The sequence below is a fragment of the Aythya ferina genome (genome assembly GCF_964211825.1).
Source record: "Aythya ferina genome assembly, chromosome: Z".
In the NCBI taxonomy this organism is placed as follows: Eukaryota; Metazoa; Chordata; class Aves; order Anseriformes; family Anatidae; genus Aythya; species Aythya ferina.
This window is the reverse complement of record NC_140299.1, coordinates 14,102,669-14,349,413: the sequence shown is the minus strand read 5'-3', so window position 1 is coordinate 14,349,413 and position 246,745 is coordinate 14,102,669. Positions and strand designations below refer to the sequence as shown.

The following is a 246,745-nucleotide window of genomic DNA, read 5'->3' as shown; positions in this document are numbered from 1 at the left end:
TGCAGTGTCCTTACATACAATAACTTCCCTTTCCCATGTAGGTTTTTGCTTATGAATAACTGCAATGTATCAACCCCCAGAGCATCCTCCTTGCTCTGGCACGAGCTTCTCAGCTGCCTGCAGAGTCTGGGCAGCACAGAGGAACTCTGCTAGTGCTGCTCCTCTAGACACTGAACCATTGTTGGGAACAGTGCTGCCAGAAAAGTACATTCACTGCACTCCCTGATAAACAGGAACCTAATGCTCTGGACACAGAAAATCCAATTTTCAGAATCACAAGACAGAAAGAATTTACAACTTTACATATATGTATTTAGGAGGCTTTCAGGCCATAAGGCTGATCTGCTGTTTCACAGCATGTTAGCCAAGACAGCAACTGATTAATCTCATAACAAATCTGTTTCAGATACAACACAAAACAAATCATAGTGACTTGCTATGTAAACCTGGGATTTTTCCATGCTTGTTGTTGGCCTGCTGTTACCCAGCTACTGTCTTGTGAGAGAAACAATCACAGGTGAGTGTGATTTCATCCAGTACCTTAATGCACTATGCATATAATAAATATCACTCTTCATTTAGATTCTGGCAAGCTATCATTGTAGTTGGAAGTTCACAATGTTTTCTTGTCATCTACACCTGGATACATATGATCCAATCCAAATATATATGCTTTAGTTAGTTATAAGTCTTAAAAAGAAATCCTTTCTTAGCATCCATCTGCTTGTGCTATCTTTCCACTTACATCTACCAAGTCCGAAAGATTCTGCAGCATTGCTCTGGAAAGTGAGCTGTAAATTGTGCCTTGATTTGCTTCTGTCTTGTCACACTGGGTGTGGATAAGGAGCTATGTTGCACATACACATAAGGAAACCCTGATATTTAACTAATCAATAATTTTGTTTGGCTGTTACCTAGGATTTTTTTTTCTTTGTTGATTTTGCATGTTTCCTTGTACTTAAAGTATTTCTGATCTTGCCAATGTTAGATAATGATTAGGCTGCAGGTAAAACAAAACAAAACAAAACAAACAACAACAACAAAACTACAGAAAGATAAACATCTTTGAAGGCATGAAAAAAAAATCAGATAATTTGCATATTTCCAAAATGAAAACCAAAATAAAACCATAGGAGTTCTCTGGTATGAGATGAAACAAAAAGTAGGATAAGGACTTATCGTCTATTTTTGTGCTAATGAGAAATTGGTCTCCTATACTTTGGCCAAGTTTAGCCAAGCATCTAAATGCTTTCTGTTTTTAGATGTAAATTTTCATTACTTACCCCCCACCCCCCCTTTTTTTTTTTCCTGCTGCTTTCACAATCTCTTTTAAAATTTAAGACTCTGGACCCTCTCAGTTCAGGGAAGTCAGAAAAATTTACTGTTGCTCTTCATCTGTCACTGACACAAAAAACATCCTAAAGCATACTACACATCAGAGCTGTGCAAAATGATCTCAAATACATGGCATTAGCATGCTTACATTTTTCGTTAAAAAGCAGTCTGTTAAGAGACAGATCACTTCTATTTATTTCCTGAACTAAATTTAGGAAAAAAAAATAGTATTATGTATTGAAAATGAATGGAATTTGTAACTTTGCAAAATCTCCATTCTGAAAGGCACTGTGTAAAATTTATGGGATTTCCAGAGAGAGAAACTCAGGAATATTTTCTGTGACCTACACAAAATATTTTCATTTTGTGAGACAGAAGGTGAGAGGCAGTGCACAGTTAGGCACTTGAGGAGTGCTATAATGGCTCGGTAATGCAAGCTCTGGAGTGCTTTAATACAGTTATAAAATGGATCAGTGTACCTATAAAAAGAATAAGTAAAAAGAAAAAAACCTCTGAATAATTTCCAAGTCCGCATCACAATGAGCTTATGTTATTCCCTATAATTACAAAGCCATAATCAAAGCTTAATGATTCATCATTAGGCCATCAGACTTGAGGTCACAAGGCAGTTAACAAGAGAAAAAAGGATAAAGGCATTTAGAAACTACCACACTTACACAAACATATTCTCCTTCTTACCTAGTATTTTGGGTTCTGGAGTGTGTAGCACATGATACTTCAAAAATTTCACAAGGGACAGCTAATATATATTTAAAAAACAAAACAAAACAAAACAAAAAAACAGGTAATTTTATTCTGACTCAGGAAGTTTATAGCTGAGTAAAACACCAGTCACTCATTTTTCGGAATGAATGTTACTTGCTTCAGCAGAAAATGTCTTTCCCTGCAGAAAACATTGCAGGTTTGAGAGCAGCTGGCTGGTTTTGTGTTGCCCAAAAGTTTATGACCTGTTCTGTACTCTTTTTTTTTTTTTTTTTTTCTGGATCACTGTTGCATCACCCCCTAATCTTCTCTTCACTTCTCTTCCCTTTTAGAATGAACACTGTCTCTGATAAACCTCCCTTGTGTACATTCTGATTTTTTTTTTCTCTCAGGCCTTTCTCAAGGCTTCCTGAACTGCTTTTTCTCTTTTCTTTTCTTTTCTTTTCTTTTCTTTTCTTTTCTTTTCTTTTCTTTTCTTTTCTTTTCTTTTCTTTTCTTTTCTTTTCTTTTCTTTTCTTTTCTTTTCTTTTCTTTTCTTTTCTTTTCTTTTCTTTTCTTTTCTTTTCTTTTCTTTTCTTTTCTTTTCTTTTCTTTTCTTTTCTTTTCTTTTCTTTTCTTTTCTTTTTTCTTTTCCTTGCCTTCCCCTTCCCCTTCCCCTTCCCCTTCCCCTTCCCCTTCCCCTTCCCCTTCCCCTTCCCCTTCCCCTTCCCCTTCCCCTTCCCCTTCCCCTTCCCCTTCCCCTTCCCCTTCCCCTTCCCCTTCCCCTTCCCCTTCCCCTTCCCCTTCCCCTTCCCCTTCCCCTTCCCCTTCCCCTTCCCCTTCCCCTTCCCCTTCCCCTTCTCTTCCTTTCCTTATGACAATTTCTTCCCACTTATTTCCAGTGAATGGCCATTTCCACTCTGCTTATGCAATCTGTTGGGTGTGTTTGAGGCACAAACATGTTCTTGATATGGCATTCCTCCCACTACCTGTTTAATTTAATTGCAAATAACTCCTGTAATACATGGAATACAAGTGTCCCTACTTTTACAGGAAGCCCACAGAGATTCAAGCACAGGTTAATGTATTTGGCACAAAAATCCTTCTCTAGGCACATCAATCACAACTGATTCAAGAATTGAAGCTATGTGAAACTGGTACCAATGTGAAGATACCACAGAGAGGGAAATGTCTGAGCACCTTTGCATGCAATTTGGCTACAAAATGGTAGTGATTAGCAAATGCTAGCAGTTCATTGGAGTAATTTATGTAGGCATGACTTATGGTTCCCCACATGCCTCAGCTGCACAATCTGTGGAGACCATCGGGGGAACATTATGCCCCTGGGAGAAGTGCTCTGGTTTTTCTGTGAGTTATGTGTAATGCAGCATTTCATGCTAATGCTTGATTCCTTCTTGTGTATCCAGCAAAATCCAGAACTGGGACAATTTAATGAAAACACTGACAAGTTTGTTTTACACAGCTTGGCCAGTGCTGGCCTTTGAAATATTTCCATGTGTCAATGACAAGAGAGTGTGGAGAGGGAACATTTGTCAGGCTTGCACAAGAGCACTGATGCTAACAAGAGAGAGGGCATAAACCAAGAGGCATTTGCAATGGCAACCTTAAAAAAAAAAGGATTTGTTATATTATAGATTGTCAATTCCCACACTGGTTTACATGGCATTTATACCATTGCCACTCTTAATTACCTCTTAATAGGAAGGAGGAATACTCATTATTAAGAGTCCTAATTCTTCAGCCTGTAGATATCAGTTTTCAACATTACTCTGGATTAAAATCCCTTTTCCTTATGCATTAAGTCTCTATAATCTTATCATCAATGTCAGACATCTTGTGTTGGAAAGATTTCCTGCTTCCATTTATAGCACACAATTTGCTCAATGGAAGTATATTTGGGCATAAAGAGAAGTATCTGTGCTACACTTTTTCTTGGAAAGAAGCATTTCCTATAACAAATCTTGTTATAGGAAGATTAATCTCTGATACCCTGAAAAAGTGCTTTGTCCTCATGAGCAGGTTTTGTCACCATTTAACTGCTGAGTTTGTTAAAGACAAGAGTTATCTTCTTTGACTGATATTATTTACAATGCATTATTAACAGTTCTAAGTGGATTTAGCCAGCACACGGAGAAGATAAAAATGAGCAAAATAGTTGGCTAATTGAAAATAATATGATCCATTGGCTTTCCCAGTGGGCATTTCCTTCCAGTAAATGCTCCCAGCTAAATGAGATTTAGAGAATTTTGTTTGTGATGCCAAGCATTAGTAAATGTTTTAAAAATCCATATTTGTTTGAAAAAAAAAAGAAGGGGGGGGCGGGGGGGAGCAGTTAACAGGATGTAGTTGTCTTTCTCAGAGGGAATGCATTTAGGCCATGATTCTGCTGTCAAGGAAGTCAGTGAGAACAGGGTCAAACGATGAAGAACTCTTAATTAAGGAAGTGTGTTCCTCACAGGAGGTTTCTGAAGTCTTTTCAAATCAGAAAAATCACTGCAATAATGGCTGCAAATAATTAGTATAAAAGCATAAAAGCATGAGTTTTGCCAAATATTACATTTATTCCTGTATGTTAATATCATTGCTCTACTTCACAACAATATAACATTTATTAGTTACTTTTTTTGGATTTTTTTTTTTTTTTCCAAAGAATTATAGATCTTAAATCATCAATTATTTACAGAGAATGACAAGGAAGAATTTAAAGACCCTTCTCCTTCTTGAGTTAATGCTTGTGATCCACATGACTGGTTTCACAGCCCCCAGACTGAAAGACCATTAGCTGTTCCTTTAATGTTTCTAACGGTGTTATTCTAGTCAAGTAAGCCAGCTAAAACCTATGAAATAACTGGACACAGTTCTTGTATTTTCCATTCTCGTGATCTTTTAAAAAAAATGACAGCTGGACATTGTAATTTCATTTTTCCTCTGAGAATCCATGATGCCAGGAACCAGGCATCCTGTTCACAGCTATAGCTCTCAAGTATTATCATTACAAGTCTAAATAATGATGCAAGCTGAAAGCAATGGTAATGCTCTTGGGAAGAAAAGGTGGTGATCCTTGTAGTAAGAAGGTGAATCAACCTGATGTGACTGGCCCCCAAATGGGGAAGGGATGTAAGAGGAAGCACTGCTTTCTCCGCTGACTGGTCCTGTCACTGGAAGATAGTTAGTGTCATGCAGCAGCTGGGACTGTGGCTCCATATGCCACAGGAGGAAGAAGAGAGGTGCAAATACCAAAGAGAGGTGCAAATACCAAAGTACCTTCTGGAGTATCTGTAGCTGCACACAGGTAGCCACCCATGTATAAGCAGATTTCTGGTATTTTTAAAGACAAATTTGTAGTAAAAGGAGTAGGATTAATTCACATATTTATGCATATGTCTGCAGAAATAAGAAAATATTGTGCATACCTATGATATGCTGATCATTCCTAAAACTTTGCCAGTTGCCTTGAAAAAGGGAATGCTGCTACCTCAGTACTTCTATTCTTCTAACTAGATCTATTCTAACCAATGTGACAGCCATAAAAAAAAAAAAAGATGAAAGGAAAATACATTAAGAAATCAAGAGTTGACTGCAGGAGGTAGAATAATGAGTCAACTGTATGGGAAATTAAGGTCATGAAATGCTTGTCTGCATCTTTCTCAGGGAGTTGCCTGGAAGGATAGCAGTGAAACCTGAAACTATATGAAAATGGCTCTGTTTTATACAACGTTGAAAATCACAGCAGATTACTCAAAACAGGCCACAAAAGTCCTGCAGGAAAAGCTGTGTGGTGCCATGACTCTTTCAGCCAGCAGAGACCAGAGCTTTATGTCCAACAACTCAATGCTTGCTGAGGGCTGGCTACTGTACAGCTGCATTTGCTGAGTCTGAGCTGGGAGGCCCTGCTGATAGACCATAGTGCTGTGTGCACATATAAGTCATGAAACATGAGCCCACAGCTAGACAAAAATACAGAGTAATGAAATACTTACATAAGTTTGGACATGAGGCAATAAGACAACCTCAATAGCTGTTTTGTTCCTAGGGTCCTACACCAGCATCTTCCAGTAACCTGCATCTGCTGGCTTCTAGTTTCTGGCATGTTTTTTTGGCAGATTCAGTTTCCCTTTCAGTCATGAGAGACATTTGCTTTCTATTGAGATGAGAAGACTTTACCATTGATGGGATTCTGAAAATTGAAATAAAATAAAACTGTTCTCTTCCATGGTTGAAGCAATCCTTAAAACTTACCCTTTTCATCTTCCTAGCATGAGTCTTTGAGATCCAAGTCAGTTGCCTTCTTCAAAGGAATGCAGCAAATGCTGGAAGGATACAGAAGGTACGGTTCATTTTTTCTATGCTTGGCATATCCAGCAAGGATGGAAAATAGACCTCTAAAGCTATTGTTTAGACTCTGTGCTCAGAGGGAAACCAGGCACTTCCTGGGAACAATTAATTTCTTACTAAAATAGGCTATTTGAAATAGGTCAAGTGAATCATGGGCTGGAAGTGTCTCTTTCTCTCAGTTGACTACAGAGGATATCCCGGCAACTCCCTCTCCACCCCAAGAGATGTTGGCAAATTAAACCCACCTGCTCTCAGTCTCTTTGGATGCATCTATATTACAAACATAGAAAAACTTAAACTGTCTCCATGCAAACTACCTTTGATTTGAAACAGGACAGTTATGACCCTGGGACTCTGTACATGTTCTTTGCTTTTGATGAGATTTCACTTGGTGAACAACAGGTAGAGAACCTGCTGACAATGACTTCCTGAAGGCCCAGCTGAATGAGCCATACTCTCCTACTATAAGAAGACATCCCGCAGATTCAGGCTTTTTGTTTGGTACAGTAAGTCAGCTTACCCATTTCCTTTTTCATCTATGCCAGTAGTGTGGGAACATAAAATCTCAGAGCTCAGTACTTAGTTGCACTAAATGTCCTATTAGTTAGTCTTTTGCTTGTTCTGCTCACAAGGATAGTCACATAGGGAAGAGGTTTCAATTGCCCACTTGTCCCATTACCTTCATCCACTTGCTCACTGCACAGTTAAACTTCACAGCTTCATGATGTTCTTAGCTCAAACAACTGAGTGCTTCTTTCCACACACATCCTAGGGACTAGCTTTAATCTCAGGGAGCTGATCTGCCCCTGCAACTCTTGTTGCTGTCTTGTGTAGAGAGATCCTGTGGAGAGGGGGGAGGGAAGGGAAGGGACACGAAATAGCAGATGGGACACACGACATCCTTTCATATACTTCACTGTGATCCATAAGTTATGGAATATAATATCTTATCCTGGAGTAGAGGAGTAGGATGTGTGGTGGTTTTACTCAGATGGGCAACTGAGCTCCATCACAACTGCTCTCTCATTCCCACTCCTCAGAAAGAAAGGGGAGAAAATACAATGGAAAGGGCTCAAGGCTTGAGATAAGGACAGAGAGATCACCCAACAATTATCATCAGGGACAAAACAGACTCAGTGTAGGGAGATTAACATCATTTGTTGCCTATCACTATCAGGCTAGAGCAGTAAGAACTAAAATTAAAATCGTCTCTCCCCACCCACCCTCTTCCACCTCCTCCCCCTGAGCAGTGCCGGGGACTGGGGGCTGTGGTCAATCCCTGATGCTTCGTCTTCACTGCTCCTTCAGGTCTCTCTCTGCCTCAGCTCCCTGTGGGGTCCCTCCCACAAGATGCTGTCCTTCCCGAACTGAGTCTGTGGGGCCTGCCCACTGGCAGCAGCTCTTCAATAACTGCTCTCACACGGCTCCATCCCACGGGGTCCATCCATCCCCCAGGAGCAAACTGCTCCAGCACGGGTCCCCCACGGGTGGGCAGCAGCTCCCCCCAGACCCCCTACTCCTGCGTGGGTTCCTCTCCATGGGCTGCAGCTCTGGCCCAGGGCCTGCTCCTGTGGGGGCTCTCCATGGGCCGCAGCCTCCTCCAGGCCACATCCACCTGCTCCACCGGGGGCTCCTCCACCCATGGGGGGGCTGCAGCGTGGAGATCTGCTCCATGTGGGACCCATGGGCTGCAGGAGGACAGCCTGCCCCACCAGGGACCTCTGCACAGGCCGCAGGTGAACTTCTGCTGCATGCCTGGAGCACCTCCTTCAGCACTGACCTTGGTGTTTACAGGGCTGGTTCTTCCTCCTCACTTTCCCAGCTGCCGTTGTGCAGCAGTTTTTTAAAATTTATTTTACGTTTCCCCCTTTCTTAAATTTGTGCTCATAAAGGCACAAGTAACCATGCTTAGTTGTTTATGACTTAATTGCAAAAAAATGGACATCTCCCTTTGGAGCTCGCTGAAACTGGCCCTTATCTAACATGGGGCAGCTTCTGGATTCTTCTCACAGAAGCCACCCCTACTGCCACCTGCTACCAAAACCTTGACATGTAAACCTACTACAGGGTTACTTACTTTATATCTTACCACACTTTGTATCTTTTTATACTCTCCCTCTGCCTTACTTACAGACAAAAACTGTTTTCCTTGTAAACACAGATGAACATGTAAAAATCTTAGAATAGTGTGTTTATGTGTAGATCTTTCACTTTCTTAACAGTAGCACCTGAGACTGAGTTATTGGAACTGGCACTTGCAGTACTGCCTGCAGAAATTTAGTGTACAGATATAGTCACTGAATGAAGGTCCAACATTTAATGCCAATGTTAAAGCACCATCAAATCCCTCAAAACACCCTCTATTGCTCCCTAATTTGAGAAAGAGACCTTAATGCAGCTTAAAAATCTTTATCTTTTATAAGTCTATAATATCTTTAATATGACTCCAAGAAGATCTTAGAATCTGATTCGCAGGCTGTTTAGCATTTTTTTTCCTTTGCAAACCACATAAACGAAATAAAAGTGAGTTCTGTTTATTGGCACCAGTCGTCTCTTTCAAACATTCATCTACTAACACATTAAAGAAAAAAAAAAGTTACATTATGCACACAACTGTGCTTCCCCTCTATCATTATAATAAAAGCCACCCACAATAGCTTCTTAATGACACCCGAGCAGTGTCTATGCACAATGACCTTTCTTGTATGTTTCAATTTCTATCCTTCTTTCTTTAAGAAGGAAGACCAGCTGTGATTGTGCTTATCAGTGGTCAACAACTGATTAGAAATGCAAAAAAACTTTTCAGCAACAATTAATTTTGACAATTTGGGGTCAGATATTATTGGTTTTGGTGTTTCTTCAACTTCAGAATGACCTTGTTTCTATGATTTCCCCCCTCCATTTTAGAAAGAAGAGAATCTTAAGTGCATTTTGAACAATTTTTAGTTGTAAGTTTAGTCATTCAAACTTATCACACACAAAAAGTCAGCAGAGTTTCACCCTTTGTTCATATCCACTGCTGTGAAGAATGTTTTGATGCCAGCATCAGGAAGCATGAGGTCATATGATGTTTATAGACCAGAATGGCATCAAGTGTAGGAAATTGCCTAGTTATTTCCTTTACAAAGTACAAAACGTTATATTTATTACTCATTTAATTATGATTTCAGAAATGAATTTGTAATGATGGAGGGAGGACAATATTAGTTAATAATTAGGGAAATGAGAAACTTGTGTTTATTCAAATAAGTATAACCCTTCTGTTTCATGGATGACAAATATCATTTGACAAGATATGATATCTTATTTTTGAAGTATAAGAAGGAATTGTCCAACTGGACATGAGGAAAAAACCAAGCCAAACCGAACCAAACCAAACCAAACCAAACCAAACCAAACCAAACCAAACCAAACCAAACCAAACCAAACCAAACCAAACCAAACCAAACCACACATTTCAGTGGGGCTACATTATTCTTTTTACAGGAATTCTGCATCCTGGAAAGCACAGCTATTTTGAGCATGATTCACTACAGCACTTGCTTGCGTTTTTACCATATATTATTTTAAGTAACACCCTACAGTGAATGAAAGAATAGGATATAAAATGCAAGTGCATATGTCATTGGATTTGACTGTTTGAACAGTTAGGGACTTTTACACATTTTCTAATAAAACTTAACAATATTAGAATAATACAATTGCAGTTTGTCAGAGTAAGTATAGTTAATACCTTGTAAGGAATGTAATCTGCTACATTTTAAAATGCTTTCTTAAACCCTACATTTTCAATATTTGTATTGTTTCTCTGTATGATACTGTCATGAACTACTCTAATGCAATTACTCTTTGAACTGGTTCTTATGTGTCATGCTCATAAAGCACATTTTAATGTTGCTTAATCTCTTTTAGAGTTGTTGTTTTTCATCCTTGATTCTACAAAAGTCATTCTTATATCAATACCTCGTGGAACGTGTTCCTACCCATGGCAGAAGGGTTGGAATTAGATTACCTTTAAGGTCCCTTCCAACCCAAACTATTCTATGAGTCTATGATCAAATAAAGTCAGCAAAAAATAAATGTATAATTTTCTTGTTGATATTTAATCATTGTTCAAACAAGATGACAAAAGATGTTGCAGGTAACTGTGTCACATCTTCAAGAAATTCTTCCTATAATACAGGTATGGAAGTGAGCTATAATTGTATGCAAATATAGATCAGAAAAATCTACGTAACTAACTTGGCAGTCACAAAAAAGAGTTCAATGTAAGAAGTCTCAAGAGCTTCATTATTTCTACACTGAACACAGAAACAGGAAATGAATGGGGTGGTTATATAAATGAATGTAATACTTTGGGCAGAATGAAATTTGTATGATTAGGCCAAACATTATACAAGTAGAACTACTGACTTCATAAATGGCATACAGACGTAATTAGGATTTCCCAACCCTTGTTTATTAAACTGTCCCCAAACTACAAAGCTGTAAACCAAAACCCCAAATGGTGAGATGCAGTCTGGCAATTTGTATGTGCAGCTTATATGTGTGCTACAAGAAGTCTTATTCAAATTTAGATTCTAAAATTGACATTTTTAGAAGTTCTAGGGGAATTAAAGAAGTTTTTAAAAACTTCTAGTTCATTACTTTATATATGTATACTCCTATATGTACTACATAGATGATTTAGTTAAGTTTTGTAAACATTTTGCCACTATGCTAAAACCTTTACACACAAATACAAACAAGAGTAAATGAAGCTAATTGTAATCAAGTATTATTAATGCTGAAATATTTTTCTTTTTCATTTTTCTTCTGGATTTTTTTTTTTTTTTTTAAACTGCAGATCTGTAATTTGATGATCCAATCCACAGAGGTATTTAACTCACCTATGAAACCCATGAAAAATGACCTATATATAATATATATGTTCAAAGGGCAGACAGATTTTCTGTCATCTCAGACTTGGGAACACACAGTACAAAGCGCTCATTAGTTGGAACACAAGGATTCAATAAAAAAGTGGAGTTGGCCAGCGGGCAGCAGTTCCAGTACATAACAAAATGTTGCAGTTTCAAAATTTGTTTTCATTCTGGGTTAGAATTTAAAAAGAGGCCATCCAAGCATCTTGGAAAGGAACCTTATTGAAACGCCCCTTTTTAAATCGAAAAGGTCTGTTTTCTCAATTCCTTTTTCATTTTCAATGAAAATAAGCCTTGTATAATGTTAAAAACTGTAGTAAACCAGTGACACCTCTGCAAAATGTGGGCCTTGGCAAAACATTGTAATTCAATAAAAATAAAATAAAAAGTATATGTCATCAAGTTTTCTAGTGACTTCTAAGACAAAGTAACCAGTAAAATCTCAGTGATTGTGCTTATAAAATGTCAGTTTTAAGTGTTACAGCATCTTAGGCTAGAAGTTTTAATTAATGACCTAAAAATTACAAACTTGGAATCCTTTTTCTGCTTTAAGGAAAGGATGGACACAAAAGAGTAGCATAAACATAATTCATAATTTCTATTTATATTTTTGGCAAAAATCTGAATGCTTTTACCATCATTTTTTTCCCACATAGGGATAATACAGCTCAAATATAATGACAGTGTGATGAGAATAAGCTTATTTTATGACTTTCTTTAGCATTGCTAAAGTGCTTATTCTTTCTAATAGATCAGAAGCCATTAACCACACTAACTTAGTCACCAAAATGTGCTCACCATTAGGTACTCCAGCTCAGCACCTTCCTGTAAAGAAGAAAACTTTCTACTAATATATGCGCCAGTTTGAATGCTCTCCACAGAGTCAAACAATTTTAGTTGGGCAGCATGTGTCATCTTTTATATTTCTTATTTCTTTCAAGCAATTACTTGAGGAGCACAGTGGTTGTATGCCTGCATTCAGCTCTAAAACCCATGGCCTGGTGCAGCCCTTGGTGGCTGTAGAGCTCTGTGGCATTTGCTGTGTATGATGGTGCTCAGGGATCTCATGCCAGAGTCCAGGTGTCATCATGTAAATAAAAGCTATGAGGTATGATACAAAAACTTTGAGCAACTATGTGAACATCACCTGGTGAGGACATTGATGTCCACAGATACACCCTGCTACCCCATAAACAGAGGAGACCTCACTCCACTGGGGTGGCAGCAACATGGGGAGTCTAAATTAGATGCCTAAACCTAACCATTGTGCCAACCTCCCTGTGTAAGTCCTAGCACTTAAAAAAGAAAAAAAAAAAGAAAAAAAAAAAAAAAAAAGAAGCTGCATAGGCTACATACTTCCTTTCTTGTACCTTTCCTTTGGCAGCCATTGTCGACCCTTGGCTGACCCCATAAAACCATTCCTTCATGCTTGTTACTGGTAGACATGTCTCACTTCTTTTCAAACCAGGGACTCTATATAACCATATTCAATCTTCTGAATTTGTCATCTTGTCTCTGAGTGTATCTGTTATCAAGTGCTTGTAAGATTCCCTGCCACTTCATAAATTTATTTCTAAACTTTCTAATTAGGGGTGGTATTTTACTCTCAAGTGTGAGGGGGTAACAGCTTTTTATTTATCTATTTATTTATTTTGAATAACTCTCCTTAGCTGAAATACAGAGTCCACATTTTCTACATAAATCATGGTCTTTCTTTGAATACTGTTCTCCTTTTGACCTTGGTGACTGTACCAAAGTAAGAAATATAAAAAGGTATACAAGTTTCAGTGTGACCATAGCTACCGCTTGCCATCTCAGCAACAGCTCTATGCAGCACTTTACAAGAATTAGAGCTTCAGAATCATTTCCTTTTCATCCTTTAGTTCAAAGAAATTAAGGGAATCAAACCTCAGCTGTTCTTTCTAACCACATACTTTTGTGGGTTACTTTAAGCATTAATATTTCTCTTTGAAATCAGTAGCCTTCTTGGTAAGCATTTCTGCAATTAGTAATTAGTAGCAATGATTAGACTTCACATTTTTTAAACCAACAATACTTTGAAATAGTCCTTCATCATATATAGGCATATTTTAACATATTTAGGGTATTGAAACGTACTTCCCACGGCCTAGCCTGAGAATAGGTAGTGTAATGTGGCTTTTTTAAAAAGGGTTCTCTTTCAACATATATATTGTGGAAGTTGTGCCCATATAAACCATGCAAAGTATTTGATTTTGTCCATCCTACAAAACAGGAAGATATCATTTCCATCTGTGTAGAGCTGAGGTAAGCCACAGTCCACTGATAGATAAGTGCTACGAGGTGAAAAGCTGTATTTGGATGGAATCTGCCCAGTGGGTATGCATTTCAGAGAGATGGAGTTGTCACCCAAATGAACTACAAATATTTTTTCAGTACAAGAAAACCACTGAGCAGCACAGAATGAAGCTAGTATACTCTTTTCTGATTAAGTTATACTTATGGAAAGATGATGACATCTTACAGAGTGTTGCAGGAATTCCACCACCAGATTGGATTTAGACTAATTTCTATGCTTAGCTGTGAATGAGAGGACCAGTTAGAATTTTTTTCCATGGCTGAATTTGCTAGTACTCATATGTCATCTTTGTCTTGGTATACATGAAGTCACTATAAGACAGTTCTCACCTGAATTTTATAGTGAATTTTAACCAAAATGTACACCCTTAGCTCAGAGATGGGAAATCACTTCTCGTATGAAGACAGGCTAAGGGAGTTGGGGTTGTTCAGCCTGGAGAAGAGAAGGCTCTGGAGAGACCTTATAGTGGCCTTACAGTACCTAAAGGGGGCCTACGGAAAAGCTGGGGAGGGACTCTTTGGATGGAGTTATAGGACACAGAGTAATGGTTTAAAATAAAAGAGGGTAGATTTATTTTAGACATTAGGAAAAAATGTTCTTTACTCAGAGGCTGGTGAGGCACTGGAACAAGTTGCCCAGCGAAGCTGTGAATGACCCATCCCTGGAATTGCTCAAGGCCAGGCTAGATGTGGCCTTGGACAACCTGATCAAATGGAAAGAGTCCCTGCCCATGGCAGGGGATGGAATTAGATGATCTTTAAGGTCCCTTCTAACCCAAACCACTCTATGATTCTCTGATCACTAAGAACCAGTTCCAATATAATGAAAATGCTCAGGCCTAATAACGGGAGTTAGGATATTATTAATCAGTGGAGTTTATGAGGCAGTAGCCACCACCACCAAGTCCAAAATCTTTGTTCTCAGGAGTGATTGAAGAAAGTATGTTAACTTAGATAGCTATTACAGCATGGAACAGACAAGAAACTTCAACTGTGTCATAAACCCAGATGAATTAGGAGTGCAATGGCCATACTTAACCAGGCCAGGCTTGAAAGCAGGGTGGTGAAGGGCAGTACACTTCCTGGTGTTGAAGGAGAATGAAGGAATAACTACAGAAGCCATGTGGTTCTATTTTCCATCCTGGAAAGAAATGTAATTGGTCCCTCTCTCTGCCTCATGCTGGAGCATACAGTCAGAAGGACAGCTGGATTTACTGGAAAAGGAAGAAAAGTATCCTCAGGAATACATAAAATATAACATATGCATACCCAGAAAGTTCAGTTTAAAATTATACATTCTGAACTTAAGCAGGCTATTTCAATTTCTAGTGAAAGGCTTTAAATCATTGTCTTCACAATACTATTTGATTAAGTAATTAATAATATGCTTTTTTTTAACAAACAAAAACACACAAAAAATATGCAGTATTAAAAGCTCAGTTAGAGTTCATTTTATCCTTTTAATTCAGGTGATGCTTAATTTAACTTAATTTCTTGGTGGATCTAAATAATGACAGGAAAGAGAAGCTTTGAAATCAATGTAGAATTGCATATCTTTCTCTGTGTATTTGTCCTGTGACTGTTTAGGATATATGGGGAGGGAAAATTCCACTAAAGGATAAGTAAGGGTTTAGGATGATGGAGTTTGGACGTAGGAGGTGGCACCGATCAGCAGTTCTCTGGGTGGTGGCTATCCTATTGTGCCGATTGTGCACCTTGGCTCAGAGGGATTATGGCTTCTGAGTCACAAGGGGCTGCTGAGCAGCTTGACCTTGGTGTTCATGTCAGGGTTACACCACAAGATCCATGGTAGGTCTGGCATAAATGCTGCTGAGGAATCAGAAGTGTTGGTAGTGGCAGAAGACGATCCCAATGGGTCATCTGAGGCAAACACTGCTGGGTTGCTTTGGGTGTGAGCAACCTCAGCCCCTCTACAACTCATGTCAGTGTGGGGCTTGCTGGCAGCTGCTTTCAGCAACATTAACAGCAGCCCTCCTCTTGTGTACATGAACAGCTAAATTTATCTTGGTACATGGCCATTAAGACGTGGCTGGCAGGGATGGAGAGGATGGCTTCCTTGGCCTTGTTATGACTCAACTAGTAATGTCAGAAAAAAGGAGTCAGCTGTATTCAGAAGCCACCTATATATTACAGACTATTAGAAACAAGAATATTCTTTTTCTAAGACCCATTCAGAATCTGAGGTTTTAAAGTCCTGCTTACTGCATTATGTGACTAAATGACATCATGGGGTACTATCAACATAAATTTATCAAACCACTTTATCAAATTTACCATAAAAGAGGTATAGAAAATACACATATACCATATGAGAAATGTATATACATGTAAAGAACAAAAAAGGAAATTATATAAGGTTTTGTTGTATCCACTTTGAATTCAGGAATGTCACAGAGCCTTAGGCCTGGAGAGGATAGTAGCTATATAAATATATATATTTATATTTATATATTTATATATATAAATTTCATAGCTTAGTTTGGGATGATTTTGTAATCAGTGAACAAAGAGCTAATTATAATTATGTTAATAGGCACATAAATGTCTGTTTAAGCCCATAGTTGTTGAGATCTTTTAGGTAATTAGATTAATCCATGATCATCATGAATGGAACTTGAAATATGGTTAGACCTTAATAAGATTATGTACTCTGCTTCTCATCTGGAATTGATACCAGCATCTTGCTCTCTCAAGGCATTTGATTGAGTAAGGCCTCCAATTTTCTGACTATGAGTATTGATAAGATTCCACCCAACCTCCTTTGTACATTCTTATTTAAATCCCCAAAGATATTATTTAAAAGGCTTCCTACATGAATGTGAAATCTTTTCCAAGAAATTCAAATGGCTCTCATTAAGCATTTTTCCCATTCAGTTTCCATGGCCAAATTAACTTAGACATTAAAGACAAGTTAGACATATAGCGCCAAGAAAGACATAGATTCCTAAAACAGGACTAAAGCAGAATTAGATGCCTACATATAGAATTACAGTCTAGAAAACCTTCATTTAATTGCCATCTACAATAAAATATTTTAGACTCTCTAGTTACCTTAGTTTTGACCTTAACATTCTCCAGATGTTTAGAATTTCAGCTCAGTTCATTTCTAAGCCTGCCCTTGTGTCCATAGCACTAATTACTTGGAACTTAATCTATGTCCAAGCTTAACTTGCACCTCAAATAGAAGCATTTCTCTTTGAGGCTCTGAATGGATTTCTGCAGGAGTCATTTGGACAGTAACAGAGCTGGGCACCTGAAAAACATCTGATTGTTACCTGAAAACTTTACTGTGTTTGAAATTCAGCTTTTCTTCTGTTCTTGACTGACTGTTCTGTAAAGCAAGACAATCTCTCATCCTCTCTCACACAGACACATTCTATTTTACAGCCATCAGTGCAATATCATTTTTTTTTTTTTCAGATTCACACAGCCTCACCAACAAAAGCCCTTCACTCTTGCCCCAGAAAAATTGATAGGCTTTGCTTAAGAAACTTTCCTAGCAAATAGAATATATAGGGCTGAAGAAGCTCAGGCGATGCCTAGTTATTTCAGATGTACATTTGATCTATTACTAGGATGTTTAGTAAAGGAGACAAAGTTCAATGTGTCCAGTTCCACAGACTTCTTTGATATGAGCATTTTGCTATCTATTCAGTCAATGTGGCAATACTTGCAAAAAGCAACATACTGTATTACAAACAAAAGCAGATTCTATTATATAATATAATCTATAATATAGTATGATAAATATTATCACAACAGTGTGACCAGCAGGGCTAGGGAGGTGATCGTCCCCCTGTACTCAGCTCTGGTGAGGCCGCACCTCGAGTACTGTGTTCAGTTTTGGGCCCCTCGCTACAAGAAGGACATCGAGGTGCTTGAGCAGGTGCAGAGAAGGGCGACAAAGCTGGTGAGGGGCCTGGAGAACAAGTCCTACGAGGAGCGGCTGAGGGAGCTGGGCTTGTTCAGCCTGGAGAAGAGGAGGCTCAGGGGTGACCTTATCGCTCTTTTTAGGTACCTCAAGGGAGGCTGTACCGAGGTGGGGGTTGGCCTGTTCTCCCACGTGCCTGGTGACAGGACGAGGGGGAATGGGCTTAAGTTGAGCCAGGGGAGTTTTAGGTTAGATGTTAGGAAGAACTTCTTCACTGAAAGGGTTGTGAGGCACTGGAACAGGCTGCCCAGGGAAGTGGTGGAGTCACCATCCCTGGAAGTCTTCAAAAGACGTTTAGATGTAGAGCTTAGGGAAATGGTTTAGTGGGGACTGTTAGCGTTAGGTCAGAGGTTGGACTCGATGACCTTGAGGTCTCTTCCAACCTAGAAATTCTGTGATTCTGTGATTCTGTGATATATAATATATTTATTATATACTTATATGTTATATATTAAATAATAATATATAATATCTAATATATTTTATATATTATTATATTTGTTATAATATATATAATATAATATAAATATAATATTATATATATATATATTCTTTTTCAGAAGGTTGCACTTGAATATAGCAACAAAGATTAAGTACTGCCTTACTTGTGGAAGAAAGACCATTGGTGCCAACACCAAGAGGGCATCTAGCATATGAATGTGCATGGACTGGGACACTTTCCAAAAGCTCCAATGAAGAGCAACCTGAGCAAAACAATTTTCTTTATATGCTCAATCAGGGTGACTGTTATTTGTGAATAAAATTCAGCATGTTGACTCTACTAATGGGAAGTCTTAAACAACTTTCCTCAGATGTAGATTCTGCATTTCACTGAGAACTTCTAAACTTTTTTTTGTTTGTTTGTTTGTTTTTTGTTTTAAGCTTTTTGCAAGAGTTATCCAACTTTCAGGGAGACAAAGGAAAAGCTTCTTTTGACTTACAGTCACAGAATCATAAAATAATTTAGGTTGGAAGGGACCTCTGGAAGGTGTCTGTTGTAATAATTGCAAAGTTATCTTCAAAGTTAGATCAGGCTGCCCAAGGCAATCTCCAGCAAAGTTTTGCTTATCTCTAAGGGTTAAGAGTCTACAGCCTCCCTAGGAAACCTGTTTACCTGCTTACCCACACTCACCACAAACGTTTTTTTGCTCCTTATATTTTGTTGACACTTTTCCTGATGCAACTCTTGTCCCATAGCTGTACACTTTTGAGGTAAGTCTGGCTTCTCCTTTTTTAGCACTTCCCTTTATGTAGTTGAAGGCAGCAATGTCATCCCTTAGTCTTTTCTTTAGAGAATGGAGCCAAACAAAGAAAACTCATCTCCTTCAGCCTCTGCCTAGAACTGCTCCAGCCCCTAATCATTTTAGTAATCCTTTACTGAACCTTCTGTGTTTTTTCCATATCTGCCAATATCTACTGAGAAAATCAAAGCTGGAAAGGGTATTTACAGCATTAGATGAAGAGGAATAATCACTTCTCTTATCTGCTGGCTAGATCCTTGTTGATACAACTCAGTATGCAGCTGACCTTGATTATCCGAAGGGCAACCTGCTGTCATCTTCAGCTTGTTGTCTGTCAGATCCTTTTTGGCAAAGCTGCTTTCCAGCCAGATGGCCCACAAGCTGCACTCTCACATGGGGCTGATCATCCCAAGTGTAGGACTTGGCATTTGCTCTTAAAGAATATCACAAACTTCTGATCTGCTTATTTCTGCAGCATTTGGGATTCCTCTGAAAGGCAGCCATGCCCTACTGTACATTGACCATATCATGCATTTTGGTGTCTTCTTCCCTTGCATGTGGGTCATTCTGTCCCTAGTCCCAGGGGGGTTATGAAAGTATTAAATGGTATTACACTTAACATTAGCTTCTAAACACCACCACCACTCACATGTGGTGAGTCACCACTCAGACTTCAAACCACTGATCACTACAATTGTCTCATGGTTTAATTATCTACATGCTTGATAGTCCACCCATCAAGATCACACCTTCCCAGTCTGGCTACAAGGATAACACTGAAAAAAACTGCTGAAAGCCTTGTTAAACTCAAGGTATCTGGCATCCACTGTTCTCTTTTTGTCATCCGTGGAACCAAAGACATCTTATAGCTGAAGGCAATCCGGTTAGTCAGACATGATTTGTCCTTGAGAATTCTTTGGTGGCTATTCATAATCACCTTCTTTTTCCTTGTGCTCTCACCACAGTGAGAACTGGCTGTATATTCCTTACATTGATATCTAGAATTTGGGCTGCCCCTTGAAAGTTCTTAGCTTAAGATTAATCTGTGATTACTTTACTTCTTTGTCTCAGGCATGAGACATATAAGTACAAATCAGACCTGTGTGAAAAAACTTCCACAAGACAATAGTACAGGCTTTACCACAGGAGGCTTACATGTACATGGTTCATGCTGCTGCTAGATGTTTTCTTACCTTAGAACGCTTTTAGTTTGTTGTGATGTAGATCAGTACAGAAGGGGAAAGACAATGAAAATCTGACCCCTGTGGCCATTCACTAACTGATGTAATGCTGGAAAAGTAAAAGTAAGAGAGGACCTGGCAAGGTCAGTTTAATTATCTTGATTCACATACAGGCTGATTTGAAAGCTACAAAACAAAGGTGGAATGCCTCTGAGCAAACCTCATGACAATAGGACCTGAGCAGACTGAGGATGTTGAGCTTTACTCTGACAATTGTGCTGGAAGAACCAGACCAGGCTGTGAAATCACTAAAAATATCAGTAATGTAGATTGGCTGCAAGTCAAGCCATTTCATCACCCATTACCTTTAATAAATCACTGAGATATGTGCTAAGTAAATCTGTCGATAGCAGTAAAAGATTTATGGAGTAGAGGGAAGAAGTCTAATAAGACTAAATCCCCTTTTAGAATAAGTATGCACTATAATCTATCATCATAGAGTGGAGGAGAAGCTGTGCAACTCCTTCCCTAATCAGTACTGAAATCGTGTCCAGACCTGTCTGGCACATATCTTTAGGCATCTCTCTTGTCTTTTCTTATGATGAAAACAGATTATTTCAGAAGGCTTTTATTATTTCATGTATGCAATTTGTAGCCATAGATTATTTTGCACACCCCCTCACCAATTAAGCCTTTCATTAAGAGCAATAGACATATTGCTCTTAATATATTATATATTTCCATTATCTTAGAATCACAGAATGACTTGGGTTGGAAGGGAACTCAAAGATCACCTAGTTCCAACCTCCCTGCCAAGGGCAGGGATGCCACCACTAAATCAGGTTGCTCAGGGCCTCATCCAACCTAGTCCTGAACACCTCCAGTGATGGGGCTTCCACAGCTGTTCTGGGCAAGCTGTTCCTGTGCCTCACCACCCTCTGAGTGAAGAATTTCCTCCTAATCTCTAATCTAAATCTCCTCTCTCACTTTAAAACCATTCCTCCTCATCCTGACATTATCTGATTGAGCAGAGTTGCTCTCCATCTTTCTTATAAGTCCCCTTTATGTACTGAAAGGTTGCAATGAGGTCACCCTGGAGCCTTCTCTTCTGTAGGCTGAAAAGCCTTATTTCTATTTGAACATCTCTCTTGCTATACCATGCTATACAGCAGAGTTCACGACAAAAAAGAAATCCTTTACAATTGCAAATATTTCAAGATTTGTGGAAGCCAACAGCAGAATTAAATAACAAAGATCTAACTGTTTAACTCTTGCAGCTTCACATCCTTTTGTCAGTTTGCCAGTTTGCTGAGCTATCTACAAATGAAAAGAGTCAGAAAATGTTGGAAAAGGAGTGACTAATCTGTTTTGACATTTTACTATGCTATTGTATTTTGCAGGTAGAGGACAGAGCACGAGGCTTGTCGGAAAAATATGCTGAAGTCTGACAAAAGCTGCACACAGAGAACTGGTAAATATTGTTAGTTTACTGTTAAGGAACATAAAAATACTTTTATTTTTATTGTTTGTTTTTTTTTTTTTTACTACTAGGGAATAATTTAGTATGATATGACATGTGACAGCATTGTATTTTATCTGAATGGGATGTTTTAATTCAATCTGTTTGCCATTAACTGTCACCGTAAAACTCCATTTGATAGTATGGTCTAACAAAGTCAGCCTAGGAGAGCTTGCATTTATTCAAACCATTAAAACAGTGCCAAACACTTTGGAAATATATGTTATCATTTGATGGACTCAATGTATTATTAATTCTTATTTATTTTTTTATTTTATTTTTATTTTTATTGCCAGAAAGTCTGTGAATTTAGGAATAGATCCAATTAACAATTTATAAATCCAAGGCAGGATTTTGGTGGACACCTAACCAAAATACTAAGGCCAGTCCCTCTCTGCTCAGAGCGTACCCAACAGCGGTGGGACCTGAGTTCACACACCACTTCCCTGTATGACTTGACCTTACTCATAATGTCCTGGTACTACTCTGGTGCCTGTACGGGGCTTTTCCATGCTGGCCTAGGCATCAACTCAAAAAAAAGAGACTATTTCTCACTGTCCACAAATAAAACAATACATTGTGTTTTGTTCTTTGAAGGAAAAGTGTCGTTACTGGCCTTCAACAGGGTAACTGGGTCTGCTTGTGCAAAGAATCCCAGGCTCAGAGCAGAACGGGGTGCTGGATATACACCTGTGCTCAGCAGCTTCTGCTGACAGTCCTGGCAGAACCTGGCTTGGTGCTCAGGGCTTTGCATCACTGCCAAAGCTTCCAGCTCTGTCCATGCCCCATGGCAAGTGAGCAACTCACAGAAATGTTGGATTTCACCTTATGGACAAAGCACTTAAAAGCTACTTTATTCTTATTATTTTTTTTTCCTTAACTGGACATAGACATTATGACCTCTGAGAATCTAAGTTGCTCCATCCAGTAAATTACTGTTCACATGAGAGCATGAGAATGTTAATGACTTCTAATTATAAATTGAAATTACCACAGGTTAAGTGAGAAGGATGAGGAAACTTTGATGATTCTTGTGTCTGCTTCACAAATGGCGATAATCCTGATTCAGCAGCTGGTGGTGTCAAAGACTTGTTTATATGAATTTCAATACATTAAACGTCCATTCTTGCAATTTTTCCAAAGATGATCTGAGAAACTCAAGGTCTGGCTTTTTATTTATTTATTTATTTATTTTTATCTTTTCCTTGCATTTAAAAATGGTGTTTGTTCTTTGCCTATTATTAAGAGGCATGTCCATTTGTTTTAGGCATGTCCACACAGAGATACTAGTGGCCTTGATTTAAGTGCTAGTCAGTAAAAACAAGGTAGAAACTTAAGTAAAGACTTCCCTTATAAAGGGACAGACTTTGAAGTTATTACATATTACATGTTACATAATTACATATTACAGCATTACGACACTCTATGATAGTTCTATAAATATTGTGACAGTGGGTAAAAGTGATGAGTAACAATTACTGTAATTAGTTGGCACTCATTGTAGCTTGTATTTTAAATATGAGAATATTAAATACTTGATGCCTTTGTTAAATTTTCCCTTGTAATGATTTGGAACACAAAAAGCAGAAGACTGGTTTCCAAATATGTTAATTTTTCCAAGCAGGCAGTAGTCTGTGTTATAAAGAATGATTTAGACATTGAGACTTTTAAAGTGATGTTAGCAAAACCTTAAGGCACTCAAAAAAAACCCTACAAGAATATCAAAAATAGAAAGAGTATTATTCAAGGAACTGCTTGGCATCACTCTTACCTTCCTTCCTGCATTTGGTGGTAAAATACAGTTGTCTGTGTAAGGACCACTGAATATGCTCCCACCTCTAACCAATGCAACTGCAGTTAGCATTGCCATCCTGTCAGCGATAGCATAGGTACGGCAACATTTTCCAAGTAAAGACATTATTTACATACATGTATGAAATCTTTTTTTTTTTTTTTTTTTTTTTTTTTTTTTTTGAAAAATTCTCTTTTTCTTCCATTGCTCTGGTTTCTTACCCATGGTATCACAAGATTGTCTTTAGCTACAGACAGACATTGTTCTAGTTGTGGGTAAAATCTGTGGAAGTCGGCATAAGTAGGTTTCTGTATAGAGAAAAGGGTCTGGTTGACTAAGAATTACTCTAATTTATTAATGAAGAAAACCCAGGCTTCAAACCCAGTGAATCTTTTCCCTGACCACACAAAATACTGTTCCTTGTGATTACAACAAAACTGTTTGGTTCGATCAGTGGTAGTCATCATCTGTGGACAGAAGTCAGGAATAGTTTTGCTGTCCTTGATCTCCTAGGCATGGCATTTGAAGGGAGCAAGTAGAAGCGGGGAATAGTTGATGAGGGAGATGTGCTCCAAACACACATTTCTTACAGAAACTGGAAGAAAAGGCTTAGCCATTCATATAAATCTTGGATGAAACAGAATGATGGGAAAGGACAAAAAAGAGTGAGACTACCAGGTTGACTGAAAGATACACATGTATTAATCTGAACCCAGGATAAACTTTAGCATTGCTCATTTTAAACTGGGAGCAAACCAAGGGTGAGTGAAAGGAAGAAAGCATGATGCATTGTGTGTGAAGCCGTATACCTACAGAGGTGTGGATGACTCAGCCAACTATATGACTCAGGTGCTGGGAACTCTGACACTGACTCCTCACCATGATCCTGGGCAAGTCCCAGCTTTTCTTTGGGTCATGTCTGACCTCTGAGTAAGCAGACTGAATTCCCACTGCAGTCAGTGCAGTTGTATTTACATATGTTGTCCTCATATTTCATGGAATGCTTAATTTTATACATCTGTAAATGTTTGTTTTAGTTGAAGAGGTGCCAGAAGACCAGCTTCTGTAAGGAACTTCAAGCTGGAAATACCAAGTACAGAAGGGAGTGACAGAGACTTACCCAAAAAAATGTTATTACCTGAAGTAGTGATAACACTTCTAGTCCTAGTTAAAATCACTGATTCAGTTTTCAAATATACTGAGCATCAGTTCACTCCTCTGAAGTGAATAGGTCCTTGAGGCACTTGACACCTCTGTAAATCAGAGCACCCATCCCCTTCTGGTATGTAGTCTCAGATCAGCCAGCTACTCTTCTTTAATTAGTTTATTTGAACACTAAAGATAATTTCCCTTCCCTTCCCTTCCCTTCCCTTCCCTTCCCTTCCCTTCCCTTCCCTTCCCTTCCCTTCCCTTCCCTTCCCTTCCCTTCCCTTCCCTTCCCTTCCCTTCCCTTCCCTTCCCTTCCCTTCCCTTCCCTTCCCTTCCCTTCCCTTCCCTTCCCTTCCCTTCCCTTCCCTTCCCTTCCCTTCCCTTCCCTTCCCTTCCCTTCCCTTCCCTTCCCTTCCCTTCCCTTCCCTTCCCTTCCCTTCCCTTCCCTTCCCTTCCCTTCCTTCCCTTCCCTTCCCTTCCCTTCCCTTCCCTTCCCTTCCCTTCCCCTTCCCCTTCCCTTCCCCTTCCCCTCCCCTTCTCCCTTCCCCTTCCCCCTTCCCCTTCCCCTTCCCCTTCCCTTCCCCTTCCCCTTCCCCTTCCCTTCCCTTCCCCTTCCCCTTCCCCTTCCCCTTCCCTTCCCCTTCCCCTTCCCCTTCCCCTTCCCCTTCCCTTCCCTTCCTTCCCTTCCCTTCCCTTCCCTTCCCTTCCCTTCCCTTCCCTTCCCTTCCCTTCCCTTCCCTTCCCTTCCCTTCCCTTCCTTCCCTTCCCTTCCCTTCCCTTCCCCTTCCCCTTCCCCTTCCCCTTCCCCTTCCCTTCCCCTTCCCCTTCCCCTTCCCCTTCCCCTTCCCCTTCCCCTTCCCCTTCCCCTTCCCCTTCCCCTTCCCCTTCCCCTTCCCCTTCCCCTTCCCCTTCCCCTTCCCTTCCCTTCCCCTTCCCCCTTCCCCTTCCCCTTCCCTTCCCCTTCCCCTTCCCCTTCCCCTTCCCCTTCCCCTTCCCCTTCCCCTTCCCCTTCCCCTTCCCCTTCCCCTTCCCCTTCCCTTCCCCTTCCCCTTCCCCTTCCCTTCCCCTTCCCCCTTCCCCTTCCCTTCCCCTTCCCCTTCCCTTCCCCTTCCCCTTCCCCTTCCCCTTCCCCTTCCCCTTCCCCTTCCCCTTCCCCTTCCCCTTCCCCTTCCCCTTCCCCTTCCCCTTCCTCCTTCCCCTTCCCTTCCCCTTCCCCTTCCCCTTCCCCTTCCCCTTCCCCTTCCCCTTCCCCTTCCCCTTCCCCTTCCCCTTCTTCCTTCTTCTCTTTTCTTCTCTTTTCCTTTTCATGTGTTGATGTTACTCAGATTGCAAAGAAATGAACTAGATGACATAGGCTATTTGATCAACTGAAAATCTGTAATTAGCTCAAATCTTAACTTAAAAATAAAAGTGCATAGTGCATCCTAAATAATGCAAATAAGTCAATTCTTAGTTTTCCAAGCATAACTGAACGTAGACAATACCCTGCCCAGAGCAAGTTGCCATTGGCATCTGAACTTATCTGCTTCAAACATATAGGAACAAGCATGTTATATTGAGAAAAGGAAGGCTAAATCAAACAAACTAAATAATAATAATGTCAAAAAAAAAAATGTAACAAGTTAGCGTGTTTTTCAGTTATCTGAACAGCAGAGCAAAATGACTGTACTCCTGGAAACTAAGTTCACATAGTTATTTGAAATCCATCACAAACATGACTAAGTCCTATCTCAGTGTGTGAACACTACAAAACAGTGATTCCCAAATTGACCATCAGGGAAAAGCGATATCAGAAAAGAGTCAACTTGGCAAAATTGGAAAGCATATAAAGCAGTAAAGAGATATGCTTGAGGCAATGAAACACTAAGCACAGCTGACTACCGTACCCAAGGGATGAGCATGAGTTTGTTCTGTTCTGGTGACTCATTTGCATATGTAAATGGTCTACTTAGGTGGTGATCCAAGAATGTTAATGTTTCTTGTCTTTTGGTAATTTTAGGATTTGCTGTTTTTCATTGCCTGCTGCATTTCTTTAGCATTCCAAATCTGTGCCAAATTCTAAAGAAAATACTAATCCAGCTTTTACCTCTGTAAAATTTTGTTCATTCAATAATCTTGTTCATTCAATAATCTTCCTAGTTTAAATGAACACCAGTCAACATGACGTTAACTTGAAGTAAGGTGCTGGACTTTCAAAGAATTTGATATATCACAAAGCAAAAGAGTTACTGAAATTTTCATAACAATGACTTAAAAAAAAAGAGGCTTACTTTTCAAGTTTGATAAAAACTTGAATATCAATCCACATAGTCTCAGATTTACTGTTCTTATTTGTTTACACTGAACATGTACTAATTCTTGCCAAGTTTCATATAGAACTGTGTTTCTAAGATTTATAATCTAGTTCATGGGATTTTTTGTCAATCAGCACTTTTTCTTTCTTCCTTTCCTTTCCTTTCCTTTCCTTTCCTTTCCTTTCCTTTCCTTTCCTTTCCTTTCCTTTCCTTTCTTTCCTTTCCTTTCCTTTTTCCTTTCCTTTCCTTTCCTTTCCTTTCCTTTCCTTTCCTTTCCTTTCCTTTCCTTTCCTTTCCTTTTCCTTTCCTTTCCTTTCCTTTCCTTTCCTTTCCTTTCCTTTCCTTCCTTTCCTTTCCTTTCCTTTCCTTTCCTTTCCTTTCCTTTCCTTTCCTTTCCTTTCCTTTCCTTTCCTTTCCTTTCCTTTCCTTTCCTTTCCTTTCCTTTCCTTTCCTTTCCTTTCCTTTCCTTTCCTTTCCTTTCCTTTCCTTTCCTTTCCTTTCCTTTCCTTTCCTTTCCTTTCCTTTCCTTTCCTTTCCTTTCCTTTCCTTTCTTTCCTTTCCTTTCCTTTCCTTTCCTTTCCTTTCCTTTCCTTTCCTTTCCTTTCCTTGACATATTAATGTGAAATTAAAGAAAGATTTGAAATTTTTGGTTGAGTTTAAACTGAAAATTGAATTTGTTCAATCAGATTCACATTCCTCATCAATCAGAAAAACAACTATAATACTATGGAAAAAGCAATATGAGCGCTTGAGAATTTATTTGTGTTGGATAATGCAGTGCTGCATGAAATAACAATGGTGAATTATTATTTTTTTTCCTTCTAAAGCCACCAATGAGTAGAGCAGACTTTTTGCTCAGGTTGCATGAAAGCTGATATCAGCTGATATTTTCAGATGACACTTATCACTGCTTACTGTATGTTGAAAATCATTTTGTGTTGCAAAAACATACATATATTTCTGAGTTAGATACCAAAATTTTCCAGTTCCTCACAGAGAGAACCAGACAAGATTTTCTAAAGTACAGAAGGTGCTGCCCTAACTGCTCCACTGCATTCTATGAAAGCCTACTGACTTCCAGAGACTGAGAAGTAGGCCAAAGCTCAATATGTTCAAAATCTTAGCTTTGCACATTTGTGATTTTGACACATTGGCAACATCTTGTATTACACAGTGATGGAAGGAGTGAAGAGTTAGGAGATTATGTGTGTAGATATTTTAAGAGGGTAAGAAGTCCTGCTGGCACACAGGGAAATTACTTGCTATATTTCACCTCGTAATATTATTCACTAAAAGTGAACTGAAAGCTGTTTTTCTTCTGGCAGGACACGGTACTTTTTTATTTATTTTATTTTATTTTATTTTATTTTATTTTATTTTATTTTATTTTATTTTATTTTATTTTATTTTATTTTATTTTATTTTATTTATTTTATTTTATTTTATTTTATTTTATTTTATTTTATTATTTATTTTATTTTATTTTATTTTATTTTATTTTATTTTATTTTATTTTATTTTATTTTATTTTATTTTATTTTATTCTATTTTATTCTATTTTATTTTATTTTATTCTATTTTATTCTATTTTATTTTATTTATTTATTATTATTTTTTTTTTAATCTGCTGGCACTCACTGAAAACAGTGCTTTGCATCTATAGCTATTCTGGGAGCAGTGACTTTTATGAGACTTTCTGCTGTCCAGATAATTAATGTAGTAGCTCAAATGTGAATTGGAAACAACAGCAACAAAACAGCCAACCACATTAAAACTTGAGTGCTTGCCTAATGGGATTCTGAAGGATTTCAGGTAGTTTGGTGGAGTGGATTGAACACCACAGTTTGAAGGAAACTCAAGTAGTAAAATTATTGGAAGGAATGTGTTACTCTGAAATAGTTTATTTGCGTTCATTTCACTGGGTTCATTTAAAAAGAACTTCAAGAATTAAAAGGTGACAAATACAGATGTGGCCTGGAGGCAGAATCACCTTGCATGCACATTGCCTTGGTCTCTGTCAAAGCACTCTGAGCATTACAGAGCAGATCTAGACTGCCAAAATTCATGGATGAGTAAGAGAAGCAGAGACTGGCACTTGTCTTCAATATAAAAGGAAACATTGCACAGCCCTGAAATAGGAGGAAAGCACTGATGAGACAAACTGCAGAAAGGTTTGCATCAGGTCTCACCTATAAAACCCTGTCTCCTTCCCAGACTCCTCTTCTCCTCTCCTGAGATCCCCAGCTCAGCTTGGACTCAGACTCAACAGGGATGATTTTCTGGCATTTAGCCTCTGAAGGAAGGTATCATATGCAAAGTGCTTTTGGATAGTGGTCTCCATCCTGTCCATCTCCTTGGATTGTATCCAGGATTTTCTGGGAAATGAAATGGGATGAAGCCACTTCAAAAGTCATGGTAGTGATTTAACAGCATGGGAGATGACAGGCTTTAAGCCATTTTCCAGATTTTTTTAACTTATTAGTGTAGGTATCTTAATGCATGACATAGATGGTACAGAGCTACCACAGAAGGTCTCTGTTAGAATAGTGAAGGTATACACAAAGCACAAAGCAGTCATCTTATATAGATACAGCTACAAACTATAAGTGCTCCCTAAACTCAATTCACTTCCATATGAGTGTTGAAGTTCAATAATTTGTTTTCTTAAATAAAATTAATTTAAGATGTTAACATTTATTGGACGCTATGCTTCACAATATTCTGGGTACCCACCACATCCTGGGTAATACTGAAAAATCAGGAATTTAGGAAGAGGTGCTGCTCTGCTTTTCTTTATAAAAATGATTAGATTATTGCCAAGAGAACTGTGCTGAAAGTCAGGGAATTCTTGAACATCTTGGGAAGCAAAACAGCAAATGGACAAAACACTTCTGCTTATGCTTCCAGGCAGTGCGTCTGAGCAGAAATATGAAAAAAATGTGAAAACCTACACAGAAAAAAAAAAAAAAAGTAGAAAAGAGAACCCATCTGCACCCCTGTGCAATTGTTGAACTTGCCAAATAGTAACTGATCAGGGAAGAAGAGTTGAAAAGATTTAATGTTCTTTACTTGAGACATTATTATTACTAAATGTAGAAGCAAAGTGAAGTAGTTAATGAATCAAAAACTGCAACTAAATTGCAGGGAATAAAAGCCTTCATGTTGAATGTGGACTAAAATTCTACCCAAAAAATCCTTTTGTTGTTGTTGTTGCTGTTATTATAATCATTATTACTATTACTATTAGAGAAGACTGAGGGGAGATCTCATCAATATGTATGAATTTCCGAGGGGAGGGTGTTGAGAGGATGGAGCCATTCTCTTTTCAGTTGTGCCCAGTGACAGGACAAGGGGCAATGGGCACAAATTGAAGCACAGGATGTTCCGGCTGAATATGAGAGGACAACTATTTACTGTGATGGTGACAGAGAACTGGAACAGGTTGCCCAGAGAGGTTGTGGAGTCTCCTTCTCTGGAGATATTCAAATCCTACCTGGATGCCATCCTGCACAATGTGCTCTAGGGGATTCTGCCCAGCAGGGACATTGGACTAGATGATCTACAGAGGTCCTTTCCAACCCTGCCCATTCTGTGATTCTGTAATTATTTTATACAATTAATGTTTCAGGGATTCCAGAGATGAGAAATATATATGTATATATATATATATATATATATATATATTTTTTTTTTTTTTTCAGTGACAGTGAATTGTGATTTTAAGATAATTTACTTGGTTATGTTATATCAAACACTGCTCCCTCAACATAGTAAAAGCTGTTCCTCTGTGTAAAATGGAGAAGGTTATAGAAGTTGTTTCCCTATTTTAATTTTCTTCTTGTCTTGAAAGTAGAAAGTGAGAACTAAATTTTAACACTCTATGAATGCTGAAAGTCTACTCTTATCTTGCTGTTGGTTCAGCTCCTTATTTCCTCTTAATACTGTATTGTGAAATTTCAGTCCAATTTAAGTGAGAAAGCCCCCATCATCTCCTGTGGTCAGGCTACCTCATGGCTCATGCCCTGTGGATTTTGTTATTTACCTATTGTGTGGTTAAGAATGAGAGCTGAATTTGTTCCAAACATACACACAAAAATTGTAACAAATGTGTCAAAGACATTTGACAAAGACATTAATCCTAGAGATTTTGAACGGAAAGAAATGTGACAAGTGATGTGGAGGAATGGGGAGGCTGCATTTCTGGGGAAGCTTTTTAGTGAAAATTTAAGCTTAATATTTCATTTTATTTTCACATTCAGTTGTAAACTTTCCTTTCTTTCTCCTTTGCTTTTTCTATTCTTTCCCTTCTTTTTTCCTCCACCCTCTTCTGATAAATAGAATGAACAAAGAAAGATAAAGCTGATAAGAATGAGCAGAAGGAAGAAAAATATCTACCTGGGACAATCTGGATCTGCTGACCAAATATTTTCAGTGGATCACTGCAGAGTGTATTTCAACTCTGGTAATTTAAACAATCAAAATTTCAGCTTCCTAAAAGACCTAGCAGGTCTTATAAAATATGTTCTAGCAGGTGCTTATAAAATATGCTATTTGGTTGTGGTTGACCATCTACAGTTGGAAGGCCAGATTAGTTGTAGCATAACAGAGATTTCTCTCTTTGCAATGCCTTTTACCCCTTCCCTCTCCCCCCTTCCACCTCCCCTCTTTTCTCTCTATCCTTTTTAATATGAATTTTTATCTTTATTTTTATTTTTAATCTCTGTTTCTGTGACGGAAATACATTTTCAGAAAATATATAAAATACAGGTAGTATTCAGACTCAAGTGACCTTTATCTTTTGTTTTGCAACATCTCTTAAAGACTAGGCACCTTCGCAATAGATATCAGACAGGGAACTTCCTTGTTCTTGTTCTTGATCCTGAGCTTTTCTTGGCTTAACTTTATATTGGGACTATTGATGGCCAATATTCTACCATTTATGATGCCAGCAAGAGACGTCATTTATTTGTATTATGCTTTGTATTATTTGGCTTGATTATGTAAGTGCCATAAAATTTAATTGGGTACCATTTCCTTTATACTTTGTCATGAATGTTTATGAAAGGAAGTTCTACCTTTTCAAAAGTGTAGAAACTTCACTTGACCAGGTAACATGACGCAAAGCTGCTGGTAAGTAGACTGTAGACACCAAAGTAATAATTCCCTATCATTTTCAGCCTTATGTGTTTCTACGAATTACTTTGGTTCTTCTCTTTGGCTTACTAGAAAATGAAAATGACCATATTATATGTTAGCCAATACAAAAACATATGGTATTACATTACAGCTATGACTGTGAATTGGCATCTTGCTTCAAAAAATATCTAGGGTCATATTATACACAGACACAAGCAGGGAGGTTGACACTAGGTGATTTTTAAGGTCCCTTCCAACCCAAGCCATTCTATGATTCTGTGATAAACCGAGAGCCTCTCTACTGAAATCAGTGGTAGTTCAATTACATGACAAATTGAGGGCACTGGAGCCTCCATTGGTTTGCATGGTGAAAACTGCCAAAAATTTGTGTAAAATGATTTGATAAAGAATTTGTCTGTTCCTTGCACCTACCTGAGGTTAATGGCTGCATGTGCTACCACATGTCAAGCAGCAGGCTGTCATCTTTGAAAAAAACAGCAATAATCAAGAAAGCCTTGGATTCTAAATGTAGGAAAATCTGCCTATGTTACCACCTGAACATGGCTGGTTTTCCAAATATCTCACTGGGATACCAGTGATCAAGAACATCTCAGGTGAGTAGAGATTTTATCTCACATATGGACATAAAATCTGTGCAGGGGAGGCTGTTTGAGTTGGTTAGACACAGCTAGATAAAGGTAAGTGTGTCAGTGTGGCCATACTCCATCGTAAATTAAACTCAAGAAAAAACAGGAATTAAACAGGAAAAAATCTTCTTCACATACTTCACATGTCTGACAGACTTGTGAGTTTGTGCTTCATTGAGCCAGCCAGGCAGCTTTACAGCTTCCTTGACTCCTGCCGTGACAGCTACCCAGATGTCCATTGTGCTGCTGCCAAACAAAACAAAACTAATTTATATTCCTTGTGGTTAATGGAAATACTTTCTTTCATTAGGGTTTTGGGAAATCAGCTGTCCAGTGAGAGCAAGCAGTGATCTTGACCCTGCCACCTCTGGTATGACCCTGACTGCTCCTCCACTGCTGTTGTTATTCCTAATTTCTCCAAGGAGCAACAGGCAAATTATAAAATGGTGTGCTGGCTTCAAGCATCTTGGCACGAGAAAGGGCAAAGGAGCATGTTCCCCAGGACTGCAAAGGACTGCTAAGGAATTTCAGGTATGTCACCAGCAACATAATATCATATTCATGTGCAATAAATCTGCAGATTAGATAATGTATCAACCCTTTTCCTGCTAACCATCCTCACCATTTCTCACTTTGGGCAATCACCTAGAAGATGGTCACTTTACATGTAGTAACATGTTCACTAACTTATTTCCATGAAAACGTTCAAGGAATTCCACAAAATAATTAACTATTTCACAGTAAATATGGGAATCCACTGGGAGTCCTTTCATCTGGAAGTACACACATAGCTTAAAACTGACAAAAGCAGCATTTGAAGAAAAAAAAAAAGTGAATAGTTAGAATTATTAGTTGTCACATTCCATTAGGTAGAGAAAATTTAAATTTACAATAATTCTCACTGCTTACATTGCTTTACCTGACATGCTATGTACAATAAGAAGAAATGGTATGCTCAGGTTTCAGGAGGTTGCTGAAAGCACCTCTACAAACCTCTAAGTCTGTTCAGCTAGAAAAAAGATAAGATTGAGCCTACTGTAGAGCAATGTTTGACAGCTCTTCTGTGTATGGCAGAAAAATAAGGATCAATTATTTTCACTGCATTTTTCAAAGAAATATCTATGATTAGGAGAAACAAAAAACAACCATCCAAAATGATAGATAATGAATATTTATAACATTTCAAAAATTATCTTCTAATGCTAGTGATTACTTAATTTAACAGAGCTGCAAGTGATCTGATCTTGTGTTGGAAACAGTCCTGCTTAGATCAGGAGGTTGAACTAAATGGTCTCCAGAAGTCTCTACTGACAGAATGTCTATGGCTATGAGTTTTTGTTCTCCCAAAGCAGCTAAGAACTGTACCCCACTGTTATATACCAGTTATGCCAGCTTTCCTGGCTGTGAAGAGGAAATCAAACATTTACTTACCTAACCCACATGGGTATAGGGAGGAGGATTATATTTACACAGTGGTAAGAAAATGTAAACTAGATGTCACAGGACTATTGTTGAATAACAGTTTGGAGGGGCTGTGTGTGAGGAAAATCATTTGTCCCTCTGTGACTCTGTACAGGGCCCTGAGATAAATATGGTTGAATTACTGAATTCCTGTGAACTATGGAACTTTGGGCAGCTGGCTACCTGAGAAGTGGCTTGGGCACTTCTTTCCAACTCTCCTAAGGCCAACCAGAAGATTACATGGAAAAATGTGATATGCACAGATTACTCAAGATGACTTACACCAAACAGAATTCAAGTGTTTCAGTTCCCGCGGGACCTCTGTCAGGACGGGTTGCTCTGGATGATTTCAAGGGGACCGTGAAAGTCAGGGACACGCAGGTATGCTGCCTTACCTTGAAGCACGCATCTCAGCCATCTGACCCATGTAGACTTTAGAGAATGGTAATAAGTAAAGCTACACTGAAAGCCCAAAAACAGGAGAATTGTGCTGAAAAGTGCATTTCCGTTCAGGAGACTTGGATCTTGTTTACAGAGCTGTGAGGACCTTTCCCCACTAGAGAGAACTATTTCCCCAACAGTTTCTCAAGTTACTAAATAATTCTATGAACTGACATAGACTTATGTCCCATTTGCATTATCATTTACAGATGAATGTTTGCCAGTGTCGACAAATACAGATGAAGGACACAAGGTTTGGCTCTGCATAACAATCCTAGAGAAGACATTGGGATGAGACAGATGGGCGTTTGAGCACAGTTCTTGGTTCCAAAAAGAACATGGAATGAACATTCAAGAGAGGAAGGCTTAGTACTAAGTATCGGGAAATGCTTCTGATAAATTCCAACTTTTAAGCCCTCTTTGACTCTACCGCTGTTCATGATGGTTGTTTATTGCTTTTTTGACAAAAAGGCAAGATGATCCAATAAATATGTTCCTGGAGTGTTCTCAGCTATGAAAAAGCTCCTTAGCCTAATGTTATTCTATTTCTCTCCTAAAGCAAGATCACTCGCAAGGACAATTACTGCTCTGCACTAGGACTTTCTGAGGAAACATCTACATTTCTACTGGGACTGGCTTTTGTTAGGAGAGAATATCAGCTTCACATACAGAATTATTAGAGCAATCTCTTCTTTCATTTCTTATTCTCATTTATTGATATTGCAGCAGCACCCACAGGCCTTAACTGGGGAGAAGTCTCCATGGCACTAGACAGCGTACAAACACAGAGGAAGATGCTGAAGGGCTTGCAATTAAATAAAGTAATATTATGGTGCCTTTTCTTTAGCTACAGGAGAAGATGCTAAGGAATCAATTAGATTAAGATCATGCTTATCCCAAATCTACAAGGTTACATTTGCAGTCTCTTCCTGACACTCTATCTCTTAGAGAGCACTTGTGTTAAATAAACCGTATTATGGATTATGAGACAATACCAACAATGTTAATTCAAGTGAAAAAAACATCAATATGAGAACTAAACAAAGTATTGCATTTGACTCTGGCTTTTGATAAATCCAGTTATTTACTTAATCTTTTCTGTGTGTGAAGGTTTTTTGCTCATCACAATTTTTTTCTCATGTAGGTATTATTTCAGAAAAATTAAAGTGAAGGGGGATCAGCTGAAATCAAGGAGACATATTCTTGGCTCTGATAATGCAGAAATTATAGAGAATATTTTCAAATAATATTTTCAAAATATTTTTCTTGCCTTTGGACAAAGCATGAGAAAATCAGGGAGGCAGGGTTTTGGCACACTTTGCCTATTAAGCATGACACTGTATAAATATTGATAATTATGTGTAAAGGAAAAATAATTAAGTATTTTATCCCAGAAGTCCCAATAAGAGAGAAAAACCTGTTTTGTGTAAACTGATTACTAGACATGCTATACAGGCATTTTTATTATACACATCAGGAAAATTAAAATACACAGAAACCTAAGTATTAATTAAAAACAAATGTCCTGAAGATAGAGATAATACGTAGTTAAATATATAATAAATAGTTACCTGTAAGGATATTATAATCTGTGTTCACAAGCATTCATATTAATAGCATTTTTATTATTTTTTTTTTTTAATTTGTCTTTTGGGAAATAATAAGAGAGCTCTAAGGATGCATTTTGAACTTCATATATGGCAATTACTATTGCAGGAATATTAGAAGACCCATTCCAAAATTCAGCTGTTCCATAATCCTTCCCAAATGAAACTTGAGGCTTTCCATTGTCTGTGAAACTGCCAGAACTGGGAAAAATGGAACAGTAATATAAAAGGTCTATTTTTTAAGTAGGAAAAAGTTCTGTTAATCTTTAGCTTTTTATTAATTACTTGCAAATTTACAGACATGATCCTCATGCACAATGGATTATCTCCTTTGGAGGTGAAACAGAAGCTGCAGAGACACATCTGGCTCATTCCTTACTCTTTCTGATCATCTTTCTGTCTGGGAGCCCAGTGCATGTTAACATAGACATGTTAACGTAAATCTGCTGACTAATGCTTCTGGCAGATGTCAATGGGTCATCTCTGAATGACCCATTGGTCACTGGAGAGGCTGGGAAGTATCAGCTACTCTTATTTTCATATTCAGACCCAGTTACCAGTCTTTTCTCATATTGATTTCTTCCCCTGTGTATAGGACCTAGGGGAAGCAGAAAGGAATTTCAGGGGACATGTCCCCATCTTGATCTCCTAACTTCCTTCTCCTAAGCTTAATGGTGGCCTGGAAGGAGGTAGCTTGCAGAGGTGCTCCTGTGAGCACCTCGGCCAGTAAGGCAGGTTGAAGGGACAAGCAACCCATTCTCTGAAAAGAATAATGCAGAGCAGGACTGCCATTTTGTCAGGATCCTGACAGCCACTCTGGGGAACAGAGGTACCGTAGGTCTTTACAATACCCTAGGTAAAGCAGCAATATCTGGTGACCCTAAGAATACCTTCCCTTGTACTACCTTGATCACCTAGGGTTTTCCCTGGAGCTCCCTTAGTTTCCTCTAGCTTTTTGAAATGTTGGCAACTGCTGTCACTATTCCCCATTTTGAAGAAACAACAAGGGAAAAAGACTGGCCAATCAGCAGGTGAAGAGATGATGGTATGATACAGGTGGGAATAGGCCACAGGTTGCACTATTGAAACAGGAGAACATGGGGCCCAAATGTTTTGTTTGACTCAGCCAAGGAAAGCTCTTGGCTGTGAGGACTTGTGTCTGTATGCTGGTAGGCTGAAGGGGGAACTAGTTCCAAAACACCTTGCTGTACTTATGCATATCCTACTCCTATGGTTCCTTTAATATCCCGTTCCCAAATGTTCCACCTCCATTCCAAAAGAAGCATGTTGTTCAATAATTTATGGAATTGTCTGCCTTTGGATGCTAAAGCTATCTGTCTTTTCTGATGTCTCTCACTGGAATTTCTGGAGTGACATGACTCAGCAAATACTGTTTTTTTTTTTTTTTTTTTTTTTTTTTTTTTTTTGCATTCACAAGTAAATAAAGCAATATCAAGTTTCACCAGGGAGTGAACTTTCTGCTAAATTGGTGACACCTGAATCTACTGCACTTCTGTTACTGGCTTCATTTTCTAATTAGTTCTGTAAAAAGAAATACAAGAAAAGAGAGGATCATGTGAGCTAGATTCCATTGGTGTCCAAACAATCCTACTTATTAAGCCATATTTTTTCCCTGTAACTTTATCCCTGAGTTCATGGTTTGTTTGTTTGTTTTAATAGAAATTATTTGCACAATCAGGAGGATTGTGTGTATAATGTCAAAGTGCCTTTAATGATTAATGGTTGTGGAAGAGTCAGCTCAAAGCTAATCTGTAGGTAAAAATGAATTTTATTCATTTGCAGATAAATGTCATGGTTAGCTTTAATTAAAAAGGAAGTCAAAGAATGGCTGATAATTCTCTCACTTTTTTTTTTTTTTCTTTTTTTTTTTTCAGTGCTTGTGTGCAAAACTGATATTTAACTAATGTAGACATTCTAGGTTTAACAAACATTTTGTGATTCGTGATGTGAATTACAAAAGTATAGGAAACTTTATGGGTAGGATGTGTATTCCTGATGTATGTCTGTCATTATCGTGTATATGCAATGTGACTGTACAACAGTCACATGCATAAGCTAGGCATTAAGATAATCTATCTGTCTATCTATTGTGTGTTAGGCATCCTGACCTAAGATCAATATGGAAAATAAAGACAAATTCAATCCAGAACACAAGTACCTCAGTTTTACCTACCGAGTTCTTATTGTATAATCTGACTCAACACCTGCCATTCATAGCAAAACCAAGAAACCTCAGGATGACAATAAGAAAATACATGTATCGAGTAAGCAGCTACCTACACCTGGCCAGCAGGAAAGGCTGATGAAACTCCGTCAGATCATCCTGACTTGTTGGTGTTTAAACAACAGCCTCTGGTATCTCAACTGACTGTGGAGTCTTCCTACCTATGCGACGCAGATCATAGCATTATCTTCTGAGGAAATGCCTACAGCTATCTGAAAGCACTAAAACAAAGAAGCAGCCCATGCACCCATCTTTTATAGAAAATGAGACTGCCTGTATCCATCCACCTAGTAAACCCAAAAGTCTCAAGCCTGAGAAGGATGTCCCAATGGCAGTTTGTGAGTTTGTCTTGGCCAGGGTATTTTCTATATAGCTACTGGCTCTTGTGCATCTAGGAAAATAGTGTATGCTGTCCAGACAAGAACATTTGGAAGGAAACCAAGGATCTTCTTCAGGGATTTGCTACAGGTGCTTAAACTAACTCAGAAAAAATATTTTGATTTTAAACAGAAGGCCACAAGTTGATTCTGATGTTGATTTTCAGATAGCATGTGTGCATTGCAGACTTCTGTATGTAAATTCTTCATCCAGGGCTCCCCCTTCTAAGATGAGTGCCTCTAGGGCCTGAATCACCCTTCTTTTGTGTTTTTTCTGTGACCTATTCTTTGTGGCTCTTACTATAGAATATATTGTCCTTTGGGGACCCCATTCTCAGTCACTGTCCCTGCAAAGTCATCTTGGCTCCATGCAAAATATCTTGCACTGACCTGGAGTCCAACTGAGGAATAAGCAGTAATCATTTAACACAGTGAAAATAAGATTAGAGCATCCATTTATTTTTGGCTGATGCTGCCAAATTTGAGACACATTATAATCATTCTGCTCTGCCTGAGTCAGCACATTTTTATACGTAAAATGTTCTTTTGATCATGGTCCAGTTTGTTGTTGTTGTTGATTTTTCCTGGCAACACCATGGAAATTAATATTTGGCTCTGAAGTATAATGCCTACAGCCTAAAGTAAAGCCAAACCCACTGCTACTTCTCTAGAGATTTTTGGAAGGGAGGGTAAGACCATGCCAATCAGCTGATATCTGATACAAATGGAGATTAAATGCTGTAAATCAGGGGGCAATGTTGCAACATGTTTCTCTTATGTGCTGATTTATTATGTTTTATGGAGAAAAAAAATAAATGTTGACTAGACATATGCAAGTATCCTCAGTGTCTCGTCATAGGACATGCCCTCCAGCCCTTTTACCAGCTTTGTTGACCTCCAGTCATAATAGTTTATGCTAAACTGAACCACTCTAAACCCTGTATAATATATCATCCTAATACCACGAAGTAGATTCTAGTACAGGGATGCAAAAGATGATAGCTTTAAAAAAGAAAAAAAGACACAAGCCTTTGTCTTTTGTAAGATCTGAAATACAAAAATCTTTTGAAGAGTCTCATGAGAACAAAGATTCATGAGAATTTACTTAAGGGCATCCTGTGTGGAATAGACTGTCTACATTCAGTATGTTACATTCTTTCTAAGTGCCAAAAAATCTTTGAGGAAAGATTAAATTGTTTGCTACAACTACCAGTAGAGCAAAGAGCATTTGGCAGGATGGGGTTGTCTACCAGAGCAGAGGCCATTTGCGTGCTAAGAAGGACAGCAGCAAGTACTGGTAATCCTGACAAAGGGCTAATACAAAAATTCAGGAAGATTTTAACTAGGATCCTTGACTCTGGTGATCAGATGACATGCAAACAGTTTTTGCTACATTTTAAGCAAGATGCTGATAATTTTGATATAAAAACAAACTTTTCTTTGTGCTTATTTTCCCAAATTGCCCCACTGTAGCAATTCTTCTATAAATCATCTTAGTAGATCTTTCATTTAAAAAATACATTTTTAAAAAAATCTTAATAATCTTCAATGTCATCAGAAGGAATTTTCTGTATTTCATATGCAATGGACAAATCAAGCTCCATTTGCACTAAAAAGCAATGTGTTTGGATACCTCGATTTCTTTTTTTTTTTCTTTTTTTTTCTTTTTTTTTTTTCCCTGAAATTGTAGTGATAACATATGCAATTATAAAAAAGATTAATTGTTTGGGGTTCCATATTACAGTGTTACCTGTCCTATCATACTGTGCACAGCAGCATGGGAGCAGTCCCATGGAAAGAGATCTGGGGGTTTTGGATGACAGCAAGTTGAACACGAGCTAGCAGTGTGCCCTGGCAGCCAGGAGGTCCAACCATACCCTGGGGAGCATCAGGCACAGCGCTGCTAGCTGGCCGAGGGAAGGGATTATTCTGCTGTGCTCTGCGCTGATGCGGCCTCACCTCCCGTACTGTGTGTAGTTTGGGTGTCACAGTATAAGAAAGATATAAAACTGTTAGAGAGTGTCCAAAGAGATGGTGAAGGGTCTGGAGGGCAAGATGTATGAGGCGTGGCTGAGGTCCCTTGGCTTGTTCAGCCCAGAGCAGAGCAGGGAGGCCTCATGAAGCTGGGACAGGGGAGGGTCAGGCTGGGTGTTAGGGAAAGGTTCTGCACCCAGAAGGTGGTCAGCCCTGGGACAGGCTGCCCAGGGCAGTGGTCACAGCACCAAGCTGCCAGATTTCAATAAGCATTTGGACAATGCGCTCAGACACATGGTTTGGTTTTCGGGATCCAGGTGTTGGACTGGATGATCCTTGTGGATCATTCCGACTCAAGATATTCTATGATGCTATGATTCTATGATTTCTGTGATCATTTCCCATGCTATCAAATAGTATCTGGCCAGTTTACAAAGGAGAACTTCTGCAATTTATGCCTTCAAATGGACTGCAAGGTTGAGGACACAGCCATCAAATCCTTTTACAACCCTTCAAAGGTGACAAAAACCACTTGGGTCTAGGCAAATGTTTGGGAAAACTGGAGAAGATGCAAAAGCATCCAGCTATTCAGAAAGCTCTGTAAAGCAATGACAAAATAAAATAAAATAAAATAAAATAAAATAAAATAAAATAAAATAAAATAAAATAAAATAAAATAAAATAAAATAAAATAGACAGTATCTGCCAACTATGAGATTTTTTACTGCTGTAAAATCACAGAATGATAAAGTAGTTTGGATTGGAAGGTTCTTTAAAGATTGTATAGTTCAAACCCTCCTTCCAGGAACAGGAGCACCTCCCACTAGACTAGGTTGCTTAGAACTCCACCCAACCTGGCCTTGAGCACATCCAGAGATGGGACATCTGCAACTCTTCTAACCATCCTGTTCCAAAAGTATCTTTAGATATATTCAGTACACTCAAACAGAGTAATTAACTTTGTAAATTTGGGTATTTTTCATGGATTGTTCCTAAGAAGAGATTTTTAATCACATTTTAGACACAGAAATTGGGAAAAAACAATTCTATCTATGTGACAACACAGCAGTCAAAAATAGGGTCAAAAAAAAAAAAAAAAGGGAGTAAGATAAAGGAATGTAAACATTCTTCTCTGGAGATATTCGAAACCCATCTGGATACCCTTCCTGTGCAATGTGTTCTAGATTATCCTGCTTGGCAAGGTGGTTGGACTAGATGATTTTCAAAGGTCCCTTCCAACCTTGGCCAGTCTGTGTTTCTATGATTCTGTGATACAGGCTGGAGCATAACTACATTTTATTCATTTACAATAAATCTATAATGTCACACTCTCTTTACAAGACCAGTGAGGAACTTGTAGATGTTTTTAAAAGAATAGGATGTAAGTGATAGGATATAAGGTAGGATATAAGATGATATATAAGGATATAATGAAAAGATATAACAAGATGTTAGAGGCCTTTCTGAACCTGAATAATTCTATGATAAATTAAGAAAACATAGTTATTCTACATACAGGCTTTCCAGAGACTGAATAGGTTGGTGATAATTGAGGAAGCAATTGGACTATGTATTTTTTACAAGTTAATTAATTTGAAAGTTACATGTTTTTAGTGACAGAAGGACCTTCACCTCTGTCTCAGTGACATAGATTTGCCCATCTAGCAGGTGCAAGAAAGCAGCTGTTGAGACCCTACACATGCAGAGGCTGGCCATAGCCACCAGAGGAACAGTATCAGCTGGCACATCTCTTCTTCAGGGAGCAGAGATTCACCAAGGTCCAGGACCAGCCTGGAAAAGATTTACATAGAAACTACTCCTCTTTCCACCCTTCTAGAAATAGACAGTTGAAATACTATGACCATCAACCCATTATATTTTTTTCTGAGAAGTTCCCCTTTCATTTCCATTTATACCCTCACCCATATCTCATTCTAGATAATACTTCTCTGGGTTTGTGGCATTAATTCTCAGATTCATGTAATTGAAAATCCAAATGTATTAAGTCTCTTCTTCAGGAACTGAACAATCTCTTCCATTATATTTATAAACCCCTCCAAATCCTGTAACTAAATTGTTAACTTTGAGGTATGGTGGCTGAATTTTACTACACACCACAAGTTTTAGGATAATAATCTCCAAGTCTTCTGAGAGGGATGTTTGCCTGGTGAAGTCACTTGAGAGCACCGCCAGAAAAAGGAGCAATAGCAGCTTTTGCAAATGTGTCTTCACTTGTGAAATATTCCCTCTGCCCCATCAGGCCCTAGCTCTGCTACCACACAAGGAGCTTTGGTTCTTGGCTGTGAGCACACTGGGAATCCCATCGGCTACAAATACTTGCTTTAATATAAAAGGACAATCTGCACCTATCAGAAACAGACATCTTTGCCTAGTATAAAGCTTTCAAGTGGCTTCATAGCTAATTACCTTCACTTAAAATCTGGCACAAGGTCTTTTGTACTTTCAAGAAAAAACAACAGAGGAAATGGCACAATGAAATTCAAAAACTTTTAGACATAGTAATAATAATAAATGGAAAGGGAGAAATTATAAGAAAGAAAAACTTCTAGATATTTTGCTACTGGTGACTTCCCTTCCTCTCCCTGCCCTCTGGTCCCCACACACAAACACCCTCCTCTCTGCCTTTCCCAGGAGGGAACAGATTTTGCAATGCTTCCTTACTGTGGTGAGCACTTACTGACACGACCAGTCCAACTGACATCTCACAGATGCAGAGAAATTTTACACAGCCAAAAGAGCAGGAGAGACAAATCAGCTGAGTTAAGAAATGTTTGGTACCACTGTGTTCTTTGATTTGAGAGTATGTGCACTCTACTTGCCACCTGGCCCATATTCACTTTATATTTGTACAATTTTCTGTAGGGGAGCTTGATGGTTCCCTGGTCACTATATATCCACAGGTGACTTCAAGTCCCTGTAGGTGAAATGCCTCCTGACATGACTGGAGACAACCTCCTGACATCACCAGACAACCTGCAGAATATCTTTCTAAGGCTTTGGGATTATTGAGCTGGAAATCTGCAAAGATTCAAAAACAGACAGGAAGAAATAGGTCAAGGGAGGTGATTGTCCCGCTCTACTCTGCACTGGTGCGGCCTCACCTCGAGTACTGTGTGCAGTTCTGGGCACCACAGTATAAAAAGGACATGAAACTGTTGGAAAGTGTCCGGAGGAGGGTTACGAAGATGGTGAAAGGCCTTGAGGGGAAGACGTACGAGGAACGGCTGAGGTCACTGGGCCTGTTCAGCCTGGAGAAGAGGAGGCTGAGGGGAGACCTCATCACAGTTTACAACTTCCTCATAAGGGGGTGTCGAGAGGCAGGAGACCTTTTCTCCATCAACACTAGTGACAGGACCCGCGGGAACGGGGTTAAGCTGAGGCAGGGGAAATTTAGGCTGGACGTCAGGAGGGGGTTCTTCACAGAGAGGGTGGTTGCACACTGGAACAGGCTCCCCAGGGAAGTGGTCACTGCACCGAGCCTGTCTGAATTTAAGAAGAGATTGGACTGTGAACTTAGGCACATGGTCTGAACTTTTGGGTAGACCTGTGCGGTGTCAAGAGTTGGACTTGATGATCCTTAAGGGTCCCTTCCAACTCAGGATATTCTATGATTCTATGATTCTATTCTATGAAATGCCCCTTATTTCTTCTGATTCATGCAGCCATGTGATGTAATAGAACCAGAGATGTGCTGTGACTGCAGAACCAGATGAGCTTTGTCACTCATGTTCTGTACTTCAGTAGGATAAAAAAAAAAAAAAAAAAAAAAAAAGAAAAGAAATCATGAGATACTTCTTTTCTAGTATGTATTAACTACTGTTGAATAAAAAGGAAACTAGAAAGTAGATTGAACAGTGCACAAGCCTGTAAAACCCCAGAAATTTGAAGAATTACAAATACACTGTGGGCTGCTGATAAAAACGCTAATCCTTTCTTTTCTTTTCTTTTCTTTTCTTTTCTTTTCTTTTCTTTTCTTTTCTTTTCTTTTCTTTTCTTTTCTTTTCTTTTCTTTTCTTTTCTTTTCTTTTCTTTTCTTTTCTTTTCTTTTCTTTTCTTTTCTTTTCTTTTCTTTTCTTTTCTTTTCTTTTCTTTTTTTCTTTTCTTTTCTTTTCTTTTCTTTTCTTTTCTTTTCTTTTCTTTTCTTTTCTTTTCTTTTCTTTTCTTTTCTTTTCTTTTCTTTTCTTTTCTTTTCTTTTCTTTTCTTTTCTTTTCTTTTCTTTTCTTTTCTTTTCTTTTCTTTTCTTTCTTTATTTTTCTTTTATTGACTGTATTCAGCTAAGTACTAACTTTACTAATTAAAGGCATATGTATTTGCTCCAGTTTCTTGGCATTGCGTTTTCCCAAGGGTACCCCATTTAAGGTGGGGTTGTGTAATGAATGGTTATGACTTCCCCAAATTATTTGTCAAAAATATTAGTAGTAAGGTTTAATAAAATTTTGAGTTGTGGTTTAAGAAAGTTTTTTTTTTTTTTTTTTTTTTTTTTTTTTTTTTTAATGAAGGAAGCTGGAAACTTTCACATGCGTATAATAACGTATAATAACTCTCTCCTGCTAGAGAACCCTGGCAATTCAGCTCATGAGAACCTATGGTGGGATTTCCAGATTTAAAGATTAAAGGTTTAAAGGTTTAAAGATTTTTTTTCCCTCAATAAACTCAATAAAGTCTTTCCCACATTCTCTGAATTTTACTGATAAGTAAAAGTTACATGCTAATCTCATCATCCCCAATCCCCCAAAGATTTTTGATATTTCCTGTATTTTACCAGTCTGAAAATATTGTCATGACAGCTTCCATTGGTTTTCAACCATATCTATGCCCATTTTTTGCTGAAACTAGGAAATGTAGGGTAGCAAATTGACATTTTCCACATTTTGAAAAAGATTCACTATGACACATTCCTGAAAGCTCAGAATAGATTTGATTCAGACTCATGTAAAAGACTGAACTGAAGTTTTGGAAAGCTCTTAGATAAAGCTGTCCCTTTGCAGATGAGTGAAGGTAACTCAGGTCAGGTGAAGACTAGTGTATGCTGATCAGGGACAGATGTGATCTACTGCCAGGGCCATTGTCTGCAAACAGATGATGGGGATGTCCCCTCCTCTGGTCAGGAAGCTTCACAGTGTGGGAACTTTTCCCTGTGGGAGATCACAGAGAGGACAACCTCTTCCTAAATTACAATGGCTTTGACGGGTGAAGACATTTCTTTCAAAATCAGGACCTCACCTCTCTTTGCATTATGGATTTATCACTGTCAGACCATTAATGATCTGCATTTAGTTCATCAGCTGGAGCAGTATTTGATGATACCCACAAAAATATGGATGGAATTTTCTCCTGGGATTAAAAGGAACAACATGACAACATGAAAATTCTTTATACAAACATAAACTCTCTTGACCTTATTTTTAATCCTCTTCAGGTCAGAGTTCTGCTCCCCCCCACACAACTTTTTTTGTAAACCTGTAAACCTGGCTTTGTTATATCTGCAGATAATTATGTTTTTAAAACTGCAGAATCCTATCCTTGGCTTCTCTTTTTGAGACACAGAAGTTCAGTTTCTAATTTCTCTGTTGCATCTAGTACCCCAGAGACATAAATCTATCTTGCACCACTTACCATGCTTTTGGAAGGAGATATGGTACAGACCTTATTCATCTTTGTAGCATGATCATGATGCTAATTTAACTTGCAAGGAAAAACATGACAGGATCTTACACTGACAACAATCAGTCATTCTAAATCAAAGGGTTGATACTCCTTTCAGATCCAAATAATTTCTTGTGTTCTAGCTCATCCACTCTAAAGAGACAAAAACGGATCTTTAGACTGTGATTTTAGAACAAAGGTACTTCACTGGGAGCACATTCACAGAGCCATTGGCTTAATGTGGAGTACACAGGTGCTCTCAGTGGCCACAGGTCTGCTATATACTGATTTGTTGTTTCCTGTGGTTTAGTATTAGAAAAAAAGATGCCTAAATGTTCAGGTCTATAACATATATTTGAAGCTAAGCTTTTTAGTTACTGTAGTTAAAGGTATTCACAGTGACAAGAGTTTCCATGTAGACTTCACATTTAAATCAGTGCTGTATTTTGAGCTTATATTGACACAAAGTCCCTTCCTACTTCCTATAACTTTTTATTGTGAAAAAACAGCTTTTGAAAGTACACTTGGACATGTAACACTAGAATATGTGAGTCTGACAGCATTTCAGATGATTGCTCCAAGTATCAATGTTAATAATCTCCAATTGTCCTAAGTTTGGCACAGTAAAATTCTGAAGAAAAGTGTAAAAGTGTGCTGGCCTTCTCTCTCTTCTCTCTCTCTCTCTTTTATTATTAATTATTATTATTATTATTATTATTATTATTATTATTATTATTATTATTATTATTATTATTATTATTATTTTAATTCTGTGTTGGGGATCATTTCATGTCTTTTGTTTTAAACAATGCTTAAGCCAAGAAACTTCTGCAAAAGGAAGATGAAAATTTAAGGGACAAATTTTGTATTCATTATGATGTCTTACTGTAAATAATTAACATATTTTGATGGTTAAAAAAGAATGCAGAAGCATCAGTTTTCAGAATGCAAAAACATCTATAATAAAAAGGAGGAGGGGGAGTGAACTGACAGGAGGATATGAGATAGTATGAAATAAAGTTAATAAATAATGCTTACAGAGTTAGTCATCAGTTTACCCTTGCATGTCCCATATGATGAACACTGCAATGTCTTATAACTATTTTGAAATGGGCTTGTTTTGTGTGGAAAATACTCATATCATATTTAAGCAGAACTTCAGAAGAATTCACTTCAGATTGGAAATAAGCAGAGGGAAATAAATCTAAACATTTTTTTTTTCTCTCACAGTTTCTTTTCTATTTTTATTTAGTGTGATATGATTCATAAATATTTGATGGACTATGGCTCAGTAAATGTCATTTTCTTGGCTCTGAGGGGAACTTCAACTTAGAGTGTTGATCAAAATGATATATAGTCTCTCTGGAATAAGTAGGACAAGTACTACAAATATGAAGGCCAGATGCTATATCTGTCAAAATAAATGTCAAAACCTCAATTATACTACAACATTAAAACAGTCCGGCTGTTGGAGAAATGCAGGTCCAAATTTTAGCAATGCTGCAGCGCTAGAAGATTTTTTTTTTTCCCAGGTCTTCCCTTGCTGATAAAGCTGTAAGTTCAAGCAATAACTTCTGTAAACTACAAAGATACATCTTTACAGAAAATACTTAAAATGACTATGTCATTTTTCAATGATGTTTTAAAATTTCCTCCTGCCTAAGTCCCCAAACTCCTCTCTGACTCCTATGGTGTGCTGACAATAAACTGGGGCAAGCCTCCTTCTGTGGCTTCATTGACAAGGATGCATCAAAAAAAGTGTGACCAGCAGGTCAAGAGAGGTGATTGTGCCCCTCTGCTCTGCCCTTGTGAGGCCCCACCTGGATGGAGTGCTGAGTCCTGACCTGGGGTCCCCAACACAAGAAGGATGTGGGGCTGTTAGAGCTAGTCCAGAGGAGGGCCACAAAGATGATCAGAGGGCTGGAATACCTCTCCTGTGAAGAAAGGCTGAGAAAGCTGGGGAAGTTCAGCCTGGAGAAGAGAAGGCTCCAGGGAGACCTTATTGCAGCCTTTCAATACTTAAAGGATGTTTATCAAAAAGATGGACAAGGACTCTTTACTTGGGTGGATAATGATAGGACGGGGGGAATGGTCTTAAACTAAAAGGGGATAGATTTAAACAGAATATTAGGAGGAGATTCTTCTCTGTAAGGGTAGTGAGGCACTGGAACAGGTTGCCCAGAGAAGTGGTGGATGCTTGAACGCCCCAGGAGGTGTTCAAGGCCAGGCTGGATGGGGCCTTGGCCAACCTGATCTAGTGGATGACATGCCTGCCTACAACATGGGGGTTGGAGTTAGATAATCTTTAAGGAGCCTTCCAACTTGAGCCATTCTGTGATTCTATTACTTTCCTGGACCATACTCAAAAGATGAGAAGCAGATCTGACCTGGAGGAGATTGCCATAAATTACATGCATTTTATCAAAACACTTTGTGATTTTTGATGGGCCATATAACAGCAGCAACTGGAATTGAGAAGGTGGAGGCTCATGCAGTCCATTTGCAGAATTTCATGGTGAAACACTCCATGTTTTTGTGGAGTTCAGTCTGATAAGAGAGGAAGATGAGAGATGTATTCCACATTTTTGTTGGCCTCCTTTGCTGACTTGTACACTTCATACCATCCTCTCCCAAAAGACACATAAGCACTGTGGCAGTGGGACACAGATTATTTGGGCAACAGACAGCTTGGCAGTCTTCCCATATAGAAATTTTTGTTTTTTTGGTGGAAAAGTTTTTGACTCAAAGTTTAGAGTTTCTAAAATACCAGAGCACTGATGAAGCATTTTCCCATGCAACTATGGCTGCCTCAGTAAAGAAAAGAAGACCGCCATTAATTTAGTAAAAGCAGAGGAAAAAGAATAATATTAGTTATTAGCTACCATCCTACACACAGAATTATGTTTTTTCTTTTATGACATTTGTTGCAGTTCATTCTATAAGCAATGACAGCAGTTAGCAATGGAAAAGGCCTATTTTAAGGCATTTCATGTGGTTCCTTGAGACATAAAATTGTCCCTACAAATGGGTGATTACTATAAAAATGTTTTGGATAATGTTTCTGGGGAATTGTAGTTGATACTTTTGGAAGTTCTGCTCTTTAAAATTGCTTTCTACTAAAAAACTTCTCAAGAAAACGGCCCTGTTGTACTGAGAGATGTGGATTTTAATACCTTCACTGTGAGGAGATGTTGAATATAGTGTCTTTCATCCCTTCTTACATGAATCTTTTAATTATTCCACTACTATCTTAATGAGTAATAATTAGAAGAGGACACCATTAACATCTCTTCTTATGCAGGTATCTTCCCCTCCTTCCCCCCAAAAAAAACAAACAAACAAACAAAACAAAACAAAACAAACAAAAAAACAAAACAGACAAACAAACAAACAAACAAAAAAAAACCCTGCCATCAATACATTTTGTAGGGAGCCTTATCCCACCAGTGCACATCAGTGAAAGCTGTCTATGTTTGGACCTGCAGGGAGCTCTGTGGGATGGAGGCCAAGTTTGAGATGTGGCTGGGATTAGATATTATTGTAGTGCCAGACACCTCTGCACTGTCAAGATGCAAGGCAATTCTGGACATGCTCAGAGGTTTCACAGATGTTGAGTGGGTTGGCCGTAAAACCACAGGTTAGGGTTACAGTGCTGAAATTTTGCTGAAATCCCAGTTTAGTTCCCCAAAGGTTTCTGGGAGAGGTGAGTAAGAAGAAGAAGAGAAATATTTAACCCTGTATTTCTACAGGTTTTGTTAACCAAAGACTAGACTATCAAAATGTATTTGTTGTTTTGCTCAGCTTTATAAAAAAATACCAGTTGGATTGGTACATGCTTGCCAAATTCCTTATGAATAAGTGGTGACATGAGTTGATCTGGAAAGCTTTGTATGAAATTAAGGTGATTTTTCAAAATTAATTTCCTTGTGATCTACTTATAGTACTCCACAAAATTTTCAGTCCAAAACTACTCATGTTCACTTTAATCCTGATGTTTTTAAGCATCTATTGACTGGTGCAGTACATATCCTCAGAATTTGTCTATTTTAGCAAGAGTTTTTAACTGTAATGATTTGCGCTCAGCCTATGGGAGTATAGAAAGGCCATTTCCATCCTCTCTCTTGCCTTTGGCAGTAAACAAATATGTCAATATTTCAGAAGAATGTGATAGCTCCAGAAGTTGCTTTTGTTCAGTCATTAATACCTCAGGAGAAACTTTTTATCCCTGCAAGCACAGAGACAGATGATTGTAACCGTGTTAAAGGGGATGTCATTAGCATTGATTAAATACACAATAGTTCTTGAATTGTCTGTTAAGCTTTTGTGCAATGGAGCCTTATGTAAGAATGTACTTTGTGTTATTGGAAAACCAGTAAACAGGACTGTCCTTTTGTGTTTCAACATCCATTTTGAGCCTCATTATCTACTACAGTTTCAGGCAAACAAAATGATCCCTTCTACTCACTTCACCTGGAAGTTCCCTGTGGCTGGTTTTGTTTTATTTGGTGAGCCAAGCTTTGAGTTTTGGGTGACATTAGCAGGTGACACAGAGCAATTGCAGTACCCTTACACAACTCTGTCATGACACCAGCTCATCATTGCCTTTGGAGTCAGCATCAGTAATGCAGTGTGGAAAATGACAGCCTTTTCACCAGCCTAGCCTTCTCACACCAGGTAAAAGAATGAGAACAATGAAAGAAGCCCTAAAATCCCACCTCTTACGAGAAGGATATGTTAGTGCAAGCCATATGGAAAGCTGCCATGAGCAACCATTCAGTGAAGACCTCTCAAGCTGGGCAAAGGGTGTGTGCAGTATACCCTGGAGCCAAGGTATGTCAGAGGCAGGACCAATTCACACAACACTGCAGAAATCCTGGACTGTCTTGAAGCCTATAAGGCAATATAAGGAGACAGCACCCTTCCAGTTACTAACTGGAGGGACAAGACAGTTATAGCATATTAACCATGCAAAATACATATAAAGATTTTCTAAGGAAGCATATCAGGGACAGAACTGAGGGAAAAAAAACTAGGAGGAAAAGAACACAAGACCTGAAGAAATGGTGATAGCCTCTCACTTACGAGAGGTTTGGAACAGATCATCAGAAAGTATAACTTGGGAGGGATCGCAGAAGGCAGTAGCACAACATGGATTAACATCAGCACAGTCTGATTTTACATGCATGAAATATGGCTTTAAAAGTCATGAAAGAGGGAAAGGTTACATTGCAGTTTCTAAGGGGTAATAGAATAAGTATAAGCCATAACAGTTGAGTAGAAGGTATGGGGTATGCATTGTTATCCCAGCATATTTTATACATTGGCTTTATTGCACTTGAATGTATTGTATGTACTTGAATATATTGTATGTATTGTAATAAGGTGCATCCCCCTATTTGTCTCACAGATGCATGCAAGATTATTTTTTTCCAAGGAAAAACCCACAATCATGGGAATGCAACACTACTTAAAAGAAACCAGCTGAGAAGAATGGAAGAGGAAGCAGGCAGAAGCTAACACATTTCTGGCATAGATGTGCCAAGCTTGTTATGTGGGGGTTGCACATCTCCTCCAGATCAGAGCAGAACAAGAGAAGGGAAATTTATGCCAAACTTGCAAGTAAATGGTTATGTTAAGCCAAGACACAGATGCATGGGCATTTTGCTCTTTTGTGCTCTTCTCCTTGATGACAATCTTAAAGGAGAAAAACAAAACAAAACAAAATAAAACAAAAAGTTCTGTTTAAAAAAGTTGTTGTGCAATTATTTTAAGCAGTTACAGGTCATGGGAACATAGAGGAGAACGGCTTACAGGAGACTTAACTGGTCAGAGACACTGCCTTGTTTACTAATTAGGGGTGGGTGAAAATTAGAGGTCTTAGGGACCTACACAGAAAAGAGAAAACAGCAGCAAATCCTTCAGTACCACATCTCTGAGGCAGGCAAGCCAGATGAGCAAGTAGCTTGCTCAGTGGCATATGCGGACACTGTAAGTTTACTGCTTTTGAAAAGAAGAGATACAGGAACAAACTTTCTAGTTCAGACCTGCTCCCAGATTGTGTATTCAAGCCTTAAGGTATTATTTAGTTTAATTATATAAATTGTTTTGTAAAACATAATATGAAAAGTGGTATACAAATGACTGACAGCACAGAGTATGAATGACCATGTTATTCTGGTGGATTAAGAGAAAAGCAAAGTTTATTTTGGATAACACTTTGAAAAAAAAAAAAAAAAAAAGCTATCCTTCAATTTCAGGTAAATAAGGAAGGATGTGATTGCATCTTATTTGGGTATTCTTTTAGAAACCAGACGAAGGTTTACAGACTTATCTGGATCCCAGGAAAGTTAGTGTTATGATTCCTATCTTTATCCATGTGCATAGGAGAAGTTCCTAGGTCAGTACTAATAAGTGTGGTGGAGAAATATACATTTATTATTATTATTATTTTTTTTCCCAAAGATTGCTTTAAGACCATGCACATTAATTTTGCCCAGTCAATTGTCCTGAATTCAGAAGTACTTTATCTCAGAAGCGCTGTTAAATGCCCATTCTTTTAGATGTTTTATTTAATGAAAGATTTTTAAAGGGAGATCTGAAATATCAAGATTTTATTTCCCCAGGTACTCCTCTTCATTCATGTTATGTCATGTACATATCAAGCTTGAAAGGTGCACTGCTTACAGTTTCAGTTTTGCGATTAGCATTTTGAAAGCCTTTATCTCCAGCACTATAAAAACAGAATTTTAGAGTGGAGGAGTTGACAAAAATAACTGTGTGGGCTGTTCCAAACCTCCCTGAAGAGGAGATGGTTATAGGAAAGATCTAGTTCCATATTTGGATGAATCATAAATTATAAACTGTATCTACTTGTTAGAGTGGGAGAAATGAAGAAAAATGTAACCTCTCAACCCTTCCTTCCCCCAACAGCTAAAGTTCTCAAGAAAACACAAACTGTTACAAATATTAATAATTCCCCTTAGAGCCTAATTTGTTGCTGAAAATCCCATTACAGAACTTGCCTTTTTATTTTATTTTATTTTATTTTATTTTATTTTATTTTATTTTATTTTATTTTATTTTATTTTATTTTATTTTATTTATTTATTTTTCATGAAAGATAGAGTATGGTAATTTGAAATCAGGACTTGAGGAAACATATTCATTAGTGTGCAAGTCTTCTTGGAATAGAAAATCATGTCCAGAGGTAAGACAGATGGCTTAATTTTGAATCTGGACATTGAACCAAGAAATATAGTAGCAAGTAATTATCATGGTATAGTGCAAATGAAGAATATATTCTCTTACACTGTCTGGATTTCATTCTGAATTCATAAAACTGATGTGGTGGGAAGGGAGTGGAAGAAGGGAGTCTTCGTTTTATTGTAGTGTTTTAACTCAAATGGGACCATGCAGTACGGATTACATTTACAGCCAAGGTGAAGCCTCAAGTTAGAATTAATATTATTTTTAATGACTGCTCTCAGACACATGAATCAAAGAGAAAATTTGCAGTGGGCAGATGAGGTCACATTTTCTGGGTTGACATCCCTGATGACTTGACCACAAGGCCAGCAGATGACAACTTGACACAGGCATGCCCAGAAAAATGGGGAAAGATTTCCACTGTGCGGGTGGCAGTAGCACAAGGACAACAATCTGAACTGTTGACATTTTGGAGGACATTTCTCAGAGCACTTTAACTGGCAGTGTGTAGGCTGACTTTTTATGAACTATGGATCCTATTAATAGGGAGGGACTTGGCTTAATGCAGGACTGGTAGGGTTTCTTCAAACAAAGCTAGCCATGTAACACATGCCAGATGCCAGACTATATATACATACGTATTTCATCCAGACCATTTTATAGCTTAAAAATACAAGTTCCCATCTAACATTTCACATTTTTCAATCAGGCACACTGCATACACTTCCCCCCCACTGTATTTTCCATCAATATTTTTGCCTTACTTGTATCTATATAATATTGTATTCACTGTCAGCTTTAAAGTGTCACACTAATGAAAGAGGCTGTGTCTTTGTTCTTAGCATCTTATGGAAGCATTTCCTTCTACCGAATATAGAAATCAAATTAACTGCTTTTCAGATCAGCTCCGTACAGCTTCTTATATTAATCAATTGAAAGTTACAGCTATAGTACAGAAACCTCTTACCTGATGTTTATATGCACTAACGTGCTTGTTTTCTCAGTGAATCAATACCTTCAATATAACTGCGAGACATTTTATTAACTAAAATGCCATATTTCTTGGTACTATAGTCCTATATTTTATGGAAAAGTAGATTCTCTTTGTGTGCAGTCAATTCTTTATTTCTATATAGCTAAAGTTATTCTAAGCACTCTTGGGAAGAAGCAGTTGGGAAAAAATAGTTAATACGTGGTCAATCAACACAAATAAAGTGGAAAGCTACAGGTATGCATTTGTTATTGTTTGGAATAACTTAACTTGCCAAAGGAATTGGCAAAGAACTTGAGCAATATTTATCTTTAGGGAGTAATGCATAATAAACCCATTCCACATTTTTCATTGCTTGGCAATTCTTTCTAAATTGGAAATGTTCAGATGTAAACTTTTCATAAGATATACTCCTAGCTACATTGCTGAGGCTGAGATGCATCTTGATATTCCAGAAAGGATAACTGTATATGATACTGATCCACTTGAAAACACTTGAAATAAATGGGATGATTTCATTTGTAAAACTAAGTTCAATACATTCATTAGAATGGCAGATTAGGAAGGTCACAAAGAAAGATCATGACATTAAAAGGCAGGCTCATTAGTTTGTTCAAAATTATCAATTAGGAGATAAACAATAAAACTATGAATAAATGTTACAACATGCTAATACACTTAACAGTTTCATTACCAATTAAAACCCTGCAGCAAGGTGACACACCAAACTTGTCTGTACACTCAACTCTGTTCCTTACTCTAGAAATTAAAATAAAGGGGAAGATATACCGTGTAGCATCAACATAGAGGTATAATAATTTCAAAATACAATGTGGAGCTTTATCATACATGAACAGTATGCGTACTGCATTAGCCCAGCTGCTACACATGCACCTGCATGTGGTGACATGGGCCACTGCACTTGAGGTTGGCCATAGCAAAGCATCAGCGAAGCAAATTATTAAACTAAATAAAAGGCACTCTACAGAATTATGGAAAGAGTCAAAGTATTTTAGCTGTTGGAGTGATCAAAATCCTAAAATTACCAGAGCATTAGAAAACATCTGGTTTAAAAAGGCTGGTAAACAGTTGTTTTCCACAGATTGCAACGCAAAAGCAGTTTTCTCATTCTGGTTCAATGTACAAATGAGTACAGATCAGTATAAAACATATCGGTAATGCTTTTATTTTGCTACACAAGCTTATCTGCAGCAGCTCTCAGAGGCTATTCATGAAAAACACACTGACACACCTGGCACCTTCTCTGACAAGGAGACAGAAGGTTGTCCACTCCCATTCCCCAGCCTTTCAGAGGAATGTCCTCACCCACCCCCAGTTCACCACTGAGCCAGGCTGGAACCAGATCCCTGGTGTGAGATAATGATTTATGGCTGTTTGAATCTAATTCTCCTAATCAACATTTCTGCTTTCTTCTGAAGGGCCCTCAATCTGTTCTGGAGAAGTAAAGAATAAAATAACATAGCATGACAAGCCCGTAACCTACTCCAGACAGCTGACAAAGGGTAATGTTTTTCCTAGTTCTTCCAAAAGGCAATAAGTTCAAGTCCCAGGGACAGGATTAATTACTGTCTGTAAGAATACAGAAGCAATTGGTTTATCTAAATATATATTGGCCAGCTGGCCCATCCATTGCCTTCTTTCTGCTTGCCATTCTCAAGGGAGAGAACACTTACTTTTTCCTCCCCCGTCCAAACAAAACCCCCTGACGCTGCAGGGTTGCACGCTGCTGCTCTGAATGTGGATGGAGTGACTTACAGTGGGAACATATGGGGAGGGGAGTACAAATGTGCCACAGCACTCTATGAGCATGCATACACAGTTCCTGTCTGAGCAGCATCTATGTAGAAATGAGATAGATATAAAGGGAAAAACACACTGGCAGTCTAGACTCATACGTATTTGTCTGGCTCCAAAATTTCTGTGAGTGTATTAGCACAGGGCTGAAAAAACATTTTCCACCATGAAATTGCCTACAAAGAAGAATATATTTTTTTGTAAATATCAAATCATTTCTCCCTAACTGACTTGTGCAGGAGCTAAATTTGTGTCTTTTTTCTTTATTGAGGAAATGGAGGTTAGGGGATACACCAGTTTGTCACTGGCAATGAGGCACTGACAGGATGCATCCCAGGCATCCTGGGCCCAGCCCGGCCTCTGTCCAAAAGAGCATTCCTGTCCAGCCTAGCAGATGCAAAATCTCAGTGGTGGTTGACTGAAGGCCTGAGCATACAAAGCACTGCTCCTCTTTGGCCCATGTCTTTGTCCATGTGATGGGGGCTCACCGCTGTGCTCTGGCCTGCATAGTGGAGGGTGCCACCAGAGCCACAAACTCTGGATCCTTTAACTGCAGATAACCATTCAAGAAGTGGTAAGCTAAGAAGGGTTGGTAAAAATACACCTCACTCAACTCCTGCTGATTACAAATGACAAACTACCCAACATAGCATTATGGGGAATATATGGGATAATTCTACCCCTTCCAAGACCTCCAAAAATGTGTAAATCCACAAAAAGGAGGAGAGAAAATGCTGCCAAAATCCTGAACTCCAGCAACAGCAGAGAACAACGAGATAAAATGTGCCCTGATAAACTTGTAGTATGGATCATATTCTCTGTATGATAGACAAAGAGAAACAAACCTCAAATTCAGTAATACATCCCACATGGGCTTCAAAAAACTTAGAAACCTAGGCCAAGTTGGATAATCACAATAAGCAAAGAAAACCCACCTAGACTTGCAAGGCATCTCAGTAGCATCATTATAAACACAAATATATCCCACATGATACTTCCAAGAATAGCCCCAGTTTTTCTACACATCTGCATGGAGGAATCCCCCTTCCTCCCTCTCTCTCTGGGTAAACACCACAGCACAATTTCTTCCAAAACCCAGATGGATGCGTTCTGCCTATCCACGTCCCGTTGTGCTCTCAATATATACTTGCCAATGAGAGGAGAAAATTTACCCCTATACAAACTATACCAGAACAGTTTTAGGTGCTATTATCTGGAAAAAGTAAAATCCTTTTTGTGCTGAGTCAATGATTTAACATCTTCCATTTACAAATACTTTTGTATTTTGAGGTAGTTTCCAAGCACTTTCCAAGGTTTTCAAACAAATATCATGGTCATACTATATATCTACACATGATGAGATCAGAACTTAGGAGAGAAACTCATATACTTTTTCATTTTCTTTCATCCAACCAATATCTAATACAGATGCAAAAAACTTACCCAAGGCTAACCTAATTTTAATTAGTTCCTTGTTTCTGTTCTGTATGATGTTATACTCAGTTATTATTGTTTATAAAGGGTCACTAAAATACATCCATGAACACTTACATTTAACTTGCTATGCTATCTACAGATATAGTGTTGAAATTTCTTTCTCCCTTATTGTGCATTGAAGTAGCTCTTGGGGGTTTAGAATAGAAAAGCAAGCAGCATCCAATCAGTCTATCAAAATCAATGTTCCAGATTAAAGTAAACTTTTCATGCCTCAGCTATCATTCACAATTCACTCCAAGAATGTACTGAAATTCCTGTCTGTTTGGACGTTTTTTTCAATTCACTCTGAAAATAACAATAAACAAATGAAACTTCACCTGGGAAACACATGAAGCTGCCGGTGATTTCATATGTGTATGTGACTGGTTCTGCAGTACTGATTGCATTAAAGCAGATGCTAATGCAGATTTAGAAACACAATGAATTAATTTAATGTTCAATTTAGGAAATTTACATGAAGTTTAATCTGGTCCAGATTAGAAGAGAGCTTTCTTAGCTTAACTTGAACATCTGGCTGCCTTTTGCAAAGTGAATAATTCATACTCTCTTTAACGAAGACCTGGCTGAGAGGGCTAATGAGCAGTCACCTGCAAACAGTGGAAAAAACAAGGGAAAACGGACCAGTAAAAGGACTTGACAGAGGTTTATCTCCCTACAAGAGAGTAGGACTGTTTTCATCCAACATGTAAAACATTCTAGATATTCCTTTCTTCCAAGGGCACAAACAACATGGGCACAAGCAGGACCATGAAGGGTGGCCAAATACGAGAAGCACTAATCTGTTGATTCAAACTTCATCACTGTCTGCTTGTCCACTTGCTTACTGGGATGAAGAAATAAATCACAGAATCACAGAATTTTCTAGGTTGGAAGAGACCTCAAGGTCATCGAGTCCAACCTCTGACCTAACGCTAATAGCCCTCCACTAAACCATATCCCTAAGCTCTACATCTAAACGTCTTTTGAAGACTTCCAAGGATGGTGACTCCACCACTTCCCTGGGCAGCCTGTTCCAGTGCCTCACAACCCTTTCAGTGAAGAAGTTCTTCCTAACATCTAGCCTAAAACTCCCCTGGCTCAACTTAAACCCATTCCCCCTCGTCCTGTCACCAGGCACGTGGGAGAACAGGCCAACCCCCACCTCGTTACAGCCTCCCTTGAGGTACCTAAAAAGAGCGATAAGGTCGCCCCTGAGCCTCCTCTTCTCCAGGCTGAACAAGCCCAGCTCCCTCAGCCGCTCCTCGTAGGACTTGTTCTCCAGGCCCCTCACCAGCTTCGTCGCCCTTCTCTGCACCCGCTCAAGCACCTCGATGTCCTTCTTGTAGCGAGGGGCCCAAAACTGAACACAGTACTCGAGGTGCGGCCTCACCAGAGCTGAGTACAGGGGGACGATCACCTCCCTAGCCCTGCTGGTCACGCTGTTCCTAATACAAGCCAGGATGCCGTTGGCCTTCTTGGCCACCTGAGCACACTGCTGGCTCATATTCAGCCGACTGTCCACCATCACTCCCAGGTCCTTCTCTGCCTGGCAGCTCTCCAACCATTCCTCTCCCAGCCTGTAGCTCTGCTTGGGGTTATTGCGCCCCAGGTGCAGGACCCGGCACTTGGCCTTGTTAAACTTCATGCAGTTAAATGTGGAAAACCTGTATAATATTGTGTGAAAGACACATTTCTCGACTTATGTATATATAGCTTCCTGGACTAATCCTGCTTATGGAGAAAAGAAAACAAACAAAACAAACAACAAAGCTTTTCATTTCAAAATAGATTCCAGGCCAGCCTCTGCAAAAGTATTCATATGCGAGCAATAGCATGGAAGAAACATAAAAGGCCCACTTTGAATTTTATTTTAGTATTTACTTATTTCCTTTATAACCTGAGTCATACTTTTCATTATGTGAGTCTGGTCCAATATGTTCCTGTCTCTTGATTATTTTGCAGGTAAATAGCAAAGGTGGACAGAAAACATAGTTTTCCCTTGGGAAAGAAACCAAAACACAAATAGGGAAATGTCTCTAAATAGAAATAAAAAAATAGAAACTTCAACCAAAAATGGTAGAGTAGTTCTAAGAGAATCGTAAATAAATAAATAAATAAAGGAATTTATTGTCCTGCTGTCATGCTTTCTGGCTTCTTAAACAGCAAATAATCCAGCCTGCTTAAATGGCCAACAGAAATCAGACAGGGAAACTAGCCACCCAGCTAGCTGGCATGAATAGACATATAGACATTGTTCTCCAGAATTTTTCTTCAGAAAACAAGCCCATTAGAAAACATGTGGTCCATTTCATTACAAAATTAACACCTTTCTTTAAAGCCTTGAAAACAGACTCAGATGAAAATCAATTTATTAACTGCTAATAAATAGAATACACGAATACACCTATTCACTTTTTTTTTTTTTTTTTTTTTTTTATCTGCTTCTCAGTTCCCCACTGTTCCCCCACTGTTCAGGGAAGGCATAAGTAGAACATGGCATGTTCTACTCTTGACCATATTCAGCATTGAACATGGTCTTGACCATGTTCAGCATTTCTGCCCTTTAAGAATGTTCTCTGTGTATGTGTATGTGTGAGATGTTTGAGAATAAAGCTTTAGCTACATTTCATGTGATTTATAGAAGAAATCCCCATACATTCTGTACGGTACCAATCGTTTCGTGACAGTAACATCCGCTGAAAACTATCCATTGCCCAAGTTAACCAACAACAAATGCTAATAAGTGGAAATTTTTGACCGTGTAGAGCAAAACAGGCTGCAGAATATCCTAAAAAAAAAACACTTCTACACAATCTATACAGATTCTCAAATACCAGCCCATGTGAAGCAAAGTATGGATATCTAGCACACTTGGATGAACCCTGAAGACATACATGTAGTTGTCTTTATTGTCCATTCCTCAGGTTTTTTGTGGATCCTCATGCTGCATCACATTGTTTTCATTTCTTTCTCGTTTTCTGTAAGATTCAATGTTCTGACTTCCAGCACAGAATTAAGTGACTAGGGAAACATTCACATATGATGGAAAAGGAAGTGAGTGCCAGTCCAGTCCCAGGCAATAGTCAGAGACCTCATGCAGGGTGCAGAGAGGTAGGTCCACATTCTCCCACTGCACAAGTGGAACCACACTGCTACCTACTTGAGGATCTTATTTTTCCCCTTACAGAACTGTGGCAGAATTGGGCCCCTTCAGTCTGTTCTGTTTAACTTACTCCCTTCTATCTAGAAATTTGATCAAAATTAAGTCAATACTAGAAAGAGTGACTATTACAATGGTGAGGACAGTCTTTTAAAGAAAAAGCAGTTGGAGTCAGACACATAACAAGAAGAGAAAGTAGCTCACAGTCACGTATCCAATACTCTGGAAGTGTGGTTAGCTTCTCTGTGAGTAGATGGTCCCTCAGCAACACAACTCTTCATCTAGTTCTCTAGAAAAAAAGAATTTGTGGAAGAGGAATAAAATATCATCTAAGCAGACATCACTGAACAGCCCTGCTGTAAAGAATGAAGCTGAGTTTACAAATGTCAACTAACTACAGTGTGTGCAAGAGTTTATCAGCACTGCGTGACAGCCCTGGAGGGTTCATATACATGGGTTCAGGTGAGAGAATTGCAGATTGCCCTCTGTTACCTCTAAGCTTTTTTTTTTTTTTTTTTTTTTTTTTCAGAGCCATATCTTTCCAGAATCCTGTTCTTGTGATAAACAAAACATTGACAGCTGTGGAGCTCTACATTGACTCCTGGGTGTAACAGAAGTTCCTGGGCTGTTGTGTACCATGTTTGACCTAGTCAAGTTGTCTATAATATACACTATATTGCATGCCCATGATAGGATCTAAGCAAGGCTGAGGGAAAAACTTGGAACCTTCCTTTCCAAAAGTCATACTCTTTCTGCACATTCAAGGTCTCATGGTTGCTGAATACTGTTTTCAGAATCTATAGTTTGGCTCTGCACACCCTGGCAGCAGGTGAATGCTGAAGCCTTTTCCATAGCATACAAATCCTTTATCAAATGCTGACTTGTTCAGTCTTCTTATGTGTACTTGCATAAGCTGAAATGTTCCAGGATAAGCTCCAGTACCAGAACCTGGATAAATAAAACAATCCTCTGTCTCTAACAAACCAACAAATACAGCACTGGAGATTACAGCACTTCCCTGTTGGTGTCAAATGCAGAAACAGAAGTTCATGCCCAATCTTGTACTGCATTTAATGCACTGATGAATGATTGGGCACCAGGGAAGGAAGAAACATTATGCTGTCCTTCAGCTGACAAACACTAATGTAATCTTTCACAAATAAGTAGCACATCTACTAGGAACAATATCCCAACCAGACACACTGGATCAGTATTTCTCATTGGCCCTGAGAGTTCAGTTTTTATTTTCTATGGACTCTCCTGAGTGACTAAAACACTTTAAGTGCATACCAACATCCTGTGTAGGTGTTAGATTTGGGATCCGTGAGCCATTCATCTGGAGAAGTCCTCCTTGTAATTTACGGTTAATTTTTGCTTATTTTTAAGCCATTCACTCAGAACAGATTTGGTTCAGATTAAACCTAAAAGATAATTTACTGCTTTACAGCAGCTGGCAAGTAGGCAGACATCTGTTTTACACTGCCAAAGTGGAACGCTCCTTATCTTGATGACTCTTTTCTTCAAACATGAATGTCTATTCTTACAGCCTGCAAATAGCAAAGACCATGCCATCAGGCTTCAGATGCATGGGTAGTAGCTTACAGTTAGACTCGCCTAACTGCTCACATTGTGGCAAAGTCAATACTAGTAAATTAAACAGTTAAACAGAGGAGGTTCCCAGGCAGTAGAACTCAATTACGAAGACAATCACATTGTCCTGGAATAGTTCTGGATTTGGCTGAATGATTATTTTCCCAGATGATCCTGAGATCAGTAGTTAATACAGAGTCAATCCCAATACACACAGAGTCTAGATGCAGATATCATGTTCTGGAATTTAATGATACAGACAGAGACCATGCAGTTCATGTTGATTCCAGATGAGTCCTACATGTGTTTAATTTATTCATATAGATGAGAAAAACAACACCCAGTGAAAGTAATACTGTGCTTTGCCTTACAAATTATTCAGTTCTTATCAAGATCTGATGAGGCCCAGAACTAATTGGTCATGTATACTGCTGGGAGGGACTGCCAGTGCATTCGAGGACAGTATTAGAATGCAAAAAGTTCTTGGAAAAATAGAGAAAATTGTCCTGAGAAAAGAAAAACAGAGACTACCAACTTAGTCTGAATATAAGACCTCTTTTGTCAAGGACAATCAACTCTACCAGTTCAAGGTAGAGTACAGTTGTCTAGGAAGCAGTTTAGAAGAAAAGGGTTTGGACCTTACAAAAGATCATAAATAGGTGTGACTTAGCAGCGTCAACAGCATGAAAAAGGCAAACAGTGTCTCTATGAGCAGGAAGACAAAGTAATTTTACTTGGTAAACCTTCACCTCAAATATCTTGTCTGTCTTGGGGAAATCTAGAGAATTTCTTTCTTCCTTCTCCTTCTGTTTTTCAAAGAACTGTGGAGCAAATGAAGAGAGTCTAGAGAATAAACAAATCTGTCTAGAAACATGTCTTTTGTGCAGAAATTGGAAGAACCAATAGTACTCAGACTAGAAATGAGAAAATTGAAGGACTAAATGGTATCAGTCTTCAGACATGGAAAAGCCAACAGGAAGGGAATAATCTATTTTCCACATAGTAGGTATTCAAGGAATTAGCTAACTGAAAGTGCTCACTAAATAGCTGTTAAGACATCATTGAGTGGAGAGATGCTTCAAATGGGACCAGTGCTCACAAAATAGCTGTTAAGAAATTGAGTGGAGGGATGCTTCAAGTGGGACTAAAGGGAGTCATGTGTTAATTCTAGCATTATTCCACAAAATACAGACACAAAACTGACAGTAAGTATGTATGGAAATGACAGAAAATAAAGCTGGAAAAGGTCTCAACAGAACAAAGACTCATGAGTCTCCTACAGTGCCAAAGTGGGTCGTCTAAGGAAGCTGAGGAAGTGCCAAGGGAAGAAGGGCATCCATACTGGGCATATTGAGAAGTGGCTGGAAGGTGTTCCATGGGCACCTTGAATTTGACTTGGAAGTGATGATCTCTCAAGATTGTCTGCTAGCTCTTTGACTACCTACTATATGTTTTTCCTAATACTTCTTGGTGCATTGCTCAAACCACACATACACCAAAATCTCTAGCTTTTAGTATCCACACAATTACATTTCAGCTTGTCATTCTGCTTCCTCAGATAATGCCATCAGGCCTACAAAACAAAACAAAACAAAACAAAACAAAACAAAAACAAACAAACAAAAAACTTATTTTTTAATGAAGCCACATTCATGGCTGTAACTTGGTTCTTATTCTTTAATCCTTCAGTAACCAAAACTCAATTTACTTCATGTGAATTTGTTCTCTGTATGGTGGTTAGAAAATTGCTTGTAAAGAGCATAACCCTAATTCAACAAGGTTTCGTCAACTGTCATTTGGTGAAAGGTTTCAAAGTAGTAAGAACTTCATGAATACTGCAGCATGAAAAAAGCAATAGAATCTCAGGTATTGCTGTAGCATAAGATGCCAATGTAGATGAAGTCATTTGTATATGGAGAACAATCTTTAACTCAGAATTTCTATGACATTTTCTATATATCAAGTATCAGTCCTACCTGTCTCCTATGTGAAACTAAAATTGAAACCTTATCTATGAAAAGCTTGAACTACATAGAAGATTTATTTCTTCTCTGTTGATTTAGTAGAAATAGGGAGAGAGAGAAAGAGAGAGAGAAAGAGAGAGATTCATTAGAAATGAAGAGTCATGATCAGTTGATTACAGACCAAAGTGCACAAACTCCTGGCTATTACCCAAGAGGAAGGTGACATCCTTTTTTCTCCGTGATTTTGCCAAGCACAGGACCTGTAAATCATCTGCTTGGGTCTTTTTGTTCGTTCTTTATGAAACAATAATATGAAGGAAACCACTGAGAAACAGCTGGACACCAAATAACTTTTACTGACTATACCATATTTGTCTATATTTGTTGCTGGCTGCTGACAGCTTCTAAATATAAACTTTTTAAAACAAACTAACTAACTAACTAAATAAAAAATCTGCCATCTGCTCCTATGCAAACTAACTGTATGACTGTGATATGACATGGATCATCCTCTGGTGCAGAAAACTCATTGTATATCAGATATAGTGACTTCATTTTGCACTTCTGTAGGTTTCAGCACTCAACCAGTGGCTTTAAAGACAAATTACAGTCTTTCTGAAGGAGCACTTTGTGCTATTACATCCTCTTCCATGTAAACTTTTTGTGGAAGGGTAGAACGATTGATTTATGGCAAGACACTCAGGACTAGCAGCGTGAATTCTACTGCTTGATCTCTTTTAGAAAAGCTTCATGATCTTTGGCTAGATCACATAATTCTTGATATCTGTAAAACATTAATAATATTAAGTCTTATCATCAAGGTGGATTTGTGGGGATAAACTTATTAGCATGATCAGGTGCTACAGAGTAAACAGCGTTGCAGATATCTAGACAGAAACTTGGCAATAGAAGCTGTGAAACTCTGTATGTAAATCTATTCTTGTATGAACTAAAGGGGAGAACCATTTTTATTTTTTTGTTCCTCCATAGGAGCAATGGTCCTTTACATGAAGCAGAAGCAAAGTTCAAAGTTTTCTTTATCTTCTGATTCTTCCTTTATTCTCTTTCTTTCTTAAGTCATCTAAGTCATCTAACAAGTTTCCACACCTTTCTTTGGACTTGCTTTAAGAAGCTCTTGAATTTTTTTAGTGAACAGGATAGATGCTTTTCTGGAAAAGCAATAATGTTCTTTTGTTAACAGTACCAGCTAATTAGGCTAAGATAACAGCCTCAGTGTTCAACAGCAAAGAGACACTTAAAAAACAAACAAACAAACAAACAAACAAACAAAAAAATAAATCTTTGAAAGCTGCATTTCTTTCTAGTTAGTATGCCTGATTCTGATGCTATCTAGACGGAAGAAGACAGACACGGTAAAACACAGAAAGGTTTTTAATCCGTCTATTTTCTTTGCTTTATGAGTAAACTCAGAATAAGAAAGATATTTTCTGTCTGGCCTCATGATTATGTTACCACCATTTTTTCTGATTAAGCAATGAACAAAAGTGACTCCTGGGAATGGTTTAGGCTTCTTGAAACTTCCCAACAGAAGTCTCATTTGTCACCGCATCGTAGAATCATGGAATAGTTTGGGTTGGAAGAAACCTTAAAGATCATCCAGTTTCAACTTCCCTACCATACAGAGACACCTACAATGTTGCCCAAAGCCCCACCCAGCCTCGCCTTGAACACTTCCAGGGATGGGGCATCCACAGATTCTCTGGACAACCTTTTCCAGTGCCACAAACCCTCTGAGTAAAGAATTTTTTCTAGGAAGGTTATCTACATATCTAATATATAAAATATATCTAGAATATTATAATATACATAAATAATTACATATTTATATATATGCATCTATAGATGTGTATATAGATACCTATCTATCTCTCTATATAGATATTGGAAATATCTAATTTAAATCTACCCTTTTTCAGTGCAACCCCAAGCTCTTTCCACCAAATGCCAAGTGAGACAAAGGGAGTTTTTGACACAGGCTTAAAAGGAATGGGGTGGAGACCACCAAGGTTATTTCATGCAAGACATTGCACAATCCTTACATGGTAGCTACTTCAACTATATCCTTAATGTAATAGGAGAACTCCTTAATGTAACAGGAGAAGATCAGACTTCTAAGACAGATAAACAGGCCTCACCACATCCTGATTTGTATCCAAATTCTAGAGTTAAGCTCTATTCATTGTGTTTTTGCTGTGGTTCCTTCCTACCATTCTTGGAGGAAAAAAATGTTGTTCAACTGACCTCGTATTTTGAAAGTCAAGTCCCCAAATTACAAGAAGTTAAGCAACATTTTGGCAAGTTTTTGCTGTTTTATTTCCTTCTTTCCTGCATTTGTTTTTGGCTAAAGCAGATCTCCGTCTTTCTTTTTTTTTTTTTTTTCTTTTTTTTCCTGTCTGCACAAATTATTTATTACTGAAGGAGATTTCACCTTCTTTCAATCCTTCCTGAAATTTGCAGACTGCTTTTTGTTTTTTAGTCTCTTTTAGAAAATGTCTTTCCTCTCATTGTCCAAAATTTTATATATACGTCTCTGTAAATATATATATGTATATATATATATAATCTTAGTATCTGTTACAGATCCTCAATCTCTCCAAAGGTTTTAGCATTTAGTTTTCACATTCTTTTTTCTGTTTACAGTATCTCCTAAGAGATACTTTTACAAGTAAATCACTGTGCTAATGAGAAGAAAAGCAAGTGTGGAGGATATGCTCCTCACTAAAAACAGAAACTCATTTCTAGTTTTTCGTGTAAAGAATCTGCATTTCAGTGTAACTCACAGAATCACAGAAACACAGAATTGTCTAGGTTGGAAGAGACCTCAAGATCATCGAGTCTAACCTCTGACCTAACACTAACAAGTCCTCCACTAAACCATTTCGCTAAGTTCAACATCTAAACGTCTTTTACAGACCTCCAGGGATGGTGACTCCACCATTTCCCTGGGCAGCCCATTCCAATGCCTCACAACCCTCTCAGTAAAGAAGTTCTTCCTAATATCCAACCTAAAACGCCCTGGTGCAACTTTAACCCATTCCCTCTCATCCTGTCACCAGGCACATGGGAGAATAGACCAAACACCAACTCTCTATAGCCTTTTTTAATATACTTATAAAGAGCGATAAGGTCACCCCTGATGTCACTTTGTCACTCTTACTAGATAGAAGGTTAAAATACTATGTGCAAATATTAACTACAAATTAATGAGTACATAAAAGAGAAAAAACATGCAGTCATTGTCTTTCAGCAAAGCCTGGGTTGCTGCAGAGGGATATTTTTTGTATTCTTCTAAAAAAGCCTTTGCGCAGGAGGTTGGGAACTATAATTCTGCTTCACATAAATCCCCACCTAGAGGGGGGAGTGCACTAAGAAGATAGTGCACACATAGGACATTGACAAGACGTTAACATAACATCTTTCCTGACTCCATATCTCTATGTAAGACTCATATCTCTATGTAAAATTCCTTCTGCTCATACACTCATAAAATCTCATGCGATTTAAGTTCTTCTCTCACATGTTAATAATAATTTCAAGTCTTTTTCTGCAACTTTCTTCATAGGTAAAATCTTAATGGTAGAATACCAATCAGTAACTATATGGCCAGTCTCCTGCTGGATGATTGATACTCTAGATAGAAATCAGGACATTTCATGTATCCTTGGGTTGTTCTGTAGCTGCTTAATCCTGTTTTCTAATAACTCAGACTCAGACTCTAAAACTCTGTGCATAAAAGAATATATATATACATTAGTAGAAATAGATACAACCACTATCAGAAGGTAGTACTCACAGAGACCACTACTTATGGCTTATGAGCAGATGAATGCGATTTTAGGCTGAAGCATTAGGAAGACCTTGAGAATTAGGAAACAGTGTTCTATGAGAGACTGTTCTGAAACCATACCCCTTATTATAGGAAAAAAAATGAGTAAATAAGGGCTGCTAAAATCAGGGTCATAAGGCTGCCCCAGTTCCCTTTTAACCTAACCCTCTTAGCAGTATAGTAGTTGGGAGAACTATTATAATCTTTCATTGCTTCTGCTACTTGTCCTTTTGAGTCTTTGGAGTGTGTGGAGTGTGTCTTGTAGATCTTATCTATAAGGTATTATTGTGCAGTGAACACTGTTAAGAATTTTTATTTAATGTAGATCTCTAGTGACATTTTTGAAGGCCTTGTATATGATGCATGGAGTTTCAAGGAGATGCATGCAAAGGTAAAAATAGCCATGAAACTTCCTTTATATCATATCATCCAAGCTGCTTAGCACTGCAAGCTTACGAAAAGTGGGATTTCTGAATATCTACATGGCGTTAACAAGATACTGGCTGATAACAGCTAAATCCTGGAATAAGAAAATTCTTCCTTATTCCAACTAGAAGTATTCCAAAGCAATGCTTCCATGGAACACTTTTTGAAAAGCTACTGCAACTTATTGTTTCAGTAACACTGTTTTACTGAGCTTACTGTTTCAAAAACTTACTGTTTCAGTAAGATCAAAGCATATTATTTTGATTTTACTGAAGTTTCCATTTATTCTAAGAGTCCATTCTAGTTGCTTCCATGGGAATTTCAATAAAGAATGACAACACAATTTTGCCTTTTCTAATGAAAGAGTGTTTAAAATACATATAGACAAACTCAGATGAATTTTAAAATGAAATAACAGAATAGCACTTGGAATTGTTTACTCATGCCATGGTCTAGCTATTAAGACTTAGCATAAATGTTTCGAAAAAAAAAAAAAAAGATTGAATTATAGTTGAGTCATCTGTGATCTGTCTCAGGTAAATAGCTGTCTAGAAGAGTAATTAACCAAAGGTTTTACATTATACCAAAAAAAACTATCTTTGCGATGCAGAAATAATGCCAGTTTGAAATACTCCTAGTTTTAAAGAAGATATTTTAGCATACATAGAATCATAAGGGTTGGAAAAGATATCCAAGATCACCTGGTCCAACCATCACACTACCACCAATGTCACCCACTAAACCATGTCCCTAAGCACCATGTCCAACCTTTATTTAAACACCCCCAGGGACGGTGACACCACCACCTCCCTGAGCAACCTGTTCCAATACCTCACTGTTCTTTCTGAGAAGAAATGTCTCCTAATTTCCAACCTGAGCCTCCCCTGGTGCAGCTTGAGGTCATTCCCTTTAGTCTTATCACTAGTTATCAGCAAGAAGAGGCCAACCCCCAGCTCCCCACAGCTTCCTTTCCGGTGGTTATAGAGAACAATAAGGTCTCTCCTGATCCTCCTCTTCTCCAGACTAAACAACCCCAGTTTCCTCAGCTGTTCCTCACAGGACTTGTGTTCCAGACGTTTCACCAGCTTGGTAGGCCTTCTCTGGACACGTTCCAGCACCTCGAAGTCCTTCCTGTTTTGAAGGGCTCAAAACCGAACACAGTACTGAATTCCCTCCACCAAATCATCAATAAAGATATTAAAGAGGATGGGCCCCAACGTCAACCCCTAGGGAACACCACTGGTGATCAGTCACCAGCTGGATTTCACGCTATTCACCACTACTCTAAGGTATATATGAAACTTGTATGATTTATGAGGTTCACAAACTAAATGTTAGCAGTTACAGTGTCTGCTCAACATGGAATATATATACATACATATATATAATATATATATATATATATCCTGGTTATTTTTTGCTAATCATATTTTTTACAAAGACTTACTATCAAAATCCCAGCAGAGTTTTAAGGGCTGTTCCCTGACTTCAGTTATCTTACTGCAGTTCAAAAGTGTGTGTAGATGTGCATATCTGCATGCACAATTAATTATTGAGGAAATGTGGCATTATGTTTGACTTATACATTTTTTGACAAAACAAAGTTGTCTGCTTCATTTCTATAAGCCTCATTTTCAAGCCTTTAAATTTGCTCTCTATTTCAAACAACATGTCAGACATTGCTCCTTTCCTTCTGGAAATGGAAGACTAGCTAGCCACTTTGGGAAAGTTCTTTACCCATAAGATGCATTTTCAACAATGGACATTATTCACATTGTCCAAACTTGATGAAAAAGAGATTTCAGTGTGTAGATCTGTTCTTTATACTCAGGTGTCACTGAACAACTTCCATTTTCTGTGGCACAAATTAATACTAAAACATTTCAGCTTGTGCTAGCCAGGATCATAAAAACTGATGCTCTTACTTCTGTCTCTCTCTGTGTTGCTTTGTCAAGTTTCAGAGGAATTCAAATTGTTGTGAACTGACGTAATTCTCAAAAGGACAGCCAGGATGGAAATCACCACTTTCACTCTCAGAAAAATGGAGGACTATGGAAAATCTTCAGCCTTTACTGGATGTGAGGGGGAACTTGGTTACAAAAGATGAGGAAAAGGTGGAGGTGCTTAATGCCTTCTTTGCCTCAGTCTTTAGTGGCAAAACCACTTGTTCTCTGGATACCCAGTACCCTGAGCTGGTGGAAGGGGATGGGGAGCAGAATGTGGCCCTCACTATCCATGAGGAAATGGTTGGCGACCTGCTATGGGACTTGGATGTACGCAAGTCGATGGGGCCGGATGGGATCCACCTGAGGATACTGAGAGAACTGGCAGAGGAGCTGGCGAAGCCATTTCCCATCATTTATCAGCAGTCCTGGTTATCATCCCAGTTGACTAGCAGATGGCAAATATAATGCCCATCTATAAGAAGGGCTGGAGGGCAGACCCGGGAAACTATAGGCCTGTCAGTTTGACCTCAGTGCCAGGGAAATTCATGGAGCAGATTATCTTGAGTGTCATCATGAGGCACTTATGGGACAACCAGGTGATCAGGCCCAGTCAGCATGGGTTTATGAAAGACAGGTCCTGCTTGACGGACCTGATCTCCTTCTGTGACAAAGTGACGCACTTAGTGGACGAAGGAAAGATGGCGGATGTGGTCTACCTTGACTTCAGCAAGGCTTTTGACACTGTTTCCCACAGCATTCTCCTCAAGAAACTGTTCGCTCGTGGCTTGGACTGGTGTACACTTTGTTGGGTTAAAAACTGGCCCAAGAGTCGTGGTTAGTGGAGTCAAATCCAGCTGGAGGCCAGTCACTAGTGGTGTTCCCCAGGGCTCAATACTAGGGACAGTTCTCTTTAATATCTTTATCAATGATCTGGATGAGGGCATTGAGTGCACCCTCAGTAAGTTTGCAGATGACACCAAGTTGGGTGCATGTGTCGATCTGCTCGAGTGTAGGAAGGCTCTGCAGGAGGACCTGGATAGTCTGGACTGATGGGCTGAGGTCAGCTGTATGAAGTTCAACAAAGCCAAGTGCCGGATCCTGCACCTGGGGCGCAATAACCCCAAGCAGCACTACAGGCTGGGAGATGAGTGGTTGGAGAGCTGCCAGGCAGAGAAGGACCTGGGAATATTGGTTGATAGTCCACTGAATATGAGCCAGCAGTGTTCTCAGTTGGCCAAGAAGACCAACAGCATCCTGGCTTGTATAAGAAGCAGTGTGGCCAGCAGGGCTAGGGAAGTGATTGTCCCCCTGTACTCGTCTCTGGTGAGGCTGCACCTCAAGTGCTGTGTTCAGTTTTGGGCCCCTCGCTACAGGAAGGACATGGAGGTGCTCAAGCAAGTCCAGAGAAGGGTGACAAAGCTGGTGAGGAGTCTGGAGAACAAGTCCTACGAGGAGCGGCTGAGGGAGCAGGGTTTGTTCAGCCTGGAGAAAAGGAGGCTCAGGGGTGACCTTATCGCTTTTTATAAGTATATTAAAAAAGGCTATAGAGAGTTGGTGTTTGGTCTATTCTCCCATGTGCCTGGTGACAGGATGAGAGGGAATGGGTTAAAGTTGCACCAGGGCGTTTTAGGTTGGATATTAGGAAGAACTTCTTTACTGAGAGGGTTGTGAGGCATTGGAATGGGCTGCCCAGGGAAATGGTGGAGTCACCATCCCTGGAGGTCTGTAAAAGATGTTTAGATGTTGAACTTAGCAAAATAGTTTAGTGGAGGACTTGTTAGTGTTAGGTCAGAGGTTAGACTCGATGATCTTGAGGTCTCTTCCAACCTATGATTCTCTGATTCTGTAAATTGACTAAAAATCACAAACTGCTTTACTGCAGAGCTTCTTATCTTTGGACAAAAAAGATAGTGTGCTTGAGAAGAGTCACTGAGGTTCACCCTTATCATGATATCTATCACCTGCCAGGTGATATCTATCATCACTTAATACACCATCAGTCAACAGAAAACATGAGTATCCTTTTGAAGTTAGCTCATTACTAAAGTCTATAACAAAAGCTGCCTTTATGATTAGTACCTACTGTACAAATGTGCAAAGATAAACAGGAACATTCGGAAGGTGCCTCATAATGAAAGATAAATTCTTAGAAAGAAGAGGTGAAGTACAGTACTGCTTTCCAGCACGCTGTGTGTTTTAGTTCTGCTCTATGAATCTCACTACTGTTGCCTCTGCTCCTTGACAAACATGGAAATAAGATATCCGGAGATAAGATTGTCATAATATTATCCAAATTGCAATATGTATTTACTGATTACAGATCCCTATATTTTTTCATTCTTTGCTGCTACATCTGCTTGGAGCATGAGGGAAAACTTCAGCTGGAAAATTGTGTATCTTTGCTTTTAGTGCGAAAGGTTACTTTTATGATCCTGCCCCTGCAACTTCAGAGCACTATTTGCACTAGCCAGAATATCACCATGTCACGCATCTTCATTTTTCACTTTTTTTTTTTTTTTTTTTTTTTTTTTTTTTACAAAGTAGTGTGTTGTTTGAATCTACCTGAAATATAATGTGGAAAGAAATGATCATTAACAAATCCACACAAACCAGGCTTGGATTTCTGCATATCCTTACAGCTTTCATAGTCCTCAGCACACAATAAGACTGAATGCAGATTCATCTTCTGACATTTGTACAGAGAAAGGGCAAGAGGCAATGGTCACAAGGGAAATTTCAACCAGATATAAGGAAAAAATGTTTCACAATGAGAGCGGTACAGCACTGGAACAAGTTGCCCACAGAATCTGCAGAATCTCCATCTCTGGAGACTTTCAAAACTCAGAAGGACAAAGCCCTGAACAGATTGATCTGACTCTGAAGCTGGTCCTGTTCTGGAAGGCTTGTTGGGTTAGAGGTCAGTCCTCTGGAGATGCTTTTCCCCCTGAATTATTCTTTGGTCCTATTATCTTAGAATCAGCCTGGTCAGGTGAATAGGAAGAATTACAGAGATAAAGCAAGAGCTGACTGAAAGCATGTGTGCAAAAATAGTGCAAGTATGTTCAAGACATGCCACCCACTATTGTAGGATGAGAGATAATATTTCAAAAGAGACTGGGGACTGGAAAGAGCTTGGGAGATACATAGGGAAAAAAGAAAAAAAAAAAAAGAGTCCTCCTAAATTTAGTCTCCTCCTAAATTTCAGGGGGTGAGGAAGAGAGAGGGATGTCAGACCCCAGGGATTCTCCTCATGGGAGAAGCAAGGCAAATGTTATTAGTAATCAACCCCATGCACGGTAATGACATACATAAAACTGGTTCTACCTGAAGACCTCTAGGGATAAATGAGAGACTGGTGTTTTCTTGATGGAATTAAGAATAAAGTGTGAACTCTCCCAATCACAGAGAAAAAGCAAAAGACTGTCTAAAGCTCAGGATAAAGAATACATAAGCAAAAGGTATGGCAAATAACAGAGAATATATTTTAAGAAATAGTTCAAGGATTTGGGGACAAATTAAAAACAGGAAGTGTAAAGAACAAATAAGTAATTTCTGTTCACATTTTTTGTAAGACGAAAGTCAGTCTGTTCAGCTGGAAAGGAAAGATAACAATATTTGATCTTGAGGTTTTTTTCCAACCTAAATGGTTCCACAATTCCAATAGTGAACACAGAGAAGGACAATGTATGGGATGCCTTTTGTAGGAAGACTAACAGAGCAAGGAAGCTGATAATAATTAGGATGAGTGACAAAGGGTGATGAAGTCAGCCTGGATCAGGAAAAGAGGAGGCTGTTTACATGGACAATGGTTTTGAATTGGGTTGTGAGGGAGTGAAATCATCCCAGAGCACTCAGGGAAAGATTTATTGCTGGATGAGTTTCCAGAAGACTGAAAACAGCAAATGAATAATTAGTTTTGAAAAAGGGGCTGGGAGCAGCCAGAAGACTGGTGACTGGTCAGCCTAACTTAAAGTCTTTACAAAATACTAAAATAAAAAATAAATCCATTACAAGAATCCTGAAGATAACACTGAAATAAAAAATAACTAGTGCTGATTTGTCAAGAACCATCAAACCTAGTTTGTATCTATGAAAAAGTAAGAGCCTTTGAGAAAGAGAGGTGTGTACTACACTAACTTGGAGAGGGCTTCTCTTCACACCACTTACATTAGTAAAAAGCTTAGATTCAATACTTGTCAAATGAGTGCAAATGTTAATTGGAAAGTCCAGAGTGCAATTTCAATGCATTTACTGTCACGCTACATATATATGAGGTAGGATTTCAAAAGAGTTTGTCTGAGATTTGGTACAAGATAGTATTTCAGTTATTTTGAGAAATGTAATTCAAATTCAACAAGCTCTTAACAAAAAGATTTTTGTGAAAAAATTTAAAAATACTGTTCCAGCAGAGATAACTGGGACATGAACAGTTAGGTTGCAGGTTTTCAGAGGATGAATCTGATATTAAAACTGATAATAAACTGTGCACAAAGCAAAGCCACATTACTGAGAAAAAAACCACCAAATTTAATGACAAGTCTGAGAAGAAGTTTCATATCTGAGACAGAAGAAATAATCCTTTTGCTTCATGGGCTGCAAGCAAGTTCTCAGCCATTTCCCGAGGGAAATGCAGATCAAGTGGAGAGAGTGCAGAGGAGAGCTACAAACAGATCAGAGGTCTAGAGAACATGACCTGTGAGGAAAGAACAGTATTTGTTTATTCTTAACAAGAAGAAAGACTGTGGGGAGACATGATAACAGCCTTCAAATATGCAAAAGGCTGTTGCAAAAGGAGAAGTAATAATCTCTGCTAAGTAGAGAGCAAAAAATAATGGGCTTAAATTGCATGCCAGTACATCTAAAACACAAAGACTTTCTCTAACAATGAAAACAGGTACTTCAATAGGTTATCGGAAGAGTCTTCTAAACTTCCCTCAATCAGTGACCGTAAGAACAAAATCAGTGCTGTTGTATGAGTATATCAATAGTAATTTTGAAATAGATTATTCTGCCTTCAGGACAGAAGAATGACTTTTTGAAATCTTTCCTCTTTTCACACCATTCTTTACCTCTTATTCTATAAGACCCAAACAGTTGCAGACAAACTTGTTCAACAGATACTGCAATTTATGAAACAAACAGTATTCAGAGGGAACAAGGGTAACACAATAATTTATTTGAAACCTGAGTCTTAAAGAAACAAACAAACAAAAAATGCAAAAATGTTTTAATTCCCAAAAATGTTGGGATATCTTTTAGAAGTGTCAAGAAGATTCCCAGAGGAGAATTTCTCTAGTAATTGGGATACATCGCAGAAGTCTGGGTATAAGTAGATTTAAAAGCAGATGTCAGATTTTGTACAAACAAGGATACAACCATTTATATAGGACACAGTTAATCCTTTTTATTGTAGTAAATCAAATTTCAGAAAAGAGATACTCATCTGGTCAATTTGACCTTATATAAATTGCTTTTTTTTTCTGAATGTCATTTTACCTCACTTATCAACAGGGTTTAATATGCTCAATGTTTCTGAGCTTTGTTTCATCAGCTGAAGGTGAAAGCATTGCTGTCACCTCTGATGAGAAGAAATAAGACATCTATCAGAAGCAGTGGGGCCTTTACTCTGATAATGCAATAAAAACCCTCCCTGCCACCATGGAAAGTTACCTTATAAACCCTGTTGTTATGTTTCAAAAGGATAATTTTGAAACTAAACACCTACAGATTTACAGCTAAACACAGGGGCTAACAAACTATGCCATTAATAAGTCCACTTAATAGAAGCTTGTCTGCAGCAGAATATCCTCTATGTCCATGTTGGGCTATTGAATCTGTAATTTAAAATCAAATACCCAACTGCTTGCAGCATTACCTTTAAGCACAGTATCATGGCTTTTATTGAGCCCTTTTATATGCATACAGGTAAGTGTACCTTGCAAACCCTCACAGAATCACTGCCAATGTAAGAAAGCAAGATTGTTAGATAATGCATAGAGATTATCATCATTTAGATGGCTGTAATTGGTAATAAGTACTTGCTATCACAAAAACCACTGTGAGGTCTGCAAGCATTTTCTGGGTCAGTAATTCATTGCTGCTAACTGTGGTCTGTGGTTTTTTGCTGAAGTTTTTTTAACCATGCAAACGCCTCATTTTGCAGGCAAGAGAAATGAGGGATTTCCTGTTTCTCTCTGTGAGTTTTGAAGGTGGAAGGCAACTTGGCTGAGTTTGTAAGTCTATGTTACAGAGATAAAGCCTATCATTTTAACAGTGAGATTCTGTGGTTTTACTCTGTTGTCATGGCATCATTCTGACAATGGTAAATCGACGGCTTTGTATCTCTCCCCAACTAAGGTTGTAGTTAGAAATTTTGAATTGCAGCTCATTAGAGACCCATGAAAAGAAGAGCTGGAGCTCTGTCTTGGCCTTCCTCTGCAAAGGAAGGCACTATAAAATCAGAATTTTTTCAACTGTATGAGATTAACATAAAACCCTTTTAAACACGAGCATAGCTATTCTGAAGAATGGTACTCTCCTTACTTCTGGGGTCGTGTTTTCAAATAGATTTCCTTTGAAGGTGTGTGTTTACAGATGTGAATTTTGTCAAAACCAAATCAGAAGAAGGTAAAGGATGTTTTGCAAGTCATCCATTCAGAAATGTTTTGCTTTTCTAAAATGTGTTCTCTCTGTGTGTCTCAGAACATTTTATAAAGAAGCATTAATATTACTTCAACCCAGCTGCTGTGTTTGTTTTTGTAATGTATTCTCTCTGCATTAGCTTGGGTAAGCGCAATACTAAAAGAAATATTGTAATATATTCCTTAAGGGTTTAGTGCAGGAAACATTGACTGGTATGTACTGGGGAAAAAGGAATTAATGAGGAAACTATGGATGAAAAATTTCTGATTTTATAATGTTTGCTTGTTAAAAGTGTCAGGTACCATCTTTAACAATGGTTAAGGGATGAAAGGGATAAAAAATGAATCTACCTCCCTTTGAAAAAGAAAAATAATTCTTTAACACTGACTGACTATATGCATTAGAGATGGAAAATGCTGTTAAGCCATCTATTTTGCTATCTGAAAGGATGCATTCCTTAGATATACAAAAATTTGTAATTTAAATCTAGCATTTTTTCTAGACATATTAGTAACACATCCTTTATGTTCACTGATATGTGAACATAACAAAACAAAACAAAACAAAAGCATGATTTTTTATTTCATAGATTTCTACTAAAATACTTTGCAGTAGGAGTCAGCTCCTGCTCAAATACAGGTTTTCAGGCATCAGGAATGAGTCTCCCCAAGCTTTGTCCATGATTTCTCCATGAAGCAAATGGTGTTGTGGCCACCTGACTAGGCTATTTCTGTATTATCATATCAATCAGAATGTCATGGGTAAATAAATGAAAGAACAAACACTGAAAAGAAAAAGTTCTTTCAGTACAAAAAAGGGTGTGTGTAACTTTCTATTTAAGTAATGTTTTATTAATTGACAATGTTATCGATGGAAGCCTTGAACTTCAGCCTATTCCTGATATTTTCAAGCATCTGTGTAATTGTGAAAAGCCAGTACACAGCTACCTCTGCATGGTATTTTGCTCAGTAGCCAGACATCTGTCACCAATTGATCTGAATACCTGAGTTGTATCACACTGTACTAATTATTCGGTGATCCTCAGCACAGCAAAATAATTTTACTTGGAAATTATCAAAAGCTTGTAGGCAAAATATTTTAAACCAGCATCTTGGCAGATGTTAAAGAGCAATTCTAAAATACGAAGGTACTTGACTTCTCTGAGTCAAAATAAGATGGTATTATATGTGGAAGACACACAGCTTGATGTACACACTGAAGAATTTAAACCATGTAAAACCCAGAAATTTGGAACTCTTGGAAGATGTCAATGAAAGGGGATTTGTGTACATATGTGCATGCATGTGGGTTCCAAGAAAGATGGAAGTCTCATAATTTTCAGCCTAGCAAGATTTTTCTTATCAGTGTACACTAAGGCCCTAAATAATAAATTACAGTATTTGAATTCTTAAGAATGGTTGATCAGTGTTAAGGACAAGAAGCACCAAACAGGTAATAGGAAAACATACAGGAAACTGAGAAAATTTGCTGGGTAAGCAAACCACAAACCATGAAATACATGGTGAATCATTCCTATACAATGACTGAAAATGTGGAAGTTTTACTGCTAATATTTTGTAACATGTGGATCAGACAAGAGAGTACCTTTGTACAGTATCAATATATAATTCACAGATTGATGGAATGTCTAGAAGATCGCATTAATGAAGAGGTTCCTACCTTTTAGATAAGACCCTACAGTTAGATGGTCTTTTGCTTGGTGGGTAATCTTTCCGTAAGGGTTTGATTGCAAGGGCCCATAAAAACACTTTCTATATGAGAATATTTGTCACAGATTTTGATTTATATTTTTCTTGAGCTAGTTAAATATGAAAACGTTGAAATGTCAATACACAGTGACGCAGATAGATCTAAATGTTAAAATATATACAGGGAGAAAAGTATATGCCAGAACTGACATGTATATCAGAACTGACATAGAGGCTATGTTTTAGAGGTGTCTTCACTGGGCTCAGCCAAGTGATATGGTCATATGTAGTCACTCCCAGACCAGCTCTACTGTCTGATGTAGGGACTGTAGCAAATAAGCTCTCAATGCATGTTGGTCATAGAAATAAATATGAAGAATTCAGGATAGAGAGAATTTTGCAGTTACTGTCTTCATTATGCATCTCATATCATAACCAGGTTGCTAAAAGCTCATTCAGGCATATCCCTATAAATTGCCTTCATCCCTCCATTTCTACTGCAGATATTGCCAGACTCTCCATTTTATGGAACTGCTTATGGAAAAAACATATACAAAAACATATACTCTTTTTTTTTTTTGTTTTCCCCGGATGTGTGCTTTCATGCACACATACATGTGATCCATACAAAACATTGTGTAAGTGTCCTAAAATGACATTCCAGTGGAAGTGGTAATTGGATATGGTAATAACAGTTCCTATTTTCCGGTTCCATTCAGTTAATTAATGAGAAGACTTCTCTATTTCATTTTATTTGATGTGTCCCCAAATTTAAAACCTGCCTTTCTTGAGAGAACTACTGGTGGAAAAACTTTCATGATGGTCTTTTCAATGGCCTCAGAACTAAACTAATTAAGCCCAGCACTGATTTTTACTCTGGCCTCCCTCAACCCCGACGTCCAACTTCCAAAACAGCTGCCAGGGCCCTGTGCTCACTAACAGCCTCTGCAACCTTTTTTCCTCCTGGTCAGGGCTTAGGGCCTTTCTCTTCATCATCAGCTCTTGTCTTATAGTCAGGGCTGACCCTGGCCACTGCCACCAGCCCTGCTCTGTCTTTCTTATTTGGGTGTTGTGGGATGGGGTCCCGCCTAACTGCCTGTCCCCTTAGCTCCCAAATTTCTGTTCTTTTGTGGAGCAGACTGTTCCCCTGTGCCTTGACACAAGTTATGACACAGATTACCTAGCTCAGATCCCACTCAGTGTGGGTTATGAACTGAAGAGGCATGTTCAATGTTAAACCAATGAGATAATTATCCCACTATGTTCTTAATCCTAGGCTGATGTACTTTCATCTTACCTAAAAAAAAAGAAAAAGATTCACAAACTCTTACTAATTGAATGTAGTTTTAAGTCATATACTATGTCTTTAGTTAGTTCAATAGGAACTAGATATTACATAGACAGATTTTTTAGTTCTCTGAGTAAATTGTGACAAAATGAAATATATTTCATAAAATGATATTACTGTAATTTGAACTGCAACATCATCTGATTCTTCTACTGTTACACATACAATATTCCCTTGTATTTTCACATCTCCCCTGGTTCTGTGAAAGAGTTGTTTCCAAATAGGGTTTCTAAGAGCCAGAAAAGGCAATCGTCCAGCCTAGGACACATAAACATTCTGCCTGTCAGCTACAATGAGAAATCAGGAATAAAAAATTGAAAGAAATACTTTCTAATACTGCTTTTATCTTTCTTTCTAAACAGCAAACATAATGATCAGACTGCATGAAGATGAAAAAAAAATCTGCTGGAAAAACATCATAACAGGTTTGTTCTATGAAATTTTGATTTTATATCATTCCCAGCTATCATTTTAAATTCTTTTTTAAATTCTATCTATTTTGGAAATCTCAATCTAAACTAGACAGGAATAAATTCTTTGCAATAACTGTTATTATGAAAACAACACATTAGTGTAACAGCAACTTCAGTTCTGCTGATTTTACAAATGACAAAGTACAACACAAAATAAAAAACAAAGAGATTTTCCATTTGTAATACATCCCCCAGCTGCAGAAATAAAATCATTAAGAACTGCAATAAGAGCTTCCTGTTGCAGGCATATTAAACATAATTTTTTGTTTCATTTGAGAACATCTCATGATAAAGTAGCAGAAGATGTTGTGTTGGTGAAAATAACCCTCTTTTTCCAGTCACTTAGTGAAAGACAGAAATATTCTATTTCCTGATTTCATTCATGGGGGCACAGAAGCTACCCAGCTAAGAACGATTCTTCCCACGTAAAAACAAACAAACAAACAAACAAACAAACAAACAAAAACTTCATCCTAAAAAAAATTATAGTTGTATGTTAAACGGGATTGTTTTGATGATTAGAACATAGTTTTAGACTTATTGCCTTCTGCTTGGTTTTCTCACTTGTCACTTCAGAAGACTTTTTATGTGTGTGTGTGTTTGTCATAACTAAATATACAACAAGTATATTTGTATGGTCACTGTCAGGACAATTCCTGATTATGTTGCATTTCTCATGTTGAGGATAACATCTTCCACCTTACCTGCTCTTTTTCTTCTGTGAATCATTCTTTGTTTCAAAAACTTCTGATCCCCTTTATTTGTTCTAGAATAAGAATTTGACCAATAATGTGGTGTTTGTTCATGTCTTTCATAAACAAGCACCAGCATTAATATTAAATTTGATATGAGGAAGTGCATATGCTTTAAGCAGCTTTCACACAAGAACTTTAGAAACTGGAGGAACAAGAAAAATCTATACATTTGTGTCCTCTCTTCATGGTTTACCTTATTATTTTTTTTTTTCTCCAGACTTCTCCTCTAATCCTCCTATCATCAAATCATTGTGCTTTCTGAATTTCTTTCTTTTTATTTACTTATTTGAAGAAGTCAGTTTATGATATACATTAAAATATCCAACCTTGGAATGTTTACTCCATGCTCTAACTGAGGTAAATAAAACGAGGTTACAGAATCACAGAATGGTTGAGGTTGGAAGGAACCTCTGAAGATCATCTAGTCCAACGCCACTGCCAAGCAGGATCTCCTAGAGCACATTGTGCAGGATAATACCCAGGTGGGTTTTGAATATCTCCAGAGAAGGAGACTCCACAACCTCCCTGGGCAACCTGCTCCAGTGCTCTGTCACCTTCATAGTAAAGAAGTGCCCTCTCATAATCAGCCGGAACATCCTGTGCTTCAGGTTGTGCCCATTGCCTCTTGTCCTGTTGCTGGGCACAACTGAAAAAAGAGTGGCTCCATCCTCTCAACTCCCTCCCCTCAGATATTTATACATGTTGATGAGGTCTCCCCTCAGTCTTCTCTTTTCCACGCTAAACAAGCCCAGCTCTCTCAGCCTGTTCTCATATGACAGATGTCTACGGAATTTTTTCAGGTGATTAGTTAGTTCACATTAAAAAAGTCAAAAATGTAAAAAAGGATATGAATGAGCTAATTTCTCAAACAATAAAATGTTTGTATCACAGCCTGGATCAACAAGGTTTACTTTCAAAATTTCCACTAGGCAATTTCTTTTCTGAAATAAAATAAGACCCACTTTCTATCTGAATATCTACAGATTGGCTGCTTTTAAAAAAAAAAACACTCCAGTGGAAAACACTTGTTGTTGTAGGATGCCAAGATGGGGTATGCTGTGCTAATTACTTACGTGTATGCAAAGCAGGCAGTTCTTTTCCAGCAGTTCACTGTGGGAATATACATAGAGATTCTGAAGGGGAAGTAAAGGGAATGGCTGCCAACAACATGTTTGTGTGATCATCTATACAAAAGTGTTAGGTAATTAAAGTGGGAAGGTCCTGAAATGACCACATTTTTCTCACAGGCTGTTTTCAGACTTTCTTCCACTTGCAAGTAACTTGGCTGTTTCTAGGCAGACTTTCTTTCTTTATTGGTTTATGGGATTTTCAGGCTGAGCAAGTTATTTGGTCTTTGCATCCACTGAATAAGAGTGGTGGGATCTCCTGGACATTTTTGGACACATTTTTGGAATCCTGGACTCATTTTTGGATTACCCTACGGCAATCAGGAATGTTCCCCAGCATTACCAATGAACTCAGAGTAAACAGAATTTGCAACCACAAAATCTCAGCTAATTTAAACTATAACCTTATTTGCCTGCTTGTACTGGAACAAAAGTTTCATATTATTTTATAATTTTATTTTCTTAAAATAACCTCTGTCTCCTTTTTTCTCTATTGGATCGCTGTTTGATTCACCTCGTACTCTCTAGTTCCCAGACTATGTACAATATTATTTAGACTTCATCCAGTACCCTAAATAATCTATGCTCTTTTGAATTCACTTGCCTTACATTTCTTCATCTATTTCACAAGGTTAATAATATCTGCAAACAGGATTCTTACCACCAGCAGTCAGATCTTTTATCTGTGTCACATGGGATCAATCTAGTGAATTATTCTGCAATGGCTAAAGTCTATTATGATGAACATAACATCCTATAATAGACTTATTCTAGAAGGACTGTAAACAAATACATCTTTTGATTGGCAAATATTATCTTGAGGTGACTCCATGGAAAGATTTCATCTCTTAGTTCTTGGGAAGTGTTATAATTTTAAATAAATGATAGTTTATTTTTTATTGCCCAGTCTAACAGAGACATTTGCTAAAAGCTTTACACAGTCAGCCTGGTACAACAGAGGAGAATTTTTTGTCTGTATTTTCAAGTAGATGCAAATTCTTTCAAGATGTAATAGTATGGTCTTGAAATACAGGTGTTGTTTTTCACATTACAAATACATATTTCTGAAAGTCAGGCCTTGCAATGCCTTTGGGTTAATGAATTTTACCCTTCACCTCTCTCAAGGAGAATCCACTCTTTGGTACTACAGTGGGCTTTATGCAAAGCCTGAACATTACCTCAAAATAGGCTTCCTTATGACCACTGTTGGGGCCAGGGAGCTTCTTAAAATCTGCTCAGATAGAGTATATTCTGCACATAAGATAGACACTGGGTCTATCTAGGGCTTTGACACCTCATTCCAGGCTGGGTGTCCCTTTGTCCTGGATCATTTCCTGAAATGTCTTGCTAAAAATCTATATTGAAATCACCCTCTTAATTCAATTTCTAAGTGACAGAAATGGTGTCAGTAAAGGTAGCCAATTTAATGGGGCTCTAAGAAAATTGGTTTTAATTCTGTACTTTCCATTAATGTTCCTGAAGCTGCAGTTACAATCTGGGCAGAATACCTTGGTTCTGCTGCTGGAAACCCCTTGCTCAGAGGGTATGCTCCCGCACCAAGCAATGAGGGCAGAGTGTTCGTCTTGGACATCTGTCCAGCTGTGAGGGATTGCTCATCATACTACTGCCACATTGAAAAAGAGTAAGCCTCTGAGAGGTGGAAGATGTCCTTTATGTGGTTTCCTGCTGTCTCTCTGTAACCAGATCCCTTGATAGTATTTGAATTTCTTACATTACCTTGTTAGCTGTCCAATATTTTTTAAAAATTAATTATTACTATTTTGTGTGTGTGTGTGTGTGTGTCGCACTTTACAGAGCCAAAGGTCTTGAATTTTAAAATTTGTATTCTCTATTTTATTCAGGTTTGGAAAATATAAGTATCGTGGCACTTACAATTGCATAAGGGTATACTACCACCAGGTCATAATAAGATGTGAAGTAGTCCTAAGTACTAAGGGCTATAAAGATGATGAGAGGACAAGAGCACCCATTGTACGAGGACAGGCTGAGAGAGCTGGGCTTGTTTAGCGTGGAAAAGAGAAGACTGAGGGGAGACCTCATCAACATGTATAAATATCTGAGGGGAGGGAGTTGAGAGGATGGAGCCACTCTTTTTTCAGTTGTGCCCAGCAACAGGACAAGAGGCAATGGGCACAACCTGAAGCACAGGATGTTCCGGCTGATTATGAGAGGGCACTTCTTTACTATGAAGGTGACAGAGCACTGGAGCAGGTTGCCCAGGGAGGTTGTGGAGTCTCCTTCTCTGGAGATATTCAAAACCCACCTGGGTATTATCCTGCACAATGTGCTCTAGGAGATCCTGCTTGGCAGTGGCGTTGGACTAGATGATCTTCAGAGGTTCCTTCCAACCTCAACAGTTCTGTGATTCTGTGATCAGACTGTGGCATGTATCAAGACTGAACCAGCTCTGGCTACACTCACAGCCATACTATGTTGTTATTGCACTATGTCCAGGCACAATAATTTTCTTTAGAAACAAGGCACACTAACCTGGGAACAGCAGTGCCTTGGCTTTTGGCAGCAAGGAAACAGTTTTTCTGACTTGGTGGTGTGTTGTACAAATCAGCCTTGAACCTTAACCAAATTAGTGCAGCAGTTAGAGGCAAAAGCATGTTCAAAGGACAGCTTTAATGTTGCTCCACAGGCCCTGTATATATACAGCAATATTTCTTTACCATTGGTAAGACTTCTTACCACAGTTTTCTACAGGTGAGGGTGCTTGCTTGTTCACACTGCAACTTGTCCACAGAGAACATTAAAGAAAAACTGTGCCAACTGTGTTCAATAAAAACATCTGCCTTGTAAGCAGTCTTGCTGGTATTTAAAAACAAAGTAGCTTAGAAATACTAATATTCGTTTTAAAGAAGACAGATGGGAAAAAAAATCATCTGGACTTCTTGTTGTGCTGATAGTATGCAGAAAAGGGAGTGATCTGGGGACCCAATGATGTGCTGATGAATGCTGTGTTTCTGCTGATGTTGAGCAGACCTTGTCCTGCATTAGGGCTGCAAGGCAAGTGGAGGCCCGTAGGGCTGGCTTTCCACACTCTTCGAAGAACCGAAGAACCGTGAAACAAGCTCTTGTGGTACTCACATAGTAATGCTGCAGGAGGTAATGGCCAGCTTGCAGTCACCACTCCTCATTGCCTCAGTAACAAATAGGACATGGGACAGGAGTGGAGAAGAAAGGCTCAGTCTCTTCATCGCTCTAGTTCCTTCTTTTGGGAGGTGAAACCAAATATTTCTGCAGGAACATTTGAATTCATTGGCAATTCTAGTTCAAGTTATATAAAGAAGATCTTTGTACTGGCTCTGTCTGGGATGTTAACTTTCCCTGCAGCAACCCTACAGTGCTGTGCTCTGCACTTGTAGCTAGAACAGCAGTGGTATCACACCAGTGTTGTGTTTGCTGCTAAGCAGTGCTGGCACAGCATCAGGACTCTCTCTAACCCTCCTAGGTGGTGGGCAAAAAAGTGTGAAAAGAAACATCACCAGAGCAGCTGACCTAAACCAACCAAAGAGATATTCCATACCATATGATGTCACACTCAGCAATAAAAGGTAGAAACAGGAAGAAGAGGGGAGGGGTGGGTTCTCGTGAAAACATCAGTCCTCCTCCTGAACACTGGCTACGTGCATTGAGGCCCTGCTTCAATGACATGGTCAAGCATCACTAATTTGTGGGAAGTAGAGAGTAATTTCTTTCCTCTGTGCTTCCACATAGCCTTTTTTTGTTTTGTTTGTTTGTTTGTTTGTTTGTTTTTCTTTTTTTCCCTTTCCCCTTCCCTTTTCCCCGTTCTTTTTTTTTTTTTTTTTTTCCTTTAGTTAAATTGTTTAGTTAATAATAATATTTTCTAACTAATATTAATAACTATTATTATTATTATTATTCCTTTAATTAAATTATCCTTATCTCAACCCCTTATCTCTTCACTTTAGTTCTTCCACTCGTCATCTAAGGAGGGGGAGTGAGAGAACAGTTGTGGTGTTTAGCTGCCTAGCATGGTAAAACCACCACAATCTTCTAAAGAACAGAGCCTGTCCAGAGAAGCAATATGTGTGCACTGCTATGAAATATTTATCCAATATACTCAACTCCAAGTGTTCAGAAAATCCTTTGATTTTAAAAACAATACTACATTTAAGGACTGACAGTTTGTGAACTTTTATTTTGAAATTTTAAAGTACACATTGTTCAGGCTCTCATTATTGTAACAGCAAGAGCTGAAAGCACTTAAACAAACAAACCTAGATTCTCTCATGGTCACCTGACTACTGATGTGTATTAAGAAATATCCCCACTAAAATATGTATTCAGTTCCGAGCCCTCCATTAATCAAAACTGACTATCCTGTCACAATGTCTATGTATATATATACCAGCTCTCTGCCAAACTTGCACTCTAAACACTTCTTGCAAAATCCTGTGCAGTATAAGCACTGTCCTAGTAGTGCTATTTCTTCTCTTCTGTTGTTGTTAGAAGAGAACATTTTTGTTTAAGTCTGAAAATAAATTCCCCGATTCTCCTGTTCCCTATTGACTGCCCTGTACACTAGTATGTACTGGAGGGCAAAAGAGAGAGGTTTTGTAGCTTTGTAGGAGCTAAAAAATAACTGAATATGATATAAAACAAAACAAAACAAAACAACCAAACAAACAAAACAAAAACAAACAACAAACAAACAAACAAACAAAGAAAAAACCACAAAGCACATAGAAATCCACATCTGAAGACCTGAAGAGCTAAGTATAACCTTCTGCTTGAGTTGTCAGGCTTCAGAACATAGCAAACCCTTTTAATCTGTAAAGGTAGGAAACAGGGAAAGTTTCAAACTTAATTTTCCACAAGTTGATATGTGAACTTCATTGCAAGAATAGTCCCAATAAGTCACTTATGACATCTGACATCTATAGCTTTTCTCTGGTTTGTTTGCAGAGTTAACAGAAAAAAAGAGAACAACTATCTACTGTCATTAAATGCACAAGAAGAAATGCATGTAGCATAACAAATGATATTCACGATATCATTTCACTGACTGTGCTGGGCCTGAAAAACAAAAAAACAACAACAAACAAACAAACAAAAAAACACAAATCAAAACAAAACAAGAATTATGTACTGAACTGCTTGTCAAGTTATCAAACCAACTGAAAAAATGCATGAAACCTTGGAATATTAATAGAATTTTCCTATGAAGTTTTATACCCAAAGACTTTGGACACAGCGCTGTCAGGATGGCATTCAGAAGTATCACAGACTGTGCAGCAAGAACAGATAACAGATAGCAAATTTTTAATTAATTTTCAGCTTCCAGCCAAGAGGGAACCTTGAAGTGAACTTTGTATAGGACAAAACCACTGAGAAGACACTGTACAACCTGACACTGATCCTGACGACCTTGACCCATTGAAGGCAATTAACAACAGGGAATTTTCCATCTGTGTGACAAATCTTTGTGATTGCTTCCTGAAATAATTATACAGAAATATAATATGGACGTATACTTGCCAGCTTAACATTTTTAGACTTGAACATGAAAGGCCCCATCCTGTCCTCTGAATTTGCTTCTCCTCCTGCTGAAAGCATCTAGTTGTTCACAGAATAAGTTCATGAGACCACAACCATTCCAGAGAGCACAAATAACTAATCTAGAGTCTATGTACCAGTAGACAATGAGCAGCTCAGTTTTCAATCCACTTTGATTCCTTCTGCAAATGCAACTCAACATGTTCATTCTGTCTAGGCCATTGAGGGGAATACTACAGGAGGCAGCACTAATGAAGTGACTCCAGGTCAGACGCTATCTACTTCATACTTCCAGAGTCTTGTAAATCAATGTCTCTATTATCACATTAGTGGATAGAAGACTTACTTACAAACACAAGCCCACCTCTCTAAAACATTCTAAAATTGTTTTGGGGGTTATTCTACACAATCTCATGTAAATCCAACCCAACTAAAGAAAACAGTTTCTATTGCCCACTGCAGACTATAAATAAACTTGAGTATAGCTCATTTCCACATCTGAGCTGTCCAGACATGAGCACAGTTTGATTATCAGTAATTTAAAGTGTCAGAAATTATTCAATAATGAATCAGAACCAGGGCTCACATCATTTCCATGCCCCAGCCCCCATCTGAATCAGCTTCAATGTCTCAAAACCAACTTGGCTAAGTACCAAACAGGAGAAAGCATTACCAATCATTAAGTGTCCAGATCATCATAAGAAAATTTCTACATTTCCTCACAGGCCTGGTTTTCTTTTCTTCTACAAGGAGCTGAGGGATTCAATGTTTGATGCTTGTGTTTGAGTAGAGATGTAAAAACAAGTGTTCTTCCAGGCTCAGTTTAATTAGAAATGCAAAAATATATATTGTGTCTAACTGAACATGATAAAGATCTCTGGTGTTCATACGCAAAACAATTATATTTGATGGCAAATGAGTTGTTTACCTTGATCTGTAGCACTTCAGGTTCTCTGTAGCTTAGGTATTTGAGAAATCACTTTGCCTTTTTTAGGCACCACAGGAATTTAGTCAGGGTTTCTCAGCACTGAGCCTGTGCAGTGAGCTTCCCAGTGTATCTGGGAAACAAAGGACTGACAGCAATGTTCCCTTCCTCTATAATTTACTTGATCCAAAACTTGACAGAGACAAAACTTACTGATCCTTCAGTTACAGTGCAAGGCCTGCTTAATGACCTAGGTTTGTGTCCAAATCTGAGTAGGACTCAGTTCTCTATATACTATTTTTTTAAATGTCTCTCTATGTTTTTAGAATGTGTTCCAAGGGTTGTAATTTGGACCAAAGCAAAATAGCTACACTGCAACAGAAACATTCTGCTTTCCCAGAGTCTTTTCTTTCCCAATAGATTGTAGGGTTGCCCAGCCAGAGACTGTATTTATCTTACAACTGATGTAAAAGTACTTTATTATTTTGCTGAACAATCTGAAATGATAAATAAATCAAGTACATATATATGAGATTCTTCCTTAATGTATTACTAGAAAGAACACTGAAAAATAAGTCAGAAAATCAATAAGGTTATAAGGTTAAAATGTCTTGGTATCATCAGTCCACAGCAAAATAAAAACCCTCATATGCTGAATAAAAATCTTCCTCTGACATAGAAATTGAAGGACATATGTTGAGTCTTAGTGTAGACATGTCAGTACTTCATGAGATTTTATGAGTTAAAAGGATTAGCTGCTTTTTGGAGTCTATGAAACTAAGAAACTGGCATCTGTGAAAATACTTTTGGGATTTAAATCTGCTCAGAGGGTTTTTGTTTTGTTTTGTTTTGTTTTATTTTTATTCTCTTAGTTTTGTCCAGGACATTATTAAGTTTTTAGTTTTATGCTTTTCAGAGGTGGAGGGCGTGCACAGAAATAGAATACATTTTGGTATGCAGGGGATATCAGCATGCCAGGACATTTCTTCAGAAAATGACTTCCCTAAAGAGAGCCTGGCAAGTCCTGTAATGACAATTCAGCCTTCACCTACTAGTTTGGTGTCATATCCCTCCTCCTCCTTCTCTTCTCTGCTTTGTGTTAGCCATTAGATCTTCTCATTAGATCTTCAATCTAAACTAGCAGCAAGATTTTGACAAAATAAATAAATAAATAAATAAATAAATAAATAAAAAGAGCATATGTAGTGACAGTCTCCAAGAGTTCTGGTCTTGATTCTTGGACCTGTCATGGCCATAAATGGTCAGGCAAGTCTCTTAGGAAGAGATTTTCTGAAGAAGATAAAATAAAATAAAAAAAATAAATATCCAAGTTCTATCAACTATCTGTGGTATTTTGAGACACAGCTATTCTTCACGCCTCTAAAAATCTGATTCTACTTCTGTCTGCTTCACCATTTTGAAGGTAAAAAGAAAAGTCATTTCTAACTTTCTTATCTTGTGAATGCACTTTTAAGATTTGAAAAAAAATGTCTCTTCTTAATTTTCATCACTTAAAAGTACAATGCCTCTCCTTGTTTAACCCCATTTTCCCTACTATCAACAAAAGCATCTCAATGGTACTGCAAAGTTTTAAATTTCTATCGGTGTCTAAGAGTTTCTGATTTCTCTGAAGGTGATACTAAGATCCCTCATTTGGAAGTAGGAGCAGACTGCAACATGAAAGAAGGTTTTTAAGACAGAAAAAAAAAAAAATCACTTTCAATTAAAGCTGCTAAGGAGAAAAAAATCTATGGTGATAGCAGCATTTCAGGTCACCTTTGCTGTCAGCTGGAAGTACAAAGGTAGACTGATCAAAAGGTGGTGGTCAAACAGCCTGTACCTGACATTTGAGTCATGAGCCCATGCCTAATAAATCTCCCAATTTCTTCACAAATTACCTTTCATTACTTCATAAGTAATTTTGGGTAGAAAAAAATATTAATGGAATATTCAGGTTCTCATTTTTGTTGTAAACTTAGGAAATCATACTTGATTTGTTGAGGCTGAACTAGAAGTGTAGACTTATTGCTCATGGTGGTCTAGTGGAAGGTCTCCCTGCCCATGGCAAAGGGATTGGTACTAGATGACCTTTAAGGTCTGTTCCAATCCAAACTATTCTATGATTCTATGATATACAACTTTAATAGGCAACAGGGTAAGACAGTGTTTTCCCTGTTTATTTAAAGGGATCACAGAGCTAATGACAGGGATCATTGTGCTTCTCAGCGATTCTGCTCGTTGACTGGAGCTTTATTCCCATTCAGTCCCACTGACATCTGCTTGTGGAATAAAATGCATATTAGAGTGAAAAAAGTACATAATCGGACCCTTTCTAGTTAAGGTATATAATAAAAAGACATAAAAAATCCTTCCCCCAACACACAAATTGTCACTTTCTCAGGATCTGGGCAATCGGGCACAAAACTATTATCAACTTAGCAATGATGTGGCTGGCTACCCGTGAATAGTCATCAGATCTCCCTGGCAGATCATCATTCTCAGTATTCATTTTTTTCACTCAGACATTATAGAGAAAACCTTCTAAGACATGAAGATATGAAAGATATACTGTTTAGCCCTCAGTTAGCACTTGTCTGCACATTTTTAACCTTCCCTGCTGCCTTTCTCTGTTATTTTTTGTGTCAGTGTTACATGATCTGTTGTGGGAGCTTTGAGGCTTCTGCATCAGTTAGAAATCCTGCCTCTTTATTGAATTAAGCACTTCCTAGCAGAGATTTCCTCATTACTTCATTTATAAAAGCCTTGTTATGTTGTCTACTTTTGCCACTCCAGTGTCCATAAAAATTATACAACTATTTAAGCATGATTCCCTGTTTATGTCAGATGTAAACATCATTTTAATACTTTTTAGATACACACTGTTAATTCAAACCAAGTTTTTGTTATGTCCATGTTATCAAAGTATCACTTACAACAATAAAAAACTACAACATTACTTTTGGTCATGGACACTTAGCAGCACAATCTGACATTATCATAATTACCTACAAATTTTGTGGCACTTCCAGGGATGGGGCAGAGACACTTTTCACTAGATCAGGTTGCTGTCCATCCAACCTGGCCTTGAACTTCTCCAGGGATGGGGCATCCACAGCTTCTCTTGGCACCCTGTTCCAGTGCCTCACCACCTTCTGAGTGAAGAATTTCTTCCCACATCTAATCTAAATCTCCCCTCTTTTAGTTTAAAAACCTTCTCCCTTATCTTGTCATTGTCTGCCTGAGCAAAAAGTTGCTCTCTATCTTGTTTATAAGCACCCTTTAAGTATTTAAAAGCTGCAGTGAGGTCTCCCCAGAGCCTTCTCCAGACTAAACACCTCCAGCTCTCTCAGCCTTTCTTCATAGGAGAGGTGCTCCAGCCTTCATGGACCTCCTATGGACCCACTCTAACAGATTCGCATCCTTCTTATGCTGGGGACCCCAGACCTGGACACAGCACTCCATGTGGGACTTCACAAGGGTATAGTGAGGTGCACAATCCTCTCCCTCAACATCTTGACCATGCTTTTTTTGATGTAGCCCAGGATGCAGTTGGCCTTCTGGGCTGCAAGCACACCCTGCTGGCTCATATTGAGATTTTGTCCACCAGAACCCACAAGTCCTTCTCTGCAGGGCTGCTCTCAATGGTTTCTTCTTCCAGTCTGTGCTCACACTGGGATTGCCCTGACCCAGGTGCAGTACCTTGCACTTGGACTTGTTGAACATCATTAAGTCCACATGGGCCCACTTTTCTCGCTTGTTCAGGTCCCTTTGGATGGCATCCCTTCCGTCTGTTGTATCAACTGCACGACAGCTTGGTGTCATCTGCAGACTTGCAGAGGATGCATATGATGCCATTGTATATGTCACTGATAAAGATATTAAACAGCACTATAAAACAGACATAGAGCCATTGAACACTACTCTCTGTGAGTTGCCTTCAAGCCAATTCCTCAGCCACTGAATCATCCACCCTTTAAATCCATCTCTCTCCAACCTGGAGATCAGGATGTCATGTGGGACCATGTCAAAGGCCTTACAGAACTCCAGATAGATGACATCAGTCAGTCTTCCCTTGTCAACTGATGCAGTCACTCCACCACAGAAGGCCACAAGATTGGTCAGGCATGATTTGCCCTTGGTGAAGCCATGCTGGCTGTCCCAGATCACCTTCTTCTCCTGCATGTGTGTTAACATTGCTTCAAAGAAGATGTGTTCCATGATTTTTCCAAAGATGTGAGGCTCACGAGTCTGCAGTCCCCTGGGTTCTCCTTTCTACCCTTTTTAAGAATGGAAGTGATTTTTCCCTTTTTTTCCAGTCAAAAAGGACTGGTGACTGGCAGTCACCCAACTACCAGGACTTTTCAAATATGATGGAGAGTGGCTTGGCAAAAGTAATTTCAGTCTTCCTTCATGGGAGGGGAGAAAATTTCTCAATTTCTCAAAAATTTTCAACCCCCATCTTGGCCTGCTCCCCAGGCCTTGCCGTTGAAAGAATTGCCAGCTCCTGTCTGTCACAACGACAGGCACTTTTCACAGGTTTGGGCAACAGGGAAATTTTCACTTCTGCAATTTAATAGTATGATATAGCAAATACGTCAAGGGAAGCATTCAAGTAGTTAGAAGTTTACTTTGACTCATCTGTTAGCTAGTCAGCTAAAAGCTAACACTAAACAAGATATTCTTTTGTTCCACTCCCTGTGTGCAATCTTGATAACCTCAAGGGCTGGTTCTGTCTATTTTCCATACAGAGACAACCTCAGAGTTTTCAAAGGAATCAGTTTTATCTCCAACAAATGAAATCAGATTGAAGTGTACCTACAGTAACATTGGATGCTACTTTGATCCTTTAAAATCTCACAGTGATTCAGAAAGCTTTGAAAATACTAATTTGCTGATGAAGAAACAGACAATGAAAGTCCTGTTGCCTACACTAGTGAAAATCCCAAGGAGAGTGAAGGTAGCTTATAATTCATTCTAAAATGAGAAATTGATCATTCTTAAGACAATTTTCCACACACTTGTCATAACCATGTCTTTAAAATGGATAAACTAATCTTCCTGGGTAAAAATAAATGCAAGAAGTGCTAATCTAATTCTTCAGACAAAAATTAAATTCAGTAGTTTTAAGGTATGAAAATAACTATAGAATCTGAAACTGTCAAGGTCAACTCTTACATTCCTTTAACTGCAATCAGTAGTACTAAAATATGTCAAATAAAGGTGTTTTCTTGTTTTCTTGTGATTTTTACTTTTTTTTTTTTTTTTTTTTTTTTTTAATACTTGTATAATATTAGAGCTCTCTTTAATGAGATAGAACAAATTAACAGCCTACAACCACCAAAAAGCTGAACCTCTTCTTCTTCCTTTCACCTCTTCTAGTCAGGAGAACCTCCAGTTGAGGCAAAGGTCTGGCTCTGGGGAACATTGTGTTTTCCAGGTCTCTCATCAGTGAAATCCAAATTTGAATTTGAAGACTGTGTTTGTGGATTGCAGAATTACTCAGGTCATGTCCTCATTTTGACTGCAGGAGCAGAAGATATGTTCTCAAGAAGGAATTTTTTCTCCCTCAACCAGAAAGATACTAGTACGTCAGCGGTGAGGGTAGGGAACCTGCCTAGTTTTAAATTGTGAGGTATATTGGCTGGTGTGGTCCTATATTACACGTTTATTGCTCCACATAGCTTCTCAGCTCCTCTTTGTACATACCTGGTATTGAAAGGAAAAAAAAAAAAAGAAATATATATATATATATATAAAAAAAAAAAAAGGAAAAGGATCGCTGGTGTTGAAAGGAAGATAACACCAATACAATGTCAATAAAATGAGGAAAATTGTTCTCTGTGTAAACTGATTCTTGATTTCAGTACCTGAGATACTTGGGGTGAAGCTTGGAAAAACAGAAGCATACATCACTGAAGAGCGACAACATCCCTGTCTTGCACTCTGAGCTGTTCAGCAGAAATTAAGCTGTTTTGACTTTTGTCTGAATACTTCAGAAATTAAAAATATTTTTTAATGTATCTTTGAGAAAGGGAAATGGTGGTTTTAAATAATTTCACCAGTGCTGTAGCTGCAGGAAGAACTCTGAATGCTCTAGTTTGCATTGGTTATGATTTTGTTTGTGTTCAGGAATAAAAGGATTAAAAACAACATCCAAACACAAAATGTAAGTTCAGAGGGGAAATAACTGAGTATGGCCAACACCTGTGAAAGAATGAGGAGGAAAAAAAAAAAAAAAAAAGGTGTTTGCAGTCTCCTTTTTCCACTCGCTTGTAAATAAGTTATATTTAATTGAAAAAAGCCCAAATTCTTAGGTCCATGAATTATTAATAAACCTATGTGTTTAACAAGAGGTATCAGAGAAAAATCAGGTTATGAAATTCTTACAGAAACAAATAGGCAGGCTGGCAATTGGCTTGCCTTTCTCAGTAATGCACTCACTGTAGGTAACCACTGGGCTATTCTAGTACTCAATTAATGTTTTGGAAGTTGCCAAAGCAGTCTTCTGAAAGCAATGAGACTGTCTGTGTATGTACCAAATCTGGAACATACATGCACATGAGCTTAGCATCCCAGCTTCAGTAATGAGAGGAAAACTCTGGGAAAGAAACCAGCTTACCAGCTTTATTCTCATCTGTTCCACTGTTTTAATACATCCCCTTGTGATTTTGAGAATACACTCAAATGAAATTACCACCTGCAGTAAATAAACAGTTCCATTTAAACATCTGGAAATGCATTAGTTTGTGTTTAGAAAATAATAGTTATTAATTTATTGACACATTCTCTGTAGCAGTCCTCAAATGGGCACAGACATAATGTAAAATTGCTCTCCTTTCAGAGTAAACCTTACCAAGTTTAGGCTCTATCTGCAAAGATAATAAATCCAATCATACTTTGCATAATAGCAATTTACATAATGTTTTTATCACAAAATGAGACTGTTATAATAAAAATAATTTCAAAAAGAAATGTTTTAATAAGACCACCTATTAGGATCAATTCTTAATACTATTTATATAGCTGAAAAAAATGAAGAAAATACTTGCATACCACGGAGAGAATAGATTTTTTCTATTTTTTATTTTTTGATTTATTTTATTCTATTTTCTAGAACAGTTTTTTTTTTCCTCTCTCCATCTGTTAAGGCTGCTAAAGAGTATGGATATAGGATTTACTTCCAGAATTTAATTTTTAATTTAAATTACTCTGAAGTACAGCTAAAAACTTATCCTTTTATGTGGTTATTGTCCTTTCTATACTTCATCAAGGTTTTTAGAATGTTAACACAATGTTTTAACTAAATTCCAAACCAGGTATTTTTTTTGTCCTGGCTATCATTTTTGTTAAAAAAGCATCATGAAGTAAAAGGAAATGGATAAACCTGCATTCCTACACTGTTACCACCTTTCTTCTGATACCAGTTTGTATATTTTAAAATTATTATTTCCTCTCTTTTGGGAACTCATTCCACCCACCAGACTAGTTAGTTTATGCATCAGAGTTTCTGTGTTATCTAAAAGATGCAAACATCTGTGCTCTTGTATTTATTTATTTATTTATTTTTTCTATTCTATGATGGAAAGAAGTTATATTCTGAATTAAATTTTATGCTGCCAAATTCTTATACAAGACCTGGGTGATTGATCTGATTTCAGAGATTGGTCTGATTTCACTCTTTTCCTGAATGCAATGTTTGTAATTATTCCTAAATAACTGCCATTAACCTTTGGAAAGAGTGAAGTTAATGTATAAACTCTCTTTCCCACTCAGCACTCTGACTATGTGTATCTATAGTGTTCTGCAGTTTGCAGTCATTACCTACGAGAGCAACACTCTGGGAACCTGTGGACCAGAGTATTGCTATATGTTGCACACCAAAAAACACAATGCACTGCTATGAGAGCACGATAAACTATGTGCCATATGCTGGCCAGGAGTGAATGGTTGAATTATTAACACTTGAGGAGCATCAACACAGGTTCAGCTCTGGTGGCAGGAAAACAAAGGAAAGGGGAAACATCAAAAATAGTCTTTCTTTAATATAACTTATATTGCTGATGTTTGATGTTAGCCTATATCTATTAAACAGTTTTCACCCATGCTTCCTTTTTAGCTCCTTAGTGTATTAGAAAATTAAAAAGTCATCTCTTAGCCAAGAGAGACAGTGCAAGTCACCAGTTGGAAGAAACATCTGACTTAGGTCCAAATAAGTAAAGACCTCATGTCAGGCACTCAGATACTAAATGTACAAATCAATCTACAGCTTTATAATTCTCACCTCCTCTCTATAGTTTGCATAAATAATGAAGAGAGAAAGAAGTTTTAAACATCTAACTGGTCAAATAAACTCTCTAATCAGCTCCAGGTCTGAGGCTGGTTCACAGGAGCTGTGCTATAAACAGTTGTGAATATAATTCCCCTCCTTTCTACAAGCCAGGCAGAAGGATCTATACAGGCTCTATATGAGGTCATTTATTCTTAATGAGAATGGATAGGTCAGCTTGCTCCTGGTGTTAGTGAGGCCTTTTGTCTTTCCATGCTGTTTTCGTCTGTGTTAAGTAGTATTATTTACCATTTATGTATCTGGATGCATCTGCACACTTTCTCTAGGTTAGTTCTGAGTTTTCATGTGGTTATGACATTTTTCAACATATGAGTCACCACAAGAAGTACAGCATGTGCACTGGAGTAAAATCAGAAAAGGACAGCTGCAACTGATATGAGAGGAAGATACCAATTCTCATGACACTAAATGAACTAATATGGGGACTGTTCAGTTAATTGCATCAAGATAAACAGAAAACAGCCAACATGCAAAGATTAAGGAATCAGGCATGCTCATCAGTCACCACTCCATCTCCCTGAGAACAGGGTTGCTACAACGCTTTCTGGGATTTCCAGCACTCGCTGGAAATTGGGGCATGCCAGGGGGACAATGCATATGCCAACGTGTTCAATGCTCAAGCTGCAGTGCCAGTGTTTCCTGGATGCATCCAACTCCCTCTACTTTTTTTCAAGATGAGCTGCCAAACTGACCTGAATCTATATGATAATACCAGGTATCTGTCAGCCAGGAAAATGTTACTACTCTGACACAGCCACTGTGTGTTTCGGTAAATAACTGAAAACTTCAAAGACTTCCTGGGAAAAAGGGCAGGTCTTGGGAAACTCAGTTGCATGACAACACTACTTGGGAAAAAGAACAATCCCGTGTGAAGCAGGGCTACATGAAAGAGTGCACAGACCTCTTTTCCCTTTTTCAATTCATGTGATTATCCTGTTGCAATGCATGTCACTTTGGACACAGCAATGCTATATTAAATCAAAGACAGAGCCTTGCTTGTCCACCCAGGTGGCCCTTTTTCTTCTCCCCCATGCAAAGCTTGTAAAGGCTTCTGAAAATAGCTCACCCTAAGACTGCTGTCCAGGCTGCATGGAGAGCTTGGCTCTTTCCACCAACACAACCCTCACTTTGAATCCTCAAAGTTCCCATGTTTCCGTATGTCCAGAGATAAGTGGCCATTTTTTTGTGCCATAACTCTGGTGATCTACAACATAGTTCTCATGCTCTGCCAGATAGTTTGAACTAGAAAAGCACACATTAAATAATGCAGCATTATCACACAGGACTCAGAAGAGATCCAGGATTTATTCTGTAGGGACACAGCTATTGGCTGCAGAAATTGTGTGGATATACAAGTAAGGCAGTTGTACCACTTGGCTTTAGGGCCAGGGACTACTCCTTGGCATCTTTTATTTAGCAATATGTTTTGTACAGAGATGTACACTTTCCTACACATAGAGTTCACCTTTCACAGAATCACAGGGTGACTGGTATTGGAAGGTGTCTCTGGACTCCATCTGGTCCAACCCCCCTGCCCAAACAGGGTCACTTAGAGAAGGTTGCCCAGGAAAATATATCTAACAATAAACTAATTCAGAACAAAACTTTTCTCTAACCTAAGGGGAAAACAGCGCTGCACGAGTTTTGTCTGTACTGTTATGTACTTTCTGACCTAAACACTTAGGATTTCCCATTCTGGGAATGTCCTGGGCCTAAGCAATCCCCCAAGCAGTATGTCAACATCATCAGGAAAAGCTGGCAGCAACTAGTGCTGTTCCAGGCATGTTAATAGCAAGGACAACAGCACCATGGTGCTTGTGCCCTGACCTTGCCAAGCTTGCCATGTAGCCTGTGAGGGTATTGAACAAGCCAGGGCAGGTGCTCTGCTAGGGAGAAGTCAGGAAATCCTGTGTACTCAGTCTTCAAAGCCAACTGGTAGTTTCTACTCTGTCTGCAGGCAGATGTGGGTGTGCAAATTGATTAAGTTCAAAAATTTCATTGAACCTTTATCTCTGCCAGTGACGGGGTGCGTAGGATGCACTTAAATGTTCTTGCCAGAGCAAATTATAGCTCTCAGTCAGTCATTGTCAACACATAAAATATTTGGAGACTTTACAATTGGAAAATCATCTGGAATGTGTTGATTTGTACTTGCTTGTTTTTAAATTTTACTTTGAATGGCTAATAACTAATCTAAACTGGGCAGTGGAATGCTGCATAGAATTCACCCCTGTGATTACACCAAGCTATTTTTGAGCCTGGGACAGTCTCTCAAAGAATGATGAAAAATAAAAACAATCATACTTTATCATTTAAAACAGTATGCATGTTCTGAACACTGAAAAATCAATTTAAATCATATTAAACAAATGAAACAGAGAAAAGGCAAGAATGTAGCAAACTCTATATCCTGTTTTAATTTTTGCAACCATCTCAACATATTTTAAAGATATTTGAACTCTCATACCAATGAACAATTAAGTAATTTTAAAATTTGGGTCAGAAGCATGTAAAGACATAGGGCAGGAAAGAGGCCATGGGAAAACATACAGAAAGTATTTTGTGAGAAAATCATAATAATTTCATAAATCATAAATTTCATAAATAATGAACCTTCACCTGAATTATCTTTGCTTTGGATAAAGAAATAACAATGTACCATGTATCCCTAGTGATCATAACAACCACATGAACTTTCAATCTCTAACAGTTATAAATATAGCTGTTATGAGTCAGGTCATTTGTTTTTGAGCCATCCAACTGACAGCTATTTCTATATGATCCATTACATAATCCTTTTCATTATTTCTTCTATAATTGCTATTTTAAATATTCTTCCCTATATTTTTCACAGAACAATTGCTACAAGTTTATGCCATTGCATCCCAAAATAGAATTTGCCATAATCCTACTGTGCTTCTACAAATAGATATTTCTCAGATACATAGTATCACAGTGTATCCTTCCACTTACATGTTTTGTTATTTTGTAGTGGATTAAGTGTTGGTGGTGTTTCTCTACATAATATTAAATAGGTCAAGTTACGGATGATGCAATAGGTTTAGAAAATGTCCTGTATACAATTATTATTCATACATAATATTTTGTAGTTTAATGCTCATAGATATTCCTTTAAGAAAAGAGTGTGATGCCTTTTATTTATTTATTTATTTTTTAATGAAGTGGAATTCAGTTCTCCATTGGCTAGTTTGTTAGGATACCATTTCACAATAGAAGGCCTTCAGAAGAAGACCTGTTATACAGCCTTGTCTTTCTTTCCATTCTCTTTCTTTTTTTTCAGTCTTACTAATTGACCAGTTTTCTTGGCCAAAATCTGAATCAGAAATGGTATAGGTCAAAACCATTTTTTTTTCTTTCCTTTTTTTTTTTTTTTTTTTAATTCTTACTGTATTTTATTTTTGATTTAAAAGACTCTGTGAGATGAATACACTGCAGTAGATTTAATTCATTCCTGATTTCAAGAGGAAGCACTCTATCTCCTGTTTACTTTAAGGGACACAGAAAAAAAGAAAACAGGCTCCTCCTCTCCCTTTACACATATTCTTCTCAGCTGAATAATCAGAGACCTGTCTTTAAAAGTTCACATAATATGTAAATTATAGAAATAATCACTGACAACCTTATTGTTCCATACCTTGTGCTGCAATGGGACCTTTGCTATGGACAGGACTCAGCAGGAGGAGTGACTTGGTCACAGTTTAACAGAAGAGAAATACACTCAGAAACTCAGATCCACTCCCTCTATGCATAGTGACAGCATAGTTAGTTACATGACTAGATAAATAAAACAGCGAACCTTTATCTTTTCTAGTAAACCTATTTGCTAAATAAGCACCACTTAGGGAGGACTAAAGAATGTTTCTGCTTTCTGTTGAAGATGTTTCCTCTTTTCTAGTGGAATATATACTGATGTACTTATTGGCATTTTCCTAATTCTGTATGCAAATCAATAACTATAGACTTCATAAAATTATCCTCTTTGGGTTCTTCAGTATTAGTCTATCTCTGGTCCTTTAAGGTATTTTTACTGTAATACTAACATTGTAACATATAGTTCTTAGACATTTACTCAGACCTCACTCTGATTCCATTCTTGGAGTTTCCTTGAAGGGTTGTTCAGCTACCTCTGTTGTGAGAGAGGCATCTCTTCTTTGGGGTAGTCAGGCATGGGTGGTTCTGACAGATAAAGGAGGTAAGAGAGGCTACTCTGGTCTAAATCTTTGTCCACAAAGGCTTAACCCAGCTTAAGATGTACAGAGTTCAGATAATTTTGAAAAAGGGGAAACCATGCTCCTGTGCCAGCACTGCAGGAGAGCACACCAGCAGAAGCTGAACAAAAAGACCTGAATCTAGGAATGAGGAACCCAGAATCATTAGCAAGGACATATCCTGCTTATCTGAGTTGGGTGACTGTAAACAGAGAAATCTATACTTCCACTGTTCAAAATAAAGTTTTCACATACACATTACTTTTTATGACTTAGAAAATCTCCTTCAAAGTTCGTGTTACTTAACTTGCCTGTTGCTACTTGAATTGGTTCTCATCCTAAGAATTAACAAAATCATTAATTGTTAAAAGAATATTCTCTTAAGCAATCTCATCAGTTATCAAAACAAACAAACAAACAAACAACAAATCACTGTTTCCCTATCATCTTCTCTAAGCTGTCTATTTTTAAAAAAGAAACACTGTTTATTATTATTATTATTATTATTATTATTATTATTATTATTAATGTTGCATTTTAATTTGTACTGCTACTGAGCTATTCTCTTCTAATTAGGAAATATTTCTTAAGCACATTTGAACTAAAGACACTAAGTTCCAGACATTGTTTTTGGCATTTTAAAGTAATAGCCAGCTAATAAAAAAAAAATTTCAACGTTGTTAAGAAACTAAATAATATTTTAAAAGACATGTATTTGCATAAGAATATAATGCTATTTATCAGTCTTTATATTTCATATAGAAGGATTCAATGTACTTCTCTAAACCAGTTCAAGTCATAAACACACTATATAGCTGATATTTTATTAACCCATATCTACATAGTATGTATCTATCTTTATATTTTTGCAAGAAAACATTAAAATTCTTATTCATCTTGACCATTGTTTCTGAATAATACAGTTGGATGTAGAAGACGGTAGATACAGTCCTGGTGCCAGATGAGTCATTTGTGGAGGAGGTAAAAAATAAGCTTTACCCACTTGGCATTTTCCCAGGCTGAGGAGAGAGCTCCAGCCAGCTTGTGTCTACTTGCAAGAGTGCCACAGGGGATAACATCCTGATGGTGCCACACAGGCATACTTCTATGGCTTACTGTAGGCTACCAGTAACATTTATAGAAGACAGCGCCTACCCGTGGACCATCTACTGTTGTCCAGATTTATGTCACCAATGAGAACTAAACGTAAGAAAAAAGATATCCATGAAAAACATTCTCTACCCCCAAGGAAAAAAAATAAATAAATAAACAGAAGAGAAGGGAATTATAGCAAATCCTAGTGTATAGAACTGGATTATCTCCTTTACACACCAAGAGAAAATGATCAAAATCGCCTTCCATTGTTCTGAAATAAAATATTTCCTCAAGAAATAACATGCTTTCTCAGGACCAGATGCCCTCTCAAATATCCTCTTGATTCTGGATCCATAAAAATGAGGACAACAACAACTTGTTCTCTGTTCACTACTCTCCTTGTAAGAAATTTCACCCTTTTATTGCCTCATTCTTTATCAAACTATTGAGAAAGCACTGGAGGTGTTCTGGTATGAATTACAGGCCTGGAATTCTTCCTTTATTCCTATTCTAACGTAGCTTTTCATATAGCCTGGGCATCTCATGTGTAAGTGAGATCTCCTAGGTCTCCTGAGCTGTTCTCATATCATTCTACTCTATGGCTATGCAAAGGTAAAAACATTTTCAATCAGTGCATTTGAATACACAGTGCTAATAGGATCAGACTCTCAATAGGGAAGATGACAACTAGTGTTCTGATACCACTAAATTAAAGTAATTTGTTAAAGAGAAAAATTTAAAATTATGCCACAAAACATGTGGCATAGCCAGTTTGGGGTAAGTATTCTTCCTTCTGAATGAGATAAAACTGCCAAAGTGCTAAAGTATTGATAGGAAGGATGGAAATGTTGAAGATGCCCATCTTTACAGACAGGCTTGATGTCATGTCTGCTTCAATCACAGCAATCTTAGCAGGGTTTTCAGAAGTGAATACTAGCTCTCCTCGAAGCCTTCCCTCGTGATTTTCATTTTGGATATTACATGGTTTCAGCCTACTTTTTACTCTGCCTAGAAAATCTGAGGTGAAAACTCACTGTAAATCCAAATAAGATTGAGTTAATATTCTGCAAAATGAGTCTGTCAAGGAGAAAAATGAACAGAAGTTAACTAACAAAAACATAAGGGATAAAGGAAGAGATAAGTGAAGAAAAATGTAAGAAATAGAAAGGAAAGGATGAAGGCAGAGATCACAGCGATGAAGTCTCATCCGTGTCTAGTCTGCACTCACTGCAACTAGCAGCGACCCTCATTGACAGTTCCAGCATAGCCATGTGCACAAATTAGGTTCAGAGTGTCTATTTAACTTATTTTCCTGTATAGCCAACACTGTCCAGGTTCCCAGTAGAGCTTATTGCTTTGGACACTGTGCCACACTAGCATTGTTATTTCTATATGTTATATGTTATTTCTAGATGTAAATTGGCTCATTTTCAATTATATCATAGAATGTGCATCTGAAACTTCAGGCAGTCTGAATGATTGACAAACCTATAACTAACATCCTGTTTTTATCCTCTAAGTAGTTTAATCTAAAATAGTCATATTAATTTAAGCCAAGATTTTTAGGACAATACATGGTTTTCTTTGCTTATCTAGACCAAGTATATGTGAACAAGTTTTTTCAGTAGCTATTGACTGAAGAAATTTGTCAGGATTACTTCTAAGCAAGTGTGTTCCCTATATTAGTTCTCCAGTCTTTATGTGACAATTTTAACTTCTCAAAGTGATATTTCCAATCATAATCTTCCTTCCACGAATCTGAGGAACATTTTGAGCCATCTCTCTGAGACCAAGGACATTTATTCCAATAGAAAACCTTTTACATCCCTACTAAAATAATTTGATTCAATTTTATCTGCTTAATTTATTCATGGCACTACCTGCCAATAATATTCCACCACTATGGCCATTATTTCCTTATCTCCTGAAAAGCATATCCCCTTCAATATCAGTGTATAAGAAATTTTTGATATTTTGCTATCCTATCTCACCAGACAATCATGGCTCTGCCTGAGCTCAACAGCATATTTCAGCAATAAAATAATGATAATCAAACATTTCTTCAATCTAGGCATTTATTATACAGTGCATTTCAAACTAGAGATTGATAGTCAGTTTTGCAATAACAAGGCCTCCAGATCACAGTGTTTTGAAATGTGTCTTGAAAATGACTTCAACACTTCTCTGAATTTAGTGTTATCCTGGTTTAGGATGAATATGACTGTCTGTTTCTTTTGCACCAAAGTGAGTGGCTATTTCTGAGTAGTAGAAATTGAAGTGCCTAAATGTTAAGCACAGTGATTTTGAGCCTGACTTGATTTTTTCCAATCTGACTACCTGCTACACAATTGGGTGTGGTTAACATGCAAATGTTGACTAATAATCCCACAAACATAATAATACAAGCAATTTCTGAAAATAGATTGGTTGTTCCCCATCCCCAGCTCCCAATACTTTCTAATTAATTTTTAGACAGACAGCAGGAGAAGACAGCCCATGAAAACTCTATTCAAAACCAGTTCTGGAGTTGACTGCCCAGGTTGAATGGAGCACTGTGGTGGAACATTTTAGTCAACAGAGAAATGGAAAAACAGGAGAATGCAGTCCAGCACACTACAGAGACAGCATTCAGTATCTCACACTGAAGGACACAATTTTAGAAACCTAGTCCTTCTCTGTTTTTACTTGAAACTCAGAAGACCTTTCTTTATGGTTAGGTGTCACTGTTCTGTTAACAAATTGACCTGCATTGAAAGGCCACAGTTGCTCCATGAGATGATTCATAAATTCAGCTGAAAAATCACAAACATTAAAGTGAAGGAGACAAAACTGCACTACTGTTGTTTGTTAAGTCTTAAGCTATTTTACAAACCTTAGTCCATGTGAAGGTTTATGTCACTTTACTTTGTTTCTCCACTGATTATTAAGTTAATTTTTCATAGACACAGAATTTCAAAGGCATGGAAAACCAATAAATCTTTGAGGATGTATTTTTTGTTGCTGCGCCATTTATATTACAGGGATCAATAACCAAAAGGTGAGAAAATGTAACTTCACCCACACGTCTCCTACCCAAATTGGGTAGTGCTCTGTGAGAAACAAGCAGCAAGTCAAAGGAACTTAGGTGTTGCTAAGTGAATTCTTCAATGTAGCCTGAAATCAGTCTCTGTGTTTGGTAGTCTGCATTTTGCACTCTATGTTTGGGAAGACCTAAGGAGATTGTGCTGGACTAAGGAGGTGATACATGGTACTCTGTTCCAGAATCTCCATTTAGCTCCATCTAGGGTTCTGAGTAACTCCATGCTCTGCTTTTTTAGAATTGCATATAATAAATACTTAGATTATTTACCACAGAACATTCATAGAATCATTAATCATAGAATCATTAAGGTTGGAAAAGACCTCTAAGCTGATCTAGTCCAACCCTACACCTACCACCAATATTGCCCTCTAAACAATGTCTTTAAGTTCCACACCCAACCTTTTCTTAAACACCTCTAGGGACAGTGACTCCACCACTTCCATAGGCAACCTCCTCCAATGACTAACCACTCTTTCCAAGAATAATTTTTTCCTAATATCCAGCCTGAATTGTTGGTAGATGAAAACGTACTAGGGCAAACTCAATCCCTTACATCATCCTTTAGCAGTTAACCAACAGACAACTATGGCCAAGGCTATTGACACTTCAGGATTGGAAAGCTTGAGATTTTCTCATGTCAAAGTTCTTCTTGGATTCAATTTATGGAGGACAAGACTGATGATTTCCTAGTTTGATATATTTACATTGGCAACCAAAGTGTTAAGTCAATCAAGATAAAGCAAGAGGTAAAATTCAGTAAAGCTCCATTTGATTTTCCTCAGGCTGTGATTTTACTTCAGATTCTAGTTTTTGCTGCACCAAATACAAATAATTTATAGCTGAAGAGATATTTTTTGGGCAGAGTAGTAAATATAAAGTTTTATCTCTCCACCTCAAAAGTATCTGAATCTCCATAGTAGCACTATAAAACGGTAATAAGGAACGAGGTTCCACAATGCAAGAGAGAAATTCAATCAGGGATTTAAGAAACATGTCTGTTGACTGTGGTTTTAAATTGTTAGATATTACTGTCTATTACTGTCTACTTTTCCACAAAGTAGAATATCTTACAAACCCTACCTCGACACTTCTAATTTCAATGTAATAATCCTATCTTTAAACTGCAGTTATAAATTGATGACATTCAACACAAATGGGGGCAATTTAGAGAAGGAAGTACACAGACTGCATAAAGGAAAAATACCTCTGATGAGCTGGGTAGTTCATGCTTTAAAAGAACAAACTGCCATATTTTAAGATGAATGTTACTCTTTTAATTTAAGCATAAAATCAATAGCTATAAAAAAAAAATTGTATTTGAAAAAGAAAGAATTGTTGCCTGGTGCAGGCAACAATGTTTTACACAAGGAATTTTATTTTTTTTTTTTCAGATAAAGATGAATTCTCAAGAACACTATACATGTTCTTTATCTTATCAGGCTTATTTCAAGGGAATGGACAGAAAGAGAAGACTGTCATGAATGAATGTCTCAAGTATTCTGACTTTACATAAGAAAAGCAAGAAGGTGAGTAGAAAGCTCAGAAACAGGGAAGTGGACATTGGCAAACTTTGGGTTGTGTATGGTCATCTGATGCCAAAACTTGATTAATGTTTCATGCACTACTCCAACCTCTACTATGTAATATGGGAAGATGCAAAATATCCAGTCTGTCAAACAATAAATATTGGGGTTTTGAAAAACATATCAAAATTGGTCAGGCTAATTTCTATTTGAGTCACAATAATTTTAATATGCTAATTAAATTTGATACATTTCTTCTATTACTGATATCTAGTCTATGCGCTTAGTCCTTCCATTGCATAGTCAGCAAGGAATTCAAGGTAAACATTCATTATTCACAGCAAAGTGCCAGGACAAACTGAGAAAATAATTGGTATCAGGCAAAACCTGGACAGTCTTTAGACCCTGAACATTCCCAGAACAGCCTCGAGCTTTGTTCGAATTATTTCAGGATTAAAGCAGATACTTGTTCCAACAGTAATAAAGAACAGAACGGGGAGTGATGTTGTGAGTCTCTGCAGAGAATCAACACCTGCTCCTGACTGCTAGAAAACAAGAAATGGGAAAATGATGTTTATTCCTGTGATGTGACTGAAATGTGGCTACACTTCTAAATGATATTTAGAAAAGATTCATCCTTATTCATCAGGTTGGCTTGTAAATCAGGAATAATGCATTCATTCTTCCTGATTTTTAATGGAGGAAATTTAGAAACAATGAAATGACCAGAATACAAAGAAACTGACTTGGTTGTGCTACACCAAGCAGCAAAATGGATGAGACGTGCTCTGAAATAGCAGTCTGTGCTTGGTTGTGGAGATTACTATATGACCACATAAACACCTAACCCATCAATTCTCCTGCTTTGAGAGTGTAAATTCCTGCCTGTAGGTAATATTCTTTAGAGTTTATGAATTCTAATCAAGATTTAGCTGGTTATGTTGAGAGAGAAAAGTGACTGTTGAACAGCCTAGTATGTGTGCCCAAGTATCTCTTTGACAGTCTTAAACATTTTTACCTACCTTCTATATGTCATCAGATCATTACTTCTGGCATCATTTAGTGCAAAATTAATTATTTTGGTAATTTCCAAAATATTGGCATAAAGATCATGTGCTTTAAACGTACGCCATTCTGTCTCTTAATCATGATGGAGACTCATACTTCTGCTGTAGTTTCTGACAAACTTTCTGGAATAAATATGAATGACTCCAGTAATTTTCTTCAACAGAAATCCTATTCCTTTTATTAAACTGTGGATATTATGACATATTTTTTCCAGTTAATAATCATATTTGGGCTTCACCTAGCATGCAACTTCCTTGGATTCAAGAGAGGGGTTTGTTTACACCATCTGAGCATCTTTACATACCAATATTGGTCTGAATAGTTTTTAGAGTCTGTCTATGTAATTACCAAGTACCAAGTGGAAATTTTCATCTTGTTTTATCATTACAAGGACAAATGAAGACATTTCTTATCTTGCACAACTGCACATAATATTTCATTCTTACTAAAAAGGATATATTTTGAGTAAAAAAAATATAAATAAAAGAAAAGAAAGAATCCTGTAGTAAACTTTTCTGCACATTGTAAACTTTTTTTTTTTTTTTTTTTTTTTTAATATTCTTCCCACTGCATAATTGGAATCTCCTTTGATATAATTTGGGTTTGTCACATCTAGGATCCCTCCACCAGACTTCTACATATGTCAGTACACTTGTATTTTCTCTCTGTCTTTTCTTCCTTATTTTTAAAAGTACCACTTCTTTCCATTTTTCCTCATATAACAGGTTTTCCATAATTTGCATGAAGCAAGGCTGACCTACCTTGGGGTCTCCAAGTTTGTTCACATATATTTTTGAAAAGTAAAGCCCAAAAAGTAGTGCATCACGCTAGCTGAGATTCTGAAATTGCCCTCCATTCTCACTGACTTTGAGAGGAAAAATGAAAAACTGTTTCTGGAGCATTAAATGGCATGTTTGTCTGGGATTTCAGGAGTTTGGTTATGCTAACATAGACATTCCATGCTTTTTTTTTTTTTTTTTTTTTTTTTTTTTTGCCATTATTTCTTTCCATTTGAGGTGTTCAGAAAATGTGCTATGGTTCACGTTCTGCTACATTTGTGAATAGTCATTTATGCATATCTAGTTTTAAAATAAGGTAATCTTTTTAATTTTGAAATATCATTTTTTTGGTGTTTTCTTGACTTTCCTGTAGAAATCCACACCATTCACTGTATGATATAATCAGAAAAGTTTGAATCTAACACAAGTGGTAAAAGCTAACAAAAAAAGAGCTGTTAAGAGACAACTGAGTGCCCTGCTTTGTAGAATTTCTCCTTCTGACAGTGTCTATTTCCTGGATACATACTAGTGAATGCTTCAACTGCTTTTTACTCTGACTATTTTTACAAATATTCAGAAATCCAGTGAAACTGTTTCTTCCCATAAGAAAGTCCCTGAAAAATAACTGATAATTTCAAATTAATATCACAAGGATATTTTTCTTTCTGTAAAGGAGAATATCTCAATCTTGCAATATAAGTGTGTCAGTTTGACTTGATTAATACTTCTATTGCCTTAATATTAAAACAACAACAATAACAACAACAAAAAAAACCACAAACACAACGGATAATGTAATTCATCTGAATAATAAAAATGAACAGCTTTTATCCTGCTGAAGCTTCATTGTTGAATGTTGTCTTCCTCACTTGATGCTTGATGTTCTCAAAATCTAATGCTCCAGGGGGATCATAAATTTTAATGTTTGAAAGTTTTTTTTGTTTTGTTTTGTTTTTTTTTTTTTTTACTGGAAAATCTTTACTCTCTTTTCCAGCTTAAATGATATATATATATATACATATTTTAAAAAAAAAAAAAAAAAAAAAAAAGGTTTTGTAGCATCTGAACTACCCACAGAAAGGTAATTCTAGTTTCCAACAACCTTGAGTACTACACTTTCATAAGAAACCATCTCAGAATAAAATCTATATACTGGTTTTTGAATGTTTAGTGCCGGTTATAAGGCATGATATGCATTCTTCCTGAAAAGCCATGCATTACTAATTCAATGCACACCTAAATACATTTTTACATGACTGAAATACAACTTTTTTTCTCTGCAGAGGATTGTGATGCTATGAGTATCTGTTATTTTGTCCACAAGTTTGTCACTGAAACTGTTGCCATCAAAGATCAGTTTAAACCAAGCTAAGCCTTGGATGCCATATGGCCGCACCCTCCCTGTATGCCAGCAACAGCCTTCATGCAGTTGCAACATAAACCAAATTAGGGTGTTGATTTGATTCCTTTTTTATTGTTGTTGGGCTACTTTTCAGCCACTTGAACTACCTGAACAAGCTGACTCTGTGGTTGCGTGAGAATATACCTGGTGTTAATATTTCTGTGAGTGTTTACCATTCCTAACATACACATCCAGTCTTGCATATAAGCTCTTCCCCCATGAAACAACCAAGCCAACGCCCCACAAATCAGATGTGTCCTAAATACCAGGGAGGCTAGTCAAGTTTTGTTGTTACTAACATTTTTATTCTATGGAAATGCAGCTATAAATATGCTTTCCTTTTCAACACAGTATTCCTTAATGAAGTACAGATAAAACGTGGGTTGTCTACCAGTGGAGAACAGTGTGCAGTTTTTTGTTCTGTTACAGGAGGGGCTGTCAGTCAGCATCTTTTCCCATCTGCCAAATCTTTTGTATTTTAGCATAGATATAGGCATTGTGTGCTCAGATTTCAGCCACTCCATATTTACATTCACAATTCCCATCACATGGTTGCACCAATATAGTTTTTGCCAGTTCTTTCCTTAACATGTGTCCCTTCTCAGATCAGACCAATGTTCAGTCCTTCTCTAGATCAGCCTAAACTCCTCTTATTTCCTGTCAAACAACCTTCATTATTTTTTTTATCCTGATTGCTCCTGCCTTTTTCATAACTCTTTTATTGAAGATCTAATTTGTCCAAATTGCCTGAACACTGTGGATGCTCCATTGTGCTAGTCGAGATAGCTGTGCTGAATTCAATGAACTATTCCTCAGTTTGATTGTAGGCATGTGGCTGAAACAAGTCTGGGGGGCTCAGCAGATCAGAACTCAGGCAACCACTTCAGCCCAACCATTAATACCTAATATTCCTGTTGCATGATCTGTAAATGTGGAGGAGAATAAATGAGGGTGCTCTTCCTTGTAGCCCTCACATACCAATCCAATGCACTAAAGCCACTGTGGGGAATCCAAGCATGCAAGGCAGCACAATATTGAAAGCCATTGTACGAGTACTGTGAACTCTTCCAACACCCATTTGTGATTATCTAACTTTTTTTACATAACGCAGCACAGAAACACAGATATTGGTTCTTTCCCCTATACCCAAAGGGGAAATGATGGAACATTTATTATAGTAATTTATGTCAGTTTTGAATGCACTTATAACAATAAAACATCCTGCCAAATACTCATCCAAAGCCAAAGTAGTATTCTTGAAGAGAGATAAAAGATTGTACTAAACACATACATAATAGATATACTTCAGACAAAACTTCTATTGAAGGATCCAGATATACCTTTGATGTTATATAATGCCTGAGAGTTAATTATAACGATATCTGTTTCTGTCAGTGTTTATTATTAAGCCCCTTATTGAAGGTTTCTAACCTGAACAAATTTACATTGGATTCAAGCCTGACATAACACATTAGCTCAAATGTAAAGAACTTGTTTTAGTTTGGTGGAGGGTGGGTGGCAGAATCATTTCTTAAAAATAGTTTTTGAGAATTTGGTTGTGATCAGTATAAATTCACACTTAGATTGTTTAGAATATTTTCATCCTCAAATGGAATCAAAACAAAAATTAAAGTGCCTATCTCAATTTTCTTACATGCTACTGTTAACTCAGAGACAGTATTTAGCACCTGCTCTTTCTCAAAACATAGTGATATCAGGAAGTCTCACCTCTCAAAAGAATGTAAAATAAAATGTTGAAAGAAGTTGACAGATTGACTATTTCTCCTTTAAGAAATATATCCTACTTTGCCTTAAAAGGGTAAAATCTCCTAATCATTGAAGAGGTGGTTTAGAATATTTTGGGGAAAATTTTATGTTTTTTATATTTTTCATTGTTCAATTTTCCTGTTACTTAATGGCACATTAAGTAAATTGTTACCAGAACTAGCATTTTCTGATGCCTTTTCTTTGTTTTGGTAGTTCTCATTGTGCGGGACAAATTAATAATAAAAATACTCTGTTACAGTGATTCAATATTTAAGGGATAAATCCATTCTAACATGTACAATCCAAGTGAAAAAAAAAAAAAAAAAGAACACATATGGGGTTCCCTATAGCCAGGAAAGAAACTTATATCTTTATTGCTTGAACATAAGTGACCAATAGATAAAATCCTGTGGAAAGAATCTCACAACTGTTTTGAGGCTTTCCTATTCTCTAAGAGTGGATGATGATTTTGTTGCCACCATGGACAACACCCTAAGAACTGGACTAAGAATCTCCAGAATTAACAGTACTGCCTGCTTGGATAGAGCCTGTGTTTCAGGAGAATCTCATCTACTACTTGTTTGACATGAAGAAGGTCTTTATAAAGCACACATAGGCAGATATTTTATTGTAATTAGTTTACACACCTTCATTCACCTGTCACATCTATCGGTGCTGTTTGCTTGTATTTATCTTCTGCTTTATCAGAAAAAGTCTTACATAGACAAACTCAGTGATGTCTTGTGCATGAAAAGCAACAATGATCAGGAATTTTACAAATTACTGCCATCATGAGTTACTACCTACATAAACTTATGGTTGCAACTAGGTAGATATTTTGGTGTATTACATGTATATCATGTGCCCAAGGACTCTGCTTCCTCACCACCTGTACAGACACCTCTGTAGTTCCTCCCAAAGGAGTGCTGGTTTTGTTCAGCCTGAACTAATCTAGTTGATGTCTTCAGCTACCTAGTCTTCAGCTACCTAATCAGTCATTATAGACTGATTAGACTGGTGAATCAGACTCTTCTCCAATGAGCATGGTGAGAAGATGGGAAAGGGACAAAAGTTGCAGCATTGGAATTTCTCATTTGATATATTAAAAACCAACCAACCAACCAACCAACCAACAACAACAACAACAACAAAAAACCGTCTTCATCGAGGGTGATTAAATGCTGTAAATTATGTTTTTTTTTTTTTCTTTTTTTTCTTCTTTTTTTCTTTTTCCCAGTAATAATTTGTTGTATGTTCATCAATAAAACTTTTATTTTGTTGGGGTAAAAGTTGCCAATGGACTTTATTAAATATGTCTTTGCTTGAGAAGGACAGAGTATGTCTACTTTTCTATTAACACAGCTATGAGCAACAGAATTTATGGCTCATAACTGTGTTTTGAGAAGACAGCTCCAAACACTCTTGATTGGATGGAGCTTCCTACAGAAAGCTGGAAGCTCTTACTGCAGTATATCACAATTGCTGCAATGTAGCCAAGATGTGAAGGAAGTAAGAATACATTAATAGGGGTCACTGAGATCCAGAATGGGTCATTGTCTAACGAAAGATATCATACCGCTCTACTCATTAATATAGCTACACAAGTATTTTGAATCTTGTAATAACCCCAGAGAATTTATGAACTGAACAAACAGGGGCAGGTACTTCCACCAAAAGAGATGCCCTTGTGGCTGCACATTTTTCTCGCTGTTTTCCATGTGAAATCCATTGATGTAATGTAATTTGTTCAGGCTTAGTTTACCCAGCTTCTTCCTATTTTTGAACTGAATTTATCAAAGCAGAAAAGACAACAGTGTGGTAAGATGTGAGCTGTGCAGTGACTGTAATATCTAAATAATAGATTACATAGTTGCCTTTTTTTTTTTTTTTATAATAAACATGTACTTAACAGAGGAAAAAAAATATATATATATATTTTTTTTAGCAAACGACATTTGCATGTTTTGCCCAGTGACTATATTGCTTACTTAAAGCAAACAGAATTTGAACTTTTGCTTTGAGTCAGTATTCTTTTAGATTCAGTTGCAAAAATGAACTTCAAGATTCACTTATAAAAAATGATTTCAAGTAAAGACAAGGAATTGTCTTCAGGATTAAACTTTATACAAGATCTGGCAATTATTAACTTGTCCTCCAGTTTTTATTTGACCATATTAACTGCCAAGTGGAGAACTCAGAGTACACTTTTTTTTTTTTTTTTTTTTTTTTTTTCCGGATAAGTCATAAATTCCTTAGGGGACAACTTCTATAAAAAAAAATAATAAATAAATAAAATAAAAAATAAATCCTAACTTAAAACAACAGTCTAAAAACTAAAATAAGTTAATGTTGTGTTGATAGATGATATACCATAACAATCTACTCTGCAAGATGAAACACATACTACACAAAGGAATGTGAGGACTAAGCAGGCTATATATAACTTTCTGTATCCAAGAATTATACATTTCCTGTTCCCTTTTGGTTCAGAACTAGCTATGCACTCTGAAGATATGCCAGAAGTGATAGAGAACAACAAAAAGAAAAATTAGGGTATAAAAACCCCAAGCCCCATATCTATCCTAATTGATGGTCATCACAAATCTTGTGAACTACAAAAAATAGCTGTTATTTTTGCTCTTTTCTATAAGACAAAGTATAAAAGGACACACATCCCAGTTCATTTTTGGAGATTCCTCTATGGCATTTGAGACCATTGGTCATCCATTCCTGTCCACCTATTCACATTAGCTTTGCTTTTCCTGGGCAGGGGTGTGGCTGGTGATTGGAAATAAGAAAATAGGATATTAGAGTCTTTTATATTCTCTCACATCAGTAGATACTGTTTTCCATACTCTGCATCATAAAGCCAAGGTTGGCCTCACATATAAGCAGATATGATTTCATGAGATGCCAGGACTAAACATGAAGAACTAGATCTCAAATCAGGATGTTTTGGAATACTATAAGTATGTGTGTTTTCTGATCATAATTGCAGAGATACCCTCAAAAACTGATATGAAGAAGTCATGTTTACTGTTTATCTACTACTATCTTGGGTCCTACTCTGGGAAAAATATGGGTACATCTACAGAATGCTTTTGCTTCTCCTAAAGGTTTTTGTGACATGTGACAACATTTTAAATTAGTTTTATTGATATCGGTCTCACTTTACTGATGTACACCTTAATGCAGATGTCTTTCAGGACACCAGAAATAAGGTATAGTGCACAACCATGCTTGCTGCACTGTAGAACCATTTGCAGAGAAGCAAGCTATATGAATTATGTAGTATTATTATACTGCATGAAAAAAAAAGTTTTACTATGCCCTGAAAAACAAGTTGCATGGTTGAATCTTACACAGAAGGTTGCATGAGAACATGGGAATTATATTATGAAAATGAAGAGGAATTAAATATATTGAGGGGACCACACATTGCTCTGGAAAGAAAGCAGAAGGTGATCCTCTTGTAGTATAATTTGTTCCTATCCTGCATATTTGCAGAATGGATTCACAGTTTTGGACTGCGTTCATGCTGTATACTGCAGAGTATCTGTTGGTAATGTCTCTTGTGCTCTGGACTCTAGCATGTCCCCCCACCCACCCAGGCAACATGAATATGCTAAAAAGCAGCTAGGAAAAAAATGCAAATTCCTTCCATGCTGCTACTTAGCCACCCCTTAAAAGTATTGTCTGTCATATACTAACTGCAGAAAAGTGGTGTTGTCTATCATAAATATTAAGGATTCACTTGTTTTCCCACGGCTTCTGTTCTTTACCTATAACCCGCCTTCTTCTGTTCTTAGAGTCTCTGTCCTGATTCAGATATGCCTCAGGAACAACAGTACCCACTCAATCTCCAAACATCTATTTAGTAGTACAAGCTGTTACTGTTGCCTCAAATGAAACAGAGATTTTCCATTTTTCTCTTGTGCTTGAAATGGCCACATTGTTATCTTCTGATCAGAAGTATAAACTGGGCACATCAGAAGACTGGATTTGCAAACTACTCTTGCATCTTAATTTATGTAGTGGTCTGCAAGGTCAGTGTTTCGAAGCCAAAATACAATTCCCTGATAGAGAATAATTTATTAGGCTGTTAAGATATAATGAAATAACTGTTTTCAAAAAGTCGAAGGTTACTTTTAATGCCTATTTTCTCAGCATGGGCATAGCTAGTATGTAGTCTTGCACATTATTTAAGAATATAACATTTCTATGGCAGTGGTGAGATGATAGAGGAAAAAAAACTTTAAAAAAGATTTTTCAGTGAAAATATTATTTGCTTTAGTTTATCATTATTGTGGTTATTTGCTGCAACTGTGTTAAGCCTGCTGGAGTCTACAGATTCATCTGTGCAGAACAGTGCCAGGAAGACATGTATCTAATTATTTAGTTTGGAGGTTGTAATTTAAATTGACAGAATTTTCTTTGCCACACCAAAATACCTCCAATGCATTTTAATCAAAGTTCTCTAAAAGGATATTGGAGGACATTTAAAATCACCCATATTTAGCAGCTCACCAAAATTGTGGTGTGTTGGGGAAAAGATGTGAATACAAAATTTCTCCGTCTTGAGTTTGTGGAAGTGATTAAACAGGCTAGAGGGCAATCTGGGACAACTGGGTGTTCAGGCCTGCTTCTATCACCTGCTGGAATCCATTTGGATCTGTCATATACACAGGAGACAGAGGAATCTTCTTGGTCCTCTACATCAGATACCATACATTTCCCTTACTGGCTATGTATGCATTGCTCTCCCTTCCATATGAACATCACTCTCACATGCTGCCTCTTTGGCATCTCTTCTCTCCAAGAATGTGAAGAATGTTTATTCAGAGGATTGAGGCAAAATGTATCTGTGATTTAGCTGGTGGTAGACCACAAAACAGGAAATTGATGGCAGAAAGAATCACTTTCCATGCCTGGGAGCTTGTATGAATATGGGAATCAGGTGATTTGCATATTCATTTCCCAGTGCTTTCTATAATGTGGAACCAAAATATATGACTTGCTGAACTTTGCAAAATGCATTCTCATTTTAAAGCTATGGCATTACAAGATAGGAGAAGGGTTTAATTTCTCCTTTCACCACCTGAGTGTTTACTCTGTGGAACCTAATAGCAAATATGAAATCCCAGGGCATTTCTGCAGTTATTTAACTTACTCATTTGGTAGAAATGTATTTGAACAACATTCTCCATGACAAATACAGGTACATTATGCCTCCTTCGTCTTAGAGCATTTGGATATATTTTAAGTAGGTCAGCATATTATGAGGGGGACAGATCTGTAATAAATCACTTCATAATTTTCACAGTAGGTAGCAGTCAGTTATTTTTAGGGGTTAGAAAAATTTTCTGGAGATTTTTTTCTACACTAGACACTTTATGAGAGTGAAAAGGAATATAATTCATTCATTCTCCTAGAACACAATGTAAATTCCATTTTGTTCCAGGCCCTAGTACTGTGACAAAAATTACATTTGAAACTTTACCTACTGGACTTATATAAATGAGATATAGACAACAGATTACCTGAGTATAACCAAATGTTTATCTCAGCAAAGTATCTTTCTTTTCACATACTACCAAAATATGATCTACATTAATTTTCTCTCTTCAGGTAGCTAAGACAGAACAGATGAATTTTGGCATCCAAGAGTTCATATTCTGAAATGTAGCTTCCATTTATCTTTTTGCCATCTGGAGGTTCTCAGCACTCTAAATGCTGAGAACACTCACCAGAATGCCAAAACAGAGATGAGAATGTATGCGTCTAACTTTAGAATCCTGCATATGCAGTTTTGCCTTTTGCTTAGCAGACGGCTTGCAGCAGTTTTAGATGGTATCACCATTTACATTTCAGTTCCTCCCCTTAAAATAAAAGACCAACGCCTTTTTGATGTTCATGCTGTGATAAAAACCACTAATAAGAGAATTTAAAATAACACCGCCAACGCAGAAAGATTTCCTCCATCATGGCAATTTGTATTTCCATATATATAGCCAAGTCCTGCTATTTTTAATCTACAGCTAGGAAGCTATACTAGGCATTGAGCAAGCAGGCATCATGGTTCCATGAGCCAGATTTTTCACATTAGTGTGGATCTGTCAAAACAACACTGAATCTTTTTCTCCAGCAGAAACGCCCTTCCAAAACATGGCCCAAGAAAGGCTGCAATTGAGTGTTTGATTGCATTTTGGCAAACTCACCCTGCCTATTGTGAATGTCATAATGTGTTACTTAATTGAGAGAGGAAACAAAATTTATTGAATGTTGAGCAACAGCCAATTTGCCAAAAATTATTTTGAAGATAGTGCAGAGCAATTCAGGATATACCATTACAAAGACACTTAATAAATGTGTCTAAAATTCTACTTTTTCTGTTTTGAGTTTGTTGTTGCTGTTTTTCCCTATATCACTTTCCCGTCATAAGTAATGGATTTCTGAGGATTTGTTAGAGTAGAATGAAGGGAAGGGAAGGGAAGGGAAGGGAAGGGAAGGGAAGGGAAGGGAAGGGAAGGGAAGGGAAGGGAAGGGAAGGGAAGGGAAGGGAAGGGAAGGGAAGGGAAGGGAAGGGAAGGGAAGGGAAGGGAAGGGAAGGGAAGGGAAGGGAAGGGAAGGGAAGGGAAGGGAAGGGAAGGGAAGGGAAGGGAAGGGAAGGGAAGGGAAGGGAAGGGAAGGGAAGGGAAGGGAAGGGAAGGGAAGGGAAGGGAAGGGAAGGGAAGGGAAGGGAAGGGAAGGGAAGGGAAGGGAAGGGAAGGGAAGGGGAGAAAATACAGGACGAGCTTTATATGCTACCTACCTTTGTGAATTCTAGTGGCTTTTGTGGTTGAAAATCTGTGATTAGACATTGAAAATGGAAATGTTAAGATTCTGATACTGAAACAATCAAATCATTTTACATGCAGTACCACCATCCTTATTTGGCATAGATGCTATGCTTAATATACTTGAATAATTTAAGCAATGTAATTAAATTAAGGCTCGTCATGGAAAAGTGCTCAACAGAGCAACAACTCAGAGGAAGTGGGCAATTGTTTTGAAAAATTCAGTCACCAGCAAGAAAACCTAATTCAACATCCTCACTTAGCCTTGGTTTATAGCACAGAAAATGAAATACTTTCAGACTTGTGCTAGGAAAAAATAAATAAATAAATAAAACCTGGGGGGGGGGGAGGAGCAAAGTAAACTTGGAGGTCATGAGTTGCAATGACCGCAGTTCTTCCATTGCATATGATTACAATGATGGCAAAAAATATTAAGACCAATTGCTTAGCACTATGAGCACAAGTTTCATTATTTTAATTTGGCAGCTGAATTTTCTATGGACTTTACTGTGGTTGTGCTCAGCTTCACAAAGTTGAAAGAGATTTTCAATTTTTTAAAGAAAAAATAACAACAACAACAACAACAAAAATCAAATGCAAGTTCCTTGCCAGGCAGATTTTTCCCCACAGAGTTCCCACAGCTCTAATTTTAAATACTGTGATAGTTCTCTGAAAGAAATATTATGGATTATTCTTTTAAGGCAATTCGAAAATGATAATTGTTGCCATCTTCAGACATTCTCACCACACTATAGAGAATTTTACACTGCCATCAAACATCTCCCTCCTGCAGTGACTCTTAGGCTGAAGCATGCTGTGTTAGAGACCAAATGCCCTGGCTTCTCTCCTTCATTCTGTGCTTGGAAAGTCATGCAGACTTACTAGCTTCTCCTATCCACACAGAAAATACAAACCCATGATTTTGCCATGTAGACTGCCCCAATTTTATGCAAGTCTTTCTCAAATGTACAGTCCTAAGCATCTTTGGAAACTGCGCTTTTGGAAACTGAAACTAATGGCCTAAACCAATTGGCTTGAGCCTAATGAACATGCTAGTCTGGTTCTAGACTCCCAAACTAAAGAGTTTATTTCTCCAAGCACTGTGGAGGTGTGGTTTTACAGTTCTGGGCAGCTGAACTCCACCACAGCTGCTCTATCATTCCCCCTCCTCAAAGGGAATGGGGGAAATACAATGGAAAGAGCTCAGGTGTTCAGGTAAGGACAGGCAGGTCACTTGACCATCACTGTCACAGAGAAATCAAACTCAGCATATGGAGATTAATTTATTGCCTATCACAAGCAGACTAGAGCAGTGAGAAACTAAAGCAACGTAAAACTCCTTCACCCCATCATCCTCTTTCACCTCCTGACACAGAAGAACAGGGAATGGGGGCTAGGGTCAGTTCCTGATGCTTCATCTCTGCCACTCCTTCACGGTCACTCTCTGCCCCTGCTCCACGTGGGGTCCCTCCCACGGGATGCCATCCTTCCCAAACTGAGCCTGCAGAGGCTGCCTACAGGCAGCAGTTCTTCAAGAGCTGCTCCCACACAGCTCTGTACCATGGGGTCCATCCCCCAGGAGCAAACTGCTCCAACACGGGTCCCCCATGGGTGGGTGGCAGCTCCCCCCAGACCCCCTGCTCCTGCGTGGGCTCCTCTCCATGGGCTGCAGCTCCGGCCTGGGACCTGCTCCTGCGGGGGCTCTCCATGGGTTGCAGTGTGGAGATCTGCTCCATGTGGGACCCATGGGCTGCAGGGGGACTGCCTGCCCCACCAGGGGCCTCTCCACAGGCCACAGGGGAACTGCTGCTGCATGCCTGCAGCACCTCCTGCCCCCCTGCTGCACAGCTGGTTATTACTCTTCTCTCTCCCAGGTGCTGTAGCACAGCAGGTGTATATATATATTATTTATATATATATATATATATATATATATATATAATTTATATGTTATATTATATATATATTATATATATATATTATTTATATATATTATATATATATATTATTTATATATTATATATTATATATATATATATATATATATATATATATATATATATATATATATAATACAACATATATATATATATATATATATTTTTTTTTTTCCTTCCTTCAGTCAGTTTCCTACCTTCCCTGAGGCCCAACCAGCATCACTTACTGGCTTGTCTCTGGCCAGCAGTAGGTACTTTTTGGAGCCAGCAGGAGCTGGCCTGGGGCAGCTGCTGGGATTTGCTCAGAGAGGCCACCCCTGCAGCCCCTCTGCTATCAAAACTTTACCACGTAAACCCAGTACAGAAGGTCAAAGGGAAAACAAACTATTCCTTGGAGAACTACCTCCAAGACTTCTATTACTCGATCTTTAATCTTCTCCTCCAAAAACACCAACAAAGATCCTGTTTTAAGATAGTCATATAAGATGTTCACTATTGGTGCAGACAGAGGATGAATTCTCAAAAAATGAAACAGATGAGTGAAACAAAACAACATCAATTGCATTCGATATAAGACCATGCCATGGGAAAGTTTAACTGCCTGGAAAGTAGACAAACTAAACTCTTTGAAACCAATCACATTCTTGTTTAAAAATAATAATAATCTATAGTGTGAAAACAACTCTTACAAATATGAGAAGTACAGTAAAAGCAGTCAGCCCATCTACCATCTCCTGGGACTCTCCTGCAATGCTCTGTGGTTCCCCTGGAGTACCTCTGTGTCACTAGATATTGGTAACATACTTTCACATAGCTTTCACATAAATCTGTATGCATATGTTTTATGCTACCTGGGTTTTGCAATGTTAAAGTACAGTCATGAGCATTAGATTCAAATACCCTATCTGCCAACAAGATTTTGCCTGCTTCTGCTTTGCTTAATCTGCCCACAATCCCTATACAGATCCAAATGTCAGTATCCAACCCTATGCTGGATAGCAAGCCAGGAGTAAACATGGTCCTTTTAAACAGCACATCCTGGAGAAGACTTCTTCCCACCAATCTCTCCTCACCCAGGAAAGAGTAAGAGTACTAGGGCTGATCTGAGAAAAAGCTGTCAGCATCATTTCTGTCACTGTTCTCCAAATAACAGAATATTGTTTTTATTTTATTGCCCATTTAGGACTGGAGAATCCCATTTCCTTGTTAGAGAATCAAATGTTTCTTTTATTAGTGAAAAACAATATATATTTCTCTCTCTCTCTCTCTCTTTTTTTTTTTTTTCTTTTTTTTTTTCCTTTCTTTAAATGGTTTTAAATCACATGACCTTTTAAGAAGATTACAGAGTACAAGAGGATTCTGGGTGTACTGATAATATCAGTCTCAGGAGAGGGATAAGTGTCGGTATCTATAATGGCAGTTACTGGTTGTCTCAGAAATGAATATAATATTTACTATATAGACAATTTTCCCACATATCCTTGGACTTTAATTTTTTTCCACTAATTTATTCATCATACATTGCCAGGCCTTTGAAGATTATGATAATATGCTTTCATTCCAAATTTGGAAATATTAACTTCCTGGAGGACCTTCTGATATGTAGTATAATTGTATGAATGTGTATATATTTAGGATGAGGCTTCGGACAAAATCCCACCCTCCTGTCATCAACCTGAAATGGAGACAAATTGACGATTTGAAAATTAATTGGGAAAAAATAAAATTATATTAAATCTGTTAGCAGAGAAAATCATCATGGAGTTTGTGTGCACAAACACAACCTAAAATCTTAAGAAAAAAAAAAAAAAAGCTAGGATCACAGTTTGAAAAGCTGTACACAGACCAGAGGTCTGAGATAAATAGTGCATACACATTCAGCCTACATTTTTTTTTTTTTTTTCTATCAAGGGAAAGTGTCTAAACATTCTGTTTATAAAAGCTTACACAAGACCTTTATATGGGTACAGGACAGTTTGGGTACTTCATGTCTATAACAGGAGGTAGAAAGCACCTCATACTCAGAAATCTTATGTTGCCTCTAACATTTTTTAAGCCTTTCAGTGGCTCCAAGACAGCTATGGGGAAGGATCAGAAAAAAAAAAAAAAAAAAAAAAAAAAAAAAAAAGAGAGACACATGTTTCTTTGTGACCTCATTGTGACCTTTCAGTACCTAAAGAGGTCTTATAAAAAGATGGAGATGGTCTCTTTACTCAGGTAGATAATGATAGGACAAGGGGAAATGGTCTTAAACTAAATGAGGGTAGATTTAGACTAGACATATAGGAAAAAAATCTTCACTGTAAGGGTAGTGAGGCACTGGAACAGGTTGCCCAGAGAAGTTGTGGATGCCCAATCCCTGGAGATGTTCAAGACCAGGCTGGATGGGGCCTTGGACATCCTGATCTAGTGGTGGCATCCCTGCCTATGGCAGGAGGGGTGGAATTCCATGATCTTTGGGTTGGAAGTCCCTTCCAACCCGAGCCATTCTATGATTCTATGATAAGTAACTAGCAAAGATTCTTGTCTTAGATGATGCAGGCATAGAAGCTAGGAAGTAGTATATAAACCTAAATATCAGCCTGATTTCTTGGTCATGGCAGTAGGGTACCATGTTCTGCAGAAATATTTTTTCATCTTTATTAGCAACTGAGCAGACAGTTTGACATGCTGACATATGTTGCTGGTCTCACAAGTAGAGAATCTGTCTCCCATGTCATAGAATCATAGAATCATTAATGTTGTAAAAGACCTTCAAGATCATCCAGTCCAACCATCACCCTACTACCAATGTCACCAATGTCAATACTACCAATGTCACCCACTAAGCCATGCCCTAAACTATACCCAGTGCCACGTCCAACCTTTTCTTGAACACCCCCAGGGACGGTGGGTGCAACCCACCCCTGGGCAACCTGTTCCAATGCCTGACTACTCTTTCTGAGAAGAAATATCTCCTAATTTCAAACCTAAACCTCCCCTGGGGCAACTTGACGCCATTCCCTCTAGTCCTATCACTAGTTATCTGTGAGAAGAGGCTGATCCCCAGCTCCCCACAAGACAGAGAAGGAAAGAAATCTGTTTTTTAGCAGGTTTGGCCAGCAAGGCAATTGCCCTCAACACACAAATCTTCATGCAGATATTTTGCCTCCCTTTCTATCTCTCTGGTTACAATGCTTTTGCAATGTCCTCATCCCTCAGCTCTCACCTTTCTCACAGGCCTATCCTTCACTGGTTTACCACCTGGAGGAGCCTGTCTTCTTCTGCACACATATTTGTATTTTCAGACATGGACATCACACTGGTTTAGGTTGTTAACCGTAGCAGCTTTGTAGATGTTTGCCAGCTAAAACAAACATCCATCATGTGAGCAAGGAGTAAATCACAGAATCACAGAATCACAGAATTTTCTAGGTTGGAAGAGACCTCAAGGTCATCGAGTCCAACCTCCAACCTAACGCTAACAGCCCTCCACTAAACCATATCCCTAAGCTCTACATCTAAACGTCTTTTGAAGACTTCCAAGGATGGTGACTCCACCACTTCCCTGGGCAGCCTGTTCCAGTGCCTCACAACCCTTTCAGTGAAGAAGTTCTTCCTAACATCTAGCCTAAAACTCCCCTGGCTCAACTTAAACCCATTCCCCCTCGTCCTGTCACCAGGCACGTGGGAGAACAGGCCAACCCCCACCTCGTTACAGCCTCCCTTGAGGTACCTAAAAAGAGCGATAAGGTTGCCCCTGAGCCTCCTCTTCTCCAGGCTGAACAAGCCCAGCTCCCTCAGCCGCTCCTCGTAGGACTTGTTCTCCAGGCCCCTCACCAGCTTCGTCGCCCTTCTCTGCACCCGCTCAAGCACCTCGATGTCCTTGTAGCGAGGGGCCCAAAACTGAACACAGTACTCGAGGTGCGGCCTCACCAGAGCTGAGTACAGGGGGACGATCACCTCCCTAGCCCTGCTGGTCACACTGTTCCTGATACAAGCCAGGATGCCGTTGGCCTTCTTGGCCACCTGAGCACACTGCTGGCTCATATTCAGCCGACTATCCACCATCACTCCCAGGTCCTTCTCTGCCTGGCAGCTCTCCAACCATTCCTCTCCCAGCCTGTAGCTCTGCTTGGGGTTATTGCGCCCCAGGTGCAGGACCCGGCACTTGGCCTTGTTAAACTTCATGCAGTTGACCTCAGCCCATCGGTGCAGCCTATCCAGATCCTCCTGCAGAGCTTTCCTACCCTCAAGCAGATCGACACACGCACCTAACTTGGTGTCATCTGCGAACTTACTGAGGGTGCACTCGATGCCCTCGTCCAGATCATCGATGAAGATATTAAAGAGGACCGGCCCCAGCACCGAGCCCTGGGGGACGCCACTAGTGACTGGCCTCCAACTGGACTTGGCTCCATTCACCACGACTCTTTGGGCCCGGCTATCCAGCCAGTTTCTAACCCAACACCTTGCACTTGGACTTGTTGAACCTCATTCAGTTCATATTGGCCCACTTGGCCCACTCAAGCTTATCCAGGTCCCTTTGGGTGACATCTCTTCCTTCTATTGTATTGACTGCACCACTCAGCTTAGTGTCATCTGCAAGCTTGCCAAGGGTGCACTCAATCCCACAGTTTGTGTCATTGATAAAGATATTAAACAGTATCAGTCCCAGGATACACTCCTGAAGGACACCCTGCACATGAGGACAATATCCCGGTACTCTTCCCAGGCCACATCTCCCTGCTTCCACCACCTGTGCATTTCCTTCTTCTGCCTCAGTTGAACCAGCAGGTCCATGCTCAGCTATCCCAGTTTCCTGCACTCAGGCAAAAAACCTACATTGCATATTCTGTAATGCTCAGTGAGACCCATATCCATCATGCCATCTGCAAAACAGATCTCACTCATGTATCAGCTGTTGTGTGATCGTGAAGTACCTTCATTGGAGGACACCTATAAACAACAGACTAGAAAATCAGAGAAAAAAAGATAGGGAAATCCTACAAATTTTCGATTAAATTTCATTTTTCAGCTAATCTTTCAAATGTAATAAAAAAGTAATTGTACAGGCACAGTGTATATAAACTTTCCAGCTAATTCTCAACAGGTTTTGACAGGATCAGTATTTGTCTTATACCTGCAGGAAATGTTCCTGTTCTAAGTGTGCTTTTATCTAATTCACCTGTGGGGTAGAGCTAAAAATAGTTATAAAAGACAGTTTGTTAAGACAAAATGGATTGCTTCAGATTTACCCTTGCATCTTTAGAAGCAGAAAAAAATAAAATAATAGAAGTTTTCTTTTTTCTTTCCTCTTTTATTTACTAGAAATCACTTTGTTACCTCTCCCACATTTGTTCACTAGGACCCTATTTTGTGCTGTTTCTGAGAAAATTCCATACTAATAATAATAACAACAGCAATAACCATAACAATAACAACAGTATCTTTATGAATAGACCTAACATACAAGATCTTTTAAGTGGAACTGTAACTGAGGGTTCTTCATAGCTATTGACAGCAGCATTGTCTGGAGTCACCAAAGTCAGCATTAAAAATGATGGCACAGGTAACAAAACCAGATTAATTTCAATAAGAGATTCACCTGGAACAAAGTTATAAATGAGTAAATACTTAACACTGTATTTTCACCCTGAACTTGCTTTGGTCACAAGTGTCTGTCATAGAACATCTTAAGTACAATACAGTGCAATTAACTGAGATTACTCTGCTATAAACTATTATTATTTGTGATCATTATTTCCTCCCATCTCACTCCTTTCTTCCTCTGCCTTAATTTTCAGGACTGACTCAAAATCAAAGCAATAAATGTTCTTACTGGTGTAAATGGCCCTTATAACAGCCTTCCCATAGTTAAAGGGGGCCTACAAGAAAGCTAGGAAGGGACTCTGTCAGGGAGTGGAGTGATAGAACAAGGAGTTATGGATTTAAAATAAAAAGGGTAGATTTAAATTAGATATTAGGAATAAACTTACTCAGAGGGTGGTGAGGCACTGGAACAGGTTGTCCAGAGAAGCTGCGGATGCCCCACCCCTGGAAATGTTTAGGGTTAAGTTGTATGGGTCTTCGGGCAACCTGGAGTAGTGGGAGGCATCCCTACCCATGGCAGAGGGGTTGGAATTGGACTACCTTAAAGGCACATTCCAATGCAAACCATTCTATGATTCTATGATTCTGTGAGTCTATGATTCTGTGATCTATGAAATGGATAGTCAGTGGCACTTCACTCTAATTTTCTACTTTCAAGTCTCACATTTCATGAAGACTATTTTCTAGCGGATGATTTCTAAACAATCCCTACTCAATAAAACATGCTTCAACAAAGAATGAGGCACATCTCAAGACTGCTTCCCATCAGTTTTACTTGTAATTATTTAAGAAATTACCACGTGGTAAACATTAGGCGTGCACTTCTGCTCTTAAAATCAAACCAAAAAATCTTGAAGATTTTTTCTTGGCTCAAGAAAGTTTAGGCCACCAAGTGTGTTCTGGGTTAGAAGTATACACTATAAAATGGTTTTTAATTTGGTAAGGATGATAAAGGCCAACACTATTAAACAGTACATCCTATCAACTGTTTTTCTAATATTAATTCTCTGGCAAAAGAATGATGGTGTTACTCAGAACTGAACTAATCCTCCATTTATTAAGCTTGGTTTCAGACCCAAGCATTCATTAATAGTGAAGAACATCATTGTATAGAGACATTTATGGATATATTATCCAGGATAAAAAATACTAAGGAATCATATTCTCGGGAAAAAGTGTCTGAAAAAAGTGTGAAGAAATCCAACTGTCTCAGAACTGTTTGCAAAATTACAACGTATTCTTTATGGGAAAAGAGAATTTAAAGCATAGTTAAAAAGAAAAGTGATGATTGTTCAAAGACTGGAATAGAGTATCTCACAATGAAGAGACATAGAAGGACAGCTAAGGAAATGGAAATTAATTATGTTGATGCAGAGTATTTTTGCCATAACAGTTGCACTCTGTAAATAAGTTTTGACCCGGCAAGGTCAACAGTTTATTCCCATTTACTGTAATAAGAGATTCTTATGAGTGATTCTTGTTCCAGCAGAATGGAATAGTTTCAGCAAAAACAGTAACCTTTCTCCCCTTCCTGTTCTTCTCCTCCACATCGATCTCCTGCCAGGTAGAAGTTCATAAGTATCCTCATATCCTCAGTTTGTATTATCAGCTTATATGTCTTGAGTGAGGATACAGCAGAGAAGGAAGCTCCATCTTCAACTAGACAAAATTAAATGAGCACTTGACTTCCTTCACTTTCTTATTGAAAGCCGGACCTCTTCAATTTAAATCAAATCGTTTTTCCTAATAAATGTTTAAAGAACTTGTGTGGTTTGCCAGTTGTACAGTTTTTGAAACTTTCTATCTAATGACCAGAATATTTGAAAGATTGTTGTGAATAGTGAAAAAGGACTTAAAAAATTGGAGGGCTACTGTAGTAGGGAAATATGAATCCAAGCAAACAAAATGGCAGAGCAATATAAGTAAATATGATATGCTTGACAATCATGTTTAATAAATAATAATAGCAGAAGGTATCTTTAGATGGTACTTTTATTTATCTGAAATCTGAGTTTCACACGTAGACACAAAGGTATTGCAAATTTTCCCCAACCTACATGTGGCCAACATTCCCTCCATGATTTTATATGGGGGAAAAGAAAAGAAAAGAAAAGAAAAGAAAAGAAAAGAAAAGAAAAGAAAAGAAAAGAAAAGAAAAGAAAAGAAAAGAAAAGAAAAGAAAAGAAAAGAAAAGAAAAGAAAAGAAAAGAAAAGAAAAGAAAAGAAAAGAAAAGAAAAGAAAAGAAAAGAAAAGAATATTTATATATCAATATTTTGAATCCTCTGATCTTTTTCAGTTCAGGAGGTATTCTCTTAGAGAAAACTGTTTAGATGTAGAGCTTAGGGATATGGTTTAGTGGGGACTGCTAGCGTTAGGTCAGAGGTTGGACTCAATGATCTTGAGGTCTCTTCCAACCTAGAAATTCTGTGATTCTGTGATTCTGTGTTTGAAAATTATCTTATTAAGATAGGGAAACCACAATATCAAAAAAAAAAAAAAAAAAAAAAAAAAGCATTCAGAGTGTATCACTACTTTCAGAGTGATATTCTGACTTTTGTTTTTGTTTTTGTTATCCCAAACAGCCATCTGCACTCTTAGTTTAATTTCCATCATAAGAAACATTATTGTGTTTTTTTACCTCTAATATTCTCTCTGACAGTGGCAATAAGAGATGCTATTTAGGAAGAATGAGACTAATTGCTGTTCTCTTCCATGCCTTCATACATTCCCAGTAGTAATGATTAGGGATGTTAGAAGGAAGATTCCTTTAGCGCTTATTTTAGACATGTTCTCCAGGATTTACTTTTATCTTCTTATGGACTTAAAAAAAAAAAAAAAAGAAAAAAAATCTTTTCTAAACCAGCATATGCCATTTACAGAGCTGCTTTTAGACTACCTAACCTATAAATGCATATACACATATTTTTATATCAGTTCATATATGTATATATGCAATGTATTTGGAAGAGATCCACACGGTACCCATGTACATGTATGTATGAAAGATACATTAAAAAAAGTCTTTTTTTTTTTTGGTAATTTTCCATTGTAAGCACCATACTATTTAAAGCAGAGACAGAGAGACAGCAATCGTTCTTTAAAAGGTGCATAACATTTCACAGGTCCTATTGCCTCCAGCAAGATATCAATCACTTTTAGGATAATAAAAGGGCATGTGTCACAACTGGCAGTTCTTCATTTGAATGTCTTTGAAATAAGATCTGAAACTGTGCTGTTTCTTTAGTGGTTGCAACTCCCAACTTGACAAGGCAGCTGAAAATAAACCCTTAAAGAGCAGTGATTAGTACTTGCTATCCTTTTATCAACATATTTTCAAGGACACTTGAATGTTTTCAAGTGTTCATTACTTCTTTCTTGAAGTGAAAAGTCCATCTCGAAAACCATCCTCCACACACACAGACCTCTGAGATGAAATATAAAGAGGAAAGAATATGTTAACTGGTGAACTAAATGAGATATAGATTTTATATGTCTGACAGAGTTTTTGCCTGGGAGCATGTCAAATATATTACTAATTTTCTCTTACTTTGCATGAATAGTCTTGTTTCAAAATGAAAAAATGTCTTGGCACTGCAAGATGTTTCCTTAGACTTACATATTTAGTAGCTATAATATGTATATATATATATATATATATTTTTTTTTTTTTTTCTGAACATTTGAGAACTTTTTCTGTACGAACTGGAACAATTAAGACCCTAAAGCAATATTTTCTTGCCATTGTTTTACTATCTATACAACAACAAGTCTGCATATAGAAAGGGCAGCAAAACCAAACCAAAAACAACAACAAAAAAACACCAAAATTCTTACACCATAGAGAAACCTGTCAGGAGCTCTATAAGCAGGTTCACTGGAGGACATATAATAACAGGCAGAAAAAGCACCAGAAGGTTCACTGGAAAAGGATAAAATTCACAAAGAGCCAGAAGACCCCTTGAGCTCCAAATTGCCAAAGTCTTTATTACCAGAAAGATTTAAAGGTCTATTAATCTTACTCCTTAATTCAACCCAGATGACTTGTGCTTCTCAAGGTGAAGTTAGTTATTATGGCTGAATCTAATGTCTTTCTACAACCGAAACAGTAAGCTCCTTTTCTTAACACTTTATTCCCTGTTTCATACCTAATGTTCATATCCCATCTCTGGCACCCACTGGTCAGTCATTCCAGCTTGCTTAATGAGTCAGAAAGTTAATCCAATGCAAAAATTTAAATCTTTATTCCTGTGTTGAAAAGCTAAACAAGCTCACAGTGTGGGCAAGCACATGTCAAAATCTGTGCAAAGACAGGGAGAGGAGTGAGGGGAATGGGAAGTGGGCAAAGTACTTTTGCCTTTTGGCAGTGGTGAGGCACAAGGATGGCCAAGCTGTAGCACCTAATCACCTCACCAGGGGCTTCAGCTGGGTAAAACCACCACAATTGTATATTTTAGTAAGGCTAAGCAATCGAATCATGTAAAAGTCATATCGTCATATCACTTCCTCTACCATGACCTAAAATCGTAGTTGATGCTAAAAAATAAAGTGATTTTAAAATCATGCATTCTTTAATTGGCCTTCTGAGAATGTACTTTTCATTCTGCTAGTTGTTGTTTTTCTACCAACATCAGTAACGAAGTAAAACAAAAAACAAAACAAAGATTTTCACAAGCCTTGAGAAACTAGTGTTTTTGTTTGTTTGTTTGTTTTGCTTTTTTTTAAGATCAAGCTAAATATCATGAGACCCATGATAAAATACATAGTTCGCAAGAATACTCTTTATGCTCTATATTTTCTTCCAAAGGATGAATCAAGCCAGATGGGGTTTTTTGATTGTTTGTTTGTTTTTGGTGTTTGTCTTCCTCTGTTATACTGGCCTGGAGAAAGTTTTACCTCCTATTTTCATTTGTTGAGACCAGATCACTCTGTAGAAAGCAGTAAAGAAGAGTTGGAATAAGGGCTTGGGTTTTTCTCTTTTCTGTTCATTTTTATTCTCCTCCAGCCAGCCTCACACAAGTTGTATTATTATACAAGTACATATTAGCATACAATTATGAAGAGTATATAGCAGAACTAGTCCTGATTCCATTCAAACAAATGAACATGAAGGCTACACATTTCAAGGGAAATCAAATATCAGGATGAGTTTCTTTTTAGATTATTATTTTTATAGCTTGGCCTCCAGATGGTGAACAATTGTTTGCTAAACTAAACTGATGTTAGAGAACAGCACTACTTTTTAATTACATCTTTGAACACAGAGTGTATTGAAGTGGAGGAAATGAGTTAAAGCTAAAAATTATTTATTGGATGAGGCATTTAGTATGAGACTGCAGACAATTACAAGAATGTCTGCTTCTAGACTGAAACACAGAATTGCTCCATTAGCTTAGTGGCAAAGAAATGATCTGAGAAACACCAGCAGTTTGTCTTTCACAGCATGCTTTTCGATTTAATGAATGAGATATCAAGCACAATTCAAGTGTGTCTTTTCAGTGACATTATCCTAAATTAACCTTTGGTACTAGCAGCTGAGAAACTTTACCACTTTACCACAATGCATTTTGCATTGTAATCTACTAAATGGAAAATGTGTTCCAGGGCCAAAGGTTAATAACCTTGGAGTTTCTAGATCACATTTTGTGTTGACACCCAGTCAGAGAGTGAAACTGGTTTCATGGTATTTTAATCATTTTCTGCATAAAAATCTACTTTTTGCACTGATTTTTTAAAGTTCATAGGTTTGAATTCTTTATATTAGTAATGACCTGAGTGCCTCTAGTACTCAAATTTGAGGCTGCTATTACAGTTAAATTAAGAAATGCAAGATAGGAAGGGATCTGTGATGTTAAATCCATCCATAAATATGGCAGAAATAACATGCTATTCTGTTCTTGAAGTAGCTAATGATCTACTTCAAAACTGGTATATAATTCATCACCACTTCTATTCTAGATGTTATTCTTAAAATCTATTTTATTTTCTGGCCACATTTATTAACAGCCAGTTCAATAATCACACTAATTAAGATTAGACTTAATTTCCTAATTCAATTCTGTAAGAAGTGGAGGTGCACAATCAGGCACACAATGCAAATTCAATAGTATCAAAGGAAAAATGTAAAGAACAGGAATAGTCCTTAAAGAACAAAATACACCCTCAAGAATCAATGCACAGAGCAGATATAAAGCATAAAGATGATACGGAAAAGAGTAGAGTGGATCTGAGGAAGAGATTTGGCTGCAAAAATCCTGTGAAACATGAATCGCATTTTTATTCCAACTATTCCTAGTAATTCTAGGACTGACTGAGTGAAACTACTCTTAGTTATTAGGTGAAATCCTTTAAATGAATTCAAAGGTAAGAAAATTAACTTTCTCATAGAAAAATAAAACTTTGATTTTTTTTCCTGATATATTTTAGATATACAGCTGGTAGATATTTATGTGTAGAAGGAGGTCAGAAAAAGAACAGACGTCATCTGAACCCTTTTGAATGTCAGAGGAGCAGGAGTGGACCAGGGTTGTGGGTGCCCACCCTTTAAGTAGCTCACACGGCATATACTTTCCCTGTGCAATGCACACAGATACTTTATCAAACCCAGGGAAAAGACATTTGTGTTGATGGGATTAAGGCCAAGTTTCTCCCAGTCTTCTGTTTCAGAATAGATAGGGAAAGGGAAAATTAAGAATTTGTTTATCATAACAGTCTGGAAGTAGTATATCACTCCCCCTCCAAGAGTGATTAATTGGCACTGCTGACCTTGCCATATGCACACACAAGCACAACTGATCTCATCAGCCCATGGAAACTGCTCCCTGGGCATTGCACAGGCAAACATCATAGGGCTATCACTCCCCACATTCCCCCAGGGACAGAGTGGCCAATCCCCCTTTTTTTTCACCATCATTCCCTGTGCCCAGCTGCTTGAGAAAGGAGAAATGTCCTCTTTGAGCAGTTCCTGATATCATACCCAGTATGTCAGTCCTGATGATCGTTTTCATTACTTCCTTTTTCTTGTTCAGAAAGACACTGAAAGCAGCGCAAGTTCCCAGCTCCTGTTCTGCAGGGAGGATCAAGGTGTACAGATATCTAGCTCTCTCTGCTTTCTGTCACTGCATGTTTTACAAGGATAAGGCTCACTGATAAGCAGGGATGCAGACTTGCATAGTAGCATACAAGTAAAAAGCAAGAAAAAAATCAATTGTTAAAATATTTTATTTTTCTTATTTACTGACACCACTGATTTGCCCAGCTCTACTGAAGACCTTGCCATTTAGAGACTATTTGTAGATTTAGGGAAATGAAGAGGTGGTAGAGATGGAATTTCCTTTTTAAAAAAAGATCATAAATCATCTAACGATAGCAATTGATATTTAGGCAAAGGAACTCCACCTTCCAAAGTGATTTTATAACACATATTTATTCCAAATGTCAAATACAAGCGGATTAAAAAAAAAAAAAAAAAAAAAAAAAAGTCACTACATTTTAACTTACAAGTTATGTCTCAATAGGTGTGTCTGCGTTCTCATTTCTTGTACCTGAACAATATAAGAACCCAAATAAGAATTATGGTGGGAAAAAAACATGCAGCAGCACATGGTATTCTCAACAGAAAAGTGTGTTACAATAATTTAAAATAAAGAAAGCACTTAACCAACATTGTCCTGCACTAGGGACAGTTTTTTTCACATGCTGCTGCTTGTAGTCCTATGCTTCTGTTAAATTCAGGGCAGGAAATTTGTCTGAAATCCCTATGCTAGTCTCTGGAAATTGGGGAGAGCTCTTATGCAGTAGCTAATGCTTCTACATGTCAATGTAAAAAATGATTGTAGCTGTCACTAGAAAACTTGATAATTTTATTTCCATGTAATATATCCCTAACAGATTTGAGGATTGCTTTCGGATAGCAGTCACTGTACAAATATGCTTGTAACAGACACTGGTAAAATTATATTTCATATCTCAAAGAATCATAAGGTCATAAATATCAAAATAACCCACTTCAGAAACTTTTTATTCACCACCTGTTTGTGTCATGTAAATGTGATTTTAAATTTTGTTTTATAATCACAAGACTAAAAACTTGTATCATTAAAAGTATGTTGAATTCCCTACATAAAAGCAAATAAACAAAAACAACAACAACAACAAAGCAGAAAACACACAAACACATGACCTTGGAAACAAATGGATCTTTAAGAAAATCTACACTGATTAGTGAATATTAAGTGTGAGACACACTAAGGTGACACTAACCACACACTAATCAGATTAGTCCTCCTGGCTTCCTCCTGGCAAGCTACGTCTCCCTCTCCTCTGCCTCAGTTTCTCTGACTGCATTATTGAAAATGTAGTCTGAGACTGAGGAAAACTAACATAAAAAATTCAACATGTCAACAGTTCTGAAGAAATCAAAGAACATGAAATCTCCTGCAGTGAACATGATGTTTAACTGAGATGCAAATCAAAACAGTCTATCAACATACAGAAAACACAGTAAACTTGACTACACCAGATACAATGCAGGAACCATAGAGTGGCATGTTTTTTTCTAATGATACATGAAAAAATTAGTTAAGGAAGCTGCATGGTACATGAGCCAGGATTATTACAAATAATTTAAAATACAGCAAAAATGCTTCCTCCTCTTCCAGGCCTCACTGAATGCCTCATTCTCCAACTTCAGCCAGGAAGCTGTGTAATAAGTTGGAGCATCTGCAACCAGCCCTGTCGACATGCCCATAGATATCATGACTGTAATGAGGTGAAATGGGGACAGAACTCGGTTTTTCCATTCTACTGGGTTTTTACATAAAATTAAAAGGTAAAGTATTTCTGTTCATACAGACTAAATGAGAATAACTCCGAGATCATTTGATTCCCCAGTGTCATATAAAAAAATAAAAATCCTCTTGCATGCACTCATAAGAAGACTTTGACCTTACTTAAGTGTGTTTCTTATTGTTATCCGGGTAAACTTTCCTGTGACAGATATAAATGTGGTTAATGAGATTTTAAAACACATTTTTGAGTAGTTCATTTAATTACCTTACACTGGTTTTGAATGTGGCCTTTAAAGGCCACTCCCTACAGCTGCCTTCTTTTATAATCATTTGAGAGCTATCTACTATTTAAAAAAGAGAAAACTTTGCACTAAATAATAATGAGGAAGCACTGGTCCTTGTTGCTTTGTTGAATGAAATTCACAGTGGGATTTAAGACTATAGCACCCCTAAAGACAATTTTCTACAGGCCCCTATTAAGAAAGAACAGGAAAATTCATTTCATAGGTATCTGTAGCCAGTCTTAGTGGTCTTTTCACACATAAACCTTTAGAAACACTTTTACTGTCAGATAAATTTTTCAAAATTACTGATCAGGTAGGTCCAACCTACCTTAACTGCTTACTTAACTTTATTAATTTTTTTTTTTCTATTTAATTTTGGTTCCAGAGCAGGAGCAAAGTTAAAGGCTTTCTTCCACTACAGCACTTGACAAATCCCAGGCATTATGGGAGACAGCTCTGCTACACTTTACCATCCTTTACAAGAACCCTGGTATCCAAACTTACAGAGATTACAGTGGTTCCCCTGACACCTTGAGATGTCACAGGAAATAGAAGAGAACATGTGAGAAAAGATGACAACAACAGTAAGATAATTCTCTTGTCTTTCTTTTTGTGTGGTTAGGAAGGTTCATGGCAGTCTATAACAAGAGAGGACCAAGGAGCAAGCTATTGTACTGTATTTGTGATGATCCATTGTGCTGGTTATAGTAGCTGTTGTATTTTGTCCTGTGCTAACTAGCATTCACCAGGAAAGGTTTGGAGGACAGCATCATTTCTAATAGATGGCATGGACAAGACTGAAACAGGTCTTTCTCCTGCTAAACAGTCCTCCAACTGTATCTGAGTCCTAAGGAGTATTGCAGTGAATCTAAGAATGGCAAGCTTCCTTGTTGATCTGTCTTGTCCTGGAATTCAATAAAGATAAATAGCAATCCAGTTTTTATATTTGGATACCTTTGGCTCTGAGGTAGACAAAATGTTATTTGAACTGTGCTTAACCTTTAAAAATAATTTACTTCAAGTGATGAAGTCATTCATGAGGAGTTATTTTTCTCTTTGGAGCATCTGTTATCCTAAATAAAATTAGTGGCCATGCTTTATCATGTCCCTCCTACCAGTCTTAACCATATTTTTAATCAGCTGAACTTGAAACTCACAGACTAATGGACAGTCCATGTGTAAGAAGATAGTGAATCTGTCAGAGAAACTGAGACACTGATTTGGTTACTTGCTTTTCTTCTTTCTAAAAGCAGAAGGGCATATTCTACCATTTTATGACTGCAGTTCCCATCAGCGTCAGTGATACTTGGATCCATTTGCAAAAGGAGTGAAATTAATATACAAACATAAATCATCTGTGTTTGATTATCTGTTGATATTCTGATGTTTCCAGCTGAATATCCCTGCTGGTTTTATTCTTTCAATGTGTATTTTCTGGATGTCCTGCCCTTAGTTACTGCATAAACATGCATTACTGAAAAATTTATGTGGATCACCTTTATACAAATTTAGTGCAAGTGAAATACTGTAAGAGGCTAAGAATCAAGTCTTTCATAGATACTTCATTTAGTCTCGTAGACCTGAATTCATTAATAAGAACAGGGATGAGCAGAACAGAAACAGAAATTTATGTCCTTTAAGAAATACATGATAATGTAAATAAACGGAGTCTATCACACTGAACAAACTGAACAGGAGAGGATGCCTTAACAAAATTGTACTAAAAAAATGAATGTTCAAATGTGACAATATTTTCCTTGACAGAGAAAAGCTGTTGCCCCTCAGCCAAACCAATAAAATAGATTGTGTGAGTACTCACATGTCACTGGGAAAAGTAAGGTTTGGGTAGTTTCTCTTAATCTAGACTTCTACTCTTTTAGTCTTACTGTATATTGTTCCACATGGTACCTGCACAGTTGCTGCTTGCCCCCCCCCCCGTCTTTGGTAAATGGGAACTTTTTGGAGGAAAAATTTAGAAGTCTTCTTTTAAATATTTACTCTTAGTAGTAATTAATTTCTATACTGCTTTTTTTCGATTGCCTTTTTTCTTGATTTTTATCTATTCTTTTCCTTGTTTCTTCTCAACTATCATAAAATTAACAGAACTAGCAAGGCATTAAAAGCATTTATCCACAATATTTTTTTGTGGTATGCTTGTATCAATATAAAATTTCTACTGTATTTTCAAGAATATAAAAATATATATTTCTACTTCACCACTTGCTAGAGTCATCAAAGGAACAAACTATTTTCTAGTCTCATGGTCACACATATAACCTTATTTTCTTAAGTCTGGTGATTGAAATGATTCCATCTATTGTAGAAAACTGTCATACCATAATTTTGAATTGTATTTGATTTAATTATACTTAACTGGGTAGCTTTGGATCAAATAAAGAGGATATTTAAACATTAGACATGTAATCTAGTCTTATCTCTTTATAACGCTTCCTTTCTTGTGCAGCTATCATGCAATGGATTTACTATTCACACACCTAGTTACTTAATGACAAGGTAACTTTCTTCATATTATGCTTGTTCATAGTCTATGCTCTTGTCTGACATAAAAAGCCAAAATCAAGGGTCATGCAATTTCTGTTATTTCAACAAAAGGTTAAAGCTCTTTCATAGAATCATAGAATGGTATGGGTTGGAAGGGATCTTAAAGATCATCTAATTTCAAGCCCACTGCCACAGACAGGGACATCTTCTACTAGACCAGGTTGTTCAAAGCCCCATCCAGCCTGGCCTTAAACACTTCCAGGCATGGGGCAGTCACAATTTATCTGAAGGAGTGGTGGAGATGAAGCATCAGGGACTGACCACAGCCTCCATTCCCCATTCTCCTGTGCTGCCTGGGGGGAGGATGTGGAAAAGAGTAGATGGAGGGGAAGTGTTTTTGATTTTTTTCCTTTGTTTCTTACTTCTCTAGCTTGTTAGCAATAGGCAATAAATTTTACTGTTTCCCTTCTCTGAGTCTCTTTTCCCTGTGACAATAATTGTTGCATGATCTCCCTGTCTTTATCTCTACCCTTGAGCCCTTTGCATCGTACTTTCTCCCCCTTTCCCTTTGAGGAGGGGGAGTGAGAGAGAAGTTGTCATGGAACTCGTCTGCCCACCTGAGTAAAACTACTGCAGGAAAGAGTCTTGATGATGTGCCAGCACTGTTCAGCAATAGACACAACACTGGTGTGATACCAATGTTGTTCTAATTACAAATGCAGAGCACCGCACAATATGGACTGCTGCAGGGAAAGTTAACTCCATCCCAGACAGACCCAGCACAGACTGGATTACCCCAGCCCAGGTGCAGGACCATGCATTTGGCCTTGTTGAACATGAGATTTTCAAAGGTCCACCTCTCAAGCCTGTCCAGGTTCCTATGCATGGCATCCCTTCTCCAGTGTGTCAACTGCACCACACAGTTTGTTGTCATTGGCAAACTTGCTGAGAGTGCACTCGATCCCACCCTCTTGTGTCACCAACAAAAAAATTAAACACTGCTGGTCTCAATATTGACCCCTGAGGAACACCACTTGTTACTGATCTCCATTTGGACATTGACCACAATGGCTCTTTGAGTGCGACCATCCAGCCAATTCCTTACCCAGTGAGTGGTCCTTCTGTTAAATCTTTTTTGACAGCAACAAATACTTTGCACAAGTCCAGGTAGATGACATCAGTTTCTCTTCCCCTACCCACCAATGGTATAGCCCCGTCATAGAAAGCCACCAGATTTGTCAGGCACGATCTGTCCTCAGTGAAGCCATGTTGGCTGCCACCATTCACCTCCTTATTTTGCATGTGCCTTAGCAGAGTTTCCAGAAGGATCTGCTCCATGATTTTGTGAGCAGAGAGGTGAGACTGACTGCCCTGTAGAAATGACTAAATCAGTTAGAGATTATGACCTACACTTACTGGGAATTCCTCTTCTGTGGACAATAATTGCAATCCCCAATCCCCATCATGAATGGGTTTCAATGGGTGCCTCCTGGCTTCGGGCAGACACCATTGAGCCAGTCACTGTAGCACACATATAGCCCTGGATGTCTAAAGGTACAACAGACCTGTTATTGCTCAACCTTGGGTGGCTGAATGCCACTCATCCCTCTAAAAAGTTGGATTCTGACTGCTTGGGGGTCACATGCCAGAGTCTGACTTTCATTACTGTAGAGTAAGCGCCTACTTTACTTGGAAGTGGATGTAGATGAATTCTCCACTACCAACAAACATTATGAATTTCCATAACACCTCCCCTTTACCGTCTTTTTTTCCTGCAGAATGAAATGGAGTTCTCTGGAAGATTTACATATATGTGACAGAGATTGAATGAATATAGCCAGGCAACAGTTATCTTGAACAGAAATAAAGCCATGAGTGCCCTCAGCTGGTATACAGAGAACTATGCCAAGGCATTGCTTTACCTTGTCCCTTAGCACTCACAGCGTGATTAATCCTGTAAGTCATGGTCTGTCTACCTAAGGGTAATAGGTACAGCAGTTTTGACCTTAACACTGAGAGATTTCACAGAAGGTTTAACAGGAAACCTATCATTTAAAATGGCTTGTTATCTTCCAAAAATAATACATTTTATCAGAAAATTGTCAGCTATCTCAAGAGGTTTCGATACCTTTCCTGCTTACAGCATGTGGTCCATTAGGAGGGCTAAGAAGGCAGCAACCCTCCAGGATTGGCTACACTGCAGCAGTGGAGCAAGCACAAAAGTCATCCTCTGAAAAAAAATCATCTCCTCACCCAGGCTGTGCAAAGTGCATGTCTGGCAGAGGAGTGCCCAGCCATGCCTTGCAGGCTGTGCCCAGTTCTTGGGCTGTCCACAGTCAATAGGAAAAATTCCCTCTGCTCCTGGATGCTTTTTCAGATTGTCCTTGGAGAGAAAGACAGGAATAGACAGTCTTCCTACTGATGGTTAAATTAAAAACTTCTCCATATCAAGAAAACAATGTCAACACGCTGAGTTCTTCAAGATGAAAACAATTCCATATGATGATATGTACGGTCTCCTCAGTGCTATGAGTCTAAACTCCAGCATGCCTCCACACCAGAAAGGAAAGTTATGTTATGTTTAATTAAGCAGAGTGTATGAAATGTATCGGGTTTAGAACACCTTTTCCAAACAACCTCATCACTGCAGAACTTTGCTTGCATGACAAAAATACTGGTATGTATCTTTGTCGGTAGATTAGACATCTTTGTGCAGATGTTCAAGTTGGAACTTATTTTCTTAACAGTTCTCTTTCATCAGGAAATACACTTAGTACTTTTTCCCCCTCTCTCTCTTAAAAAGTAAAAATAATAAATCTCTGCATTATAAGCACTATGCTTCTATTCAGTGTATCAGTACATGTATTTCCCTGAGAGTTTGAGAGCTTTTTTTCTCTTACTACTGTCAGGCCAGCTGCACATTGGTTTCCTGAGAAATACTTTAACACTGCCATAACCCACAATAAGAAGAGAATGGAAAATACAGCAAAAGCAGACTTATCTCTACATAAGCCTTGGAAATAGCTATGCTCCTAATAACACCCAGTATCCTACTTTGGTCAACCACAAGTCAATATGGCAGAAGTCTTAACAAACCAACATCTTTATCCACAAGTAAAATGGAAACTACACCTGTTACAGTCTAAACTCTGGCCAAATAAATAATTAGTGCTGGGAGTATATTTCCAAACACATCACATTTCTTTGGAAACATGGAAGTTAGGGTTTGTTGACTTGGAATATCATTAGAATTCAGCTGACAGCTAACCCTCAGCTCTTCCAGACCTCTGTCTCACAGAAAACCAGAGCTTCTCAGTCCCTGAGTGCTGGGGCTCTGTAACTGTCCCTTCCAAAAGAAACAAACTGAAATTATATTGGCATCTATAGCACAAACTGAATTTTGCTTTCTTACCAAGAACTTAATTGAAGACCATTCTCACAGCAAGAATCAAGCCTTTCTCTTAAGCTAGATGCTCTGATGTTATGGTATTGGCAAACAAGAATTTATTCTGGGTTAAGGACTTATATAATGGGCATGACTGGTAGGGCCAGACTGCCAGGCAAAGCTGAGAATAGATTTAAAATAAGATGCAATAAATATTACAGAGTAGCTGCACACAGTCTCTGTACCCTGTCCTTTGCCAATATGCATGCTTGTGCTTACTACTTCCACCTGTTCAAAGGAACTAATTTGGAGAAGAAACAGGACTTGGATGGGTTCTCAACATAAATTCTCCAAGAGGGAAAAGGACTAATAACAAAAAAATCATATTTTGCAATATTTGGTAATTGTGTACCTGCTGCCTTGGAATAAATGTTCCTATACTACTGCCTATAATACGACTTAATTTGTAGGAAGAAAAGGAAGAGGAAGAGGAAGAGGAAGAGGAAGAGGAAGAGGAAGAGGAAGAGGAAGAGGAAGAGGAAGAGGAAGAGGAAGAGGAAAAAACAGTATTCATTGAGCACATGCTATTCTGTTCTAGAACTGTGCGTGAAGTACAAGAAAGAACAGCAAAGCAGTTTCTGGTGACCCACTTTCTTCTGGACTTTCATATATTTACATAACATAAAGATCTATCAATGCTTTGAGAAATATTGCATTTTTATATAAGAATATCAGTTTTAGATTATTTTCCTATCTATGCTTGATTTGGAGGTATCAGAAACACTTTCCAAGAGTCTATTCTCTCTGACTGTACAAGACTTTGATTTTGACCCTGTTTTGTTGTTGTGAGAAAATGTTATTTTAAATGCAAAACCTTGTTTCATTGGAGTCAACAACAGAGACCTAAACACAAGAGCATAGTCTTCAAAATCTTCAACCTTTTTTCTGTAATTCTGTAAGCCAGTATTGACAGCCACAGAGGAAAATGTGCATGACTAAATGTACTTGTTATGTCGAGGACCATTTCAGTTTGACTTCTAGTAGTAGGATTTTCAAACACCAGTTGAGTCTCAGATACTCAAGGTACTGTGTCCAGGGCTCTGCCTGAATGGGATGCACCCCATCACTGCTGTATTAATACAGTATTGTTGCTCATATGACTCTTAGGGATCTTGAAGGACTTTTCTACACAAAACCTATACATTTTTAACCACTGGAAATAGTTATCATGGAAACAAATTTATCAAATCTTTCACGGGGAAGGGGAAGGGGAAGGGGAAGGGGAAGGGGAAGGGGAAGGGGAAGGGGAAGGGGAAGGGGAAGGGGAAGGGGAAGGGGAAGGGGAAGGGGAAGGGGAAGGGGAAGGGGAAGGGGAAGGGGAAGGGGAAGGGGAAGGGGAAGGGGAAGGGGAAGGGGAAGGGGAAGGGGAAGGGGAAGGGGAAGGGGAAGGGGAAGGGGAAGGGGAAGGGGAAGGGGAAGGGGAAGGGGAAGGGGAAGGGGAAGGGGAAGGGGAAGGGGAAGGGGAAGGGGAAGGGGAAGGGGAAGGGGAAGGGGAAGGGGAAGGGGAAGGGGAAGGGGAAGGGGAAGGGGAAGGGGAAGGGGAAGGGGAAGGGGAAGGGGAAGGGAAGGGAAGGGAAGGGAAGGGAAGGGAAGGGAAGGGAAGGGAAGGGAAGGGAAGGGAAGGGAAGGGAAGGGAAGGGAAGGGAAGGGAAGGGAAGGGAAGGGAAGGGAAGGGAAGGGAAGGGAAGGGAAGGGAAGGGAAGGGAAGGGAAGGGAAGGGAAGGGAAGGGAAGGGAAGGGAAGGGAAGGGAAGGGAAGGGAAGGGAAGGGAAGGGAAGGGAAGGGAAGGGAAGGGAAGGGAAGGGACACAGTGCAATCATTTCTGTATATACTGTTACACAACCACACTTATTCTAAAACTGAGACAGAAACTAGATTACTTTCTACATCTTTGTTTAGCTGCTAGTTTATCAACACAAGGGTAAAGAAGCAAAAGATAGAGAAGCAATTTGTAATATTTTGAAAAATGCACTCCATGCCAGTGAGATGGATAGTTTCTTATCAATAGGTTTGCCACAATACAGGCTGCAGTTACATAAGAAGTCCAAACAAACTCCAAACAGAATAGCACGATTAGTTAGTAAAATGCATTATTAACAGGAACAAAACTGGAATAGCAAACAAAACTTCATGTAAAAGGGAGAATATTGCTTGGGAAGTAACAGCAGTTTCTACCAGAGTACAATTCTGTTTTTTATAGCATTACACCAAGCACCAATACAGCAGTCAAACACAGTTTTGTAAGTAATTAGAATGAGCTATAATTAGAATATTAGTTGTTTGCATTTGAGGGTATGTGTAAGCAGACAAATGTAGGTGGAAGCAAGTTTATTTTCCTGTGCGCTTACTCATAGAGTTGTGGTCCAGGTCTGGTCTCTCCAACCAGATCTGGTCCAAGCTCTGTACAACTATGTTGGCATCAACCTCTCCCCAAATTAATATAGGCTGCTCCTTTGCATACTGCTTATAATAAACTTGCTTAAAATGCCAAAGGTACTTCTTGAGGTAGACTTTCATTTGCCTACATTGGGAGCATTTACTTGCAAGTATTTCTGCTGTTTGGGATACATATCTTGGATACCTTTAGTGTCTTTGACTTAGATAAATTACAGACACCTTTTACATTTTCATCCTAGAAGTTCTCAGTTTAATCAACAACAAGTTAGACCCTTTTGAAATCAAGTACGTTTGCTACAGGTCTATTTTTGTTTACTTTCCCATGAATAAACACGTGAGCCAGGAGGTTTGACACCAGCTTGCTGTTCTAGCTTTTCACTATTCTTCTGAAGCAATTTAAATGCATCTCTTAATGATGATTTAAGATTTAATGATGATATCAGAGCCTCATGAATTTAAATATATTTGGTTTTGAACAGATGTTATATCTTCTAGTGGCAGGCTTTTTCTCTCCAAGATGGGGTAACCCCATCACAAAAATCTTTCTTTCTCTATTTGCTGGTCACTACTACTCAGGGTTGATTTTCCAGCTATAATTCTGGTGGTTCCATTAGGCTATTATGTCTTTGGTGTCTTTTAAGATGTAATTAATTACATTTCAGTTAATTCAAATCCCTTCCTTTTTTCCCTTCATCTCCCTGCAATACGAAACATTTTGGTTTGTACTGACTGCCCCTGATCTTCTATTCTGAATTGGTATGCATATTTTTTTTGTTTAACTGCATCAAACTTCCATTAACACTTGATATTAGCACTTCCTTTTCCTTACTGTTCATTCTGCTGTCCTTCAATATTCTGTCTCATGCCAAATTCTCCTTCACTCATTTTTCCACATCCAGTTCTTAATGCCATTGGTGAAGGTTGTAAAAGCATTCTACTTCCTTCTGCTGCTTCTTTTAAAACTCTTCTTTTTTTTCAGACTTAGTCCAGAATTACTTGTGTCTGGATGATATTTTTCACTGATACCTTAATATTTTACCGTGTGCCAGGAGTTCTGCCTGGCAGCAGGAATTCCTGGAGGAATTCTGGTAAACTGGAATATAATGATAATATTAAAACAAACAAACAAACAAACAAACAAACAACAACAACAACAAAACTACAGAGATACTTATACTGCACTTATACTACAATATTCCTCAGAAGTAAAATAACAGCGTTTAACAATGTTTCAACCACACAGTTAGACTTTAACATCAGCATCATTACATTAACATAATGGGAACTATTTGCTTTTTTTCTTTCTGCTATCTCAGACTATGTACATAGCTGAGCACTTATTAATTTTTTTCCTCATGTTCTGATTATCCTCACAATACAGATGAAAAGTGATTTCCCGGCCATTCTGCATTCCTAGTAAAATCCTCTGTATGACGGATGTCGTGGACCCTCTCCGTGGACCAACTAAATCATCCTCTGTAAGAACATGATTCACTTTTTCTTCTGTTTCCTCAGCACTTAAATATTCTGGTCCCCATACCAAGTGCAAAAGTCAGGCAGAGCTCACTCGGATTCTTGCGTAAAAGGAACGCTTGGGAATGGACAACTGGTGCATGACTGTTGAGAGAGGAATCGTGACTGGGAACATGGGGCTGTGGAGAAGGGGACTCACAGTGGCATGGCCAGGGCAATGACAAACCTCTCTACCAGGACTGTTATTCCTTACTATTACAACAAGGATTCAGGGCTTTGTCACCAAAGAGAAGTTTGAGCAATATTTAAGCAAATCTATTTTGAGCTGGAAATTGGACACATTTCCAGCCCTCCTTTGTAACCCAGAGGTTACAAAGATACGTCAAAGGTACACTTACCCACCCCAGGTATTCCAGATACAGATTAGGTAAAGCATAGAATATTTTAACCTTGCGGTTTTACAGCTGGCTTTCAAATGCATCTCTATTTAAATATTTGCCATATAGCACAATCTAATTCCTGTACCCAGGGACAATGAATATGCACCCTAGATTATTAGCAGTAAAATCCAGCTTGCAGCTGAAGGGCTATTAGTTGTTTCAGGGTAATACCACCCTGTACTTTTTGCCAAAATAAAGATATCACAGTGGGGAAATCCGTATGTTGTTTACAGAACACACCTCTTTGGCTGAGCAGGACACTGGAAAGATTTGATTGTTACAATACACTTTTTGAAAATGAACAGTGGCATAATACTTTTTCCCCATGTGTTTGCACCTATGAAATCAAATATCCGGCATTTGTGTAACACTAAGACAACAAGACACTATTTTTTAAAAAAAGTAATAATAATAAAATCACTTTTATAGTTATGAGTTCATGTCCTGACAGAAATTCAAATAAGACCTTCATAGAAAATCTTTCCTCTTTGTAAGCACACTTTGTTTAATTGAATTCCCTGATATTAATTAAGTCCTCTTTCTTAGAGGAATGGTATTGATACATGCATAATACCATCATCATGAAAAGTAAATGTAGTCACACCTGTAGTTTTTTTGTTGTTCTTGTTTTTCACTTGACATGTCACCCCAAAGCCAGCCAAAAAAAAATGTTTAAGACTTTTTGCTTTTCCTCCACAATGAATTGACTACGTACACCAAAGTATCAAATACAGAGAGGCCATGATAAATTTTAGGCTGGGCAAAGCCTCATGAAGTTAAGAGGTGTGCAGGTCTACCCCTAGAGAATAATTGTGCACCTTTGCAGGCTGGGAAGTAACATACTGAGTAGCAGCCTTCCTCACAATTACCTGGGGACTGGGCACAGCCCTAAGAAACCTGTAACATTTATTTATTTATTTATTTATTTTTATGGAAAAGGAAATGCTCTCTGTGCCACCTCCATGAAGTCCACATACTTTTGGGCAAATTCTAGAAAGTACAGTAAGTCTTTACACAAAGTTTTTTCCACAGTTGCCCTAACAGTGGTTACACAGAGTTTCTATATTTTTAGGTTCCTTCTGCTTAGGGTTATTGTAGTTTTAATATCATTCTCAATGAGAGAAAGACTGAAAACAACATTTTTTCCTTCTTGTATTGTGACAAATGAGTGTTACTCTGGCAGAGTGTCAGGTTTGCCAGGGCTGCCAAACTTTATTCAGTGGAATGTATCAGTGATTCTACTTATTTCTCTGACTTATCCTTATCCTTATCCTTATACACAATACAATGTTCTAACCTTATATAATTAAACCCTATATGTTATGTCGTAACCTCATATAATTAAAAGATGACAAAGTTTAATATGTTTCATTTTAGACAAGTACCTCTGATTCAATGAAAAATCTTTCTCTTAGCCAGCTTAACAGAAATGATAACATCTCCAAACTTGACATGTATTTGCTATTGCTTTGAAATATTTCTATCAGGAAAAAAAAAAAAAAAAAAAAAAAAAAAAAAAAAAAAAAAGTAAAACATTTTTTGCTGTAAAACAAATCCACAGGTCCTTTATTGTTTTTTCTCAGTGAGTGTAACTAACTGTGAATTGTATAAAAATCTCAGCAATTTAAAAGCTATGTTTAAATAATGTGTAAGTTGTCATACAAATTGTTAATGTTTTGCACTGTATTTTATCTCTGCATTTATTTTACCTGTTCATGACATGTATGCAAGAATGTGGCAAAAGCTCAGATTCATGAGGTAAGCTATTCACTTACTTATTATTTTCTTATTACTGTTGAATAATAAATACTACTGTTATAAAATAAATAATAAAGATGGTACAAAGAATCCAAATTTTACTATTTTGCAAATCTGAAAATTATAAAATATAAATAATATAGTGTAACTTAATTGTCATTGCTTCTAATTGCTTCTGTCCTAAATTATGCGTGCATGTTTCCTTTTTCTATTGTCCCAGTTCAGTGTCTAGTGAATTACTTGGTTCAAAGGAAAGACTATGTGTTTGTGTGTGTGTGTGTGTATACTGAAAATGCTGTTTTTTGAATCTTTCTTTAAACAAAAGGTAGTGTGGAGACTGAAATATAACTAACCCTTCCTAAGCCTTTGAGACAGTGTTCAAGAGAGAGTTTTATGATGTTAAGAGTGAGTTTAATATCTTATATTTCTATTTCTTCTTTTTATTTGAGATGAATACAGGCAAGTGTTGCTGTATATCCAAGCTAAACAACAAGAAATGTTATTAGACCTACAAGCCTAAGAACGATACAGAAAAAGCCTAACAGTCCTTTAAATACATACACAAGGTTCATTTAATCTCCACAGCACTTCAGAGACATCACTTGTCCTACATCAAAATGTTTTTTCATTACATCTGTCACAAGCTGCTGTCCAAGAATTGCATTAGGATACTTTGAATGACGAAGCAGGTATGCTGAGTCTAGAAACCATCTTGAATTTATTTCCCAATAAAACACCTTAAAAATTTTTCCAATTCATACATCTGAATTTTGGCCATTGCTCTTATACTTATTGACTTAATACATGTGGGATTGGGTATGTTGACTGAGATGCAAGTTCCTTACACAGCTTTTTTTCTAGGTTTAGAGGAAATTTGTTGACATGTCACACTTCCCCACTTTGGGTATATCTTGAAGTAATATCCACATATACCATTTTAGTAGACTTCAGGTCCACATCGTTTCCTAGGGGAGGTCCTCTCTACTGCCGTACCTGTAGCTACTGATGCATATACTGAAATCAAAGATGCTCAGTAATATAGTCCTTGGCTTGCCAAAGAGCTTCTGTTCAGTGGTAGCACATTTAACACATCCATGCATGCTACATTTACCTACTTTCCAGCATCACAGCACACAGGGTTATAGCACCCCCGGTGGCCTGATGGGTATTTGAGTGTATAGACAACAAGCTTAAACAGAACCATTGGATGGGGAAAAAAGGACTACGGTAGTTTGCACAGTTGGATTTTCAACTGTGTACCACACCAGCAATATGCTAGCTTCAGCTTAAATTTCCTTCTCACACTGTAGAAAAAATTTTGCTGCTCACAGGACTCCAGAGGGGTACAGCAAAACTCAGTCAAAGGCTGAGTGGTGGAAAGGCAGCAGCTGGAGATGGAGCTGTTTGAACACACTGCTTCACTGCAATTACCAGACAGCACTTACATTTAATATTCCCACTTTTGTGTCAATCCTGAGCCCCAAAGGAAAGCCCATAAGCCCAAAGGAAAAAGCAGCTGAAAATGACAGGCTAAGCTAAATATGGCAGCTTGTGGTTGAGTTCTGCTCTCTGACAATGTCAGTGAAGTCCTATTCTCCTCTGCAAATGGTCCTCTTTGCTGAGTTAGTCTGGATTTTTTAACAGCTATGCAAGTGTAAAGTTTAAGCCTCTACGTCTTTTCCTGAAATACAGTTTATAGTTGGGAGCAGTTGCATAAACTTTGTTTACTTTTCACTCCTACAGCAGTTGCATTTGTTCTGCAACTGCTCCTTTTCTGTCCAACCGAGAGTGAAAAGAATATCCAGAAGTCTGTGCCACAGGGACATTTACTCAGTAGAAAACTCAAGAAAAGTGAGGGAAAACCTTTCTGGTTCTTTTGAGCACCAGAAGGCAAGGCTGGAAGCAACAGAGTACCAAGAGAGGCATCTGGGAAAAGCAACAGCTCCAAACTCCCAAATTCAGTAGGAATTTCAGACTACTGTTTTGCAAAAGGATAAGTATCATAGATACTATCATCACCTCAATTCTTTGCCACGCTGCCTCTCCCAACCCCAGCTAACTTCTAATCACATATTTCACTTCAGCCAGGAAAGAAAACCTAATATAGCAGCCCCCAAGAAGACTGCCTGCATTGGTAGCCCACACATTGACATCTTTCTGCCGTACACTGACATCTTCCAGAACCAAAAACCTCATAACACTTACAGAAAAGTAAACTAAACTTTTTGGTGTTGTTTAAACTTGCTTCTTTAGGTAAAGCGGTTAAGGTTACAGGGGTTTTTCTGCTTGTTTGTTTGTCTATATTAGTTCATTAAAATATGATTTGTGGCAGGGACTTTCAGAAATGTTTTTTCTGAAAGCCAGATATCTGTATATGGTTTTCAGGTGCATGCAATGACTCAGTTTTGTAGCCTTCTGAAAACAAGACAAAAAAAAAAAAAAAAAATCCCCCGAAACCCCACTGTTTTGTTTTTTGAATAAATCAGCCACAGCCTAGGAAAACCACAGACTCATCATGCTCATATTTAAAACCAAAAATCATTAGCCCTAAGCAAGTTTAATTAAAAATACAGAAGAGTTTACAATGCAGGAGAAATAGGTCAGGAAGGGATAATATAAACCAAAATTACTTCTTGAAAATAATCCAGGAAAAGCAAGGCAAGTCTGAGCCCAATCATTAATGATATCATGGAGGAGATGGGATTGTGAAGGGTAACAGAGTCATGGGAAAAACAAGGACATCTATTATCCAGACATAGCTGTGGAGCATTCCTCTTGGTTATTTTGTGAGGAACATTACTTTTCAATATGCGGTTTGTGGTACAAAGAAGAGGTTAGACTCTAGTTTTGCTTTTTTTTTTTTTTTTTTTTCTTTTTCTTTTCTTTTTCTTTTTTTCTGCACTACTATTTAGCCAGTAACTCTCTGAATAATACAAATTCTCCATGTACTCTTTAAAAAGCCTAGATTTTGGGCACTTGGAGCAGAAGTTCCAATGTAGCACTTGCTTTACACTGTTGAATGCTCTCTCTGTATAACAGAGAGGTATGAGTCATGCTGACTCATTGGAATTGAAATTATAGTATCTAGAATACTATACATGTTATTATTTTGGATAGTACCTAGAGAGTTACTCTATAACCAAGATTCAAGAAATATGTGAGTTCATCTTCTCCAGTTCCTCTCTGTCTTTTGAAAGTATCTCGGGAAGTTCAGTTACACTAGAACAAACTTTCAGTAAGGATCACTCTTCCTTGCCTCAGACTTCAGACATTGGCTTTGTCATATCTTCCCATGTCCTATGCCAAAACATCATTCCAACAATCAACAACTTTATCAAGATGATGATTCTTGAGCACAATAATGTTAAAAAAAAAAAAAAAAAAGAAAAAAAGGGGGGGGGGAGAGGGGGAGCTTAGGTCTAAAAAAAAGAATATCATCCTCATGCTCTGTAGAGGGAAATTTTTAGAAAAAAAAATAAAAATCAAATAACTTCAGAAAAATAAACTGCTTGACCTTTGAGAAGAATCTTTCAATCACACCAGACATATTGCTAAGTGCTATTACCGATATTTTCAACTCATCTGCCAATTATTTCATTTGTCTTGGGTTCTGAGGTATATATAGTTTTCCACTCAAGTAATATTGTAAATAAATCTTTTCCTTCTTCAGCTAAACTTCCTCATCTTAAGGGTGCTAAAAACTAATCTGTTCCTCAGTGTGTGCATGAGTTCTGCTTTTGGCTTCCTGGTGTTTCCATGACTTCTGGGTCCTGTGAGACATTTTCTGCTACTTCTAGTTCTTTCCCTGTCAGTTTGGCTATGCACTTATGCTGCTGTTAATTAATTAATGACATAGCTGTCAAATTTTGAATAGATCTTTTGACTTCTACCTACTCTTTGGACATTTCCCATACTGTCCCATTTACCTTCCTGAGCTGCTTAAGCATGATATGATCATCATTTACAAAACAGACTCACTCATTTGTGTGTACAGATTCAGAGCTCTGCTGCATGCCTGGTTCTGTCAGCTTGAATCTAGAGCCAGAACAGACCCTGAAAATAAGCCTTTCTGTCTATCACAGACCTGCCAAAACAGGCACAGTTTTTCTGCGGCACTTGAGCAGCATAAGCAGAAAACTGCAGGACTATAGTCATTTTAAGTAAAATCCTCTAAGCAACATCTCCTCCTTTAAATAAAAAATTGGTGAAGTTGCAATCCAAAGCTGGTGCAGCATTCAAGAAGGACAAATTGCAGGCAGATGTCTGTGGTACAGATAGAGCAAGACTAGTTAATAAAGACCAAATGCTCCAGCTTACTTCCAGAATAATGAAGACCAAAAAAGAACATACAGAGAGCAGATTGAGGAAGACACGAGGTGACTGGACTGAAGCACAGCTGTTAGCTCCTTGGACAGAGAAGAGTTTTCTCACATAGTCCAAAAAACTGGACCTAAAGGTTCCTGACTCTTCCCACTGCTTTAGGTAAAAGGGAAATAACACAGTGATATTTTTCTTTCCTGTGTATTTCATAATTATAGTTGTGAAATTATATATATTATAATATATAATATTATAAATTATAGTATATTTGAGAAAATATACTCTTATAGCAGCAGGATGGACAGTTTTATGAAATCCAAGCAACAATTTAGGCTCATAACAAGTCATACAGTGCTAACCCAATACTCCCAATAAAGCAAGTCTGTCTGTCTGTCTCAGGGGACATTCATGAGGGAAATGGGTACCACCCTGTACTCCAGCATCCGTTCTGATGGCTGGAGTCTATGCATGGAAATGCTGGTTATTTTTGTTCCTCTATACTATGCTCACACGGTAGGATGTTCCTATCATGGTCTGACATGCTGCAGACCCCACAGACGCATCAGGAAAAAGTCTTACCCTACTGTGTATTTGATTCTCCTCTCCAGGATACATGAAACAGCAGAAAACCTTCCCCATTCTACAAACTAACTTCTGTGAAGATTTTGGAATATCCAGACATGCTAAAACAAAACAAAACAAAACAAACAAACAAAAAAACAAACAAATCAAGAACAGCAACAACAACAACAACAAAAATAGAATCATAGAATATTCCAAGTTGGAAGGGACCCATAAGGATCAACGAGTCCAACTCCTAACCAAACCAAACCAAACCAAAACCAACCAACCAACCAACCACCACCACAAAAACAAACAAACAAACAAAAAACAACAACATCAACAAACAAACAGGGACCATGACTCCTTTCATTCTTCACCATTGCTGTTATTTCCTGATGTTCAGATGGAACATCTCGTGTTCCAGTTTGTGCCCATTGACTTTTGTCCTGGCACCAGGCATCACTGGAAAGAGCATGGCTTTGTCGTCTTTGCACCCTCTCTTCAAGCATTTATAGACACGGATAAGATCTCACCCTGAGTGCCAGAGCTGCGTGTAGGTGGTTGCCTCTTCTACCAAAATCTCATCAGGTAATGAGAACAGACTTCCCTAATGACAGACATGTCTTTCTGTCATTTATTTGTCTCATATCCTCACACACAGGAATTTTGAGGGATCACATACATCATCTTTGTTTGCTTAACCCTTCAGCCTACTTTAATAACTTAATTATGAATATGACCATTCTACCAGCCCTCCTTTCTTCAGTGAACAAACTGGCTGCAACATCTTCATGTCCTCACTAAGCATAGAAGATAAATTTCTGATTTTTTTTTCTTTCTCCTTATGCTGCCACCTGAATCAACTCTGGCCTACAGAAACCTCCCCATAGTTACAAGGGGCCACCCAGCTGAGGTATGACTCTACAAGTCCTCATTCTCCAAAGTTGCTTTCTCCTTCTTTCAGCCCCTGGAAAGAGCAGCGGCAAGGGAAACCATGCAATAAATCTCTTGAATAGCAAAAAAAAAATTAGTTGATACATTCTCTAAAGTTAACAAGTGACAAGCCTCGTTAGGGGCCAGAGAGAGGACTCTGGAGGTGTCGACCAAAACATCTAAAGTACCAGAAGTGTATGGATTGCCACATACACTGAAGACATTTAGAAAAAGGACATGCCAAGTATTAAGCACTTAAGCTTCAGGTACTGCATATGTGGCACAAGCATTAAAGTACCAATATAGACAGCTTTCAAAGGGTCAAATACAGCAGCCTCCCTTCTGAGTGTGAGAAGTATTAACATTCCTAAGAGGGCAGTATAATTAAGACAAATCTCTACAAAATATTAGGATATCTGAAGTGCAGCTACAGATTTTTAACATTGTCTAAATGTGTCACACATACAGGACCAGTTTCCGTTCTTTCAAGACTTGCCACCATCTGCCTGTCAATGGTGATGGTTACAGGATTTGCTGACACCAAAGCAATGCAAATCTTGAAATTTACAGAGGAGAGGATTTTAATTATAAGGGGCCTGGGATACAACAAACTTCTTCCATTCCTCCTTTGAATTATCATGTTGATTACAATCACTTTTTCCTATTAAGTATGCTTAGTTTAAGTATAAACCAGCTTTCTAATTCCTCTGCAAATGGTGATTGCTCACTTTTCTAAGCAGGTTTGAGTGCTTTGATCTATTTCTTTGTTTTTCTTATGCTGCTCGCAGAACACACGCTGCTTCCAGGAGTGCTGCCAGGCTGATGAAAGAAGTGATAAAGTGTTACTGCCAGTTACAGTAAGCCTTTAACTGGCTAAAACATAAGGCTTCTGGCAAAATGAATTTTTTCAGTGTTTTGAAGTTCCTTCTTGCTTCAAAATGGGTATTTGTATTTGATAATGAGTAGAACAGAAATAAAATAACAAATAGCATAATTGTTCAGTATCATTTGCTTTTATCACTTTCATGTATGTTTTTTATAGTTAATAATAAATACCAGAAATCAAAACATTTTCTAGAGTTTGTGTAGGAAAAATATGTTCCTAAAGTATTCTGTCTTTCAGTTAGTTACATAAAACTTTTGCTAACTAAGGAAATTATGTATACTGGAAACATGCCCCAAGGAACGGAAAAGTAGATTTCTTAAATATTCTTAAATTATCCTCAAAATATTTCAGATTATGAGGGATTATTTATATGAATTTAGGAAATTAGCTTTTTCACATATTCTCTTATACCCTACTTCTCTAGGTTACACCACACTTATCAATGCATGTAAATATATCCACTGACTTCAGTATGGCTTCCCTTGAGATAAAAGGTTCACCACTGCTGTGCATATGGGAAATTCTTTTTGTTTATTATTATTATTAGTAGTAGTAAATGTCAACTCAATTTACAGTTCTTGGATTTTTGTATTCAATAGATTTAAGAGCCCCCAAATTTATGTTCAAGCAGCAAAAATTTATTAACTTACACTAAAAATTATTCATTATTAAAGTGTTTATTTTTGTTTATTTGTTTTTGCTTTTTTGTTTTAAGGTAAAGTGCAGAACTTTCTGAGCATTTTGATGGTATCTGATATATCAGATAGTAAACCATCTCTTTTCAAACTAGATTACAGTTAACTCATATAAAGCACTCATTGGTATACATCATAGAATTGTAGAATGGTTTGGATTGGAAAGGACCTCAAAGATCACATAATTCCACCCTCAACCCATCCCCCCCAACCCTCCCTCCCCACCCTCCGCCACAGGCAGAGACACTTTCCACTAGGTCAGGTTGCTGTCCATCCAACCTGGCTTTGAACACTTCCAGGGATGGGGCATCCACAGCTTCTCTGGGCAACCTCTTCCAGTGCCTCACCACCCTCAGAGTAAAGAATTTCCTCCTAATATCTAATCTAAATCCACCTTTTTTCAGTTTAAAACCATTACTCTTTGTCTTATCACTCCACTCCCTGACAGAGTCATTCTCCTGCTTTCCTGTAGGCCCCCTTTAGGTACTGGAAAACTGCAATGAGGTCTCTCCAGAGCCTTCTCTTCTCCAGGCTGAACAACAACTCCCTCAGCCTGTCCTCACAGGAGAAGTTCTCCAGTCCTCTGATCTTTTTGGCCCTCCTCTGGATTCATTATAATACTTCCATGTGCTTGTGCTGGGGATCCCAAAGCTGAACTCTGGGTGGAGTCTCATGAGAGCAGAGAGGAGAATCACCTCCCTTGACCTGTTGGCCATATTTCTTTTGATGCAGCCCTGGACACAGTTGGCTTTCTGGCTGCAAGTGCCTATTGCCAGCTCATGTTGAGTTTCTCATCAACGAACATAGTCAGGTCCTTCTCCTCAGGGCTGCTCTCAATCCACAGACACTCAGTCTGTTTCCATGCTTCGGACCTTGCACTTGGCCTTGTTGAACTTCATGAGAGGTTTGCACAAGGCCATCTCTCATGTGTGTCAGAGTCCCTATGGATGGCATTCCTTCCCTCCAGTGTGTCAACTGCACCACACAGTTTGGTGTCATTGGCAAACTTGCTGAGGGTGCACTTGATCCCACCCTCTTGTGTCACCAACAAAAAAATTAAACACTGCTGGTCTCAATATTGACCCCTGAGGAACACCACTTGTTACTGATCTCCATTTGGACATTGACCACAATGGCTCTTTGAGTGCGACCATCCAGCCAATTCCTTACCCAGTGAGTGGTCCTTCTGTTAAATCTTTTTTGACAGCGACAAATACTTTGCACAAGTCCAGGTAGATGACATCAGTTTCTCTTCCCCTACCCACCAATGGTATAGCCCCGTCATAGAAAGCCACCAGATTTGTCAGGCACAATCTGTCCTCAGTGAAGCCATGTTGGCTGCCACCATTCACCTCCTTATTTTGCATGTGCCTTAGCAGAGTTTCCAGAAGGATCTGCTCCTTGATTTTGTGAGGCACAGAGGTGAGATTGCCTAGCCTGTATTTTCTTGGGTCTTCCTTTTTTTTTTTTTTTTTTGTTTTCCTTTTTAAAAATGTGGGTTATGATTCTCCTGTTCCAGTCAAAGAGAACTTCACTGGACTGCCATCACCTCTCAAATATAATGCATAGCAGCTTAGCAGGTGCATCCACCATTTTTCTCAGGACCCTCAGATGCATCTCCTCAGGTGCCATAGACTTGTGAACCTTTAAGTACCTTCACTGGTGCCAAGTTCCGTCACTGGTCCCAAAACTTTTCTCCTACAATGGGAGGTTCTTCATTCTTCCAGTCCCTGCCTTTGCATTCTGGGACTTGGGCTATGAGACTAATGCTCTTGCTGGTGAAGACTGATGCAAAAAAAAAGTCACTGATTACCACAGCCTCCTCTATATTGCAGGTAAGCAGGTGTCATGTTTCCTTCCATAGATGGCCCATAGTGTCCCTAGTCTTCCTTTTATTATTGATGATATTGATATTTTACTATTGTCCAAGTATTACTTGTTCATCTATGCAGGTCTCGACATTTTTGCCCGACTTCCTCTTTGCTGGAATACATTGCTCTTAAGTTTGGAGGAGGTGATCCTTGAATATTAACGAGCTTTCTTAGACTATTCTTCCCTCCAGGGCTTTGTCCCATGGCACTGTAAGTGATGGCTGTGACCATGGCAGGTCTGTGAAGAGGACAAAGTCTGCTCTCCTGTAGTCCAGGGTAGTGAGCTTGCTGTGCTACTTCCTCACTGCCCTCAGGATCCTAAAGGCTCAAGGCTGCCCTTGAGTTTCACATTCCCCTTCAGCCCCTCCTTGTTTGTGACAACATGGTCCAGCACATCATCTCTTATTTGTTTCTGTATCACTTATAGAAGGAAGTTATCATTAATGCATTTCAGGAAACTGTGCCCTGCTGTCCCTCCAAAAATATCAGTATGGTTGAAGCGCCTCATGAGGATTGGGACTTCTTCACATGAGGCTGCTTCTATTTGTCTGTAGAGGGCCTAATCTATTTGGTCTTTCTGATCAGGTGGCCTGGAGCAGACCCCCACTATCATGTCCCCTGTCACTGCCCTCACTTTAATCTTGACCAATAAGCTCTCTGTCAGCTCCTCATCCATCCCCAGGCAGAGCTCCATGCAATCCAGTTGCTCATATAGAGGGTGACACCCCCTCCTCATCTCATGCTTTACTCTGGTTCAGTATTCCAGATCATAAAAATGTTAATAACTTTTCCATGGATAAGGGTACTGTGTTGGTTCCTTTCACCTACCCATCATCCCACTGATTTCCAGCAACTCATGCACAGCTAGGAGGCTGTATTGAACATTAAGCTCATCCTGAATGTCAGAACAGTCATTAGCAAATTATGGTGGAGCACGGAAAAGAGCAAGTTACATTAAAAAGATGGAAAAAAAATAATGTCACCTCTGAACTAATTTTAGATTAATAAGTTCAGACATTTTTATCAAGATAGCAGTACTTATCAAATATTTTAAGCAAAAAAAAAATACCATAGGAATAAGTAATTAATACATTCTTTCCTGCTTTTATTTGATAGATTGCAAATCTTTATATTCCACCAAGCACTGTTCATGAATTCATTTGGATTCTTATAGAAACATTGATTTACTACACAAAATTATTGCACGTAACTGTGTAGATAGCTTTGTAACAGTGCAGGTCAGATGAACCATTTTGCAGAACAGCAGCTAGGTCAGGCTGTTCTCATAGGAAGCCAGGATGTTCTCATATGATGCCAGGCATCTCTTGCTTGCTAAAAGTTCCTTAAGATTTTTGTTTCTGAATATCTAGCAGGGTCTGTAATGTCGTCTTGGTTAGAAGATTCAATAGCTAAATCTTATTAGTAAGCAGAATACCTGAAAATGTAAATTTCTTGACACAGAAATCATGGGAATATTTCCTTTTCTACAGCACACAAAATGAAGATGCCTTCCTGATCAGATGTCATATGTAAATTAAGTAACAGGTAACAATGTAATGGTGTCACTATTATGCTATTTCTAAAATCTTTGGGGTTTACTGTTTGTTTGTTTGTATCTGCCCAATCTTTTCTCTTTACATAGCTCTGCCCATGCCTCAATACCCAATCTTGGCTATCTAATACATAACTGAAATGTTTGCTGCTGGTGTTTACAATGCTTCTAGCTGTCTGGAATAACAATATTAATTATAAGTGATGAATCAGACATCAGATGTTAGTCAGCAAATTCTCCTGCTATTTGCAGAGCAATATTGGTCTAAAGTCTAACTTGCTCATTTCCTGCCTGGTGGTAATGAGGCATATGAACCTTGGATGAACCTTAGGTTCAACTCCAAAGGGCCATTTGTAGAAGTATCTTCTGTACATTAAAAGTTCACAGGCTGGGATACATTAAAAATAACACTTTTGGAATGAAGTATTCTGAAATCATATTGAAAACATGTAATTTTTTCTGCATAAGTAATTCAGTGATGTGTACAATAAATATGGTTTTTATACCAGTTATAGAGTATACCTGCTGCATAAAAATATTTTTTTTGTTTGTTTACTTGTTGGAGATTGACAGAAACCATTCTTTTAAACCACAGATTGAGGAGTCAATGTCATCTTTCTTAGAGCACAGAAGGCCCACAAAAACACTTTATTTGGTTGGGGTTAGGTGCTGCAAACATAAGTGCAGCAATGTATACAGAAACCATAAATAAATAAATAAATAAATAAATATACGTATATATATACATATATATATATTTGATATCTATATTATATCAAAACCATTTACACTTCTACTAAAAAAGTCATAATTAATTTATGGCAAAATGGCTCAATAAAATACAAGAATAGCAAATAGTAGCCTATGGCTATGTAACACCACATAACTTTTCTGTGATATTATTTCAAGACAACATGTACCTCATAAAAAAGAGAGCCTTCTGCAAGATACCTTTAAAATATTTCTGGTAAGGCTTTTTGCTAGGACTACTGAAGGAAATATTATTCCATAGGTGCCTGAGATTTAGTCAGTTAACTACAACTTCGAAATGGAAATTAAAATTTAAAAAGAGTGCACAAATTACACATTTTGTTTTGAAATTGCTTCAGGCTGCCAGAGAAAAGAAGTCTTGGGGATTTTTGAGATTCTGCATCTACAGATTAAAACAAACAACTAAACCAAAACAAAACCAAACCTGACAAAATTACCATAAAAGAAAACCAACATAATTTATTCCAAAAATAAGTGATTTTTTTTTCTTCCCTCTAGCACATGCTGAATAGCATGATGAACTGTACCCCATTCCAGCACATATTTTGATTTCAGCTGAAGTCTGTAGTTACATACCATACTACATTCATTACCATATGCTAACTAAGAAAATATCTCTGATCCACTGTGATTTTATCTTTACTTATGGATTATCCCTTCCCAAAATATTGGAGAAATTCTCTGCTTTCTTCTGTAGCTTCTCTTTCATTTCTATATATCCAGCCACAGATACATAAGTATCCTTATCCTTATTTAGGGTTTGGAAAAACAAATGTGTTTTCATTTATTTTTGGCTTACATTGCTGTAGAATATCCTGAGTTGGAAGTGACCCATAAGGATCATCAAATCCAACTCCTGGCACCACACAGGTCTACCCAAAAGGTTAGACCATGTGACTAAGTGCACAGTACAATTGCTTCCTAAATTCAGGCAGGCTTGATGCAGTGACTAGTTCACTGGGGAGCCTGTTCCAGTGTGCAACCACCCTCTCAGTGAAGAACCTCTTCCTGATGTCCAGCCTAAACTTCCCCTTCCTCAACTTGACACCATTCCTGTGGGTCCTATCACTGGTGTTTACAGAGAATAGGTCACCTGCCTTTCCACTCCCCCTAGCAAGGATGAGGCCCCCCCTCAGCCTCCTCTTCTCCAGGATGAACAAGCCCAGTGACCTCAGCTGCTCCTCATACATCTTCCCCTCTAGGCCCTTCACCATCTTCATTGCCCTCCTCTGGACATTCTTCACCAGTTTAATGTCCTTTTTGTGCTGTGATGCCCAGAACTGCACACAGTATTCTAGGTGAGGCCACACCAGCACAGAGTGGGACAATCACTTCCCTCGACCGACTAGCAATGTTGTGTTTGATGCATCCCAGAATACAGTTGGCCCTCCTGGCTGCCAGGGCACAGTGCTGGCTCATATTCAACTTGCTGTCAACCACAAACCTCAGGTCCCTCTTGGTGGGGCTGCTCTAGCGTCTCATCTCCCATTCTGTATGTATAGCCAGGGTTGCCTCGTCCCAGGTGCAGGACCCGACACTTGCTTTTGTTAAACTTCATGTGGTTGGTGATTGCCCAGCTCTCCAATCTGTCCAGATCTCTCTGCAAGGCCTGTCTACCCTCATCTGAGTCCACAGCTCCTCCAAGTTTGGTGTTGTTGGCAAATTTGCTCAGAACACCTTCTAGTCCTACATCCAAATCATTTATAAAAACGTTGAAGAGGACTGGCCCTAAAATGAAGCCTTGAGGGACCCCACTAGTGACCTTCCACCAGCCAAATGTGGCACCATTTACCACAACCCTTTGAGCCCTGCCTGTCAGCCAATTACACACCCATTGTATGATATTTTTGTTAAGTTGTATGCTGGACATTTTGTCCAGTACAGTCCTACAGGAAACCTTGTCAAAAGCTTTGCTGAAGTCCAAAAAGATCACATCTGGTGGTTTCCCTTGATCAACCATAAAAGGAATATCAAATTTTTTAGGCAGACCCTACCCCTCACAAACCCATGTTGGCTGGGACCAGTGACCTCATTGTCCCCCAGATGCACTTCAGTAACTTCAAGGATCATCTCCATAATTTTACCAGGCACTGACGTGAGACTGACAGGCCTATAATTGCTAGGGTCTTCTTTCTTGCCCCTCTTGAAAATTGACACAACATTTGCCAGCTTCCAGTCTACTGGGACCTCTCCAGATTCCCAAGATCATTGAAAAATAATTGAGAGAGGTTCCATGATGATGTCAGCCAGCTCTTTAAGCATCCTGGGTTGAATCCCATCTGGACACATGGACTCATATGGATCCAGGTGGAGCAGTAAATCCCTCACACATTCAGGGTCTGTTAGGAGTTTGTCATTCCCACCATCATGGTCCTCCAGCTCAGGGCACAATGGGTCCCAAAGCCCACCATCAGTGTTGAAGACAGAGATGAAGAAAGCATTAAACGTCTCTGCTTTGCCTATATCATTGTCTGTGAGGAGACCTTCCCCATCAAGCAGTGGACTTATGTTTTCTTTGGTTCTCCTTTTTCTGTTCACATACCTAAAACTTTTTTTTTTCTTTTTTTTTTTTTTTTTCTTTTTTCTCTCACAGACATGGCCAGCTTCAACTCTAGCTGGGCTTTGGCCACAGGAATTTTCTCCCTACAAACACGAACAGCATCCCTGTATTCCTTCCTCGTCACCTGACCTTCCTTCCAGCAGCTGTACAGTTTCTTTTTTCACCTAAGTTTCAGTAGAAGATCACTGGTCAGCCAGGCCGGCCTGCTGCCCCACCTGCCTGACTTCCGATATTTTGGAATTTCCTGATCTTATGCTTTTAGGAGGCAGTGCTTAAAGATTGACTGGCACTGATGAATGCCAATGCCTTCAAAAGCAGCTTCCCAGGGGACCTTGCTGACTAATTCCCTGAGAAGCCTGAAGACTGCTTTCCCCATATCCAGGGCTGAAGTTTTGGTGGCAGTTTTCCTTCTGTCACCATAAATTCTAAACTCAACCACGTCATGGTCATTATGACCGAGATGGCCACCAATTGCCACAAGACCCTCTCTGTTCTCCAGCAGTCATCACCACAAAATACCATATGGACTGTCTTCCATACAAATGCCTTACAGTAAGACAGGGCAAAGAGGTGACTGTAATGCTACACTTCAAAGATGCATTTCAACCCAACAGTTACCTAAATTATTCAACATTTTGATGAGAAGATAAAAAGAAAAATTAATTGGTAGCAAAGGCAATGTTTTACAATTCGAAGGAGGAGATGAAAATAAATTAGCTTTCTAGATAACTGTGAGAGCATAAGCAGAGTAAATCAACATGACAGAAAGATGGTCTGAACAGGAAGAAAATGATGAACTGTTGAGAAAGACCTTGGTGAGAATGTCACAGAGCTGAGCTGCCCTGCCACTTATAGGTAAGAAGTGACATAGTCTGATAGATCACACAGTAGCTTAAAAACCACTCAGTCTAATCCTACCTCTTCTATTTTAGGCAATTTTTGTTTTGGCTTGGTTTGGTTTAATTTGATTGTTTGTTTCATCCCCAAAGGTATGTGTTTAAAGAGAAATTTGCCAGCTATGGAGATTTGGAGGCATGAGGTAGGTGAATTAATCTTCACATCCTAATGGCAATGAATGTTATCGTATTGGTAATAAAATAGCCTTAGTGTGGGCAAATCACAAAGCCAGGGTGGCTATTATAGATAGAAAAGTAATTAATGGTTATGTCATCCATTTTTTAAAAATAGGATTTATGCCTGATACTTCGTTATAGAAAAAGTGCGGAAATTCAGCTGCCTTAACTGTAAGATATTTGGCACTTATAAAAACTTTAATAAGGCCATTGTTTACATGAGAAGAATAAACAAATTTTCCAGTAAACTGTTAAATACTTTATCTGTATCTGTCATGTTGTGAAGCACTATTGCTCCAGATGTCTTTTGTCAGTATAACATGACAGTAATCTTCTTCTCCCAGAGAAATTAAAGAACAAACATTTATGTTTGTCACGTTTTTGTCCTTTGTGTGAGGAGAGAGGGTGACCACCACAGGCCTTGTTTGCTTAGTCTGCTTTCTGGATGTTTTCAAACATTATTTTAAAATTACATTTCCACTTAATCCTCCTCTAGAAACAAACAAACAAACAAACTTATCTCTAATCAGTTTAAATATAGCACAGGAAAGAAACAACCTAGTAGTCTTAGAATTTGTACACAAGGAAATGCAAGGCATATTTACTACAAACTTCAAGAAGAGGGCAATTAAAGAAGTACTAGAAAAAGAATGGCACAGCTCCAGGCAACTGCATGAAAATCTATGAAGCATCTTGAAAACAGCTATGAAACCAATCCGCATGTTTTCAACTTTATTTTGTAGCTGATAACAGAAAATAGAGAAAAGCATCTGATATACCAGAGGGGTGTGGTGCCATCAAGAGGGGCTTCAACAGGCTGGAGAAATGGCTTGACAGGAAACTGATTAATTTCAACTAGTGAAGGTGCAAAGTCCTACACCAGTACCCAATTTAGCAGAATATAGTGGCATCTGATGGTCTGGAAAGCAGCTTTGCAGAAAAGGATCTGGAGATCCTGGTGGATGCCAAGTTGAGCATGAGCCAGCAACACACTAGGAGCTTGAAGGATGTGATCTGTCCTCTCTGTGGGGCCAACTCTAGAGCTCTGTGTCTAGTTTTGGGTTCTTTCCAGTGGTGCCTAGTGACAAGGCAAAAGGCAATAGGCACAAGTTGAAATATTCGAGTTTTCTCCTGAACAAAAAACAAACAAACAAACAGAAAACTTTTGTGAAGAGAAGGGGAGGAGGGGAAGTCAAGGCAAGGCAAGGCAAGGCAAGAAAATGTTGTGTACTGCTTTCAAAATCGAAATATTCCTGACTAGTGTATTATTCTCTGCCTTACACCTCTGCTATGAAAGGGTATTACCAAAGTCATGAATCTTTGCTGAACTGCTTGCTTAAAAGTGAAAAAAATGTTACACAAATTCCAGCTATACTCTAGGGAAGTGTCATGTCAGTGAAGGATTCCCTAATGTCAGTGAAAGATAAATTTATCTATAAACTTTACAATTACTTTCACAAAATACACCGTGTTTCAGAGCTTCTTTTTCTCTCTCTCTCTTTTTTTTTTTTTTTTGATAAATTTTGAGAAATCAATCTGAAATAGAGTAAATTGTCCAATAAATGTACTGTACCAGTTTATAACGTCTGCAGTTCTAGAGCTTATGGCTTCTCTACATTTGGGATAGGCTTGACTCAGGATATTTGATGAAATGTTGATTGTTAACAAACCAGTAAGAAAATTCATATTCCTTACGTTAATTTCAATATCTTTATTTTTATGCAACGTAAGTGAAACTGTGCTTATCATTGCCTTGATCTTTGCTTGAGAACTTCCAGTATTTAATAACTCAGAACATATAAATCAACCTTCTTCTAGACTAGCTGTTCTAATACAACTGCATGTTTATTTACCTACAGCTTTTTAACCTTGACATGACAGATATAGTTTAAAAACAAAAATACACACAAGAAACCTCACTGTTCACTTGAGAACACAGACAAAATAGAAATCAAGTGGAAAGATGACCTGAGGTAGCAACATTCTCTTGCAAATGCAGTTCTGGCTACAGATAAAGTAAGAATTTGAACCATTTATCAGAATTGGGCACTGACAGCCCAAAATGCAGGGATCTCCCATAGGAGTTCCTTGGGTTATTTCTATCTCCCCTCTCCCACTCTTTCTTTGTCCATGCCTCCTACATGGAAGTAGGTCTTTAGAAAGCACCATGAAATGGCTGTAGTATCACATTCAATGCAGAGGATTACTATTTTCCAGAACAGTCTGCTTTAAAATTAAGTGACTTTCTGAGGGTGACTTCACCCCAGAGAAGAGTTTACAGTTCCTATGCTCAAACAGTCCCAGAACAACAACAAAATAAAACAAAATAAAAACAAGCAAAACAAACAAAACAAAACTGAAAATAAAAGAAAAAAAAAACAACAACAACAACAAAAAAAGGAAACAACAAAAACACACACGCAAAAAAAAAAAAAAAACACCATCAACAAAACAAAACAGAAAACAGTGACCATCCATTAGCTTCCTTTCAAGAGCCTCTGTATTTTTTGCGGTTAGACACCTACTGAGGCAGTACACTTACAGAGAGCTTCAGCTTCCTACACAGAGCTTCCTCCCAAATCAAGGTCCCTAAAACAACTAGCCTACAACAGGTATAATACTAATGGTGCTTTCACAGATCTTACTTTTAGATCACTAAACAGCACTTCTCACATTAAAAGAAGATGGTAAAAGATACAGATTTCAAGTTGTATCCCATCTGTAGTTTCATCACCTCCCACATGACTTGCTAACTGCTGGCAGTAGGGTCATGCTCACTCTATGGGCCTTTTGGTGAATGCTCCAACTGAGTGGGATGTGAAAATAAGTAACTGCAGAGAGTGGGGTATTGCTGGAAGCTCTGCCCAGCTGACATGTTAAGGTCAACTACTGGGCTGTGCTACATTCAGAAGGGATAGTGGAATGGAAGAATAAATTCCTTGTGAAATAGAGGGAGACTGGGCATGAGATAGGTACTTGGCTGTACAGCACTGTGATGATTTAATGGTCTGAGCCTGCCCAACCAGCAGACCATGTGGCCCATACACAACTTTTAACAGGAATAAATAAAAAAACAAATAAATACATGATATATTTATATGTGTATATAAATGTATGTATGTATAGATATCACAGCAGGACTCCAATATGCCTACTGGGTTAGATGCAAGATGAGAGTAATTGTGAAGGTCTGGAGTTAGAGCTTTTGATGCCTCCAGGACTCTCATGTTAAGAGTCCAAGGCTTTTAGTGATAGTGAATGGCTTTAGCATTATTGTGTGCCTGGCTCTCTAGTTTCACTGATGAACGCAAGGTGACCTTGAAACAGATATTTACTGGATTTTTTTTTTCTTTTTCTTCTGCATGACTGAGAACGTGTAATGCAGTTCTTTGCAGTACAGTACACTTGCAGCAAGTTTAGGCAGACTAAAGCTTTTACAGCTGAACTCATGATTTCCCCAAAACAACAAAGAGAGCAAAAACAGCATTAAGAAAGGTATTAGCCTTTTTTTTGACAAAGCTGTTTTTTGTAAAACACAACCTGCTTGCTATTCACGTTTAGCTGAGAAGCCTTGGTTTGGGTTTATATTATGTATCGTGATGTCTATTTCTCCATTATCTGAGCTCTTGTTCCACTGAGAAATACTAAGAAAACAACTTCCCACTTCCTCTGGGAAACAATTTACAGTTACTACTATTATTATTATATTCATGTATATTACTAATTAAGTATATGATTATAAAAAAAAAAAAAAAAAAAAAAAAAAAGATAAAATCCAAAATTACATTAACAGACACAAAAGTCCTGTCATTCTAGTAATATAGCAAAGGACAAATTAGTCAGGGATATTAAAAAAGTATTCTGAATTGTGAATGAATTGTGAACACTTTGAACTGTGTATTATACTCAAGCATGTTGATGTTCCATTGCAGTTATAATACCCTGCCTGTCTTAGAAAATGTAATGATTACATGGCTTCCAAAAACAAAAATGCTATCTTGTCAGCCAAATGTAGGCTTAAAACAAAAAGCTTGCTCTGTTGGCTTGTACACTTGGTTGATTTAACTTTGCTACAGAGAGATGCCATATAGCGTTCCCAAAACTGATTTTAAAAGAAAAATAAAATCATTGCTTTCAAAAGTTAAAAATATATATAAATATTATATATATTATTATTATATATTATATATTACATATTATTATTATATATTATACTATATATTATATATAGCATAATATATGTATATATATATATAAAATATATATTATAATTAAAATTATAATTTAGTCTATTATTCATCAGACACACTGTCTTACATATGATCCACTTTAAAAACATCAAATTTGAGAAAAATTGACATTTCCAGTTGCAGGTAGCAGGCCAGCTTCCTTCTTTTTCCTTTAACCAGTCTTGTGATTCTTTGAAAGCATTAAAGCACAAGGAGAATAGAAATTGGTTCATGTCAATATGACAGGAATTTCATAATATAAATAGAATGTGACCAATAGCAATAAAAATCAGACTCTACTAATTTCTGAGCTCTCTCACACAGTGTGATGAAATGTAACCCACATTTATCAAATTCCTTAAAGCTACTTGTTTTCACTTCAAGATAATTAACTTTTGGAAACTGTTAGTTTAGCACCTGAAATCTGTATAACCTGATCACAATTAGAAAAAGAGAAATAGGAAAATAATTTGTTAGAAAATATTATTTGCCTAGTAAATTTTCTCCTTAGATTGTCAAGGAAATGTACACATAAACTATCACGTATAATCCCTTTGAAATCTGTATACAAGAAACTACTTTTAATTCAGCAGTTTTGACAATGCTGCTAGTGGTCAGAGTAGGAAACCTGACAAAACTTTCCTGGGAACCAAGTGCAGTAAATTTGTTCTCTAGGGATTTAATTTCTTGTTTTGACCCCAGTTTTTGAGCAACTGGTACTTGTATCTTCTGCCAAGAAAAGAAAAATAACCATGTACTTAATGAAGTTTCTTTATTTCAGCTCAGATTGTTTTGCCTCAGCATGAACATAAATCTGACCTTGGGATACACTTCAAATGGCATGAGGTTCCCATCCATATGACTCTTTAATTACAAACCTAGTGCCATTGCTTTACAACAAATATATTTTCCCATTATTAAAAAAATGTAGTGGGCTCATTGCCTGTAAAAATGAGTTATATCTTAGCAAATAAAAACATTTAAAAATACTATCTCACTTTCAGCTGTATTGCCCTTACCTAGAATCTCACTGAAGCTTGACTGAGTGTAAACTTTTGTGCCATTCACAAATGTTTTTTAATAAAAATATACAGTGTTAATATTTATGGTGAGTGACTTGTTCCACACACACTACACTAATCCCTGAAGACACTGATGAAAACTCAAGCCTGGACATGCCATTGGATTCCACAGTAAATAGAGGTCATTTAAAAATGACAAGATAAATCTTTTAAAATTGGCTCTCCAAAGAATATTTTGCCAGTCTACTAAGAGGAGCATATGATTGTGAAATACTGATGTTTATGTATACACACACAACTACAAAATAAATTTTGAGAGGCTTAGTTTTGCGGTATTTCACCATACTGCTGAATATCAGGTGTTTTGGGTACAAACAGTCTTCATTTTAAAGGTTATGGGAAATTTCCCAACCAAGAAAAAAATTTAATTGCTTAAAGGTTTAAACTATTTTGTTCAGTCCTTAGGCTTCTGTATCTGGAGCTCCAGGTGTTGGCTACTTCTGTCTCAACTACATAATTGATTTAACTAAAGTTTTGGGCTTTGGGTGTCCAGTTTTCTACACACCCAGTCCCCTCCAATGGACATTTAGGCTATTGCGAGCTATCAACTTTGACCTGTACTCCCATTCTGGAGAAGTTCAAGCCTGAACTGACAAGCCCACTTCCAAGCTCTATAGCAATATATGTTTTCTGAGATCCTGGAAAGGCAGTTTTCTTGTTTTCTCAAAGCACCCCTCCTTGCACTGCTTCCTTTTTTGCCCAAGGGAAACAGTGCTCTTTTTTTTTTTTTTTTGTGCTTTTTTTTTTTTTTTTTTTTTTTTTTTCCCCTCCATGTTTAGAGGAAGAACAAGAAGTTATTCCTCTCCAAATCTCATCCAAGTGAAATTGCTGCAGGTTGTACAGTCACCTTAGTAATCTCTCATCATTACCTTCCATTTTATTTAACCAAAAAGAATAACAAGACACCAGCCATAACTAATTTCCTGTCGTCTCTTCATACCTTTTCGACATTAGTGCTTTCTTAGAGTTGACTCCACAGTACTTTTCTATGACCACTTCCTGCTGAGCGACATTATCAGGTTCTCCCATTCCTCACTAGTTTGATGTTAAACAGTCAGTATATGGAATTTAAATTAACGTAATTGTGATTAAGAAAAGAATGTCTTGGAAATGTATTCATCAACATCCTCTACCATGTTCAAGACTCCACATCACCCGCTGAGTTCAACAGAAGTTAGGCTTCTAAATAACTTTGACATTGTAGCCTTACACACGGCAAAAAATCCGTGAAGGATAGAAGACATAAAGCAGAAACTCACAGATATACACACAGAATCATAAAAACATTGGCTGGAAAGGACCACTGGAAGTCATCCAGGACAAGCTGCTTGAGGTCAGCCTATGAAAAACACGAGGCTGGAGGTTTTAAAGACTTGGCAAAGCCATGACAGACCCAAGCACAGAAGTTCCACAGCCCCATGGGAAGCCCATTCCAGTAGTGTATCACCTAGCTGTGAATTAACATTTTGTACAGGCTAGCCTTCTAGGCACTAACATGGCCACTGTCCCTTATTACTCTGTTCAGCTCTATTATTTTTATAACACTTCCTCAAATAGCTGTTGGTTGCCATTAGACTGCTCCTTAACCCTCTCCTTGACAAATTAAGACCAAGCTCGGATCCCTCAAATCTATGAGTCCTCATAGGTGAGGTTCTCTAAACAATTGGCAAAAAGACTTTGAACTTTGAAGCAAAGTCTCTCATTCAAATCAAAATCTGAATAAAAAGAGAAATTTCTACAGTCTAGAATTTTAGGATTCTATTTCTTGTTTGCATTATCAGATATTTTCTGTAAGCACAATGAACTCATACATCAGAATATTCATTACCATCATATGAATTATATTTACCTATTTTTTGGGGGGGAGATTGACATTTCATAGAGTAAGGATATTTCCAAAGAAAGAGAGAAACTAAAATTTGCACCAAATCCTGAGACTAACAACTGACTGGAGTTACCAGTGTGAACAAGAAGTAAGGGTAGAATGAATTCCTAAGCATCTCTTAGGCCAGCTTTCAGAAGTCCTATTCCTTGCACCCTGTGGGATCACTGCAGAACTGCTATAACAATGAGACATTGCTTTATCGGAGGAAAACAATCCTGAGTATCCAAACAACATAAAACAGAATGAGACTGAATAATGCAATAGGAGGTTTTGTGCAACTGCACCAAAACTTTTTAACATAGTTCTGCTACGCAGGCAGAACTGCAGTTGAAAGTTTTTCCTCCTTTCCCAGCACTCTGCTTTCTATGTAAACAAACATCAATGATTCTTCATTTTTATTTTTTTTAGTTGCATACAGAACTTTCAATTTTTAAGTGTTTTGTGAATTACTATACAGCCAGAAAAAAATAAATAATAAAAAAAAAATTAAGAATGCAGAACTCAACACTTGAGATTTTATCAGAGTGACAGAAGTAAATGCCCTTGTAAGTGATCAAAACATTTGTTTTGTTGAACTGGTAAGAACTTTAAACTAAGAATGACAGGGAAGGAGTTATCAGCAATCCTGGGAGAGAGTCATGAAGAGGGTTGACAAGCAAAGAGTCTGGGATGATATGTATGAAAGGGAACAAAATCAACAAAACAGAGCTTGAGTGAGATCACCCCAGACACTTCCATATATACAAGGAGGTGCATGCAAGGCACCATTACTGGGAAACTTCTGAGACCCTTTACTGGGAAATCAGCATGCCAGGGTGTCTCTCAAATGCTTGTAGACTAACACAGGCAGCCTGGACAATATGTGTTTATTGTTAAGAATAATGTTATGTGTTAAGAATAAGAGATCTGTGTGCTGTTGCAAACATGGTAAGATGTCTTGCGTGACCAGAGAGCTGTGATGGAAGGATATAGGCTCTTTAGGGTGGATAGGCTGCCCTTTATATGACAGGAGCAGCAGAAGTGTGTGGAGCTCTGGCTAAGGATGGATGATAAGCCATCAGAGAGCTTATGGGAAAGGGCTAAAAAGCAGACCAATATGGGTGACATTGGATGTTTGCTATATGCTACCTGATCAAGAAGAACAAGTAGATGAGGCTCTCTTCAGGCAGCTAGAATTACCCTTTATATTCAGAGGCCCTGGTCCTAGAGGAGGACTTCAGCCACCACAGTATCTGAGGGAGAGACAACATAACAGGGCATAAACAACCACGGAGGTTCCTGGAAAACATTTATGACAATTTCATGACCCAAGTGATAGAGAAGCCAGTAAGCTTAGGTATTCTGGTGGTTCTCACACTTAAAAATGAGGAAGAACTTATTTTGTGAAGACTGAAAGCAACTGTGGCTACAATGACCATGAGGTGGTGGAGTTCAGCATTTGGAGAGGGGAGAGCAGAGCAAAAACCAAAAACACAGCCCTGGACCTGAAAAGAACAGTCTCTGAATGTTTCAGAGATCTGTTTGAAATGGTCCCATGGGATGAGTCCAGAGGAATGAGGAGTCCAAGAAAGCTGGATAATATTCAAGGATTATATTCTTCAAGATCAAAAACTCAACTCATCCCAGTGAGAAGGAAGTCAAGAAAAAGTGGCAGGACATCTGTGTTGTTGAACAAGGATCTTCTGTTCTTCTGGCAAAATTCAAACACACACACACACACAAAAGTGAGAATACAGAAGCTGGAAGCAGGGACAGGTAACCTTTAAGGAATACAGATACACCGTCCAAGCATACAGAGGTGCAGTTAAGAAAACCACAGCACAGCTGGAGTTGAACTGGGCAAGTGATGTCAAAGACAACAAGACTGTAAGCATTTAAGGGTGACTGTAAACATTTAAGCAGCAAAAGAAAGACTGGGGAAAGTGTAGGCTCACTGCTAAATAAGGCAAGGGCCCTGGTAATGCAGGACGCAGGGAAGGCTGAGCTACTGAGGGCCTTCATTATTTCAGTCTTTACTGATAAGACCATATTTAAGATATCTAAGACCCTGGAAACCAGGCAAAGTTTGGAGTAAGGAAGACACCCTTGGAGGAAGAGAATCAAGTTAGGAAATATTTACACAAACTGGACACACATAAGTGCATGGGCTCCAATAGAATGCAATCATGAGTGCTGAGGGAGCTGCCTGAAGTCTTTGTGAGGCCACTTTTATCATGTTTGAATGATCACTGCATTTGAGAAACGCATGAGAAGGTTGGAGGCAAGCAAATGCCAAATACCACTTCTACCTTCAGAAACGGTGGTAAAGAAGACCCAGAGAACTGCAGGCAGCCTCATCTTAGACTTTGGGAATGTAACGGAGCAGCTTATCCCAGGAAGTACTTCCAGGCACATGAAGGAAAAGGGGGGGGGGAAGGAGAAGGGTGAGTGGAGGAGGAGAAAGAGCGGGAATTAGAAGATCTTTTGCGGACTTCTCAGTACTAGGTTAAAGTTTTGGACTACATGATCTTAGAGGTCTTTTGTCTTTTCCAGCCTGAATAATTCTATGATCCTATGACCTTTAAGGTACTTTCTAGCTCAAACCATTCTATGATTATCTTTCACCCATTTCCATTTTATTTTTCCATCTTGTCTGAACAACTCATTCTCCTCATTCTTTGTGTCCCTGTCATACTTCCCTTTTTCTCAGTTTGTACCAGTGATCCCATACAAGAAACAGTGGAGATGAAATTTTGCTGTGTAAGCATGTATTTTTATAGCAGTTTTGTGAGACATGCACAAGGCAGTAACCAGTGTAAGCCCTTAGCTGTCCAGTTCCAAGATGCTGAATTTCATGTGGGTTCAAACTTTCCAAAACTTTTTGTTAAAAATTTTCAAGGCAACAGGAAGCAGCACTTTCTTGATAGAAAGGCCACAACGGTGACCAAATCTTAACTCCTTGCTCCAAAGCATAGACAGTACACAGTTAATCAAAGAGAATGTTGCCAGGGTTTTAACATTGTGACACAATGCATTTTCTCCAACCTTTTCTTGGAAATGGCAAAACTGTTTTGGCTGAAACTTTCTGGAAAAAATAAATAAATTAAAATAAAATTAAAAGTGCCCCAAGTCATCTAATGGCAAATTTTAGCCTAAGAGGTTAACATTTGGCCAAGTTTCAAGTAAGCTAAGATGGAGGTATTGTAACAAATAGGTTTAGTAAATCTCAATGATAGTCAATGCTGCCAATACCAGCAAAATGCAGTCCCATATGAAAGCTGGGGAACTGGTGATCAACAGTAACACTGAGGAGATCCAGCCAAGGCACTAAGTTGAGTAGTAATGGAAACAGACTGCAAGCCTTAAATTTGAAACAGACCAGAGAACTGGTCAGTTTTAAGCGTATCTCCTGTCCTTGCACCACTCTGTATAACACTCAGTTTATCTGCACTATTATATATGCATATAGATTCACACATTAAATTCTTAGTTGACACTTATTTCTGACAGACACAAGTATGTTAGCCCTGATGCACTAACCACTAAACCAAGTCCAGTTAAGAAAAAAATATTTTTAAAGAAAAAGTCCAGGTTTCAGCAATCCCGAGACATGACTTAACATAGCAGCAGTGTTGCTAGTGTCTGCACGTTATAGAGGATTATTATGTTTTGGTGCATTAAGTCATTAACTCTACATTGTTAAGAGTGAAACTACAATGAAGAAAAAATGTGTTTTATTTTAAAAAGAAAACCACAAAATAGCTTTTTGGGAATGCTAAAATGAAAACCTGGACAAGAGAATTTTATGGGTTACTGTGGTGTAGGCTTCTCAGGCAATCATACCTCATCTAAATTCCTCAACTCATGATGATTAAGACTATTAATACAAATTTAATTAGAACCAATGTAATATCATAAATCAAGAATTAATCATTAATTATTAGTAATTCATTTTATGGAAATCATATGTAAGTTAATGTATAATTTAAGGTCTGAGCCATCAACAGCTGAGTGCCCCCTCACCTCCCACCCACCGAAGCCTACACTTAAACAGCGTAAGGTCTGGTGGGATGACTGGATGGAAACATATACTTCAGTTACACAAGAGGATCTGGATAGACTGCACCGATGGGCTGAGGTCAACTGCATGAAGTTCAACAAGGCCAAGTGCCGGGTCCTGCACCTGGGGTGCAATAACCCCAAGCAGAGCTACAGGCTGGGAGATGAGTGGTTGGAGAGCTGCCAGGCAGAGAAGGACCTGGGAGTATTGGTTGATAGTCCACTGAATATGAGCCAGCAGTGTACTCAGGTGGCCAAGAAGGCCAACAGCATCCTGGCTTGCATAAGAAACAGTGTGACCAGGAGGGCTAGGGAGGTGATCGGCTGTACTCGGCTCTGGTGAGGCCGCACCTTGAGTACTGTGTTCAGTTTTGGGCCCCTTGCTACAAGAAGGACATCGAGGTGCTTGAGCTGGTCCAGAGAAGGGCGACGAAGCTGGTGAGGGGCCTGGAGAACAAGTCCTATGAGGAGAGGCTGAGGGAGCTGGGCTTGTTCAGCCTGGAGAAAAGGAGGCTCAGGGGTGACCTTATTGCTCTTTATAGATACCTTAAAGGAGGCTGTAGCGAGGTGGAGGTTGGTCTATTCTCCCACGTGCCTGGTGACAGGACGAGGGGGAATGGGCTTAAGTTGCGCCAGGGGAGTTTTAGGTTAGATGTTAGGAAGAACTTCTTTACCGAAAGGGTTGTTAGACATTGGAACAGGCTGCCCAGGGAAGTGGTGGAGTCACCATCCCTGGAAGTCTTTAAAAGACATTTAGATGTAGAGCTTAGGGATATGGTTTAGTGGGGACTGTTAGCGTTAGGTCAGAGATTGGACTCGATGATCTTGAGGTCTCTTCCAACCTAGAAATTCTGTGATTCTGTGATTCTGTAAGAGGCGGGATTATTAGACCAAATGGTGTTTTCCAGCCACTGGATCTATTTCATTAGAGATTTAACAAGGCAAAAGTGCATAGTTTATAAGGCTACATTCCACATGTGGAGTTCAAAGATTACAGATAGCAGAGAAGGTAAATGCTAGGAATACTGTTGCCACTGCTTACAAGCAATGTGACTAATCCCTGTTCAGGCACTATCCCAGGCTTAGTGACTGCACAGCCAGTACCTGCAGCTAGATTACTTTAGATTAAAGGTAATTTCTATTCAGTGATCGCTGTGCTATAAGCAGTGTTCATAAATAGGCACAGAACCTTTGGACAGCCAACTACTTAGTGCATAGCATGACTCCACACTGGCCATAGCACACACCTGCAACAAGGCAGTCTGCAGCACATGCAGTAAGACTGGAGATGTGGTGCTGGGTCTCTTGTGTTTAAGTAGTAAATTCAGTTTGTTGGACCTGTGTTTAGCTGGGTGCTGCCTCATAATCAAAAGCAGAGCTGATGGTACTGGAAAACCCAAAGAATAGTCCTCAAGTGGTTTTAGTTTATAAACACCAAATAGTTAAAACAAACAAACAAACAAAACCTACTTTGGGAAGGCAAAATCTACTGTTAAACTTTGGTACCCAAATATCTATTCAAATGCTTACAACCAATAGTTATTTCACATGTTCAAAACCCACTTAACTTCATATACAACAACTTCCTTGGTTAATAAATAAACAAACAAACAAATAAATAAATAAATAAATTTGTGTCATCTCATCCAACCACCTTCTCAAACCAGACCCAGCTTAGATTGCTCATGTTGCTGTAAGTCCTGATGCTTAAATAAAGAAATAAAATAAAATCTCCAACTTTGGATACCCTACAGCCTCTCTGAGCATCCATCCAGTGCTTAACCACACCCAAGTGAATAATTTTTTCCCATATCTGTTTGGGATGCACTTGTTTCGACTTGCGACTGTTCTGTGTATCTCTGATTTTGGCTTGAGTTCCTGAAGGAGCTAACAGAGAGGACAAACAGAGCAGTTCAGTCCAATTCCCTCAACCAAGTTTTTTCTCCTCCAGGCTAAGCAAGCCTTGATTCCCTGAGCTTCTCCCTGTACATCTGGCTCCAAGTCCTAGTGACCCACTTCTAGGCTTTGTCATTTGGCAATAACTTTCTCATACTAGTGTCTCAAAACTGGACACAGTGCTCCAGAAGTAACCCTCAGGACTGCTGAACTAAAGGGAATAATCACTCCCCCAAAACAGCTCGCTACATTCTTGTCAACACTCCAATATGTAATTAGCCGTCATGGCTGAAAAGGCATAATGTTGAGCTACAGCCCCTGTCTTTCCACTGCAGTTTGGCACATACACACAGGTACATACCCTGAAGTCCAAACAGTCCTGAGCAGATAGGCATCTAGTTCAGACCCAAACTTTGACACAGTTAGAGAAAATAAGAAGTCATCTGCTTATCTTGCTCTAGAAGATTTGATCTGGCAGACTTATTTTATGTAATACAACATAAAACATCTGGTTAAGTAGGAATTCCCCTCCTTGTGGATATAACCTAGTGGTTAAGTGACTCATTTACGTGTGTTGTGGAAACTCAGGTTCATCTCTCTTATGTGTATAAGAGGTTTTGAGCTTGTGCACCTTGAAAAGAAAGCACCTCAGCTCTTGACTGTTCCAGTCTATGAGACTGAGAGAAGGACAAGCTCTAAATGACTTGCCTTATATCCAATTTTTGGTGAAAGAGGAAATGAAAGAAAGGGCTCCTGTTGGGTGATTTCTGATCCCTACTCTCTCTAGTCACACCCCTTTTCTCACTCTAATGAAGACATAAATTTTTCAAGTTAAGTGTAACAATATAAACAAAAAGTAGCAAGAAATCTCCACTAGAAAATTCCAGGAGGTAAAACAGGTCACAAATTCTCAAATCCACTGGCCGAAAGTTTAAAACATAATCCTCCCATGTTTAAGGTAGTCATGCTTGATGATTTCAGGATGACACACCCAACCCTCATTTGGGTGGCTGGGTGGTTCAATGAGGGCACCAAGGGGAGAAGTGGAGAATAAATGAAGCCCTAAAAATCTTACATTAGTTCATGGGGGAAAAAACTGTTTGTGGAGGGGGTAGATTCTGGAGGTTCCAGATTATGAGGTTAGAAGATATAGGAAATTCAATGTGAATTTGAAAAAATATTTAATATCAACTCTGAAAAGAAAGTGAAATTCGAGATACGCAAATTATAAAATAAATAAATAAATAACTAAAAAGGCTCTTTAAATTTTTTTGCTTATCAAACATGTAAGAAAAGGTTATTAATTAAATTGGAAAATAGTTGCAAAGTTTTTCTGAACCTTCTTTCATTTTCTTTTTGACTTTTGACCAGAGTCTTGACGCTAACTGACTACAGTGTTATCAAAACAGTGGGATTTGCATGAAAGGTTCAGTTCAAAGAAACAGGAAAAAAAAAAAAAAAAAAAAAAAAAAAAGTCTTTAGTATATTCTACTAATGCTTGAGTTCATCTCAGTAGAAAATTAAAAAAAAAAAAAAAAAAAAGTTAAAATTATGCAAGTAAAGAGAAATTAAAGGGAAGAGCTGATGTATATATTAGAATATAGGAAAGGAAGGGTAGCAAAGAATAGTAAAAGAAAACTTTTATCTCCAGTGTTTGACTTTGTCTAGGTTACTCAGAAAACATTCTGAAAGTTTATCTGTGCACCAGTTCCTCCTATGGAAGCTAACCCAAACTAACAAGGACAACAGATATTTATCTTTCCACCTCATGCCCCTTGACATCAGATCTGACTTCAGTGATAGTTACTTGATAGTGGTAGATGAGGGATCCCACACTTGCTGAGCACTTGCAACCTCAGCTCAAGTCAGCAAATGCTTGTGAATGGTGTTCTTAATCTAACCTGGCCCTCTTAGTTACCTGTAGGCAGAGGAGGACACTCCCTCTAGACCATTTTTATCTCCATTCTTTACTCATCCTGCAAAACACACAACTGACAGGACTACAACAACATTTGTATTTTGATATTACTTTCCACTAATGTCTTGTGAATGCTAATGAAAAGGCTTATAAGACCTATAGTTATCAAGCTGGTCTGCATAGTGTATCCTAAATAACTCATACAGGTGCTAACAATAGATAGAGAATTGATGTGACAAAGAACACTAATTTTTATGTTAACCCTAACAAAGGAGGTGCAAGTCGCTTCCAAAAGACACCAGGAAATTTTTCCAGGTATTTCTGCAACTCCTAATCTCATTTCAAGATTTTTAGTTTAGCAAGGGAAAGTTGCTCAGCTGGACTCACATTGCATAAAAGTTGGCCTTGAGTTTCACACATAAACACATCCCCTGTCCCTTACCTAACACTATCATGTTTATATAACTCACCAAGACTATAGAAGATTTAATTCTGATATAACTCTTACAGCTCTGTCTCATAATTCTCAGGAGAGTACCTAAATACTAGGCCCACTACATATTGCCCACTTGCAGCAATACCCTTAACAATGGGGTGTAGTCAGAAATTTCCCCATTCATCTGGACTGATGACATTTATTCTATACAGGCATGATAGCATTTCAGCAAGCAGGTCTGTGAAAATGTCAGAATATCCAATAAGCCAATGTTCAGAGCAACTTGGTGGGACACTCAGACAAAAGGGCATCTGTCACCTCCAGACAGACATTCCAGCTCCTTAGCTATCAGCCAAAGAAGGAGGCTGGCTGAGAAGGGGTTAACATGTTTCCTGCACCCTAAGTGAAGGTGCAGATTGCTCTGCAGCCTGAAGTTATTCACTGAGCTATTTCAGTGCTTTATACCTAACTCATTTATGTAGGTCACCATTTAACAAGTAGATTCTAAGGAGTTAAGCTCCTTCCATGTGCTGAAGATGAACAGGAGAAAGTCCACCCTCCTTAGGCTCCTTAGGTAGCCAGAAATATAAAAGCTGAACTCCTTTTTTTTGTGTGTTGTCTCCTGGTCTATATTCAGGACAAGAAGCTGCGAATGACAACTCTGCTTATCATGAACAATAAAATTGTCAAGGACAATAGTAAGTCTCATGAGAGAGAAACATTTCTACATTTGGCCTGATGAACAAAAAATCTCCCATCAAGAGGTGATTGAGAGTAGACTCTGCAGCCACTGTGACGTGATGAGAGACAAGGAAAAATAACTCTCTCTGCTAACAGAATATGGTGAGAGAAAAAAAAAAAAAAAAAAAAAAAAAAAGTGAGAAATTGCTCCAGAGGAACAAGAAAAAAATGTTAAATGCCACTAGCCTTATATATATATATGTATATATATATATATATATAAAGTTCAGTTTCAACAGTAATTAGCATGTCATAAATATATGATATATTCATATGCTCATATTCATTCGTGTATATTCACCTATAAGTGAGATGTGGGAAGCTACCACTCCGATCTGAATGTGCACAGGGTACTGCATACCTATGAACTTGCAGCCACAAATGCCAACACACCACACGGTGCGTTGCAGTGGCTACTGCTACAGAGAGGCAGGCAATTAAAGCCCTGGATAAATCCATAGTTGTTTATATCTGGGAATGCAAAATAAGTTGCCAGGATGATCTTGCAGACTCTTGGGTCTGGACATTAATACATCATGATTTATGGTTTGACTTGAAGGCAGATACATTTCCATTTCTGTACTAAATCTGACATGCTGAATGTGCTCATCTAGAAACAGTATTTTTAGGAAGAAATTGTTCAAGACATTTGGAAGAAGGCCTTTCTGTCTGAGTTTTCAATAACTTGTCAGTGAGTTTCCAAGCTTTTGCAATGGAGCAGACAGTCATATCAGTAAAGCAGGTCTCTGTGTTTGACAGGTTTGACAGACCTGCTTTCCTTAAAATAAACTTCTTATTTACTACAAGCTTATTTTTAACCTAGGCAAAGGACATTTTCTAGAGAGCCAGACTCTGTTGGCTAGATTAATCTGAGGTCAAAAAATTAAGCCTGTACATGTATTTGGCTGTTGTAAGTAAGCCCAGCTACTGACTTGGGGCCTGTAGAGGATTTTTTTAGACATTTGGACATTTGTTGCCCCTACTCGATGCTTTTTTTTTTTTTTTTTTCTTTTAAAGTATTTTTACTCAAAGATAACTTGCTACCTGAGCTGGTACAAAGTTTTCTCTTGGAATAGAGGCAACACAGGGATCTTCTGCATCCATTTGCTAGGACAAGGCACCAACATTTGCTAACATGCTAAATTAGCTGATCTGGAGACACCATTTGTACAAAGAAGTGATTGGTCCAGACTCCTGATCTTTCTGTTCAAAGAACAGGAAGAGTTGTCAGCTGTAATTGTGCAGGAAATGGAAGGGAGAAAAAAGAATGGGCAACAGAAATGATCTGGCAGAGCACAAAGCAAACAGTGTTCAAGCTGAAGATTACAGAAAAAGGAGAGAGTTGAAGAAGTAAAATATTAATAGATACAAGGCAAGAAGGCTATAAGCATAAGCATAGTAAAGCCAAAGCTCAGTGAAAAATAAAAATAAAAATAAAAATAAAAAAAAAAAGAGAGAGACTGAATCAGTTGCTTGCAATTTTCAGGTTGTTATCAACACTCATCTATGATTTCATGCCTGACTTTACCCACTAGTAGGATTTTGAGCTTTACATTTTAAGTCATTCAGTAACCTCCACATGCTAGTGTTCAGCAGAGAACTCCACCTGGGACAACTTTTTGAAGTTGAACAGGAACTTTTTTTATTACTTAAGGTCCTATAGCATCATTCTTCCTAGACCAGTTATCATATGTAAATATGCTTTAAAAAAAAAAAAAGGGGGGGGGGGGATGGAGGGAGGAAGGAAGAGAAGGAAGGAAGAAGTGAAGAAATCTATAGTTGTTACTATATTTGATTTTTTTTTTAACTATCACTACACCTGGAAACAAATTAGCAACTTCATATTATTCTGACTTTCTTAACAAAACCAAACCAAACCAAACCAAACCAAACCAAACCAAACCAAACATAAACACAAGCTTTTATTGCTACAGAAAACACAAATAGTATAACAGATTAATCTGAGATTTCTGAGATTTCCAAGGAGTGACATGCCTGTCTTAAGGCTTTCCATGTTGTGGCTCCCACATGGAAAGTCATTTGCCAACAGACTTTTCACACACAAGCAATTAAAGTTTTCTAAAATTAGTTTTTAAAAAGCGATTTTTTTTCCCACTCCTATGTCTCCATGTGTCCATGAAAACCCAGTCTTGTATTATAAGCAAAGGAATGCAATTCATGTAAATAAGACATGTTAGAAATGAGGCTTGTAAAGATGGAAAAACAAAAAGAAGAGGAGAGGAGAGGAGAGGAGAGGAGAGGAGAGGAGAGGAGAGGAGAGGAGAGGAGAGGAGAGGAGAGGAGAGGAGAGGAGAGGAGAGGAGAGGAGAGGAGAGGAGAGGAGAGGAGAGGAGAGGAGAGGAGAGGAGAGGAGAGGAGAGGAGAGGAGAGGAGAGGAGAGGAGAGGAGAGGAGAGGAGAGGAGAGGAGAGGAGAGGAGAGGAGAGGAGAGGAGAGGAGAGGAGAGGAGAGGAGAGGAGAGGAGAGAAAAGAAAAGAAAAGAAAAGAAAAGAAAAGAAAAGAAAAGAAAAGAAAAGAAAAGAAAAGAAAAGAAAAGAAAAGAAAAGAAAAGAAAAGAAAAGAAAAGAAAAGAAAAGAAAAGAAAAGAAAAGAAAAGAAAAGAAAAGAAAAGAAAAGAAGAGAAAAGAAGAGAAAAGAAGAGAAAAGAAGAGAAAAGAAGAGAAAAGAAGAGAAAAGAAGAAAAGAAAAGAAGAAAAGAAAAGAAAAGAAAAGAAAAGAAAAGAAAAGAAAAGAAAAGAAAAGAAAAGAAAAGAAAAGAAAAGAAAAGAAAAGAAAAGAAAAGAAAAGAAAAGAAAAGAAAAGAAAAGAAAAGAAAAGAAAAGAAGAGAAAAGAAGAGAAAAGAAGAGAAAAGAAGAGAAAAGAAAAGAAGAGAAAAGAAGAGAAAAGAAGAGAAAAGAAAAGAAGAGAAAAGAAAAGAAGAGAAAAGAAAAGAAGAGAAAAGAAAAGAAGAGAAAAGAAAAGAAGAGAAAAGAAAAGAAAAGAAAAGAAAAGAAAAGAAAAGAAAAGAAAAGAAAAGAAAAGAAAAGAAAAGAAAAGAAAAGAAAAGAAAAGAAAAGAAAAGAAAAGAAAAGAAAAAAGAAAAGAAAAGAAAAGAAAAGAAAAGAAAAGAAAAGAAAAGAAAAGAAAAGAAAAGAAAAGAAAAGAAAAGAAAAGAAAAGAAAAGAAAAGAAAAGAAAAAGAAAAGAAAAGAAAAGAAAAGAAAAGAAAAGAAAAGAAAAGAAAAGAAAAGAAAAGAAAAGAAAAGAAAAGAAAAGAAAAGAAAAGAAAAGAAAAGAAAAGAAAAGAAAAGAAAAGAAAAGAAAAGAAAAGAAAAGAAAAGAAAAGAAAAGAAAAGAAAAGAAAAGAAAAGAAAAGAAAAGAAAAGAAAAGAAAAGAAAAGAAGAGAAAAGAAAAGAAGAGGAAAAGAAGAGGAAGAGAAGAGAAGAGAAGAGAAGAGAAGAGAAGAGAAGAGAAGAGAAGAGAAGAGAAGAGAAGAGAAGAGAAGAGAAGAGAAGAGAAGAGAAGAGAAGAGAAGAGAAGAGAAGAGAAAAGAGAAGAGAAGAGAAGAGAAGAGAAGAGAAGAGAAGAGAAGAGAAGAGAAGAGAAGAGAAGAGAAGAGAAGAGAAGAGAAGAGAAGAGAAGAGAAGAGAAGAGAAGAGAAGAGAAGAGAAGAGAAGAGAAGAGAAGAGAAGAGAAGAGAAGAGAAGAGAAGAGAAGAGAAGAGAAAAGAAAAGAAAAGAAAAGAAAAGAAAAGAAAAGAAAAGAAAAGAAAAGAAAAGAAAAGAAAAGAAAAGAAAAGAAAAGAAAAGAAAAGAAAAGAAAAGAAAAGAAAAGAAAAAAGAAAAAAGTATCTGTATAACAATAATAACATATCAGCTTACCAGCCTTCAATTCTACCTAGTCTGTGTATTCAATTTTACCTTGTTAGTGTAACTTACCCAGCTTGTTGGGCAAGAGCATAACTTTTTCTCCCTTCTGAAATCTGTATATAACACAGTTTAAACAAGAAAGAAATTTCCTGGAAACTTAAAAAAAAAAACAACCAACCAACCAATCAAAAATAAAAGTGACTGCCTTCCTGCTTTTATTACCAATTAGAGACTACAACTAATTGATAGACTACCAGTAACTGATTTAATTCATTCAAAAAGGATTTAGTGACTAGCATCAAATGCTAGGGATTGCAGTGGTGTGCTTTGTGTCACTGGGTCTTTGTGAAGGTCTCTCTGTCCAGCCTGCTGAATTCAAGCCCTCAGCTGCATGTGAATATCCATCTTCTGCATCCCTGGAGGTGTGCAGAACCAACCCCCCTGTGCCCAGATAGGGGGAGGGAGGAGCAGGCTTGTTTTGCTGTTGTTTTATGAAAGAAAATAATCTGTGAGAACACTGTGGTATGCAGTTATCAGCTCGGATCTGTTTTACAGAAATCTGACATGGATAAAGGTTCCCTGCTCCCTCATAAACGATTTATATAAGAGCTGTTTATGACTTCTCGGTATTGCACATAACCACTTCAAGCCACAGCTCAGCCATTAGAGTTTACCTCAGCTCAGCAGGTCTGGCCGAAACAGCATTTGACAATGGGCCTCTGAGGAAAACAGGGCCTGTGCAAGAGTTAGTGGTAATTTGGTGGCTTCCTTGCTGAGGGTTGGTGCTGGCTACTTTCCACAGAACAGCACAGATTGGTACTGTGCTAATACAGGTGTTCAAGTGAGAAGCAAAAACTACATCTTCTTCATGAGTGAATATTAAAATCCCATGTCACTCCCTCCTCAGCACTCAAACACAGCAGTGCTCTTCCATTCAGCACAGCTAAGGGTCTGCTTCCATAATCCAGCAGTATTTCCTTTCTAAAACTTCTACAGTTATGGAGCATACACATGCATGTGCATGCATGCACCTCTCTGTCAGAGCAGCCCATGTCCCAAAGCACCACAGCAAGCTACTAATCTGTAGTAAGCTTTGTCAAGCCCAGACCAGAGATACTGGTACCCGGAGACACGAAATACTACCACCAACTCCATGATGAGCAGCTTTGCAACGTTACCCAGACAGGGATGATGTTATCACTTCTGCTCATGCAGCCTAGGAGAAAATGCAGAAAGCAAGAACAGGAAAGGGAGAGCCAGATCCTTAGTCACAGCAGTCTGACCACAAGATTCAGAAAAAACTCTGTAAGCTTTCCTCATGGCATGCTGAAGCTGGGCCTGTATCTCCTGCACTCCTGGGACACCATTCCACAGTGTCTCCACTATAGATGGAAGCAGTTGGGATACTGCTATGACCTGCCAGGCCATGGTGCCTGGCACATGGGGCCACACAGAAGGCAAGGCCACACAGGTCATCACTATGGCCTGTTCACAAGGGGACACTTCACACAGCAAATCACCATGGACACAGCCATCACAGCACTTCAGGAGAACAAACTTATTTTTCCGGCAGAGAGCACAACACCAGTAAGAGGAAGGAAAGTCGGAGAGAGAGATGGCTCAAGGAAATGCCCTCACACCTGGCTGACTGAGAAAATGTACACTAGTTTCTCCAATACCTCCATCTGTGATGGCATCCTGTGGCAGACTATGCCAATCCAAGACAGGATATAGCGCTAAACAACAGCCTCTAGGGAAACCTTCACAGAATACCACTTTAAACAACCATGTAGTGCTGTCTTTAACCTTACTCTTTCAGGATTGATCAATAATCCTGTACTTTTCCTCTAGAAACTCTTCCAAGAGATCTGATAACTCAGTCCCTAAATTTGCTGGTTTCTTCCTGTGCATTTACAAGGCACTGTATTCAAATATACTCACAGCAGGGTTCCCAAAGTCCAAGCTCAGGTCTTGTTTTGGATCAAAATGTGTTTTGGGTCAAGGGTGGTGTATCTCTTTAATAAGTCATGGACATGGAGAACATGGAGACATGGAGACATAAGACATGGAGAAGAGCAAGCCTTACCCTCATTGGTAATTTTATCCTAAGTTTATTCTAATAAAATAAGCCAGGCCAGGGTAAAGATTCAAGCCCAGACATGGAAGTACAGTGTAACTGTTAACACAGCTCTTGACATAGCTTTGGCCTATGCCCACCAGTATTGCCCCAGCATTTCAGGGAATGTAAGCAGTCCTCATCTTGTGCTGACAGGCGGTGGTACAGGTCAGGCTACTGAGGATTGCTGGTACAATGTGGGTGGACAGAGTCTGCATACACTCACACTCTTATACCCAAGATGGAGTCCTATCCAGTTTTAGTTTACTGGTAAGGATATAACATGGGATGAGGCAGAGTTACTTGCCCTCGCTCTGCTGTCCTGTTCTGTTCTCTTCTCACCTTTCACAATTCCATCTTTCTCTCCTTCCTCCTAAAATTTTCTTCCACATACAGGTTTTCCTCTTTAGCAGGTTGAAATCCAACATATTCCACTCCCATAGATTTCTCCACATTCACAAAAAGCAAATGAAAAAAAAAAAAGAAAAAAAAAAAAAGAAAAAAAAGAAAAATAAAAGTCAGTTTCGTTCTGGGTTTTGTCCTTAACATTGTTTTCCAGGCTGTTTTTTTTCTGTGGTCTTTTCAGTACTACTGTTAATTACTAAAACCATTAACCTCACCACCCTTTTGTGCTTCAGATTTCAAAGCTGTCATTTTTCTTTTCCTTTTGAGCCAGCACACATCCCTTCCTTACTTCTTCCTGAACTTCATGGAGCTTTTTTGAGTCACAGTTTTTCTGAGTAAATAGAACAATTTTCCTGGTTAGGCCACGTCTTAAACTACTCCTCATGTCTATCAGTGCAACATCGTACCTGCAGCTTTGGTTCAGTTTTATTTTATTTCAGAGACACATTTTTTCAGTGCCAGCAGATATGTACCATACCAGATATGCAATGGAACAACAGTGACATCCATTGGCTAATGTAATAAAAAACTAGAACTGTTCATTATGTATAAATATTTTTTAATGAAAAAAAAAAAAAAAAAAAGAAAAAAGTGACAAATTATTCTATCATTCTATCATATTTTTACATGATTTATGATTATTGATATTTTTAGCTTAATGCCTGTTTCATATTTTTTCCCTTCACATCTTCCATGAGAAGCACTCAGTAATCTTACCTTGCCTAGAAGTACACAATGACTGCCAGATATTTACAACTGAAGAGAGATCTCATTTTCTGAATATTGCAATACTGAAACCTCAAACGCTCAAGCAAGTACTAAAAACATCTGAAAATATGTGAGGTACATCTGAAAATTTGTGAGGTACACTAAACTATTTTTAGTCTTTCTAGCTTTGTAGGTACGGTCCAAAGGCTAGAACTTAACTCCATTCTGAACTAAAGAAACAGAAGTCCTGCCTGCCTCTTCTTTCTTCTTTCCCTCTTTGTAAGAAAATATTTTCTTTAGCTGTTTCAGTAGCTTTTCCAGGAAATTCCCCTAAGTTGCCAGCATTTGGAAATGACACCAAAAGCAGTCACAGTATTCCAATCAAACTTGTGGCTTATTCTAAGTACAGATGTAGTACAAGTTTCTGGAATTCTGCTGGCACATTCAAAATCAGCATGAGACGCCTAGAATGCAACGTACTAGGCTGTTGCCCGCTATTTGATGCTCAGGTCTTCTTTTCATGTTACCATTTTCACAAGGAAGAGTACTTACTTTTAAACATATGATTTTTATCCTCAGAGGTATGACTTTTTATTCTCAGAAGATCTTAAAACTGGTCTTCTTAAAATATGGCCTTTCCATGCAATCAGTTACAAATCACTCCACAGCCTACATCGTCATCCAACATCTTCCCCATGCACCAGTGTTCAGTATTATCAGCCACTTTTATCAGTAGTAATATTATGTTTTTCTCACTAGTAACATATTAACATAACACAGGCTTAAAACACAAAATGTAATTGTAACTTTTCACCAAGTTACCAACATGTATTGAGGTCAACCTAGAATCAAATTATTAATTCAATAATTGAATTATTAATTCCATTAATATTAAGAACCAGCAAACTAAAAGCTTAAACATTGCAAGATACTACATCAAATACTTTCTGGTAGATTGGTGTTATATCTTTGTTACTGACCAAAGGTTTCATTAAAATGGAAGAAACTACATTTGTCTTGCAATATCTTTTCTCCACAAACCTATGCTGATTCACAGAATTACATTACTCTTAGTTATTATCTCAGGCTTCATTAATCTAACTGTCACAGTTAGATTGCTGGCTCTAATTAGCCATCCTGTTAACCTTTTCTAGAGTTTCATCCAACACTAGCTTTCTTCATTTTTTTCCTTGGAAATTCCATGCTGTTCTAAGGTTTACTGAAAAATCAGTAGTACATCTTGGAGAGTTTTGGGGGCATATTTTATAAATTTCTTCTATACAATTGGCTGGTATAGAATAAATTTTGTCTACACACATACATACATGTACATGTACACCCAAACACACATATTTTTTTATCTACTTTAAGTGAGGAAGTGAAAAATCTCTGAAGTAACTATACCCCAGCATTCCACTTAATTCAAATTTTAAATTTAAAGATTTAAATAAAAAGCATATCCTCCATCATGATATAAATGAATATTTGAATTAAATAATTAAATTAATGAATATAAATCTCTGTCTTTCTCAAAACACAGAACAGCACTATCACTAGACCTCTCTCTTGCACATGATAATTCTAATTTCTGAATACATCTTGAAGACTAGCATAGACCACCACATTCTTTCTATTTTTAGTTGTCTAGTTATTCATCAGAGTTACTTGATCCCAGTTTAATGTACAGTTTTGAGTGGGCAGTTCATGACTGAATGCTTACATGAGAAGGAGAAGTTGTACTGTTACTAAATCATTTGTCAGATGATATTGTGCTTAATTAATTTTGGAGTATCTTGTATGGAAATCTACATTGACTATTGCATAATGTAGATGTCAAATCACTTGAAAATACTACTCTTAGAAAGATTAGGGACAATACATTATATATGATGATGAAGTGAATCATCCCATAAAGCTGGTTTAGGAGTGCAAAAGTTTTGTGAATCTAGTCTCTTCCATTCATAAAAAGGAGAGTTATCAGAAAAAAAGCATTATAGTTTGTTTTATGAAAATCTATTTGTTTTGATCCAAAAGCATTCTAGCTAGTATCAGTTATAAGCAAGAAAAACACAGACTTCTTTCCAGTTTATATTTTAGCCCATCAGCCACATCAAAGAAATCAATTATTTGCACAGTACTATTTGTATGACTTGTCTCTTACATGGGAGGAAAAGTCTGTTTACAAGTTCCTTATTAAATGAACTGATGTGAATGTTGATTTAAGCCTGTCACTGACAGCATTACTCAGAGGGACAGATCATGAGCAATGTCCTCCAGCTGGCCACATTCAAACTATGCTAATGACACTTGAACCTGATCTGAACTTGGATGCGGCTGAGAATCTTTACCAACTATAAATGGAGATCACTGCCATAATATGTCCATTCTGGAATTTATTTATTTGGCACTAAGAATCCACAGGGTGCTTGAATAAGGAAACAATATTCCTAACAAACATCTGTCTTCACATAAGTCTTTAAGATGGTTCAGTCTAGCTTTGCTTTTCACTTGAGAATTTAATTTGGTAACCTACCATCATGCTCTGGAGAGAGTTAAGCAGCACATGTAGTAAATGTTCTTCAAATCTACTTGGAATAAGCTTCTATACCACATTAAACAAAATGTGCAGGGATTCAGCTCACAGTGGAGTCTCCTGCAGCATTGTGAACTACCCTGCATTGTAAGTGTGGGTGGAGGCCTCCCCAGGTTTCAGGTTCAAGAGGAGATAAGTGTGTTCTTAAGCACTAACTTGAGCAGGAATGTTTTTCTGAATCAGAGCCAGAAAGAGCAGCCAGTATGTCCTCTCCTAGTTAAAAGAGATGTGCTTTTTAAAATTATTTTTTATTTCCCTGATGCTCTCTTTAACTCATCTATTTTCTACTTAAAAGGATATCAGGAAGAAAAAAAGATTTTTATTTAATGAGTTCATCTGATCCCTTTCTGATCTCTCAGCCTACATGAGTAATCCCTTGTAAGAGGAAAAACAATAACTTTTCTACCAACTGGATGAACTAGTAAAGATAACCTCATGCAACAGAGCAAGGAATAAACACAGATGTTCTCTAAACTACCTCCCAGTGTCTAAAAGGTGGGAAAAAAGCTTCCTGACCAAGATGCAAGAATTACAATTTTTATCATGTTCCTTTATCATGTTCCTGAAGTAAATATAACAAGTGTTCAGCACTCCCTGTAGCTACATGTTTAACATATCTGCTTCTATACTTGTTACTGATCTGTGAGTTTTTTCACTTTTTACATATGGCAATACTAAAAGCAGGACATATACATCATTTCCATCCGTCTTCTCCCCATCTTTGGAAGGCTCTCTGGCACTGTGAATGAGCGTCATTACTAGATTAAAAGAAACAAATATCATTAGTCTGTTTAAAACCACTGAGGAGAACATTCTAAGACAGAATTTTAAGGCTATATAAGACAAAGCTGTTACACACTGAACTTCCAAAGTTGGAAACTAGAGTAATATTAACCCACTGCTACTGTACACCACTATTTATATAAACACAGTAAACCTGACTTGGATCCCACAAAGCTCAGCAAAAGGGTTTCTCACAGAGCTTGTTAAATATTGAATCAGACTTTCAGGCACTGCTAAGGCTGAACTGAATAGAGCATCTATTGACATCTCTGTGTCTAGGAACCTAATTCCTGCTATATCTCTCTGGGAAGAAACAACCTAAAGAGGCAATATCCTAAAACCTTCTTCTGATTTGAGGCTGAGATCATTTAATCTTTCAGTGCAGAACTGAGAATTTACCTCATGAAAGCTAAATCCACAAAGTACTGCATGACAAGCTCTCTAGTGGTCAAAGCTTTCAGCTGCAGAGGGTATGACCAAAAAAATCTCTCTTAAGTCAAGGACACAGGGACTCCTTTTCATTTCCCAGTGCTCATCATTTTGCCAGTTCATCACTAGTTATTTGTGTTTAGACCAATACAATTTGGAGAACTACCACATTAGGAGACTTTGTAAATGGGCAGGCTATTTAATTTCATTTAGCAGTAGAGGGGCTACAAGCAAGTGCATAATGAAAAAAAGATAAAATAAAAAAAAAAAAAAAAAAAAAGAGAAGTTATCTTTTACTCTGCTTCCCGCTTCCTGCAATTTATAGCCAAGGGAATTCTGTACTCATGCCTTAATGGAAGGAAACTACATTAATGTGACTAATAGTTTTTCAAGCCTGACTTATTCACCTTCACAGCCTCCTGTTTCATGATGTCCTGCAGTTTACTCTTTTGTGGTGTGAAGATTTATTCTTTGTTCTGAACCATCTGTCAGATCTGAAGCCTATTCTGGAGCTGTGAGAAAACCTGGATAAACATTTGTAAGAAGTAGCATGAAAGAAAGTGAACTGGCAGACTACAACCTCCTTCATTAGTTCCCCTAAATAAGGAGCCTATGCTCCCTATGTATTCACTAGAGTCCCTGCAGCATAGATGCGTCAAGGATCTCACCTCTAGGGTTATGTTAATCACAATTTTTTACCTTAACCAGAGGCTGGTTTTTCCTTGGATATTTATTTCTAGAAGCCTTCTCAGAGACTGTCTCCCATGTAGCCTGAAGCAGCAAAACCTCGCCATGTGCTGCTGGCCATGCTAAAGTGAGCAGTTGCACAGCCTTCTGCCCCTGAGACAAAGGGAGTCTGTACACCACCACACCAACCAGCAGCCAAAAGGGTAACTACAACCACAGGACACTTAGTCTCAACCACCTGCCAAGAGGACATGGATTTGAACAAATCTTTCACTAACTCAGCTTCTAAGCATATGCATCAGCCTTGTCTTGTCAAATACCACTTCCTTGACATTTCCCTGTCATTGACAGGTTGTGCTCGTAAGCATACTGGTACAAGCATCTTTCACTGTAAACAAGGATAGACATTTTTTATTCTGATGTAACTGAGATCAAAAGGTGCCCTTCCCACACATCACCAAAGCAAAGATATAATACAGTTTATTTTTGTGTGGTGTCAAGCTTTTGGAGTTAATTAGAGACATTATTATTTACAGATGTCAAAAAAATAAAAGCTGAGTAAAGATGTTTGACAAGGTCACAGGAAAGAGGATGATTTACATGCTGATATGCCTAGGGAAAAATATGTCTTTATTTCATAACTAGAGCCCTGTCAGCAATGTCATCGCTGATATAATGAACAGAAGTTGTAAAGGTTGTTGATGACTACAGAAAAAGATGTGACCAGAAGAGTTCAAAAAGGGCAAGCAATAGAAGGTAGCTTATTCACTTGTACAGCATATTTTTATTTTTATTTTTATTTTATTTTATTTTATTTTATTTTATTTTATTTTATTTTATTTTATTTTATTTTATTTTATTTTATTTTATTTTATTTTATTTTATTTTTTAAGAAAAAAGCCATTCTGCAGCAAATAGTCTGAAAATACCAGAAGCAGAAGGCTGTTTTATCCTCTTCTCACCACTGTTCAGCCAGACCATGTGATCTGTGATGCGAAGATTCTAAGACATCGGCACAAGGGCTTCACACAGTAAGTGAAGTGAGTTCTTCCATTGACATTAGAAATTAAAGATTTCATCCACAGGGTGTAATTCTGCTTTTTGGTACTAGTCAGGCTCTTTGCCCTTGCAGTTTCATGAGCAGGCTGTCCCTGCTATGAGTGCTCACCCTCTGCTCTGTGAATTTTCTTGCTCACATACTGAATGGGTACACAGACCAACTTATCCTTTTAACAGTAACTATTTTTCCACTGAATCTGCAATTTATTGATTTGACTAAACCTTAGCCCTCAGCAGAAGCTTTAGAGCTTATGCAAGGGGAAGTGTAACATTTTTTTCAGAAGAAGCACCTGTTCCAAGTAGGGCTTTCAGAGTGTTAAGGAGAAAATAGTTCTTCAACTTTAAGGAAAAAGAAGCAAAAGGGAAAGCCTGTTCACTTGTTTTACTGCTACCTTGTCCTTATCAATTAAAGAAAGTAAGGACATTCAGTATAAAAATACAGAGATGGCCACACAGAACAGAGCTTGTCAACATTTCCCACCTGAGAAGCAGAACATAAGCTCAGAATAGGAGCGTATATTGATTGATATAGATACTGAGAAAAATTACTCCTCTAAGCTTAGGTAGTACAACATATGGAAAAAAAAAAAAAAAAAAAAAGGAGGACAGAGAAGTTATCAGGGCACTCTCACCTTGATAACGCTAATGTTCTCTTAATAACTAATGCTCTCTGTAGAACAGGTAATGAAGTATAATGAAAGGGAGAGGAAAATACAGGAACTGGTAAATAGTAAGTGGGATGAATGTTGCTTACTGAGACAGATGCTTATGTTCAAGGGGTGTGGCTTCAAATCTAACCAATAAATTACAAAGCTCTTAATCTCCTCTCACATATCCTGAATGAAGATAAGAACTTTTCCCTTTGTCTAAAAATTACATGATAGAACAGAAAAATTAAGGTGATCATGAACAAACTTGGTTCAGAAATCTGATGAAGAATTTCACCATCAAATCATTAAACTTCAATATAGAACTCAATAATGTTGTCATGAACTCCAGTGTTTCACAGGGCTAAAGACATATGTGAGGACAATTCAAAATAATTTCCTTGTCACATTGTCCACATCTTCCCACTGACACTTCAAACTCATTAAAATCATATAGTCAGTACTAGCATCATACGAAGTTAAAGATGATATGCATGTCAGTAGGGATCCCTCTCAACAAGTTTAGTTTCTTCACTTATTTTTATCTATAACTAATCCTCATGATTCAGAGCAGATCTTCAAGGCTCTTCTTGCTGAATTACATTTACAAGGCATCCTCAAGTCTGGAAAATGCCAGAACCTCCTCATATAAGAAAAAAGGGACATTGACTTATGCAATGGCCTAACTCAGAAAAAAAGTACCACCTCATTGTCCTATGGTCACTGAGACATGACTAGAAAAGGTCTAAGAATAATTGCAAAGTTCTTTCTTCCCCCATGCTCACTCCCCAAAATATATATATATATATATATATATATAATTATTATTGTTATTTATTTTCCCCAGCCTCCAGCACTTTGTGGTCCCTGAAGTGCCTGAGCTGGAATACTATATCTGTGCTTAAAAAGCAAAAGTTTTGCCTATGGTTAGGAAGATACTTTTGTATGCACTTTGCTCAAAGCTGCTCATAAAAGGAATGCTTTCAAACACCCATTGCTGCCCACTACTAATAACAGATCAGGTTTGCTGGGTCTAGGAAAGTGATTGATCTGTTTCCAAGCTCTACTCTTCTCTGCTTTTTACAAATGTTATTGCCCCCACACCAATTTCCTCTACGTAGCCTGTCATCATAGTGCTTATAGAACATCACAACTCTTTTTAAAATAAATTTTAAGATTTAATTAATTTAAGTTTTTAATAGAAAGCTTAGTAAGAGTTCCTATGATGACAATTCATCTCAGGAAAAACAGAGAAAACAAGCAGTAGTACCTTTTTATAGCAGTTTTACAGAGCAGACTTGGAGTTTTGTGAGCCTTAACTTAAAAGTGAAAGTGAAAAGTGAAAGAAACCTGTGAACTTGTGAAAATGTTTATTGAGACCACATAGGACCAACTGTTGGGGGGGGGGGGGGGAAAGGTGGCAAAGCTTAAAGCCCATTGGATTAAAGTACATCAAAATTATTGAATTATAACTGATTTATTTAGTCATTTTAAATTATCTGAAAGAGCTCCAAGAAGAATAATTGGGCTCCAAAATGTTTAACAGGAAGCAGAAAAGAAATCTGCCCTAGACAACAATAAGGACATCAGATATTTTGCATGAGAGAGACCGAAGGGGAAAATACTGTGTATACATAGCACAAGAGGTCTGAAGCCACACAAGCATAGTGGCACTTAGCCATTGAAAGAACTAGTTTCCTCATAAGTAGCAGTATTTTTGGTATTTCTTACTGGAATTTGTTCCCCACCCTACTAACCCAACAGATCCCGTTATTACTTGAGCATCAGGGCACACTGCCAGGTCAACTTTCCCAGGCCTTTCTGACAGAGGTTAGTTCCTGCTCTTTTCAAGTCCTAACAACCAGAAGATACACTTTATCTGCTTAAAATAATTAACCAAGGGGTGTTTATTTTTTAATTATTTTAAATCTTAAAGCTATCAAAACAAGGATTTTTTTTTTTTAATGTAATAAAATAATACTTAACTACAGAGCAATGAATGTTGATCTTCACAGAGGTTATGGAGGAGGTCAAACTACATGACAACAGTCCTTTTTTACTTTGGCCTTTATGAAATAAAGATAGATGAGTCAAACACACTATCAGTGGATAAAGTAAAATTACCTGCCCAACTGTTTGGTTACAACCACACCACTTACCATGGAAACAGGTGCTTTTCTACTTTCACCCTTCCCTGTTACGATTTGGTTTATATTCATCTGATTGTTAACTACAATTCCCCCACAGTGAAATACCTGCCATATGTGTTATCCACAACATGACCATGTCACCCATATAATTTTCTATCTATAGTTACCAGTTCCCAACGAAGTACCCTGTTTATTAAGCTATTAAAGAATGTGCTGCATTAAAAATAAACAAAACAAAACAAAACAACAAAAAAGAATCCTTTATAAGCTTATACCACTTAGTATAGAGATTGGTTGAACCTTCATTACACTGCTTTGCGTACCACCAGAAATTGTAGAATATGTTCTGGCACACTCGTAGTAAGAAAAAGAAGGAAAAAGAAAATACTACCACAGATAGCTGTCAGTCATCAAATGAAAATCCCACCCTAACAAAAAGTTGTTCCCATCAGGGCCAGCCTTGAGGGAATGTTAGTAGTAATCTACAATGATTTTAATCAACCAAATCTGGCCAAAAAAAAAAATCTGGTCTTCTATTTAATTTTTAAAACAATGTTACCGACTTTTCTCCTGAAGTGGTATTTGTTAGGAAATTCACCCTTTATAAAGAACACAAAAAATGAATTTTTAAAAGAATTAGTCATCACAAATTTACTTCAACAAATCCTTGCTTCTTCAACTTTTTCAGTTTGGTGTCAAACAGCAATTGTTTGCTCCTTCCCTCATTGTCTTACACCACACCAGCCTTCTCCCTCTCCTGCACCTGCAGTCTGAATCAGGGTTGTTCTACAGCTGTGTGCTTCTTCCTGAAACACCATCACCTTTGCTTTCACCTATACATTGGGACCTCTTCTTCTTTCTTTCCAGAGGGAAATCTCAGCTCTTTATTGCATTTCTCCCTCCTTCCAGGTAGTATAAGATAGTAAGGTATCAAATAGCATTCAAATTAATCTTCAGAATAACAGGTTATTTCTTGCCAGTTAGCAGTCCACTTCATTTGTAATTTAGTCATTATATACTTACTAAACATTGACCTAAGAGAAAATGGGCCTGAAGGAGACAATGATTCTTGGGATCTCCCAGCTCTAATATGTTAGTGATATTATGATTCAATTAGTTTATCCTCACAGGATTCAGTAAATGAACTAAAACCATTAATACAGCATTTCAAGACGCATTTCCATCAGATCAAATTGCTGTGAAACCTGCATGCCAATTTAATCACCTTGCTGTGGTGTGATCTGTTGAAGACATTGCATCATCCTTCACTGCCCTTTGAAGGCATGTAATGTAGCAAGACCTTTCAGGAACTCTTCCAAACATATTATAGTGACTCAGATCTGCACTCTTAACAGAGCTGACCATTAAGTAACCACCCAGGTTTTAGCTATAAACCAAGCAAACAGCAATAACTGCTTTTTGAATCATGTTTTTCCACAAAAGTGATTTCAGAAGCTGTAAGTGCTTCGGTATTCATTGTTTTATGGTATTTGTGTAAATACTGTGTTAGTAGCATCCTAGTATAGAATTATAAATGACTAATGTAAAGAGCTTAAACAAAATAGTTTTTCATAATTAAGATTATTAACTCTTTGTTCAGATTTTTTTTGTTGTTTGACCTATCCTTCAAAGAACCAAGTCAAAGAACTGAATTTAGCAAAAAGTTTTTCATTTTAAATTAATCCAAATGCAATTACCATCTCAAGCTTGATTTTGGGCATAATTCCAGTACTGCATGTTGTCAAATGGAAATTTACTAGGATTTTCTGGGACAACGTGACGCGACGTAGATCATGTGAAATACTTTTTTTTCCAGCTCAGGCTGTTAGAAGCAGCTATGACATTCTCTATCATTTTCTAACAATGCAAGTAATCAACATGGACTACACACCAGTTGCCAATAGTACTCCTTCTGCCCATGCTGAAATTCCTTCTCTTGGCTATTTCATATTGCTGGACAGCAAACCACATGAACTTCAAAGTACAGAAATTCTTACAGTTTATTTGTATTAAAGTCTTTTGCTCCAGTGACTTGAGGTCTGCTGTTTTACGCTGCAAATCATTCCCTGTTCTCAAGCCTGCTGACTCACTGATTCATACTGAATCACATCCAGTGGTTCCAACAGTTTTTTGTCTTTCTGTACTACTTCTTTGCCTTTGAGCCAATTTCTCAAACATTCTACATGAAGAAAGCAAAGGCAGCTGTATGTGAAATGAATAGGAGGCAGGATTACCATAGCTACCTGCACTCAGTTCCTTTTCATCACAAAAATAGGTTGCTTCAAACACATGAAAAACTCCATGCCAATTCTGTTACTACAAAAATATTAAGCCCTATTTTTTTCTTTTCTTTTTTTCTTCTACTTCTTCTTTATACACCACCCCATCATCTTTGGCACCCTCTCCCTCTTTTGATCTGCCCAGGAATAAAAGTAGTCAGCACAGCACTCTGGACTATAACTCCTAAGTTCTCATAACACCAAACTGTTTTGAGAAAACACAGCATGATGTCACTTCATTTTGTGAAAAACTTGGATGTTGAATGTTTATAGGAACAGTGACTGCAGCAACAGCTTCAGCCAAATGCAATGCCAGTTAGAGCAGTGCAAGCCTTTCTGCCAACTGTCATTACCTAGGCATGCAACTGCCAAACCTCTGCACTTGCCCCTCCCAGGTAGATCCTGCCAGATGTACCAAACTGTGGAGCTAGAGTGGGGATCTAAGTTGAGAATAGAAGTTACAATGGGGCAGAAAACACAGTTTCCAATTCTTCATAGCCCCAGACCTCATAAAATCATGGAAGTGTTGGTTAAAAAGTCACTTCACATACTGTACTTTCTTTATTTTCTCCAAATTGAAGGAAGAGAAAAAATGTGTAACACACACAACCACATCCCATTGTTGGCACTGTCTTTTAAAGGCATCTCCCACTTGAGAATCGTTCAGTACTCTTGGATCACTTTTCATGCCCTGCCAATGGAAAATCTAATCTGAAGCAGGTTACAACAGCAGATTTGTCCACAGATCGGAGAAGTAGACTTCCTTACCTTCTCAGATTGGAGAGAAAATGAAGTTGCTGTTTCTGATAATATTTGAAAGCATCCTTCTTCAAAAAGAAATAATAAATAAATAAATTCCTTTATTACATGTACTTCTTCTTTCTCTGTACTGCCCAGTTCTACTCTGTTCAACATCAGTCTGATTACACCAAACTCAGCTTGGTACTTACACCACTTGACTTTGAACATGATCCTTTAGATCACCATTAGTCATTTCAGCACTCTTTAGCAAATGCATAGCAAAGCAGAATAATTGGTATGTGCATTATATTAAGGAAAAGAAGGAACATGGAGTAAAACATGAAGACAGAATGCCTATAAATCTGAATGGAAAGATACCACTATGGACGTGTTGGACAGAGCCATCCTTGTTCCTCTTGGTCTACTGCAGAAAATAAATAAATAAATAAATAAATAAATAAAAAATGTCGGTTTAGCCTCTTCAAATTCCTGACAAACATGCCTGTACAGAGAACTATAAAAGAATTACAGAAATGTCAATTGAAAGGGACCTCTGAACTTCTCTAGTCCAACCTCATGCTCATTGTTGAACTATTACCAACAACAGATAAGACCAGCCATAACACAAATACCTACAACAATGAAGACACAGAACCTGTCTGTGTTAGTGACCTGTTCCAGAACTGTTCTACTTTCATACTGAAAGAGTTTGTCCAAGTATTCAACAGAGCCAGCCTAGCTGTAATTTGCAGTCCTTGCCCCTCACTGTCTCATCTGGCACTAACAAGGCTACTACTATTCTCTTTACCTTTTCCTGAGAGGGGGTTTCAGATCACCTCTTAGTATTATCCTCACCAGATTAAACATACCCAACACCCTCAGACTGTTTTCACAGGTATGTGCTCTAGATCCCTTTCCAAATTACCATTGCTCTGCCAGCCCTCTCTGCTTTTCTTCCCCATTCTCTGGAAGTGGGAGCCCAAAGTTCAACACTATTCCAGCTAGGCTTTTCCATCCCCAGAAATGAGAACAGAGCCAAAGAACACAAGATTTCATTCCCACAATCCCATGTGATATTGGTATAGGGCTGTGTTCACATTACAGACCACTGGAGGGAATGGGAAGTTTTGAGACATCTCCCCACCCTCAGAGAGGTGTGGATAGAACTTACTCCCATAGACATTGATTTGGACAAAAAATATATTATTACAGCAATTGTTTAATATCTCAGACATTTCTCATCCCTTGCTCTTCTTCTTGTTCCTTCACACAGATATCACTTCCCTGATTATTTTCCCTTTCTAGCATGGAAATTCATTCCCAGAGAATTAAAGGAAACAAATTACTGTCTATTATGATGTCGCAATTTCTAACCACAGGATTCAGCATCAAGAAGTAAAGAACAATTATTGGAACATTAGGGCTTAACTAAACATTTCAATATTTGTTAAGTCATCCTCTGGACTGACAAGGAAGCAGGCAGCCATGCCTACTGTGTTCACACTTGGTAGCTAAAAAATACAATTTAAAATGACTTTTAGGACTTAGATCTTTAGTAACGTAATGGCTTTTAGCCATACTAAAATGTAACACTTCAAAAAATTAAATATTATTTTTGGACTCATTTGTTATTGTTAGAGCATGTGGTGGTATAAAGTTCATGTTTTGCAAGGATCTTCACAATGGTTCAAAGCTTTCTTGATTTGATTAGATTTTTATCAATTGCCCCAGCAACTGTGCTAAGAAAGAACAAGAAGTGCTGACCCAGAGACCAGCTGATATCTCTTCCCATTGAGCAGTGATATTTTTGTTCTGGAGGCCACATAAAGTACTGAAGTATAAGTCCCATTTGCAAGATTCAGATGTCAGCCTGCACTCTCAGTTAGCCCAGGCTTCAGAAGCCAATTCAAGCTTTCTCAAGAGGAGAGACTACCTTTTGCTTGAATAAAAGGTTTGGTCCCTCTGAAAAAGCAGGAATGTGGTGTCCTTTTGGATACAAGAAGTCATGACATTCAAAAAGAGAAGTCAGTTTTGAAACTGAAGGCATTAAAACCACACATAGAAGATTTGTCAAAACAAGAGATCAAATTAATTCACGTTGTCAATCTGTGATGTTATCAGATTGAAAGAATATGCAAATGTAGAAGCATAGTATGAAATAGAATAAATAAAAAATCTCATCCCTGTTATTGTCCTTTCCTTGTATCACCAAGTCTATCACAATTTAATATTCAGCCACACATAACATTAATGTAGTCTAGGATCATTAAGTAGCAGCCACTGCATGTCAGATCTCTCCAGAGCAGTTGAGGCCTCTCCCAAGGAGTCACTGGCTGTGCAGCACTGCCACCCTTCCCAGGAGACAGTCTTTCTACATTCTGGCTTCACAGCACAGGAAAGATTTCTAAAATAAAGAAAACACAGCTTTTGAGGGCTGGCCAGCCTTTGCCTTCTGCACCACAGACAGGCTGGCACCTAGAGTCACCACTGACTTGAGGCAGAGCAAACATTAGAGTTCCACTTAATGCTAAAACCTTCCCTATAATGTCTATTCAGTCACAGCAGGAGAGGTTTTTGAAATCTCCTCATGAGTAAGTCTGAGAACAGAATCTCCTGTGCTGGCCACAGCTCACACTGGTCCTCAGAGGACCCAACCTGCAGCAGCAGAGTCCCAGGGCCTGCCTGCAGACATCTCTCTGCACCTTGGCCTACCACACCAGCTGCTCCTGTCTGTCCACCCAGATTCCTGCAGAGACAAAAAGATACCTAATGCACATGAAAAACATTTGTGCTTTGTTTTGTTTTGTTTTGTTTTGTTTTGTTTTGTTTTTCTCTACCATTTCCCCTTGACTAAAAGGAGCATTAAACATGGTGAGAGCCTCCTTTTTCTGATCTGCATGGCACCTTCTCTACAACTCACTCTCTACAACTCAGCCTCGAAGGAAGTTGTAGCTGGATATAGGTCAGTCTCTTCTCCCAGAAAACAAATGACAAGACAAGAAGAAATGGCCTCAAGTTGTTCCAGGGGAAGTTTAGGTTGGGTATTAGGAAAAAAATTATTCACTGAAAGGGTTGTGAAGCATTGAAACAGGCTGTCCAGGGAAGTGGTTGAGTCACCATCCCTGGAGGTATTCAGAAGGCATGTAGATGTGTTGTTTAGTGACATGGTTTAGTCGTAGACTTGGCAATGCTAGGTTAACAGTTGAGCTTGATGATCTTAGAGGTCTTTTCCAACCCAAATGATTCTGTGACTCTGTGATTTCCCTGGCACACAAGCTGAGGTAAAAACAGCAGCCCAGAAATACCACCTACCAACATTATCCCCCCTGTCACCATTTAGGCAGGGACAGTTACTGCCTCGGAGCTTCTACTTTCCTCTACATCAGGCTTGTCTTACACCAGGAAAGCTTTGAGATGCAACAAAAGAGGCTTCCATTCCACTGGATTGAACTCTGCTCCTCTCCTAAAATGTAAGGACATTCAAAGTTATTTTCTACACCTTTTTCAGAGAAGTCAGATAAGGCAATGACACCTTCCTTCCATCCAGACCCTCCTGTGAACCCCTCCCATCTGGATCTAGTAGGCTTAAATAGCCTGTGGCTGGTGCATACCAGCCTTGGGGCAGACGCTGGTCCATGGTGGGTAGTAGGGCCCAGCTTGGTGCCAGCAGCACCAGGGCTCATGTAGGTGCTGGAGCCAGCAAAAAGTATTTTGTTGAGCATGACAGGCAGACACAAACAGCAGTGCAGTAAATCCACCATCCAACCCAACCTTAAACTGCACAGACAGACGTCCCTTTCTAGTGCATGGACAGGTTTTTTGTGTCCACAGTGGCAAGCGATTAGGTAAGCAATTAAGCCTCTCTAAACAGAGTGTTTCTAATTAGAACTGAGAAAAACATAAAGTGTTTAATAAATAACAGCAACTCCTCTATGGGAGTCATCACTTAAACTGGTTTGCTGACTTTGCTGGAAGATTGATTTTTTGATTTCTACCACCCTGTTTCCAACAGACATGATTTACGTTAGCAGAAGGGTTACTTAAATCAGTTCCTTAGTAGGAACAAACTGTACTGTAAGAATGATTGTTTCTAGAGCACCCTGCATTATTTGCCATCAGAACAACATTCACCAGAAGCAAAATTACGAGCACAGACCAAATCCCCTGTTCCACTAATTTCATCACCATCTGGGAGATACTGCAAAACAGTCACCTTTGTATGGTCTCAGACAGCTGTAAATTCCTGTGAGTCCACCAGTCTTTTGAAGCCTGATACATCCTGCTTCAGTGCTCCCAAACATCAGTGTTAGCACATTAGAGCTCTAGCATAGTCTTTCCCTACCCCCTTGCATGCCATGACTGGTAGTCACTGGCTAGCTCTAAGCAACAAAGGAGCAGATGATAAACATCCCCCTGAGAAGATGAGGCTTCTGACTAATATATGGGGGAGCAGAACATGGAGCAGCTGGTGAGGTCACTGCTTTGCTACACTTCAAAAAGCAGCAGTTGAACCATCTTAATTTACCATGAGGTCTCCTACAATAAAACCAGTCACCAATTTTGGCTTGCCTCAAAATAATGTACTGCAAATTGCTAAGGAGCACTTACAACTCAGCTACCTATGCACTATGGCTGAGCTGACACTTTGAGGTTGTAATCTCATCAGTATCTGCAAGGCATCTCCACACATGAATCAGAGAACTAGCAAAACATTTTAGAAATCAAATACACAGTGTTTGAATTAATAGAAATGCAAACCTTACAGAACACCATGACATTTGTCACTGAACTATTTGACCCTATGTCATGCAAATACTTTGGATTTTTCTGGCACCCACAACCTAGGATTTGATTCCTGGCATTCAGATTACCGTGTTTTTAAAAACAAACAAACAAACAAGCTATTTTTAAAGCGTTAATTTTCTCTCCCTTTATTATTTTTTATGCTAAGCTTGCTGTGTTATTTATTTGTTCCCTTTTTTTTTTTTTTTTCCTTTTTTTTTTTTTTTCCTTACTGGTCAACTAAGGGTTCCTTAAATCTAATAAAATGTTAAATTAAGGTGATCTTTCAGAAGGGATTCTAGTACATCCAGTCCATTGTATTTCTATAGTAGCAGATCCATCTCTGTATGTCCCTGAAAGTTTTCAAGACTACATTGGACTAAGCTTTCAGCTACCAGATCTCACAGCTTGCCTTGGATACTGGACTAAAGATCTCCTGAGATTCCCTGCAACCTGTATTTTGTAATTCTATGGATTATTTATTTATTTATTTATTTAATGGTCATTTCCATTACATCTGAGCATTTTTACTCATGCATTAAGCAACATAACTAACATCTGTCACATATTGTTTTTTTTCTCTCCCTAGGGAAGAAGTAGGGGTGGGTCTGGTGTTGGTAGAGTGTTTTTCATTTGTTTGTTTGTTTGTTTAGTGTGCATGTTGCTATGTGTTTACAGCAGAAAGCACAAGATCAAAGTGCAATGTTTCATGGAATTAGAGTGGGATATGTAAAGGTTATAGTTGTCCTCAGAAATAACAGGAGTTCCACAGATACCCAGGTAAGACTTTGTCTCTTAGTTTGTGCTACGGGAACACAGCTGGACAAAGTTTTCCTCCTAAATTTCTTTGTCTCAGGCTTAGGAAACTTTTGAAGATGAACACCAAGATCTTGAAACTGATTTGGAATTCAGCAGGGAACCAGTATAGAGAGTAAAGCTATGTGTCTAATGTGGCCATAGTAATATGTTGCTGGGGAGAGCACTACCATGTTCTGAAGATACATGATTGCAGATGGTTTCATACACAGAAATATTGTATATATCCAAGCATATCTGGGATAAGGAAAGAATAGTGTTCTAAAACTGAACACAGAACAGTATATGGCAATTAGAAATACTCTTTTACTCAGATGGAAAGGAGGACTTTTTACTCAGAAAGAAGGTCTGTCTAATGGTACTACATTAAAAAAAAAATAAAAAATAATAATAAAAAAAAAAAATCCCCAAAAATCCAAATAATGGACTAAACTGAACAGATAATTCAGAAATGTGTATCTGATGAATGTGGAAAAACTACAAGCATTTCAAAACATCTTCAATCTATCATTCTCATCACTTACTGGCTCAAATACAGCTTCAGGCAGCTGTTCTTCATACCGTGCTTGTCTCTTATAGGATTAGGACTGACTAAAACTTCCTTTTCTAACAAAATCTTGTTTTCAGTTGCTTACACGTTTGCCAAACTTTATCCATGGGGGATGAAATTTCCCATATCTATGATGAATATTTTGGCAAAACTTCACACAAGGAACTTGGAATGGAATAGGGAAAAATATGTTTTGTTCTTCTTTAAAGTATGGGCAACTCTTCTGTGAAAAAAAAAAAATCTTGCATCTTTTTTCTTAGAGTGATTGTATAAAGACAGCTAAAGGGGTTGTCAGGATAATTTTGTATGTTTGTTTGTGTCTGTGAAAACACATCCATATTTGAGAAAAGCCTCTGAGAAATCTCAGTTCATATATACCCAGTAGATATCATTAGATCTCTAGCTGTGTCTTGTAGTCTTGTCTCACCAGACCATGTATTCACCATCTCCAAATGTCAGAGTTGTAAGTTAAAAAGCCCATAAGGTTCCAACTGGCTTCTTTGGGCAGTTTGCAAATATTGGAAACAGTAAATTACTTCTGCGCACACCAAGTCCTGGCAAGATGGATGAAGAAGCTCATTCAAATGCCAAAGGAATATTAGAAGGTGCTAAACTGCCAGCAAACTAGGCTGCAGAAATCTTTCTGATTTTTACAAATAGGCATAGAGGAAGGGAATGGGAGACCCACTTGGGTGGAGCAAAGAAAATTATGGCATGTAATCCTTGATCTCAGATGACTAATTTTGCATTTGGTTCACTGAGAAAAAGTGGCCTTTCTTTCGAGGGACCTTCATTATCAAGCAATATGGATTGTATCATGCAGCAGTTCTGCCCTTGTTGTTATATATCATTTACCTATGGTTATAATGTATCTTCGAAGGTTTTGAACACTGGTTTTATGTTTTCTTTCAGACCTTTGGTGAATATGTTGAACCTGACAGAATTCACACCAAACCAGGAAGAAGGCTTTCTGAAATACTTTGATGAGGTGAGATATCCACCCTGATATCTACTCCTGTAGATAACCAGTTCATCAATTATCAGTTGAGCCACTTTCCATCACTGAGTCACTTTCATCTATCAGCGGTCATGGTCTTCAGGAGAGGTCCTGGATGCCTTGCTAATGTGACACCCATCTTTAAGAAGGGTTGTAAAGAGGAGCCAGGGAACCACAGGCTTTTCAGCCTGACCTTGGGGACAGGAAGGGTAATGGAACAGGTCATTTTGAATGCAATCACACAACATGTACAGGACAAACAGGGGATCAGGCCCAGTCAGAACGAAAGGTAAGTCCTACCTGACCAACCTCATCTCCTTCTTTGACCAGGTAACCCAGCTGGTGGACGAGGAAAAAGCTGTTGATGTAGTCTACCTATTCTTTAGCAAAGCCTTTGACACAGCCTCCCATGGTATTCTCCTGGAGAAGCTGCCAGTCCGTGGCTTGGACAGGCACACTCTTTGCTGGGTTAAAAACTTGCTGGATGGCAAGGCCCAGAGAGTGGTTTTATGAAACGGTATGAAATGGTATGGATGGTACAGGCAGCTGACAGAAGTTGTGAAATCATTGGCACTTGTTCTTGTGGGGGACTTCAACTTCCCAGACACATCCTGGAAGCACAACACAGCCCAGAGAAAGCAGTCTAGGAGGTTTCTGGAGATCATGGAAGATAGCTTCCTGACGCAGCTGGTTAGTGAGCGTACCAGGGGAGGTGCCCCGCTACACCTTCTGTTCACAAAAAGAGAAGGACTGGTGGGAGATGTGGTAGTTGGAAACTGTCTTGGGCAGAGTGATCAAGAAATGGTAGAGTTCTCCATTCTTGGAGAAGCCAGGAAGGGGACCACTAAAACCACTGTTTTGGACTTCCAGAGGGCTGACTTTGAACTGTTCAGGACACTGGTTGTCAGAGTCCCTTGGGAGGCAGTTCTGAAGGGCAGAGGAGTCCAGGAAGGCTGGGTGCTCTTCAAGAAGGAAATCTTAATGGCGCAGGAGTGGTCTGTCCCCACGTGCCCAAAGATGAGACGGTATGGAAGCAGACCGGCCTGGTTGAACAAAGAATTGTGGCTTGAGCTTAGGAGAAAAAAGAGGGTTTATAATCTTTGGAAAAGAGGATGGGCCACTTGGGAGGACTATAAGGATGTTGTGAGGCTGTGTAGGGACAAAATTAGAAAGGCCAAAGCTCATCTGGAACTCAATATGGTGACTGCCGTTAAAGACAACAAAAAATGTTTTTGCAAACGCATCAAAGAAAAGTGTATGGCTAAGGAGAATCTCCATCCTTTACTGGATGCGGGGGGAAACTTAGTTACAAAAGATGAGGAAAAGGCGGAGGTGCTTAATGCCTTCTTTGCCTCAGTCTTTAGTGGCAAGAGCAGTTGTTCTCTGGATACCCAGTACCCTGAGCTGGTGGAAAGGGATGGGGAGCAGAATGTGGCCCTCACTATCCATGAGGAAATGGTTGGCAACCTGCTATGGGACTTGGATGTACGCAAGTCGATGGGGCCAGATGGGATCCACCTGAGGATACTGAGAGAACTGGTGGAGGAGCTGGCCAAGCCACTTCCCATCATTTATCAACAGTCCTGGCTATCAGGAGAGGTTCCAGTCAACTGGCAGCTAGCAAACGACACCCATCTACAAGAAGGGCCAGAGGGTAGACCCAGGGAACGATAAGCCTGTCAGTTTGACCTCAGTGCCAGGGAAGCTCATGGAGCAGATTATCTTGAGGGTCATCATGAGGCACTTGCGGGGCAACCAGGTGATCAGGCCCAGTCAGCATGGGTTTATGAAAGGCAGGTCCTGCTTGACGAACCTGATCTCCTTCTATGACAAAGTGACATGCTTAGAGGATGAGGGAAAGGCGGTGGTTGTGGTCTACCTTGACTTCAGCAAGGCTTTTGACACCGTCTCCCACAGCATTCTCCTCAAGAAACTGGCTGCTAGTGGCTTGGACTGGCATACGCTTCATTGGGTTAAAAACTGGCTGGATAGCCAGGCCCAAAGAGATGTGGTGAATGGAGTCAAATCCAGCTGGAGGCCACTCACTAGTGGCATTCCCCAGGGCTCAGTACTGGGGCCAGTCCTCTTTAATATCTTTATCAATGATCTGGATGAGGGCATTGAGTGCACCTTCAGTAAGTTCGCAGATGACACCAAGTTAGGTGCGTGTGTTCATCTGCTTGAGGATAGGAAGGGTCTGCAGGAGGATCTAGATAGGCTGGACTGATGGGCTGACGTCAACTGCATGAAGTTTAACAAGGCCAAGTGCTGGGTCCTGCACCTGGGGCACAATAACCCCAAGCGGAGCGCTACAGGCTGGGAGATGAGTGGTTGGAAAACTGCCTGGCAGAGAAAAATGTGGGAGCATTGGTTGATAGCCAGCTGAGTATGAGCCAGAAGTGTGCTCAGGTGGCCAAGAAGGCCAACGGCATCCTGGCTTGTATCAGGAACAGTGTGACCAGAAGGGCTAGGGAGGTGATCGTCCCCCTGTACTCAGCTCTGGTAAGGCTGCACCTTGAGTACTGTGTTCAGTTTTGAGCCTCTCGCTACAAGAAGGACATGGAGGTGCTTAAGCAAGTCCAGAGAAGCTGGTGAGGGGTCTGGAGAACAAGTTCTATTAGGAGTGGCTGAGGGAGCTGGGTTTATTCAGCCCAGAGAAAAGGAGGCTCAGGGGCAACCTTATCGCTCTTTATAAGTACATTAAAGGAGGTTGTAGCGAGTAGGGGGTTGGTCTATTCTCCCATGTGCCTGGTGACAGGGCGAGGGGGAATGGGCTAAATTTGCGCCAGGGATGTTTTACGTTGGGTATTAGGAAGAACTTCTTTACTGAGAGGGTTATTAGGCACTGGAACAGGCTGCCCAGGGAAGTGGTGGAGTCATCATTCCTGGAGGTCTTTTAAAGATGTTTAGATGTTGAACTTAGTGCAATGGTTTAGTGGAGGACTTGTTAGTGTTAGGTCAGAGGTTGGACTCGATGATCTTGGAAGTCTCTTCCAACCTAGATAATTCTGTGATTCTGTATGAAATCCAGCTGGCAACCGGTCATGAGTAGTGTCTCCCAAGCATTGATTGGTGTTGGGGCTCATCCTCTTTAATATCTTTGTTGATGATTTGGATGGGGGAATCGAGTACACCCACAGTAAGTTTGCAGATGAAACCAAGTTGGGGGAAGTGTTGATCTGCTGGTGGGTAGGAAGACCCTGCAGAGGGACATGGACAGGATGGGTTGATGGGCAGAGGCCAGTGGGATGAGGTCAACATGGCTAAGAGCCGGGTACTGCACTTTGGTCACAACAACCCCATGCAGTGCTACAGGCTTGGGGCAAAGTGGCTCGAAAGCTGTGCGGAGGAAAAGGCTCTGGGTGTGTTGGTTGATGCTCACCTGAACATGAGCTGGCAGCATGCCCAGGTGGCCAAGAAGGCCAACAGCATCCTGGCTTGGATCAGGAATAGTGCAACTAGAAAGACCAGTGAGGTGATCCCCTGTACTCAGCTCTGGCAAGGCCGCACCTCAAATACTCTGTTCAGTTTTGCACCTCTCACTTCAAGAAGGACGTGGAGGCCCTGGAGCATGTCCAGAGAAGGCTACAAATCTTCTGAAGGATCTGGATCATGAGTCTTATGAGAAACAGCTGAGGGAACTGGTTTGTTTAACCTGGAGAAGAGGAGACTCAAAGGAGACCATATCTCTCTCTACAGCTACCTGAAAGGAAGGTGTGGGGAGCTGGGGATCAACCTCTTTTCACAGATAACTAGTGATAGAACTAGAGGGAAAGTCTTCAAGTTGCACCAGGGGAAGTTTAGGTTGAAAATCAGGACACATTTCTTCTCAGAAAGAGCAGTCAGGCACTGGAATGGGTTGCCCAGAGAGGTGGTGGTGTCACTGTCCCTGGGGGTGTTTAAGGAATGGTTGGACTTGATGCTTAAGGACATGTTTTAGTGGGTGACATTGGCAGTAGGTTGATGGTTGGAACAGATGTTCTTGGAGGTCTTTTCCAGCCTTAATGATTATATGTTTCTATGATTCAATTTGTAATGTGATAGATTAATATTAAATAGGATTCTTTTTATTAGAATATCATAATGTATTAAATAAAACAGTATCCACACCAGGAGAAACACTGAAGTTCTATGGGAAACCTTAATTCTGGTATTTCCCAATAGTTCTTCATTATTGTTATCATTACAATTCCCCATTTCTTAGTAAGCAACAATATTGAAATTATTATCTTTGGCTCATTTCTATTTGACAATGAGAGAGAGAATCCTTTAAAAACCCATATACCATCTTCTGTTGGTCTTTCAATAGGCAGAGAGGAGTGAAAAAAGTCACATCTGATTTTTAACACTTTAAAGGTCATGACTATCAGAAGCACACACTATGGCCAGTCTTGACTTGGCAGGAAGGCTATTAAATATTTGCTGAGTTTAGTTTATTATTAGCAAAAACAATTCCAGTTGTGAAATAAATGACCAATTATGTGCTGCAAATTCCAGATAATTTTTTTTTTTTTTTTTTTTTTTTGTGTGTGTGTATGTGTTTGTTAGCTTATCTGAAAGACCTGGAAAGTTGTTCTTGGAATTGAATGGGCCAAAATACCCTTTAACAATCACCAAACAGCTGTATGAAGTCATTGGGTTCCAAAAGACAAGGAAAAAAATGTTTCCTGTTTTGTACATAATCTGAGAAGTTTTCTGTTTTCTCTTCTAAATATATTCAAAAAAAAACACTACTAGCCTTTTAAAGACAACAGAAAAAGGAAGCATAATTTTAAACAGAAATACCAGATTTTAGAAGTGCTGGGCAAGTTAAAGGAAAATAGGAAATGTGAAAGACAAAAAGAAACACATAATAAACGGGTCCAGTTGCCAGGTATAAATGAAGGAGCAAGAAGCAGGTCAAAACGAGATTCAAGAACAGCCTGTCGTAGTTCTAAGGCTCAGTTTGGAGACCTTCAGAAACTCAGAACAGGGCTGATGGGATACCATCTACTTGCACTGGAGCTTCTGTACTTCACAAATATGGCTTCAATAGGTATGATAGCAAATGGCAGTCATAGTGATTAAAGATACGAATTCAGCAGAGTTAAAAAAATTCAGAGGACAATGGGTGTTGCCACATATGCTGATGTGATTATGAATGCTTTAATTTGCTTTAAGAGAACAGCACAATTATGCTTCACTTTTAGTTAAAGTTACCATTTTCAGATCTGCAACATTCATATACATCGTGGCAATAGTTATACTATAGCCAAGTGATACTGTATGGTTTAGGCATATTGTGGTTCTCCCAATGGCTTGTTCAAACTGATTCACTGTTTACTGGACTTTGATTTCTGCCACCATTCCAGGGTAATTTTCAGGACAGCAACTGTAAAGAATACTTATAAAATAAACAGCTTCCCTTTATTTGTGTGATGAAGTCTGTGTCTCCATCCTGAGGTATATCGTACTCTATAAAGTCACACTTAGATTTGTATGAAATTATATTTTTCCTCTAATTTCCTCTAATTTATTTTCACCCTTAAAAATTCCTAATCTCACTGAAGCACGCAGTGGAACGTGAATAAAACTGAGGTCTGTGATTACACTAAATTTACTTATACTCACATAAGAAAAACAAAAATGAAAAAAAAAATATTTTGGGAGTAGCCATGATAGGAGAAACTTTGCTAAACTTGATTCTGTAGGAAATGTGATCAGGTCCTATATTCCATTTTACTTTAACTATATGTCACACTACTGTAAAGACACAAATAGTCATCAAACGAAAGGGTTCTTCCTGATGATACACTATTAACAGTCACAATTTATTTTTAGTTCAGTACGTATTTATCTGAGGCTAAAGAGATATAGCCATGTGGACCAATATTCTTTTAAAATATTTATGGTTTGCTCGTTCAGAACTCAGAGTGATATCTTAATTGTACTCAAGAACAAGGGATGATTTCAGTATTATTATGATGACAGCACAGTCATATTTGTATTGCTTCTAACTCCAAAGCAACATTAAGAGAGCCTTTGTTTAACCATCTGCTTAGAAAGCACAGGCTAAAAATATATTGGACAGTTTGTCTCTCTTCTAATCATACTATAAATTGCTTCTATATAAACATCCACACCTACACTGCTGCTTCTTTTCTGTACAGTTATCACACTTTGATTCACTGTCATCAAATGTCAGGGTAGTGTAGAATACATATTGTGGTCAACATCAGAAATATTCTTTCTTTAGATTATACTCATATAATCTGCTCTCAGATCTGTGTATTTCTGAATGGGAGTAGTCCTATTCATTCTGAACTAAGCCTCAACGTGTAAACTTTGGAAGATCCATGGTAATTAAAACTAGTAACAAATATTGTTAAAAGAATTTTTAATAAACATGTATCTTCTGCATTGATCCTGTTGCCATAACCTCAAAATAATTACATTGCAATCAGAATTGCAGGAAGAAAAAAATAAAATAAAATAAAATAAAAAGGGAAGGGAAGGGAAGGGAAGGGAAGGGAAGGGAAGGGAAGGGAAGGGAAGGGAAGGGAAGGGAAGGGAAGGGAAGGGAAGGGAAGGGAAGGGAAGGGAAGGGAAGGGAAGGGAAGGGAAGGGAAGGGAAGGGAAGGGAAGGGAAGGGAAGGGAAGGGAAGGGAAGGGAAGGGAAGGGAAGGGAAGGGAAGGGAAGGGAAGGGAAGGGAAGGGAAGGGAAGGGAAGGGAAGGGAAGGGAAGGGAAGGGAAGGGAAGGGATACAGTGCAATTCCTCTCTGTATATACTGTTACACAACCACACTTATTCTAAAACTGAGACAGAAACTAGATTACTTTCTACATCTTTGTTTAGCTGCTTGTTTATCAACATAAGGGTAAAGAAGCAAAAGATAGAGAAGCAATTTGTAATATTTTGAAAAATGCACTCCATGCCAGTGAGAACAGAAGAGAAACCTCAGATTTCATTCTGTTATACTAAAAAGAATCAACAAACATCAAAATACAGTAATATAGCAACCTTTACTTTCAAGATAAATGTCAGGCTGTGTATCTGACTGGGGAAAAAAAAAAAAAGTGAAACATAGCAGAAATTTCATTTTAATTATACTGCAAGATTGTGGAAATTGTAAAAGAATGAAAAATATATACCCAGAAAAACACATAAATCCTTCCTAACACCTCCTTCCCCACTCCCCCACCCCCCTCCCCTCCCCCGACAAGGTGGGATTTTTGGCTAAAGGAATTTTGGCTAAAGGTCAATTTCTTTGTATTCTAATGATTACCACAATCTTTTTTTAAACTCATTTACTGTTACTATTAACCTATATAAATATTTTTGAGTTTTTAAAGGGTCATTACACTCATGAGTTCCTGCTATATGAGACTAAGTAATAGAGTTGCTACCAGAATAGGACAATTTGTGGAAAACAAAACTAAAGTGATTACGCAAGTTATCATGGCAAATCTTGGCCTTACACAGGAGATTCAGGACTTTTTTCAAAAGCTAAGCATACTTATTTTGGTCTCTGATAGCTTTATTAAATTATACTATCCAAAGAACATTTCAATTACAAGCATTGGTTACAAGACAAAATACTGTGTTGGATAAAATACTTCTTTCTAATTCCAAATCCATTGAAAATATTGCAATATCCAAAGCCATTCTGAAATCATGATCTATATATTATTTTTAAATTGAAATTTTATCCCTTTCTAGCATTTGTGGTGTCATTAGATCAAGTTTTCAGACTCATATATTGCAAATGTAATGGGTTAAAATCGATTTCTTTTTTAATAAAAACCTCCTCCACAAAGCAAAGGTTTAGGCATAAGATCTTCAGCTTTAAAATTCATACTAGGCCTGCCAATAAAAAATACAGGTTACGAGTTTTGAGTGACAATTTAAATTCCATTAGAAATGTATATAGGAATATTATACTTTTGACAGAAATTTCTGTCCTAAAGTATGTGATTCCAAGACCATATCTCCTTTTGATTTACTAACTCTGTCCATATTCTCTTCTGAATATTATTGAAAACCTAGGTATGTCAAAGAAATGAGCCTGAGTAATGTAACCATACGTATATTTTTGGCTTCTGTCATGTGGTTATTTCTCTAGTATTGTTGCTCACCAGATGCATAAGAATCACTGCTGAACTTGGAGTGTGAACATTTTCACCTCAGTAGCACCACTAACTAAAAGATGTATCTTTCAAAGAGTTTGAAATTCTCTAGAAGAACAAAACACTACTGACACCAAACATTGGTGAGACCATGCTGTAGCTGTGCACAGCAAGCATAAGGAATTTCTTTTGAATCCTTCTCACCCCAAATCCTAATCACAAAATGGGACTGGATATGTGTATGCATGTATCCGAGTAAAATATCAAGATGACCTAAACCAATTAAAATAAAGAACCCATTTTGATTTTGTGTACCATTTAGATTCAGTTAAACTAATGAAGTGACACCTGTTTTTATTAGCTCAAGGCTAGGCTCATTGCTTTTCTTGTATGGAGAAAAAAAAAAAAAAAAGAAACTGTCTAATTAAAATTAAACACCCTGCTGTAGATGCTTCTTCATGTACATTTCAGTGTATCTGTTCAAAGAACTTAAATGCTTTTCTGGAACCCTGTTAAAAGGGCACGTTATCATTTAATGACATATAATCCCTTCTGACACCAGCAAAAGACAAGTTTGGTTATTAAACTAACAGAAGTAACATTTTGTTATGTGCCTAATGAGCTAGAAATACATTCAGTTTGTGCTCCACTTGAAATGCAAACACTAAGCAGCTATCCAGACCCATACTCTTTAGACTAAAATTTATCAAAATAAACCTTAAACAGAGGGTAAACATAATTTATCTCAGGTTTATTAGATACCGTCTTTTGTTGTTGTTGTTGTTATTTTATTTTTTTTAATTTGTATTGTTCTTTAGCTCCTAGACAAAACAATACAAGCTCCAAGATAATGGGTAAATGAGTAAGTGGTAAATAGATTTAACAATAATAGGAAGTACCTGGAGAAAGGAAAAACACTGTATAACTCAGACATTACTTAATGAAACTAAGAATCGTGTAATCCACTTGAACCAAAGCTTACACCTCAGATGGAATTTAAAAAAGGAAAATGGAAAGGAAAATGTGAAACACTCTCTGGAGCAGTTATGACACCTCCATGAAGCAGAAAAGAGTCAGCATGTCAGGGAAGAAACAGAGCTGATTCAGTGACTGGCCATGTCACTCTGAATATGCTGATTAAAACCCTGAAGATATCGGAAGAAGTTTTCCAGGTGTGATGTTCATTAGCTATTGCTACAACCAGCTCCAGGGGATTAGTAACATAGTGTGCTGAAATACTCTTTTCCACTTCATCAAATATTCACCTTCCTGAAGTTCATTTGCCCCCACCATCTGTGCTCATGTAAGCAGACCATGCTTGCTCATCCACCATGTTGTGAGGGTTTCCACAGACTATTTCTATTTCCCAGTTTAGATAAACAGATTTGTCATCCCCACTGTCACACATTTAACAACTCTAATACCACATGGATTATGCAGACTTCAGATTTTAAGAGCCATAAAATTCAGATGTCTTTTAGCCCTCTGACACAAAATTGTGCTTTCTTTATTAATATAGTATTAATAGTTTCATTGCAGTGGTGTGTCACACAACAGGGCCACCAGTCTGGGGACTGAATCTTGTATCATACCTACATGCATCCATCAACATCAGACTTGTTTACTATTGTAGACACTTTTGAGAGATGTTTCAGGTAACCAGTCACTGCTTTAGACCATTTTGGTTTCTTTAGCAGAAAGAAGCTTTAGCTTCACTACATCATGCTCATGTTCAGAAAGCATCTTCTTCATAGCACAATCAATGCATATCCTTGCATAGTTTGGATGTGGGGACTTTGAAGCAGAAGTTTTTGCTCTGAAAAGTCTGTATTCACCTGAGAAAATTGGGAACATTCCCATTGCATTACTTACCCAGTCTCAGCCCTGTGGCTGCCACTACAGTGTCTATACTGTACCCACGTACTTGTACCAGAACATACTCATGTATCACAGAGTCATAGCTGGATGTGTCATGGAGCTAAAGAAATGCCAGCAAAACTTATCAGTAGGAATCTATGTCTAATCATTAAGAATCCCTACCAAACTTACTTAGTCCCTGCAGTAACAACCTAACTTTACTATGTTGTGAGAAGCCATAATGCTGAAGCTTGCTTTCTATAATCCAAATAACACCTCTGTGTATTCATTTACTCTGTTCATATTGCAGAGCTTCCCAATGTACTCATTTCTGCTGGGCACTGTATGTCTCAAGCTACTTGTTTCATGTCCTGCCAAATCAGATGAACAACTGAAACTGCCCAGACAGATAACCATTTGTGCAAGACACTGAGCTGGAACTGAGACCCTAGGGCTGAGATTCATCTCAATTATTTGAGATGTCTGCAACATAGATTATGACTTCTGAGATAGCTGTCCTCAGCTCCCAGGTGGAGTGATTCAGCTGACCTATTTCTAGTCAACTGCTTTAGGGTAAGATGACATAAGCACCAGAAGAGTTATCTGTCCCTACACTGAGTTTAAAGGAAGCCCAAGGTGACTACCTCAGTGGGGGATGTTGATATTATAATATGTTTTCTCTAGCAACCCTTCTGAAATCAGCTCTTCCATTTGATCACTTTAATAACACACATTTTAACAGGAACTACTACATCATTTCTTTTCCCCTTCATTCTAGTATAGGTCACATTGACTTTCACTTATTCCTGCACTGAGCACTAGTAGAATAAACTTGATCTACAGGAAGACAACTTGTCTCTTGTAGTTGTCTGAAACATTCAGAATTCTTTTTACTGAGCAATAAATGATTCATTGTTTTTATTCATTTTATTTCCTTCTCTGAATAAGTGGTTCATTTGGTGACAGGTAAAGAAAATGCAAGTACCATCTTTCTGCCTACAGTAAGGTAAACTATTCTGCCACACAGACTTTTGGTAAGACTACCTCTGCCCTGAAAAAAAAATGTCTGCCAGTATGTACATCTCATGTTTTAACCAGTGGCCCCTACCTTGCCAAAATCACAGTCTGCATAACTGATCTCTAATATTTTACTATCCAGGTATGCATCCAGCAATAAGATACAAGAAAAATGTAGACAATACATTGCTACCGATCTCCCTTAGGTGTGGGAGGGCTGTCTAGGATGGCTGAGCATTTTGGTTGAAAAGGGATGTGAGATTTTCAGAGTAAACATGAATAGCCATGACAGCCTAACATCTATGCTAATACAATGCTAAGTCTTTTTGTATTCATTCCCTCCTATGGAACTTGTGTGACTCACTGTGTGTTATCCAGGTCCATTATGTATGTAGTGAAAGGCAGAGCTTCAGAAACCAGAAAGATGGTAGTCTGTTCTGCTTAGACTAGGAACATTCCGGCCTGGATGGGACATGGTCAAACACAAGTGAAGACAATCATATACTCCCCCTACTAAACTCAAACATTTGTTAGGTTCCTTGTAGACTGAAAACAAAACAAAGGTAAATGTTAAAGCCACAAACATTCTTCAGTTTCAGAAACAATCTCCATGTACATTGAACATATGAGCCCAAAGAAAACAAGTGACAATTCAGTTCTGTAAGTCTTTCACTCAAATTCTTTATTTCAGTACATATATAACCCAGATGTCTCTCTTTATCCTAGTTTAAACATAACTTACTCTTTTCTTAGAGATATTGGTATAAGAAGACAAAACCAAAAAAGACAATGCCAAATCCTGATGCAAAGTGGCTAGATCATACATTTACATTGACAACATGAAATTTACTGAAAGGCACAATTTTTAATGATAATGATTAATTATGGAGGGAAGTGCATTTCAACTTCAATGGCCATTACACTGTCTGGTTTTCATTATTTTAGAGAAGCATGTAACATCAGGTGAAGGCCAACAACTCCCAGATCTAGAAAGAAAAAAAAAAGTTATTTTTCTTTTGTGAAAAAATAGCATAATGGCATTTTTCAAATACTGTTTCATATTTGTTTTATGTTATTGCAATTTCTAAACCTAATTCACAGTCTTATTTATACACATGAAATCTCATGAAATGAGAGAATTTTATTCTCCATTTTATGCTTCAGATCTGCAGTATTTATTGATGAAAAAAAAAATATCTACTGAAATTAACAGGAACGTTGTCACACAGATGGCAAAAGTGATTTATACAAATGTCATTTACCCGTGAAAGGCAAAGACTTACCAAACTATAGAACAGGCAATATAGCCTAAAAGGAGGTAACATTTCATCTAGAAAAACTACTATTCATATGCATGCCTACACAGATATCTTTCTTTCCATTTGTTTCAATGGAAATGCTCCTGTCCAATTTCTGCCTCAGCTGTGACCATGGGCAAGTCTCTGTACCATACTTAGAGAATATAACTTCTCTACTTATACAAGACTTATAAAAACTCTGCCTTTTTCATAGTAAGGTGCTCACATACCAGTGAGGATAATATAAGGACAAATAACACACTTGAACAATGTAATGAAGCACAATTTGAAGCCAACTCAGGTATTTGTACCCTCTATATCAATGTGCCCAGAAATGTCTCAGTATTTCCATTGTTTTTTTTATTTATTTTATTTTTCTTCACAAAACAAATGAGCTGTCATTTCACTGTAGTAAAAGCTAAATTTTGTTTCTGATTTTTATAGGTGATATTTGTTTATAACATAATTTGTTGCTTAGAAAAACAGTGAAATTCTCAGTGTCAAGTTTTGTAGAGTTTACAAAATCCATTGCAAAAAATATATTTTTAAAAACTAATACACATGATGGAAAATGGCAGATAAGGAAAAAGAGGACAGATACATCAGTTAGACTATTGATCTTTGCATGTATTTAAGGGAATTAAATGCATATGAAAGTTATTTATACTGATAAAGATGAAAACATTAAATATTTCATCTACAGGAGAGACAGAATGTACATTGAAGGCACAATCTTTCTAACTGCTACTCACACAAAAATTATTCTAAATCTTAGTCAAGACTATATATTTCATGCAAGTGCAAGGTAGCAAAACAGAGCATAAACATCACTTTTAGAGTGGAAATGATAATCCAAAGCTCACCACAACTAAATATAAAAATTGGACATGTATATAAGAAATAAAAAGAATGCAAGTACTGCACTATAAGAATTGGATTTCAGAGCTATATCTTTATGATCTGAGAACAAGTGTGGGGATAACTGTGTTTTTCACAATGCTACATAACCCTCTGATCTGTTTCTCTGAGATGCCTGTGTGTTATTACATTTAGTAATTAAGAATATGAAAGTACATTTTTTTGTGCTTGGGATATTAATACTCTCCCCAAATGCACCCAGGGAGTATACAAAGAAAACCATACTGAAATATCTTATGAACATATTAATGTTCTAGAATTCCAATCCTAAGCATCCCAAAACCATCTCCCATACTTCAGGGAAGACCTGTGAGCAGACATTTCTGTGCTATACCACCATGTATGGAAGAAGAGAAAGGAGTCACCACAAGACAAGAATCACAGTGTGAGAAGGAAGTTTTATAACTGATTCTAACTTGTGGCTTAGATTTTAGATAATACGTTATTTTCAGTTTATAAAGTAACAGCTAATTTTGTAGTGTAGGAGATGCCAGAACATTCCAGAATACTAATCCATCTGACTGAAAACAGGAACGTTTTTCTGGGATTCACCTGATAAAACGTAAATCCTGGTTATATTTCATGTTTTATTCAATTTAGTTATTTAATTGGAGATTTAATTGCTATCTAATATTGAGGGAAAACTGTAGTTTTATGTATTTGATGTTGTTTAAATTCATCCTCAGTTTCATTTAATATCAACCAGCAATATATATATGTATTTTTCATTTCATTTTCATTCATTTCATTTCAGTTGCTGTCAATTTTCTTAATTTGTGATACTAATTCAGAACATCAGAGAGCCAAAGAGGGTATCACCTCCTTCCCCTACTTTCCTATCCAGCTCTACATACTTTGTTCTTTTCTGGGTATAGGAAGAAGTATCCAGTAAAGACCATTAAAAGTAGAAGACAAGAAATAACAGAAAAGAAGGAAGAAAGCAAAAATGAAACAACTGAAATCAAGAGAAAAGATCTGATAATTGTGCAACAATAATGTTGCTGAGGAAGAAAAGAGGGGTTGGTTAGTCATTAGTAGCAGAGGCTGAACCAAAGCAAACTTTGTAGATACCAATATTTCAGGCACAGCCCAGATTCTCCTCCATGCCACTCCTCTTTCCTAATGCAATCTTGTCTAATATCATTCCAGATAAAGAGTAGCTTCAGAGCCAAGCATGAGAACATGATGAAAACTCAAACAACGGTAAATACAGACTCATATAATCTGACAATATGACAACTTTAGCAATATCTTGCACACTCACGGGCATCATATATTTTGTCTTCTGTTGGTAATAACTTAAGGTGCTGGGTTTTTGTTTGTTTGTTTTTGTTTGTTTGTTTGTTTGTTTCATGGTGGAGGTTTGAAGGGTTTTTAAAATTTGTTTTAATTTTGAATTTTTTTTTTTTTTTGGTCAGCAAATTTTCCTGAATAATTTCAAAGTTGTCATCATTTTCTTGTGCTCTTGTATGCCTAATTGTCTGTAATGAAGAGAGAATCCCAACCTGTTTTCAAACTTACAGCTACAATAGGAAGTTACTAGAAGTCCCATTTCACATTTATTAAGAACCATCAGATCTGAAGAACTGACAGTACTTTCCAAACTGAAAGAGATGTTTCTCACCGTCATTGCCATACAGCAAAAGCATACAAATAATTCTAGTAAGTCAAATCAAAAGACTCAGTTTCTAGAAGTGGAAGACTAAAGAAATATAATAACAGAGCAAATGCATAGTGGTTTTCCTCTTGAATACTTTCCCAGACTACACAGCTTGACAGTTTTCCATACATAAATGAGCATATGAGGAAGAACACTTAAAGGGAACTAGATAATACTATTTATTATTAAGCCATGCTATACATATGCAGTCAAATAAAAATAATATTGCCATTGTTATACTGTATATTCACAATGCAATATCCAGTCAGTAGCAAACTTACTGTAAAAAACAAACAAACAAACAAACAAAGAGTAGATACCATATACTCCCACTTACTCAATTGAAAGTGATCACATTAAATGCAACAGAAATAATATTAGAATTAAGTAGTAAAACTATTCAAAATCATTTGATTCTGCCAGGGCAATCACCTAAAAACTCGTAAGAAAACAAATCGTTTACTCAGTGAGGAAAACAATGGGACTGTCACACTTCATTCTTTTCATGCTACTGTTACTTTATCTTGAATATACTGAATTCCTTTCCCAAAGAGCTACTAGAAACACAGCTGTTCTGTATAGAAGAGGTCCTGTTTTAACAGAGGTAACAACAGGCTGACCTATCCTGTTTCCCATAATCTATCAGTCTTATTCTCCTGATACTTCTTCTTCTTACAATGTGTTGAATGTATTATGGTGACTCTCTTTCCATGGTGAGTTTGCCAGTGTGTAACAGAACGGGATCCCTGTGTAAGAATGAAAAGCCATGGCCACTGCTGAACAACTGGTCAATTCTGTATTAAATACCAGCTAAAGCACTAAGTAAAGATCAATTACCCCTTAGCAGCATATTCTCAAAGAACACAATTGGGTAGTTCAAAAAATAAAATAAGACGTAGGCATAATTGGACAAAGAAGAAAAAATAATGACAGCATATTCTTCCATCTTTATGATGTAAAAAGATGCCAAAGCTGGCAGTGCTGGATACGGAAGGGAAGGAAACTTCTCTCACTTCATCTGCCCTAATAATTCCTTGACTGAGGAAACTAATGCTCACAATGATCAAATTAACCTGTTCAAGTGAAAAAAATTACCTTGATATCTTAGATCTGAAACCAACACACTATCCATTAGATACACTAGTACTGTGTATCCACATACACTTCCTTAGTCTAGCAGGACAGCTTTGGATCTGAACCAAAATACATGGAATACAACAGAAATATTTTTCTTGATGTCAGTGGCCAGCAGATCCTCAGCACCATGATCACAAAATTTACACAGATCTCAGCAGTAGAAGAAATGTGCTACATAATGAAATAAATAAAAGTATTTGCTATATGGAGACAAGTTTGAGCAAATTCATCAACCAGTCAACATAAAGTTCCTCATTCATATAAAGTACATAGATTTTCTAATTTAATTGAGCACAATGAAAAGAAGAGGCTCCGCAGATCCAGCTTCTGATCCAGCACAGGTTACTGTGTAAGACAAATCAAACTTGTGTCAGATTGTTTGAAAGATAATGGTAACCAAACCTAGATCAGGTCAGAACAGTGTTTATGGGGACTACAATCCTCACAATTTTTGTGAATAATCCCGTGGGCTACAAGTGCCTTGATTCTTCAAACTCAAACATTGCTGCTCTTATCTGTTTTCAGCAGTTCCTGTTTTCTTCTTTAGTCAATTATATATTGTTTTGCCCTCCAGCCTCTTTTTGATGCACTGTCCCTGGCTGTGTAGTACGACTGAGGCTTCTCATTAATGGCCATGTTATTTTGGAAAATAGTGGATGCTTTTAGCAATAGAAAAAATACACACCTTATTACTGCAATGTTTTCAAAGACAAATTCATCTCTGAGGTTTAGATATAAACTAATTTTCTTTTAATGGGAAGGGAAGGGAAGGGAAGGGAAGGGAAGGGAAGGGAAGGGAAGGGAAGGGAAGGGAAGGGAAGGGAAGGGAAGGGAAGGGAAGGGAAGGGAAGGGAAGGGAAGGGAAGGGAAGGGAAGGGAAGGGAAGGGAAGGGAAGGGAAGGGAAGGGAAGGGAAGGGAAGGGAAGGGAAGGGAAGGGAAGGGAAGGGAAGGGAAGGGAAGGGAAGGGAAGGGAAGGGAAGGGAAGGGAAGGGAAGGGAAGGGAAGGGAAGGGAAGGGAAGGGAAGGGAAGGGAAGGGAAGGGAAGGGAAGGGAAGGGAAGGGAAGGGAAGGGAAGGGAAGGGAAGGGAAGGGAAGGGAAGGGAAGGGAAGGGAAGGGAAGGGAAGGGAAGGGAAGGGAAGGGAAGGGAAGGGAAGGGAAGGGAAGGGAAGGGAAGGGAAGGGAAGGGAAGGGAAGGGAAGGGAAGGGAAGGGAAGGGAAGGGAAGGGAAGGGAAGGGAAGGGAAGGGAAGGGAAGGGAAGGGAAGGGAAGGGAAGGGAAGGGAAGGGAAGGGAAGGGAAGGGAAGGGAAGGGAAGGGAAGGGAAGGGAAGGGAAGGGAAGGGAAGGGAAGGGAAGGGAAGGGAAGGGAAGGGAAGGGAAGGGAAGGGAAGGGAAGGGAAGGGAAGGGAAGGGAAGGGAAGGGAAGGGAAGGGAAGGGAAGGGAAGGGAAGGGAAGGGAAGGGAAGGGAAGGGAAGGGAAGGGAAGGGAAGGGAAGGGAAGGGAAGGGAAGGGAAGGGAAGGGAAGGGAAGGGAAGGGAAGGGAAGGGAAGGGAAGGGAAGGGAAGGGAAGGGAAGGGAAGGGAAGGGAAGGAAAGGAAAGGAAAGGAAAGGAAAGGAAAGGAAAGGAAAGGAAAGGAAAGGAAAGGAAAGGAAAGGAAAGGAAAGGAAAGGAAAGGAAAGGAAAGGAAAGGAAAGGAAAGGAAAGGAAAGGAAAGGAAAGGAAAGGAAAGGGCTAAATAATACTGGACAGTGATTCAATGCTCTTACAGGGAGGTCCCCACTAGCAAATACTAGATATAACATGTATCGTTGATGCACTGCACTGGAGCACTTCCATATATGGGTTTCAGCATGCTGGGTTCCCAGGAGGAAGAGAAAACTCCTCTATAGAGTATTCTGGAAGATAGATATCTTGCTCTGTGTGAGGCAGACACGTTATAAAGACCTTTATTTTTGTGTTTGTGTGTGAATCCAGTCTATAATTTCATCATACATATGTCAAACCAACTAAAAGACTATTGAGAATATAGAATAAAATAACTCAGAATTAGGTCCTAATGGATTAAAAAGAATAATAAGTTAGGTCCATGCTAAAGTGGTTTTATGGCATTAAAAAAAATAATAATAAATAAATAAATAAATTTTTAAAATCTATGAAATATTTAATAAGCACTTTATTCAGTCAATTAACATTCCTGGTATTGAGCTAAGGAATGTGTTGAAACCTGTATGCAGTCTAGCTATATGACAAGCTCTAAAAAACACTGACCCAGAACAACAAAAATACAAAGATATCTTTACTAGGTGTTCTGTTTGAAATAGTACATTGCCTAGAGACATTACATTAACATAATTATGTCTGGCTGTAACCAAAATAAGTCAAACCAAAAGGAGGTGAAAACATTACCCTGCCAACTTGAAGAAGAGTGTGTGCTCCCTGAAAATACAGAGCACCTAATATTTATGTTTGTATACAACACACTGATCTCTGGAGCCAAGTGGTATGATTTTGTTCACGGTTCTGGGTTACTGAGAGGTATACATATACATTTAGTAAATGCCAGGAAAATATCTGCTTCAGCAACATCTTTTCTACAAAGTACAAGCTAAACTGGGAGATAAGGGAGTTTTAAATGCAGAATTTGATTATCTGAAAAATTTCTGCCTTTTGGAACCAGACTAAATGAAAGATGTCTTAACAAGTAGATTCTCATGAATATAAGCATACTCTTATACAAAATTAATTACAGATATGAGTGTGAAGATGAGCAGATGAGGAAGAAGGAAGCTCCATTCTAGAAGGTGCCCCATTTTCCCTTCTACCCAGTCTTGACCAGACTTTTACATCTCTTGATACACTCTTAACTCCATCTCTGTTCTCTGAAAAATGTCATATTTTTTCACATAATAGCAGCTACCAAACCTAAATTATAGAATCATAGAATAGTCTGGGTCAGAAATGACCTTAAAGATTAACTAGTTCCAACCCATGGACAGGGACACCTCCCACTAGACCATGTTGACCAAATCCCCATCCAACCTGGCCTTGAACACCTCCAGGGATGGGACATCCCTGTATAATTTGTCAAAATTGTCATAAATTGACAGTGAAAAAAATTTACCCAAAAATAGCACCACAAATAACAGAAAGAGAAAAAATATTTTTGATGAAAAATTAAACACTAAACATTTAATGTTTTAGCAGCATATACGTTTCCTAAAAAACTAACACAAAACTCTCAAAGATTATGTTTATTTGAATGTTCTTTTTGCATCTGTATAAAATATACTAGTGATCTAAGATATAAATTGTTTAAAATAACAAACTTTGAATGGTCTGTGTGACTGTTATATATTCTTGGTAAGTGAGAAAAAAGGGATTTTGTTCTTAGATTAAGAAAAGAATCTTAAACTGCTAGGACAAAAATGTCTTGCATTTTTCCATGCCCTTTAGTTTTTTTCTGCCCTGAACTACCAATTAAACCCATTTCTGGAGCATGTTTTTTTTTTTTTAATTATTATTATTGTTAATATTAATATTATCATTATTTATTTATTTATTCATTTATTTATTTATTTTCACAAAGCTGGGCCCACTTTGATCATAAAGAAACTACAAAGCCACAAAAATTCAAGAGAATCAGTTTTCAGGTATTTGGTTTCAACTACTTCCCTGAATAAAGTTTCCCACTCTACTCTGCATTGGTGCGGTCTCACCTCGAGTACTGTGTGCAGTTCTTGGCACCACAGTACAAAAAGGACATTAAACTGTTGGAGACTGTCCTGAGGAGGACAACGAAGATGGTGAAGGGCCTAGAGAGGAAGACATATGAGGAGCGGCTGAGGTCACTGGGCCTGTTCATCCTGGAGAAGAGGAGGCTGAGGGGGAGACCTCATCACAGTTTACAGCTTCCTCACGAGGGGGAGTGGAGAAGCAGGTGACCTATTCTCCGTAATCAACATCAGAAAGAGGTTCTTCACCGAGAGGTTGATTGCACACTGGAACAGGCTTTCCAGTGAAGTAGTCACTGCACCAAACCTGTCTGAATTTCAGAAGTGATTGAACTGTGCATTTAGTCACATGGCGTAAACTTTTGCGTAGGCCTGTGCGGTGCCAGGAGTTGGACTTGATCATCCTTGTGGGTCCCTTCCAACTCAGGATATTCTGTGATTCTATGATTCTACTTCCCTGAATATATTATAGTTTTCTTTATCATGACAAATATTTTGCCAACATTGAGGGTTAGTTTTGAGAGACTGTTTTCTTGGGACTTTTATCAGTTATTAAAAAAATATACAAAATCATTTTAACAGACTGGATATGTGAGCATTTCAAGGATTCATACGTGTGTACAGTACCTCCAGTGGATAATTCCACTGCCCTTTTTAATCATAACTGAAAGGAGTATATGATTACAACTGGCCATTTCAGACAGCATGTACACATGACTGTAATCCCTTATCTGTGAAACTTGCCTTCAATGTATGAGGCATATTGAAAATAGTCACCAGAAGTGACTTTTTTCTTCACATTTCCATGTGAAAGATGATTCCAGAAGAGGTGTGAGAATTGGTGTTGCATTGTATACAAAGTGTACACTAGCACAAGTGTTTTCATAATTTGAATGGCAGAGTTCAACACTCCAAACTTACTACCCACTCTTTTTTCTTATTTTAGGTCTTATCCCATTAATGTATATCTCAATGACTTCTGGAAGAAGTGGTAGAAAGCATACTTCTAGACCTTCTGTTGGATTTGCAGAAGGGAATAACTCCTTTTGAATCTATTCATTAAAGACACTGCCTTTAAGATATCGATAAAAGTTTCTGAGAAGTATGAACTGAAGTTTTTACCTTGAAAGATAAGTAGAGATTTTTATTTTTATTTTTATTTTATTTTTATTTATGGGGAAACTTAGTTACAAGAGATGAGGAAAAGGCGGAGGTGCTCAATGCCTTCTTTGCCTCAGTCTTTAGCTGCAATACCGGATGTTCTCTGGATACTCAGTACCCTGAGCTGGTGGAAGGGGATGGGGAACAGGATGTGGCCCTCATTATCCATGAAGAACTGGTTGGTGACCTGCTATGGCACTTAGATGTGCACAAGTCGATGGGGCCGGATGGGATCCACCCAAGGGTACTAAGGGAACTGGCAGAGGAGCTGGCCAAGCCACTATCCATCATTTATCTGCAGTCCTGGCTATCGGGGGAGGTCCCAATTGACTGGCGGCTAGCAAATGTGACGCCCATCTACAAGAAGGGCCGGAGGGCAGACCCGGGAAACTACAGGCCTGTCAGTTTGACCTCAGTGCCAGGAAAGCTCATGGAGCAGATCCTCCTGAGAGTCATCATGCAGCACTTGCAGGGGAAGCAGGCAATCAGGCCCAGTCAGCATGGCTTTATGAAAGGCAGGTCATGCCTGACGAACCTGATCTCCTTCTATGACAAAGTGACGCGCTGGGTGGATGAGGGAAAGGCTGTGGATGTGGTCTACCTTGACTTCAGCAAGGCTTTTGACACCGTCTCCCACAGCATTCTCCTCAAGAAACTGGCTGCTCTTGGCTTGGACTGGCGCACGCTTCATTGGGTTAGAAACTGGCTGGATAGCCGGGCCCAAAGAGTCGTGGTGAATGGAGCCAAGTCCAGTTGGAGGCCAGTCACTAGTGGCGTCCCCCAGGGCTCGGTGCTGGGGCCAGTCCTCTTTAATGTCTTCATTGATGATCTGGACGAGAGCATCGAGTGCACCCTCAGTAAGTTCGCAGATGACACCAAGTTAGGTGCGTGTGTCGATCTGCTTGAGGGTAGGAAAGCTCTGCAGGAGGATCTGGATAGGCTGCACCGATGGGCTGAGGTCAACTGCATGAAGTTTAACAAGGCCAAGTGCCGGGTCCTGCACCTGGGGCGCAATAACCCCAAGCAGAGCTACAGGCTGGGAGAGGAATGGTTGGAGAGCTGCCAGGCAGAGAAGGACCTGGGAGTGATGGTGGATAGTCGGCTGAATATGAGCCAGCAGTGTGCTCAGGTGGCCAAGAAGGCCAACGGCATCCTGGCTTGTATCAGGAACAGTGTGACCAGCAGGGCTAGGGAGGTGATCGTCCCCCTGTACTCAGCTCTGGTGAGGCCGCACCTCGAGTACTGTGTTCAGTTTTGGGCCCCTCGCTACAAGGACATCGAGGTGCTTGAGCGGGTGCAGAGAAGGGCGACGAAGCTGGTGAGGGGCCTGGAGAACAAGTCCTACGAGGAGCAGCTGAGGGAGCTGGGCTTGTTCAGCCTGGAGAAGAGGAGGCTCAGGGGCGACCTTATCGCTCTCTATGGGTACCTCAAGAGAGGCTGTAGCGAGGTGGGGGTTGGCCTGTTCTCCCACGTGCCTGGTGACAGGACGAGGGGAAATGGGCTTAAGTTGCGCCAGGGGAGTTTTAGGTTAGATGTTAGGAAGAACTTCTTCACTGAAAGGGTTGTGAGGCACTGGAACAGGCTGCCCAGGGAAGTGGTGGAGTCACCATCCCTGGAAGTCTTCAAAAGACGTTTAGATGTAGAGCTTAGGGATATGGTTTAGTGGGGACTGTTAGCGTTAGGTCAGAGGTTGGACTCGATGATCTTGAGGTCTCTTCCAACCTAGAAAATTCTGTGATTCTGTGATTCTGTGGTTTAGTGGAAGACTTGTTAGTGTTAGGTCAGAGGTTGGACTTGGTGATCTTGGAGGTCTCTTCCAACCTAGATGATTCTGTGATTCTGTGATATGTAGTAATTGTAGTAAGCCTATAATTTTCAAATATTTTTATATGTCCAATTTTTGTACAATATTTTAGCCTTGACCCAAATGGATTGCCCATGTTTCAGCCATTTGATTCATAGTTGTCCATGGCCTTGAAACTCAGCTTTAGTGCTGGCATTAGACACACAGAAAATCAGAGAGGGGGTTTAATTCAGAGCCCTTTTAAAAAATTTCTGCTCTGTTTTTGCACAAACAGCATTCACCAAACATTCCCACACCTTCAATATTTCTGGTATTTCAATACTTTTGACTTTTTAAAATTTATTATTAAATATCAGTATTTCAAAAGAAAAAGAGGGAAAAAAAAAAAAAAAAGTGGGGAGTTGGAAGCTAGCCTCTTCTCGCAGATAACTAGTGATAGGACTAGAGGGAAGGGACTCAAGTTGTGCCAGGGGAGGTTCAGGTTGGAAGTTAGGAGACATTTCTTCTCAGAAAGAGTAGTCAGACATTGCAGTGATTTGCCCAGTCAGGTCGTGCAGTCCCTGGGGGGGTTTGAGGAATAGTTGGACTTGGTGTTTAAGGATATAGTTTAGTGGGTGACATTGGCAGTAGGGTCATGGTTAGACCAGATGATCTTGGAGGTCTTTTCCAACCTTAATGATTCTGTGATTTAAAAATACTTATGAAGTAATGAACACTTGTATTCAGAATATGATTTACATAACTGAGGAGAGAAGTAAATAAGTCTTGGGGCCTCATACCTAGATGCAAGAAGAAAATACATTAATAACTGCTGATAAATTAAGAAATGCAGACCTTATTTGTTTGCACGAAAATCAAGAAGGATAGCTGGAAAGTTAATATAAAGTCATGGAGTTCAAGACCATCATAGAGCAGTGTATACTTAGTACCATTTTTCAGGTGTAACCAACGGTATTGGTATTTTTTTCATGCATGTATTGAGGATGAACACAATATAAGTGAAAATTAACTTTTGATTGCTTTTCTCACAGTTATAGAATTGTAAATTTTAATTTAAAATAAAAACAAACAACAACAACAAAGTAAAACTACAAAGCTATTTAATAAGTGTGATCTTTCTGGTCACTAGTTAAGTCAGTACTTACCAAATGTGCCAGATCCACACTAAAGGTTAATTCACACCACTGGAGATGGAACTGCTAATGGTATATGAAATATAAAACTACTGTTCATACTGTTGCAAAAAAAGGGAGTGATCAGGTCTACTTGCAAGAGAAGGTCTCAATAATATACACAAGAACTTCTAAAGCCATTTGAATTTAAAGTCAATGTTAAGGTAACATGAACCACTTCTTACTAAAGAAATCTTGTTTACACTAAGACCTACTTCAGACCCTTGATACTATTGCTGATACAATAAAATAGTATTTATGGTTTCATATATATATATATTTTAGTAAGGTAATCCTTTTTAGTATAATAATGTCCCTGACAGATATCAACAACCCAGAAGAGCTCACAATGATAGAAGGAAGCTAATAGAAATCAAGACTACACAGATAGTCAGCAGTTTTTTCCTGTTTCCTAGTTCACTCAGGATGGTACAAACATGTTGATCTATAATTCATAAAGAGGTTTTCTAGTTTATCTAAATAAATAACTCTGTTTGACTTAAAACAGTTTGATAAAGCCTGAAGGTCTCATTATGATTCCATACATGTATCTACAATAAAAAGGCAACAGTTGTTGGCAAATTTCATTCTAAGTGATATTTTGAAGAATTTTTGTGCAGGTCATTAAATGATGTTACCTGATGTTTCTAAGGACAAACACTCATCTCATCCATCTTCATGAGTTCAGGAAAAAAAAATAAAATAAAATAAATACAAATTTAAACGTGATTCAAGAGTACCTTCAGCTTAAAAACAGAATAAAACAAAACAAAACAAAGGAAAACAAACAACAACAGCAAAAAACAACAACAAACAAACACCTAAGCTACACAATTTTCTATTTCTGAGCACTGAAGAGAATTTCTCAGGTTGGTTTGGGGATCTGGAGTGCATTACAGTCAAATGCTTGCAGCAAACTATTACTAAGCACTGCCTACAAGATAGGTGAGGGGGTGAATGCAGAAAGGCAGGCACAGGAGCAGATATTAATGCTGGATGTACCTTTGCCAACTGGAATATTTGTTTGGAAATGGGTCTCATCTATGGATCTGAACTAGTTTTGACTGCCTTATTTAGAAACATCTTCACAAAAAAAAAAAAAAAAAAAAAAAAAAAAAAAAAAAAGTAATAACTCAAAAAAGCTTCATTCCTCTACCCTTCTTTCTGGTGATGTATCTTAGATGATCTTGTCCGACCAAAGCTGTGAAATTAAGGAATTTGTTAAGGGATTTGTTAACTAGAAACTGTATCTTAAGCAGTACCAGAAAAAAAGGAAGACTGATGATTTGTTTTGTTGTTTACAGGCTGTGAAAATGCTGGAAGGGAAAGTGCAGCAGGCAGACTTTTCTTGTTTGCTTTTGCCTTGGGTGAAGCTGAATAAAAAGTCTCTATGACTAAATCTGAAATCTTGGAGAGACAATGCTCTCTGCTGAGCATTCGGCTCCCACCAAGTTTATGTCTAGCTTTGTGGTCCTGACTCAGACAGGAGGACTTTAAGAACTCCCCATCTGCTTGAAAAAGTCCCAGTACCTGCTAAGGCAAGAAAATCCAAGTATCTACCACTGGCAGTTTACCAAGAGCCAGAGGGCTACATCAAATATCAAAACAGAAAGGATAATCCAGCTCTCCTTTTCCATTCAAAGATTCTCTGTGCTGAAAACTGCTATGCTGGGAAAAGGAACATGAGTCACTGAGGAGAAACTTGCTGCATTGTGTTGTTCCTCAGGAGGCCCTTGTTAGAAATGGGCTGTAGGACTTTTCAACTAGCAAGACTCGCATTAAAGAAGGAAACAACATCAGGAGAGTTAAACTGGTAACCTGCCAGTAAATTTGGCCACTGAGAGGATCTAAGTTTATTTATTCATTCAGCTAAGCTCTCATTTGTTTGTGTTTGTCTCATTTGAATACTGCTAAATGAGTATTGGACTGCTAAATCAACTGGACCAACTAAATCACTGCTGTTCTCTAGCTGATATTTTTTTCCAGGAAAATCACAGTTTTTATTTAACCCCAATTTTTTAAAATGCTTTGTGATGTGTTAGTTAAGTTAGTTAGTTAACACACCTTTGTTAGTTAAGTTAATCAAGGTACTAGATCTCACCTTATATACTTATTTTCCTTTATTCTTATGCTTCAATCAAAATGTGGTCAGTAAGACTCTGTTGTCTAAGGCTATGCTTTGTCCTGACAGCTTCAATTTTAAGCTGGAAACCACTGTGGAAGGAAAACAAGCAAACAAACAAACAAAAAACTTGTAAACTTATAAATCTGAAGAGGATACAAAATGGCTTTGTTCAATTTAAAAGACAAGAAAATGTAAATTTTAAAGCACGTTAAAAAAAAAAAAAAAGTTAATTTCAAAAGTAAGAAATGTCTGAAAATATTTAATGAAAACTTCTAATACTTCTTTTAAGTTTATATTTGAATAACATTGAAGAGAGAGGACAGCTAAAATTAAGGTTAAGGCATGTTCTAGAGTTCATACAGCACTGACAAAGGGAAAGAGATACAATTAACTAGTATATGGTCATGATTGTTAAACTTAATTCTGCTTATGATAGTAGAATCTTTCCATCTATCCAGTACCTTTCCATCTGCTCACTCTTTAAAAAATGCAAAGGCTCAAACTGTGGAAAAACAATAAAACTGAGTGAAAAAGTAGAAACATTCATGCTCTTAAAGGAAATAAGGTGGTTTTAGAAAAATATTTGAATAGATCATAGAATCATAGAACATCCCAAGTTACAAAGGACCCACAAGGATGATTGAGTCCAACTCCTGGCTCCACACAGGAGAAATTCAGACCATATAACTGAGAGCAGCAGATGGTTAGACTACAATCAAGAAAGAAAATATGCTGGTCACTCATAATAAAATAAAAGAGGAACATAAAAGCAGTTAAAAGAATATATATAGTATAATATAAAAATTTATATTTATAATATAAAAATATAAAAATATATTATATAAAAATATAATATAAAACAATACATTCTTTTATATTTATAATATATGTAATATGTATTATATATTATATTGTATATTATATATTAGAATATATAATTATATATATAATATAATATATAATATATATTATACTTTATAATAATATTATCTATTATAAGATAATATAGCTCTCTCTATATAATATATAGAAAAAAATTCTCTTCAAAGAATATATAAATAAATTACATATAAAAATATATATATTTACACATATATAAATAAATAAAAAGAATATATAAATATATCTTTATATAATTAAATATATAAATAAAATAATATATAAATAAAAATATTTATATCTATATATAAATGATAAATAAATAAATAAATAAATGACATATAACAGCAACAACAAAAAATATCTTGAGGAATTAAAATTTATGAGTAATATTAAGAAGTCAATGAAAACCCTTGACATGAAAGAGTAAAAACCAAGTAAAATATAAGAATGACAACAACAATAAATAAAAAAAAAAAAGTCACAATTATATCAGTACATTGGGCAGGAGTTATGCAGAACAGTTTATATTGCTGTTGGTGTTTTGTGTGTTTAAAAACCATTAGGATAAACAAAAGGATATAAAGTCTTGTTCATCTTCTGGGTTATTAAGGAGTTTAGCATCATCTTCAGAGATAATTTTCCTAAACTCAAGAGGGCTTGTACTTAAGAAGAAAAAACAGCCAGCTAAGAATATCACACTAATACTAGGTTTAAATATATGTTACAAAAATAAGGACATTCTAAAGGATAGGTTGACAGCTAATGTGCAATTATTCACAACAGCAGGGAAATGACCTAAATACTTATCACCTGATTAATCCAGGTGAAGTTGGAGATGAGTTAATATGGAATGCAAAAGATAAAAGATGAAAGGATGGGAATATAATTATTGCTTGTTAACATCATGTTATAGAAAATAGATCTTGTCAAACGAAACTGCTTTTGCCAATCAGACTACAGGTTTGGTTGGTGTATAACAGAGAGGCAACATGTTTGGATTTACGATAAGGTGTTTGACTTGGTACTGCACAACAGTCTGGTTAAAAATAACACTGCAATATCATTATCATGCCAAATACGCAGTTTAAGAAAGCTGGCTGATAGACATCAAAGTAAATGTCACTGAGAAATAAGCATGGAATGGGGATGTTTTTAGTTGACTACTAATGTTAAACAGACTTATTTTTATTAATAGTCTGAGTGCAAAGTTTCTGCAAGAAAAATCACATGTTCTCAGAAAGATGGCTACACTGGTAATGATGTTGAGGTAGAACCCTGTAAAGTTTTAACTCTATTTGCCAAAATGCAAACCACAGTGTCACCCAGAGAGCACAAGTATGAGGAGCCTTGGAAATGAGATTAACAGGGTATCGGTCAGAAGGCTTTGTTTGGCAGCTCTGTTCTGACACCAGGATATCAGATGCGTCAAGACATCTCCCAGTTGCTGCAACCCAACTCTTTATGAGAGAATAAACTACTTCAAGTAAAGTTGGTTTTCAGACTGTCACATGTGGGGAAAACACCTGAAAGTCCACTATCCATTCTCAGATCAGTATAAAGGATATATTACTTCCATTAAAATTCCAGACTGTTTTGAAAATGTGGAGGTTCAACACAAATTATCTCAAAGAGTGTCAAGTTACTGCACATTCGCTGTCTATCTCCTTTGAGTTACAGTCTGAACTTTAAGATTTGCATTTATAACTATCCTATAATCAGAACAATCTTAAGGTCTGCAATTAAGCCTTACCAGACCTTAGGAGCAGAGTATTTTCACTCCAAGACAACTACCATTACTGACAGATGTCCTCCCAAGATGGGGGACTGTATCTTTTATTCCTCAAAAAGAAAATATTACGGGAGGAAGAAAACAAATCACATGTTCCTTAGAGGACAAAAAAAAAAAGTGAAGAAAGACATAGTTTTACAGACTGTTTTTAGGCACCTTTTGTAATCAGCTGGATCTTACAAACAAGCCATACTACATCCACATACCACAGGCCATGTCTTCTAACTGTAAACTAGGAATTTGGATGTTGTTTTATGAATAGAAATCTTGGCTAACTAGTTTGAATACAAACCTTTCCATCTGCTCACTCTTTAAAAAATGCAAAGGCTCAAACAAAACCTAATGAGAATGATAGCTTTGTTTCACAAAACATATATTTTTTAAACAGACATAATTGTTTGTTCTGTCCTATAGTTTGTAGAAAGGCCCATGTGTAGATCTATTATTACCTCACTTATTATTTATAAATAGAAATGTAATTTAGATAGGTGAAAATCTTATATTTCTTTATTTCCTTCAGGTTAATCTCCCTATTTCAGGCTGAAACTAGATTAATTGTGTTTTACAATACAAAGTATTTATCCATTTGTTCTACCTTCTGTTCTGCGTCATTCAGGCTAATGGGTATTATGGCAGGACTGTACAGCTGCATCTGAAAATATTGCCTCAGGAGTCTGTCTGTTTCTTTTAAATGAAATAAAGGCAGCAAAGGATAAAACTGAAAATGGAGGCAAAGTAAATCACTGCCCTCGTGATAGGAAATGCCTGCCAGAACTCCTATTCAGGAATTAATTGGTTTCCTTTATATACAATCCCCTAAAACTTCAACAATCTTTAAAAATACATTTCTGCTAATCCTCATAGCATTAAATCATAGACTTTTACAATCTGATTTTGAAAAACAAATACCATAGTACAGTCAATCGTTAAATTTTCGTATCAGTTATAACAAAGATATTTCAGGTATTACAGCTTTTATATAATTTACCTTCCCTCTGGGAAGAAACTTAGATATTATATAAATAGTAAATATAAATATATAGTAAATATATAGTTACAAATGGTAAATATAAATATAAATTAGATAAATCAATAAAAATTGACTTTATCTGGATTTCTGCATGAGGGGGAGGAAAGCACAGTACCAGTAAACGAGAACAGCACTAGCAAACCCTTTTATGTACATCCTGTCTATCACGCTGTACTACTTAGATCTGCTAACAAGGAGCATTCACAGGTTCAGAAATAAAAATTTGGCATTCAAGTCATGAGGGAGGGAAGGAAAAGAAACATGGCTTTTCCTGCTCCCACTTCTTTATCACTTTTATCAACTTTTCAAACTTTTCAAGAATATTTCTATATAAAGCGTTACTTTGTCTGGGGAATTTATCTTACTATCATGTTGCACAACAAGTGCTGATGACTCTGAGGAAGAAATTCACTTAACAGTCACCTTGTTGTTATTACTTTTCATGGAGGATATGATCAGTCTGCATGGAAGCAACTACTGCTGATTGTATAATCCAATTTACCAACATCACATTCTGTTTTGTGATACATACAACTCATGATAGCATACATATTCACTGAAATTAATAGTAATGTTTTATCACAACAGTTTACCTGCAAAATAAAGTTAGGACCTCCTGGTGCTAGCTTTTTGCACCATATATGACATTGTTCTAACCCTCACAAAGAAGATAGGTAAAGAAGCTAGAGAAGAGTGAGTAATGCGTAATGGAATGTAAGATTCATATTATTCATTACAACAGGATCTATGTGGTTTTGTGGTCACTGACTGTGTGTGGGCTACTTGACAGGAAAGTTGGTGTTGAATTTTTATCAAGATCTTCTAGATAGAGCAATGAGCTTGCAGTCAACACAGTCCAGGACAAAATTCACACAGAATGTAAGAGGTTCACAGAATCACACAGAATCAAAGAATTTCTAGGTTGGAAGAGACCTCAAGATCATCAAGTCCAACCTCTGACCTAACACTAACAGTCCTCCGCTAAGCTATATCCCTAAGCTCTACATCTAAACATCTTTTTTATTCTCTCAGGGACAGAGAACAATCTTTTATGAGTTGCACAGATTTCCACCATGGATCATAACCCACAGTGTTACTGGCAAAAATGACTCCACGCCTAATAAAGTATTGTCTCCCTTTTTCTGTTGTTCTCGTCCTTTTACCTTCACATTTATCTAGTATTAAAACTATAACACTAGTGCTTGCAAGAATCACTAAGCTACAGAAGGGAAAGGGAAAGATCCTGTTGAAGAGAAACACATTAGATCCATGCATGTGAGAGGAAGAAAATAAAATGAGGTTCAAAAAGTATGACTTAAAATGTTTTAAAACAATATTTTCTATGTGAACAAATTTCAGACTGAGTAGCATACTCTAGATGAGACTAAACACACTGGGGAGAAGAAAATAGAATGGACGTTTAATATTACAGTTGTAAATAAGAAAAAAAACCCAAAACTGAAAATGAAGTTAGATAAGTCAGACTTCAGAAATGAAATGCAATCTGTTAATTTCCCGGGTAATTAAAGATTTAAGGATCTTACCAGAAAAGTTATAGATTCCACTTTACTAGAACTTCCAAAGCAAAATCAAGTAACTTCACTTTCACAATGAGAAGTGGTGATTGCTCATCATTTAATTTACAGGGGGAGAAAAGGAAGGGAAGGGAAGGGAAGGGAAGGGAAGGGAAGGGAAGGGAAGGGAAGGGAAGGGAAGGGAAGGGAAGGGAAGGGAAGGGAAGGGAAGGGAAGGGAAGGGAAGGGAAGGGAAGGGAAGGGAAGGGAAGGGAAGGGAAGGGAAGGGAAGGGAAGGGAAGGGAAGGGAAGGGAAGGGAAGGGAAGGGAAGGGAAGGGAAGGGAAGGGAAGGGAAGGGAAGGGAAGGGAAGGGAAGGGAAGGGAAGGGAAGGGAAGGGAAGGGAAGGGAAGGGAAGGGAAGGGAAGGGAAGGGAATCTGTAAACCACAAGCACTACTGCTTGGCTTTTCCCAGAAAAAGCACAGCAAACAGACTGAACTTAGCACAGGGTTGATAGGCCAGTAGTTAATGTAATAGAAGGTACATATGGTCATACAGTATATCTGTTCTTTAAGCAATGACTATTCCCTGTTGAATTAAACTTCTGTGTCAACAAGGTGTCTTGTGGTCTAGAAACTATTTATTAAAGTGTTGTAGATAATGTAAAAATATATTGCAACATCTAAAGCACTGAACTATTTCCTCCTCTTTTGTTGTGGTCTTACATTGATGTTTCCTTTAATAGGTTGGCTTCTTGAAAGAAATATACTAAAATGTTCCCAAAACATTTCTGTTGCTGAGTCTGTTAAGAGAATTATTTAGTTCTCTATGGTTATAAAATTCTGCTAAACTGGCCTCTACTACTTTATCTGAAAAAATAACAGATATAATGTAAAATAAATATCACTGACAGGGTTTATCCTTTACACCTTCAGACAGCAACTATGAGAGTTTTCTGCCTACTGTACCAAGTGCATTTCCTATTGATAAGGATGTGGTGTCTGGTGATTCCCAACTGCAGAGATATAACCTTTTAGATATCTAACATAAGCCACAACCAGAAAAGTCTGAGTGAAGAGATCTGAGAATCCTTCAAAAGAAACCTACTTCAAATAAGGTTCTTAACAGGTCATTGTGACCTGTTCATTTACATGGGATGGAAAATATCTCTCCTGCCACAGAATTACCATTGTGTGCATTTCTCATCAGGATTCCTTACTTTTTGGTACTCATACTATAGTAATAATATTCTTGCAGACTATTACGTCTTAATACTGAAAACTTATTTCCCATCATTTTATAATAGGACTCACTATTTTGAAATACATATTTAGTCAGACAAATTATCTTGATTTTCTTGAGTAGTCACAGCCAGACATTCACACATTGCTCTGATATTTTACAGCTGTTTGCCACAAAGTGCTCCACCCTTTTCATCCAGAAGCAGATTCATTAGACAAAATACTAGTAAAGTATAAATTAATTTTGAAATATTAAGCACTATCTGAGCACTTAAAAGGCTATAATTGTATCAAGACCCTGAAACTCGCAAATATAATTTTCTTTCTGTTATTCTATTTTTTTTTGTTGTTGTTTTTCTCTGGAGATGAAGCGACATGAATTAACATAACTCAATAATACTGACTGTGCTTACAAATTGACCATACACTGTTTATTACAGTACTGCACAATTTTTATCACAAAATCTTACTTTTGTTAGAAGCAGATACTGTGAGGACATGTTAGGAAACATGGACAGAATATTATATCTTGCACTTGTATTACTATTCCCAAACCCAGACCAAAACGTCAGAGAATATGTTTTATTCTTGCATTTAGTGAATCATAATTAGGTCTTTGAGGAACCAAATTAAATATTCAGGCACATTCAAGAACCTGGTTACTTCCACACTGCATTTATGACAATAGTTCAAGCTGCTGAAGAGATCACATGCAAGTTTTTAGGAGGAAAATGTACCAAGTAAGACTGATTCAAGACAAACTCAAAAGCAGCCATAGCAGTTGGTTGGGAACTTTGTTCTTCAACAATAATGAAAGTGGCCTTTCAACACAATTGCAGTAAGAACTGGATTTAAAAAATAAAAATTGAATGTCAAAAAAGCTAGTCCTGAAAAAGATGCAAGAAGAGCTGTTAACCTCCTTGAAGAACAGAAGAAAAGGATTAGAAAATATAGGCAAGATTTATCAGAATTTCTACTAAGTTCACCTGAAGACTTCTTTTCCTGAAAGTGTTAATATTGTTAGCAAATGAAACAACCTAGGAGTGAAATCCTGATACTTTCACAGAATTTACAGAATTTCCTAGGTTGGAAGAGACCTCAAGATCATCGAGTCCAACCTCCAACCTAACGCTAACAGCCCTCCACTAAACCATATCCCTAAGCTCTACATCTAAACGTCTTTTGAAGACTTCCAGGGATGGTGACTCCACCACTTCCCTGGGCAGCCTGTTCCAGTGCCTCACAACCCTTTCAGTGAAGAAGTTCTTCCTAACATCTAACCTAAAACTCCCCTGGCGCAACTTAAGCCCATTCCCCCTCGTCCTGTCACCAGGCACGTGGGAGAACAGGCCAACCCCCACCTCGCTACAGCCTCCCTTGAGGTACCTATAGAGAGCGATAAGGTCGCCCCTGAGCCTCCTCTTCTCCAGGCTGAACAAGCCCAGCTCCCTCAGCCGCTCCTCGTAGGACTTGTTCTCCAGGCCCCTCACCAGCTTCGTCGCCCTTCTCTGCACCTGCTCAAGCACCTCGATGTCCTTCTTGTAGCGAGGGGCCCAAAACTGAACACAGTACTCGAGGTGCGGCCTCACCAGAGCTGAGTACAGGGGGACGATCACCTCCCTAGCCCTGCTGGTCACGCTGTTCCTAATACAAGCCAGGATGCCGTTGGCCTTCTTGGCCACCTGAGCACACTGCTGGCTCATATTCAGCCAACTATCAACCATCACTCCCAGGTCCTTCTCTGCCTGGCAGCTCTCCAACCATTCCTCTCCCAGTCTGTAGCTCTGCTTGGGCTTGTTGCGCCCCAGGTGCAGGACCCGGCACTTGGCCTTGTTAAACTTCATGCAGTTGACCTCAGCCCATCGGTGCAGCCTATCCAGATCCTCCTGCAGAGCTTTCCTACCCTCAAGCAGATCGACACACGCACCTAACTTGGTGTCATCTGCGAACTTACTGAGGGTGCACTCGATGCCCTCGTCCAGATCATCGATGAAGATATTAAAGAGGACCGGCCCCAGCACCGAGCCCTGGGGGACGCCACTAGTGACTGGCCTCCAACTGGACTTGGCTCCATTCACCACGACTCTTTGGGCCCGGCTATCCAGCCAGTTTCTAACCCAACGAAGCGTGCGCCAGTCCAAGCCAAGAGCAGCCAGTTTCTTGAGGAGAATGCTGTGGGAAACAGTGTCAAAAGCCTTGCTGAAGTCAAGGTAGACCACATCCACAGCCTTTCCCTCATCCACCCAGCGCGTCACTCTGTCATAGAAGGAGATCAGGTTCGTCAGGCATGACCTGCCTTTCATAAAGCCATGCTGACTGGGCCTGATCGCCTGCTTGCCCTGCAAGTGCTGCGTGATGACTCTCAGGAGGATCTGCTCCATGAGCTTTCCTGGCACTGAGGTCAAACTGACAGGCCTGTAGTTTCCCGGGTCTGCCCTCCGGCCCTTCTTGTAGATGGGCGTCACGTTTGCTAGCCGCCAGTCGATTGGGACCTCCCCCGATAGCCAGGACTGCAGATAAATGATGGACAGTGGCTTGGCCAGCTCCTCTGCCAGTTCCCTTAGTACCCTTGGGTGGATCCCATCCGGCCCCATCGACTTGTGCACATCTAAGTGCCGTAGCAGGTCACCAACCAGATCTTCATGGATAATGAGGGCCACATCCTGTTCCCCATCCCCTTCCACCAGCTCAGGGTACTGGGTATCCAGAGAACATCCGGTATTGCCGCTAAAGACTGAGGCAAAGAAGGCATTGAGCACCTCCGCCTTTTCCTCATCTCTTGTAACTAAGTTTCCCCCCGCATCCAGTAAAGGATGGAGATTCTCCTTAGTCCTCCTTTTTGTGTTGATGTATTTATAGAAACATTTTTTGTTATCTTTAACGGCAGTAGCCAGATTGAGCTCCAGATGAGCTTTGGCCTTCCTAATTTTGTCCCTGCACAGCCTCGCTACTTCTTTAAAGTCCTCCTTAGTGGCCTGCCCACTTTTCCAAAGCTTATAAACCCTCTTTTTCCTCCTAAGATCAAGCCACAATTCTCTGTTGAGCCAGGCCGGTCTTTTTCCCCGCCAGCTCGTCTTTGGGCACGTGGGTACAGACCGTTCCTGCGCCATGAAGACTTCCCTCTTGAAGAGCGCCCAGCCTTCCTGGACCCCTCTGCCCTTCAGAACCGCCTCCCAAGGGACTCCACCAACCAGTGTCCTGAGCAGTTCAAAGTCAGACTGCTGTCAACTGCGTGGGTTTTGCCACTAAATTCAATAGTCTGGGACAAGTTTTTCATTCTGGAATAGATGGCAGGAATATGAGAACACAGAGGAAGAAGTAAGCAGACAAACAAAAAAACAATTTGTGAAACAGGGAATGTCTCTTGGAACTTGGACAGAAAAAGAATTTATATCAAGTCTGGAAGCAAGGTAGTTAGGAAGTTAGCAGAGCTGAAGTTCACATTTGTAGGGAAAAAAAATGAGAAAAGTCAAAGCTCAGCTTGTATTGATACTGGCCAGTATGTTGTCAAACATATGAACATATATATAAACATATTAAAAAAAAAAAAAGTGTCTCAACAGCAAGAGCAGTTCTAAAGAAAATATCAGACTGATACTTAATGAAAAAGGTCACCTAACCACCTAACAATTAGGGATGTGGAAAAGATATAGGCATTTAATATATATATATATATATTTCTCAGTTTTTAATATTAATAATACATTTATAGTTGCCCCACCCTCCGGGCTGGACAACAATAACACTGGGAGAGCAATGGCTTTCTGTTTGTGGTCACCAAAATTGTAAGGGAACAGCTGCATCAGCTCAGCATTCAGAAGTCCATGGGACAGGATGAGGGGAGGCTGAGGACACTTGGGTTGTCTGTTTTGGAGAAGAGGAGGCTCAGAGGCAACGTCACTGTTCTTTAAAGCTTCCTGAGATGGGGAAATAGAGAAGGAGGTTCCGATATCTTCTCTGTGGTCACTGATGACAGGACACGTGGGAACGGCACAAAACTGTGTCAGAAAAGGTTCAGACTGGACTTTAGGAAAAAAAAAATATTTAATGTAAGGGTGGTCAAGCACTAGAACCAGCTTTCTAGAGCATTGGTTGATGTCCTATTCCTATCAGTGTTCAAGAGGCACTTGTACAAAGCTATGCAATATACAAAATGCTTTAACATTTAGCCCTGAAGAGGTCAGGCAGTTGGACTAGATGGTCTTTGGTGGTCCCTTCCAAATGAACCATTGTATTCTGTTAAATGACCTATCAAATGTCTTCTGTTTCAAACTTGTCTACAGCTCCTTACTCTTTAACTTCAATTCAACAGGTATGCATCTGTATAAATCACAGTTTGGGGCTTTCTTAAATAACCACAGATTCATAAGGACTTCATTTTCCTCAGCGCTTATCCATTTGCTGAGATAATTTACTGTACCCCTGATATCCCTGATGTCCTTACCTGTGTGATGTCTTCCACAATTACCCTATCCAGCTGGGCAGTCCCATCCACCTCATTTGCTGTTGAAAGCTTACAGGAGAGCTGTCCAGAAATATTTTCCTCAGTGCCGCAAATATGGCTTGAATGATGCTGTAATGCAGCAGACATTTTGCACTGCTGGAACAAAGCAGTTTCACTGGGTATCATTTTATGTTCATTTATAAACAGTCATAGAATTTAAAGACCTTTCACCAAGCATGGCTCATTTGGCAGACGAGCAATATTAAAGATTGCTTTTTTGGACTTTTATTTCTTTCTCTTGAAAAGAATGAGAATCACTATGTTTCCTAATGTGTGGGATATCTGTGAACATCTATCACTTTTCAACCAATCAGTGTTTCTAGTTGGTGCATCACAGTGCAGATTATAAATGTATTTCCATATGCAACAAAGTTTAAGAATGTGGCTCATTTCTTTTCCTTAAATTGTATTAAATCACACTGTAAAAATTGTAGTTGGGGGCTTTTTTATATATATATTTTTTAATTCTGTAATTAAGATTTTATTTAGATGAGTGTAAACTCATATCCACAAATACTTACATATCCACAACAGAAACTGGACCAAAATTCTTATATATAGCAGTGTACTAAGTTTTCATGGGCTAGATTAAGTCCTCTGCAAAGCTAAAAGCTAAAGTTATAAATATTGTAAAACACAAAAAGAAGATATAGTCAGATGTGAAAAAATAGGCATTCTTTGTAGTAAGAAGGCTTATGAATGAGTGTTACTAATTCCATATTTATAGGTTCATATACATAACAGAAAGTGCTGAAGAAGCAGGTTTAAAAATGAGGTACTAGCAAGCTGAATCTGTACTTTCTGAAATTATCTGAATCAGCTTTCTGATATGTCAACAACACCACTGACCCCATGGAAGCAGAAATGGGCCATTGACATATCATGGAGGTGATTACTGGCTTAAAAATTCCAAATAAGCTTATACCTGTTTAGGGCCAAAGACAGAAGTCAGATTGACAACCAACCCACGTCCCATTTGCTAAAAAATATTTCAAAAATATTAACAAATGAATTTGTGTCTTGAATTTTTTGATGCAATAAAAATCAGTCAGTTAAGTATGCATTAACCCAGGATAGCTTGCTATTACTCTCTATGACTCTTACAGCTTGTTTTTGCTTGTTTGTTTGTTTTTATTTATTTGACTATTATTATTTTATCAGCTTACTCAACTGGCTATTCCTTCCCTTTTCCCTGGATTTCTAAACCAATATAGACAAAATATCTTTGTTGCACAAGGCAATACTCAATGGGAGATGAGGTACCAAGTGAATTATGCATATCTGAATACCTGATAGGTGTTTGAGATGAACTGATTTTGTTTTACATCCTTGTACAGTTCCACTCTCTGACCCTCTTAAGTCTCAGGTGTCTTTCTCTGTGTCAGGTTTCTCTTGTTTTGTTGTTGTTATTTTGTTATATTTTGTTTTGTTTAGTTTTGAGGAAGGTTGTTGTTGTTGTTGTTTTGGTTTGGTTTGGTTTGGTTTGATTGGTTTGTTTTGTTTTAAATGATGTCTGAAGATGAAGCAAACATTTTCCAGAGGATGACTACAACCATTACAATTTTGTTAAGATGCTTTTTTAAGTTAAGACTTAATTACGTATATCAGCAATATCATGTTTTTAGATGTGCTAGGTATTTAAAATTTCTCAGTGGCTGAGAATACTTGTGCAGTGGGTAAAATCTAAACAAGCTGATGTGAAACATTAGCAAAATGTTAGAATTATTAATATTTCCCTCAGCTCTACAACAAATTTATGGAGCATGCACATCTTAAAGAGAATTTTATGACTATTTTTTTATTCATCTTTGGGAGGGAAATATCATCCATCTAAATGTGCTGTTTAACACACCTGATAAATAGCTCTAAGAATAAAGGTGTAAATTTGCTGGATGATGTGTTTCAGAATTCACTGTAGCAGAAAATCATCATACATGTCCTTATTTTTTCACATTGCAGCCCTGAAGTTAAATCCTGGCTTTGATATCAGTAAAATTAGAATTCCGGTTATATATTCCAGCTGTCTACCATTCACAAATATTAAATAAGTGTTAAGTTACTTCATTTATTAAAGATATTATTATTATTTATTTATTTATTTACAGGCAGTGTAGCTTTTGCTGGAAATACTACTTTCTGAAGACAAAAGTGATATCAATCTTATGGTATCTTAGTTTCTAATAGTCACTCTTTACCTTAGTCCACCAAGAGTGGAACTCATAAACCTTGGGACTATACTATGAAGTCTCTCTCTTACAAGATCTCAAGCACAGCAGTCTTTGCACCAAGCAGTTCAGCCAGAATATGTGAAAGTTAAATGTGGATAACATCCATTATTGTTAATTTAGTGTTATGATCTTTAAGCAGATGGTTCTGATGGAGCAGCTATTTGGCATTTTTTAATTTTCTACATGTGTATTTTGATCTACCTGCTATAGATGTTCAATATGTTTAAAAGCATAATGAAGAGAAACTGGACATGTCAAGAAATTAAGAATACTCTAAATATAAAAAATGGATTTGTGATGACACAAAATTTTGAACTGTGCACTTTTTCACAACACATCCCATGACTGCAACTGGCACCAAATCACAATGTTTTTGTCAGAGGAGAACAGGTCTGAACACTGAGCAATAAGAAGATCAGCAGGTGGAGCAATACTAGGAAGGCTTTGCTAAGCATGTCTCTGCAAGGCTTTTCCTTTCAGCTCTATTCTCTAGGAGTCTTTTCTCTCCTTTCATTTTCCTTTCCTTTTCCTTTCCTTTTCCTTTCACAGAATCACAGAATTGAAGGGGTTGGAAGGGACCTCGAAAGATCATCAGGTTCAACCCCCCAGCCAAAGCAGGTTCCTTAGAGCAGGCTGACCAGGTAGGTGTCCAGACAGACCTTGAATATTTCCAGAGAAGGAGACTCCACAACTTCCTTGGGCAGCCTGTTCCAGTGCTCCATCACCCTCACCATGAAGAAATTCTTTCGCATGTTGGCGCAGAACTTCCTGTGCTCTATCTTGTGACCATTACTCCTTGTTCTGTCCCCACAAACCACTGAAAAGAGGTTGGCCAAATCCCTTTGTCTCCCACAACTCAGGTATTTATACACATTGATGAGATCCCCCTCAGTCTTCTTTTCTCCAGGCTGAACAGACCTAGGTCTCTCAGCCTTTCCTCATAAGGAAGATGCTCCAAGCCCTGTATCATCTTTGTGGCCCTCTGACCTTCCCCTTCTCCTTTTCCGTCCCCTTCCCTTTCCCCCTTTCTTTAATTTCTCTTTCTTTGCTTTTCTTTCCTTTCTTTTTTCCTTTTTAGTGCCCATGCCCTATCTGTCTGCCTTAAGATGATAAGTTCCTTGATGCCTGAACCTGTTCTATTTATAAAACACAAAGCAGTCTACAAATTTAAGGATGTAATATGAAAAGTGTCTGCATGGTTATGTTACCTGGTTAAGTGCAAAGCAGGAAAATATAGAGATGGGATAATCCCAACAGATCAGCTGAAATCAATACTTTTATTCCTTCTTCCTTGACTTTTCTAGGTCAGCTTTAGGAAAATAATCATGAATCTCTTGCCAAGGGGCCAAAAGGAAAGAAACGCTCACAGTCATCTGCATCGTAGGATTTAGGACTCTATGCATGCAGCAGAAAGTGAAGACTAGGGAGAGGTGAGCCATTACACCACAGCTGCTAAGTATTCCTAAGCCAACTGGGCTGCAGCCTTGAGGTTCCTTACTAACCATGATATAACACTTCATCCTTTAGGAAAATGCACTCTTATCCCCATAAAACTGCACTTCATCAGAGGCATGGATGAAGAGTGAAAGGAAACCAACCCAATGATGTTAGATCACATGCACCAAGTGGGAAATTACATCCTAGAAAGATGAAACCAAGCTCAGCTAACACAAAATATGTTCTGTATCTTTTTGTACTGAACATATTATTTAAATGTTGTGCAACCCAAGGAGTGAAAGATCAATTCTAATAAAATTAGGCAAATTAACAAAATATATACTAATAAAGACTAACATTAGAGAGATATAAACACCAAGAACAGGAAATTGCCATATCAATCATGGCGTGTAAGTAAAACCATATACTTAGCCACCCTAGCACATTCATGTCACAGACATGTCTACGTCAGAAACCACACTGACCACCAGTTGTTCCCTAAGAATGCAGCTCAAAATGCCATGTGGTAATGTTTCTTCTCCTGTTCATTCTCTCAAGTCACACTGCCACTGACTTTTTGTTCTTTCTATTCTCCTTCATCTTGATAGTATCACAGTTATATTCCTGCTTTCTCATGACAAAATATTTATTAAAACAAAAGCCGCTGACAAAATTCTTTGCAATTGCATCTAGAACGTTCATAGTTGTATAAGGACTCAGAATGCTTTCTTCTGTGCAAAGAAAAAAATATATATATATTTGTACATGACCAATCTAAACTGTAGCTAGAAAGGCATTGTGCTATGAAGAATGACAGCGACAGGAGAAATTGTGTAAACACACACTTCCATGCTAAATGATGCCAAAGGCAGACGTGGTTCTTAACCTGTATATTCTGGAAATAGTTCAGCTGGACAAGGCTACAAGTGGCAAAAGTGGCAAAAGCTTAGCTAAGAATAGCAGGGAGCCATTCATAGATATGAAGGACATCTAACAGTAACCAAGGTGAGGACAGCAGTACACCAGGAGTGTGAAATTCAGGCT

The 246,745-nt window shown here is 38.2% G+C and overlaps 1 long non-coding RNA gene across 1 annotated transcript; it reads right to left on the bottom strand.

The window, feature by feature from the left end:
- Positions 1–60,241: 60,241 nt before the first annotated feature.
- LOC311426937 lies at positions 60,242–194,113 on the bottom strand. Its single transcript, XR_014687118.1, has 3 exons — positions 194,043–194,113; positions 119,387–119,421; positions 60,242–61,273 (listed from the first exon to the last, which is right to left on the bottom strand). It is a non-coding gene; the product is annotated as an uncharacterized lncRNA (long non-coding RNA).
- Positions 194,114–246,745: the final 52,632 nt, after the last annotated feature.